Genomic DNA, 288,358 nt, shown 5'->3' with positions numbered 1-288,358 from the left:
CAATGCTGAATGTATGGGGTAAGGTCCAGAAAAATTAAATGTTTCAATTTGTGCTAGGCATTTTTATCTTATGGTTTTAAATTTGCAAACTCGTTGGAAAATCATATATCTTTTAATAGTGTTGAACCATTTGTGGACAATTTGCACATAGTCCTGAAATTTGTTTTGGAAAATAAATATTATATCATGAAATTGTGCACGTAATTAAAAACATTTTGAATTTTGTCTTGGCCGTATTTGAAACTATGTGTTCCGAGGTACTCTGCCAGACGACAGAGCATTTTATTAACATGCTCTTTCATGGATAGAGTTCAGAGTGAATTAAGCTTGCAAAATTTACTGCTTGTTACCTGATATTTTAACCAGATTGGTACAAACATTTCAAGCTGCCTGGGAGGTATCGAAGAACAAAACAGGCGTAATCTAACGTTGGGCCAACGTTGTCTATTAACGTTGGACCAACGTTGTTTTGACCGGCCGCACAAAATTATGCTGTTTTTAGGTTTTGAAATTTGAAAAATGAATGAATCGAGGTTACCCTTGTTCATTTCAGTGTGAAAATGCTTTTCTGAAAATGTATGCTCCAAGTGCATCATGATCCATGCCACCTGCCCAGTTGTAGCAGTTTTGAACAGTTTATTGACTTGGACGGGTGGAGTGAGCACTGCTGAGACTTTTTTCAGACATCAAATTATTTTGGGGGGGAAGGCAACCTTTTTTATGTCAACAATATGTCCCTTACCTCCTAATTATATTATATCTGTGTCATTGTTTTATTCAGTTACCAAGGCAAAAGCAGTAACCATTGATAAGGTTGAAGTTTATCCCTGTGATAAGTTCGTCTGATTCTTCATTTGAAGACTGAAAGGGCTTCTCAACCACTGAGCCCATGTTCTGATTTGTCAGTTTATAAATAAATAAAGGTCACCTAAATCAGAATTCTATTGTCATTTTGTTGCTGTCATCATATTTGTGAATGGATCAAGGCTACGGATCATAGGACATCCGATGCAGGGACTATTTTGCCTGTCTCAGTGTTGCTCTCAATGCTGAATGTATGGGGTAAGGTCCAGAAAAATTAAATGTTTCAATTTGTGCTAGGCATTTTTATCTTATGGTTTTAAATTTGCAAACTCGTTGGAAAATCATATATCTTTTAATAGTGTTGAACCATTTGTGGACAATTTGCACATAGTCCTGAAATTTGTTTTGGAAAATAAATATTAGATCATGAAATTGTGCACGTAATTAAAAACATTTTGAATTTTGTCTTGGCCGTATTTGAAACTATGTGTTCCGAGGTACTCTGCCAGACGACAGAGCATTTTATTAACATGCTCTTTCATGGATAGAGTTCAGAGTGAATTAAGCTTGCAAAATTTACTGCTTGTTACCTGATATTTTAACCAGATTGGTACAAACATTTCAAGCTGCCTGGGAGGTATCGAAGAACAAAACAGGCGTAATCTAACGTTGGGCCAACGTTGTCTATTAACGTTGGACCAACGTTGTTTTGACCGGCCGCACAAAATTATGCTGTTTTTAGGTTTTGAAATTTGAAAAATGAATGAATCGAGGTTACCCTTGTTCATTTCAGTGTGAAAATGCTTTTCTGAAAATGTATGCTCCAAGTGCATCATGATCCATGCCACCTGCCCAGTTGTAGCAGTTTTGAACAGTTTATTGACTTGGACGGGTGGAGTGAGCACTGCTGAGACTTTTTTCAGACATCAAATTATTTTGGGGGGGAAGGCAACCTTTTTTATGTCAACAATATGTCCCTTACCTCCTAATTATATTATATCTGTGTCATTGTTTTATTCAGTTACCAAGGCAAAAGCAGTAACCATTGATAAGGTTGAAGTTTATCCCTGTGATAAGTTCGTCTGATTCTTCATTTGAAGACTGAAAGGGCTTCTCAACCACTGAGCCCATGTTCTGATTTGTCAGTTTATAAATAAATAAAGGTCACCTAAATCAGAATTCTATTGTCATTTTGTTGCTGTCATCATATTTGTGAATGGATCAAGGCTACGGATCATAGGACATCCGATGCAGGGACTATTTTGCCTGTCTCAGTGTTGCTCTCAATGCTGAATGTATGGGGTAAGGTCCAGAAAAATTAAATGTTTCAATTTGTGCTAGGCATTTTTATCTTATGGTTTTAAATTTGCAAACTCGTTGGAAAATCATATATCTTTTAATAGTGTTGAACCATTTGTGGACAATTTGCACATAGTCCTGAAATTTGTTTTGGAAAATAAATATTAGATCATGAAATTGTGCACGTAATTAAAAACATTTTAAATTTTGTCTTGGCCGTATTTGAAACTATGTATTCCGAGGTACTCTGCCAGACGACAGTGCATTTTATTGACATGCTCTTTCATGGATAGAGTTGAGAGTGAATTCAGCTTGCAAAATTTACTGCTTGTTACCTGATATTTTAACCAGATTGGTACAAACATTTCAAGCTGCCTGGGAGGTATTGAGGAACAAAACAGGCGTAATCTAACGTTGGGCCAACGTTGTCTATTAACGTTGGACCAACGTTGTTTTGACCGGCCGCACAAAATTATGCTGTTTTTAGGTTTTGAAATTTGAAAAATGAATGAATCGGGGTTACCCTTGTTCATTTCAGTGTTAAATGCTTTTCTGAAAATGTATGCTCCAAGTGCATCATGATCCATGCCACCTGCCCAGTTTTAGCAGTTTTGAACAGTTTATTGACTTGGACGGGTGGAGTGAGCACTGCTGAGACTTTTTTCAGACATCAAATTATTTTTGGGGGGAAGGCAACCTTTTTTATGTCAACAATATGTCCCTTACCTCCTAATTATATTATATCTGTGTCATTGTTTTATTCAGTTACCAAGGCAAAAGCAGTAACCATGGATAAGGTTGAAGATTATCCCTGTGATAAGTTCGTCTGATTCTTCATTTGAAGACTGAAAGGGCTTCTCAACCACTGAGCCCATGTTCTGATTTGTCAGTTTATAAATAAATAAAGGTCACCTAAATCAGAATTCTATTGTCATTTTGTTGCTGTCATCATATTTGTGAATGGATCAAGGCTACGGATCATAGGACATCCGATGCATGGACTATTTTGCCTGTCTCAGTGTTGCTCTCAATGCTGAATGTATTGGGTAAGGTCCAGAAAAATTAAATGTTTCAATTTGTGCTAGGCATTTTTATCTTATGGTTTTAAATTTGCAAACTCGTTGGAAAATCATATATCTTTTAATAGTGTTGAACCATTTGTGGACAATTTGCACATAGTCCTGAAATTTGTTTTGGAAAATAAATATTGTATCATGAAATTGTGCACGTAATTAAAAACATTTTGAATTTTGTCTTGGCCGTATTTGAAACTATGTATGCCGAGGTACTCTGCCAGACGACAGCGCATTTTATTAACATGCTCTTTCATGGATAGAGTTCGGAGTGAATTAAGCTTGCAAAATTTACTGCTTGTTACCTGATATTTTAACCAGATTGGTACAAACATTTCAAACTGCCTGGGAGGTATCGAAGAACAAAACAGGCGTAATCTAACGTTGGGCCAATGTTGTCTATTAACGTTGGACCAACGTTGTTTTGACCGGCCGCACAAAATTATGCTGTTTTTAGGTTTTGAAATTTGAAAAATGAATGAATCGAGGTTACCCTTGTTCATCTCAGTGTTAAATGCTTTTCTGAAAATGTATGCTCCAAGTGCATCATGATCCATGCCACCTGCCCAGTTTTAGCAGTTTTGAACAGTTTATTGACTTGGACGGGTGGAGTGAGCTCTGCTGAGACTTTTTTCAGACATCAAATTATTTTTGGGGGGAAGGCAACCTTTTTTATGTCAACAATATGTCCCTTACCTCCTAATGATATTATATCTGTGTCATTGTTTTATTCAGTTACCAAGGCAAAAGCAGTAACCATGGATAAGGTTGAAGATTATCCCTGTGATAAGTTCGTCTGATTCTTCATTTGAAGACTGAAAGGGCTTCTCAACCACTGAGCCCATGTTCTGATTTGTTAGTTTATAAATAAATAAAGGTCACCTAAATCAGAATTCTATTGTCATTTTGTTGCTGTCATCATATTTGTGAATGGATCAAGGCTACGGATCATAGGACATCCGATGCATGGACTATTTGGCCTGTCTCAGTGTTGCTCTCAATGCTGAATGTATTGGGTAAGGTCCAGAAAAATTAAATGTTTCAATTTGTGCTAGGCATTTTTATCTTATGGTTTTAAATTTGCAAACTCGTTGGAAAATCATATATCTTTTAATAGTGTTGAACCATTTGTGGACAATTTGCACATAGTCCTGAAATTTGTTTTGGAAAATAAATATTAGATCATGAAATTGTGCACGTAATTAAAAACATTTTGAATTTTGTCTTGGCCGTATTTGAAACTATGTATGCCGAGGTACTCTGCCAGACGACAGCGCATTTTATTAACATGCTCTTTCATGGATAGAGTTCGGAGTGAATTAAGCTTGCAAAATTTACTGCTTGTTACCTGATATTTTAACCAGATTGGTACAAACATTTCAAGCTGCCTGGGAGGTTTCGAAGAACAAAACAGGCGTAATCTAACGTTGGGCCAATGTTGTCTATTAACGTTGGACCAACGTTGTTTTGACCGGCCGCACAAAATTATGCTGTTTTTAGGTTTTGAAATTTGAAAAATGAATGAATCGAGGTTACCCTTGTTCATTTCAGTGTTAAATGCTTTTCTGAAAATGTATGCTCCAAGTGCATCATGATCCATGCCACCTGCCCAGTTTTAGCAGTTTTGAACAGTTTATTGACTTGGACGGGTGGAGTGAGCACTGCTGAGACTTTTTTCAGACATCAAATTATTTTTTGAGGGAAGGCAACCTTTTTTATGTCAACAATATGTCCCTTACCTCCTAATTATATTATATCTGTGTCATTGTTTTATTCAGTTACCAAGGCAAAAGCAGTAACCATTGATAAGGTTGAAGATTATCCCTGTGATAAGTTCGTCTGATTCTTCATTTGAAGACTGAAAGGGCTTCTCAACCACTGAGCCCATGTTCTGATTTGTCAGTTTATAAATAGATAAAGGTCACCTAAATCAGAATTCTATTGTCATTTTGTTGTTGTCATCATATTTGTGAATGGATCAAGGCTACGGATCATAGGACATCCGATGCATGGACTATTTGCCTGTCTCAGTGTTGCTCTCAATGCTGAATGTATGGGGTAAGGTCCAGAAAAATTAAATGTTTCAATTTGTGCTAGGCATTTTTATCTTATGGTTTTAAATTTGCAAACTCGTTGGAAAATCATATATCTTTTAATAGTGTTGAACCATTTGTGGACAATTTGCACATAGTCCTGAAATTTGTTTTGGAAAATAAATATTATATCATGAAATTGTGCACTTAATTAAAAACATTTTGAATTTTGTCTTGGCCGTATTTGAAACTATGTATGCCGAGGTACTCTGCCAGACGACAGCGCATTTTATTAACATGCTCTTTCATGGATAGAGTTCAGAGTGAATTAAGCTTGCAAAATTTACTGCTTGTTACCTGATATTTTAACCAGATTGGTACAAACATTTCAAACTGCCTGGGAGGTATCGAAGAACAAAACAGGCGTAATCTAACGTTGGGCCAACGTTGTCTATTAACGTTGGACCAACGTTGTTTTGACCGGCCGCACAAAATTATGCTGTTTTTAGGTTTTGAAATTTGAAAAATGAATGAATCGGGGTTACCCTTGTTCATTTCAGTGTTAAATTTTTTTCTGAAAATGTATGCTCCAAGTGCATCATGATCCATGCCACCTGCCCAGTTTTAGCAGTTTTGAACAGTTTATTGACTTGGACAGGTGGAGGGAGCACTGCTGAGACTTTTTTCAGACATCAAATTATTTTTGGGGGGGAAGGCAACCTTTTTTATGTCAACAATATGTCCCTTACCTCCTAATTATATTATATCTGTGTCATTGTTTTATTCAGTTACCAAGGCAAAAGCAGTAACCATTGATAAGGTTGAAGATTATCCCTGTGATAAGTTCGTCTGATTCTTCATTTGAGGACTGAAAAGGCTTCTCAACCACTGAGCCCATGTTCTGATTTGTCAGTTTACAACTAAATAAAGGTCACCTAAACCAGAATTTTATTGTCATTGTGTTGCTGTCATCATATTTGTGAATGGATCAAGGCAACGGATCATAGGACATCCGATGCATGGACTATTTTGCCTGTCTCAGTGTTGCTCTCAATGCTGAATGTATGGGGTAAGGTCAAGACAAATTAAATGTTTCAATTTGTGCTAGGCATTTTTATCTTATGGTTTTAAATTTGGAAACTCGCTTGAAAATCATATATCTTTTAATAGTGTTGAAATATTTGTGGACAATTTGCACATAGTCCTGAAAATTATTTGGGAAAATAAATATTATATCATGAAATTGTGCACATAATTAAAAACATTTTGAAATTTGTCTTGGCCGTATTTGAAACTATATATGCCGAGGTACTCTGCCAGACGACAGCGCATTTTATTGACATGCTCTTTCATGGATAGAGTTCAGAGTGAATTCAGCATGCAGAATTTACTACTTGTTACTTGATATTTTAACCAGATTGGTACAAACATTTCAAGCTGCCTGGGAGGTATCGAGGTATAAACCAGGCGTAATCTAACGTTGGGCCAACGTTTTCTATTAACGTTGGCCCAACGTTGTTTTGACCGGCGGCACAAAATTATGCTGTTTTTAGGTTTTGAAATTTGAAAAATGAATGAATCGAGGTTACCCTTGTTCATCTCAGTGTTAAAAGCTTTTCTGAAAATGTATGATCCAAGTGCATCATGGTCCATGCCACCTGCCCAGTTTTAGCAGTTTTGAACAGTTTATTGACTTGGACGGGTGGAAGGAGCACTGCTGAGACTTTTTTCAGACATCAAATTATCTTTTTTTTTTTGGGGGGGGGGGGGGGGAGGCAACTTATTTAATGTCAACAATATGTTCCTTACCTCCTAATTATTTTATATCTGTGTCATTGTTTTATTCAGTTAACATGGCAAAAGCAGTAACCATGGATAAGGTTGAAGATCATCCCTGTGATAAGTTCGTCTGATTCTTCATTTGAAGACTGAAAAGGCTCCTCAACCACTGAGCCCATGTTCTGATTTTTCAGTTTACAACTAAATAAAGGTCACCTAAATCAGAATTCTATTGTCATTTTGTTGTTGTCATCATATTTTTGAATGGACCAAGGCAACGGTCTTAGGACATCCGATGCATGGACTATTTTGCCTGTCTCAGTGTTGCTCTCAATGCTGAATGTATGGGGTAAGGTCTAGAAAAATTAAATGTTTCAAATGATGTGCCATGTACCATATGTGCCATATATCCAGTGACCTGTGTCATGTAATGCGATGTGATTGATTTTGTATGTGTGATGTGCCATGTATCCAATGATCTGTGTCATATTACGTTTTGTTTTCTATATCCAATGTGATTTATTGTATAAGTGTGATGTGCCATATGCCATATATGTTATGTATCCAGTGATCTGTGTCATATTACGTTTTGTTTTCTGTGTCCAATCTGATTTATTGTAGAAGTGTAATGTGCAATGTGCCATATGTGTCATGTATCCTGTGATCTGCGTCATGTTATGTTTTGCTTTCTATATCCAATGTGATTTATTGTAAAAGTGTGATGTGCCATATGCCACATATGTCATGTATCCTCTGATCTGTGTCATGTTATGTTTTGTTTTTTAGGTCCAATGTGATTTATTTTATCAGTGTAATGTGCCATGTGCCATATGTGTCATGTGTCATGTATCCTGTGATCTGTCTCATGTTATGTTTTCTATATCCAATGTGATTTATTGTAGAAGTGTTATGTGCAATGTGCCATATGTGTCCTGTATCCTGTGATCTGTGTCATGTTATGTTTTGTTTGTGATATGCGATGTGAATAATTGTATATGTGTGATGTGTGATTTGCCATGGGCCATATGTGTCATGAAATGTTTTTTTCGAGATATGTGATTAATTGTACATTTATGTTGTGTCATGTGCTATATGTGCTATGCATCCTGTGATCTGTGTCATGTAATTTGTTTTCGTGATATGTGATTAATTGTGTTTTTGTGATGTGCCATGTGCCACATGTGTCATGTATCCTGTGATCTGTGTCATGTAATGTTTTGTTTGTGATATGCAATGTGAATAATTGTATATGTGTGATGTGTGATTTGCCATGGGCCATATGTGTCATGAAATGTTTTTTTCGTGATATGTGATTAATTGTACATTTATGTTGTGTCATGTGCTATATGTGCTATGCATCCTGTGATCTGTGTCATGTAATTTGTTTTCGTGATATGTGATTAATTGTGTATTTGTGATGTGCCATGTGCCACATGTGTCATGTACACTTTGATCTGTGTCATGTAATGTTTTGGTTTTTTTTCTTGCGATAGGTGATTTGATTAAGTGATAATGTGTGATGTGCACTCAAATAATATATACAAACATCTTTAATAATAAAAATTGAGATGTTTCTTAGTTAATTATACCGCCAATCTTATAGGGCGGGTTCATTAAGCTATACCAAGGATATCTGTCTGTCCGTCTTTCCAAAGACGTTTTTTGTGTGAATGCAGTGGAAAGGTTGATTTTGATATGCATATTTTATGAAACAATATGATTTATTACATATTTTGAACTTAGCATGTGTTTCTAACTTCAAGATTGTGCGACCTTTAACTTGAGAACTACTACATGGATTCTTTCCAAATTTAAGAAACACTTTCTACACTAATAGAAGAGGTATAGTGCAAATGTTGATTTTGATATAGGTATTTTATGAAACAATATGATTTTTTTGCATGGTTGAAACATAAAATGATTTTGTTAATTCAACATGTGCGACCTATAACTTTCCAAATTTGAGGAACACTTTTATACAAATGGGAGTGGTGTAAAGCAAAGGTTGATTTTGATATGTTTATTTTGTGAAACAATATGTTTTTTTTATATGTTCTGAACTGAGAAGGTTGTTGTTGATGTTATTCAACATTGTGTGACCTTCTATTTAACTACTACATCGATTCTTTCCAAATTTAAGGAACATTTTTATATACAAATAGAAGTGGTGTAGTGGAAAGGTTGATTTTGATATATGTATTTGAAGAAACACTATGATTTTTTACATGTTTTGAATTTACAATTATTTTCTTCAACATTTGTGTGACCAATGACTTGAAAACAAATACATGGATTATTTTCAAATTTGGTGTAGTTTCTATGGCAATAGGGGAAGTGCAGTGCAAAGTTTGATTGTGATATGTGTATTTTCTGAGAAAATTATACTGTTTTTTTATGTTTTGAACTTTGAAAGAATGAATGAGTCGAGGATATCCTTGTTCATTTCAGTGTAAAGAGCTTTTCTGAAATGTATGATCGAAGAGCATCATGGTACTACTGTCCATGCCACCTTCCAAGTTTTAGCAGTTTTGAACAGTTTATTGACTTGGACGGCTGCAGGGAGCACTGCTGACACTTTTTTTCAGACATCAAATTATTATTTTGGGGAAGGCAACCTTTTTTATGTCAATAATATGTCCCTTACCTCCTAATTATATTATATCTGTGTCATTGTTTTATTCAGTTACCAAGGCAAAAGCAGTTACAATGGATAAGTTTGAAGATCATCCCTGTGATAAGTTCGTCTGATTCTTCATTTGAGGACTGAAAAGGCTTCTCAACCACTGAGCCCATGTTCTGATTTGTCAGTTTACAACTAAATAAAGGTCACCTAAACCAGAATTTTATTGTCATTGTGTTGCTGTCATCATATTTGTGAATGGATCAAGGCAACGGATCATAGGACATCCGATGCATGGACTATTTTGCCTGTCTCAGTGTTGCTCTCAATGCTGAATGTATGGGGTAAGGTCAAGACAAATTAAATGTTTCAATTTGTGCTAGGCATTTTTATCTTATGGTTTTAAATTTGGAAACTCGTTGGAAAATCATATATCTTTTAATAGTGTTGAAATATTTGTGGACAATTTGCACATAGTCCTGAAAATTATTTGGGAAAATGAATATTATATCATGAAATTGTGCACATAATTAAAAACATTTTGAATTTGTCTTGGCCGTATTTGAAACTATATATGCCGAGGTACTCTGCCAGACGAGAGCGCATTTTATTGACATGCTCTTTCATGGATAGAGTTGAGAGTGAATTCAGCATGCAGAATTTACTACTTGTTACTTGATATTTTAACCAGATTGGTACAAACATTTCAAGCTGCCTGGGAGGTATCGAGGTATAAACCAGGCGTAATCTAACGTTGGGCCAACGTTTTCTATTAACGTTGGCCCAACGTTGTTTTGACCGGCCGCACAAAATTATGCTGTTTTTAGGTTTTGAAATTTGAAAAATGAATGAATCGAGGTTACCCTTGTTCATCTCAGTGTTAAAAGCTTTTCTGAAAATGTATGATCCAAGTGCATCATGGTCCATGCCACCTGCCCAGTTTTAGCAGTTTTGAACAGTTTATTGACTTGGACGGGTGGAAGGAGCACTGCTGAGACTTTTTTCAGACATCATCAAATTATCCTTTTTTTTGGGGGGGGGGGGGGGGGGGGTGGGAGGCAACTTATTTAATGTCACCAATATGTCCCTTACCTCCTAATTATTTTATATCTGTGTCATTGTTTTATTCAGTTAACATGGCAAAAGCAGTAACCATGGATAAGGTTGAAGATCATCCCTGTGATAAGTTCGTCTGATTCTTCATTTGAAGACTGAAAAGGCTCCTCAACCACTGAGCCCATGTTCTGATTTTTCAGTTTACAACTAAATAAAGGTCACCTAAATCAGAATTCTATTGTCATTTTGTTGTTGTCATCATATTTTTGAATGGACCAAGGCAACGGTCTTAGGACATCCGATGCATGGACTATTTTGCCTGTTTCAGTGTTGCTCTCAATGCTGAATGTATGGGGTAAGGTCATGAAAAATTAAATGTTTCAATTTGTGCTGTGCTTATTGTCTTATGGTTTTAGATTTGCAAACTCGTGGGAAAATATATATCTTTTAATAGTGTTGAACCATTTGTGAACAATTTGCACATAGTCCTGAAAATTGTTTTGGCAAATAAATATTATATCATGAAATTGTGCACGTAATTAAAAACATTTTGAATTTTGTCGTGGCCGTATTTGAAACTATGTATGCCGAGGTACTCTGCCAGACGACAGCGCATTTCATTGACATGCTCTTTCATTTATAGAGTTGAGAGTGAATTCAGCTTGCAAAATTTACTGCTTGTTACCTGATATTTTAACCAGATTGGTACAAACATTTCAAGCTGCCTGGGAGGTATCGAGGAATAAAACAGGCGTAATCTAACGTTGGGCCAACGTTTTCTATTAACGTTGGGCCAACGTTGTTTTTTAACGTTGAACCAACGTTGTTTTGACCGGCGGCACAACGTCTGACTTCTTTCTGGGATGTGTCATGTACCCTGTGATCTGTGTCGTGTAATATTTTTGTGATATATTATGTGCTTATTTGCATATTTGTGATGTGGGATGTGCCATGTACCATATGTGTCATATATCCAGTGACCTGTGTCATGTAATGCGATGTGATTGATTTTGTATGTGTGATATGCCATGTATCCAATGATCTGTGTCATATTACGTTTTGTTTTCTATATCCAATGTGATTTATTGTATAAGTGTGATGTGCCATATGTCATATGTGTCATGTATCCTGTGATCTGTGTCATGTTATGTTTTGTTTTCTATATCCAATGTGATTTATTGTAAAAGTGTGATGTGCCATATGCCACATATGTCATGTATCCTCTGATCTGTGCCATGTTATGTTTTGTTTTTTAGGTCCAATGTGATTTATTTTATCAGTGTAATGTGCCATGTGCCATATGTGTCATGTGTCATGTGTCATGTATCCTGTGATCTGTCTCATGTTATGTTTTGTTTTCTATATCCAATGTGATTTATTGTAGAAGTGTAATGTGCAATGTGCCATATGTGTCATGTATCCTGTGATCTGTGTCATGTTATGTTTTGTTTTCTATATCCAATGTGATTTATTGTAAAAGTGTGATGTGCCATATGCCACATATGTCATGTATCCTCTGATCTGTGCCATGTTATGTTTTGTTTTTTAGGTCCAATGTGATTTATTTTATCAGTGTAATGTGCCATGTGCCATATGTGTCATGTGTCATGTGTCATGTATCCTGTGATCTGTCTCATGTTATGTTTTGTTTTCTATATCCAATGTGATTTATTGTAGAAGTGTTATGTGCAAAGTGCCATATGTGTCCTGTATCCTGTGATCTGTGTCACGTAATTTGTTTTCGTGATATGTGATTAATTGTGTTTTTGTGATGTGCCATGTGCCATATGTGTCATGTACACTTTGATCTGTGTCATGTAATGTTTTGTTTTCTATATCCAATGTGATTTATTGTAAAAGTGTGATGTGCAATATGCCACATATGTCATGTATCCTCTGATCTGTGCCATGTTATGTTTTGTTTTTTAGGTCCAATGTGATTTATTTTATCAGTGTAATGTGCCATGTGCCATATGTGTCATGTGTCATGTGTCATGTGTCATGTATCCTGTGATCTGTCTCATGTTATGTTTTGTTTTCTATATCCAATGTGATTTATTGTAGAAGTGTTATGTACAAAGTGCCATATGTGTCATGTATCCTGTGATCTGTGTCATGTTATGTTTTGTTTGTGATATGCGATGTGAATAATTGTATATGTGTGATGTGTGATTTGCCATGGGCCATATGTGTCATGAAATGTTTTTTTCGTGATATGTGATTAATTGTACATTTATGTTGTGTCATGTGCTATATGTGCTATGCATCCTGTGATCTGTGTCATGTAATGTGATATGTGATTAATTGTGTATTTGTGATGTGCCATGTGCCACATGTGTCATGTACACTTTGATCTGTGTCCTGTAATGTTTTTGGTTTTTTTCTTGCGATAGGTGATTTGATTAAGTGATAATGTGTGATGTGCACTCAAATAATATATACAAACATCTTTAATAATAAAAATTGAGATGTTTCTTAGTTAATTATACCGCCAATCTTATAGGGCGGGTTCATTAAGCTATACCAAGGATATCTGTCTGTCCGTCTTTCCAAAGACGTTTTTTGTGTGAATGCAGTGGAAAGGTTGATTTTGATATGCATATTTTATGAAACAATATGATTTATTATATATTTTGAACATGGAATGTGTTTCTAACTTCAAGATTGTGCGACCTTTAACTTGAGAACTACTACATGGATTCTTTCCAAATTTAAGAAACACTTTCTACACTAATAGAAGAGGTACAGTGCAAATGTTGATTTTGATATAGGTATTTTATGAAACAATATGATTTTTTTGCATGGTTTGAACATAGAATGATTTTGTTAATTCAACATGTGCGACCTATAACTTTCCAAATTTGAGGAACACTTTTATACAAATGAGAGTGGTGTAAAGCAAAGGTTGATTTTGATATGTTTATTTTGTGAAACAATATGTTTTTTTTATATGTTCTGAACTGAGAAGGTTGTTGTTGATTTTATTCAACATTGTGTGACCTTCTATTTAACTACTACATCGATTCTTTCCAAATTTAAGGAACATTTTTATATACAAATAGAAGTGGTGTAGTGGAAAGGTTGATTTTGATATATGTATTTGAAGAAACACTATGATTTTTTACATGTTTTGAATTTACAATTATTTTCTTCAACATTTGTGTGACCAATGACTTGAAAACAAATACATGGATTATTTTCAAATTTGGTGTAGTTTCTATGGCAATAGGGGAAGTGCAGTGCAAAGTTTGATTGTGATATACGTATTTTCTGAGAAAATTATACTGTTTTTTATGGTTTGAACTTTGAAAGAATGAATGAGTCGAGGATATCCTTGTTCATTTCAGTGTAAAGAGCTTTTCTGAAATGTATGATCGAAGAGCATCATGGTACTACTATCCATGCCACCTTCCAAGTTTTAGCAGTTTTGAACAGTTTATTGACTTGGACGGCTGCAGGGAGCACTGCTGACACTTTTTTTCAGACATCAAATTATTATTTTGGGGAAGGCAACCTTTTTTATGTCAATAATATGTCCCTTACCTCCTAATTATATTATATCTGTGTCATTGTTTTATTCAGTTACCAAGGCAAAAGCAGTTACAATGGATAAGTTTGAAGATCATCCCTGTGATAAGTTCGTCTGATTCTTCATTTGAGGACTGAAAAGGCTTCTCAACCACTGAGCCCATGTTCTGATTTGTCAGTTTACAACTAAATAAAGGTCACCTAAACCAGAATTTTATTGTCATTGTGTTGCTGTCATCATATTTGTGAATGGATCAAGGCAACGGATCATAGGACATCCGATGCATGGACTATTTTGCCTGTCTCAGTGTTGCTCTCAATGCTGAATGTATGGGGTAAGGTCAAGACAAATTAAATGTTTCAACTTGTGCTAGGCATTTTTATCTTATGGTTTTAAATTTGGAAACTCGTTGGAAAATCATATATCTTTTAATAGTGTTGAAATATTTGTGGACAATTTGCACATAGTCCTGAAAATTATTTGGGAAAATAAATATTATATCATGAAATTGTGCACATAATTAAAAACATTTTGAAATTTGTCTTGGCCGTATTTGAAACTATATATGCCGAGGTACTCTGCCAGACGACAGCGCATTTTATTGACATGCTCTTTCATGGATAGAGTGGAGATTGAATTCAGCATGCAGAATTTACTACTTGTTACTTGATATTTTAACCAGATTGGTACAAACATTTCAAGCTGCCTGGGAGGTATCGAAGAACAAAACAGGCGTAATCTAACGTTGGGCCAACGTTGTCTATTAACGTTGGCCCAACGTTGTTTTGACCGGCGGCACAAAATTATGCTGTTTTTAGGTTTTGAAATTTGAAAAATGAATGAATCGAGGTTACCCTTGTTCATCTCAGTGTTAAAAGCTTTTCTGAAAATGTATGCTCCAAGTGCATCATGGTCCATGCCACCTGCCCTGTTTTAGCAGTTTTGAACAGTTTATTGACTTGGACGGGTGGAAGGAGCACTGCTGAGACTTTTTTCAGACATCAAATTATCTTTTTTTTTTTTGGGGGGGGGGGGGGGGAGGCAACTTATTTAATGTCAACAATATGTCCCTTACCTCCTAATTATTTTATATCTGTGTCATTGTTTTATTCAGTTAACATGGCAAAAGCAGTAACCATGGATAAGGTTGAAGATCATCCCTGTGATAAGTTCGTCTGATTCTTCATTTGAAGACTGAAAAGGCTCCTCAACCACTGAGCCCATGTTCTGATTTTTCAGTTTACAACTAAATAAAGGTCACCTAAATCAGAATTCTATTGTCATTTTGTTGTTGTCATCATATTTTTGAATGGACCAAGGCAACGGTCTTAGGACATCCGATGCATGGACTATTTTGCCTGTTTCAGTGTTGCTCAAAGCTGAATGTATGGGGTAAGGTCATGAAAAATTAAATGTTTCAATTTGTGCTGTGCTTATTGTCTTATGGTTTTAGATTTGCAAACTCGTGGGAAAATATATATCTTTTAATAGTGTTGAACCATTTGTGAACAATTTGCACATAGTCCTGAAAATTGTTTTGGCAAATAAATATTATATCATGAAATTGTGCACGTAATTAAAAACATTTTGAATTTTGTCGTGGCCGTATTTGAAACTATGTATGCCGAGGTACTCTGCCAGACGACAGCGCATTTCATTGACATGCTCTTTCATTTATAGAGTTGAGAGTGAATTCAGCTTGCAAAATTTACTGCTTGTTACCTGATATTTTAACCAGATTGGTACAAACATTTCAAGCTGCCTGGGAGGTATCGAGGAATAAAACAGGCGTAATCTAACGTTGGGCCAACGTTTTCTATTAACGTTGGGCCAACGTTGTTTTTTAACGTTGAACCAACGTTGTTTTGACCGGCGGCACAACGTCTGACTTCTTTCTGGGATGTGTCATGTACCCTGTGATCTGTGTCGTGTAATATTTTTGTGATATATTATGTGCTTATTTGCATATTTGTGATGTGGGATGTGCCATGTACCATATGTGTCATATATCCAGTGACCTGTGTCATGTAATGCGATGTGATTGATTTTGTATGTGTGATATGCCATGTATCCAATGATCTGTGTCATATTACGTTTTGTTTTCTATATCCAATGTGATTTATTGTATAAGTGTGATGTGCCATATGCCATATATGTCATGTATCCTGTGATCTGTGTCATGTTATGTTTTGTTTTCTGTGTCCAATGTGATTTATTGTAGAAGTGTAATGTGCAATGTGCCATATGTGTCATGTATCCTGTGATCTGTGTCATGTTATGTTTTGTTTTCTATATCCAATGTGATTTATTGTAAAAGTGTGATGTGCCATATGCCACATATGTCATGTATCCTCTGATCTGTGCCATGTTATGTTTTGTTTTTTAGGTCCAATGTGATTTATTTTATCAGTGTAATGTGCCATGTGCCATATGTGTCATGTGTCATGTGTCATGTATCCTGTGATCTGTCTCATGTTATGTTTTGTTTTCTATATCCAATGTGATTTATTGTAGAAGTGTTATGTGCAAAGTGCCATATGTGTCCTGTATCCTGTGATCTGTGTCACGTAATTTGTTTTCGTGATATGTGATTAATTGTGTTTTTGTGATGTGCCATGTGCCATATGTGTCATGTACACTTTGATCTGTGTCATGTAATGTTTTGCTTTCTATATCCAATGTGATTTATTGTAAAAGTGTGATGTGCAATATGCCACATATGTCATGTATCCTCTGATCTGTGTCATGTTATGTTTTGTTTTTTAGGTCCAATGTGATTTATTTTATCAGTGTAATGTGCCATGTGCCATATGTGTCATGTGTCATGTGTCATGTGTCATGTATCCTGTGATCTGTCTCATGTTATGTTTTGTTTTCTATATCCAATGTGATTTATTGTAGAAGTGTTATGTACAAAGTGCCATATGTGTCATGTATCCTGTGATCTGTGTCATGTTATGTTTTGTTTGTGATATGCGATGTGAATAATTGTATATGTGTGATGTGTGATTTGCCATGGGCCATATGTGTCATGAAATGTTTTTTTCGTGATATGTGATTAATTGTACATTTATGTTGTGTCATGTGCTATATGTGCTATGCATCCTGTGATCTGTGTCATGTAATGTGATATGTGATTAATTGTGTATTTGTGATGTGCCATGTGCCACATGTGTCATGTACACTTTGATCTGTGTCATGTAATGTTTTTGGTTTTTTTCTTGCGATAGGTGATTTGATTAAGTGATAATGTGTGATGTGCACTCAAGTAATATATACAAACATCTTTAATAATAAAAATTGAGATGTTTCTTAGTTAATTATACCGCCAATCTTATAGGGCGGGTTGATTAAGCTATACCAAGGATATCCGTCTGTCCGTCTTTCGAAAGACGTTTTTTGTGTGAATGCAGTGGAAAGGTTGATTTTGATATGCATATTTTATGAAACAATATGATTTATTATATATTTTGAACATGGAATGTGTTTCTAACTTCAAGATTGTGCGACCTTTAACTTGAGAACTACTACATGGATTCTTTCCAAATTTAAGAAACACTTTCTACACTAATAGAAGAGGTACAGTGCAAATGTTGATTTTGATATAGGTATTTTATGAAACAATATGATTTTTTTGCATTGTTTGAACATAGAATGATTTTGTTAATTCAACATGTGCGACCTATAACTTTCCAAATTTGAGGAACACTTTTATACAAATGAGAGTGGTGTAAAGCAAAGGTTGATTTTGATATGTTTATTTTGTGAAACAATATGTTTTTTTTATATGTTCTGAACTGAGAAGGTTGTTGTTGATTTTATTCAACATTGTGTGACCTTCTATTTAACTACTACATCGATTCTTTCCAAATTTAAGGAACATTTTTTTATACAAATAGAAGTGGTGTAGTGGAAAGGTTGATTTTGATATATGTATTTGAAGAAACACTATGATTTTTTACATGTTTTGAATTTACAATTATTTTCTTCAACATTTGTGTGACCAATGACTTGAAAACAAATACATGGATTATTTTCAAATTTGGTGTAGTTTCTATGGCAATAGGGGAAGTGCAGTGCAAAGTTTGATTGTGATATGTGTATTTTCTGAGAAAATTATACTGTTTTTTATGGTTTGAACTTTGAAAGAATGAATGAGTCGAGGATATCCTTGTTCATTTCAGTGTAAAGAGCTTTTCTGAAATGTATGATCGAAGAGCATCATGGTACTACTATCCATGCCACCTTCCAAGTTTTAGCAGTTTTGAACAGTTTATTGACTTGGACGGGTGGAGGGGGCACTGCTGAGACTTTTTTTCAGACATCAAATTATTATTTTGGGGAAGGCAACCTTTTTTTGTCAATAATATGTCCCTTACCTCCTAATAATATTATATCTGTGTCATTGTTTTATTCAGTTACCAAGGCAAAAGCAGTTACAATGGATAAGTTTGAAGATCATCCCTGTGATAAGTTCGTCTGATTCTTCATTTGAGGACTGAAAAGGCTTCTCAACCACTGAGCCCATGTTCTGATTTGTCAGTTTACAACTAAATAAAGGTCACCTAAACCAGAATTTTATTGTCATTGTGTTGCTGTCATCATATTTGTGAATGGATCAAGGCAACGGATCATAGGACATCCGATGAATGGACTATTTTGCCTGTCTCAGTGTTGCTCTCAATGCTGAATGTATGGGGTAAGGTCAAGACAAATTAAATGTTTCAATTTGTGCTAGGCATTTTTATCTTATGGTTTTAAATTTGGAAACTCGTTGGAAAATCATATATGTTTTAATAGTGTTGAAATATTTGTGGACAATTTGCACATAGTCCTGAAAATTGTTTGGGAAAATAAATATTATATCATGAAATTGTGCACGTAATTAAAAACATTTTGAAATTTGTCTTGGCCGTATTTGAAACTATGTATGCCGAGGTACTCTGCCAGACGACAGCGCATTTTATTGACATGCTCTTTCATGGATAGAGTTGAGAGTGAATTCAGCTTGCAGAATTTACTACTTGTTACCTGATATTTTAACCAGATTGGTACAAACATTTCAAGCTGCCTGGGAGGTATCGAGGTATGGACCAACGTTGTTTTGACCGGCGGCACAAAATTATGCTGTTTTTAGGTTTTGAAATTTGAAAAATGAATGAGTCGAGGTTACCCTTGTTCATCTCAGTGTTAAAAGCTTTTCTGAAAATGTATCATGGTCCATGCTTCCTGCCCAGTTTTAGCAGTTTTGAACAGTTTATTGACTTGGACGGCTGGAGGGAGCACTGCTGACACTTTTTTTCAGACATCAAATTATTTGGGTGTGGGGAATGCAACTTTTTTTAATGTCAACAATATGTCCCTTACCTCCTAATTATATTATATCTGTGTCATTGTTTTATTCAGTTACCAAGGCAAAAGCGGTGACCATGGATAAGGTTGAAGATCATCCCTGTGATAAGTTCGTCTGATTCTTCATTTGAGGACTGAAAAGGCTTCTCAACCACTGAGCCGTTCTGATTTTTCAGTTTACAACTAAATAAAGGTCACCTAAATCAGAATTCTATTGTCATTTTGTTGTTGTCATCATATTTGTGAATGGATCAAGGCAACGGATCATAGGACATCCGATGCATGGACTATTTTGCCTGTCTCAGTGTTGCTCTCAATGCTGAATGTATGGGGTAAGGTCAAGAAAAATTAAATGTTTCAATTTGTGCTGTGCTTATTGTCTTATTGTTTTTAATTTGCAAACTCGTTGAAAAATCATATATCTTTTAATAGTGTTGAAACATTTGTGAACAATTTGCACATCATGAAAATGTGCACGTAATTAAAACATTTTGAATTTTGTCTTGGCCGTATTTGAAACTATGTATGCCGAGGTACCTTGTTAGAAGATTTCATTGACATGCTCTTTCATGGATAGAGTTAAGAGTGAATTCAGCTTGCAGATTTTGATTTTGTACATGTTTTGAAATAAGAATGTGTTTATTAATTCAAAATTTGAACCTTTTACTTGAGAGCTGCTACATGTACATGGATTCTTTCCAAATGTGAGAAACGCTTTCTATAGTAATAGAAGAGGTGCGGTCCAAATGTTGATTTTGATATGTGTATTTTATGAAACAATATGGGTTTTTAACATGTTTTGAACTTTGAATGTTTGTTGTGTTTTTATTTCAACATTGTGCGACCTGTAGCTTGAAAACTACTGCATGGATTCTTTCCATATCTGAGGAACACAGTCTATACAAATAGGAGAGGAGTAGAGCAAAGGTTGACTTTCATGTGTATTTTATGAAGCAATATGGTTTTTAACATGTTTTGAACTTTAAATGTTTATTTTTAATTCAAAATTGTGCTACCTTTAACCGGAGAACTGCTACATGGATTCTTTCCAAATTCGAGGAACACTTTCTATGCATATAAGAGAGGTGCAGTGCAAAGGTTGATTTTCATGTTTGTTTTATGCAACAAGATGATTTTTTACATGTTTTGAACTGTGAATGTTTTTGTTTTATTTCAACATTGTGCGACCTGTAACCTGAGAACTACTTCATGGATTCTTTCCATATCTGAGGAACACAGTCTATACAAATAAGAGAGGTGCAGAGCAAAGGTGTATTTTATGAAACAATATGAGATATGAATATTAATTAGAGAGATGTACTCTTGGCACCTTTCCGCCCAATTGTGTCTTTGTTACAGAGAAGTGCCACTAAATAAATTCTTAGCAATCAATGCCTAGAAATGTCCACTTGGAACTCTTTTGCCTCCAGGGTGTCTTCGTGACAAAAGTGTCACTTGATATGTTCTTGACAATCAGTGCCTCGACATGTCTTCTTGTAACTCTTCTGCCTCCAGAGTGTCTATGGGACAGTGAAGTGTCACTTGTTATTTTCTTTGCAATCAGTGCCTCGGGATGTCTTCTTGGAACTTCCGTGCCTCCAGGGTGTCTTCATGACAGCGAAATGGCATAACCATTTTTTGAGCAATCGATGCCTCGAAATATCCTCTTAGATCTCTTCTAGAGTGTGTTCGTGACAGAGAAGTGTCACTTGATATTTTCTTGTCAATCAATGCCTCGAGATGTCTTCTTGGAACAATTTTGCCTCAAAAGTGTCTTCGTGGCAGGGAAGTGTCACTGAATATCATTTTAGCATTCAATGCATCGAAATGTCCTATTGGAAGCTTTCTGCCTCCAGGGTGTCTTCGTGACAGTGAAGTTTCACTAAATATCTTATTGGCATTCATTGTCTCAAGATGCATTATGTCACCGTTTCTCTCAGGATATCTTCTCAGCAATCAATGCTTCGATATGACCTCTCAGAAATTTTCTGTCTCGTGGTGTCTTCGTGCAGGAGAATTACGACTTAATACATTCTTGGCAACCAATTCCGCGAAATGTGCACTTTGATCTTTTCTTCCTCCAGAAAATCTCTGTGACAGTGAAGTGTCACTTAATACATTCTTCGCAACCAATGCCTCGAAATGTCCTCTTTGAACTTCCCTTTTTCCAGGTTGTCTTCGTGACGGCAAAGTGTCACTTGATATATTCTTGGCAATCAATGCCTTGAAATGTCCTCTTGAAACCTTTCTGCCTCCAGGGTCGTGAGACTGAAGTGTCACTGAATATCTTCTTAGCAATCAATGCCTTGAAATGTCCTCTTGAAACATTTCTGCTTCCAGGGTTTCATCGTGACATTGAAGTGTCACTGAATATCTTCTTAGCAGTCAATGCCTCTAAATGTTCTCTAAGAAATGTTCTGCCTTCAGGATGTCTGCATGACAATCCTAATGGAACTCGACCCGTGAGGATCCGGGGTAGAATAGGTCTTCAGCAACCCATGCTTGCCGTAAAAGGCGACTCTGCTTGTCGTTAGAGGCGACTAACAGGTTCGGGTGGTCTGGCTCGCTGACTTGGTTAATGCATGTCATTGTATCTCAATTGCGTGTATCGATGCGCATGATGTCAACCCTGGATTGTCTGGTCCAGACTCGATTATTTACAGACCGCCGTCATATAGCTGGAATATTGCTGATTTCGGCGTTAAACAACAAACAAACCACCCAACTAAAGGAACTCTTCTGCCACTATGGTGTCTTTGTGACAGTGAAGTGCCATTGAATATATTCATAGCAATCAATGCCTCGAAATGTCCTCGTTGAACTCCTTTGCCTCCAGGGAGTCTTCGTGACAGAGAAGTGCCACTCAATATATACTTGGCAGTCATTGCCTCGAGATGTCCTCATAGAATTCTTCTGCCTATGGGGTGTCTTCATGACTGTGATGTGTCACTGAATATCTTCTTGGCATTCATTGCCTCAAAATGCTTCATGTAACTGTTTTCCCTCCAGGGAGTCTTCGTGCCAGAGAAGTGCCACTTAATAATTCTTGGCAATCATTGCCTTGAACAGTGAACTTTGATCTCTTCTGTCTCCATAGTGCCTTTGTGACAGTCAATTTCCACTGAATATCTTATTAGCAGCATCACTGCATCCATAAGTTTGCTTGACCCCCCACTTTGCCTCCAGTGTGTGACCGTCGTTATCCAGTGGTCAGACATGCTTCAGGCGGATACAAAGAGGCTGACACTGCCTCTGACAACCAAACAATCCCAGATTTTGAACCTAACTCTAAAGAATTTGGAAGTGTCATTCTATAAAGTGATGCGCCTACGTGCAGGTTGTTAGTGCGGGTTAGTGCAGGTTAGTGCAGTGTTAAGTCTCTGAACCTAACGTGCCTCAGAAGCATGCCCGACCCTTAGATTGAGGTCTCCAGAGGTCTTATTTGGGTACCAGTGACCATGGGAGGTGGGAAACCTGGTCCTGACCAGTCTCCCGGTGATGCCTTTTGCCTCAAGGATGTCTTATTGGCAGACATATTCCTATAGAGGTCTTCTTGGACATTTTCAGCCCCCAGAAGTCTTGTTGGCATTCTAATGCTTCCAGTGTTTCTTCATGACAGTCAATTGCCACTGAACAGCTTCTTGGCAAACATTGCCTCCAGACGCCTGCTTGCAATTCGTCTGTGTCTCTTCTGTGATTTGTTACAGACTATCTTCTTGGCCATCAATGTTTCCAGAAGAATTCAAGGCACCTTTCAGCCTACATGGTGTCGTCGTGACAGTGAAGTGCCACTGAATATCTTATTGGTAATCATTGGTTCAAGAGTTCTAGGATGTCCTCCAGACAGTGAATTGTCACCGAATACCTTTCTAGGAAATAATTGCTTCATGAGCTGCAGGTCGTCGTCGTGAAAGTGAATTTTCAGTGAAAACCTTCTTGGCAAGCATAACTCATAGATTACTTATTGGCCCTGCCCTGCCTCCGGGATGTCTTCGTGAAAGTGAATTACCGCTGAATATATTCTTAGCAATCAATGCCTCGAAATGTCCTCTGACAAAACTTCTTCCTCCAGGATGTCTTTGTGACCGTCCTGGTGGAATTCTTCTGACCCCCAAGGGTGTCTTTGTGACAGTCTTTGTTGTTTAACGCCGAACTCAGCATTATTCCAGCTGTATGACGGTGGTCTGTAAATAATCGAGTCTGGACCAGACAATCCAGGGTTGATATCATGAGCATCGATACACGCAATTGAGATACAATGACATGCATTAACCAAGTCAGCGAGCCAGACCACCCGAACCCGTTAGTCGCCTTTTGCGGCAAGCAGAGTCACCTTTTACGGCAAGCATGGGTTGCTGAAGACCTATTCTACCCCGGAATCTTCACGGGTCTTTTGTGACAGTGAAGTATCATTGAATATAATCTTAGCAAGCATTGCCTTGAAATGTCCTATCTCTTTTACGGTGTCTTCGTGACAGAGAAGTGTCACTTGGTATATTCTTAGCAATCAATGCTTCGAAATATCTTCTCAGAAACTTACTGCCTGTAGGTTGTCTTCGTGACAGTGAAGTATCATTGAATATATTCTTAGCAATCATTGCCTCGAATATCCTCTTAGAACTCTCATGCTTCCAGGTTGTATTCGTGTCAGAAAAGTGTCACTTAATGCATTCATAGCAATCAATGCCTCGAGATGTGCAGTTTCATCTCTTCTGCATCTCGTGTGTCTTCGTGACATTGAAGTGTCAATGAATATCTTTACAGCAATCAATGGCTCGAAATGTCCTATCAGAAAGTTTCGGCTTCAGGATGTCATCGTGACAGTTAAGTGTTATTGAATAGCTTCTTAACAATCAATGCCTCGAAATGTCCTCTTAGAAATCTTTTACCTCCAGGATGCCTTCGTGACCGTCCTAATGGAATTCTTCTGCCCCAAGTGTGTCTTTGCGGCAGTGAAGTGTCATTAAGTATATTTGTAGCAATCAATGCCTCGAAATGTCCCTCACATCTCTTCTGGGGTGTATTCGAGCCAGTGAGGTGCCACGTGTTACTGAATATCATCTCAACAGTCAATGCCTCTGAGAGCTCGTCTGCCTTCGTGACAGTCCTATTGGAACTCCTCAACCCCCAGGGTGTCTTCGGGACAGAGAAGTGCCACTAAATACATTCTTTGCAATCATTGCTTCCAATTGTCCTCTTAGACCTCTTCTGGGCATTCTTCCTCCAAGCGAGTTGTCACTGAATATCTTCACAGCAGTCAATGTAAATGTCCTCTTAGATTTCTTCAGTCTCAAGGTTGTCTTCGTGCCAGTGAAGTGCCACTAAATATATTCTTGGCAATCAATGCCTCGAATTGTCCTCTTTGTACCCATGTCAGGAATCGACCCCTGGTCTTCGGCGTGACGAGCGAACGCTTTAACCACTATGCTATCCGACAGCCCCTCTCAGAACGAATGAAACAAGGTAAACGTGATGTTTGTGATGTACCATTAAATACTTTTTCCCCAAAATGCAACGTGATTTTGTACCCATGAATAAATAACAATCGATCTAAATAATTATATTTCTTTTTACATGTATATTGCAAACAATAGTAAATGTGCAGAACACTTAAAAAATCATGTATCAATTTCATGATATGACTCTCTGATTATGATTGTGATCCTTGAGTGAGGGCATTCCAATTGCCGTCTGATGGGACAGTGAAATATTGTCACTGAAGAAGAGGCCAGGGAAATTGATTAAACCTTAGTTGATTGTAATGTTTTGATAGGAAAATGATTGTAAATTAAGAAATATAAAACTAATATTAAAGTATATTTTTTTAAACTAATGCAAACTTACTCTGGGTATACAATCAACATAAATTATGGTTAAAAAATCACTACATTTCAACTGGATTTCGTGTGATGGGATAGTGAAAAGGAATGTTTTTTTTATCCAATGTTTGTGCTATCTTTTACATCTATTCTTATAAAAAAAAGTTGCAGTCCAAATGTTGATTTTGATATGTGTATTTGATGAAACAATTTTTTTTTTAATTCAACATTGTGTGGCCTTTAACTTGAGATAATAATTGGAATTATTTTCTTCAACATTTGCGTGTCATATCACTTCAAAACAAATACATGAATTATTTTCTAATTTGGAGTAACTTCTATACCAATAGAAGCGCACATGTGTGATGTGTCATGTACCATATGTGTCATGTACACTTTGATCTGTGTCCTGTAATGTTTTTTTTTTGCGATATGTGATTTGATTTAGTGTTAATGTATGATGTGCCCTCCAATAATATATACAAACATCTTTAATAATAGAAAATGAGATGTTTCTTAGTTAATTCTACCCCCGATATTAAAGGGCAGGTTGATTAAGCCATACCAAGGATATCCGTCTGTCTGTCTTTCTAAAGACATTTTTTTGTGTGAATGCAGTGGAAAGGTTGATTTTGATATGCATATTTTATGAAACAATATGATTTATTACATGTTTTGAACTTAGCATGTGTTTCTAACTTCAAGATTGTGCGACCTTTAACTTGAGAACTACCACATGGATTCTTTCCAAATTTAAGAAACACTTTCTACACTACTAGAAGAGGTACAGTGCAAATGTTGATTTTGATATGTGTATTTTATGAAACAATATGATTTTTGTGCATTGTTTGAACATAGAATGATTTTGTTAATTCAACATGTGCGACCTATAACTTTCCAAATTTGAGGAACACTTTTATACAAATGGGAGTGGTGTAGTGGAAAGGTTGATTTTGATGTTTATTTTGTGAAACAATATGTATTTTTATATGTTCTGAACTGAGAAGGTTGTTGTTGATTTTATTCAACATTGCACGTCCTTCTATTCAACTACTACATCGATTCTTTCCAAATTTAAGGAACATTTTCTTTTATACAAATAGAAGTGGTGTAATGGAAAGGTTGATTTTGATATGTGTATTTTATGAAACAATATGATTTTTTACATGTTTTGAACTTACAATTATTTTCTTCAACATTTGTGTGACCTATAACTCGAAAACAAACACATGGATTATATTCCAATTTGGTGTAGTTTCGATGGCTATAGGAGAAGTGCAGTGCAAAGTTTGATTGTGATAAGTGTATTTTCTGAGAAAATTATACTGTTTTTTATGTTTTGAACTTTGAAAGAAAGAATGAGTCGAGGATATCCTTGTTCATTTCAGTGTTAAGAGCTTTTCTGAAAATGTATGATCCAAGAGCATTGTGGTACTACTACCCATGCCACCTTCCAAGTTTTAGCAGTTTTGAACAGTTTATTGACTTGGACGGGTGGAGAGAACACAGCTGAGACTTTTTTCAGACATCAAATTATTTTTTGGGGGAAGGCAACCTTTTTTATGTCAACAATATGTCCCTTTCCTCCTAATTATATTATGTCTGTGTCATTGCTTTATTCAGTTACCAAGGCAAAAGCAGTAACCATTGATAAGGTTGAAGATCATCCCTGTGATAAGTTCGTCTGATTCTTCATTTGAGGACTGAAAGGGCTCCTCAACCACTGAGCACATGTTCTGATTTTTCAGTTTACAAATAAATAAAGGTCACCTAAACCAGAATTCTATAATCATTTTGTTGCTGTCATCATATTTGTGAATGGATCAAGGCAACGGATCATAGGACATCCGATGAATGGACTATTTTGCCTGTCTCAGTGTTGCTCTCAATGCTGATTGTATGGGGTAAGGTCAAGAAAAATTAAATGTTTCAATTTGTGCTAGGCATTTTTATCTTATGGTTTTAAATTTGCAAACTCTATGGAAAATCATATATCTTTTAATAATGCTGAACCATTTGTGAACAATTTGCACATAGTCTTGAAAATTGTTTGGGAAAATAAATATTATATCATGAAATTGTGCACGTAATTAAAAACATTTTGAATTTTGTCTTGGCCGTATTTGAAACTATGTATGCCGAGGTACTCTGCCAGACGACAGCGCATTTTATTGACATGCTCTTTCATGGATAGAGTTCAGAGTGAATTCAGCTTGCAAAATTTACTGCTTGTTACTTGATATTTTAACCAGATTGGTACAAACATTTCAAGCTGCCTGGGAGGTATCGAGGAATAAAACAGGCGTAATCTAACGTTGGGCCAACGTTGTCTATTAACGTTGAACCAACGTTGTTTTGACCGACGGCACAACGTCTGACTTCTTTCTGGGATGTATCATGTACCCTGTGATCTGTGTCGTGTAATATTTTGTAGATATATGATGTGCTTAATTGCATATTTGTGATGTGTGTTGTGTCATGTACCATATGTGTCATATATCCAGTGACCTGTGTCATGTAATGCGATGTGATTGATTTTGTATGTGTGATGTGCCATGTATCCAGTGATCTGTGTCATATTACGTTTGTTTTCTATATCCAATGTGATTTATTGTATAAGTGTGATGTGCCATATGCCATATGTGTCATGTATCCTGTGATCTGTCTCATGTTATGTTTTGTTTTCTATATCCAATGTGATTTATTGTAGAAGTGTAATGTGCAATGTGGCATATGTGTCATGTATCTTGTGATCTGTGTCATGTTATGTTTTAATTTCTATGTCCAATGTGATTTATTGTATCAGTGTAATGTGCCATGTGCCATATGTGTCATGTGTCATGTATCCAGTGATCTGTGTCATATTACGTTTTGTTTTCTATATCCAATGTGATTTATTGTAGAAGTGTGATGTGCCATATGCCATATATGCCATGTATCCTGTGATCTGTGTCATGTTATGTTTTGTTTTCTATGTCCAAAGTGATCTATTGTATCAGTGTAATGTGCCATGTGCCATATGTGTCATGTGTCATGTATCCTGTGATCTGTCTCATGTTAATTTTTTGTTTTCTATATCCAATGTGATTTATTGTAGAAGTGTGATGTGCCATATGCCATATGCCATATATACCATGTATCCTGTGATCTGTGTCATGTTATGTTTTGTTTGTGATATGCGATGTGAATAATTGTATATGTGTGTTGTGTGATTTGCAATGGGCCATATGTGTCATGAAATGTTTTTTTCGTGATATGTGATTGATTGTACATTTATGATGTGCCATGTGCTATATGTGTTATGCATCCTGTGATCTGTGTCATGTAATTTGTTTTCTGATATGTGATTAATTGTGTATATGTGATGTGCCATGAGCCATATGTGTCATGTACACTTTGATCTTTGTCATGTAATGTTTTTGGTTTTTTTTCTTGCGATAGGTGATTTGATTAAGTGATAATGTGTGATGTGCCCTCCAATAATATATATATAACATCTTTAATAATAAAAATTAAGATGTTTCTTAGTTAATTATACCACCAATCTTATAGTGCGGGTTGATTAAGCCATACCAAGGATATCCGTCTGTCTGTCTTTCTAAAGACATTTTTTTGTGTGAATGCAGTGGAAAGGTTGATTTTGATATGCATATTTTATGAAACAATATGATTTATTACATGTTTTGAACTTAGCATGTGTTTCTAACTTCAAAATTGTGCGACCTTTAACTTGAGAACTACCACATGGATTCTTTCCAAATTTAAGAAACACTTTCTACACTACTAGAAGAGGTACAGTGCAAATGTTGATTTTGATATGTGTATTTTATGAAACAATATGATTTTTGTGCATTGTTTGAACATAGAATGATTTTGTTAATTCAACATGTGCGACCTATAACTTTCCAAATTTGAGGAACACTTTTATACAAATGGGAGTGGTGTAGTGGAAAGGTTGATTTTGATATGTTTATTTTGTGAAACAATATGTATTTTTATATGTTCTGAACTGAGAAGGTTGTTGTTGATTTTATTCAACATTGCACGTCCTTCTATTTAACTACTACATCGATTCTTTCCAAATTTAAGGAACATTTTCTTTTATACAAATAGAAGTGGTGTAATGAAAAGGTTGATTTTGATATGTGTATTTTATGAAACAATATGATTTTTTACATGTTTTGAACTTACAATTATTTTCTTCAACATTTGTGTGACCTATAACTCGAAAACAAACACATGGATTATATTCCAATTTGGTGTAGTTTCGATGGCTATAGGAGAAGTGCAGTGCAAAGTTTGATTGTGATAAGTGTATTTTCTGAGAAAATTATACTGTTTTTTATGTTTTGAACTTTGAAAGAAAGAATGAGTCGAGGATATCCTTGTTCATTTCAGTGTTAAGAGCTTTTCTGAAAATGTATGATCCAAGAGCATTGTGGTACTACTACCCATGCCACCTTACCAGTTTTAGCAGTTTTGAACAGTTTATTGACTTGGACGGCTGGAGGGAGCACTGCTGACACTTTTTTCAGACATCAAATTATCATTTTGGGGCAGGCAACCTTTTTTATGTCAACAATATGTCCCTTTCCTCCTAATTATATTATGTCTGTGTCATTGCTTTATTCAGTTACCAAGGCAAAAGCAGTAACCATTGATAAGGTTGAAGATCATCCCTGTGATAAGTTCGTCTGATTCTTCATTTGAGGACTGAAAGGGCTCCTCAACCACTCAGCCCTAGTTCTGATTTTTCAGTTTACAAATAAATAAAGGTCACCTAAACCAGAATTCTATTGTCATTTTGTTGCTGTCATCATATTTGTGAATGAATCAAGGCAACGGATCATAGGACATCCGATGAATGGACTATTTTGCCTGTCTCAGTGATGCTCTCAATGCTGAATGTATGGGGTAAGGTCAAGAAAAATTAAATATTTCAATTTGTGCTAGGCATTTTTATCTTATGGTTTTAAATTTGCAAACTCGTGGGAAAATCATATATCTTTAATAGTGTTGAACCATTTGTGGACAATTTGCACATAGTCTTGAAAATTAATTGGGAAAATAAATATTATATCATGAAATTGTGCACGTAATTGAAAACATTTTGAATTTTGTCTTGGCCGTATTTGAAACTATGTATGCCGAGGTACTCTGCCAGACGACAGCAAATTTTATTGACATGCTCTTTCATGGATACAGTTGAGAGTGAATTCAGCTTGCAAAATTTACTGCTTGTTACCTGATATTTTAACCAGATTGGTACAAACATTTCAAGCTGCCTGGGAGGTATCGAGGAATAAAACAGGCGTAATCTAACGTTGGGCCAACGTTTTCTAATAACGTTGGACCAACGTTGTTTTGACAGGCGGCACAAAATTATGCTGTTTTTATGTTTTGAAATTTGAAAAATGAATGAGTCGAGGTTACCCCTGTTCATTTCAGTGTTAAAAGCGTTTCTGAAAATGTATGATCCAAGAGCATCATGGTCCATGCCTCCTTCCCAGTTTTAGCAGTTTTGAACAGTTTATTGACTTGGACAGGTGGAGGGAGCACTGCTGAGACGTTTTTCAGACATCAAATTATTTTTAGGGGGAAGGCAACTTTTTTTATGTCAACAATATGTCCCTTACCTCCTAATTATATTATATCTGTGTCATTGTTTTATTCAGTTACCAAGGTAAAAGCAGTAACCATGGATAAGGTTGAAGATCATCCCTGTGATAAGTTCGTCTGATTCTTCATTTGGGGACTGAAAGGGCTCCTCAACCACTCAGCCCTAGTTCTGATTTGTCATTTTACAAATAAATGAAGGTCACCTAAACCAGAATTTTATTGTCATTTTGTTGCTGTCATCATATTTGTGAATGGATCAAGGCAACGGATCATAGGACATCCGATGCATGGACTATTTTGCCTGTCTCAGTGTTGCTCTCAATGCTGAATGTATAGGGTCAGGCCAAGAAAAATTAACTGTTTCAATTTGTGCCAAGCTTTTTGCTCTTTCATGGATAGTTTTCAGGGGGAATTCAGCTTGCAGAGTTTACTGCTTGTTAACTGATATTTTAACCAGATTGGTACAAACATTTCAAGCTGCATGGGAGGTATCGAGGAATAAATCAGGCGTAATCTAACGTTGGGCCAATGTTGTCTATTAACGTTGGACCAACGTTGTCTATTAACGTTGAACCAACGTTGTTTTGACCGGCGGCGCAACGTCTTACTTCTTTCTGGGATGTATCATGTACCCTGTGATCTGTGTCGTGTAATATTTTTGTGATATATGATGTGCTTAATTGCATATTTGTGATGTGTGATGTGCCATGTACCATATGTGACCTGTGTCATGTAATGCGATGTGATTGATTTTGTATGTGTGATGTGCCATGTATCCAGTGATCTGTGTCATATTACGTTTTGTTTTCTATATCCAATGCGATTTATTGTATAAGTGTGATGTGCCATATGCCATACATGTCATGTATCCTGTGATCTGTGTCATGTTATGTTTTGTTTTCTATGTCCAATGTGATTTATTGTAGAAATGTAATGTGCCATGTGCCATGTGCCATATGTGTCATGTATCCTGTGATCTGTTTCATTTTATGTTTTGTTTTCTATATCCAATGTGATTTATTGTAGAAGTGTAATGTGCCATGTGCCATATGTGTCATGTATCCTGTGATCTGTTTCATTTTATGTTTTGTTTTCTATATCCAATGTGATTTATTGTAGAAGTGTAATGTGCCATGTGCCATATGTGTCATGTATCCTGTGATCTGTGTCATGTCATGTTTTGTTTGTGATATGCGATGTGAATAATTGTATATGTGTGATGTGTGATTTGCCATGGGCCATATGTGTCATGAAATGTATTTTTTTGTGATATGTGATTGATGGTACATTGATGATGCCCCATTTGCTATATGTGTTATGCATCCTGTGATCTGTGTAATGTAATTTGTTTTCTGATATGTGATTAATTTGTGATGTGTCATGTACCATATGTGTCATGTACCCTGTTATCTGTGTCATGTAAAGATTTTTTTGGTGATATGTGATGTGATATTTATATATATACGTGATGTGCCATGTGACATATGTGGCATGTATCCTGTGATCTGTGTCAAGTAATGTTTTTTTTTCGTTTTATGTTTTTTGTGATTTGTGAATAAATGTATATTTGTGTTGTGCCATGTGCCATGTGCCATATGTCCCTTGTATACTGTGGTCTGTGTCATGTAATGCTTTTTGCAACATATGATGTGATTAAGTGTTAATGTGTGATAATATGTACAAACATCTTCAATAATAAAATAGATGTTCCTTATTTAATTATAACCCCAATCTAAAAGGGCACATTTATAAAGTCATACCAAGGATATCCGTCTGTCTTTCCTTCCAAAGACATTTTTTTCTGAAAGTGTAGTGCAAAGTTTGATTATTGATATGTATTTGTTCTGATAAATATTATGCTTTACGTCTTTTTAACTTCGAATATTTCTTTTTATTTCATCTCGTTCATGGTTAGAGTTCAAAGTGAATTCAGCTTGCAGGATGAAGTGCTTGTTACCTGATGTTTTAACTTGATTGGTACAAACATTTCAGGCTGTCTGCGATATTGAAAAATGAAACAGGCGTAATCTAACATTTGGCCAACGTTGGTGCTAAGTGTGATGCTGATATCCATATTTTCGGAAAAAATATGGTCCTTTACAGGTTTTTAACTTCGCATATTTCTCCTTATTTCAACTCTTTGGTGAATAGAGTTCAAAGTAAATTCACCTTGCCGAAAATATGCCTTGTTACCTGATGTTTGAACTAGATGGGTACAAACATTTCAGGCTGCCTGGGCGAAATTGAGAAATTAAACAGGCGTAATCTAACGTGGGGCAGACGGCCATCAACATTGGACCAACGTTATTTTGATCGGCGGTCCTACATTGGGCCAACGTTGGTGCTAAGTGTGATGTTGATATCCATATTTTCGGAAAAAAATATGGTTCTTTACAGGTTTTTAACTTCGAATATTTCTTTATATTTCAACTCTTTGTTGAATAGCGTTCAAAGTGAATTCAGCTTGCAGAATGAAATGCTTGTTACATCATGTGGCAACCAGATTGGAACAAACATTTCAGGCTGACTGGTCGGTATCGAGAAATAAAATAGGCGTAATCTAACGTTGGGCCAACGTTATTTTCATCGGCGGTCCTACGTTGGGCCAATGTTTGATTATTGATATGTATATTTTCGGAAGAAATATGGTTCTTTACATGTTTTTAACTCCGAATATTTCTTTTTTGTTTCAACTCTTTCATGGATAGAGTTCAAAGTGAATTCAGTTTGCAGAATGAAGTGCTTGTTACCTGATGTCTTAACATGATTGGCACAAACATTCCATGCTGCCTGGACGATATTGAGAAATAAACAGGCGTAATCTTACGTTGGGTCAACGTTGGCTATCAACGTTGGGCCAACGTTATTTTGATCGGCGGTCCCTCGTTGGGCCAACGTTCGTTAAAAGTTTGATTATTGATATGTTTCTTTTCGGAAATTATTTGGTTCTTTACATGTTTTTAACTGCGAATATTTCTATTTCTTTCAACTCGGTCATGGCTAGAGTTTAAAGTGAATTCAGTTTGCAGAATGAAGTGCTTGTCACCTGAAGTCTTAACTTGATTGGTACAAACATTCCAGGCTGCCTGGGAAGTATTGAGAAATAAACAGGCGTAATCTAACGTTGTGAATTCAGCTTGCAGAATGAAGTGCTTGTTACATCATGTCTTAACTTGATTGGTACAAACATTTCAGACTGCCTTGTCGGTATTGAGAAACAAAACTGGCGTACTCTAACGTTGGGCCAACGTTATTTTGATCGGCGGTCCTACGTTGGCAAATGTTGGTTAAAAGTTTGATTATTGATATGCAGATTTTCGGAATAAATATGGTTCTTTACATGTTTTTAACTTTGACTATTTCTTTTTATTTCAACTCTTTCACGGATAGAGTTTAAAGTGAATTCAGCTTGCAGAATAAAGTTCCTGTTACCTGATGTCTTAACTTGATTGGTACAATCATTCCAGGCTGCCTGAGCGGTAATGAGGAATAAATCAGGCGTAATCTAACGTTTGGCCAACGTTGGCTATCAACATTGGGCCAACGTTATTCAGATCGGCGGTCCTTCGTTGAGCCAACGATGGTTAAAAGTTTGATTATTGATATGTATATTTTCGGAAGAAATATGGTTCTTTACATGTTTTTAACGCGAATATTTCTTTTTGTCTCAACTCTTTCACGGCTAGAGTTCAAAGTGAATTCAGTTTACAGAATGAAGTGCTTGTTACCTGATGTCTTAACTTGATTGGCACAAACATTCCATGCTGCCTGGACGATATTGAGAAATAAACAGGCGTAATCTAACGTTGGGTCAACGTTGGCTATCAACGTTGGGTCAACGTTGGCTATCAACGTTGGGCCAACGTTATTTTGATCGGCGGTCCCTCGTTGGGCCAACGTTCGTTAAAAGTTTGATTATTGATATGTTTCTTTTCGGAAACTATTTGGTTCTTTACATGTTTTTAACTGCGAATATTTCTATTTCTTTCAACTCGGTCATGTCTAGAGTTCAAAGTGAACTCAGCTTGCAGAATGAAGTGCTTGTTACCTGAAGTCTTAACATGATTGGTACAAACATTCCAGGTTGCCTGGTCGAAATTGAGAAATAAACAGGCGTAATCTAACGTTGGGTCAACGTTGGCTAGCAACGTTGGGCCAACGTTATTTTGATCGGCGGTCCTTCGTTGAGCCAACGATGGTTAAAAGTTTGATTATTGATATGTATAATTTCGGAAGAAATATGGTTCTTTACATGTTTTTAACTGCGAATATTTCTATTTCTTTCAACTCGGTCATGGATAGAGTTCAAAGTGAACTCAGCTTGCAGAATGAAGTGCTTGTTACCTGAAGTCTTAACATGATTGGTACAGACATTCCAGGTTGCCTGGTCGAAATTGAGAAATAAACAGGCGTAATCTAACGTTGGGCCAACGTTGGCTAGCAACGTTGGGCCAACGTTATTTTGATCGGCGGTCCCTCGTTGGGCCAACGTTCGTTAAAAGTTTGATTATTGATATGTTTCTTTTCGGAAATTATTTGGTTCTTTACATGTTTTTAACTGCGAATATTTCTATTTCTTTCAACTCGGTCATGGCTAGAGTTTAAAGTGAATTCAGTTTGCAGAATGAAGTGCTTGTCACCTGAAGTCTTAACTTGATTGGTACAAACATTCCAGGCTGCCTGGGAAGTATTGAGAAATAAACAGGCGTAATCTAACGTTGTGAATTCAGCTTGCAGAATGAAGTGCTTGTTACATCATGTCTTAACTTGATTGGTACAAACATTTCAGGCTGCCTTGTTGGTATTGAGAAACAAAACTGGCGTACTCTAACGTTGGGCCAACGTTATTTTGATCGGCGGTCCTACGTTGGCAAATGTTGGTTAAAAGTTTGATTATTGATATGCAGATTTTCGGAATAAATATGGTTCTTTATATGTCTTTAACTTTGACTATTTCTTTTTATTTCAACTCTTTCACGGATAGAGTTTAAAGTGAATTCAGCTTGCAGAATAAAGTTCCTGTTACCTGATGTCTTAACTTGATTGGTACAATCATTCCAGGCTGCCTGAGCGGTAATGAGGAATAAATCAGGCGTAATCTAACGTTTGGCCAACGTTGGCTATCAACATTGGGCCAACGTTATTCAGATCGGCGGTCCTTCGTTGAGCCAACGATGGTTAAAAGTTTGATTATTGATATGTATATTTTCGGAAGAAATATGGTTCTTTACATGTTTTTAACGCGAATATTTCTTTTTGTCTCAACTCTTTCACGGCTAGAGTTCAAAGTGAATTCAGTTTACAGAATGAAGTGCTTGTTACCTGATGTCTTAACTTGATTGGCACAAACATTCCATGCTGCCTGGACGATATTGAGAAATAAACAGGCGTAATCTAACGTTGGGTCAACGTTGGCTATCAACGTTGGGTCAACGTTGGCTATCAACGTTGGGCCAACGTTATTTTGATCGGCGGTCCCTCGTTGGGCCAACGTTCGTTAAAAGTTTGATTATTGATATGTTTCTTTTCGGAAACTATTTGGTTCTTTACATGTTTTTAACTGCGAATATTTCTATTTCTTTCAACTCGGTCATGGCTAGAGTTCAAAGTGAACTCAGCTTGCAGAATGAAGTGCTTGTTACCTGAAGTCTTAACATGATTGGTACAAACATTCCAGGTTGCCTGGTCGAAATTGAGAAATAAACAGGCGTAATCTAACGTTGGGTCAACGTTGGCTAGCAACGTTGGGCCAACGTTATTTTGATCGGCGGTCCCTCGTTGGGCCACGTTCGTTAAAAGTTTGATTATTGATATGTTTCTTTTCGGAAATTATTTGGTTCTTTACATGTTTTTAACTGCGAATATTTCTATTTCTTTCAACTCGGTCATGGCTAGAGTTCAAAGTGAATTCAGTTTGCAGAATAAAGTTCCTGTTACCTGATGTCTTAACTTGATTGGTACAATCATTCCAGGCTGCCTGAGCGGTAATGAGGAATAAATCAGGCGTAATCTAACGTTTGGCCAACGTTGGCTATCAACATTGGGCCAACGTTATTCAGATCGGCGGTCCTTCGTTGAGCCAACGATGGTTAAAAGTTTGATTATTGATATGTATATTTTCGGAAAAATATGGTTTTTTACATGTTTTTAATTTCGAATATTTCTTTTTATTTCAACTCTTTCATGGATAGAGTTCAGAGTGTATTCAGCTTGCAGAATGTGGCGCTTGTCACCTGATATTTTAACCCGAATGGTACAAACATTTCTGGCTACCAGGGAGGTATTGAGGAATAAAACATGCGTAATCTAACTTAGGGCCCAGTCATGCAATGGCGTTGGTGATATACGATTTTGGAAATTGTATATGTGTGATGTGACCATATGTGTCACGTATACAGTGATTTGTGTCTTGGAATGTTGTTTATGTTATATGATGGGAGTTACTGTATATGAGTGATTTGCCATATGTGTCATGTATCCTGTGATATATGCCATGTAATGTTTTTTTGTAACATGTAATGTGAGTCAATGTATATTTGTTATATGTGTCATGCATTCTGTGATATGTTTGTGATACGTCATGTGAGTCATTGTATATGTGTTATATGTGTCATGCATCCTGTGATATGTTCGTGATACGTCATGTGAGTCATTGTACATGTGTGATGTGGCATGTGTCATATGTGTCCTGTGTCCTGTCATCTGTGTCATGCAATGTTGTTTGTGATAGGTCTGGGGAGTCACTGTATATGTATGATGTGGCATGTGCCACATCTGTCATGTATCCTGTGATATGTGTCACGTATGTTTTTGTGTTATGTGATTAATTGTATATTTGTGATGTGTCATGTGCCATATGTGTCCGGTGTCTTGTGATCTGTGATGGTGTAATATGTGATGTGATCAATTGTATATTTGTGGTGTGCCATACATGTCATGCATGCGTGCCATATGCGTCATATGTGCTTTATTTCTTTTCATATATTTCATTTGTCATTTTTTATGTGAGATGAGATATTTGTAATGCGATGTTATATGCAATGTGTCCTGTGTCTTGCGACAAAATTATATCAGGAGATGTGTTTTATGTGACGTTTGTCATGAGTTCGTTTATATGTTTCCTGTGTGATATGTGATGCGTGATGTGTGATGTGTGACGTGTAATTTGATATTTGATATGAAATATTTTTCATACCCCATCTTATCATGGATTATGTGATATTATGTCATGTATCACGTCATGTGTGATAGATGACGGGTAATTGGCGATATAGATGTGCCATGTGTTAAGTGATATATGATGTGTGATGTGATATTTGTCATGAGAAGTTTGATGTGTCAAGTTGAATGTTGTATGTGCCATGTGTGATGTGATATATCATATATGTCATATGTCACAAGACATTTGATATGTGTCCTGCGCCATGTGATATGCGTTATGAGTGATATTTGACATGTTTTATGTGGTATGTGTCATGGGACATGTGATGTGTAATAAAATGGGTTATGGGTCATGTGATATGTGTAGTGCGTCATGTGTCATGTGATATGGGATAATGTGTCATGCGCCATGTGTAATGTGTCATCTAAAATCTAATATGTGTGAAGTGATATGTGATGTGCATTGCGAGATGTGTCTTATGATATGTGTCATTTGATATGTGATATGTGTCATTTAATATGTACGATGTGATATATGATATGTGTTGTGTTGAGTGATGTGTCATTTGATGGTATGTGGCAAGTGGTATATGATGTGTGATGTGTTATTTTGTCATATATCATGCGATATTTGATATTTGGAATTCATCAAGTGCAATGTGATATGTGTCATGTGTCATGCTATCTGTGTAATGTGATAAACGACAGGTAATAGGTGATATGTATGTGTCATGTGTTATGATGTTTGTGGCATGTGACGTTTAATGCGTCAAGTTCAATGTGGTATGTCATGCGTGATGTGATATGTCATGTGTCGTGCATCATGTGAAGTCACACATGTGATATGTGTTATGAGATATGTTTCGTGCATCATATGATATGTCATACATGTGATATGTGTTATGAGATATGTGTCGTGCATCATGTGATATGTCATACATGTGATATGTGGTATGAGATATATGTCGTGCATCATATGATATGTCATACATGTGATATGTGTTATGAGGTATGTGTCGTGCATCATGTCATATACCATACATGTTATATGTGTTATGAGATATGTGTTATGAGGTATGTGTCGTGCACCATGTGATATGTCATACATGTGATATGTGTTATGAGGTATGTGTCGTGCATAATATGATATGTCATACATGTGATATGTGTTATGAGATATGTGTTATGAGATATGTGTCGTGCATCATGTGATATGTCATACATGTGATATGTGGTATGAGATATGTGTCATGCATCATGTGATATGTGGTATGAGATATGTGTCGTGCATCATATGATATGTCATACATGTGATATGTGTTATGAGATATGTGCCGTGTGTCATGTGATGTCATAAATGTGATATGTGTTATGAGATATGTGTTATGAGGTATGTGTCGTGCACCATGTGATATGTGTTATGAGATATGCGTTATGAGATATGTGTCGTGCATCATGTGATATGTCATACATGCGATATGTGGTATGAGATATGTGTCATGCATCATGTGATATGTGGTATGAGATATGTGTCGTGCATCATATGATATGTCATACATGTGATATGTGTTATGAGATATGTGCCGTGTGTCATGTGATATGTCATAAATGTGATATGTGTTATGAGGTATGTGTCGTGCATCATGTGATATGTGTCGTGCGTAGTGTGTCAGTTGATATGTTTTATGTGATGTGTGACATGTGTCATGTGTCATGTGTCATGTGTCATGAGATATGTAGACCCAAGCAAAATTAGAGGTATTTCGTTGTTATGTGTTAGGGGGAAGGTTTTGACGAATATTGTTGAACCAAGAATTACGAAATGGGTAGAATTATTTGATAAAGTGGGTGAATCACAGGCCGGTTTTAGAAAGGGATATGCAACTCTGGATAATATGTTTGTTCTCCAGTCACTATGTCCAAAGTACCTCAGTAAACCAAATTACAGATTTTATGCAGTATTCATTGATTTCAAAAATGTATTTGATCAAGTTGATGGAGAAAGGTTATTATATAGGTTATTATTAAATGGATTTCATGGTAAATTATTTAATGTTCTACAAAGTATGTATAGCCTTATAAATGCAAGTGTTAAAGTCGGTAGTAAGTATTCTGAAACATGTTGTACTACATCTGGCGTTCGACAAGGGTGCATGATAAGTCCCATATATGTTTTATAAGCCAGTTGATTGATGATATAAAGGAAGATTCAGACAGGGGAATATTTGTAAATCAGGATATTGAAGACATTTTACTGTGTTTATTTGCAGATGATGTGGTGTTGGTCGCGGGCTCAGTTATTAATCTTCAAAAGCAGCTAAATAGTTTAGAAAAGTTCATTAGGAAATGGGGGTTAGAAGTTAATTTAGGTAAGTCAAATGTTGTTGTGTTTAGGAAAGGAGGCACTCTCAGGGTTTGTGAAAAATGATTCTATAAAGGAATTCAGTTATCAGCTGTTACATATTATAAATATTTAGGAATTGTTTTCTCTTCTAGGTTTAGTTTGGTCAAAGGCATGTGAAACATTGGCGATCCAGGCTAGAAAAACTGCTTTTTCTGTCATTCGAGTATTTTGTAAGTTTCCAAATATTTCCTTTTCTGTTGCGTGTAGAATTTTCGATAATAAAATATTACCGATTTTGACATCTGGTTCCGAGATTTGGGGATTCAAATATAACGATAAAATAGTAAAGGTTAAACAAATCTAAATATTCTTCCAGCAATGCGGTTCTCAGAGACTGTGGAAGAAATTATATATATGGTGAGTGTTTCACAAAAGTAATTAAATATTGGTGCAAACTTTTAACCTCAGATTGTGGTAGATATCCCAGGGCTTGTTATGCGATGTTGAAATCACATGATGAGTGAGGAAGAGTAAACTGGGTCAGTCACGTTCAGGAACTTTTATTCAATACAGGTTTTTCATATGTATGGATTATGCATTCGTATGGGGACGTGGATGCAACGGTGTAACGATACTGGAATTCAAAATTGGCATAGTAAAGTGGAAAACTACTTTATTTTAGAAAGTTATTCTTGTTTTAAGACACTGTTAACTCCCAAAACCTATATTCTACATTTAAATCACAAGGATTTGATAAGGATTTGGTGTAAATTTAGATCTTCTTCCCACCACTTGAATATTAAAAAATTACGATCCTCAAATGTATTAGAAAGTTTATGTGAAAAATGTGATTTGGCGGTTAAAGAAAATGACCATCATTTTTTATTGGCATGTCCGGCATAAAGAAATAGCCGTCAACAATTTATTCCATCATATTTTCATAAATTTCCTTCAGAGGATAAGTTTAAATTGTTAATGGTAATAGGTGATGTACATGGACAAAAAAGAACTGATCTGTTCCTTCAGAGAGATTTAATTTGTTTATAGTTTGAAACTGAACAAACAAATCAGTGTATGACATTTCGTTCCACGCACGCATGCATGTTGTAAAGGGTGAAATTCCACATTTGTTCTCTAAAATATGAATGGATCGATTGTACTGTAGGCCATGAGGCCCATTATACAAAAAAATAATATACGAAAACGAGATATGTGTGATGTGTGATGTGTGATGCGGCATGTGGCAAGAGAGTAGAGTAAAGTAACATGTTTTTTTAAAGTATCATCTTAACATCTAATAAAAAAGTGTACAAGATGTAATGCATTTAACCATTTAGCCGTTCCACACGGAACTACGAAATAGTATTTTATATAAAATATAATCAAAGTAAAATTACGCTTAAGTTAAAAAACGTAAACAATGTTACCGAGTAGTCTTACTTAGTATTCACATGATAGGGTAACCCTGAAACATCGCTACAAACATTAAAGTTGCTATCCATAATCGTTTTATGTCCCTGTGTTCCCACAACTTCTAAATGGCTAACAAAGAGTACGTCACAATTGCATGTAAATGAGCATTAGACCGGTGTATACAAAGTATACTGGCTTGACAGTCAACTCATCTCAGTCCAATGTTATGCAGCTTACAGACACCCAGTTATGTTCGGGGAAGTGATTTAAGGATTGGAGAAAACACTTTCCCTGGTTTAGGTAGACAGAGCATGCCCTGGGGATGCGCGGGTTTTCCCGACCCCCAGGGCATGCTCTGTCTACCAAAACCGAGGGAAAGTGTTTTTCCATACTTATAAACCGTCTGAATTGATTAAATGTTATAACGAGCATCTATAAATGAGGCGCTTCATTATAGCGCTTCCTTGAAGACGTGATATCATAACTTGCACGTGAAATTCGCTGACTTGCCAGACGGTCAAGAGCACATGGATGTGTCAACAACAAAACACAACTAAAATACTTACTTTTACATGAAAGTGAAATCTTCGGTCTCTAAATGTTTGTGTTGCAATATTCCACTTCTTTTAAACTTTTCAAAACGAAAATTCGCAAATTTAAAAGGTGTCTTTTGCTTTGCAAAATTTACGACTTTAAACAATCCAACTGTTACACAGAGATAGTTGTGATATAACGGCTAGCAGTTACTTCACGTGCAAATTATGCAGCATTGATAAGCACTTGTTTAAAAGCACGTGTTTTGAAACCTCGCTGTCCTTTCACCAGAGACTCTGAAGTGGAAAGATGAGCGACGACGACTTTCATTTTGTTACCCAGTCTTCATTCACTGAACACATGACTTTCAATTTTAATTGAATTAAGATTTTGAATTGCTACTTGTAGTCATTTTTTCAGTTACTTGGTTAAACCTGGGATTTGAGGTTTCACATTCAAAGTAAAACCTCCAGAACGAAAATAAAACCTCATAATAGGTTTTACTTTGAAAGTAAAACCTCACAATAGGTTTTACTGCCTAAAGAAAGAACTCTCTTACTTAATAGAGATCCCAATGAATAGGTTTATAAATGTGTCGACCATATCCGACACTACTCGCGAAAACACCAGAGATTGTGTCATAGAGTTCAAAGACTAATAATTCATTACTTCCTGTTCACGAGTACACGACAAGATCTTTTTGTCTCCAGCATTAAGACTTTAAATTACGTATAAATTACTCTGGCATACATACTTTTTACGTACATACTTTGTTAATAAAGATTTTCAATAGGCACTCATGACCATCTGTTTTGCTATGTTATTTTGTCAACGTTGTACGCTAATAGGAAAACACATGGAAGTGACAGCTGTAAATACGAAACCAGTGACATTTCATTTCAAAATTATGTCTAATGCAATCTAATTAGGTTTACACGTTTGAAGTAATTAATCGAACTTGAGAATGTGAAGCTTTTTAAGCACAGGATTAAAGATGAATATCGGCAAAGATACATCTATGTGAGATTCTAGTTAGTAACAATGACTGTTGACAAACTGCAGCAATTGCTTGTAAATGAATTCATAGGGTTTCTGTCGCGAAATCGTCATAAGGTAGCTTCTTTTATCAGTAAACATTCAATATTTGTAGAGACATCGTATTCAGAAACTGCCGACATGCTACATTGCGGCGCATGCGCATGTTGTAAAGTTCATCTGGTGTTGCGGTAATGTCCGAACTCCCCAGCCTTATTCTGGTTAAGTGACACACCAAGCTATCACTAACAGGTGAGGTGACCCTCCAAACACAGGCACCCCCACCCCTAACCTCATTGTTTTTACCAATCACCACATCTGACTGATCATAAATAACCAACGGTAGGTGTTGACAAGTGCGAAGGTTTTATCACATGGTTGTTTTTCAACATTTATTTATGTGAAATCACAGTGTCTATTATATCTTATTTAATAAAAGGATAAATTACGTTTGGTGATATTTGTATTTACACCTTTGTGTTTCTTCAAAGCCAAGAAATGATTTTTGAGTGAAGGGACACGCGCTGGTTCATGGGACAAATTTTTTCATGACGCTAAACATTGAATTATATTAGACATCGGTTGGGTTATATGTCTTGGCTGCAAAAATATTACCAAGTGGTTCAAAACATGAGTTTTCGACAGCATATTGCTGCGTTTCATACCTTAGGATGTCTCCATGGAAACAACACGATCAACTGAGTAAAACCGGCCACAAGGCTGAGGGTTTCTAAACAACATATTTTTAAAGAAGGATAAATGGACGTGGTATAGATTAGGGTAGAAAAAATCTTTACCTCGTTGTTTGTCGTTGTTTGAACTGTCTCCATGTGGGTCGGGTGGGGTCGGGCTTGCAATTGCTGAGTGCTTGGTTTTTTCCCCAGTAGGTCGGAGGGGTTGTGTTTGGAAAAAAAAAGTCATATAGGCAATACACCAGACGCACACTTCTCAGTGACCGACTTTCTGGAATGCCCTCTGTGTACACACGCTTTGGTGGACGTCCATTTTGGGGAATCACGTCGAGTAATCTTGAATACTCTTTCTCTCTTCGTTCCGTTTTCTTTATCATCAGTGTATGTTTCAAACAGATCATTTTCAAAATAAATTCCATCACGTTGTCCAAGCAGTCTGTGTATTGCTTTGAAAATGTCAATGCGTGTATCCTCCACACTTTGCGTATCGTAGGCCATCTTCCTTGCTGTGAGAACTGGTCAGTGCTTCAATGACCCTGCTCGGGCTGCCCATTGTTTGTTGATTGCCTGGACGCTGGGTCGGTCAGCAGTGACAATACTTGTCTAAATTCGCCTCCACATTTGTTTGCATTTTGGACACTTGATTTTAAGCAAAATGGTCAATAACGTTCATGATACACTTACATAAACCCATTCCTGGTTGTTTCAGGGGCACATTACCTTATTCTTGCACAACATCATCTCATAATTATACAGGTGTAACACGATTTTGACGGAGCATTCTTTTCAGCGACATGATATTCTGGCGCATGCGCATCCTGCTATGATCTATACTGACACCCGATGTGAATACGTACCAATATACATGTTGCACTCAATGTGTTAAATGTGATTCATTTAGGCAAATTCTAAAATGTCTAAATATTTTAGTCATTTTACAATTTGAGTGACAAATCTGTTCATTGTCCATTGACACGCTGACTGATTTCACGCATTGTCTGAAACATTAATGTTCTGTGTTGACAATCAGGCTGTGTACATAATCCACTTTATAAAAGCAACGATGTTTTCTGACATCCTGGGTTTACATGAACCACTGTATAGAGCTCAGTTGTTTGCTGGTATCCTGGATATACACGTGCCTCTTTATACAGCTACGATGTATACTACATCACTGATGTACATGTGTCACTATATATAGCTACGTTGTATACTGATATCCTGTGTGTACAAGTGTCATTATATATAGCTACGTTGTATACTGACACCCTGGGTGTACATGTACCACTATATATAGCTACGTTGTATGCTGACACCCTGTGTGTACAAGTGTCACTATATATAGCTACGTTGTATACTGACATCCCGTGTGTACAAGTGTCCCTATATATAGCTACGTTGTATACTGACACCCTGTGTGTACATGTGTCACTAGATACAGCTACATTGTATACTGACACTTTGGGCGTACATGTACCACTATATATAGGGACGTTGTATAATGACACCCTGTGTGTTACATGAAACACTATGTATAGCTACGTTGTATACTGACACCCTGTGTGTGCAAGTGTCACTATATATAGCTACGTTGTATACTGACACCCTGTGTGTACATGTACCACTATATATAGCTACGTTGTATACTGACACCCTGTGTGTACATGTATCACAATATATAGCTACGTTGTATACTGACGCCCTATGTGTACATGTGTCACTAGATATAGCTACGTTCTATAATAACACCCTGTGTGTACATGTACCACTTTATATTGCTACGTTGTATACTGACACCCTGTGTGTACAGGTGTCACTATATATAGCTACGTTGTATACTGACATCCTGTGTGTACATGTGTCACTATATATAGCTACGTTGTATACTGACATCCTGGGTGTACATGTACCACTATATATAGCTACGTTGTATACTGACACCCTGGGTGTACATGTGTCACTAGATATAGCTACGTTGTATACTGACACCCTTGGTGTACATGTGTCACTAGATATAGCTACGTTGTATACTGACGCCCTTGGTGTACATGTGTCACTATATATAGCTACGTTGTATATTGACATCCTGGGTGTACATGTACCACTATATATAGCTACGTTGTATACTGACACCCTGGGTGTACATGTACCACTATATATAGCTACGTTGTATACTGACATCCTGTGTGTACATTTGTCACTATATATAGCTACGTTGTATACCGACACCCTGTGTGTACATGTACCACTATATATAGCTACGTTGCATACTGACATCCTGGGTGCATATGTACCACTATATATAGCTACGTTGCATACTGACATCCTGTGTGTACATGTGTCACTATATATAGCTACGTTGTATACTGACATCCTGTGTGTACATGTACCACTATATATAGCTACGTTGCATACTGACATCCTGTGTGCACATGTGTCACTATATATAGCTACGTTGTATACTGACACCCTGTGTGTACATGTACCACTATATATAGCTACGTTGTATACTGACATCCTGTGTGTACATGTACCACTATATATATCTACGTTGTATACTGACATCCTGTGTGTACATGTGTCACTATATATAGCTACGTTGTATACTGACACCCTGTGTGTACATGTACCACTATATATAGCTACGTTGCATACTGACATCCTGTGTGTACATGTGTCACTATATATAGCTACGTTGTATACTGACATCCTGTGTGTACATGTACCACTATATATAGCTACGTTGCATACTGACATCCTGTGTGTACATGTGTCACTATATATAGCTACGTTGTATACTGACACCCTGTGTGTACATGTACCACTATATATAGCTACGTTGCATACTGACATCCTGTGTGTACATCTGCCACTATATATAGCTACGTTGCATACTGACATCCTGTGTGTACATGTACCACTATATATAGCTACGTTGTATACTGACATCCTGGGTGCATATGTACCACTATATATAGCTACGTTGTATACTGACACCCTGTGTGTACATGTTCCACTATATATAGCTACGTTGTATACTGACATCCTGTGTGTACATGTACCACTATATATAGCTACGTTGTATACTGACATCCTGGGTGCATATGTACCACCATATATAGCTACGTTGTATACTGACATCCTGTGTGTACATGTACCACTATATATAGCTACGTTGCATACTGACATCCTGTGTGTACATGTGTCACTATATATAGCTACGTTGTATACTGACACCCTGTGTGTACATGTGTCACTATATATAGCTACGTTGTATACTGACATCCTGTGTGTACATGTGTCACTATATATAGCTACGTTGTATACTGACATCCTGGGTGTACATGTACCACTATATATAGCTACGTTGTATACTGACATCCTGGGTGCATATGTACCGCTATATATAGCTACGTTGTATACTGACATCCTGGGTGCATATGTACCACTATATATAGCTACGTTGCATACTGACATCCTGTGTGTACATGTTCCACTATATATAGCTACGTTGTATACTGACATCCTGTGTGTACATGTGTCACTATATATAGCTACGTTGTATACTGACATCATGTGTGTACATGTACCACTATATATAGCTACGTTGTATACTGACATCCTGTGTGTACATGTGTCACTAGATATAGCTACGTTGTATACTGACACCCTGGGTGTACATGTTCCACTATATATAGCTACGTTGTATACTGACATCCTGTGTGTACATGTGTCACTATATATAGCTACGTTGCATACTGACACCCTGGGTGTACATGTGTCACTATATATAGCTACGTTGTATACTGACACCCTGGGTGTACATGTGTCACTATATATAGCTACGTTGTATACTGACACCCTGTGTGTACATGTACCACTATATATAGCTACGTTGTATACTGACATCCTGTGTGTACATGTGTCACTATATATAGCTACGTTGTATACTGACATCCTGGGTGTACATGTTCCACTATATATAGCTACGTTGTATACTGACATCCTGTGTGTACATGTGTCACTAGATATAGATACGTTGTATACTGACACCCTGTGTGTACATGTACCACTATATATAGCTACGTTGCATACTGACATCCTGTGTGTACATGTGTCACTATATATAGCTACGTTGTATACTGACATCCTGGGTGTACATGTACCACTATATATAGCTACGTTGTATACTGACATCCTGGGTGCATATGTACCACTATATATAGCTACGTTGTATACTGACACCCTGGGTATACATGTACAACTATATATAGCTACGTTGTATACTGACATCCTGTGTGTACATGTACCACTATATATAGCTACGTTGTATACTGACATCCTGGGTGTACATGTACCACTATATATAGCTACTTTGTATACTGACACCCTGTGTGTACATGTACCACTATATATAGCTACTTTGTATACTGACATCCTGTGTGTACATGTGTCACTATATATAGCTACGTTGTATACTGACATCCTGGGTGTACATGTACCACTATATATAGCTACGTTGCATACTGACATCCTGGGTGTTACATGTTCCACTATATATAGCTACGTTGTATACTGACATCCTGGGTGCATATGTACCACTGTGTGTACATTTGTAACTATATATAGCTACGTTGTATACTGACATCCTGGGTGCATATGTACCACTATATATATCTATGTTGTATACTGACACCCTGTGTGTACATGTGTCACTATATATATCTATGTTGTATACTGACACCCTGTGTGTACATGTGTCACTATATATAGCTACGTTGTATACTGACACCCTGTGTGTACATGTACCACTATATATAGCTACGTTGTATACTGACATCCTGTGTGTACATGTACCACTATATATAGCTACGTTGTATACTGACACCCTGTGTGTACATGTGTCACTATATATATCTATGTTGTATACTGACATCCTGTGTGTACATGTGTCACTATATATAGCTACGTTGTATACTGACATCATGTGTGTACATGTACCACTATATATAGCTACGTTGTATACTGACATCCTGTGTGTACATGTACCACTATATATAGCTACGTTGTATACTGACATCCTGGGTGTACATGTATCACTATATATAGCTATGTTGTATACTGACACCCTGTGTGTACATGTATCACTATATATAGCTACGTTGTGTACTGACATCCTGGGTGTACATGTACCACTATATATAGCTACGTTGTATACTGACATCCTGGGTGTACATGTATCACTATATATAGCTATGTTGTATACTGACACCCTGTGTGTACATGTACCATTATATATATCTATGTTGTATACTGACATCCTGGGTGTAGATGTACCACTATATATAGCTATGTTGTATACTGACACCCTGTGTGTACATGTACTACTATATATAGCTACGTTTCTATACTGACACCCTGTGTGTACATGTGTCACTAGATATAGCTATGTTGTATACTGACATCCTGGGTGTACATGTGCAGCTATGTATAGCTACGTTGTATACTGACATCCTGGGTGTACATGTGCAGCTATGTATAGCTACGTTGTATACTGACATCCTGGTTGTACATGTGCAGCTATGTATAGCTACGTTGTATACTGACATCCTGGGTGTACATGTGCAGCTATGAATAGCTACGTTGTATACTGACATCCTGGGTGTACATGTGTCACTATATATAGCCATGTTGTATACTGACACCCTGGGCTTACATGTAAATCTATATATAGCTACGTTGTATACTGACATCCTGGGTGCATATGTACCACTGTGTGTACATTTGTCACTATATATAGCTACGTTGTATACTGACACCCTGTGTGAACATCTGCCACTATATATAGCTACGTTGCATACTGACACCCTGTGTGTACATGTGCCACTATATATAGCTACGTTGTATACTGACACCCTGTGTGTACATTTGTCACTATATATAGCTACATTGGATACTGACATCCTGTGTAGACATGAACCAAATGGGCTTTTCACAACATAGATTTCGGTAAGTGTTTACAAACCCAATATCCACATGCTGTAGTGTATAGAACTTCCATTATCTTGTCATGTGAATGTTTGTTTATATGCATAAGTGTTTAAGTGTCTCCGTTGTATGTTAATGTGTATTCTATCTTGTGGCAGTGTCCTTGTCTGTGTGCGTCCCAGGGCATACTATTGAAATATGCCTGAGTGGCCAACATTATCAACATTATGATGACAGTACATCTGTAATCTGATACCACATCTCCAAATAAACTGCAGCTGGAAAATTCCCTTTAGTGAAGGTTGACATGAACAAATCTCCCGCATCCTCTCTGATAAGCCAGCGCAGATGACACTTTCTTTACTTCCGGTTGGGTATACACTTACATTATACAATCTCACATTCAATCAGTTCCACCTATAATATCAGCAAGCGTGCCAAATAAAACAGATAAGTTTAGAACTAGGTGAATGGTAGTGAATGGAGTACAGTGTACTTTCTTTGAGACCTAGAGTTGTGGCATTAAAGACGCTCTAAGTAAAATTGTCATATACATAACATGGATAGAAAGTATGGGTGTGTTCTGGTATTATAATGCATTTTTTCTGATCAAATAATCTTAGGAACCAACTGAGCAAAAAATCATTTCACTTGAAGCTACTAAATATGATTCATATGATCAGTAGTTTCACCTTTGGGAAGTTCTTTTTAAGTGTATTCACGTCATTCACAAATGCAATGTAATGTTACCAATGATCAAATTTTCATTGGAAACAAAATAAGTAAAATGGTTTCAAAGTTATCATAAAACCTAAATGAAATACAACACATTGCCTTACGAGGGTAAACACGATTATATTAGTAAAGTCAAGAAAATTACAGTCACATCATAATTCTTCTGCATAAATCAAACCAGTAAAATCGATCTTATGCATGTCATTATTCATTTGAAAATAAATATATACTATTCTGTCCAGACTCATCACAGGTACAGCCATTGAAACATTGCTTGAAAAAATATATTATGCAGTTGTTACTTTTGATTCTGCCAAAAGAAGTTTTGGTTTGGTTTGGTTTGGTTTGTTGTTTAACGCCGCACTCAGCAATATTCCAGCTATATGACGGCGGTCTGCAAATAATCGAGTCTGGACCAGACAATCCAGTGATTAATATCATGAGCATCGATCCACGCAATTTGGATCGATAACATGCATCAACCAAGTCAGCGAGCCTGACCACCCGATCCCGTTAATCGCCTCTTACGACAAGCATAGTCACCTTTTACGGCAAGCATGGGTTGCTAAAGACCTATTCTAACCCGGATCTTCACGGGAGGAGACAAGCATGGGTTGCTGAAGACCTATTCTAACCCGGATCTTCACGGGTCTGCAATAAGTACTTATACCCAAACGTTTATTGTTTACCATTCTTCACATGAAGCGTTTTGTATACAGATTTTGAATAAAGAAGGGATTTGTATGTAGTGAGTTGTCATTCACACACCTTGTAGGATGACTTGCCTACTGTATAAGAACACTCAGAAGAGGTTGGCAAATAGTCTAAGCCACATATTGAATATTGGCCCATCGAGTGTCATCCCCTCGACAAGATGTGTAATACCACCAAGTAGTGTCACAACTCTCACTTCTTTGTCTGTACAGTCTTGTATTTTAAGATATCGGTTAAGGATATCGCAGTAAATCAAACCGTTTCTCATAGAGGTTATTTCTTTCCTGCATCAGACTGTCTCGGTTTACTGACTGGTGAAGTACTTTTGTGTCACTTTTGCGTCCAAGATTATTGCACTTATATAGCGACGTGCATGCACGTGTGTGTGTGTGGCTGCTTATACTAGTCCGGACTGATGCCGATTTATAGTGCTAGCACACTGAGACAGTACAACATCGTTTTGTACTTTTGTGTCACTTTTGTGGCTAATTCAGTCAGCGCCACCATGGGCTACACATACAATATATGCGGTTAAATCTACAGGTGACCAAGCCCTATAGTGAAAACAGAGGGTTTTTTTTCCATTTTACCATGGCCAAATTAGGTTTTTGTCTCAAAATTAAATAGTTTTTCGAACACTGCTACATCTATACATCACGGTTGAACGGGTGATTGTGTGGGCACGCCTGGATCGAGTTCCGTGTGCTCTTGAAGTTAGATCGCTTTCATCTGGCGCCTGAGTAACACGCCAAACATTATGTTGTACCTGACAACAAGCAGAGCTCATTTCACCAAACTGAACGGATACTATTTTCGGTTTTGACTGACTTCGGGTGGAACTGAAAAACAAGGTTTAATGTTTGAAAATATCCTTAAACTACAATACCGCCCGCGGGTATCGTGTCACATCTTATCTTACATGGACCTTTGTCATATGTTTCTTGGAAAAAGAGAATCTACCGTACTCGTTTGAACGTGTATATTTTCAGCTGACACGCCGTTATAGAACCGAAACACTGCTGGAAGCGGCGATAAAATCTGTCAGATTCTATAACATTCAATTGTTCTTCATAGGTGACAGTATAAATAATTGACAACGCCCAGTTGGCTGACTGGGGTTGAATACGCTGACGAGCAATAGAGTGAACCCTTGTTAATCCGAACGACGTCGCTGTGATGCGCCAAGCACGGGGTACGTTATATTAGTCTTTTTCAAAAACATATTTGTTACTCAAGACGCTTTTCAAAAAGCGACTGAATATTTAGAGATTTGTTGTTTTCATTAATTAAAAATACATACAAATACTATGAATGTCACAATAACGTAAACCAATCAAAGGATACTACTCAGATGACGTCATTCCGGGGTAGAATAGGTTCTCAGCAACCCATGCTTGTCTCCCCCCGTGAAGATCCGGGGTAGAATAGGTCTTCAGCAACTCATGCTTGTCTCCCCCCGTGAAGATCCGGGGTAGAATAGGTCTTCGGCAACCCATGCTTGTCTCCCCCCGTGAAGATCCGGGGTAGAATAGGTCTTCAGCAACCCATGCTTGTCTCCCCCCGTCAAGATCCGGGGTAGAATAGGTCTTCAGCAACCCATGCTTGTCTCCCCCCGTCAAGATCCGGGGTAGAATAGGTCTTCAGCAACCCATGCTTGTCTCGCAACTATGCTTGTCTAAAGAAGCGCCTAACGGGATCGGGTGGCCAGGCGCGCTGACTTGGTTGATACCATGTCATCGATCCTAATGGCATGGATCGATGCTAATGATATCAATCACTGGATCGTCTGGTCCAGACTCGATTATTTACAGACCGCCGTCATATAGCTGGAATATTGCTGTGTGCAACAAACACACACATACTCGTATGATGGTACTGCGTTGACCGATGCTCAATCATGATGTCAATCACTGGATTGTCTGGTCCAGACATGATTGTGTAGAGTTCGCATTCATATAACTGGAATATTTCTGATTGCGGCATTAAACAACAAACACTTGGTAGTTCACAAAATGTCTGTTGAAATATTTCAAACCAATTATTATGTGGCCCTGGCGTATAACTTACGAGGGTTCTTGTCAGTAGGTTCCCTATTTGGATATATAAGACCCGTGAAGATCCGGGGTAGAATAGGTCTTCAGCAACCCATGCTTGCCGTAAAAGGCGACTATGTTTGTCGTAAGAGGCGACTAATAACGGGATCGGGTGGTCAGGCTCGCTCCCAATCGGGTGGTCAGGCACGCTCCCAATTGCGTGGATCGATGCTCACGATATCAATCACTTGATTGTTTGGTCCAGACTCGATTATTTGTAGGCCGCCGTCATATAGCTGGAATATCGCTGAGTGCGGCGTTAAACAACAAACCAACCAACCAACCTATTTGGATATATATAAAATGGTGTCTAAATTTTTGCGACATGCAATACACTGAAAATCTCTCAAGAATGTCATGAACTAAAAACGCTGAAAGTAAAAGTCATCCAGCCGCAGCATTCTGCATTCCGGTTTCACTCATTTCTCGATCCCGATTCAGTTCTTGTCGCCATTCATCCGTCGCTATGGGTACTGTCAAGCATATCAACCGCCATGTGACGCGCAATAACGGGGTTTCTGCTATAGCATGGCTACGGTATATCTTGAGGGCTGTTTCGGGGTATGTTCGAGGGATATACCCCAAGTGTGAAGAGTCAAGGGTTAAATCAGTTTGAGACTAACGGAGTCCTCACGGATTTAGCCTGTTGAAGGTTGCTATCTACGTTTGTACGCAAGTTCGGCCGTTACAGTGAACACGTGAACAAAGGATTGAAGGTAAGATTAATATCCTTCTTGTTGTAAAGTCTTGTGAACCATATTTTTTTCAGAGTATTTATTATTTGTTTGTTTGTTATAATTACAACTGAATCTGTCTAATATTTGGGCCATGCGCTAAGGGCTTACGTGTCTGTGTCTGTGTGAGATTTTGGTATCGTACACAATTCCACACTAATTTCTCAATTTCAGCTATTGCGTGTTGGCTACTATGTATTAATTTCGATTTATGTATTAACTAAAATTCACATAATATTTTTTTCTGGCTATTGTAGAATATGATTATTTTTTTACATTATGTTATATTATGAATATAATAAACCAAAAGGCGGATCCAGACTCAAGGACTGATGCAGGGGTGCACTCTCATCCCCAATTTGTTAACCACACGAAGGATTCTAAACCTTGAAGTATTAAATGAGACTGGGTATGAAAGTGATTACAACACTATATATTCTCAATTGTGTATGTTTTCACAATAATGCCAAGAATGCGATACACAAATTGGTAGCAGATTCGCATTCATCAAGCACCAACTGACTTGTGATCACATATGGACCCTTCTTGACCAACACGCCAAGCAGATTGATTCATGCTTATGTCATTCTGTCTAAACAAGTCCTGTTGTCCTGAGATCTGTGTTGTCTCCAATAGGATAGATGCACAAGATGTTATTTCCAGGAACCTGTCTGAAACAATGTATGCCTTTGAGCATCAGAAGTTACACTAGCCCAGCCTGCAGTATGATCAATACTTATCATACCAAAATTAAGTCGCTTCTCTTACAAAACTAGCTTGCTGTAGAGGAAGGATTTTACAAGGAACAAGATTTGTTTTTAGCAAGCCCTCGCCCAATTATTGATTTCAGATGATGATGAGAATGATTCAGACTAAACACCTCGTGTTTAGCTAATCTGACTTTTTCTTTAAAAATATCCAGAAGCGTGTTGATCTTCTGTTATATGTTTATGGGGCTTTTTCTGCTCTAAAAAAAATGTTTGAAAACAAGATCTGACCTTAAAAGTTTTGTAAATGAAGCCAATGAGGAAATATACAAAATACATAATTTAATGAATGAGTTTCTGTAAACAATATTAACTTTTGTAGTGAAAAATATAAATATATTAACAACGTAGAGAATATCTACACCCAATATTAGTTTTCGATCCCCGGCCGCGTCATACCAAACGACGTTAAAAGATGGTACTTGTAGTTACCCTGTCTGGCGCTCGGCATTAAGGGGCTAAAACATGGACTGATCGGCTCGGAGTCAGGATACTGTGTCTGAGTGGGGTATTCATGTTAAACTGCGGCATGGTATCTCAGTGAGCTAACACTATAAATTGGCATCAGTCCGGACTAGTACAAGCAGCCACACACACACGTGCATGCACGTCGCAATAAAAGTGCAATAATCTTGGATGCGACGTTAAACCCAATTTCACCTTTTATATATAAAAAAATCTACATTACATGTATAAATCGATGGCTTCTTTGTAAAATGATGCTATTACAGTACCGAACACAACGGGCGAAATGTAAGATGATAATTATTAATTAAGCATTTAAAACACATGTCACCAGAGCGACGATGAATTGTTTCGTCACAAGACTATATTTATTCTGACCCCAGTCGCCCTTTTGACATGTCAGTATAGCTACGGCGATATAATCTTGATCTGTCAACACTTGAAATAAAGTCACTCTATGATAAATAGACTTGCTTTCCTTACCCAACAATACCATGTCGTAAACCGACCTGACTTTCAATACTAATTTATTCCACCCCGACTCGCGGTTTCGCTTGGAGATTTACCACAGGCCGTCAATCAATGGAACACGATAACATCACAAGCATTGACATGCGCACCTGGCTGAAACACGTGTGCACGCGATGTGTTGTAGATTTCATAGAGCGTGTCAGTTCCAGGACGGGATTTACGTGCAAATAGTACATTGGTTGGTTGGTTTGTTGTTTAACGCCGCACTCAGCAATGTTCCAGCTTTCTGACGGCGGTCTGTAAATAATCGAGTCTGGACCAGACAATCTAGTGATTAATATCATGAGCATCGATCCACGCAATTGGGATACGATGACATGCATCAACCAAGTCAGCGAGTCTGACCACCCGGTCGCCCCTTACGACAAGCATACTCGCCTTTTGCAGCAAGCATGGTTTGCTGAAGACCCATTCTACCCCGGATCTTCAGGGGTCTATTACATGTACTGTATCAAGAATCCAGAGATTATCCATGATGTCCGTGTTGTACTCTCAAGAAATGCGTCTACACAAGCAACTAGGTCGGCCAGGAATGCATTTTTCGTATAAATATTTTTTTTAATTTATTTATTATTTTATTTTTTTTATTTTTTTTTATTAATTTTTTTTTTTTATAATTTATTTATTTATTCATTTATTTTCTACAGCTTTCAATATCAACTACTTTGTGACTATTACAGGCACAGCAAGAGATAGTATTCTACAAAATAATTATTTGCATTCTTAGTCTATACGAAAAAACGTTTTATTACTCATAAAGTTCAGTGTATTTCATCAAATGCCAAAGAGTGAGTGAGTGAATGACTTGGGTTTAACGCCGCTTTTAACACTATTCCAGTTACATCAAGGCTTGTCAGCTTAATGTGGGAGGAAAGCCCGAAGTTATGCAGGTCTCAGACGTTAACCACTTCGGTCAAACCAACGAGCACGGGTATGGTGCTGACAAACCTAGAAACATAATTGGGGCGAACCGGGATTCGAACCCACAAGCATAGGTTTCTTGCGTATCCAAGGGATGCAACTCTGCACAGCGAATAGCGGCCTCTTAAATACCAATGGATTACTTTTATAGACACGTTGAAACGAGTACATCGTTAGATTCGCCTTTTCTAAGAAACATTACAGAGGTCCATGTAATATAAGCTGTAACTGACATTTTTGCAGTTTAAGGATATTTTCAAACTAAATGTTTATCAATTCTAACCGGTCAATCAAAACCGTCAATAGTGTCCGTTCAGCTTGATCACATGTGCTCTGCTTGTTGTCAGGTACAACATAATGTTTGGCGTGTTACTCAGGCGCCAGATGAAAGCGACCTGAGTATAACGAGCACACGGAACTCGATCCACGCTTGCCCACACAATCATCCATTGAACCCTCCGAAGTTAACACGCGGCAAGAGCACACCCTTCGCCTTTCATTCACACAAATACGTCCAGTTTAGTTTTATTTCGAGTCCCATAACTTCCACAGTGTCGCGTATATACAATGACGTCTTTCCGTGTAATCAATAGTGGGCTTTAGTAAAGTACCGTCAAGTGCCAATGCGGTGCTTGCAAACGGCGAGTCCCCCTGCAGTGGAGATGGGTGGTTTGCTAAGTTACTCACGTCAATTGTCGGATTCCGATGTCGGGTAGAGACAGATGTTTACCTGGCGATATCAGATAGGTTTCTTTACTTTGTGAATCACTGTAAATACTAATTGATCTGGTATCGATTAGCGGGAGTTATTGAGCCTCGCCTGCTGGTGATTTGTAATAGCGTATTGTTGGCTAGCCAAGTAACGGGTAAATATTGTGCCGTGTCTTACTAAGTCATTTATAAGTTCTGAAAGTTGCGAGTGTTTCACTCCTTTTTGAATACTGACTTGAAAATAGGATTGTCTTAAAAATGTCGTAACAATTTGTTAATGGTGATTATTATGATCAACTTTATAAACACGCCAATCTGGTTATCAATTCAACCTTTCTATCCATCTGTATACAGTAAACTACGGTTATAACGAACTCGAAGGGACTATTATTTTGAGTTCGTTATAACCGTAGTTCGTTATAAGGATATATACAGCATAATTACAGCAAATAGTCGGGACTAAAAAGTAAGTTCGTGATATCCGTCAGTTCGTTATAAGCGTGTTCGTTATAACCGTAGTTTACTGTATATCACGCCGCCTCTCTACATGTACGTAACGACCCGTGAAGATCCGGGGTAGAATAGGTCTTCAGCAACCCATGCTTGCCGTAAAAGGTGACTATGCTTGTCGAAAGAGGCGACTAACGGAACCGGGTGGTCAGGCTCGCTGACTTGGTTGGTGCATGTCATCGATCCCAATTGCGTGGATCGATGCTCATATTGTCACTCACTGGATTGTCTGGTCCAGACTCGATTATTTACAGACCGTCGTCATATAGCTGGAATATTGCTGAGTGCGGCGTTAAACAACAAACAAACAAACAAAAACATGTACGTTCTATATCTTGTTACTTGTCGAATCCCAAATTGAAACAATATGTCAACCCAGAAATTTGTACGTAAAAGAATTTGGTGTGAAACCAACAACCAACCAGATGGTATACAATCAACCAATGCATTACAAACTTAACCAGGTTTACAAATCAATAGAAGTTACGGAAAAGCAATCACAATAGCAATATACAACAGAGTGGTAGTACAATATTCAATGGCAGTATCATGTACAAAATATGATGGTGACAGCAAAACATTCAGCGATAATAATATTCATATTTATTCTTAATCCGTCCACCCATCCGTTAATTCTCTCCGTATGTTCATCTTCATCAACCACCCATCATTCCAGTGATCAATTCGATAGGGGCAGTCGGGTAGCCCAGTGGTTCAAGCGTTCGCTCGTCACGCCGAAGACCCGGGTTCGATTCCCGACATGGGTACAATGTGTGAAGCCCATTTCTGGTGTCCCGTGTGATATTACTGGAATATTGCTAAAAGCGGCGTAAAACCATACTCACTCACTCAATTCGATAGCCTAGTGGTTAAAGCTTTTGCTCGTCACGCCGAAGACCCGGGTTCGATTCCCGACATGGGTACAATGTGTGAAGCCCATTTCGCCGTGATATTGCTGGAGTATTGCTAAAAGCGGCGTAAAACCATACTCACTCACTCAATTCGATAGCCTAGTGGTTAAAGCGTTCGCTCGTCACGCTGAAGACCCGGGTTCGATTCCCGACATGGGTATAATGTGTGCAGCCCATTTCGCTGTGATATTGCTGGAATATTTCTAAAAGCGGCGTAAAACCACACTCACTGCCCGTCTAACAACAAGTTCCATCATGTACCATCATGTACCATCATCTAAATATTGTCAAGGTCGACTAAAACGATCGGGCGGTCGTGATCTGTGTCCCCGCGTGTCATCGTATCCTGGCGGCATGGTGACAAACTGCTCATGCTTTCAGTCACTGGTTTGCCTTGTTCCGACTTGACTATTTACAGGCCGGTGTGCTATTGCCGAAACTGTCTGCGTTGTAAAACACGCTGTCTACGTATAATGCACCGTTCTCTGAACGATATGGCCGCCTTCGTAGTCTTGTTAACAGAGCGCCGGCCCGTACAGAGAAGGCCGGGGTTCGATCCCTGGCCGCGTAATACCAAAAGACGTTATCATGGTACTTGTTATTACCCTGCCTGTTCCTCGGCATTCGGGGGATAAAATAAGGACTGGTCGGCTCGAAGGCAGTAGGCTGAGTGGGGTATTTATGTTAAATCAGCGCATGGTACCTCAGGGACGGATCATCTTGAATAAAAACATGAAAAGATGTGGTGAGGTGAGGTGAGGTGAGGTGAGGTGAGGTGAGGTGAAATTGGGTTTAACGTCGCGTCCAAGATTATTGCACTTATATAGCGACGTGCATGCACGTGTGTGTGGCTGCTTGTACTAGTCCGGACTGATGCCGATTTATAGCGCTAGCTCCCTGAGATACTATGCCGCAGTTTAACATGAATACCGCACTCAGACACAGTATACTGACTCCGAGCCGACCAGTCCCTGTTTTAGCCCCTTAATGCCGAGTGCCAGACAGGGTAACAACATGTACCATCTTTTAACGTCTTTTAGTATGACGCGGCCGGGGATCGAACCCCGGACCTTCCCCTCTCCGGGCGGACGCTCTACCACTAGACCACGGAGGCGGTTGAAAAAATGTGGAACAGATCTGGCCACTCATGCAATTCATGCAATCGACACGCCAGTCGCCATGTTGTGTATTAATCGGATGTCGATGTCGTAATTGTTTTCTGCTCAAATTTACATTTGGTTGAAAATTCATTCTTACCCCAGTCTTCGTTGAACCAATTTATTATTAAACAAACTGAACTGGCCACAGATTACCGTTCACAAACTGTTACAGGAATGATTGATGGCTAGAGAGTCATAATTAGTTTTAACAACGGTTCTTTCATTTTTTCATTACATGAAAAAATAAATCTGTACACTTTCTTTTGACCCTCAGTTTAGATCTCCAGTAGAATGTTGAAGGCGACTAATGCTATAGAGTTGTCAGGCTGCTTACTTGCTTGGTTGATTGTGGGCGTTGCTTATACTATCAATCACTGGTTTGTTTGTCCAGGATCCATCACCTACGGGTCACCGTCATATGGCTGAAATAAATTCTAAGTACGAGGTTAAACAACAACAACAACAAAAAGTCGACTCTACTTACTTCCCTCCATCGGTTTCGTGACCCGTGCAGATTCCGGGGTAGAAATGTCTTCAGCAACCCATGCTTGTCTCCCCCCGTGAAGATTCCGGGGTAGAAACGTCTTCAGCAACCCATGCTCGTCTCCCCCCGTGGAGATTCCGGGGTAGAAATGTCTTCAGCAACCCATGCTTGTCTCCCCCCGTGAAGATTCCGGGGTAGAATAGGTCTTCAGCAACCCATGCTTGTCTCCCCCCTAGAAGATTCCGGGGTAGAATAGGTCTTCAGCAACCCATGCTTGTCTCCCCCCTTGAAGATTCCGGGGTAGAATAGGTCTTCATCAACCCATGCTTGTCTCCCCCTTGAAGATTCCAGGGTAGAATAGGTCTTCAGCAACCCATGCTTGTCTCCCCCCGTGAAGATTCCGGGGTAGAATAGGTCTTCAGCAACCCATGCTTGCCGTAAAAGGTGACTATGCTTGTCGTAAAAGGCGACTAACGGGATCGGGTGGTCAGGCTCGCTGACTTGGTTGATGCATGTCATCGATCCCAATTGCGTGGATCGATGCTCGTGATATTAATCACTGGATTGTCTGGTCTAGACTCGATTATTTACAGATTGCCGTCATACAGCTGGAATATTGCTGAGTGCGGCGTTAAACAAAAAAAACAACCAACCAACCAACCATCTGTTTCCTATCAACCGTCGCTGACACAAAGCTAAACAACGTAGAATATCGCAGCTGGCACCTGCGGGCCTATCTGACGTAATTCGTGTTGACTTGGAATATCAAAGAACATTTTGTTGAAAAAAATATAATTCCTGTTGATATTTATTAACACTGAAATTGCTCAAGGGTTTTTGTCGATGTTATCAACGGGATTATGAATCGATTTCCTTCAATTTGTGGAGTATTTCCTAGTGCAAGTATATTAAATCAATCGAATTTCGATTCCAGTCAGTTCAGAAAAGTTAGCTGCTCGGGCATGTCAAGCATTCCAACGTGATTTGTTCAGGCGGTGAGACACACGACTTCTGATTTACTAATCAGAACGAGAACGTGCTTAAGTGCGGGCCTCGGTGATCCTGAAAACACATCTTACGGACGTGCTGTGTTGGGAATACAGTAGAACACGGATATAACGAACACGGATATAACGAACACAGATATGACGAACACGGATATAACGAACACGGATATAGCGAACACGGATATAACGAACACGGATATAACGAACACGGATATAGCGAACAAACGGATGTAACGAACACGGATAGAACGAACACGGATAGAACGAACACGGATATAACGAACACGGATATAGCGAACACGGATATAACGAACACGGATATAACGAACACGGATATAGCGAACACGGATGTAATGAACACGGATATAACGAACACGGATAAAGCGAACACGGATATAACGAACACGGATATAGCGAACACGGATGTAATGAACACGGATATAACGAACACGGATATAGCGAACAAACGGACTTAACGAACTGATTTTTCCAGTTCCATGTAGTTCTTTACATCCATATTTTTCTGTATAATTATCGTACACGACTTTCCAACACACCAGTCATTGTTACGATTTCCACCGAGAGCGGTATCACTTGCCGGGTGTCGCCTGGGACATCTCATGGCATAATGCGTCGGGTCGAGATTTTGATTTCATGTCGAATTAACGATTTTTAAAAATATTTATTTAATGGTTACGAGAATGGGTGAGTGAGTGAGTGAATGTTGTTTTGCGACGCCCTAACATGATACTTTTAGCAAGCAATGATACAGGTTTGGCAAGCGCGGGATCTTGTTGCTTTTACGTATGACACACATGCAAGGAGTCGATATACTTATAGGGATTGTGTATATTTTAAATTATACAGCCCAGCCATATAAACTTGTTTTTTGTTTGTTTGTTTACCTCTTCAGCATGGGTTCCTGAAGACCAATTCTATTTATGTGTTTGTTTGTAGTTTAACGCCGCACTCAGCAATATTCCAGCTATATTACGGCGGTCTGTAAATAACCGAGTCTGGACCAGACAATCCAGTGATTGACATCATGAGCATCGTTCCACGTAATTGGGATACGATGACATGCATCAACCAAGTCAGCGAGCCTGACCACCCGATCCCGAGACCAATTCTAACCCGGATCTTCACTGGTCACTGAGTAATACAATTGCGACATTGGTTCTGAATCCAGTATTTTTCGTTGGCACAGTATCAATGTGATGGTGGCCACGGGACAACCGTTCAGTTACTATGGTTATCGTACCCTCGCTGGGGGGATCCCGATGGCGGTCAGGCCTTGTGGCTTAGCTCATGCGTGTCATAGTACCCCGACTACTCGATGCCCATTATTTCAGAGATCGGCTTGTTTCACCAAGACTCGTTTGATTACATGGTGATGTGATATAGCTGTAATTTTGTTGACTGCACTCACAGGCACGCACACACACATACGCACGCACGCACGCACGCACGCACGCACGCACACATGCACATGCACATGCACATTCACATTCACATTCACATGCACATTCACATTCACATTCACATGCACACGCACACGGACACTCGATGACAAACAAATTAATAAAACAAGTAACACGCCCAAAGTTAACAATGTCCCAAATGGCATTATGGCGTGTCTCGAGACACTGAATGTCTCCAACAACCAATGTACTATTGATTAACTTTTAAATCCATACGCTTCGCACACAGTGATAGTCAGTCGTTACTTAGCGGCATTTCCTGCAATTACTGTACTTCTAGATATCATGCCACGTGTACGTGCTTCACCTCACTGCGCATGACATGTTGATTTACACGCGCGCGTAGGCGCGCCAGGCCTAAGGGAGATAATTGCCCAGAGGTTGCGGTGGGATATGTCGTGATTAGTAAGATCACAAGGGTCTTTGTTTGAACTAAACACTTGCAAATCGATGAGGGTATTGTTTATGACGGCAATTGCCCGTGGTCACGGGAGATGCTAACGTGTCAGTCTGACTTTTTGATTTAACCACACGACCTCACCCAACATTGCCCAAAGACCTACCCCACATGTTATAGCTGATGATGATGCCAACGCTTTAACCCCTGGGCTTCCCTTCCACCACAGTGGTGATTAAGTTGATGATGATGATGATGATGATGATGATGATGATGATGATGATTATACATGCCGGTTTATATTATTCAAGTAGGTCTGACCTCGACGCTAAAGCCAAATGACATGTCAAAAGTAAGTCCGCAAATAGTAGAGTTTCGCATTAATATTACTCTACAGCCACCTCCCTCATTGACAGGTATTGGCAACATGCCAAATAAGAAATAAATAACTCTTTGTGCATTCCACAATATTCATCACAATACAATTACATAATATTTCTTTTTAGGCAATATATCAAATATTTTCAATTACCACATGTTTCTCGGTAGAACCACGCGCTCGTTGTAGACGGAGGGATTTCGATGGCCGTAAAAAGCTATGGAAGTGATCCCCTGTGAGCTGATAGCGCCAACGCTTCAATGTATCCTGGTAGTATTGCCACGATCGGCAGCGGGACAGTGTGTTACAGTTATTTATGGCCTTTCTCACACGCTTAATTGAAGTGTGTGAATTTATAAACTGAATTAGTGGTTGAGTTCCATACACTTTGCTCACTTCGACGACGATAGTAAGTCTTGTATGTATTAAAGGGATCAGAACGAGGCGGGCGGGACGTTCACTTGACCAAAGACGTATAATATATCCATATACGTCTTTCATTTGACATATAATTCGTTATTTATTATTCAAGGCGTTATTAGTTTACGCTGAATTTCTCAATGAGAAACTGTGGCTGTGATGGTTTTTAAACTGGTTATGTATGCGTGATTAAATGACAACATAGCTTGAGAGTTCGACAGACAAATTTAAGAGTACCTGTCAATGCGTCAGACGGTGGCCTAGTTTCCAGACGCCGCAATTCCGGAGTGAGTGAGTATGGTTTTACGTCGCCTTTAGCAATATTCCAGCAACATCACGACAGGGGACACCAGAAATGGGCTTCACACATTGTACCCATGTGAGTAATCGAACCCGGGTCTTATGCGTGACGAGCGAACGCTTTAACCACTAGGCTAGCCTACCGCCCGATGCAATTCTCTGTGCAGAGTCGCGTGTTTAGGAAACCCAATGATCGTGGGGTCGAATATCGCCGTGGGTAACAGATCTAGGTTTGTCAGCACTAGATCTACAGGCCCCTAAACCAATTCTGAACTTACGGTTTTGCACGGTTTCATTGCAGGTATGAACATATATGGTGTTGAAAATCCTACGCACATATGGGATTCGAACCCATGATCATAGGGTGTAACTAGTGGAGACCTTATTCATTGGTCCTCTGAGTTTGAAGCCAGTGAGTCAGTGCGTATAGTTTTACGCCGCTTTTAGCAATATTCCAGCAATATGACGGCGGGGGACACCAGAAATGGGCTTCACACATTGTACCCATGTCGGGAATCGAACCCGGGCTTTCGGCGTGACGAGCGAACGCTTTAGCCACTAGGCTACCCGACCGCCCCTGTTTATGGCCAGACCTCTGGAATGAGACAAATAAGTTCACAAGTGTTAGTGTTTGTCGGTTCCAGGTTGTGGTAAAAATGAAACACTGAGAACTGGTAATACCATCATCACCCACAGATCCTGGTCAATGAGGACTACTACTACAGACCCGTGAAGATACGGGGTAGAATAGGTCTTCAGCAGCCCATGCTTGCCGTAAAAGGCGAATACGCCTGTCGTCAGAGGCGACTAACGGGATCGGGCGGTCAGGTTCTCTGACTTGGTTGGTGCATGTCATCGATCCCAACTGCGTGGATCGATGCTCAAGATATTAATCAATGGATTGTCTAGACCAGACTCGATTTTTTACAGACCGACGTCATAATGCTGACCACCCGATCCCGTTAGTCGCCTTTACGCTAAGAATGGGTTGCTGAAGACCAATACTAACCTTGATCATCACCTGTGCCTATCCTAAGTAAACAAAATTCCCTCACTCACTGAATCTTCCACAAACTTACGCCCAGGTCAGATCAGGTCCCCTTCTTCCCATCTTCCCGAGGCAAGAGAGTCTCCCATGGTGGGGGTGGGGGGTGGGGTGGGATGGGTGGGGCGTGGCTGAATGATATCAAATTACCGCACCACCTCCCCCAGCGTAATCAAACAGACGGTCCCTTGTCTGCATTGGACCGAATGCACCAAGCGGCCTTCATGTCTCAGGTGTGATTAATAAATACTTCTTCCTTGCAATATATCACACGCTGGCTTTACCCACTTAAACGCATGATAAATCTTATCATTAATTTCCGCGATGACATGTCTTGTTTCTTAAAAAATAACACCTTGTCCATTTTAGCCGTTAATCATAAATCATAAATAAATTGCAATATCGAGACGGTTGTCATATCTTTAAACGAGACCGTTGTCGGGAGAGTCCATTTGATAAAGCAGTTGATATTCCTAGATAACGCAAGCTTTAAGGCATGTAAACAGTCCCAATAATCTGCTCGGCATTTAAAGACCCATGCACCTTATTGAATTTGTTTTAGTGCAACTAATATTCAATGTCTTACGATCTTGACATAACATTCGATACATGTTGAGCAAACTACGAGATTATCAGCTGATAAGGACATCTGGTGTTGAAGCTGTTCCGGTTTTTTTGGCGGGGTGTAAATCCATTCAAATGACTTGTTAATCTAATAAAACAGTGGTTGTGGCAGTTGACTCAACATTCGGTATTGGTAAGATGACAGTCTTGATAACATGAGAGGGTTCCCGACAGCTTGGGATTTTGTAGTTTTGATAACCCAGGAAAAAAGGCTGTATGTGTGACAACTTGCAGTAAATGATTGGATTGCAGGCTTTTGGCACACGACGTACAGATGTTAGGTGAGCGTGCAATGCGCAATTGTTGCATGTTTTATCCGTGGGTCCTACTTGGAACATTTCATTTTAGAAAGGGGATGGGGTACGGAATGAACGTGCATGGTGTTGCATAAGTGAGTGAGTTTGGTTTTACGCCGATTTCAGCAAAATTCCAGCAATATCAGGGCGGGGGACACCAGAAATGGGCTTCACACATTGTACCCATATCGGGATTCGAACCAGGGTCTTAGACGTGACGAGCGAACGCTTTAACCACAAGGCTACCTGACCGCCCCTAGTCTGTCTTACAGACCCTGATACAAATATATCAACTACAGCCCATGCAAGTCTATAATGTTTGGCAAGTCTAGATTACTGCAGTATCAGGAAAATGAAGAGAATCGCTGGGCTCCCTTTTTATTATATTTTTATTAAGATAACTGAGCAACTGTTTCTTTCTGTACGATATGTTCATTTCAGAGACTATATGTTAGTCTAGACCGCCCCGCATGGCGTCGGGAAAAACGTGAATTTGATACGGAGTACATGTACCTAGTTTGTGAACATTCGATCCGAATTAATCTCCCGCCACCTGCCAATCAAACAACGTGCTGTACCAATCACACTGTTACAGAAGTGGTCATTTTGTTCGACAAGTTAAAACTTAAAAGGGCATTTCATTTTTTTCAAGGATCTTTTTTTTTCTTTGAGAGGAAAATGCCCTATTTAATCGGAATTCGTTTTTCTGGCCAGATTCGATGAATTATTAGCCGTCGCGAGTATACAGACGGAAATCTAGCTGAAATAGTGCTGATTGCGGCGTTAAACAACATTCACACTTGATGATTAGCTGGATAAAGGTAACACGTTTTGTCAACGAGATATACGCGTTTTAAGGCGTTGTTTCAACAAACGCCGGTACCACAGACAATCAAACGTAGTTATGTCGCCAGAGGAAACAATCCCAGGAGCGTATGGTCAAACATTGTTGGGAACATATCATTGTTGCTAGTCAGCCCCCATCGGCGTCCCCACATCTTTACTCGCTCTCCGTCGCCTGGTTACGTGACAACTTAACCTTTCAGCTGCTATAACCATGTCATCGATTATAGCAAGTTATCGATCGATTATGGCCAATCAAAAAACCCATAAATCACTAAGTGTGGCCATTACGTCTCAAGAGCCAAACATTCCCTTTCGAAGGAGATGCCACTTGGTAAGGTTTGATTTTTTAAAATGATAAAACTTTCATAAAAATCACTGGTAAGGTGATATGCTTTCGCTTTAGATTCGCTGAGAAAATGTTGTCCCAACAGATTAGCGGGTGTCGGAAACATTTGGCATTGGTCGATTTGTAGTTGGGTTTCATCAATGAAATTAGCCTGACCTGCCTTAAGCGCGTTCAATTCAACAAACTATTAATTTCCGCGTGTCATTCTGGGTAGTTGCTATCTGACAGCGTGCTGCGTTGTGCTGTGACTTTAAACGCCGGCTCACGGGGCGAGTGTCCTGTATGACATTGCAACGAGGAAGCGTAGGACTCGAACGGATGGATCCCGTCAGGTATAGTGGACTCGTTCCCAAAGAGGAAACCTTGTGACATGGAAATATTATATTAATTAATGATGACCAGGTTTATCAAGGAACACTCGGTGATCAGAAAATAGTCCCGATTACACACACTTTGTGTTGACATGTGAAGGCTTTTAATCGCCTGAAAAGAGGACAGTTTCTGATTTGTCAAGTTTCTTTATCGGAAGTTGCTAGCGTTTGAGCGACAGCCGGTGATTGTGTGTTTGGTGGTTTAAGTTTAGCATGGCCTCACATTGTGAACATTTACCTGAAACTTTTGACGACGACATGCAATACGCTATAGCCTAGGCAGTTCTGCCAGAAGTCATAGAGGCTGTTATTTTAAAACCCAAGGAAGCCGAGATAGATTGCCACGGGATGGCGCTAGAAAGGTAAGATGTGTTTGAAACTTTATTTCTACTTAGGTCACAATATCTACACTGGCGGATCCACCCGTGAAGATCCGGGTTAGAATAGGTCTTCAGCAACCCACTCTTGCCGTAATAGGCGACTATGCCTGTCGTCAGAGGCGACCAACGGGATCGGGTGGTCAGTCTTGCTGACTTGGTTGATGCCTGTCATCGTAGTCTAATTGCATGGATCGAAGCTCATGATGTCAATCACTGGATTGTCTGGTTCAGAATCGATTATTTACAGGTCGCTGTCATATAGCTGGAATATTGCTTTGTGCGGCGTTTAGCAACAAACATACACTGTCGGATCCAAGATCCTGGCTCCGTCTCTGTATTTGAAATGTTAAGAATCTCTCCATAATCTCTATTAATTTGAAGGCTCCAGGCTCCGTAAACTGGACATTAACGGGATGAATTCCTTCTGTTCCCATTTTAATATTTATGGATCTCGTCAGGTTTAGTGTAAAACGTTGTTTATTTATTTCTTCAGTCATCAACAATTATTATTTTCATTGACCAACTAATTCAACAACAACATTCGTTTACTTTTTATCCCATCAATATAAACAATACAGCGTCAGGGAGAGAGGTGTGTCAACAACGCTTACAACAGTACGTTGTAAATGTATTTCACTCATATAACGGCGTGTCAGCTTGATTTGGGACGAATATCCGAAGTGATTAGAAACCTTATTGTGGATTCGAATCCCGGTTCTCCTCGATTGTGTTTCTAGGTTTGTCAACACCATACCCGTGCTCGTGGGTTTCACCGAAGTGGTAAACGTCTGAGACCTGCATCACTGCGGGATTTCCTCCCAAATTAAGCTGACATGCCGTGATGTAACTGGAATACTGTTAAAAACGGCGTCAAACACAACTCACTCACTCAAGATCATGCACGGAATCCATCCACGGTGCTACCAAACACTGGATTTACATGAATGAGGCCAATGAAGATCCGGGGTAGAATAGGTCTTCAGCAACCCGTGCTTGCCGTAAAAGGTGACTATGCTTGTCGTAAGAGGCGACTAACGGGATTGGGTGGTCAGGCTCGCTGACTTGGTTGATGCATGTCATAGATCCAAATTGCGTGGATCGATGCTCATGACATTAATCACTAAATTGTCTGGTCCAGTCTCGATTATTTACAGACCGCCGTCATATAGCTGGAATATTGCTGAGTGCGGTTTTAAACAAAAAACAAACAAACATTCAATGATCGTAGATACGAGTTAATGCCAACAATATAATTGGAAATATTCATTTCTGAGGATTTTCTTATACACAGTATTAGCATTTGGACAGGTTTGGGGGGCGGTCGGGTAGCCTAGTGGTTAAAGCGTTCGCTCGTCACGCCGAAGACCCGGGTTCGATTCCCGACATGGGTACAATGTGTGAAGCCCATTTCTGGTGTGCCCCGCCGTGATATTGCTGGAATATTGCTAAGAGCGGCGTAAAACCATATTCACTCACTCACTCACTTAGACAGGTTTGGCCACACACAGATACTCACTGGATTATATACATAGCTGATCTGATGAACAGCTTGAAATAAGCGGGTAGTTAAGTGGCTTTCTACAGCCGGCTGATAAAGATAATCTCTCAAGCAATATTATTCCATGCAAAAAATGTTGTTGGTCGAGTCTTATGTGTATTGATTAATATGACACAGTCTGATTTATTGTGTTTGTCTACGCTGAGCGTTAATGTACTTAGATATGCACACTGCAGTGTATTCAGACCCACGAATCATTTGGACAATCGTTTACCTGCGTATAAGCAACGCTCTCGAATAGTAATCTTGTCACGATATGCTGTGGTTGTTGTTTTTTGTTTGTTCCCAAGATCGTGCACGTTTTGGTAGCATAGTGAGTGGGTGAGTTTTTAACAGTATTACAGTTTTATCACGGCGTGTCAGTTTAAAGTGGGAGGAAAGCCCGAAGTGATGCAGGTCACAGACGTTTACCACTTCGGTGAAACCCACGAGCATGGGTATGGTGCTGACAAACCTAGAAACATAGTCGGGGCGAACCGGGATTCGAACCCACAATCCTAGGTTTCTGGCGTGCCAGTGGGACACAGGCTTGCACAGCCAAACGCGACGCCTTAGACTACTGGGCCATCCGTGCCCCCTGACTATTCGAGAGACATATTGAAGGTGACTCTGGGCTTCAAACCCACGGCCATAGGCTTCTGGCATGCCTGAAAGACGGACAGCTAGTTCAGGAACCTTAAACTTCTGGGAAACTCCAGACACAGCCCTACAATCCCAACTGGTTTGGAGAACTAGTTTCTACGGATATTAATTCTGCGCGAGTATAATTTCTGTAGACAGGCTTAAATCCGGCGATTCCCTGACATGGGTACAATCTGTGATGCCCATTTCTGCTGCCCCCCGCCATGATATTGCTGGAATATTGCTAAAAGCGGCGTAAAACCATACTCACTCACTCACTCACTCGAGAAGGGAATGACAAAGACCTACCGTTATCATTTACTATCACACAGATGGCTCACGGGGTAGCATATGCTTTTTGTTTTGTTTTGTTTGTTGTAAATGCCACACACAGCAATATTCCAGCTATATGACGGCGGTCTGTAAATAAACGAGTCTGGACCACACAATCCAGTGATTGACATCGATCCATGAGCATCGATCCATGCAAATGGGATCGATGCCATGCATCAACCAAGTCAGCGAGCCTGACCACCCGATCACGTTCGTCGCCTCTTACGACAAGCATAGTCGCCTTTTACGGCACAAATGGGTTGTTGAAGACCTATTCTACCCCGGATCTTCACGGGTCTGGGTACCACATGCATGTTTAAAGGTGACATCCATGTGGTTAAATGGGCTCAGATGAATCTGAGGATCCGGAGACGCAATTCTCCGTGCAGAGCTGCGTCCTTCAACCGTTCTAACCTGGGTTCGACTCTCCGATGTACTCTGATAGTAAACCTAGGTTATCACCATACCGTGCTCGATTTTAGTGTTATAACTGCAGTACTGTTCAAAGCGGCATAAAATACAACTCACGCCCTATAACTGAAGTATTCAAAGTATGTTGTAGTGGATTCTACCATGAATTTGGAATTTACTCGGTTCTGATTGGTCAAACAGAGGCTATTAAATCACAATAAATCCCCTCTGATTGAAACATTTGAAACCTCACGCTGCGCGTTCGGTTCCAAATTCAATTTAGCGGGGTTAAATCTACAGATAACCTAGCTCTACATTGAAAACACAGTATGTTTACCTCCTAAATAGCCTAGTGGTACAAGCCTTTTTTGTCACGCTGAAAACCCAGGCTCGATGTCTTACATCGGTGCAATGATATACGACTTGTCGGTGTAAACGCTCACTGACTCAGTCGCTCAAATAATCCTACACATGTACGGAAACAAACAAATGTCAAGCGGTAATAAGTCAACACTCAAATCATGACTTGACTTTTATGCAGACCCTTAAACGTTTGACGATGTTAACCGTGGATCATACAAAGGCTATTGTCATCGAACAAATCCACTTCGTGTATGTTTGCAATTTTGCTCGTCGAAACTTGAAACTGGATTTGACTAAAAAACTACAAACCTTATTCAAAACGTTTCTGGACTGAAAACAGTCGCCGAAACACTGCAAACTCAAGGTCGAACACACAGACGTATCAAATAAATCCCCATCGAACCTACTTGTTTGTTTCGTTTGAAGCCACCATCGAATATGGTTTATACTTTCTATTGCCTAGCAGTTAATGTCAAGGCCGTTGGAATGATTTCAAACTTGAGGCAGAATGTAATTATACCCCCGCGCATTACATCCCTCCCTATCCTAGCACACACACACACACGCACGCACGCACACGCACGCACACACACACGCACGCACACACACATACACACACGCAAGGTCGGGAAAGACAGTTGTGTGACTCAACCAAAAATATAAATACAGTAAACAACGGTTATAACGAACTCAAAGGACCACTTATAGTTCGTTATAACCAGAGTTCGTTAAATGCATGTATACAGCATATACACAGCAAATGGACAGGACCCCCAAACAGTTCGTTACACGCGTGTTCGTTATAAACGTAGTTTACTGTACAAGCTCCACCCCCACCCCCAAAACTTCAAACTTATCACCCCGCCCACTTAATACCGTCCACCTCTCCCTACTTCACACCTCCACCCCCTACCACCACCACCACCTCAAACAATCGTCACTCCCGTCGCATATAACCCCACCCTCCCACCCCCTCACCCACCCCCACTGCCTTTGTGGGCCATTATTCTGACACAGCACTTCGTGGAGACCTGAAAGAAAGTCCTAACCGTATGAAAACTCGTCAATGTAAGTCCGTCTGTGCACGATTTGTTGAGGGACATTCCGCCAGCAGTCAGCCAGATCGTGACGACGACAATACACCTGTATGTTTCACGTCTGTAGATAGCTGTGGGAACAGGCGAAGGTGATTTTGCTCGTGTTTGTGAGGTGTCGTTCTGTCTCTTGCCTGACTGCTAGCTGGCAGAGATTCAGTCTTGGTTCGTGCGTCCATCCCACTTGACTCCGTGATTCTGTGTTGGTAGGGGAAGGATTACACTTTCGTCACGTGCAGGTAAGAATGTGTTTTTGTTCAAGAAAACAGATTTCTGATATTCGAATAACAGCATTAACAACGGACAGTGGTTCAAATGTCATGCTGGGAGGTACATGTTCTGTTATGTTTGTGAGTGAGTATGCTTTTACCCCGCTTTTAGCAATATTCCACCAACATCACAACGGGGGACACAAAAAATAAGCTTCACACATTGTGCCCATGTGGTATATCGAACCCGGGTTTTTGGGGTGACGAGCGAACGCTTTAACCACTAGACTACCCCACCGCCCCTTCATGGAATGAGAAATATAACTAATTAATGATATGGCGCATGATACAAATTGCACGTCAACGGTCCGATATTTATGAAACCCTTATGTAAACCATCCGACATTATGCAGGTGATATTAGCGACCTCGTGTATTATCCTGTACACTAGGACCGCCTCCGCGGTCAAGTGGATAGAGCATCTGCTGGGAGAGCGGAAGGATGGTGTTCGATCCCCGTTACGTCATACTAAACGACGTTAAACTTGTTATTACCCTGCCTGGCGCTCTGCAATACGGGGCTTAAACAAGAACTGGTCGGCTAGGAGTCAGTATTCTGTGTCTCGGTGGGATATTCTTGTCAAACTGGGGCATGGTATCTCAGTGGGCTGGAACTAAAAACCTGGCATTAGTCATATTAACGCTCGCACGCACGCATGCAGTAATCCTGGAAACGTTAAAGCCCATTTCACCTTTCTAGTTTGCCTGGTCTAGTTTCAATTATTTACAGGTAACCGTCGAATATTGTTGACTTATGTGTAAACATACATCCACGCAAACCTTCGCTCACATTGAAATGTCTCGTGGTTTGAACGCTGCAAACCGCAGCACATCGTGAACATCGGATTATGAACAATCCGCTGCAGGTTGCGATCAAACCAAAGCCTAGTATACCGTTATCCCCAACCAAAGCATACCTTGAAGCATAACTTTCGGCTTTGAGCGGCAAACTATTATATCGCTAATCCCTAATCATGGAACTATTATGTTTGCGAACGGGGTGTAAATCCAGGGTCATTACAGAAAAAAAGAAAAATCGCATGCGAATGAAATAGAAATAGACAATCCTATCACCTGATTTTTTTTGCTGAGATCAGTGTGATTGATGGCAATCGACATGCTACATTTCAACAATCTTCAGGCATGGGGTTGTACATTGCTGACATTATGTAATTAGGGGCGGTCGGGTAGCCTAGTGGTTAAAGCGTTCGCTCATCACGCCAAAGACCCGGGTTCGATTCCCGACATGGGTACAATGTGCGAAGCCCATTTCTGGTGTCTCCCGCCGTGATATTGCTGGAATATTGCTAAAAGCGGCGTAAAACCATATTCACTCACTCTCTCATAATGTGATTAGACATGTATGGTAAAACCCCGCTAATTAGGACGGTAGCGATGTCCGGATAAACAAAGTCCCGTAGCAAGGATTTCATTTTTGAGACAGAATTACTTGCTTTTAAAAAAGCACAAGGAAAAAGCCTAAGTATCTAACGATAGTAACACAAAATCACCACTAAAACAAATATATTACTTTATAAAACTTTAATGGACAATTAAAAATGCTAGATTCCGGAGAACATAGTTTTTTGGGGGAAATGATCCCTGGACATATCTTGTGGGATATAATAATCCCGTATGAAAGAGCCATATTCCAGCTGTATGACGGCGGTCTGTACATAATCGAGTCTGGAACAGACAATCTAGTGATTGATATCATGAGCATCGATCCGCGCAACTGGGAGACGATGACTTGCATCAAACCAGTCAGCAAGCCTGACTACCCGATCTCGTTAGTCGCCTCTTACGACAAGCATAGTCACCTTTTACGACAAGCATGGGTTGCCGAAGACCTATTCTATCCCAAATCTTCACGGGGGAGACAAGCATGGGTTGCTGAAGACCTATTCTTCCCCGAATCTTCACGGGGGAGACAAGCATGGGTTGCTGAAGACCTATTCTACCCCGGATCTTCACGGGGGGGAGACAAGCATGGGTTGTTGAAGACCTATTCTACCCCGGATCTTCACGGAGGGAGACAAGCATGGGTTGTTGAAGACCTATTCTTCCCCGAATCTTCACGGGGGAGACAAGCATGGGTTGCTGAAATCCTATTCTACCCCGGATCTTCACGGGGGGAGACAAGCATGGGTTGCTGAAGACCTATTCTACCCCGGATCTTCACGGGGGGAGACAAGCATGGGTTGCTGAAGACCTATTCTTCCCCGAATCTTCACGGGTGAGACAAGCATGGGTTGCTGAAGACCTATTCTACCCCGGATCTTCACGGGGGGAGACAAGCATGGGTTGTTGAAGACCTATTCTAACCCGGATCTTCACGGGGGGAGACAAGCATGGGTTGCTGAAAATAAATAAATTATTTAAAATGCAATAATTATAACCTGTAAAAAAAGTATCTTAAAAACTCCCGCACCCAATATAAACCAAATATATTCCTCCTAACTTGACATTTTTAAGAAAACATTTGAAATTGTATAAAAAAAATTAATTTACCAACCGTGGCTATTAAGATAATTGTGTACTAAGAATCTGTTCTGCACTCGACATCCCCCCGGGTTCCAAAACGAGTTCGTAGCGTAGCGATAGACGATTATAAATTCCACGTGATGCGGCTACGGAACCAAAGACAAGCTCAAATCCTTAGAGATGATGAATAGGACGCACACCTGCCTGAATAACACTAAGTCATCCGCAGCGTCAATAGTGATACTTGCTGATTCAGCTGCCATTATTGTGATGGAACAAAGTGTTCACCAGACAATCCCGGATCTGTGGCTCTGCACAAAGAAAGCTTTCATGAATAATTCTACCGTTATTGTCGTTCAATTCGAGACTTGTTCAGCATCTGTTGTTTGTTTCTCGCTGTTCGGTGACAATGTCATGGTGATACTGGAATCCATGGCGTCACGCCCTGTGTAGGTGCAGCGTTAAGTGTGACTGATATGCTACATGTCTTTAATGTTGCCACTGGAAGGTGTATTTTAGATGCTGATGTTGAATTTGTTGTGGTGTCGAGTTACTCTATGAATACCCATAAGGGCCGTGCCATTTTTGTTTATTTTGGAAATTCAAGATACTTACTTGAAAATTCTAGATACTTTGTTTGCTTGTTTGTTTGTTGTTTAACGCCGCACTCAGAAATATTTCAGCTATATGACGGAGGTTTTGTAAATAATCGAGTCAACAATCAAGGTATTAACATCGAGCCTGACCACCCGATCCCGTTAGTCGCCTCTTACGACAAGCATAGTCGCCTTTTACAGCAAGCATAGGTTGCTGAAGACCTATTCTACCCCCCGGATCTTCACGGGGGGGAGACAAGCATGGGTTGCTGAAAACCTATTCTATCCCGGATCTTCACGGGGTTCTTGGGTAGACTAATGTTAAAGCTTTAGTCTTTTAAACCTCCACATGGATACGATATCCTCACCGTGTGTTACTTACATGTTGCTGAAAGCGGCGTAAAACAACAACATGCATGCATTCCAACCAACTGTGCAGTCTGTCGAGATAACATACATTTCACAAGATCAAATAACGATCTTTCATTGGACAAGCGTCTTCATCTGCATTTTGAAATAGTTCAAAATTCAAACGATGAGATTAATATTGGTACATCCTTCCCCCCTGCTTGCCGATGATCAACGGCATCAGGGACCGTTCACTGGATTGTGTGTTTTTTGTTGTTGTTGTTTTTTCTCCTTTTTGGGGGGACGGGAGGGGGTAAGAAAAAAACAATTCCATAATGATATTATCCTGAAATAAAATAAGTGGCTGGGTATGCTGGGTGCGAAAATATGAAATTTCCAGCTTCAAAGAATATTAGATAATCGTTTCCTTAGGCGCTTAGCGCAGGTGCACGACAACTTCACAGCCATGCTTCCCGTAAAACGCGAAAAGGCGACTATGCTTGTTGTAAGAGGCGACTAACGGGATCGGGTGGTCAGGCTCGCTGCCTTGGTTGATGTCAAGCATGTCAGTAATCCTTATTGCGTTGATCGATGCTCATGATATTAATCACTGGATTGTATGGTCCAGACTCGATTATTTACAGACCGCCAATAGCTGGATTACTGCTGAGTGCGGCGTTAAACAACTAACCAACCAAACAAACAAACAACTTCAAAGAGTGTACTTATGTGACGCATCAAATTTCATCCTCCTCGCCGTGAGACGTCGTGTAACAGGTGATTCTCATCAGTCATGTGTGCGGACGATCATTTATCCTACGCCCTGACCGCGTCATACTAAAAGACGTTTAACTATGGTACTTGTTGTTACCCTGCCTGGCATTTGTCATCAAGGGGATAAAACATAGACTGGTCGGCTCGGAGTGGGGTAAACATGTTAAACTGTGGCATGGTTTGTTTGTTTGTTGTTTTACGCCGCACTTAGCAATATTCCAGCTATATGACGGCGGTCTGTAAATAATCGAGTCTGGACCATAAGTCCGGTGCAGTACAAACATTCACACATAAATACCCGTCGCTATATAAGTGCAATAATCTTGAACGCGACGTTAAACCCCATTTCACCTCACCTCGTCTCGTTCAAAGCTCAGATCAAGCGAACGGGTGTTGACGCACTACTCTTGACGATCATAAAATCAGATGGGATTGGGCGTGGGTAAACACAAGCATGTAGGAAACGCCAAGGGGGTCAACGGGTCAGTTTGACCACTAGAGACAGCTACCCGTTACACGGCACACACCCTGGTGGGATCTTGTGGGTACATATAGGTTTCTTGATGAGACTGATGCGTATACCTCATTTGGGACACCTCTGGGACACCTCTGAGACACCTCTGGGACATCTGATTTCGTTCAAACTTTGGCAAGAGGTTTTTCTGAAAGTTCGTGACAATACCATTGAGTTTTTTACCTGGGACAAGGTAAGGTTTTGTTGGATATATGAAAACATTTGTTGCCATTTTACTGGGATACATGTAGCTGTTCGGTATATTCGCACACAAATTTCAGGGGAGGTTGAGATCGACATTTAGTTTCATGTTCAGGAGCTTAATAATATTCACAAACGGGTGTAAACCTTTGATAATTCATTTTCAATTTAATTTTTTGGACTTTTTGAAATTTAAAATTGATTTCATATTTCGAGCACGGGCCCAACGGCTGCACTTCTCAGTGTGCGTTATTTGAACCAGCGCGAGCTGTATGTGTCACAGATCACGTTCTGCACGTGCAGTTCGTGCAATTCATGAGGAAATCATGCAATTATATTCTAGCATAAGTTTTTAGTGATTTTAGCAAGTAAGGTTTGAGATGATCTATTAATCGTGTCACGACATCCTGATAAGTGTGGAACACTCGGCGCAGAATTAGGTCAAGTCCATATTTATCGTCTTTCTTTTGGGATTTCGGGGCCGAGTATCCAAAATGGCCGATTAATTAAGATCAGGTGGTGGCGAGACCTGGCTGAGTGTGTACAGTTGCATCTCACTGGATTGTCTGGTCCTGACTCGATTATTTACAGACCGCCGTCAAAATGGCTGGAATGTTGCTGGATGCGGCGATAATTGTAAACAATAAACAAAAAACAAATTTAAGCTCTGGTTTTGTTGGTCCAGATTCGATTATTTACAAAGCGCCTCGACCCAGCCGGAATATTGGCGACTGCAACCTAAACAAACACTCACTCATTCATTACCTTTTGTTTGTTTGTTTGTTTGTTTTGTTTGTTGTCTAAAGCCACACTCAGCAATATTCCAGCTATATGACGACGGTCTGTAAACAATCGAGTCTGGACCAGACAATCCACTGACTGATGTCATGAGCTTCGATCCACGCGATTGGGATACGATGACATGCATCAACCAAGTCAGCGAGCCTGACCACCCGATCCCGATCGCCTCTTACGACAAGCATAGTCGCCTTTCACGGCAAGCCTGGGTTGCTGAAGACCTATTCTACCGCATCCATGACCTAATCGATTGGATATGTATTGCTTAGACAAGGATGATGTGCATGTAATATTAAACTAGGTTACAAAAGCACAGCATATAAATATTTCTTGTGGTCATATAAACAATTTTGTCACAAATTACAAAACACTGTTTGGAGCAGAACGAGGGTGGTCGGGTAGCCTAGTGGTTAAAGCTTTCGCTCGTCACGCCGAAGACCCGGGTTCGATTCCCGACATGGGTACAATGTGTGAAGCCCATTTCTGGTGTGCCCCGCCGTGATATTGCTGGAATATTGCTAAAAGCGGCGTAAAACCTTACTCACTCACTCACTTGGAGCAGAACGACTCACGATGTCTACCAACATATTTGTAACTGACCGATCATGTTCTGGAAATACATTTCATTCTGCTAACAAGACTAACCCTGATAAATACTTACGCAAGGTATTTACGACCCCGACGTATTATTTACGACGTCATCGTGAAGTACTCCGCCCTCTCCATCGAGGTCGTTACACCACTTGCGCTCTTCTCTCAGAGGCTCAGCTCTTGGAACTGTCAGCGTTTATATATAACGCGCACTTGACAGATATAACCAGTTTAAACTACAACGCCTTGTCTCACTGCTGGTTATGAAAACATATTCTTTTGAGATACAGAAATAGTCTGCTAAGATTTATGACTTTGAGAAATATTGAGCGGAAATACCATCCCGAATGGACCAGCCCTGTATTATAAACTGTAGAATGAGTTGAGTTTTTGAGTGAGGTTGTTCCCGGGTGGGGCAAAACATATTTGCGCAATGGTAGTTATTCGTATAGAGAATGGAACGGCGGGGTAGCCTAGTGGTTAAAGCGTTCGCTCGTCACGCCGAGGACCCGGGTTCGATTCCCCACATTGGTACAATGTGTGAAATCCATTTCTGGTGTCCCCCGCCGTGATATTGCTGGAATATTGCTTCTCGCTCGCTGACATGCCGGAACAAATATTGTTCATTCGCGTATGTCATTAAAGTGCAGTTTGTACAGTCAATGTGTAGATCTGGGGTAGAAAAGGTCTTCAGTAACCCATGTTTGCCGTAAATGGCGACTATGCTTGTCGTAAGAGGCGACTAACGGGATCGGGTAGTCAGACTCGCTGACTTGGTTGATGCATGTCATCGATCCCAATTGCGTGGATTGATGTTAATGATGTCAATCACTGGATTGTCTGGCCCAGACTCGATTATTTACATACCGCCGTCATATGGCTGGAATATTGCTGAGTGAGGCGTTAAACAACATGAACTGAAACACTACGCACGCACACACACACACGCACGCACGCACGCACGCACGCGCGCGCGCGCGCTTTAAACTCCATTTCACATCTTTGTCCGAATCCCAAAAGACAACCATCACATTCAATAAATACGTCCATACTATAACGGGATGGTATAACGAGGTTTTAACATGATTTCCTTCAGTCATTTATACGCAAATCCAATCACTGCTATAATTATCCAAGGCATGTAGACAACCACACCAAAACAGTTTCTCGTTTCACAATGGGGCCAATGAGACTGGGATCAGTCTGTTCGTGGGTGTCCCGCCCAGCAGTCCGTGACCGGAAGTCATTACTTTGAAACGAGGCATCGCGTTTAAATGGTGTCTCTTTCATTTGTAAATGTCTCAATTGTATATTGATTATCACGGCGTGGTAATGCGCCTCGATTCAATACAAGTTGAAAGCCAATATTATAATGGCTGAATTATGATCATATTACAAAGGTTCGGTTATTAGCGTAGTTCGTTAGGCATGTATCACTGTACACAAAAGGCAGACATTATACTAGTTTTCTGTGGAAATTCGTAACAGCCATTTAAGTGCATTTCATGTATTCAAAATAATTTCAAATAAGTGAAGACGTTATCGATTGGTATTGCAAATACAGATTTATACACTTAAAAATACAGATACAGTAAACTACGGTTATAACGAACTCAAAGGGACGACTAAATTCAGTTCGTTTTAACCGTAGTTCGTTAACGTTATAAGCATATTTACAACATACAGCAAATGGACGGGACCAAAAACAGTTCGTTATATCCGTCAGTTCGTTATGAGCTGCTCGTTATAAACATAGTTTACTGTATGTGCACACAAGCTGTTCACTGTTGGACTACGAGAGATAATATATGCACATCACAACATAAATTATTTACAATTCATGCATCGGCAGTAAAAACGCTCGACGTCGGGCTAACACGTGATAAAATGTTTGGGAAGTGTTTGTATTCTGTGTGACATTAAAAAGAAGAACTTTTGTACACCAGATAAAACACGGTGTTCATCATTAAGATATATTGCTGAACAATCCAAGTAATACAAGTAATACATGGAACAGTTCAGTAAAGCATGAAGCTCATCTTCAACGTAATTATTGCTGCACATCGGGGAAGTTCTTCCTTCATTGGGTAGATTCTCGTGGCGCCCTGTTTCTAACTCCCGTTCTTTGATCCCGTTCCACTTAGCGGCCTTGGCGCTGGGAATATCATAGGTCTGTGTTAAAATATGGGAGTTACGATCACCTTAGTGTTAAGATAGCATTGAGGGACGTGGTCTCTAATAATGCAGGGTCATGCTCTGGGAAGCGTAATGTCCTGGGCCACATACAGATTTGGGACCCGCGAAGATCCCGGGATAGAATAGGTCTTCAGCAACCCGTGCTTGCCGTAAAAGGTGAGTATGCTTGTCGTAAGAGGCGACTAACGGGATCGGGTGGTCAGGCTCGCTGCCTTGGTTAATGCACGTCATCAATCCCAAATGCATGGATTGATGTTCATGATGTCAATCACTGGATTGTCTTGACCAGACTCGATAATTTACAGACCGCCGTCATATAGCTGGAATATTGCTTAGTGCGGCGTTAAACAACAAACAAACCAAGTCACAGAGACTGACCATCTCATCCACCCATTACGACAAGCACAGAGTACAGGGATCTATTATACTCCACTTTTGATGGGGATATTTTTATCTTTCATTGATACCCAGGACAAAATCCCCATTATTTGTCAAGTTTATTTACACAGAATGGCATATCAGAATATCCCTACAAAAGTTGAGTTGTAGATTTGGCCGGGTCCATGGGAGGTATATTCTCAAATTGTGTGAGTGAGTGAGTGAGTGAGTGAGTGAGTATGGTTTTTGCGCCGCTTTTAGCAATATTCCAGCAATATCACGGCGGGGGACATCGGAATTGGACTCCACACATTGTACCCATGTCGGGATTCGAACCCGGGTCTTCGGCGTGACGAGCGAACGCTTTAACCACTTCGCTATCCAACCGCCCCTATTCTTTAATTGATGACAGCGAATAAATGAAAGTGTGCATAAAATGTTAAGAGAATACAGATATTGTGTAAAACAGCAGCTGTAGCCAACGTCTCAAAACAGCAATCGATCCTAAACAGTTGCACAGTGACCCCAATAGGTCCTAGCTGAAAGTTGTCATACCCAGGCGGTCGCTCGTCCAAATAGTAATCTCACTCATTTCTCATTATTCAGCAGCCATGGTGGCCAACGGATACCCTTTTTATCAGATATTACGACAAGCCGGAAAACGGTAAATGTACGACCGATGATCGTGGGTCTGAGAGCCCAGTGGTTAAAACGTTAGCTCTTCTCTCCTAAGGCCCGGGTTCGATTATTAAATGGGTACAATGTGTAAAGTCGCAGGACGTGCCTTTTCCGTTATCCGCGCCTTGATATGACGGAAATATTACTTAATGCAGCGAACCAGAAACCGCCGCACAAGACACCAGATTTCAGACACACAAGCCATACACGACATACCGTATTTTATTCTATTCAAAGCAACCATAGAAATCTACACCAGATCTATAATTCGTTATGATCGATCCGTCATTATCGATCCCTGCTAATACCCGCCCCAGAGCTCGCCTGAAGTCACTATTACCTCTTCAAGGCTGGAGCGAGGTCGATATAACGTGTTGAACACCAAGGATTGTCTGAACTCTTTCCTGTCGCATTGATTTCTTTCACGAGCCCATTGATACTTTAATCCTAACACACGACGTTAATCCACTCACATATAGTATTTCAACTCTCGAAGCGTGATCTCGTCTACAACGAGATTTTGATGCTATGAATGTATTTAATCCGAAAACGCCTGCACCTTACAAAGACAGGTACAGTAAACTACGGTTATAACGAACTCAACGAGACCACTAATTTTAGTTCGTAATAACCGTAGTTCGTTATAAGCATATAAACAGCATATATACAACAAATGAGAGGGACTAAAACATAAGTTCATTATATCGGTCAGTTCGTTATAAGCGGGTTCGTTATAAACGTAGTTTACTGTACCAGCAAGCTTTTTTATGATAAAAATGGGACCGTACTTTCGTTGGAAATTATACATTTCCCTTTAATTGCCAAAATGCGTTTCCAGAAATTAATTGAGCCAATTCCAACGGTAATACAGTCAAACAAATTTGTGTCGAAGTTGAAGGAAACTACGTAAATACTTCGAGTTATCCGAGGTTCGACACAACCGAAAATGGAGAAGGAAGAAGGAATACGCAGGGATTAAGATTTTACTTCGAGACAACCATAAGTTCGACACAACGGTGTTTGATTGAATGTCTTCGTAATACCCTACCTATGAAGAACTAACTGCATAAGTGAAAGTTGTTTGACGCCGCTGAATGATTACAAGTTCCATCGCAGCGACCTGGCGTCCCGAGCGACAGTCCACGCGCATCAATCACGTCTCCTGATCCAGTCGGGTCCAGAGAGAAGCGTGGATCACACGTACCCATCCGCTGCCACTGTTCGTTGAGAGCACCTTTCGAAAAACATGTCCCTAAAATGGCCATCCAATCAAGTAACACCCAGAGAGAGAGTATTTCTGCGAGATGTTACTGATAAGATGAAGAAGCTATTGTGGGTCTTAACGCCAAATGATCCGAGGGATCGGTTGACAACGACTTTATCTCACCGACATTTATTCCTACAGACCCGGAATCTGTGTCCGAAGTTTCACAGAGTAACGCGCTTTGATTCAGCCATTTTGTCAGCTAGCAGACGATGCAAACGAACCTTGTTACTTCCCTTTACCCAATGCATACGCATAAACATCAGCTCAACGATACTTATGCGATAAGAAACTTACCTTAGGCACATTTTCAGCAAAATGAACAAATTGAATTATTGAATTCAACATTATTGACCCAGCCAACACCTGCCTCGTAACGCAGTTAATGCTATTAATAACACGGATACGTACTTAACCCTTGATTTGAAAAGGCGCGTCTATTTATAATTCTACCTGTTAAATTGAGTCCTTGTGATGACTTATCTTTTATTAGCGGTATGCATCGCTATCAGTGCCAGCTGACCTCCATGACCTTACGTCACGTGCACGGTCAGCACCTTACGACCTCCACATTTCTTCCAGTTTGAATAATGAACTGGGTGCTGTAGGTGGTAAATAAAGCCGTGCTATATACATTTCAAATGGCACAGTATAAATGATTATTTCATTACTGGTGATCCATAATAAGCTGAACCAACACACGAAACGCGTTTGAGACAAGTAGGGGGTGCACAGAATTTGGGCAAACTTGTTTGGTTTGTTACAGGTGGTTACAGGTGCACGCATGTTGTGCAGGTGCAGGTCATGACGATGAAATTGACTACGTTCCCGGGGACATACGTGTTGCTATGGTGTTTTTTTGTTTTTTTGTTTGTTGTTTAACGCCGCACTCAGCAATATTCAAGCTATATGACGGCGGTCTGTAAATAATCGAGTGTGGACCAGACAATCCAGTGATTAATATCATGAGCATCGTTCCACGCAATTGAGATCGATGACATGTATCAACCAAGTCAGCGAGTCTGACCACCCGATCCCGTTAGTCGCCTTTTACGACAAGCATAGTCACCTTTTACGGCAAGCATTGGTTGCTGAAGACCTATTCCACCCCGGCATCTTCATGGGTGTGTTGCTATTAAGACTAATAGGAGATCCGTGTGACAATTTGCTATCACCGTTGTCACATCAGCATGTACTATGTCCATAATGTGCTTTGAACTAGCCACTAAAACGTGTGAGTGAGTATGGTATTACGCCGCTTTTAGCAAAAATCCAGCAATATCACGGCGGGGGACACCAGAAATGGGCTTCACACATTGTACCCATGTAGGTGTCAAACCCGGGTCTTCGGCTTGGCGAGCGAACGCTTTAACCACTAGTCTACCCGACCGCCCATCTCGGGACTAAAACATGTTGTTGGCCAAGACAGGACACACACTTACCCATCTTACTAATTACCGCGGACCACCCGCTACCCCTTTATTCACAATGGTACCAGCCAGTTGGGGGACCTCATACATAGCCATACGCTTGTCGTAAAAGGCGACTAACGGGATCGGGTGGTCAGGCTTGCTGACTTGGTTGATGCATGTCATCGATCCCGATTGCGTGGATTGATGCTCATGATGTCAATCACTGGATTGTCTGGTCCAATCCCGATTACTAACTGACCGCCGTCATATGGCTTGAATATTGCTGAGTGCGGCGTTAAACAACAAACAAACAAACAAAAGATTTTTGCGAGGTTCCTCATACCCTCGAGGCCGGTCGACAGCTGACAATCTGACCTTACCATGACCTCAAGATGTTTATTGATTTGAAAGAGGGGTGCAACTGTGATCGGAGACGTCAACAAATGCCTATGTGAATGGATATCATTGTACGATTATTTCACACGTGTGTTTACAGCCTTTGGTCAGTTCGTACTCTGGTCAGTGGACATAGCCAAGGTTGTGGTGTCGATGTCCAGCTCGGACAATGGTTGGCGTCCAGCCTGTGAGGTATGGACTTCAGTCAATGATACTCTGGTATTGGTATTAGGTAGGCCTGTGTGGATATTTGTTTCCATTGTCCTTCAATGGCCAGAGCGAGTATAGGGAAGCGTGTTAGTGCCACAGTCTAAAATATTTAATCATCAAAGTAGTGAGTGAGTGTGTTTGGTTTAACGCCGCTTTTAACACTATTCCAGTTATATCACGGCGTATAAGCTTAATGTGGGAAGAAAGCCCGAAGTGATGCAGGTCTCAGACGTTTACCACTTCGGTGAAATCCACGAGCACGGGTATGGTGCTGACAAACCTAGAGACATAATCGGGGCGAACCGGGATTCGAACCCACAATCATAGGTTTCTGGCGACGCAACTCTGCACAGCGAATCGCGGCGCCTTAGACGACTGGGCCACCCGTGCCCCCTCATCTACGTAGAAGATATTTTCATCTCCGTATGTGATATGATAATCGTACGTACCAGTACTCAGACAATGATATTGTCTTGTGAAGTTGTGGCGGTCGAGTAGCCTACTGGTTAAAGCGTTCGCTCATCACGCCGAAGACCCGGGTTCAAATCCCGACATGGGTACAATGTATGAAGCCCATTTCTGGTGTCCCCCGCCGTGATATTGCTGGAATATTGCTAAAAGCGGCGTAATACCAAACTCACTCACTCACTCACTCACTCTTGTGAAGTTGAGACCCTAGTTGGATAGTTTAAACCTACTATATATATTATTATACAAAGTAGCGTTAAATCTTAAAACCACTATATATAGTATTATACAAAGTGGCGTTAAAACTTAAACCTCTCAATCAGTCAATCCGATACGCCATGGTATGACCGATACCCTCTTCACGCGGGATCACGCCTGCCGTACTTAGTTCCCCTCCCCTCAACGTGGAGAATACGCGTTAGAATAAGTCCCAACAATCTGTGCTTGTCGTAAGAGGCGACTTAACGAATTACTTACAGTCTGCGCCCCATGGGGATTCGGGGGGGGGGGGTGGGGGGGGGGGGGGGGGGGGGGGGAGTAGGCCCCCAGCAAACTATGCTCGTCGTAAATGGCGACTTACCGCACCAACTGTCTGCCTCGTTGAAATGGTTTAGTGCGTGTCATCATATCCAAATTGATTGTTGTTCGCAATATCGATCACAGGATTGTGTGGTTCTGGACGTTTATAGTCAGTTAAACAACAAAAAAAGAAATGTTAATTACACATTGTCGTTAATCCCTTTGAGTAACGGCTGAATCACTATACTTGTTCTGTCTTCATCAATCAAGCGACAGCTAACTTGCCACGTCAACGCGCACAACAATAACTGTCATTACCTACCAACAAGGGAGGAAGTCGGTCAATTTACGACTTGACCAAATAATGAAGACATGTATTTGTATATATTGACTTGTTGCTACCAAAACGACGTTTCCCTTTTAAAGTGTCATGTATCCAATGACCACGTATTGAGCATAACAAATACCGCTATACAACATTAATGTTATTTACCTACCGACGTCGAAACATGTAGGTTACTGGCCGACAAGGTAAACGAGGCATGTGACAATGTTTCGTTGACCAGGCGCTTTGGCTTTCAGTTAATAGTCGTGCTGTGTAACTTTCGTTCTTTTCAACGGACGGTTTGTGTTAGAAACAGATTGTTTGTTCTTGGGTGGCCAGAAGCCTTGACCAGTGCCCATGACCATATTAGTCGGGCTGTAATACCCAGAGATCACTGCAGCGTGTAACTGCCACAAGTTTGTTTGCGCCGTTCGTGTTTGTTGATTGAGTGGCTGTTGGTCTTGGTGGCGACTTGGCTAACGTGTGTGACAGGTCAACATACTCCTTGTAGACGGTGCCAAGTTTGACGGCTTGGGTGGAGGAACAAACACGCCTTGTTGACTTAGTTTTCTGCGCTAGTATTACCAGTTTAACAAGTAAGGTACGGGTGCGCACCCACCCACCCTTATTATTTATACATTTGGACATGTTCTTGGTGATCTGGTATACGAAAATTTACGAACTCATTTGGTGATAATGATTTTAGAAAAATACACAACCTGGCGCCTTGTTAGAGAGGATATTTTCTCATTAAATCATACATAGACATTTGTTTGTATTTACCACAGGGGGCACGGGTGGCCCAGTAGTCTAAGACGCTGCGATTCGCTGTGGTTATAGGTTTCTTTTCTGTTTTATTCAAAAATTAAAAGAAGGTTACACATCGATAAAAGTAAACGTATGTATGACAACATATAAGTAAATACTCAATTGTCAACAACAGTTTATGGGGACCGCCTCCGTGGTCTAATGGTAGAGTGTCCACCCGGAGAACAGAAGTTCTGGGGTTCGATCCCTGGCCGCGTCATACCAAAAGACGTAAAAAGATGGTACTTGTTGTTACCCTATCTGGCGCTCGGCATTAAGAGGCTAAAACAAGGACTGGTCGGCTCGGAGTCAGTATACTGTGTCTGAGTGGGGTATTCATGTTAAACCGCGGCATGGTATCTCAGTGAGCTAGCCCTATAAATCGGCATCAGTCCGGACTAGTACAAGCAGCCACACACACGCTATATAAGTGCAATAATCTTGGACGCGACGTTAAACCCCATTTCACCTCACCTCAACAGTTTATGGAGCTCCGACAGTGCTTGATGGGAGGGGCGGTAGTCAGTGTAGGGTGAACCAATAAATATATTCCAGCGGAAAATAGTAGCTGTGCTTCATTGTGAAGTTATGGGGGTACAGGTGGCCCAGTCGTCCAAGGCGCCGCGATTCGCTGTGCAGAGTTGCGTGCCTTGGGCACGCCAGGAACCTGTGATTGTGGGTTGGAATCCCGGTTCGCCCCGATTATGTTTCTAGGTTTGTCAGCACCATACCCGTGCTTGTGGGTTTCACCGAAGTGAGGCTTACCTCCCACATTAAGCTGACACGCCGTGATATAACTGAAATACAGTTAAAAGCGGCGTTAAACCCAACTCACTCACTCATGTGAAGTTTAAAAAAAATTAATAATGCATCTTCCGATATATATTCATGAAGACATCCCCTCGACTCTAAGGTCGCAATTCACAGTTTGATGGTTGATGTATGTCATTGATCCCAACTGCTTGGACCGACGCTCAAGTTATCAATCACTGGATTGTCTGGTCAAGACCCGATTATTTACACAGACCGCCGTCATATAGCTGGAGTGCGGCGTTAAACAACAAGCAGGCAAGACATGCGTCATTCAAAGTTCTCCTGGACACCTGTTACACGTTGCACGTGCTTCACGCAACTTAAAACAAACGTTAAACAAACCTTAATAGACAACTTCTATCAAAGCTGGAATGTCAAGGCTTTTTCTTCATCTAAAGGCAAATATTATACAATGCTAAAAGACAAACCACAGTTTGATGAGTATCTATTATCTCTCCCATTGAAACAAGCAATCTGGATTCTTAAACTGAGAACATCAAATCATAGACTACCAATTGAGAAAGGCAGATGGTTTAACGCACAGAGTACTGAGAGAACTTGCACTTTATGTAACGACCAAATAGGAGATGAATTTCACTTTCTATTAGTATGTCCAAGACTACATGACCTTCGAAAACAATACCTTCCGGCATACTATACTAAATATCCCTCCACTCTAAAATACAATCAATTAATGCAATGTTCATAGAAACCCATTCTAGTAAAACTGGCGCAATTCTGTAAAAAAGGTTTAACATTATTATGATGTTATAAATATCATAGGATCGTCGATCTATGGCTGGAAAATTGCCCTTGCGACGTTAAACTTTGTGAATTTCACTCTACAATATAATATATGTGTATATTTCATGTGTTCATGTGTGTAGTTATGCAGATCATACATGTATTATAGAAATGCATTATGCGTGATTGGGTGCATGTATGTATTCATGTGTGTACATATTATTAGATATTATTGTTGGTGTGGTTGTGGATATATTCAACCTCATGTATGCTCTGTAATCACTCTGTGTGATTTTCTTTCAAGCAATAAACTTCTGTTCTTTTCTGTTCTGACATATCAAATTGACGAGGGGGCTTGATTTAACAGCACAAATTGGCTTGTGGTCATAACCTAGGATTGTAACGAATAAATTGTCGTTTACTCACCAATAAAGTCCTAATTATGGCAATTTGAAGGGCTTTTTTAGGGTATTTTGAAATTATAACACCAACACATGCAGTCATACGAAGAAACTGATATTATTCCTCAAACATGAAAGTGTCCCAAATTACAGTTTGCTATTTTTATGTATTTAAAACAATATTTAGCAACCGTTAACATCGGAACTTTGACATATCCGCAAATACGGACACACAGTAGTCATGGAACCAAAGTACTGATGTTAGGATTCTACGCGACCATAATATACGACCCGTGAAGATCCGGGGTAGAATAGGTCTTCAGCAACCCATGCTTGTCGTAAAATTAAAGGCGACTAAAGGGATCGGGCAGTCAGGCCCTCTGACTTGGTTGATGCATGTCATCGAACCCATTTGCGTGGATCGATGCTCATGATATTAATCACTGGATTGTCGGGACCAGCCTCGATTATTTACAGACTGTTGTCATACAGCTGGGATATTGCTGATGGCGGCGTAAAACAAGCGAATGGTCGTCATTGAACCACCTATGTGGCATTTATATCACACAATTGTTGTGAGTGAGTTGGGTTCAACCCCGCTCGTAACAGTATGATATATCACGACCCATGTGTCCCCGCAAGTAAAGCATGGTGCGGACAGACAGATGATAATCAGGTCATATAGCTGGAATATTTCTGAGTGCGGCGTTAAACAACAAACCAACCAACCAACCATAATATACATCGTCTTAAACGATATATCAAGGTAACTCGAGTTGAGATTTTGTTATTGGTCTACTACAGTTGTCAACGTAGTATATTCAATATTCAGCAAGACTATCAGATATCACTTATCAATATACGATTGTCTGCATTGTGCGTACCTCGCTTCACCGCCCTCCCCTTGGCGTTTGTTCGCGGCGATTTGCCGTTAAACGTAAACAAGTTCTTTCAGGTTATCGTAAGAAAATAAACTCTGGTATATAGACATCAATTAATCACTGTCATTACCCGCAGTATTGAAATTAAGTGACGTCTGTTATTTCACACCTGGGAATGTCCTCGTTATAAAAACAGTTGTTCCCGTTATAACGTTCTTCATGTTTTGATGTTTACTCTGTGGTCGTAATGATAGTAACGGTAAAGACGCGATACATTAACTATAAGATGCCATCCCTGACGGCGTCACTACCTAGTAGCTCGTCTGACGTTTGTTTTTGACCCCCACTAGACGACGACAATTACCACGCGTGTCCCTTTCTTGCTGTACTTAATGGGTGGGTGGGGTGGGGTGGGGTGGGGAAGACGGGTAACTTGTTGTGCGTGAGTTGCTTCCCTTTGGGCACGCCAGAAACCAATAATGGAAGTTTAGGTGAGGTGAGGCGAGGTGAGGTGAGGTAATGTGATGTGATGTGAGGTGAGGTGAAATGGGGTTTAACGTCGCGTCCAAGATTATTGCACTTATATAGCGACGTGCGTGCACGTGTATGTGTGTGTGTGGCTGCTTGTACTTGTCCGGACTGATGCCGCTTTATAGTGCTAGCTCACTAAGATACCATGCCGCAGTTTAACATGAATACCCCACTCAGACACAGTATACTGACTCCGAGCCGACCGGTCCTTGTTTTAGCCCCTTAATGCCGAGCGTTAGACAGGGTAACAACAAGTACCATCTTTTAACGTCTCTTGGTATGACGCGGCCGGGGATCGAACCCCGGACCTTCCGCTCTCCGGGCGGACGCTCTACCACTAGACCACGGAGGCGGTCACCAATAATGGAATATGAATCCCGAAAAAGAGGGTAACAATAGTATAGAAGTAACAAAAACAAAACAGCATGTCGACTATTTTATTAATAAATAATACTAAAATGATATGCTGTTGGTTTTTTGTTGTTGCTTATTGTATATTTCGAAAGGTATTGCAGGAAAATGTCTCGCCCCTATCCCCCTCCCACCATCCCGACCCCACATCTTATAAATAAAAATAAGCAAACACCCAAACAACCAACAACAACAAACTATGACCAATTTATATTATATTATATTATATTATATTATATTATATTATATTATATTATATTATATTATATTATATTATATTATATTATATTATATTATATTATATTATATTATATCATTAGTCAGATTGACTAAACGTTTTCAAGAAATTGAAAAGGACTTTGAAAACATCACGAGAGACACTTTATGCCAGGATTTTGTGGCGAAAAAAATAAGATATGCATTGACTTCCGTCTATGTGAGGAAATAGAGCATTAAAATATTTGAAATTCGTTATCATTAAAAAAATAGTTGTGTAATGACGGAAATATATTTGCGTTTTGTGAATTGCCCAATTGAAAATTTCAGTCATTTGTACAAATTGACTAATTGTACACACTAGCTGTAACATATACAATGACACGTTATTTCTATAAAAAAAAATTAGCTAACATGGACAGCGTAATTTAAAAAAAGACAAGAAGGTTCGTAGTGATTATCGCAAGAGTTTGTGATTCTATCAAAGCTGAGCCACAGCTTATACATACCGACAGTGACACATGTACGATCATGTATAGATTTATGTCGGGATAACGGTACAGTCATGCAGACAATACGGCGGGTGGATAGACCCGGCTCTGTCCGGTACTGGCGGGTGACGGGGTACGCTCTACCCGTGATAACATCTGCTGATTGATTGCGTTGGAATGTGTCTGGTATTATTCCCCGCCTGTAAATGTTAGAGAGTGTTTTCGGCCATGTACAGTGTGGTCGATGCTGCTGTTCGGCTCTGTCGTCGTATTCGTGTTATACTTATCATATATTGGGGTTTCTCTACATTTCAGGGGGTACGGGTGGCCCAGTCGCCTAATGCGCCGCGACTCGCTGTGCAGAGTTGCGTCCCTTGGGCACGCCAGAAACCTATAATCGTGGGTTCGAATCCCGGTTCGCCCCGATTATGTTTCTAAGTTTGTCAGCACCATACCCGTGCTCGTGGGTTTCACCGAAGTGGTAAAGGTCTGAGACCTGCATCACTTCGGGCTTCCTCCCACGATAAGCTGACACGCCGCGATATAACTGGAATCCCAACTCACTCACTCACTCTATACTTTCTAGTTGTTCAGTCTAACTGGATATTTGTTCTCATCGTGTATGGTGATATCATCGTCGTCATTATTATTAGTGGGGCGGTCGGGTAGCCTAGTGGTTAATACTTTCGCCCGACACCATGAGCATCGATCTACGCATTTGGGATACGATAACATGCACCTCTAAAGTCAGCGAGCCATTTCGTTGCCTCTTCCGGTAGCCTAGTGGTTAGCACGCCGAAGACCCGGGTTCGATTCACGACATGGGAACAATATGTGAAACCCATTTCTGGTGTCCCCCGTCGTGATATTGCTGGAATATTGCTAAAAGCGGCGTAAAACCATACTCACTTCATCATCATTATTAGTAGTATTGTCATCATCATGAATGTTGTTATTGTTGTTCGTATCATTAGCAGAGGTGGTTGTAGTGGTTGAAGTAGTAGTAGTAGTAGTAGTATGCTTGCCGTGAAAGGCTACTATGATTGTCGTAAGAGGCGACTAGTGAGTGTGTATGGTTTTACGCCGCTTTTAGCAATATTCCAGCAATATCGCGGCGGGGGACACAAGAAATTGGCTTCACACATTGTACCCACGTCGGGAATCGAACCCGGGTCTTCGGCGTGATAACCACTAGGCTATACGAAGAGACGACTAAAGGGATCGGGTGGTCAGGCTCGCTGACTTTGTAGATGCATGTAATCGTATCCTAATTGCGTGGATCGATGTTCACGATATTAATCACTGGATTGTCTGGTCCAGACTCTATTATTTACAGACCTCCGTCATATAGCTGGAATATTGCTGAGTGCGGTGTTAAACAACAAACAAACAAAAGAAGTAGTAGAATCGTGGTCTGCTGTGATTTTGTTTTAAACGACCTATTATTTTGATGATGATGATGATGATGTCGTGATAGTGGAAAATGTAATTAGGACATGAGATAAATTCAGGATCAACATTTGAGCCAGTAAGTGATTGTAATTTTCGGTACTTCCTTATCATGGCAGTGCGTACTGACCAATTCGACAGGTTTATTTACTGGGAAAATATTGATACTGTTTGAAGTATATAGCAAACTAATTTGTCATCATTGAGGACCGTCGTAAAAGAAAGACAACAAGAGTTTGCTACTAACGTGGCTATATCCCCCGCCCCTGTTGCAGAATTTATGACATAATTAATTCTGAACAAACCCTAACTTTTTTTAACCGAGGTGGAACTTGTCATGGAAATTGTGAAAAAAGAAGAGTTTGGAACCTAAGTCCATCCTGCTGCCATGGAAACGTAAAAACATAAAAAATTCTACAATTTCTAAATAGCAAAAGGCACCAGTTCACCGTGTACCTGACAAACCTGCAAAGCTTGATGAAAAAATATTGAACGGTTTCTGAGTTATGCTCCGGAAACGAAACGTGACGGACGGACGTACGGACGGGCGGAGCTCGTTTCTATATCCCCCGCAAACGTTGTTGGGCGGGGGATGATAACACCAAAAGGTGGGAGGGTCGTCTTCTTTTTCTGTATGACGAAAAAACCAATTAATTAGAACACGATTATAAGTGGCAAGTCCTTCATTTGGGATTGAAAAGCACATGTGATTCGCTATAATTATGTTGCTAGTTTCAACATGTATTGTCTATATGCTATGCCAATGTCAACTTCGTAATTTCATTCAGCGAATTTATATTCACAAAACGCATTATCCCAACCTCAACTGCTTTCCTGGAAGCGCGTCTAGTATTTCAACATATCAAGGTGGGGTATGTTTATCAATCGATAATGCGATCTTTATCAATAACCTTAAATCTAATTAATGTATGCATGAAATGGCACTTCAGACTATACTCCGAATAATGCACCCAACCCTTCTTGAACCTACCCCATTGTCTATGACCAACTACCCTCAAATGACGTCTGCTCAATGATGCGAGTCCATCTTGTCGTCTGCTCGTGTCACGTGTTGTCATGGCGGCCCGGCGGACAACTTGCACGCAGATTTTGTGATTACTCGGAGCGGATTGCGAGGACTAAATCTTGTGAGAAATAGCCGATAAGTTGGAGAAATCAGAGATCGTGTCAACTACTAACTATGGCGTCGCGATGGAATAGCAGAAAGAAACGACACAGGTCAGTTCTAGTTTTCGTGGTCAACAGCCACAGCAGACACACGCGCTTTCTTGATTTTGAATATCGTACCAAATGAGATTTGAACAGATGGTCTGTCATTTCAGCCATGTTGGGACATGACCCACCTGTTTTGGATCTTTGAATCCAGATCGGGTAAGATTTCCACCCGCCTCACGCCCCAGACCCCCATCCCCACCCTAAAATTTATCATATACGTAAAAGCATTGAGCGACAATGCATACATTATGTTTGTTTTGTTTTTGTTTGTTTCTTTTGTTTGTTGTTGTTGTTTGTTTGGGGTTTTGTTTGTTTTTGTGTTGTTGTTGTTGTTGTTGTTTTGGGTGGGAGGGGGGAGAGAATAGGGGCGGAAGTCTTTCCCTAGATCGGAATAGGGATTGTATCATCAATTTACTTTCGGACATTTCTAGTGTTTGATTTAATTATCATAAAGAGTTTAAATACGTTCAGCCCAAGGAATACTTGATTAGTTTTTCGTTTCGACATTTTTTGGCTGTATATAATTAGTGTCAGTCATGAAGACTTCAGTTTACGTTTTGCTTTGATGGTTCGCGTATCAGAGCATACGTGATATTAGTTTGTGCAAATCAACCATCGATTTAGATAGTTTTAACATATTGACCACGAGTATAGTTTGTGGTGTTGTATTTAGTTTCGAGTTTGTTAAATGCATACCACTACGCTAGTTTAACTTTTTATCTGTTTCGTAGAAGTTGAGAATTTAGAAATATTCCTTTAACATTTTCAGTAATATTTGTTCGGTGGTTGATTTCCAGAGTTAAAACAAGTCAATGAGTTCAGGGAGTTACAAATGAGTATTTTGATGTATGTATGTAAGTGAGTGAGTGAGTTGTGTTTAACGCCGCTTTTAACAGTATTCCAGTTATATCGCGGCGTGTCAGCTTAATGTGGGAGTAAAGCCCGAAGTGATGCAGGTCTTCATCACTTCGGGATTTACACTTCGGTGAAACCTAAGAGCACGAGTATGGTGCTGACAAACCTAGAAACATATATCACTGACTGCGAAATGCATCAACACTCAATGTCTCACGTCATTCACCTGTTTCAGCTCTGCTTAGGGATCTAATTTCAATCAGGTGTATTTCAAATATATAAAAAAACCAATGCATAAACCAAAAGGTTATATACTTCGATTTTTACACCTGTCAAATCCAGACCTGTTCAGACCCAATATGCCCGTTCAAGCAGACACTTCCATACAATCTACAGGATTGAGCGTCGCCTAGCTCGTCTACTGCGTTATGAGGTTAACAAACTGGTGGGAAATCATACAACGTTACACAATAAATGCAGTATCCTTGTGAGAAATCGGACACCACCAAAACATTCACTGACGTGCCATTACGGAGAAAAATACTGGTATAAAATAACAATGCACGAAGTTCCCATTTGAGAAAAAGGACACGGCGTTATATTTGTTTATCTATGACAGAGGGGCATTATGAAAATACTGATGTAAAATCATATGAAAGATTTACACAATCAAATGATCCACATATTATTTATAAACATGTTATTTCATCAACATGGCATTTTCAAACTAAGTATTTGATACCAAAAAAAACCTTTAAATGATTTACACAGATGATCAGGTATCGTATGAAATAGAACAGGAAGGAGTGTAATTAATTTCATTTACAGGACATAAGGAAAACAAACATTTAAAATAACAGTTAAAAGCTTTACAAAAAATGAAGTGTCTTAGAGCAAAACGAACGTGAGAATATTTCATTAACATGACATAATGCGAACAAAAATATGTAAAATAATATATTTATGCAATAGATAATAGGTATTTTTGTATGGAAGCGTATTAGTGCCACAGTCTTAAACAAGCATCATCTACGTAGATGAAAGTATTATCTACGAAGATGAAAGTATTATCTACGTAGATGAAAGTCTTATTAACGAAGATGAAAGTATTATCTACGTAGATGAAAGTATTATCAACGAAGATGAAAGTATTATCTACGAAGATAGTAGTATTATCTACGAAGATGAAAGTATTATCTACGTAGATGAAAGTATTATCAACGAAGATGAAAGTATTATCTACGTAGATGAAAGTATTATCTACGAAGATGAAAGTATTATCTACGAAGATGAAAGTATTATCTACGAAGGTGAGAAAAAAATGTTAGACTATGGCACTAATACGCTTCCATAGGTTTTGTATTGTGAGAAGCAGTAACCGGGAAAATATCATTTCCATTAACGTAACATTGAGTACACGAACTTGCATTGTGTAAATTAACATAAGACAATAAATCAAGAATCTTTTTGTGCGAATTAAGGCGCGTCGAACTGTTTTCATTGAGAGGCTCTGGCAAGTACAAGCGCCAGAAACCCAAATAGTGTTTGCCTTGCTCTAACTACCTCGATACAATATTGTAGAAACAGTAGCATAATACTCAATCAATCACCGAGCTGGACGGTATAAAAGAAACGTAGATTTGCCGTCAGAGTGATGAAGAGGTTCACCTTGAGCCGGACAATGGATATTGTCGGGGAAAAGAAGATTACCCGTCGACAGCAAACTCACTGACTGGGCTGCTTAGGTATTTCCGGACACGTTTTATTACGCACAGGTGTGTTGTGAAGTTGTGGGGTTATAACTGGTGATTGGGCGACAGAGGCTTACTGTATAATGGAGAAGATCCCTGTTGATTTTCCCTTTCAGAAAATATTGGCCAATTTAGGATTATATAGGATTGCCAGGTTCTCGACAGGTGCTATTTTGGGGTAAGTGGTTGTAATAGGGTTCTTGGGCGTCGGTTGGGGATTCGTTTTACCCTCGTTATTTCATTGCTTGATCGTGACTTGATTTTGCTTTAGTTTTTGACCACATTTATAATTATCTTGGAGCCCATTGGGATTCGGGTTGGAAAAGACCCCAGTAGCACATGCTGGTCGTATGAGGCAAATATATGGATAGGATGCTCGGTGACATTGTTGATGGCGGCTCGTCGTACCCGACGTCGTCGGCCCTTACTCTTAATATCAATCACTGATGGGCATGGCTCTGGTTGGAATATTTACAGGCTATTGTAAAACAGGTCTTACCATGCTTACCTCTAAAGTCGACTATGCTTGTCGTAAGCATCTTCCTGAGGCAAGAGAGTTAACTGACTTTAAAAGTCCAGTTTCCACCAAGGGTGGAAACTGAACTTTTATAGTCGTCGTAAGAGGCGACTAGCGGAATCGGATGGTCAGGCTCGCTTACTTGGTTGATGCATGTGATTGTATTCCAGTTGCGTAGATCGATGCTCATGATGTCAATCATTGGATTATCTGATCCAGACTCGATTATTTTCAGACCGCCGTCATATAACTGGAATATTGCTGAGTGTGGCGTTAAACAATAAACAATATAGATACATGTATTAAATACTTCTGCGTCAGATTCACAACATGGGGTTTGTAGAACATTGTTACACGCCGTCTACGAATGGTTGATTTCAAATACTTTGAGGGACTTAAAGAAATCTAACGGAATACATACATACAGGATTATTGTCTGGTCGAGACTCGATTATTCACAGACCGCCGTCATATAGCTGAACTATTGCAAGTTTTAATCTTAAACTTGACGTTAAATCCCAATATCCATGGCCCAGTGGACAATTCTAGTCCTGATGAACACGTTGTAATAAGTGCGTGTCTGGAGCATTGTCACTTAATGAGAGACTGCCCTTTTTGTAATCATCTAGAATCTGAAGTTCATTTTCTTTTCTATTGTAGCTTTTATGATGATCTTAGGTTTGAACTTGTTAATCTTTTAGATTTTAAATCATCTGATAAGACTGTTACTATGTAAACTGATAAGACTGTTACTATGTAAACTGATAAGACTGTTACTGTGTTAACTGACGTCATGTCAAGCTCTGACACCTTGTTAGTCAAACTTTTAGTATCAACTGTTAATGAAATGTTTAACAGTAGACAGCGTTTTACAAAATATATGTCTTAGTCGATTGATATCTGTATATTTTAATACATTTTAATCTATTTTATTTTTCTATGATCTTACTAGTGTATATCTGTTTTAAAATAGTGTCTCATAAGCCTAGCTAGGCTGGATGGTATGATAAATCTAATATGATGTATTGTTATTGTTTCATGCCATGTGACACTTTAATAAACTAATAAACTATGTCTATTGTCTCTGTGTAGTTAGCGGAAATCGTAACTGCTCATGCACACGACAAAGTGGTGTTTGAGTAGAAAGTGGTGTTTAAGTAGAAAGTGGTGTTTGAGTAGAAAGTGATGTTTGAGTAGAAAGTGGTGTTTGAGTAGAAAGTGGTGTTTAAGTAGAAAGTGGTGTTTGAGGATCTTGAACTGCCTTGCGAGAACTACTAATCGACAGTGTTCCCAGTTTCCCCCTTAAACTCAAAGGGCGATTATTTTTTTTTAAAAAGCAAAACGAGTGAATGAGATAAAAGAGTTTTACGCCGCTTTTAGCACTGTACTCATGTCGGGAATCGAACCCGGTTCTTCGGCGTGACGAGCGAACACTTTAACCACTAGGCTACCCCGCCGCCCCGAAAACCGAAGTAGAAAAAAGCAACATTGTACACTCACATTAACATGCCAACTCAAAACATGAATTTATTATCATTATTGTAGATTTTGTTGCTATCAACAATCTGCACGTACCAAATCGGCTCTATTCGTGTTCCTATCTGACAATACCATGAACAATTCACGGTACTTTATAAGCCGCGCATATCTGCCTTGATAGCATCGACCACCCCACACCAGGTATCGTCTTACACACACATACTAAAGCCACTTCATACGTACATTATCATTACTTTAATGTGAAACCAAACAATGTAACCATGTTTTAAGGACGTCAGATCTCGTGTCGAGTTTCTACCGTGGTGTGTGTGCGTCCGTGATCTGGGAATCGTTCGCATAATGCTTTGTGTTGGTACGTCAGTGTCAAGGTTTGCGCGGCGTTACGCCGAATCGTGTTGCCATTTCTTGAACTTATACGTGTCTGTGTATATATTAATTTGTCCTGACCTCACAGGTTTAAAATGTGGGGGGTTTCTGTGGAGTTAACTTGATATTCATAAAAGCACGTTTCTTTGCACCTGAAGGTCATGGATTATTAATATTCAATATCTAACTGATGAATGTCTCCCTATTACGTGACGTGATGGGGCACGGGTGGCCAAGTCGTCTAAGGCGCGTGATTCGCTGTACAGAGTTGCGTCCGTTGGGCACGCCAGAAACCTATAATTGTGGGTTCGAATCCCGGTTCGCCCCGATCATGTTTCTAGGTTTGTCAGTACCATACCCGTGCTCGTGGGTTTCACCGAAGTGGTAAACGTCTGAGACCTGCATCACTTCGGTCTTTCCTCCCACATTAAGCTGACACGCCGTGATGTAACTGGAATACTGTTAAAAGCGGCGTTAAACCCAACTCACACACTCACACACGTGACGTGATTAATTAATAAAGTCTCAAACAATGTCTATTAGGTCGACACCGGCCGGTGTAGGCTGTAGAAACTTGGTAGTTTTACTGCGTGATTATTCCTCTGTGTAAGAGTTGCGGGGTGTCATAGTAGATGAAGTGTTCGTCCGTCCCGACGAGGACCCGGGTTTGACTCCCTCCATCAATTCAGTGCTTGAAGTCAGTATCCACCCCCCCCCCCCCCCACCCCCCCCCCCCCATAGTGTGAGCGCATTGATTTTAAGCGGCGTTGAACATATCTACTCGCTTATAGTGTTGTCAGGATCCGCTGTCCAGTGTTCGCCCTGATTATCATCTGTCTGTCCGCACCATGCTTTACTTGCGGGGACACATGCGTCGTGATATATCATACTGTTACGAGAGGGGTTGAACCCAACTCACTCACAACAATTGTGTGATAAATGCCAGAAAGGTGGTTCAATGACGACCATTCGCTTGTTTTACGCCGCCATCAGCAATATCCCAGCTGTATGACAACAGTCTGTAAATAATCGAGGCTGGACCAGACAATCCAGTGATTGATATCATGAGCATCGATCCACCCAATGGTGATCGATGACATGCTTCAACCAAGTCAGCGCACCTGACCACCCGATCCCGTTAGTCGCCTCTTACGACGTCGCCATGGTATTAGTGCAATAATCTTGAATCGACTTTAAACCCTGTGTCACCGCGCCCTGCTTCCATACCCTGATGCTCGAAGTTTGAAACGTCAGACCAACTTTATGATGACTACGTGTATGCGAATATAACGATGAATGGCAAATTTTGGGCAAAATGGCCGAACGCCTTTTTTTAGTTGTAAAAGCCATTTCCTAGCAGTGCCTTAAAATAACAGTTGTAAGTTTACAATCCCAAATTCAATACAATTGATCAAATAGGTGAGATGAAGTGAGATGAGTGAGCGAGTGAGTATGGTTTTACGCCGCTTTTAGCAATATTCCAGCAATATCGCGGCGGGGGACACCAGAAATGGGCTTCACACATTGTACCCATGTCGGGAATCGAACCCGGGTCTCTGGCGTGACGAGCGAACGCTTTAACCACTAGGCTACCCGACCGCCCCCTTAAAATAACAGAAATAATAGTGACGGTCGGATCACGAAATACAAGAAATGTGTTTTAACCGGGCTTATCAGAGTAAGAGATCTAAAGCTGAAAGCACAATACAAAACGTTTCTCCGTGAGGATTTGTATCTACGTGACTGGTGACGGTGAAGCGTGACAAAACATATCAGCGTCCAGTTGGTCTCGTGTCGTTCTTTGGCAATTCAGAATACTCGGTCAGAGCTTGGTATGTCGACCCCAAGGCCCTTAGCGAGAATAATAAACAAGACATTCTTGAAACCAGTGCAACCTCGACGCACAGATATAAGCTTCGTTGAACACAATCCCTGGTTATGATTTACGTTCAGATGTACAGAACTATCGCCATGAACAGATACAGTAAATTGTGTGTCACAGTAGGATTTTGATTGCTCTGCTTGAAGGGGGTTGCAATAGTTCAGGTATCGTAATAGTGGTTAGACACGTTTAGGGCCTCGTGTGTATGATATTCACGCCCTTATTTAGTATTTATATATCGGTAGCTTCACTTGCAACCTTAGAAATCCTTTTCATCCATGCGACTATTCGTAAAAAAGATCAAATCTTAAATTTAAAATAATGTTGACAAAGGACACTGTCAGTATTGTCTAAAATAAGGTAAAAGATGTTTGTTTGTTTGTTGTTTAACGCCGCACTCAACAATATTCCACTTATATGATGGCGGTCTGTAAATAATCGAGTCGGGACCAGACGATCCAGTGATTGACCCCATGACCATCGATCCACGCTATTGGGACCGATGACAGCATCAACCAAGTCAGCGAGCCTGACCGCCCGATCCCGTTAGTCGCCTCTTACGACAAGCATAGTCGCATTTTACGGCAAGCATGGGTTGCTGAAGACCTATTCTACCCCGGACCTTCACGGGTCGATTCCCCAAATGGCGCTGCTTATGATCTTTAGTCAGTATAAGCAAGTGCCACACTTCTTTGGTTTTACCAAAGTGGAACCCTGTTGAGATTCTGGGTAGGAATTAGTTCCCAGAAACGTACATGTTTGTCATAAGAGGCGACTCAATGGATCGGGGGCTCAGACTGCGCCATTGCATGTCGTCGTATCCCGCCCCCGAGGATCGTAAATGTGTGGGTTAGAATTGCCCTCCCGCAACCCATGCTTGTCTTTGGAGGCGACTAACGGGATTTGGAGGTCAGACTCGCTGATTGGGTTGATGCGTATAATCGTATCCCAATTGCGTAGATCGATGCTCATTATATCAGTCACTGGTTTGTCTAGTCAAGACTCGATTCTTTAGACGCCGCAATCATATACCTGGACTATTGCCGGCTTGTACCGTACACAAGGACCAGACTCCATCATGAATTGTAAAACGTCTATGATCTACTGTGACTGTATTTCTATGCTGACCAGCCATGATATAACTGCATGGAATTTCGGGCACCCCCGCGGTTTTCCTGATTTGAATAGGTCTCCAGCAGCATATACTTGTCGTACGAGGCAACTACTTGAACTGACCTGTGAATATCCAGGGTAGAATAGGTCTCCAGCAACTCATGATTGCCGTAAAAGGCGACTATGCTTGTCGTAAGAGGCGGCTAGCGGGATCGGGTGGTCAGGCTCGCTGACTTGGTTTAAGCTTGTCATCGTATACTAATTGCGTAGATCGATGCTCATGATGTCAATCACTGGATTGTTTGGTCCGGACACGATTATTTACAGACTGCCTTCATGCAGCTGGAATATTGCGAGTGCGGCGTTAAACAACAAACAAACTACATGGATAATTGGCTGGTGTCTGACACAGTGACAGCGAGGGGCATTGCTCACAAAGTCAATCCCTGGTTTGTCTGACCCGGGGCCCCGTTCCTCAAAGCGATCGTAGCGCTATGGTGATTGTACCTCCATTACTTTAACATAGACTTACGACTGTCGCAGCGCTAAGGTGATTGTACCTCCGTTACTTTAACACAGACTTACGACAGTCGCAGCACTAAGGTGATTGTACCTCCGTTACTTTAACACAAACTTACGACAGTCGCAGCGCTAAGGTGATTGTACCTCCCTTACTTTAACACAAACTTACGACAGTCGCAGCGCTAAGGTGATTGTACCTCCGTTACTTTAACACAGACTTACGACAGTCGTAGCACTAAGGTGATTGTACCTCCGTTACTTTAACACAGACTTACGACAGTCGCAGCGCTAAGGTGATTGTACCTCCGTTACTTTAACACAGACTTACGACTGTCGCAGCACTAAGGTGATTGTACCTCCGTTACTTTAACACAAACTTACGACAGTCGCAGCGCTAAGGTGATTGTACCTCCGTTACTTTAACACAAACTTACGACAGTCGCAGCGCTAAGGTGATTGTACCTCCGTTACTTTAACACAGACTTACGATTGTCGCAGCGCTAAGGTGATTGTACCTCCGTTACTTTAACACAGACTTACGACAGTCGTAGCACTAAGGTGATTGTACCTCCGTTACTTTAACACAGAGTTACGACAGTCGCATCTTAACGATGTCATTGTGGAACGCGGGCCGATTCCCGACATGGGTACAATGTGTGAAGCCCATTTCTGGTGTCCCCCGCCTTGATATTGCTGGAATGTCAACCATACTCACTCACTCATTGTGGAACGGGTCCCGTGTGTTGATTAAATATTGCAGCGTTACCACACGAGACCAACAAAGGGTCACAAAACTCCCAGCTCACTTTGAGAAACATAATTTCTTGTCCCCGGGCCTTCTTATTCACGACAATTAATCTTATTAATGACCCGTATGTGTTTTAATCACACCCTGATTAAGCTATGACATTGGACGTCTACACCTCACGTTGAATGTTGGCCAGACCGTCGCTCGGTAGTAACAAACGGTGTGTTCAACATTAAAAAGATTGTCAGTGACTAATCCAATATAATACGTCACATATGGACGTAAGACTTTGTACAAAACATCATGATCGCCAGGATTAACATGTTCGTGTTCTGCTAGGTATGGCATTTGTAATATCAGCGCTGATCGTATTACACAGTGTGATTAAGGTATGCTGTGGGTGTGAGGCGGCAATCACCCTAGCCACCCTGTGTATTGTATTGTATTGTGTTATATTGTATTGATGAGAATCAACAGGTTTAGGATTATATGTTCAGTCATGACCGTTGTTTGCGATAGAAATGTCACGTTGATTATTGTCGTGAAGCATTGACTTGCCAACCATGATTGTCGAGTGAGTGAGTGAGTTGGGTTTAACGCCGCTTTTAAAATTATTCCAGTTATATCACGGCGTGTTAGCTTAATGTTGGAGGAAAGCCCGAAGTGATGCTGGTCTCAGACGTTTACCACTTCGCTGAAACCCACGAGCACGGGTATGGTGCTGACAAACCTAGAAACATAATCGGGTCGAACCGGGATTCGAACCCACAATCATAGGTTTCTGGCGTGCCCAAGGGACGCAACTCTGCACAGCGAATCGCGGCGCCTTAGACGACTGTTAAAAATATAACTCCTTTACTTGACATTTCTGTGTGTAATGACAAATACACTGATGGCTCATCCTTTCAGAGCGAACAGAGGTGATTTTTTTAAGCGAATATCAAATAGTCGGTTCCTAAAACAACAACATCCAGAATAAGAGAATCGACAGGACTGTAACAGAATTTTTTTTCATTCCTTACAGACATGCTTCCCATGTCGCGAACACCTGGTGTCATCACTGATTTTCGGTGATCCATTCATATATTTTTCACTGCTGTTTTGCGTCCCATGGAATCTGTTTCGGTGGATAATCGAGACTGGTTGTCGGGTGGTCAGGCTCGCTGACTTGGTTGATACATGTCATAGTCTCCCAATTGCGTAGATCGATGCTCATGTCAATCACTAGATTGTCTGGTTCAGACTCGATTATTCAGACCGCCGTCATATAGGAGGAATATTGTTGAGTGCGGCGTTAAACAGCATACACACAAACATTTAAGAGGATGCCAACCTCCTCCTCCCCTGAATCTCGATTACTAATTCCACTAAACTACGGTTTTAACGAACTCAATTCGGCTACTATTTTTCGTTCGTTATAACCGTAGTTCGATAAAACCATATATACAGGATATATACAGCAAAAGGGGTGGGACTTCTATGCAGTTCGTTATATCCGCCAGTTCGATATAAGCGTGTTCGTTATAAACGTAGTCAACTGTGACACAAATATCAAAAGCATTGAGAAAAGGGGGCCATTTGAAGTTAAGTTAATGAACACAAATATGGTAATAAAATATAAAGGAAATTTTATGTACACCAATAATCTTTTTTATGTATTGAATCTGGGTACCAAATATTATTTAATTTATGTTCCGCGTACCAAGGGGGCGGTCGGGTAGCCTAGTGGTAAAAGCGTTCGCTCGTCACGTCGAAGACCCGGGTTCGATTCCCGACATGGGTACAATGTGTGAAGCTCATTTCTGGTGTCCCCCACCGTGATATTGCTGGAATATTGCTAAAAGCGGCGTAAAACCATACTCACTCACTCACTCCGCGTACCAAACTGCTGAGTCCCGAATACCCCCCATGTAGACACCAGAATCCCGCGTACCAAAAAGGCAGCCTCGTTGAGTGCATTTTGGAAGGTCATTGATCGGGTACCTCGACGAAGCAGAAAGAGTGGATTGTCAACACGTAACTCAGTAACTCCCACAACCTTATAACATAAAGGGTCAACAGAAACTGTTGGGAGCTGATTAAGTCTACTTTGACCTGTATTGTTGTGCAATTAGGCCGCTTGATATCCACTCCCGTAATTACTATGGCCAATCCATCTGTACGAGATCATGAGACAGAAATATTATATTTGAATATGGTTGCATAACCTAGCCTGTATTATGACGCAATATCAGCTGTGATCATACGCTGGATAACAAAGCGTCGCGCATGCGCATATAGTTGCGATTAGTCAGTGATTGGTCAGTGTTCGCACAAAGTGTTTATCACATATGTGTGAGTGGTTTATTGTCGACGAGTGTAGTTTTATGGTCCTGGCGATGTTTGAAAAGATACGAACGTACAGGGTCACAGGTGCAACTCTACATTAATGGTAAGTTGTGTAAATATCTGATAGGACATTTCCATCGACGATATCATATTTGGATGTTTACAATTTCCCGAGAGTAACTTCAGATACAGGGGTCTCTTATTTGAAAGTTTCCATCATGATTGACCCTTGGGATAGAACAGGACCCCGCTCCACACGTCGTCTCAGCGCTACGACTGTTGCAAGTCTATGTTAGAGTATGATAGTAACGATCACGTTAAAGCTACGACTGTTGTAAGCCAATGTTAAAGTATGATAGTTACGACCACGTTAAATCTACGACTGTTGCAAGTCTATGTTCAAGTATGATAGTTACGATCACATTAAATCTACGACTGTTGCAAGTCTATGTTCAAGTATGATAGTTACGATCACATTAAATCTACGACTGTTGCAAGTCTATGTTAAAGTATGATAGTTACGATCACGTTAAATCTACGACTGTTGTAAGCCTATGTTAGAGTATGATAGTTACGATCACATTAAAACTACAACTATTGTAAGCCAATGTTAAAGTATAGAAGTTACGATCTCCTTAAAGCTACGACTATTGTAAGCCTATGTTAAAGTATGGAAGCTACGATCTCCTTAAATCTACGACTATTGTAAGCCTATGTTAAAGTATGGGAGCTACGATCTCCTTAAAGCTACGACTATTGTTAGCCTATGTTAAAGTATGGGAGTTTCGACCACCTTGAAGCTACGACTATTTTAAGCCTATGTTAAAGTATGGGAGTTTCGACCACCTGAAAGCTACGACTATTTTAAGCCTATGTTAAAGTATGGGAGTTTCGACCACCTTAAAGCTACGACTATTTTAAGCCTATGTTAAAGTATGGGAGTTTCGACCACCTTGAAGCTACGACTATTTTAAGCCTATGTTAAAGTATGGGAGTTACGACCACCTTAAAGCTACGACTATTTTAAGCCTATATTAAAGTATGGGTGTTACGACCACCTCAAAGCTACGACTATTTAAAGCCTATGTTAAAGTATGGGAGTTACGATCACATTAAAGCTTAGATAACTTTGTGGAACGGGTCCCAGGCCCTAAGCATCTATAATGACGTAAGAGTCGAATAACGAGGATCAGGTTGTCAGGCTTGGTGTCTTGGGGGCTCATGCTTTTAATCACTGCTACTGCTGACCCATTGCCGGGGGCAGCCTAACACCCAACTCACTCACTACCTACAAAAGGCCAGCATGGATATACTGACTGCTGAAGTAGGGGCTGTTTGTATCTATGTTTTACGGTAGGTGAGTCTGGTTGGTTATCGATGTCGATTGCATGCTCATATGCCACAGTGAGAAGTCTCAAAAACGTCATGTATTTACCTTGTTTGTTCTGATCAAGACACGATTATTTACAGACCGCCGTCATAAAGCTGGAATATATAGCGGCGTAAAACAACAGAAAAACAAACATTTCTGGTGTTTCCTGTCGTGATATTGTTGGAATATTGCTAAAAGCGGCATAAACCATACTCGACCCGTGAAGATCCGGGGTAGAATAGGTCTTCAGCAACCCATGCTTGCCGTAAAAGGCGACTATGCTTGTCGTAAAAGGCGACTAACGGGATCGGGTGGTCAGGCTCGCTGACTTGGTTGATGCATGTCATCGATCCCAATTGCGTGGATCGATGCTCATGGTGTCAATCACTGGATTGTCTGGTCCAGACTCGATTATTTACAGACCGCCGTCATATAGCTGGAATATTGCTGAGTGCGGCTTTAAACAACAAACAAACAAACAATAAACCATACTCACTCATCACCTTCCCGAAGCTTAAGTTCCTTTGTTTCGCTAGAAATGTAAGCAATACGTCTTTTTGTGTCTTTTTTTCACTGGGATCATAGGTTCGTTATGCCTCATAACGTTGTAGGTGTTCAATGCAGGTATACAATCGCAGACATCCAAGAGTGTCTCTAACGACATCAATCAAACTTGACAGGGCAGCCAGGTTGCTCGAACCCAGAGCCCCTTTAATGATGGAAGACAGCCTTGAATGACGTAGGCTGTAGGGTTCCGTGATAAACAGACCGACCACGTTGTACAAAAATTTAATCAACAAGACACATGATACTGAAAAATCTGTCACGTTGTTATTCGTGTTGGTATTGGCACATGGTACACAGTGTTTGATCTCGCCGTGCCGTTTGTCAGTTATGATAAACAATGACATTACGACATCAGCGCTAATATATGTTGAAAGATACACGTCATCTTAACATTTTCACATTCCTATTTAGGGAGTAAACCGACGCATGGAACGGTATTTCAGTCTTATCACGTCGTGTCAGTGAGTTATTAATAATTTGACGTCAAATCGGCAATATTGGAGACATGTGGTGCCCGCCTCGGCTGTCAGCTTCATGTGGGGGGGGGGGGGGGGGGGGGGGGCATGGGTGGCCCAGTCGTCTAAGGCGCCGCGATTCGCTGTGCGGAGTTGCGTCCCTTGGGCACGCCAGAAACCTATGAGTTCCGATTCGCCCCGATTATGTTTCTAGGTTTGTCAGCACCATACCCGTGCTCGTGGGTTTCACCGAAGTGGTAAACATCTGAGACCTGTGTCACTTCGGGCTTTCCTCCCATATTAAGCTGACACGCAGCGATATAACTGGAATACTGTTAAAAGCGGCGTTAAACCCAACTCACTCACTCACTCACTCACTACTGTGGGAGGACAACTCTAAGTGACGCAGGGCTCCCACGTTTGCCACTGTAGAAGCACGGACGTTCGGCTGTGGTGCGTGTCAGACCAAAAGTCATAACCAGGGATTTTTGGCACGAATTAAGACGCATCGCTGCACAACGAACTTTTATGACTACCCACGAGCCCAAATGTCAGAGTTACGCAGAGTAACAATATAGTTACATCGTTGTAGAGTTATTTTCAAAAATACTAACTGTTAATAGGAGTGCAAGTCGGTTGTAAAGTTTACTGTTACTGCATATTTTTGTTGTAATATTGGTACGATTGTCATCAGTCACCGATCCTCACCGCAGGAGTGAGTGAGTGACTTGGGTTTAACGCCAAAAGTTATATCACGGCGTGTCAGCTTAATGTTGGAGCTAGCACTATAAATCGGCATCAGTCCGGCCTAGTACAAGCAGCCACACACACACACACACACACACACACACACACACACACACACACGTGCATGCACGTCGCTTTATAAGTGCAATAATCTTGGACGCGACGTTAAACCCAATTTCACCTCACCTCACCTCTCGCGACTGGTTCAAATCGCGACCGGCAAGTCTCGCTTTATCTGCTGCCACAGCCTCTATGTGTTTTCCATAAATAAACAAACCATGATTGCATATATCTCCATACACACTGAACGCTCCCTCAAACAAACCCTTCCAGCAACGAATCACGACTCCGTTGACATTAGTTGAATGACATTATGAAATACGGCCTCTTCAAAATTGAATCCGCCATTGGCTTGTCAGCGCCTTACGCACACAGTTGAAGCCAAGAATTCGTGCTCGAAATTCAAGTGTGTACTGAATACTAATTTTTAAAACGTTCATTGGTAAATATGAGTGTCGTGTTGAACAGGGCATTGCACTTAATGGTCAATGAGACCATTGTTCGGTTGAGGGGCATTCTGAGACTAGTGTTTACAATTTGGCGTTATTACTGAAATAAATCATTACCCTTATTCTAATGCTACATACGTTCTTGGTGAGTTGAGTCACCTGTGATTAAATCTATTTTAACAATAAATAATATTCGTAGGACGTAAGCGTCTAATTGTTCACACAATTTTGTGCCAACGGTTTTAACAGATACACAAACACACGGGCTTAATTGTGTTAGTCGTCCCTGAGTGATGCACGTGCACGTCAATCTTTCGTTATGAGTGAGTGAGTTGGGTTTAACGCCGCTTGAAACAGCATTCCAGTTATATCTACCCGATTCAATATGAATTTGGGCCAATAGACTTTCACGCAATAAACATTTGAGATGTGGAGATTTCAGAAATGAATTTACTTTAATGTACTATCTAATGTCAAATAAATGCAAACTGTTTCTCATAAAAATAGACCACCCTGATAGCCCGAAAGAATAACGAAGATGTTTCTGTTGAAAGTGTATATTTGTAAAGTTATGTGAATATTATGGGACGTGTTTTGCATTATCCCGTTAAACGTAATATCTCATATAAATCAAATATGGATGGGTCGTTGTTTGCATAGGAATAGCTAAAGTGTATTTCTTGGCAAGTTATGTATGAAAAGAATTTTTATTCGTTTGTAATACAACCTGTAAAATATGTCAATGAGTTTAATTTCATGATAGAGTAAACATTTACAATTCAAAAGCCTTGGGTCAGTTCATCATTTTTGAAGAAGTACATCAAAATCATCTACTACAAGAGCGACGTTGATGGGTACTGTATGCGAATATACAGTTATTCGCTGGACGTTTCTCGTACCTTGTATTGAACATTGCTTTAATCCTGCATGTATGCCTTCCGTTAGATTTCGTTAGGTCCCTCAAAGTATTTGAAATCAACCATCTATAGACAGCGAGTAACAATGTGCTTCAAATCCCTCGTTGTGAATCCGATGCAGTATATAATACATGTTTCTATATTTTTTGATTGTTTGTTGTTTAACGTCGCACTCGGCAATAGTCCATCTGTAGTCTGGACCAGACAATCAAGTGATTGATATCATGAACATCGATTTACGCAATTGGGAATCGATGACATGCACGACCAAGTCAGCGAGCCTGACCGCCCGATCCCGTTAGTCGCCTTCTACGACAAGCATAGTCGCCTCTTACGACAAGCATAGTCGCCGTGTACGGCAAGCATGGGTTGCATGGGTTCTTCCCCGGATCTTTATGTTGTTGGTTGGTTGGTTTGTTGTTTAACGCCGCACTCAGCAATATTCCAGCTATATGGGTCGTATCTATATAGTACTTGGGCCTGTGGCCTTTATACTAAAATAAACTTAATAATCTTTGCTTCCAAACAACAGTCCTAAGGTCATTGAGTCGCTGCTGTGACGGAAGAATGACACATTTACGATCCTCGGCGTCGGGATACGACGACACGCAATCGCGCAGTCTGAGCCGCCGATCCATTTAGTCGCCTCTGATGACGAACATGTACGTTTCTGGGAACTAATTCCTACCCAGAATCTCAACAGGGTTCCACTTTGGTAAAACCAAAGGGGTGTGGCACTTACTTATACTGACTAAAGATCATAAGCAGCGCCATTTTGGGAATCGACCCATGAAGATCCGGGGTAGAATAGATCTTCAGAAACCCATGCTTGCCGTAAAAGGCAACTATGCTTGTTGTAAAAGGCGACTATGCTTGTTGTAAAAGGCGAATATGCTTGCCGTAAAAGGCGACTATGCTTGTTGTAAAAGGCGACTATGCTTGTTGTAAAAGGCGACTATGCTTGCCGTAAAAGGCGACTATGCTTGTTGTAAAAGGCGACTATGCTTGTTGTAAAAGGCGACTAACGAGATCAGGTGGTCAGGCTCGCTGACTTGGTTGATGCATGTTATCGATCCCAATAGCGTGGATCGATGCTCATGATGTCAAACACTGGATTGTCTGGTCCAGACTCGATTATCTACAGACCGCCGTCATACAGCTGGAATATTGCTGAGAGCGGCGTTACACAACAAACAAACAAACTGACGTACGAGTACATAAGTCAAGCGTTAATCATACACCGTTAAGAGTTTCTAGAACTTATACATGCGTCAAATGTTATATTCCGACTCACAAGCGTTGAAGGGAGATCCCAACTCACACCTACGCTAGAATAGACCATTGTCGAGTAGAGCAAGGAGTGTTCCTGGTGTGATTCGATTACGGCGACTTCTCAGACTTTTAACAAAGGCGTTAAGACCTTGTGTTTGCCGCCGTAAAAGAGAGTCGTAACACTGTACGGAGCCCAAGAGGGTCTTCAATGGCCGATACAAAGGAGTGAGTGAAGCGTATCTTCAAACACGATTGAAAATCTCAACTTGACTTGTTTACGTGAAATTGATTGGCTTCGAATTTGAAATAGTTGTTGCATTGGTCAGAGGAGAGTTCAAGCTGTATATAAATCGCATTTTGGTATCTGTTGTACATTGTCCACGCAAGACTCGGGATCACTGGTAGGTCGTGTAGGGTAGCAGGGGGCACCTGTGTATGTTGATAATGTCCCATATATACAGGAGCTGGCCATGGTAATGTAGTTTTGTTCATTTTTCAGCATGTGTTCATATTGGCATATAAGATGAGCTTGTGTGATATTTTGAGAAAACGGTTGGTCATTAATTGTATGCGGGAAAAGTGTTAAATATTAAGAGATCAACCATTTCTTCTAGAGGGAGGGGGTATGCTATTCTGTTTTATAAAATGCTGTTCTCAAACCAAGAGTCCCAAATAGCGAGGGCCGTGTGTGAAGTTGTGACACATTTGGTTAGAACCAAGAACACTTGGTTAGGGCAACATTAACGGATTGATACTTGTATACCTCATACCAAAGAGGTGAGGTGAGGTCAAATGGGGTTTAACGTCGAGTCCAAGATTATTGCACTTATATAGCGACGTGCACATACGCGTGTGTGTGTGTGTGTGTGGCTGCTTGTACTAGTCCGGGCTGATGCCGATTTATAGTGCTAGCTCACTGAGATACCATGCCGCAGTTTAACATGGGTACCCCACTCAGACACAGTATACTGACTCCGAGCCGACCAGTCCTTGTTTTAGCCCCTTAATGCCGAGCGCCAGACAGGGTAACAACAAGTACCATCATTTAACGTCTTTTGGTATGACCCCGGACTTTCCGCTCTCCGGAGTCCCATGGGGAGACTTAATATTACTTCATACATAGTGCCTTGTTTAGGTTTTGGATTTTGGATCTATTCAGAAATAGCCCGTCGCTAGACTATGTTGGGTGGCAACGTCACTCACAAAATTCCCCCCAAAATGCCTATACTTTAGCTTAGGGTACTCATCGTTATTATATTGTTCTAATCAGTGACGTCTATTTCAGGTCAAGGTCACCTACTTGTGACGTCATCATGAGGAAGGAGAACACGTGGAATGTTTCCGTGGCCACGGAACACCCGGATATGACGGAAGAAGCAAAGTGAGTTTACAGCTTCTTTCTTGCTTGTCAAATGCTTGTCAAATGTTTGTCCGTAAAAGTATTCATCTTTACAATGACAATCTCTATGTTGATTAAACTGTATTTTGCTTCAACACAAAAGAATAACATGTAGCATCCATCTACGTATTTCTGAAAACTAAACTGTCACACAACTAAACTTTTCCGAGCAAGGGTTAGTGACCAGGGTCAGAGTTAGGGGTCAGAATTATTTAAGTGGTCAGGGTCAGAGTAAGTGTTAGAGACCAGGCTCAGAAGTAGGGGTCAGGGTCAGATTTAGGGTAAGAGGTGAAGGTCAGGGTCAGGGTTAGATGCGACGAGAATCGAATTTCCTTTGACTGTAAATTGACCGTGGAACCTCTTTAAGAAAGGTAACGAATCTTATTGTAACGACCCAAGATGAACGTATAGTTTTTAACATTGCATTTGTTTTGTTCACAGCCTAAAAACAACCTACGGGCCAGGAAAAAAAGGAGGCAACTTTGCACTTCCGCTTGGCGCAAAGATTTCGATACCTGATGGAGTGTTCAGTAAAAAAGACAGTATCACATGCCAGGTGGCGCCACCTTCCGGTAGATGGCGCCATGTACCAGTGCTGCCGCCTAGTGAGCATATGGCAAGCGAGATATTCATCTTGTCATCTTCTGTACATCCCCTGAAGAAGGCAGTGATTGTTCAACTGCCATATTACTACGTTGACCTTGAGCATAACGAGCTCAATGTCAAGGGCAGATGGAAGGACGAGGCGGAATGGGTAGACGTTGGTTTCCTCAAGAAGGTAAATACACCTGATGGTATAGGAACAGCGCTCACATTGGCAATTTAAAATGAACCCATCAAGCGATACGCAAAGGCTGGAATGTCTGTAGTAGCAATGACTTAAAGGCCACACTCTGGAACCTTCTTTTGAACTTGATAGCTACCTAATTTGTAGACAAACCGGCCCCAGTGACGCTAAAACAAACTTGATGGTATATGCCTCGATTTTGGGATTAAGCAGCGCTTGCAATGAACGTTCGATTGCTACCTCTAAACAGCACTTTACGTATTTTTCTTATCTTACAACTTACAAAATATTCATTTGGTTATTTGTTAGATGAAAGAAATGCTACGGACGTACCAGGAGTGTTCGCTTGATCGTTTATAAAAAAAACAATATTACAATATTAGAGGCGGTCGGGTAGCCTCGTGGTTAAAGCGTTCTCTCGTCACGCCGAAGACCCGGGTTCAATTCCCGACATGGGTACAATGTGTGAAGCCCATTTCAGGTGTCCTCCGCCATGATATTGCTTGAATATTGCTAAAAGCGGCGTAAAAACATACTTATTCACTCATTTTACAACATTATACGAAGAAGAAAATCTGATCTTTGAATTGTCTTTCAATGTTCCAACAATTGGTAATCATGGTGGTTCAGTTATACGAGAATTTTGACAAAAATAATTTGTTACTTGGAAAGAAATGCTACGGAGGTATCAGAAGTGTTGGTTTGGTCGTTTATCAAACGAATAAAAGAACATTCAAGAATAAGGGGTATGTCTTTGGTTCTTGTTACTGGTATTGGCAGTTCTGATCTTTGAATTTTTTTCAAATGTTCCCATAATTGGTAATTATAGTGGTCCATATTCTAGTATTTTAAATAATCTAATTTGTTTAAATTAAAGAATACCTACAGACGTACCAGAAGTGTTTGTTTGATCGTTGATGAAACAATATGTTACAATATCATACGACAAAGAAAACATTCAAGAATAAGGGATATGTCTTTGGTTCTTATTGCTTTTAATATTGGCAGTTCTGATCTCAATTCTCAACAATTGGTTATCATAGTGGTCTGTGATACTAGGATTTTGAATAAAATAATTTGTTCCAGTAAATGCTGTAAAAAGATAATTTGGTATGAAGAAAATCCCGAATACTACAAGTGAGCCCCTAAGTGCAATGTATTATGTGTTAATAATGAGTGAGTGAGTTGGGCTTAACGACGCTTTTAACAGTATTCCAGTTATATCACGGCGTGTCAGCTTAATGTTAAGGAAAGCCCGAAGTGATGCTGGTCCCGGACGTTTACCACTTCGGTGAAACCCACAAGCACGGGTATGGTGCTGACAAACCTAGAAACATAATCGGGGCGAACCGGGATTCGAACCCACAATCATAGGTTTCTGGCGTGCCAAAGGGACGCAACTCTGCACAGCGAATTGCGGCGCCTTAGACGACTTGGCCACCCGTGCCCCTATATGTTAATTACATGTACTGTATATAAACGACATTGTGTTCCTTTCAAGGAGGATAGCAGCATGCCGTCTGTCGAGCTTGAGATCGCCCGTCTGGGGGTGTTCGTCGTCACCTTCACCCCCAAGAGAGAGATGTTCCCGGTGTCCCCCCAGGGCTGCCTGTACAACGCCAGACTCAACAGACACATCAGCGTCAGGTTCCCAAAGAAGTCTATTGACACCAGCATGCATTGTTCCATACAGGTAGGACATACTGGCATCTGCCCTATGCGAATTCGGGGAAGAATGGTTCCCTGTATAGGAGACTTGTTGTGTCAGCGCCACGACTGCCGTGAGCCTAGTATGTTAACGTATGAGAGTTACGATCAAGTAAGCTCTGAGATCGCTTTGTGCAAGTGGGCCCTAGTTGTCGACCCACAAAGCGACCTTAGCGCTACGACTGCCGTGAGCCTAGTATGTTAGCGTTTGGTTGTTACGATCAACTAAGTTCTGAGATCGCTTAGTGCAAGTGGGCCCTGGTGGTCGACCCAAAAAGCGATCTTAGCGCTACGACTGCCGTAAGCCTAGTATCATGAGAGTTACGATCAACTAAGCTCTGAGATCGCTTTGTGCAAGTGCCTGGTGGTCGACCCAAAGAGCGACCTTAGCGCCACGACTGCCGTGAACCTAGTATGCTAACGTATGGGAGTTACGATCAACTAAGCTCTGAGATCGCTTTGTGCAAGTGGGCCCCAGTTGTCGACCCACAAAGCAATCTTAGCGATACGACTGCCGTACGCCTAGTATCTTAACGTATGAGAGTTACGATCAACTGAGCTCTGAGATCGCTTTGTGGAACAGACGACTGGTATGTGTTTGTTATTGTAGAGGGAGGGTTGTTTCCCCGTGGGGATTCAGGGATATAAAAGGTTCCCAGCAACCCACGCTTGTCCACTGTGTATAAGATCGGGTTGTCTCGGTGAGAGTGGTGTATCTAAGTTCGTGTTGTGGTAAGGGGCACGGGCTGTTGTATGCATCAAGGGCGGGTAACTCCACTTTGACATACGAGGGTACAGTTCAAGACGTGGGAAGGGCGGGTTTGGATGAGAAGACACAGTTGATCTGCTCTAAATGTCCCAAATGAAAAATTGGAGTTTGTATCCAACTGTTCAAGATTCCAATCTGCAATATTATTGAATGGGTTTCCTCATTATAAAGATCATCTGGACTTGAAATTCAACCCCGAAATACGTCGTTATACGAACCCTGTGAGAGTGTTACATGTATGTCATGACAATACTTTCTCAATAAGAGGCCTTGTTCTGTAGAAAATGACGTACATCTTTCTCAATGAAACTCCGAGTGGCCCGTGAAGATCCGGGGTAAAAGGCAACTATGCTTGTTGTAAGAGGCGACTAACGGAATCGGGTGGTCAGGCTCGCTGACTTGGTTGATGCATGTCACCTATCCCAATTAATTGGATCGATGCTCATGATGTCAATCACTGGATTGTCTGGTCCAGATTCGATTATTTACAGACCGCCGTTATATGGCCGGATATTGCTGAGTTCGGCGTTAAACAACAAACAAACCAAACCTAAACTGCCTCTGGGTGACAGGGTATGGAAAAACGCCCGTATGTCAGTTATTTCACGAAATCATAGAGTGAGTGAGTGAGTGAGTTGGGTTGGGTTTAACGCCGCTTTTAACAGTATTCCAGTTATATCACGGCGTGTCAGCTTAATTTGGAGGAAAGCCCGAAGTGATGCAGGTCTCTGACGTTTACCACTTCGGTGAAACCCACGAGCACGGGTATGGTGCTGACAAACCTAGAAACATAATCGTGGCGAACCGGGATTCGAACTCAAAATCATAGGTTTCTGGCGTGCCCAAGGGACGCAACTCTGCACAGCGAATCGCGGCGCCTTAGACGACTTGGCCACCCGTGCCCCCCGAAATCATAGACGATAACCACTTCCTATACGATAACCACTTCGTGGTCCGACATTTTGCTGAAATATGTGAACCAGGATCAGAACCCAGATCACAGGTTTCTGGCACTCGTCATGGTCGTTACTTTGCCCAGAGAATTCCGGCACCGACGACGACGATGACCGGACCCCCGTTGCCCCATAATTAATATCCGGACCACCTTAATTTGTCGGCCATAACAAACGCAGATTTTCATTTGCCTAGTTATTTCATGTTCCTTTTTCCATCATTCAGATAACGCCGATACCATCTGACAAATTAGCATTTTCGAAAAAGAACTTTCCCGTGGACTGTGGTGAGCTGTTGACAGCCACTGAGTTCGTGGACATCACGACCACACTCCCGTGCAACTTCCGGCGGCCAGTCACAGTCAAACTTCCGCTTCCGGCCGGTGTTGAGGTCGAGAATGACAACGGTACCGACATCGCCGTGGTAGTAAAGACGGACAATGGCTGGAGCGTTGTGGACAGCAACTATAAGTTCTCCCGAACAACCGTCTCCTGTGATGTCAAAACGCTGTCAAGGTGAGTCTGGGAATGTATGGAGGCTGTACTGAGTGAGTGAGTTAGTTGGGTTTTACACTGCGTTGTGCAATATTACAACCATGTCATGACGGGAAACAAAGAATGAGCTTTACTCATTGAGCTTACTGTGTCCACACGTCCCTTGTGTTATACACAATCTTTTCCTTCTATCAACCGTTAGAAAAATCTGCCAATAATATAGGATTTTCAGATTTTCTCCGATTAACTTCAAATACAAAACATTATTTCGACCCCACCCTGAAACATATATCTCAAATACGTATGCCGTTTTCACCGAAAAATAATTAAATTTTCGTTGTGTTCATGGAAATTCCTGCATTCTGATTAGCTGAATTGGTCACGTGTTATTGCATTCATTTCTCAATGAATGTAAAAAATTAAGCCACGCCCCCCGCCGCGCACTACTTTTACTACTGCGGAATGTCGGGGAAGCACAATATTACAGTCGAGGGAATTCCCTTTCTGCTCACGTGTATCGTCATGCAAAGAACATTTAGCGACTTTCATGCATTATTCATTGTCCAAACTACCCTTTGAAACCGAAGGCCGAGAATGAATGAAACAGCAAACGTGCAGGCTCGCTCGCCAGTTTTTTTTCCCGCTCGCCTCGGTTCAACTTTCAACTTTCGCGTTTCATTTCTAACTAGCATTTCTCCAACTGTTTTACCGTAATCAGAGAAGTAATGTTAGAATCACGCAGTAAATGACCATGTTATTTGAAACAGCCGCCTTCTCTCGGACATATTTCTTCCGGTTCGTTACAGTCTGACTGTTGCAAGTCTTTTCGCCTCTTGCCTTAATTGACAGGTCAAATGAACATTGTTTTAATCCCACTCTCCGTTGATTGGCTACTGACTGTGTAGGCGTGTCAAGTTATGTACATAAATTAAACGATCACCTGATTCATGTCACGCCACTGTATATATTCCTACACCTGGAATGTTCATCAATGCCGTCATTTTTGTCTGTTTTGATATATGCAACTGTTTTGGGTTAAACTATTGTAGATAAAACATGTTTTACGTTGTCGAATTTAATTATAAGCATTGACTGTGTATTTTTTTCGGTTCATTGAGGTATGAATCGAAAAACCGATGTGCAAACTTTTGTAAGAATCCGCTACGCGAATTCATACAGTTTGCACATCGGTTTTTCGATTCATACCTCAATGAACCGAAAAAAATACACAGTCAATCCTTAATTAACTTTGGATAAGGATTCCTGATCGAAAACAAAAATTGGCGCAGGAAAAGACGATGTCGGCCCCCTCAATTACTACCGATCTTCAATACGGCTTACACATGATATTTGTTAAAGAATATAATATTATATAAGAATTCCCAAAGAGGGCGTGATGTGGTGTACCAGACGAATTTATTTGACGCCATGAAAATACAACAGATTATATACATTTTATTTAATGAAATAACATTGGTAATAGATAAATTATGAACTCCTACATACTGATTTTATAATAAATTCTGTGTTTAAAATATGTCAGGAGGGAAATACCAAGAGGAAACGTTCAACAACCATGTCAATTCGTTGATGATAATTGTCGAATATATATTCAGCCGTAGAAACAAACAGTATCAGTCCACTAGTCCTTATGATGACATATAACATATTGCAAAACCTTTAACAATGGCAAATTTCTACCTGTCCTTAGGATACCTTTACTATTGGGCAGTTTGGCAAGGACTACAGGACTAGTGCCAATTTCTAACCCTGCAGATGCGTAACGCAACATTTTCATCTATTTCCTTTTCAGATTCTGTGTGTGCCAGTCTAAACCAGACCGGAAGCAGAAAATGAAGGACGCCATCCCAATTTTGGATGGACGCAGTAATAAAGAAAAAGGGGAAGTAACCGTGTTCTTATCTCTCAAAGATAAGTCATGGATGGGTGTCATAGAATGTTTCCCAGAATTCAAAACGGAAGTCAGAGCCAGCGCCCGGTCGTCGGTCGGATTCCGGCATATAGCGAAACAGGAACTCCCCAAAGAAACAGAACAGCGGTTCACCTCCAGAAGGCGACCCCCGCCGCCTCAGCAGCCCCAGGCAAAGGAGCCAGAAGGATTTGAGATCTACGATGGCTGTAAGTGGGAGGTTGAAGTGACAGGGGACGTGCGAGTGAGCGGAGAGAGTGACTATTTTGATAATAATCAACTGCAATTCTTTAGGAACCTACCCGAGAGTTATAGAAGGTTTGTAATAGAACCACGAACTAACGAGGAGCGGGCTTTGCAAGGTGTTATAAACTTGGTCCCTGTTGGTATAGAGGAGCAGAAGGCTCGGGAACGTTTGTCCTTCACATTCAAGTTTGAACTGGATGAGGAAAAGGTCAAAGCCTATTTCAAACCAGATGAACCGGAACCGGAACCTGAGCCAGAGAAACCGACTGTTACCTTTGACCTTCCGTTGGAACCAATCAAGGAAGAGCGACCCCCACCTCCAGTGAAAGTGCGGACCTTCTCAGCCAGTGCTCTCGAGAGGTTGACGCGACCAATACGACCCAACAAGATCCGTGAGTTATCTTTCTTTGTTCGTGAGCAGGATATGAAATGTAACTTACTCCCAGGACTAATGATGAATGAGTGTTAGGATAACAGAGAGATATTAGGGTGACCAGAAATATTGATTGTAACTGTGTGTTCTGTAGGTGACAAAAGTATTTTGGCATACCTTAAGATGAACCCGCCTCGATTCCGGATCAGAATAGATCTTTCGTAGGCCACTCTTGTCGTTCGAGCAGACTTATGCTGTTTGTTTGTTGTTTGTGTGTTTGTTTTTTTGTCTAACGCAGCAGTTGTGTTGGTTTGCTAGTGGGTTTCACCAAAGTGGTAATCGCCCAGGGCTGTACCGCTTTAGGCTGTCATCACACATCAAGCTGACACACCGTGATATAACTGAAATACTGTTCGTTTGTTTGTTCCTTTTGTTGTTTAAAGCCGCACTCAGCAATATTCCAGCTATATGACGGCGATCTGTAAATAATCGAGTCCTTACAAGACGATCCAGTGATTGACATCATGAACATCGATCTACGCAACTGGGACAGTATGACATGCAATCAACCAAGTCATCGAGCCTGACCACCCAATCCCGTTAATCGCCTCTTACGACAAGCATAGTCGCCTTTTACGGCAGGCATGGGTTGCTGAAGACCTATTCACCCTGGATCTTCACGGGTTGAATCATATTTTAACTAACAAGGGCACCCGATCGCCGACTTGTGGCTTGGGGGCGGTCGGGTAGCCTAGTGGTTAAAGCGTTCGCTCGTCACGCCGATTCTCGACATGGGTACAATGTGTGAAGCCCGTTTCTGGTGTCCACCGCCGTGATATTGCTGGGATATTGCTAAAAGCGGCGTAAAACCATACTCACTCACTCACTAATGTGGTTTGGGTGGTCCCACTGCCGATGGTGCTGATATGTATTCATGCCGTCATCCACCGGTTCACACGTTTATTTAAAAGCCTTCGTGATGTAGCAGAAATATTGATCATATCGCACCCTCCAATCGATACCTCACATTGATTTCAATTGAAACAATAAGAAAAGTATTTATTTTATGCAAGGCTGTACATTTCCTATGTTTACAGCCGAAAAGGAGTCACGTGTCCTGACCGGAAGAAGCTTGATGAACATCGCACGTGTTGTACCCGAAGGACTTACTCTGGCCGTTCACCTTGACCTTCCAGACAGCACCATCACTGGTCTTGGATTCGACGCCATCAGTAACGGCCTTGGCATGGCCGACGTCACATACAAAATTTTACTGTACTGGAAGCGACGCCTGAAAGACAAACGCAACGGCGCTGTGGCGGAGTTGACCGAAGCTCTTCGGGACATGGGGAGACCCGAAGTCGCGGACACAGTTCAAGAGATGCACGATAAGAACAAGGAAATAGGACCTGACTGCTTCCACCTCATCATGTAGTGACGTCATTAAGGGGAAATAATCAATCGAGTAGTCTCCATACAGGGTCTTTAGGAGTTAGGACACCGGTTCAGCAGATAAGGGAGCGTTGAGCGGAATTTGGTATTATGGATCGTCAACGCAAATTCCAGACTGGATTAAAACTTCGAAATGACGTCATCAGAAAAGGGAGAGAATAAGTTATTCATCGGGTCGTATCCACCGAAGACAGATTGCATCATGATAGTCCCATGAAATTAGTAATTCGGTGAATACGGTTATTGCCAGACGCAACTACATAACTTGAGTTTGTATATTTTACAAAGTACCTCTGGGATTACTTAGTTTAAGGGACAGTTTAGCCTAATTAATTGGCAGATTAGCATTGAAGCTGTGCTTAGTACAAGAATGCTTTTCATGTGGCATGTTATGTCTGGCTTTTTAATCAGCAGACGGGGACATTTCAAGGCATTTCTGAACTGTACACAGTACACTTCCATTCTTACATTACGTCCAGAACAAAATGATAGTTTGTCATCTGCTAAGAATCATAAGCACTGGTCCGATTGTGTGGATCTACGAGTGTTTGTGTGAATTTAGGAGCAGTCAGATTCACATCGGCATATGTCTCGTATTGTCTGTAATTTCTTTCAATGCTCATCCAAATCTGAGTGTAGTTTACAAATATGTCTTGTCAATACAAAATTGTATTGTTGTGAAACAACACCAAAGAATACATACCACGTGGTTGATTGAATACGGCTCCCAGTCCTCATTGCGCCAGATTTGTCATATCATAGTGATGCATCGTACACATTGTTTAACAGATGTCATTATTAGTTATCCAATATTATGTCAACTGTTAACCATTTTCCCGGTGGTACTTGTGGCCCAGTCGTCTCAGGCGCCTCAATTCGCTGTGCAGAGTTACGTCCCTTGGGTATGTCAGAAACTTATAATTGTGGGTTCGAATCCCTGTTTGCCCTGATTATGGTCTCTCAGCACCATACCCGTGCTAGTGGGTTTCACCGAAGTGGTAAACGTCTGAGACCTGCATCACTTCAGGCTTTCCTCCCACATTAAGCTGACACGCCGTGATATAACTGGAATAATGTTAAAAGCGGCGTTAAACCCAACTCACTCACTCACTATAATGTATATATATGCATCAGACTTTGTGATAAACTGTCATGTGTCATTTTTATTGATGTGCTTGTGATATATGTATCAATCTGTGATAAAACTGTGAAAAGATAATTCCTCAGCAAAGCAATAACTTCAATTTCGAAGCTTATACTGGCTCTCGTCAGTCATAGCATCTTGCAGTAAGTAAATTGTTGGGCTGCAAGCTGGTTAAACGTTCGCTGCTCGCGCTGGCGTCCCATATGATTCTGGGTTCGAATCCCAGATTCGTAATGCATATTGCATATGATCCACCATACTCGTGGGTTTCACCTGACTGGAGAACGCCTTCGACCTGGGTTACTTACTGCGTTCGTCCATCATTCATCTTCCCGAGGCAAGAAAGTTTACTAACTCTACAAGTCCAGTTTCCACCCTTGCCGAACTAGGCTGGTATTATGGAGTTACATTTTGGCTGGACTAACGAGTCTATGCATAGTCCAATCAAAATCGCGCATCGAAATCCGGTTTGTAAACTGTCGTGCAGATTTCGGTCGATTGCAGGATTTGCAAAGCATGTGAATCGCCAACTCCTTGTCAACAGATATTTTCCAAATCTTTTCATGTTTGTAATCAAGGTGCTCACGTGATTAGATGCACCTCGCGAGCTACGACCCCTTTTATCACAATATAGATCTTGATTAGCGATTAGATCGTCTTGACTGTGCGCCGCCATTTTGTTTAAGTGATACGACAGGTGGAATCTGATTGGTCAATCGGAGAGGTTTAGAAGGGCCATAACTCGTAACAACCACTGGTGGCGCTACGATCTAGGCCAGGAATTCCAGCCTTGTTCGGCAAGGGTGGAGACTGGACTCTTAAAGTTAGTTTACTCTCTTGCCTCGGGAAGATCATTAAGCCGACCGTTACTAACTTCTGACACGATGTGCTGGCATGTTGTCGTTCGGTGATTTAATAATCTGACGTATTTGCTATGCGTGTGCGTGTCAAACTTCATTTTTGTTAAGAGGGCTGAATATCAAGCCGTAGGTTTCATATGTCCGTCGTCTGTTGTCCCGATAGTTTATAAGATGGCGGTGGACTAAGGGAGACAATTTTGTTCCTTCATCTCAACGGGTTAAATTCATATTTTTCATGATAAAGTATTGTATTTTCTTGTACTCTTTTCAAGATTACATCATGACTGTGAATAAAATATATTTTTGCAAACCAATGCGACTTTGAATGTGTTAAAATAGGAATCGTTTAGTATTTCAAATTCCTGCATGGATATTTTGCCAAGCCGTGTTGAATTCATAAATCTGAAAGGCTTAAAGGCCCACCTTATGTTGAATATTGGTCACAGATGCAACAATTCACTTGCTGTCCGCTGGATCCGCTGATTATTAACTGAAGACTTGCATCACCCTGGTTATGATTCTTTGTTTGCAAGCACTCTATTGGTGGGGCACGGCTGGACCAGTCGTCTGAAGCGCCACAAGTCGCTGTGCAGAGTTGCGTCCCTTTGGTACGCCAGAAACTTACGATTGTGAGAACGAATCCCGGTTTGCACCGATTGTTTCTATGTTTACCAGCACCACACTCGTGTAAACGTCTAACATCTGCACGACTTCGGGCTTTCCTCCCACATTAGGTGACACGCCGTGATACAACTTGAATGTTGTTAAAAGCGGCGTTAATCCTCTCTCACTCACCTTACGGGTGTGGTACTCATTTTCCCGATGAGTACAGTATTCAAACAGTATTTACATCCTGTGAATTGTCATTCATTTTTGTCATCACTGATCACACCTTCAAGTCCAGACAAACTCCACCCACCCAACACAGTGTCTTTGTTCTTTGCGACTGCGTCAAAGGCCGACACGATCCAGCGCGCATGTATTGTTTTAGCTGAAGTACTCTACTAGGCGCTAATAAGCGGTGCTATTTGGTGTGTGATTGGATTAAATGTAAGGTTGGATTAAATGTAAGGTTGGATTAAGGTGAGGATTTTCCTGTAAACCTGACAGAGGACATTTTGTTTAGATAGAAATCCACTGAAGCTTGAGAGGAGGGGGTGTCGAATTCATGTTGAGTCGCATTTTTGGCTAGGGTCCAGTGGTCGCATTCTTTTGGAGACGCATTAATTTCACGTTTTACAGTATATAAAAAAAAATGAAACAAACAACATTTAGTCATTAATTTGTTTATTCCGCCATATGTTTACATAATATAGAGAAAACCTATTCAAAGATTATGATCAACATGTACATATATTCATCATACATAATATTCATACAAATATATATGAATAAAATACACGAATATAACAAACTAATATAGCTGATACAAATATAGGTGACAATCATGTCAAAGGATTAATCGTTGCAATAAATATTTGACAGACTTATGGGACTAGTTGAACACATTTCCTGCAAATAATGAGACATCACTCACAGGGCAATCAAGTACAGTGAAACCTGATTAGACAGGACCCTGTTAAACTGGACACCCACCTTCCGAACACTTACATGTATTTACATAATGCCTAAATATTTCAGTCATTTTCTAAATTGTCTTAGCGATTCTGGCAATTTCATTTCTTTTTTTAAATTTCAGACATTTTACAAACTGACTGAATTTTGTATTCTGTTCACTCAAAGCACTAAGCCCAGGTGCATTGTATTTGGTGATTTCAGTGGGATTGCACACGTCCAGATTAAAGGGGTTTAATTATACGTTCCTATGGCAACAAGGACATATTAGGGTCTACCATAATCTGACCAGTTTTCCAGGTTTACTTACCATGAATATATGCATTAAGAATCACCATGAAGAAATGTCATTTTGAACCATTTCACCATAGCTTAGGCTATACTATTTTAACATATTGTCTCTATGTTATTTTTGTATTTTGGAAAAGGCAGGAGGATCATATTTCTGAAGAAAACAAGCTTTTTGTAGTCTAAATTGAGATCTCGAATAAATTGAAGCAAAAGTATGAACGACAAAAAGATGTTCCAAATAATCTTGTAAAGATTTGTTATTTAACTTTTTCTTATATCAGAAAATGCTTATTCTTACAGAAGAAACAAACTGGCTGGCCTGACACGGGGAATACCTCGTGTTAACTTGCCGAAGCGGACAACTGTGAAGGCACACTACAGTGACTACACTCAAAGGTTCCACAATCGAGTACCCAGTTAACGTTGTCTTGATAGCACCACCAACAGACAGAAGACAGGACAGACACATCAGAGAGGACAGACACATTAATGAGGACAGACGCATCAGAGAGGACAGACACATCAGAGGGGACAGACGCATCAGAGAGGACAGACGCATCAGAGAGGACAGACACATCAGAGGGGACAGACGCATCAGAGAGGACAGACGCATCAGAGAGGACAGACACATCAGAGGGGACAGACACATCAGAGAGGACAGACATATTAATGAGGACAGACACAGCACATCGTGAGTTGGAGGGCTATAAGGCCATTGGCCCAGTCATCACAAGTACAAAGCATGGCTGCCCACATGGTGTACACATGACATCGGCTAAGATCCTACAGATTCAATGTCAGACAAAAGCTTGGTCTCCTCCAGACCCAGGTACTTCCCACTGGGGCCACCATCTTCCCGAGGCAAGAGAGGTGACTTACTTTAAAAGTCCAGTTTCCACCCTTGCCGAACTAGGCTGGAATTCCTGGGCCCGATCGTAGAGCAACCAGTGGTTATTACCAGTTATGTTCCTTCTAAGGCTCTAAGTTCCTTCTATGGACCAATCAGGTTCCACCTGTCATATCACTTGCATTTGTTTGAAACAAAATGGCGGTCAGTCAAGACGATCTAATCGCTAATCAAAATCTATATTGTGATAAGACGGGTCTTCCATTGCGAAGTGCATCAAATCAAGCGAGCACCTTGATTAAAAACATGAAAAGATTTGGAAAATATCTGTTAACAAAGAGTTGGCGGTGCACATGCTTGGCAAATCCTGCAATCGACCGAAATCTGCACAACAGTTTATGAACCGGATTTCAATTTAGTTGATTGGATTAGGCATAGACTCTTAGTCCAGCCAAAATGTAACTCCATAATACCAGCCTAGTTCAGCATAGGTGGAAACTGCACTTTTATAGTCAGTTACCTATCTTGCCTCGGGCAGATGTGGGGCCACCTGAACCCGGGCCATTGCACTGCTTCTAGAGATACACATCAAGCACCGGGAACCTAGTCAACCCCAGAACCCTGAGGCTCACAACTGAACAAATCATGAATCTGAGAACGATGCTCAAGTCCCCTAGACTTCAGAGAAGTTCTGTATGAGCAGCAGTCCATCTACATATTATCAGAATTCATTTGCAGCAATACAACTCATCAACACAAGATCCAACTAAGCCATAAATATTTTCCCCGATGAGAAAGTTAACATTTGTATGGTCACACCGTAATATATGGAAGCCAATTTAGGACCATATCACTTTTTTCTTTCTTGAAAATTCAAGATTCCGATTTGAAATGTCAAGATGGCATGTTACAAATGCAATAAACATATTGCCATGGCTTCCCAATCTCATTAAAGTCAGATCTTGGATTAAGCTAACAAAGATCTGAGGACATCCCATTACGGGTCACGTCAGACCGACCTTTCGCGAACTTTGACCGATCAATTGAATGACCAACAAGAAGTCAACAAAGGCCAATCAGAAAGCAGCTTAATTGATCTTCATGGCACGAGTTTCAAACTGGTGACTACACCTCGAAACATATTTTGACATACACTCTTAAAAAATTAAAAACTGAACTAAAGAACATTCTGGAATGGCAACAGATGGTCTAGATTGTATGAATATAGACATAAAGCCATAACTGTTGTTCGGAATACCCTGTGTGTGTTTTTTTCAAGGTTACACGATTAAAAATAACATTCCAACCGTAACTTTCATGATCTGATAAGTGATGCTCTCATTGGTCAGATGAAAGGTCGTTCTGACATGACCTGCAATGGGATGTCCTCAGATCTTTGTTTAGCGGTAGCAAGAACTAAGATCTGATATTAATGAGATTGATGGCTTCCGTACAAAAACTATTTTTCAGACAAAGTGCCTTGCTCATGCTGCAAACCTAAAGATAAGCATGTATTGTGAGTTGAAAAAGAAAAATGATCTTGTCAACAAGAACTTCACTTCAATTAAAAATGCCATTTAAACATTAAACAAACACTTTTGTTCACGTTGGAAGCACATAGTGGATATTTGGTATCATGCACACGTATCAGTCATAACCAAAACGAGACAATAAGAAATATATATTAGTTAAAATACAAATTAATAGACATACTGGTAAAACATGAAAACCTCAAAAATAAGTACAGGAGATATCGATCACACAATTATAATTAAAACCATTTTCCTCTTTAGAAATGAGGCCACAAGAGTATGGTTACCGAGGTTACTTGTTCCTCAAAGACAGGTTTTCAAGAGTGATTGAACAAAAAATTGTCTGTTCAAAAAATGACAAAGTACTTATGAGTTTCTTCAGTAGATTAACAACTGTTATGCCATTATCATCAGTAAACTTTCAATCTCACATTAACAGTATTGTAGTTTGGATTTGGCATAACGCCAACTTGACCAGTAGTTCAGACCTGTGAAGATCCTTGTTAGAAGAAGTCTTCAGAACCTATGCTTGTCGTAAAATGCGACAAAAGGGATTGGGTGGTCAAGCTGACTGACTTGGTTGATGCATGTCATTGTATTCCAATTCCAGGATCGATGCTCAATCACTAGATTGTCTGGTCCAGACTCGATTATCACCGACCGCCGTCATACAACTGGAATATTGGTGTTTGGCGTTAAACAACAAACAAACAGTATTTCAGTTATATCACGGCGTGTCAGCTTAACGTGGGACGAAAGCCCAAGGTGATGCAGGTCTCAGACATTTACAACTTTAGTGAAACCCATGTGCCTCGGTATGGTGCTGACAAACCTAGAAACATAATCAGGGCAAACTGGCATTCGGAAAACCATGAGGTTCCTGGCATGCCAAAGGGAAGCAACTCTGTACAGCCAACATGTCAGTTGACCAGGGCTCGAGGATGGGACACTGAAACCTTACAGTAAATGGGACGATTGTGACTAGAAGGGTTGTAATGAAAAATCCTGTCATGATTCACAAAATTATTTGGCTGCATGACACACGATACGCCTACCCATGCATCGATTCATGTCAAAGACTATCAATCTCAGAAATATATACAGAACAGTGCAATAACCCAGTCTGATAGGGGTGGGACGGGTAACTCGGGTACTCGGGTCGGGTGGGTCTTGATTAGGACCCGGGTACCCACATGACTACCTGGACCCGTGGTTAGTCACGTGACATACTGTTTAATGACATACCAATAAAACTCAATGGTTACACTACAAGTATTGCTAATGTTCACATTTCTTTCTCACTATGCAGACATTCGTTCTGACTTTTAGATGTTCAAGTAAGGATAAAGCATCTATCAACTGCAGATTATACATGATCAGATTGTTTATTACATGTATCTAAATAGTTTTTGCCAGGGCTGCAGTAAAACAATTCCCATTCGGACATTTTGTACCCAACTCTTGAGACCTATAGCGGGTACCCGGGTAGGGTCGGGTAATAGGGTGGCGCCGTGGCGGGTACCCGGGTAGTAAATTTGGACTCGTCCCAGCCCTACAGTCTGATATTGATCAGGAGAGCATTACTTTACCAGCCTGAACAAAACAAAATGTCTGGCTTATGATAAGAAAAAGTGGAATCAACCAGTGATTCTTGTTGAAGACAAACGGTGACCAACAATAGCCTTATACAACAAGGCAAGTGTGACAGTCACGTTAGGCAAAAATATATAAGTCTTGGTTCTCAGGCACACTGCATCATCATAAAGTCTGCTGCATGTTTCGTTTTTATTTCCACTTTGAAAAAAAATAATATTAAGATATTCCGCATCTTGAACACAGCAGTGAAATGCTATAATACTTACTAAAAACTTGATTTTGTTGAAATTATTGAAAACAAAATTTGGTTATGTAAGCTTGAACAACCAAAATAATTTTTTTTTAAAAAACACCACCCGCCCGCACTATATTTTTAAAAGCCATTGCCTGAACACCAATTCTATTATTTTTTTAAGCCTTACACAAAAACGGCAGTGTATCGAGATATGTATCAATACATGAGGTAGGTGTATTGCAGCCCACCCAGAAATGATACACATGGTACAGGTGATACTCATGATACATACCGGGGGTACTTGATGCCATACATCAAAGGTCACCTTCTGCTGTTCCAACAAGTCTGTGTTCCATTCTCCACTGTGACTGTGTGAGGAGTTTAATGCCATATTACAGACATAGAATACCAGAACAGGATTAAATGAATATTGTTTTATGCCGAATCAGCAACTTTCCAGCTATTTGCAATGACCAGAACAGGACCAGACACACTGCACCCGTGTTGGGAACTGAACCTAGGTCATATTACAGACATCCTGAATACCAGAACAGGATTAAATAAATATTCTTTTATGCCGAATCAGCAATTTTCAAGCTATTTGCGGCGACCAGAACAGGACCAGACACACTGCACCCATGCTGGAATTGAACCTAGATCTTCAGCGTGATGAGCAGGTGCTTCAACCACAAGGCCACCACTGCCCCCAGATGACAACAGACAGAAATCAGACAGAAATCAGACAAAGTAAACTTGAGTCATTAAAACTAAACAAAGATCTGAGAACTCAGGTATATTCAAGCATAAAATAGAACATTAACGCTAACTTACACATCAAAATACACGTTGCATGCTTCTAAGGTATGAACACACAATGCCATTTAGAAAGTGGTCAAATGTAACAAATGTAATATTTGGGATAACACTTTCTCAGTAAAGTACACATTATAGAACATTTTTGGGTTGAGTCGCATCCAGGATTCGAGCCCCAACTTAAGGCTTCCTTGGTGGCTGCGAGGGTTAGATGGCTGACTTTGTCTGCTGGTAATGATTAGGTGCCTCACTCTGGCAGTGTGGGTTCGGATCCCAGATGGGACTCAACTCATCTGTACTTTGCTGAGAAAGTGTTATCCGAAATATAACATTTGTTAAATGCGTCTCAGGGGTCGACCGTTTGATGTATTGGGAGAAGGGGGGAAGGGATATTTTAATGCTGAATGCGAAACTTCCTCAGTGTTTAGCCCCCTTTGAATATAGTTCACCAGAGCTACAGATAAGCAGAATACTTGCGTAAAATACCCCCCAAAAATATTCAAAACCCAATTACTTTCAATTAACTTGCATACAGAAACGCATGCATTATATGAAAAACTCAAATGTATAAAAACAGCATGCGTAAATAACCAATGAAGCTTTTTCAGCATGCGTACAAATGACCTAATTTCCGAATCACAATTACGAGCTAATATACTTTCCAAGTCAAGACTATGTATTTAGAACATTATTTCATTTTTTTTATAATCTTAAAATGTTCACTAATTTTGGGGAAAAAACAATAGAGTGATGAATATGAGTGAAAAAATATTAGTTACCAAATGAAAAATGTAATAACCCAATCAAAATGGAAACCCTAGAGTAAAAACCCAATTGCTCCAAAAGTTATCTGGAGCTCTGAGTTCACTGGTCATAGCATATTGATGAACCACCCAAAATAGTTTGGTTCCTTCTTTAGAAGAAAACAAATGAAGCACTGACTGGAAGGATTAAGCACCCACTATAAGACCAAAAATGTACATGACGTTCTATATTTTCTTGTGCATATTACAGACAAGTTATAGAATATAGAGAAGGGCTATATGTGCCTTGTAACAATCATCGAGAACAGTCCAGTTTCATCGTTGTTTGAACTAAGTCACAACCGCTCAATCTCAAACAGCAATATTTACTCGTTTTGTGTGGTTTTAATAAGTGTCATGGACTAACATTTAGTCCAAGAATAAAGTTATCTTATTCAAAAATATATATCTACCAAAAAAAAGAACCCAAATGGAGCCCAGAACAATGCTTCTTAGAGCTGAGGCAATCTAGACTTGCCAAATCATTCTAGACTTGAGTTGGATTCACTTTTCAGTTTATTCTGTAAAGTCTGAGATACAGGCAATAAGCGGCCCTTCTTCTCAACTTGTAGGCGCTCAGGGCAAATATGGTGACTCTGATGATCCACATCACGAAACTTAATATTCAGTTATAAATAAACTCATATTTAGGAGCACAGTTACTTTTTAAGGTGTCATGTTTGTCATCAAGTTATGACAGACAGCAACAATCATAAAATCTAGAGGCAACACTCGGTCACAGCAAGGAAGACAATCATTATAGGTCAAGGTCATGGCATGACCTAGTTCCTGAATAAGGTCATTATTATTTTGATACTGTCCCATGTGTATGGGAGTGGATGTTTTGTGCAAACAGCACAACAAAACAACACTCAAACAACAATAACAACATCCAGGCTAGCTGGAACAAAGTACAGTAGGACACGGATAAAACCATCATGGATAGGGCGAACATAAGGATACAGCGGACAGTTACAAAATATATCTCCTATATATTTTCATATAAAATGGAAGTATATAACAAACTCTACAGCGAGCTAAGGTATATAGTGAACTGATATCTGATCCGAAAATTCCAAATACCACTAATTAATGATGTGAAAAGCGAACAGAGAAATCTCAACCAGCGTCAAATGTCACTGACAATTGGCTGTACGCAATCAGCGGAAAAAAACACAAGCAGCCGTGACGATTCAAATTGGACAAATATTGTCTGTAAAATTAACATATAAATTTCACGAGATTACGTCAAAGTGTCAGGTCACTCGTATTGTGTTTTGTTTTATCCAAGATGGCCGACCTTCCTGAGAAAATAAATATAACAACCTCATTTCTCGAGTCCCTTGTAGTTGATTATATCCATGTTCTATTGTACTTACAAAATATATCAAACATTTTGCAATAATAAAATGGTTTTCCTTTCCTTAAATATATAAGGCATATATAAATGTAAGCATGTTCAAAACTTATGCGAAAATCAGTGTTATTCATTTTGTTGGAATAAGCATTGTCTAAAGTTTTAGTGCAACAGATCAGATGAAAGGTTTTCGATGTAAAAGTAAAATTACCTCACCAAACATATCAGTCCCCAGGAAAATGTGAAATGTCTTTGGAAGCAGTAAAAAAATGTCGGTTTGTTCAGACCCAAAATATACCATCATATAATTAATATGTTGCAAACTACAACATTAGACAGACATTTTTTTACTTCTAAGAAAATTATTTTAATGAACAAAATTGTCTGAATATCTTTCATGAGTAAGCAGAATTTCTCAAACATTTCTCAACATATCTTGTTCATAGTCATAATGTCATAGTGGTAGTCACAGCGCTCATAACGAATATGAAATACTATCTCTGTCAAAAATATCTTTGTTAGGGATTTGTTATTTCGGGGTCACTAGAACATCTCAGTCACCATTAAGACAACAGTTAAAGTGGTGTCTATCAAAAACAAGTCTTATTCATATTCATACAAACTTTGGAACGCATGTTTTTAATATTAAAACAACAAGTTGATTTGATAAGAAAAAAAACCTGTACACATATTTCTTATAGATACAAGATTTTTTAAAAGTAATAGCTGTTTTAGAAGGAAATACTAGGAACAGTAAGCTACAGGTTTTAGAGGTTTTACAAGATTTAGAGCAAATTTGATGGTATTGTAATACACATTCATTTCAAATATTCAGCTGATCAGCCAACAAAAATTAATAAATCTGCCACACATTTTACTGGGGACTGGTGAAAAAAAAAAGATCCCTCATAGCTTAAACAAAATACTTAAATATGTACGACCCAACGTGTGTGAAAACTTGATATCATTCCATAGTTGTTAGTGGTTGTCATCTGTTAATGAGATTCCCTGTGTCAGAGTTCTCTCCCCTTGGTTGACCTCGACATTTGCGGAGCTGGTACTGTATGACCATGACGATCAGGGGCATGACACAGAGGACACACACTCCGGCCATGACATAGGCCACCACGAGCAGGGTGCCGCTTTGCTTGTCTGCTTTCTTATAGGCACATTGGCTCATCAGGTGCTTTTCTGAAACATACAAAAGGTGAAGGTCAACCCAAAATTGCAAGCCCAGGGCCCCGTTCCACAAAGCGATGTTAGCGCTAAGGTGATTGTAACTCCCGTTCTTTAACACTGACTTACGACAGTCGTAGCGCTAAGATTGCTTTGTGGAACGGGACCCAGAAGATTTGTGGTTTGATCCCGGCTGCATCATACCTAAAGAATTCTAAAAAATGGTACTTGTTGTTACCCTGACTGATGCAAAGTGCAACATTCTAACCACTTGTATTCACCAAACAGGACCATAGACACGCCCATTATTTGTCATGTCACATCAAAATTCACATCTGAATATCCTCTGTTGACATTCCACAGTAATATATTTACTCTATAAACAAGACCGCTTCCATGGTGTAGTGGACAGAGTGTCTGACCGGAGAGTGGAAGGTCGTGATTAGATCCATGGCCGCAACATACCAAAACACATTACAAGATAGCACTTGTTGTTTCCCTGCCTGGCATGCGGCATTAAGGGGCTAAAAAAAAAGGATTGGTCAGTATACTGTGTCTGAGTGGGGTATTCTTGTTAAACCGCGGCGGCATCTCAATGGGCTAGCACTATAAAACCGGCATTAGTCTGGACTTGTACAAGAAGACACACACAAGTGCAGGCACGGCGCTATAAGTACAATAATCTTGAAGGTGTCACAACATTAAGGGCGGTCGGGTAGCCTAGTGGTTAAAGCGTTTGCTCGTCACGCCGAAGACCCGAGTTCGATTCCCGAAATGGAAACAATGCGTGAACCCCCGCCGTGATATTGCTGGAATATTGCTAAAAGCGGCGTAAAAGCATACTTACTCACTCACTCACAACATTAACTAAGTTCTACCACTACTCATTTAGATTCAAAGTCAGCTCAGAGTGGCAGGACCGGTTATGGACAGTTTGTCTGACCTTCATACCGGACGTATTATATCACAGTAAGCCATGATGGCGACAGTACCTGTGTTTGTGAAAGGGCCGGAGATTTTTGAGTCCGGACCTGTGGAGCTGGGATCTCTGGGAGGACATGTGGTCTCTGCAAAGCCAATCCGTTTCTGTTCCCGGTCAAATACCACATAGAAGCCCTCCATCAACACAGCTCCCAACACAGTACCTGGATCAGACAGACAGGATTCCGAGTTGACACAAAGAGTACAGACTGGCAGGGATGGGCGGATACAGAGGGGGTGCGGGGGTGCGCACCCCCCTTTTTATTTCGAAAAAAATCTTTATTTCTGTATAAATTACCACCAAAGACAATAAATAGATCTTAATTGTGCACCTCCCCTTTTAAAAAAAAGCTGTATCCGTCCATGTGGCAGGGGTTAAACTTAGAAACACAGGGTTCTGTAGCTCACCTGACTTGTGAACGAATACTGTAAATCTTGAAATTAATGCGTCTCCAAAAGAATGCGACCACTGGACCCTAGCCAAAAATGCGACTCAATATGAATGCGACACCCCCTCCTCTCAAGCATCAGTGGATTTCTATCTAAAGAAAATGTCCTCAGTCAGGTTTAGAATCATCACCTTAATCCAACCTTACATTTAACCAATCACACACCAAATAGCACCGCTTATTAGCGCTGAGTAAAGTACTTCCCCAAAACAATACGCGCTGGCTCGTGTCGGCCTTTGACGCAGTTGCAAAGAACAAAGGGTGGCGTCTGTCTGGACTTGTAGGTGTGATCAGTGATGACATAAGTGAGTAGAACTCTTGTCTTGACCCCAGCAGTGACAATTCACAGGACGTAATTAGTGTTTGAATGACATTGTTTATATACTTTATATACAAGTGCTGCTCAATAAACAGTGGTGTGGAAAACATCAGCGTATGTCTAAGTTGGTATTTTTGCTATCCAAATGTCTTATTGTTGATATAAATGTGATGTTTAAAAATGCGAGCAAAGACCACTCGCATTTTTCGCATTTAATTCACGCTCACATTAATTTCAAGATTTACAGTATTGTAAATCTTGAAATTAACATGAGCGTGAAATAAATGTGGAGCTGGGATCTCTGGGAGGACACAGACCGTACAGACTAGCAGGGGTTAAACTTAGAAACACAAGGTTCTGTAGCTCACCTGACTTGTGAACGAATACTGTAAATCTTGAAATTTACGTGAGTGATAATTAAATGTGAAAAATGTGAAAGCATTTATTATCTTCGCATGTATGTCTCCAAATGTCTATCAACAATAAGACGGCCTCACTGCACACTTTGGAAGGCGGAAATACCAACTTGAATATATACACAAACACGGTTTATTGAGCAGCAGTTGTAACAAGTATTTAACAATGTCAGTCAAAGAATAGGAATTACACAATGGGCATATTAGCAGTGCTATTTGTGTTTGATTGGATTTAGGTAAGGATATGTATCATTCCACTGGGGATGGGGTCGGGGAGTCGCATTGATATTGAGTCACATTGAGTAGGGGTCAGCAGTCGTATTAACTTGGAGACTCATTAATTTCCATATTTACAGTACTTTACGTGGTGCCACAACGTTTTTTGGTTGTGACATAAGGCCACATGTCAAATGTTATGTTTCACAGATTTAGTCCGACTTTTCCACACGAGGTTGGTGGAAATGAAAATAAAGATAAATAGCTATGTCAATTATGGATGGTGATGTAGAAATGGAAGGAAAATATTACTAGCATGAGACATAAAATAATTAATAGACTTACCGGCAGTAAACACTAGTAAGCAACTCACCAGCTGTAGACTGACCGGCAGTAAACACTAGTAAGCAACTCACCAGCTGTAGACTGACCGGCAGTAAACACTAGTAAGCAACTCACCAGCTGTAGACTGACCGGCAGTAAACACTAGTAAGCAACTCACCAGCTGTAGACTGACCGGCAGTAAACACTAGTAAGCAACTCACCAGCTGTAGACTGACCGGCAGTAAACACTAGTTAGCAACTCACCTGCTGTAGACTGACCGGCAGTAAACACTAGTAAGCAACTCACCTGCTGTAGACTGACCGGCAGTAAACACTAGCAAGCAACTCACCTGCTGTAGACTGACCGGCAGTAAACACTAGCAAGCAACTCACCAGCTGTAGACTGACCAGCAGTAAACACTAGCAAGCAACTCACCAGCTGTAGACTGACCGGCAGTAAACACTAGCAAGCAACTCACCAGCTGTAGACTGACCGGCAGTAAACACTAGTAAGCAACTCACCAGCTGTAGACTGACCGGCAGTAAACACTAGTAAGCAACTCACCAGCTGTAGACTGACCGGCAGTAAACACTAGTAAGCAACTCACCAGCTGTAGACTGACCGGCAGTAAACACTAGTAAGCAACTCACCAGCTGTAGACTGACCGGCAGTAAGCACTAGTAAGCAACCCACCAGCTGTAGACTGACCGGCAGTAAACACTAGTAAGCAACTCACCAGCTGTAGACTGACCGGCAGTAAACACTAGTAAGCCACTCACCAGCTGTAGACTGACCGGCAGTAAACACTAGTAAGCAACTCACCGGCTGTAGACTGACCCGCACTAAGCAGCAGTAAGCAACTCACCTGCTGTAGACAGACCAGCAGTAAGAAGCAGTAGGCAACTCACCAGCTGTAGACAGACCAGCAGTAAGCAGCAGTAAGCAACTCACCAGCTGTAGACTGACAGGCAGTAAGCAGCAGTAAGCAACTCACCAGCTGTAGACAGACCAGCAGTAAGCAGCTCACCTGCTGTAGACTGACCGGCAGTAAACACTAGTAAGCAACTCACCTGCTGTAGATTGACCCGCACTAAGCAGCAGTAAGCAACTCACAGGCTGTAGACTGACCGGCAGTAAGCAGCAGTAAGCAACTCACCTGCTGTAGATTGACCCGCACTAAGCAGCAGTAAGCAACTCACCAGCTGTAGACTGACAGGCAGTAAGCAACTCACCAGCTGTAGACTGACCAGCAGCAAGAAGCAGTAAGCAGCTCACCTGCTGTAGACTGACAGGCAGTAAGCAGCAGTAAGCAACTCACCAGCTGTAGACAGACCAGCAGTAAGCAACTCACCAGCTGTAGACTGACCGGCAGTAAGCAGCAGTAAGCAACTCACCTGCTGTAGACTGACCGGCAGTAAGCAGCAGTAAGCAGCTCACCTGCTGTAGACTGACCGGCAGTAAGCAGCAGTAAGCAGCTCACCAGCTGTAGACTGACCGGCAGTAAGCAGCAGTAGGCAACTCACCAGCTGTAGGCTGACCGGCAGTAAGCAGCAGTAGGCAACTCACCGGCTGTAGACTGACCGGCAGTAAGCAGCAGTAAGCAACTCACCAGCTGTAGACTGACTGGCAGTATGCAGCAGTAGGCAACTCACCGGCAGTTAGCAGCAGTAAGCAACTCACCAGCTGTAGATTGACCGGCAGTAAGCAGCAGTAGGCAACTCACCAGCTGTAGACGAGGCGATGCCGAACTTGAAACAGAAGCCTCTTAATGTTGAATCACTGGGGTCTTGCACTGGACGTAGGTATTGCTGAAGTAGAAGGGAAGAAGTTGTATTTCAATAATTGAAAACTCCATGGACAACAGACACTACACAGCCAGAAAGTTTTACAACCAGTCAAATAATGCACTAAGAAACGCTTCTTCTATCAACAGGTTTGGTCATGTTGAAACAGACAAAACTAAACAAAGAAAGTGCAATAGGTCAATGTACTTTTCTCTCTGTAGTTTGGCATCTCTCTGATTTGCTTAAGGGTGGTTAGGTAGGGCTACCACATTATTAGGTGGCTGAATTAATGCTGATTGTGTCATTCAAAATATTTGTCAGCTTTCCTTGTTCAGTATGGTCAGATGGAAGAATGTGTTGTTGGTCATCATGACGATGACGATGATGATGATGATGATGGTGATGATGTTGATGATGGTGATGGTGATGGTGATGGTGACTTAGCTGAGGTAGTAGAGTCAGATGGAAGAATGTGTTGTTGGTCATGATGATGATGATGATGATGATGATGGTGATGATGATGATGATGTTGATGATGGTGATTGTGACTTAGATGAGGTAGTAGAGTCAGATGGAAGAACGTGTTGTTGGTCATGATGATGATGATGATGATGATGATGGTGATGGTGACTTACCTGAGGTAGTAGAGTCAGATGGAAGAACGTGTTGTTGGTCATGATGAGGGCTACAGACACTGTAGGGAAGCCGTTGTAGGGGACGGACAGGTCCTGCCAACACACCACCGCCGTCCCGCCCCAGAAGAACGAAGACGGATACCAGTCTGGAACCTGAAACACAGGGAGTGTGAGTTAGTGAGTGGGTTGTTGAGTGGTTGAATATATTGGGTGAGGTTGGGGTGGGTGGGGTTGGGGTCCAAGGCAGGCAACATGTGGGATGTTCCACTTGATCTTGTAGCTGTCATCTGTATATACCCAGACACATGTGGTCTAAATGGGAGGACTTCAATGTCACATGGAAGAATGGAAATACACAGTTATCTGGAATCTAAATACCGTATTCGACGTAATAAACGCTCGGGGCACTCTCAAAATTTTTATCACTTGTATTGTGACGTCCAACGCATATGTGTGTGTGTGGCGGCTTGTACTAGTCTGGACTAATGCCAATTTTATACTGCTAGCACACTGAGATACCATGCCCCAGTTTAACATGTATACCCCACTCAGACACAGTATACTGACTCCGAGCCTAACAGTCCTGTTTTAGCCCCTTAATGCCAGGCAAGATAACAACAAGTACCATCTTTTGACTTCTTTTGGTAAAATGCGGCCAGAGAATCGAACCCCAGACCTTCCGCTCTCCAGGCAGACGCTTTGTCCACTCCACCACGTCAGCGGTCAGAAAGTCCAAAAAGGAAACTATGATGAATACAATCATCCTAACCATCATATCCCTGACATGTCCCGACGCAAAGTTTAAAAAACAACTTCAAAGCTAAATTCCATATACCTGACATGAATGCCCTGCACCAGGGCCTGTCCCTTCCCTACTTATATTGTGTCTGACCTGCACCAGGGCCTTTCCCTTCCCTACTTATATTGTGTCTGACCTGCACCAGGGCCTGTCCCTTCCCTACTTATATTGTGTCTGACCTGCACCAGGGCCTGTCCTCTCCCTACTTATATTGTGTCTGACCTGCACCAGGACCTGTCCCTTCCATGCTGACATTGTGTCAGACCTGAATTCCTTGTTACTTACATTGAGTTTGGCCTGGATGCCCTTCACTAGGGCCTGGAAGACTTTGTCAGGGAGACGCAGGTTTGTGGTTCCACTGTCCACAATGGTTTTGTCATAGTTGTACTGAAAATAGACAATCACGCTGTTAAACATCATCTTCCTGAGGCCAGGGAGTTAACTGACTATAAAAGTCCAGTTTCCACCCTGGCCAAACAAGGCTGGAATTATAGAGTTATATTGTGTCTGGACTAACAGGTCAATGTACTGTCCAATCAAAATTGTGTAACGAAATCTACAACTGTCATGCAGATTTCAGTTGATTGCAGAATTTGTAAAGCATATGTACCACCAGCTCAGCATCAACAGATATTTTCCAAATTCTTTCATGTTTCTTATCAAGATGCTCACGTGATTTGATGCTCTTCAGACCCTTCTTATTACAATATAGATCATGCTTATGGATCTGACCATCTTGACCGGGTGCTTCCATTTCGTTTGAAGCAAATGCAAGTGATATGAGAGGTGGAATCTGATTGGTCAATAAGAGGGACATAGAGATAACTCGAAATATCCATCGGTGGCACTACGATCTTGCCCAGAAATTTCAGCCAAGGATGGAAATTGGACTACAGTCAGTCAGTTAATTCCCTTGCCTCAGGAAGATGGCAAAACATAACCTAAAACGGCAAGTAAAGTCAAAAAACAATTGTGATGTTTTTGGTGAATAATAAATTTCCTAGATACACATCTTCTGAAAGAGAAAAATTCATAATATTTGTAGAATGTATTTAAATGTCCAAATGAAAGACAAACCTATTTCGGGGCATAGCCTAAGGCTAACAGCCAGAGTTTACAACTGTTTTCATTGACAGTTACGTTTGCCACGTTTATCTTTCTTGTGATTTTTAACTGTTATACATGTACTGTTTCTGCTATTTCAACTGCTAAACAAACATATTTATTGCTCATCTCATTTCACTTCCAAAAAGGTAGTGGAAACATCCAGAACAGTGTTCCCGGAGAACAGAAAAACAGCTCACCCGAACACCCCCCTGAGCTGCGCACGTTCTCCGGGAACATTATTCAGCAAGTTTCCACTACCACTTCGGAAATGAGATGAGATAATCAAGAAGTATGAGTGAGTGAGTTAAGAATTAACGTCACATTGGCAATATTTCAGCCATATAATGACTCAAGAAGTCTGAGTCAGGGTAAGGTAAAATCTATTATTTCCAGCTTTAATTACAATGAAAACCCTGAGGATCTGAAAGTCCTAGAGTGCCAGTCAACTGACTTTGAAAACATGGTTAATGGTTTGGTCTGCCAAGCAACTGTCCTGAAATTATGTTTACCTCTTTACAATCCAGCTTTAGGCTTTGGTTGTTGACCAGGATATCGGTGATGACGACCTCGTAGTACCACTCCCGTTGTATGGGGGTGTAGAAGATGTTGCCATTATAGAGAGAGTCTGACATCCCACCCAACAGCTGGAAGAGATGCAACAGAATATGGATATCATTAGCAATACAAGAGAACTGACGACTGATTGAACTATTGACACATCACAATTGATAGCCTGATGGATATTATGATATGTGTTGTTGTTTGTTGTTGTCTAGCGTTGTACTCAGTAATATTCCAGCTGTATTGCAGTGTCTGTAAAACTGAGTCCTGAACAGACAATCCAGTGATTGACATCATGAGCATCTATGGACCTCCATCACTTGTAAAAACATACAACTGCAGGTCTGGCATTCCTTGCTGATGAAGGAGGGCAGATAGATGGACAAGACTTATCATGGTGCCTTCCATTGAGTTGCTGCTGAGGTTGAGGGTGATGGAGTTGGCGAGCGCCTTAGCTCACAAAGATAGATGGACAAGACTTACCATGGTGCCATCCATTGAGTTGCTGCTGAGGTTGAGTGTGACGGAGTTGGCAAGTGCCTTAGCTCCACACAGATAGATGGACAAGACTTACCATGGTGCCATCCATTGAGTTGGTGCTGAGGTTGAGTGAGATGGAGTTGGCAAGCACCTTAGCTCCACAAAGCTGGATGGAGAAGAGGTTTTGGACATGGCCCTCCTTCACCAGACTGTCGAGGAATGGCTCCACATCCCCGTCAGGCTGCAACATTTCAGTAGTCATGGTAACAAATCAGTTATTAGAGAATAATCTGTGAGCTAACAGGACTGACTGACTGTACGTCCAGAGTAATTTTTTAACTTTATTCAACATTATTTTAAAAGGGACAGAAGATTTTCAATTCCAAGTACTTAGTTCATATTACCATCCATGTATCGCCCTTCATAACTTGACATCACTTATACCAATACATACACCACATTTTTCAAGAGCCTTCTAAACAAATGTTCATCATATCCTTTGTCCATATTGTGATCGAGATTCAAGCACATGAGTGAGTGAGTGAGTATGGTTTTACGCCGCTTTTAGCAATATTACAACAATATCACGGCAGGGGGACACCAGAAATGGGCTTCACCCATTGTACCCACGTCCTGAATCGAACCCGGATCTTTAGCGTGACAAGCGAACGCTTTGACCACTAGGCTACCCGAACCGCCCCCTCAAGCACATGAGCAAAGAGTGAGTGAGTATTGGATTTATCCCGCTTTTAGCAATATTCCAGCAATATCATGGTAGGGACACCAGAAATGGGCTTCACACATTGTACCCATGTCGGGAATCGAACCCAGGTCTTTAACCACTAGGCTACTTGACCGCCAACATGAGCAAAGAATACATACTGCTTACAATATGAATTGGTTTAAGAGCTTGAGAAATGTTTCATTGTAATGGAAGGCTACATGCTTTATGCCTGAGATTTGCACACACTGTACCCATGTAGGGAATCGAACCCTGGTCTTCAGCTTGATAACCACTAGGCTACCCGAAGAGGCAACTAAAGGGATCGGATGGTCAGGCTCGCTGACTTTGTAGATGCATCTTATCGTATCCTGAGATTTGCGTATGTTGCCTGTTCTTCATTATTTTCGTTTTTGCTTGTTTTTAACCCCACTCAGCAGTATTGCAGCTATATGACGGTGGTCTGTGAATAATAATCGAGTTAATCCAGTGATTGATATTATGAGTTTGTGTTTGTTGTTTAACGCCGCACTCAGCAATATTCCAGCTATATGACGTGCAAAATCCACAAGGAAAGAGAAGATACCACTGAACTCAAAGTTTGTTTGTTTGTTTGACATCATGAGCATCGATCCACGCAATTGGGATACGATGACATGTATCAACCAAGTCAGCATGCCTGACAACCTGATCCCGTTAGTCGCCTCTTACGACAAGCATGGGTTGCTGAAGACCTATTTTACCCCGGATCTTCACGGGTCTGAGGAACGATCTTAACCTTCTGGGTACAATGACAGTCTCCTCTTACTCCAAGCATAAGTTGATGAGGACCTATATTCTTACCCGAAATCCACATGAAGTTGTTTTTCAAGGATAACAGGGCCAATAAAACACAAAAATACTCAAAGACAATGTTTTTGTCCACGGGCACCTGATTAAAAATCCTAGAAAAACACCTGCTTCATAAAGTCCTACCCGTGCTATTTCCTGATATGCAAAACCGATGATGCCCTGCCAGTCTGAAGTGTTGATGAAGAAGTTGGAAGACCTGGTGATGAAGGCAATGTTGGACCTGACGGTGATGTTGGGCAACGAGGGGAGGTTGACCAGGTCGGTGGCCAGCTTCCCTGTCCAGTCCCCCTGGGTATAGGGCACATACACAGACGTCCCGCTATCCTCGTACGTGGACGACCTGACCACAAAATGTCCATTGGTCAGATACCTTCGCACTGTCCTTATCTCATTCAATGAAATTCAAGACTGTTTTGTTCAGTTTACAAAAGTTTAATCCAAACAGAGCTCCAGATAAGCTGCGTATCTGCGTAAAATACTCATCAGAAATGCAGAAATATGCAGTAATATAAAATCCAAGTGTATCAAATACGCAATGAACATTACAGATTTGCTACAAAAATAAAACTTGTGTGTATCATCAAAATATTGTGAAATAACCCTGTGTATTCGATTAGCAAATCAGCAACTTATTTTGAAATTATAAACAGACATTCCGTCAACCTTGCCAAACTCCACGATGACAGTTACATCATGATCATTTGCCATCACACTTTCTTGTGGAAGTATGGTGGTATTTTTGAGAGTTTTTAAATATCTAACTTAAATACCCACATGTGTAAAAACTAGTGAGTAACAGAAATTTGAATACACAGATAGAATTACTGATACCCAATGACTTTAAAATGCACGGGATCTTCACAGGTCTTATTCCACACTGCACATACACACTTAACATCACATTTCATAACAGGATACACACACAAATGGCTGAGAAATTGGCAAAATGGACATTTTTTTCAAAATGGCTGCCATGGCAGACATCTAAAATGAGACAGGAAGTCCTGTCATGGAAACAAGGCATAATTTACAGAGTACTCACTCATTGATGTAAAAATACTTGCTGATCTGATCGTCCTGTGATGCTGCGATGGCAAAGTTGCTGCTTCCGGTGTCAACAAGGACGTTTAGCTGCAAGGATGGAAGTAACTATGGTAACATGGTAACTATGGTAACAGAACCTCAATGTTTATTGGGGGAACACATGATCAGATATATGCACTTGTCATTTTCTAAAAACTTTACAGGCCTAAAAGTTTCAACTAGTTTGGTCGCCATGGCAATGGAAAGTTCCACTTTGCTACTTGGAAAAATCATGCTGTTAAACATATTACTAACTGCATAATATTAGACAGAAATACTATGAGGGTAATGCTTAGAGTTCCCGCTCGCTTTTGAAACTGCCAGTCGTCCCCCCGAATTTATGTCAGTCACAACTTTCAACAAATAAAAAACGTATGAAATTTACCTGATTTTATTTCTGTCAACATCATGTTCAGTGCAATGATGTCATCTCTCAAGTAACTCAGTTAGATTTACACATCATTCAGACATTCAGACAAAGCACAGTTACAATTGTCTCCTTTTTTTTTATATTTCAAGACTAAGTCTCTACAAATATATACTCATCCTTGAAGCAAAGCGAAATGGTGTTTCCTTGAACTAAAATTAGACAAGGGGAAACCCTGATGGTAACAGACAAGCTGACTTTCGAAAAATATACTTGTATGAATATCGCCAATGTTTTTGTTCAACAACAAAGATATATAAGGTACTTTATTTGCCGGTCCAAGCCTATTTAACCGGTAAAAAAATTGTAATTACTGGTAAACGGGAACACTGAACGTTATTTCTCAGGACATTTTCATTTGCAGAAGCAGAGGTCTTCCATTAACTGCCACAATGAGCGATATGATGTCATCATAGTGACGTGCGGTGTCGAATGAGTGAGTGAGTTGGGTTTAACACCGCTTTTAACAGTATTCCAGCTATATCGCGGCGTGTCAGCTTAGTGTGGGAGGAAAGCCCGAAGTGATGCAGGTCTCAGACGTTTACCACTTTGGTGAAACCCACGAGCATGGGTATGGTGCTGACAAACCTAGAAACATAATCGGGTCTAACCAGGATTCGAACCCACAATCATAGGTTTCTGGTGTGCCCAAGGGATGCAACTCTGCACAGCAAATCGCGGCGCCTTAGACGACTGGGCCACCCATGCCCCCTGGTGTCGAATGAAACCTTTGCAAGGCTTGCTTAGTTTTCTTTAGGGTGCCCATCCCATGGTAGCTTACAAAATCGCCATGCTACATGCTTTGAGTGCCTGTCCTAAGTTATGTTGCTGTTCGGTTCCAAATTCAAATGTAGCAAGGTTAACCTAGCTCTACACTGAAAACACACAATGTTTATCTCAAAATTCAAAGACATGTTACTTTTTACTCAGTGGCCAACGGTTCCTCACAATTTCTAGATGGAAGAATTTTGTTTCAAAGAAAACATGCAAGCTTTGAGGCCTGAAAGAACCTTGCTTCAAATGGACGCTGTTCTCTCTGAACTGGTTACTGGAACCCATTAATTGGTACAGGCCTGGGTGGCGACATGACGAGTGTCAGACTGAGAGGTGAGGTGAGGTGAGGTGAGGTGAGGTGAGGTGAGGTGAGGTTTAACGTCGCGTTAAAGATTATTGCACTAATATAGCGACATGCAAGCATGTATGCGTGTGTGTGTGGCTGCTTGTACTAGTCCAGACTGATGCCAATTTTATAGTGCTAGCCACTGAGATACTATGTCGCATTTTAACATCATTACCCCACTCAGACACAGTATACTGACTCCGAGCCGACCAGCCCTTGTTTTAGTCCCTTAATGCCAAACGCCAGACAGGGTAACCAGCACGACCAGGGAACAGTTTAACCACTAGGCTACACACCGAAAAAATAATAAGAGACTGATCCAGCACTGCTCAAAGGCTGATTTTCTGCAGCAAAAATGCATCTTGTGTTAACTGACTATAAAGTTTCCACACTTGCCGAACTTGGCTGGTATTATGGAGTTATATTTTGGCTGGACTAACGAGTCTATGCATAGTCCAATCAAAATCGTGCATCAAAATCGTAATCCGGTTCATAAACTGTCGTGCAGATTTTGGTCAATTGCAGGATTTGCAAAGCATGTGCACCGCCAACTCGTCAGAAGATATTTTCCATTTCTTTTCATGTTTATAATCAAGGTGCTCACATGATTTGATGCATTTCGCTATGTAAGACCCGTTTTATCACAATATAGATCTTGATCATTGATCAGATCGTTCTGACTGGGCACCACCATTTTGTGTGAAGCAAACGCAAGTGATACGAGAGGTGGAATCTGATTGGTCCATAGGAGAGGCTTAGAAGGGACATAACTGGTAATAGTCACTGGTGGCGCTACAATCGAGGCCAGGAATACCAGCCTAGTACGGCAAGGGTGGAAACTGGACTTTTAAAGTCGGTTAACTCTCTTGCCGGGGAAGATGTGTTAATGTAGCTATAGCCAATGGCATGGCCATGGAGAGATGACTTGTAGTTCCCAGATATCAGGACCAAAATAAAGGAAGAGCCATGACTGTATCAAACATATTGAATGCTATGTTGAAATACCTCAAAACTGAAGAATTTGTTTTTTTGTAAATCCCAATTTTGTATCAATCTCATTAAAATCAGATCTTAGTTCTCGCTACAGCTAAACAAAGATCTGAGGAAATCTCATTACGGATCAAGTCAGACCGACCTTTCGCGAACTTTGACCAACCAATTAAATGACCAGTCAAAAGGCAGCTCTCTCGTGCTTTACGGCACTAATTTCAAATTGGCGACCATGCTTCGAAACATATTTTGGCAAATTCTCCATTACAAATTTGAAACCTGAAAAAAGAACATTCTGGAATGGCTAATAGATGGTCTGGATTGTATGGATTCAGTCATTAAACCCGTAACTATCGTTCGGAGTTAAAGTTTTCGAGGTTGCATGATTAGAAAACACATTCTGAATATCACTTTCATAATCTGGTAAGCGATGCTCTGGTTGGTTGGTTGAAAGGTCGTTCTGACATGACTCCTAATGGGATGTCCTCAGATCTTTGTTCAGCGGTAGCAGGAACTGAGGTCTGATTTTAATTAGATTGAATTTTTTTATAAAAAAAGACTTTTCCCAATGTGCCCATCAGGAGCACCGAGTTTTGAATCCTAGATTCTAGATATGTCCCTATAGACATGACACAACTCTTACCTTCTGAGGAGGCGTGCCGATGTTCATCTCAATATAGTACCCCTCGCCAGACTGACCGTGAAGGTTCTGAGACAAACTGGCCGCACGTCTATTGCGCTGACCGGCAGCAAACTCCATGTCTTGGTGCCCATGATGCAGCTTGAGTTGGATGACCTTCCCTTGACATGGGGTCAAGGTCACACTCATCAGTACATTGATGATAATGGCAAGTGACAACACCTTCCTCCAGAGATCTAAAGACCTCATAGTATGCTTCATAATGTCAGGGAAAGAACCACACACCACTGCCAAGCATGTGTGTCTATATCATTTTACGTCTTCAAAAGTCCTGCAAAAGAAAATTAAATTAAACTATGTGAATGTCGATACTAGGGATGGAGCACTTGATCAAATTATCAACTACTGTATTCTACGTAATAAGCGCTCAGGGTGCTCTCAAAATTATAATTAGGGAGCTCTTGTTAGAATATTATTTTGGTGAAAGAGTTGCAAGATCGTAAATTTTGTTGTTTATGCTGACAGCCATAATAATACAAAAGAAAAGTTGTATAATACATGACAAATATATTTTTCCAGAATTTAATTGCCCGTAATTAAGGGTGCATTTGACACACAAGTGCGCATTATACACGAATAAATAAATCTTGTGTACATTGATCAATCGGAAGGGTGCTAATTGGGATTGTTCACTAGCCAATATATTAGCAAATATCGCTGTGGGCGCTTATCACGTCAAATATGGTAATTGTCAATCTGAACATCGTAAATGATTATTGAACATGTTGAATGGTGACATACCTAATCAGTCAGACAATTCCAAAAATAATGTTTGCTGTCTTGCAACTTAAACTTCTAAATGCCGACCTACAATTTTCAAAAACAAAAACAGCAACCGCTGGCCTATTAAGCAATGTACGTGTTTTCATCAATAATATGTCAACTAGCATCTGAATATTTTATTGTTTTTCACATTATGCTACTGGCTGTTACCATATATATGATTACATGACTATAAATCAAATTGAGAGCTCCAGTGACTGATATTATTCATGGCAACACACAAACCTATGTAGAACATATCAGCCTGGTGAGCAATACTGCAGCTTTAATGGAGTGCCGTAAAAGGCGACTTTGCTTGTCGTAAATGCGACTAACGGGATCAGGTGGTCAGGCTCGCTGACTTAGCATGTCATCGATCACAATTGCGTGGATCAATGCTCATAATATCAATCACTGGATTGTCCGGTCTGTACTTGATTATTTAAAGACCGCCATCATATAGCTGGAATATTGCTGAGTGCGGCGTAAAACAACAACCAACTGTAACTACTTGAGCTTGACAAACTAGAGGCTGAAATCATGAGCACCAGTCTGGAAAGACAAATCAGCCAATGACAGAGCCTGACCATCTACCGTATTTTGCTGTGTATAAGGCGAGTTTTCCGTACCTAGAATTAGGGGCCTTTCAAGGGGGGTCGTCTTATACACAGGGTTGAAGAGTTTTGATGTTTTTCCCCCCAACACAAAGACATTACTGTGAGCATGTAACACTGGAAATACCATGTCAAGAAATCTGTACTGAAGCACGCAAATTAATAATGTAATTACACTGTCTGGATATAAAAAGCTGCACAATATATATGGACTGATGTTTGTAATCTATTTTATTAATTTTATTCAAAACTTCATTCAATATTGAAGAAAGACAGGTTCTATGGATAAACAACTTCTTTATTACAATTAGTGCGACGTTTCGGTGTAGATCCTAACACCTTTATCAAGCAAGTGATTTCTTCATCACACCAACTTCTAAATGCCACTGAAAGAAGTTCATTCAATATTCATTCATTGATATTGTTTTAATTCATTTCGGCGAAATCATAAGTGAAGTGATCGGAAGATTGCACAACTCACCATTATTTACAGCAATCACGGTCATATTACCGCTATTGACACCTTGAAACAAACTTTAGTGGATAGAGAACGGATATATTTATCATAAATGCAAAACACTGACTCCATGAAAGTCATATTTATTGTAGTTTGACTACTACATTTCAACATTAAGTTTTCGCTAACCCCCATGATACATGTCTCATACTCCGAGCATGAACATCAGTCTGCAACTCCATCCACTAGTTCCTGAATCTTGACTCTAGATTTATTAACTTCCCCAATACTCATGTGTTAGTACTGATGTATTTTATTACAACGTATAATTTCTTGGAAGGCGACCGCACAATTCTAATTGTCTCCAGACTGGCTACTTTGGTGTTTGGAAGAGACTGTTACTGTCATTCAAAGCAATCATTTGTTCATGTAGATATGATTACAAGGAGTTATGAAGGATTCTAAACAAAGTGATCTTGGCCGGCAAATTTGGAAAACTTTAAACACAGCTAGAACACAATATTCAGTGTATACACAACGACAACACATCTATTGCATTTCAGTTGGCAAAATATTTTTAGCAATAAGTGTAGTTCTTTTATCTGTATACAATGTCATCCATGGATCAAATATTTACATTGAAACAACACATCTTTCGAGAAAACCGTTATCTCAAATTCTCAATTGTATCAGTTTTTAACTTCAGGCCTACAGAGACAATTTAATTATCGTAGCATGTCAAAAAGAGACACTGAACACATACTTTTCGGTATATAAAACCGTGATCTGTGGGCACTAAATAAGTCGATTGGAGTAAATTATGCTTCGATCGATGTATTTTATGGCGATCTCAGACACACCACAACGGTCATGTTGTGTACGCGAAAAATGAGGGTCTAAAACGAATAAACGATCATCTATACGTTTACTATGGCGACAAACTGGAGATAAACAGCAGGACACTATCATAATTTCGCATTTTAACTGATACTTACACTCGTATCCTTTCAAATTATGACAGATTCCAGATAAATGTAAAATAAATCCACACTTCCTTGTTTCCCTTCACACGTAGTTAACCGTTTGAGAGTTGCTTCCCTTTGTCGAAGCATTCTGATTTCCTCGACATTTTCCGGAAATGCCAATGTGGCTGATTGACCAGGCTATTTATAACTTTATAGGTGAAGTGGGTTGTAAGTGGTAGTTTCCTCGCGGAAAAAGATTCAACGACTGAATTAATGAGTGAGTGAGTTCAAATTGATTGTACAATTTCTCCAGCTATACTATACAATGAAAACCAAGTAACAATTGACGTAAATTAATCACGATGAAATGTATGTTTTTTGAAGCGGCGTATAATCACATCGTCGGCAAGATGGCAGACCCTTGCGCTAAGTCAAAGCCAGTTCGTATGGTGATTAAATTATATTTACATGCAGTCTATGGATTATAATAAGCGTAATTTATTTATCAAAATTTTAAACCGAATACAAAAGATTCTAAAAACACTCCGACTGCACAATTAAGATCTGGCCAACATAGCGGTGGCGTGTAAACATCTTCCCGAGGCACGGGCGTTAATTAACTATAAAAGCGGAAGTTGGACTTTTACGGTCAGTTAACTCCCTTGCCTCGGGAAGATGCCTGTAAATAATTAATTCGGGTAGCGATGACGCGCCGAGCCAGTTGTTACCTGCGTGGGGACCAGTCCTAACTCCAAATCCCCACAGATTTTATGAATATGAGACAGGCATTTATGAAGCCCACGAGCGCGGGTATGGTGCTGACAAACCTAGAAACATAATCGCGGCGAACCGGGATTCGAACCCACAATCATAGGTTTCTTGCGTGGCCACCGGACGCAACTCTGCAAAGCGAATCGCGGCATCTTAGACGCCTGGGCCACCCGTGCCCCGACACTTGCTTCATGGAACACAAACAAGTACACAGTGAGGAATCAAGTAGTGAAAGATTTAGTTCCATCTGAATAGGAAACACAGAGCTTGTGATGCGACATCCGCACAAAAACTGTTTGTAAAGCATAGAACTAGCCGAGCGAATGAAGTTACAAATACTCAGTCGACAAGGTAATTTAAACACCATATGAATCATATCATTGTTATTAACCTACACCACACCTATTTTCTGTATTTGGGCAAATGGAAGTGGAAACACTAAGTCTTTTAATCATGTAGTACATGTCCACAGAAATGAGGGACCTACCTCCTGTTGGTGCTCAAGGGAGATAACTGAAACTTAATAACCTGTCACAGAATTACATTTTCACTTTCCGTCATTTCGCTTACATAATACTACTAAGTTTATAAATATGGGGTAAAAAGACAACAGATATATTCTCCACATGACAATGTAATTTACATATAAATTACATTTCTAATGCAAATTAGCTCAATCGTCTGTAAAACTCTTCTTATGGCCAGTCGTCCCTGGAAGATTTGGTTTGGTATGTTTGTTTGTTGTTTAACGCTGCACTCAGCAATATTCCAGCTATATGACGGAGGTCTGTAAATAATCCAGTCTGGACCAGACAATCCAGTGATTAATATCATGAGCATCGATCCACGCAATTGGGATCGATGACATGCATCAACCAAGTCAGCGAGCCTGACCACCCGATCCAGTTAGTCGCATTTACGACAAGTATAGTCGCCTTTTACGGCAAGCATGGGTTGCTGAAGACCTACATCTATATATATATATATATATATTTATCATACAATGGGTAGGTTTCTCGGCAGGATAAAGCCAACGGATAAAAACGATATCCGTTGGGGTCATATGCGGATAGAGATGCAAATACCAAAGGTCAAGTAGGGACTACTTTCACTGTTTATGAACAAACATGGCGTCGCACTTGTCATTCGGCGATCGAGTCAGAATTTACCATCGGAAATCTGGATAAACTACAGGGAGAATTGCTATCATTATCAAAAGAACAGTCTAATATACTGAAAATCTGTTTTTAACTGTGACGTAGCTAAGGCATTTTATAAGTTTGGCAACTTTGGAGATATAAATTTCGAAACAATTTGGCGAGGGCACGAGGCCTAGCCAAGTGGGATCAGTAGCCATATCTGTGCTTGTAGACCTCTGCGGCTTAAAACCTCCTCCACAAATTAAGATAGTTGGACTTGGCGGAAATATGTTTGAATTGTTACCTGGTTTCGTTTTGTCGCTGTGTGTACATCTGACTACACTTCTTATCGTTATGACAGGACAGACCGACGGTCAACAACGTCTGACCGTGGCGTCTCATAGACTAGGGTTAGAGTAGCTTCCCTTTGACAAAGGGCAGTTACTCTAGCGGACAGACCGATGGATTGCCGCGAAAGGCAAATAAAAACAATAGTTGCTTTGCGTATATGTTGCTTCGCCACTGTATAAGAAACAGATTTCAGTTGGAACTATATTGGCTACTGTCACTGTCCGACTGACACATCACTTACCCTGTGACGTAATAAATATTAATGCGCGCATTCCAGGAAAACTCGCAATGTTTCGGTAATGTTTGTGAAAGAGGGAAAGTGATTTTGAAGCACAGAATTAAAGAATGACATTATATGATAAAGAGGTTATCACGCTTGTGTGTTTGGGGATGGTAAATATCCTGTATTAGGAATAAACTCTATGTATTTAGCTCGCCAAGGCTCGCTAAATACAATGTTTATTCCTAATGCAGGATATTTACCATCCCCAAACACACTCGCGTGATAACCTCTATTTATTCTACCCCGGATCTTCACGGGTCGACTCATCAATGAAAAGATCATTAATTTAACAACAATACACCTTTAAACAGTGTTTAATAGCATCGCGCGTAACAGAACTACTCCAGACGGTCACATGACATATATTGAGCAACGTGATCAAAACAAAATGGCTACTGTCAAATCTATACCCTCGCGGTTGCGTTAAACATTTATGTTTTTCAGAGATACCAATTACAATTCTATGCGGAATTCATCACAGATATAAGTTTATAAGACTTGCTAAATTATATGTATTCAAGAATAAGGTGAGTAAACTGTATCTAGCAGACGACTGCCAACGGAAACTGGACAAGACAATCCAGTGATCAATATCATGAACATCGATCCACGCAATCGGGGTAGATGACATGCATCAACCAAGTCAGCGAGCCTGACCACCCGATCCCGTTAGCCGCCTTTTACGACAAGCATAGTCGCCTTTTACGGCAAGCATAGTCACATTTTACGGCAAGCATGGGTTGCTGAAGACCTATTCTACCCCGGATCTTCACGGGGATAAAACATTCTGAAACAAGAAGTAGTAGGTAACTTACCCAAACGTGTGCTATCCCTAAGGGAAATTTACGTTGTCTTACTTTTGAATTCTGGTGAATTAGGCCTTACTAATCCGGAATTAATCCTAAACACCCTATGGTGGCACAACACTACGAGTCTTGGCTTGAGGAGTGAGTGAGTGAGTATGGTTTTACGCCGCTTTTAGCAATATTCCAGCAATATCACGGCGGGGGACACCAGAAATGGGCTTCACACATTGTACCCATGTCGGGAAACGAACCCGGGTCTTCGGCGTAACGAGCGAACGCTTTAACCACTAGGCTACCCGACCGCCCCGCTTGAGGAGTGTCACTCCGTAGAGAAACATGAACTGGGGAATGTTTCTCTGAACGTCCATTAGATCCGAGTTCCCAGAGGTTAACGAACGGCAGACAAAGACTAGAACAGACGTCAACAATCGTAATGTTCGCTCTGTCACCCTGAATGCCTAGGCAATGGATGCCGGGCAATGCCCAGTGCTTGGTTACAAGCGGTATGCTGAACTTGGATTAAATAGGTTTAGTTCAAATGATACTCCATCTTATTTGGCCACCAATTCCAGAATTTCTCCGGTAGGGCATCCTTGGTTAATTGAGTTGAGTTGAAATTGGATTTAACGTCGCGTCCAAGATTATTGCACTTATATAGCGACGTGCATGTACGTTTATGTGTTTGTGTGGCTGCTTGTACTAGTCTGGACTGATGCCAATTTACAGTGCTAGCTCACTGAGATACCATGCCGCAGTTTAACATGAATACCCCACTCATACACAGTATACTGACTCCGAGCCGACCAGTCCTTGTTTTAGCCCTTTAATGCCGAACGCCAGACAGGGTAACAACAAGTACCATCTTTAACGTCTTTTGGTATGACGCGGCCGGGGATCGAACCCTGGACCTTCCGCTCTCCGGGCGGACGCTCTACCACTAGACCACGGAGGCGGTCTTATCCTAGGTTAAAAGCCAACCAGTTGGTCATAACCTCTATAATGAAACGCACGGCTACCAAAGCAAATCTTGATAAATGTTTTCCCACAATCAAACAAGGCAGCGTTCCGTTTACTTGGATCTTACGAGAAGCATGTATACATACAATATCACGTAGCATATACACATTATAATGTCATGAAGCATGAATAAAATGAACATTATGTTTACAGGTGTTTCTGGACAACCAGGAAGTGACGACTCTTCAGGAAAGACTACCCGGGGCTGTACCAAGGTATTTATAAGTCAAACATGACATTCAACTGAAACTCGTGGAGCTAAAGTAAGCCCAAACAGCTTGGAGACAAAGTTTGATTGCTGCACAAGTCACTGTCATGGATATTCAAAGTTTAACACGGACAGTTGTAAACAAAACAATAGCATTGGCGGGGTACAGAAAATGTGACGCATTTATTTCTCGTTTATTGCCACACAAGGCAATAGTTTAGCTATTTTAGGGTGGTTTGTGAGTGAGTGAGGGAATTGGGTTTAACGCCAATGTTAACAGTATTCCAGTTATATCGCGGCATGTCAGCTTAATGTGGGAGGAAAGCCCGAAGTGATGCAGGTCTCAGACGTTTACCACTTCGGTGAAACCCACGAGCACGGGTATGGTGCTGACAAACCTAGAAACATAATTGGGGCGAACCGGGATTCGAACCCACAATCATAGATTTCTGGCGTGCCCAAGGGACGCAATTCTGCCCAATGAATCGCGGCGCCTTAGACGACTGGGCCACCCGTGCCCCCGGGGTGGTTTGTAAATAATCTAACGATATCGATACTTTGAGACGCATGTCGCATGTGCAAGAGATATTTATTATAAAGAGTGTTGTTTTACCAAGATGTTTTACCAACTACATGGCGATCCATCACGGCAGAAACGTGTTGATGAACAGTGACACAACCACACAAAAATGTGAGAAGTTAAACTATCACTATCAAAAAACGCCAGTCCAACAACGGTATGTCAATACACTGGATCAAAAAAGAGTATGGCCACCTCGTGCATCAATGCACGCCACAATAAGTCGCCGCAAAGATGACGTGAAACGTCGAATGACGTTACCAGGAATCCTTAATTTTCCGATTCGTCCAGAGCTTGTTCCATGTCCGGACGGTTAACTGGCTCTACTGGTCGCTTTCTGTTTGTCACGATAATCCCATAAATATCTCATGGTGTTCATGTCATGATCAGGAGAACACGCCAGCCACGGCAACGCAGCAATATCCATGGCGTTCAGGAATTCTTGCAGGAAGGGAATACCGCGTGTTTGTTGTTGCAGGAATGGCAGCATAAAGTGACGCAACACTGCATTTCGTTATCTAGGTGTATTCAGGTTGCCGTGAAAGCTGACACAGAATCCTCCCCAGACCATGACATCAAGGCTCATGCGCATGTCGGAAGTAGGGCTTCTGGGTAATTCTTGTGTTTTGATTGGTGGTGGACAATTTGAATCGTGTAAGAGTAGGTGTAGTGAGTGAGTGAGTTGGGTTTAACGCCGCTTTTAACAGTAATACAGTTATATCACAGCGTGTCAGTTTAATGTGGGAGGAAAGCCCGGAGTGATGCAGGTCTCGGACGTTTACCTCTTCGTTGAAACCCACGAGCACGGGTATGGTGCTGACAAACCTAGAAACATAATCGGGGCGAACCGGGATTCGAACCCACAATCATAGGTTTCTGGCGTGCCGAAAGTACGCAATTCTGCACAGCGAATCACGGCGCCTTAGACGACTGGGCCACCCGTGCGCCCAAGAGTAAGTGTAAGCGAAGTTAAAGAAGAATAAAGAAGCGAAGTGTCTGCTGTGGTTGCGGGTTGTTTACATAAGATTGTCATTAACACCCACGTCCTAAATACGCAATTCGGCGCTACTCGTTCACCTTGACGTCTGTCGACACGCTGCCATCAATGCTGTTACCTGTATGTGTCCATTACCACCTGCCTCCCGTTTTCCCATTGTCCGTTGCCTATTACCATTCAGTGATGATTTAAGGCCTGGCTTCCATTGGTCCATTTATATTCACCAATCAGCGCCAACTAACTGTTGGCTTCTCTTGATAGGTTTCCAGCTTTGTTATCTTATTACTTCTGTTGTTCTTACAGGTACATACACACACACACACACACACACACACACACACACACACACACACATACACACACACACACACACACACACACACACACATACATACATACATACATTCATATGTTCCCTTCCTCATAGCATTTATTAAGCTGCCGAAGGAGTAGGCATAAACTCCGAAACGTTGTGTTCCTCGTAATAAAGAAGTTGACATCCATAACTCTCGGCCATATATATAAAGGATGTTTTTTAATTGTCGAATTTGTTTACCAAATACGAACATTTTGGCGTCCAACGTACCACACTGATGACTCCCGAATACATTCTAAATAGACCCCCGAATCCCGTGTACCAATAGAGTGTTGGCACAATTTCTGCACTGGCTACTGATCGTAGTGTTTGTTGACCTCTTTATGGTAATACGGCACAACCGAACGTTCTGGCAATGTGATCATGCGTCGCCCCCAGCTGCGTCATACCAATAGCCATCTCTCTCTGTTCTATCACCAATCGTGGCATTTAATTGGTGTGCTTTCGGTTCCTGCGTTCCTCACGCTTGGGCTCAGCAGGTCATAACAGCAGTTTAGCACGTTCTGAGTCACGCTTAGTCACATTACAAACTGATACCAAGTATATCTGATTAATATCCCTTAGATTCTGACAAAACGTTAATGCATCCACCTTCACACAGGGCGGCTTAAACAACCCATTTTCCTCAGTCTGCTCAAATATGCTGATTCAGCGAAAACACTATTTGCCCATTGTTAATGGTATCGTGAGGACGTACAATACGAAATACCAAGATTAAGAGTAAATATCTATCAGCGGTCTCAAGGGCCTTGATATGGATGTGGGGGCACGGGTGGCACAGTCGTCTAAGGCGCCGCGATGCGCTGTGCAGACTTGCGTCCCTTGGACACGCCAGAAACCTATGATTGTGGGTTCGAATCCCGGTTCGCACCGATTATGTTTCTAGCTTTGTCAGCACCATACCCGTGCTCGTTGGTTTCACCGAAGTGGTAAACGTCTGAGACCTGCATCACTTCGGGCTTTCCTCCCACATTAAGCTGACACGCCGCGATATAAGTGGAATACTGTTAAAAGCGGCGATAAAACCATCTCAAATGATATGGATGTGTTGGTCGTGTTTGTTGGAGGTTGCTCGACATACTTTGTGCTCCTTATTTCCATTTGTGCGTGATATAACTGATAAGCAGAGAACGACATACTGTAGGATGTTCCATTAACTGGTATTGCTTAACTCCTTACCAGTGTTCATATTTAGCTGTCACACGTTCTTCATATGCCATTTGAGTATGGTTGGTTGCTTGTTTAACGCCGCGCTCAGCAATATTCCAGCTATATGACGGCGGTCTGTAAATAATCGAGTCTGGACCAGACAATCCAGTGATTGACATCATGAGCATCGATCCACGCAATTGGGATCAATGACATGCATCAACCAAATCAGCGAGCCTGACCACCCGATCCCGTTAGTCGCCTCTTACGACAAGCATAGTCACAGTTTACTGCAAGCATGAGTTACAATGTCATTTACGCCGGTCTGTAAATTATCGCGTCCGGACCAGACAATCCAGTGATTGACATCATCAGCATCTATCGACGCCATTTGGATCGATTATCTGCATCAACCAACAAGTGAGCGAGCCTGACCACCCGATCCCGTTAGTCGCGATCCCGACAAGCATAGTCGCCTTTTACGGCAAGCATGGGTTGCTGAAGACCTATTCTAATCCGAATTTTAACGGGTCAAAACTAAGTGATGCAGGGTGAATGTGATACATTATTCCAATGAAAGCTTACATTGCAGTTTCCTTAATGTGGTTGCAGTTCACATTTATAAATAAATACTTTAAGTTTATTGTGTCAACGTTGCCAAACTTGTTCACGTCACACGAGGTAGGGTGGAATGTGGTATTTTATCATCTCTCAAAGGAGGTGATCAATGTTTTTGTAGCAAATTTATTTCCAGAACATTTGCCTTTGACCATACATTAACTAACTGAATTGTTAAATATACACCGCTCAGCAATGACGGAACTTCCCTACCTTCCTGTAATTAATCAACCTTGCTGATTGAAAAAAATCCCTGAAAACGTGGCGTTACCTAAAGCTAACAGCGACATGTGAGAAAGCATGTGGAAATATTTGTTTGTCTGTTTGTTTTCTAACGCCGCACTGAGCAATATTCGATCTATGTGACGGCGGTCTGTAAATAATGGAGTCCGGACCAGACAATCCAGTGACTGATAGCATGAGGTTCGAAGCACGCAACCAGGATGCGATGACATGCGTCAACCAAGTCAGCGAGCCTGACCACCCGATCCTGTTTAGTCGCCTTTTACGACAAGCATAGTCGCCTTATACGGCAAACATGGGTTGCTGAAGATCTATTCATATCCGAATGTTCACGGGTAAAAACTCACGTGAGACAGCCTAAATGTGATGATAACGTTATCGAAACTAAAAATCATTGAATGGTGTCAGAGAACGTGCACCATAAGGATAGAAACTGGGACTCGAACCCATGACCAGTATAGTGAGTTGCGTCCACTAGCCTATCTGGACAACTACGAACAATAGTGATGCGATGAGAGATAAACTTGAGTGATACATGCTAGATATGTACTCTGTTTATATCATTCTGTCTTGTAGCAAACAGATCTGACACCGTCATAGTATGCATTCAAAACGAAATAAGCGACTGTTTTGAAGAAATGGAGATCAAAACGGCAGTTTGTAATAGCAGAACATTCTACAAGCTAATAAAACATGTTGCTGGCAGTGTTTTCTGTTTTGGTAAGTATTTTAATATTGAAGGGGAACATCCACTCTTGGGTTTATGATCTGCAGACAAAAATTAAAAAGGGAAAGACTAAAATTCAAACCATCCTTTACATTCTGCAAAGCCCATTTTAGGAATTCCAAAGATCAAAAAGGCTCAGCATATGCCAGGCGGTCATTTACGGCGGTCTGTAAATTATCGCGTCCGGACCAGACAATCCAGTGATTGACATCATCAGCATCTATCAACGCCATTGGGATCGATAATATGCATCAACCAAGTCAGCGAGCCTGACAACCCGATCCCGTTAGTCGATGTGACGTTAATTGTGAACTTACGCACTCAAATTGATGCCGGAACAGCTCAGATTGCCATCATCCTTGCTTTTTATCATTAATAGAATTTATGTTGGTCTGATGGGATATGGAATTTTTCATTTTTTACTTTAGGAGGCAATGGCAAAATGGAAATATTGTGTACGGTCATGAATGGTGATAGCTGTGCGAAAACAATAACAGTCTTGACTGAAACATGCGGTGAAAAGGAAGTGTACTGGCTGAAGGCACTACCAACCCTACGTTCCTACTGTTTAGGTAAGTTTGATGTAGTTGGAGTAGTTAGAATAGGCTGCTGGGGACCTGCAGTGATTGGTCGTGGCTGGTAAGGCTCAGCTGTGACTGCATGTCACTGTACACACGGCAGGGGACGTTGTTCATAGTCAATCAGGTGAAATTGGGTTTAACGTCGCGTCCAAGATTATCGCACTTATGTAGCGACATGATGCTAATGAAAACATACTTTGCAGTTTCCTAAATGTGATTGCTGTTCACACAAATAAAAAAAATAGTGTAGGCTTCAGGTGTCCACGTTGCCAAACCTGTTCACCTCACATGACGTAGGGATGGATGGTTGGTTGGTTGGTTGGTTGGTTGCAATATTCCAGCTATATGACGGCGGTCTGTAAATAATCGAGTCTGGACCAGACAATCCTGTGATTAATATCATGAGTAACGACCCACACAATTGGGATGCGATGACATGCATCAACCAAGTCAGCGAGCCTTGCCACCCGAGCCCGTCAGTCGCCTCTTAGGACAAGCATAGTCGCCTCTTGCGACAAGCATGGGTTGCTGAAGACCTATTCTACCCAGGCTTCTCAATTATGCATGTGGAATTAACAGTGACATATTGTCTAACTTTACCACGAATAGATAATCAGTTTATGAATGGAAATATTTGGGAGTTATTCTGTATGTTATTCTTTCTTAGATCAGACATATGTCTGATCAAAATAGTCCAATATACATGAGCAAATAATATCATATCACTTGTAAACGTGCTCGAGATGGTCAAGTCTGAACTGTATACCTGCACCAGGATATGTATTTCATAATCCGACACGCCAAAGAGCAAGATGCACGTGCCAAATGCGCTGGGAATATGTTTCACGTGCATCATGAAGGGGCGACTCACACACTGTTCTCACAGTTCAGCATGGAGTTAATGAGTGAGTGAGTTGGGTTTAACGCCGCTTTTAACATTATTCCAGTTACATCGTGGCGTGTCAGCTTAATGTGGGAGGAAAGCCCGAAGTGATGCAGGCCTCTGACGTTTACCACTTCGGTGAAACCCACGGACACGGGTATGGTGCTGACAAACCTAAAAACATAATCGGGGCGAACCGGGATTCGAATCCACAATCATAGATTTCTGGCGTGCCAAGGAACGCAACTCTGCACAGTGAATCGCGGCGCCTTAGACGACTGGGCCACCCGTGCCCCCAGCATGGAGTTAATGAATATCTTTATAAAATACGGTTACCAAAACAATGGCGTTAAAACATTTTAGGTACTAAGGTTTACATTTTAGGTACTAACGTTTAATTGTCGAATGTAAGTAAATAGGTTACATCATCGGATCCTGGTGTCCGATCCCCGAATTCTATAACTATTCACCCTATGCATACACCACGACGGGCGATCAAAATTGTAGTTTCTGGAAAAAGGTTACACTTTTCGCAAAGATTTAAAGTCCCCCAACCTCCTTTACGAGAATATCACTTGGTGTACATGCGTGTAAATGATTGAAATTATTTTGCTTCAGAATGCAAACCGAGGATTGATCTGCTCATCATCGAAGATGTGTCTACATCAGTTAGAAGTGACAATGACAAAGCAGGACACTCCCTCACCAAACTCGTCACGGCAATGGAAGTAAGTCCTACCGAGGCCAACGTCGCTTTCATGGTTTTCTCTGGTGGGGCCAAGACTGTTTTCCACTTGAACGAATATGTTGACAATAAACCGACACTGTTGGCATCAATGTGGACAGAACCACAAACAGGAGGAAGCACATTTCTGGCCGATGCTATCAAGTTGGCAACGTCTGACGTTTTCACTGTGGCGAAAGGAGACCGACCAGAAGCCATGAACGTTGTCTCAGTTCTCTCTGATGGACAAAGTAGTGCTACGGAGGACAGAAGCAGCAGCATGGTCGGTTTGAAAGCAACGGCTGACGTTTTTGTCGTCACAGTTACCAGCAACGTTGACAACACGATCGTCAACACTGTTGTTTCCTCACCAGCTGAGCGTTCCTTGTGCACGCCAGAAACCTATGATTGTGGGTTCGAATCCCGGTTCGCCCCGATTATGTTTCTAGGTTTGTCGGCACCATACCCGTGCTCGTGGGTTTCACCAAAGTGCTAAACGTCTCAAACCTGCATCACTTCGGGCTTTCTTCCCACATTAAGCTGACACGCCGCGATATAACTGGAATACTGTTAAAAGCGGCGTTAAACCCAACTCACTCACTCACTCACCAACTGAAAAGCATGTGTTTCACATTGAAACCGCCGACACACTGGTGGTGAAACATGCGATCCTACCTGCTGTCTTCTCGTCCTTTATGTAATGTATACTAACAGGATAGGTTGTAATTAGTGTTCAGAAACAAATACATGCCAGCAAGAAGCATTCTAGTTATGTTTTATTTCAGATTCAGGTGTTCCGGTGATACAACTGATGATTAAAACACCTTAAACTGTATTTTTACTTTTCGCATTTCATTTTTCATTCATCTGTATTTTCATACATCGTGAACTTCCATACATATGTTGGGATATGTGTACCATCAACATCTGCTGAAAAGGCTGCGTTTCCCATTTCTCCGTTTCTGTCAATGATCAGGATTGATCAGCAATGATCAGAGGAAGTAACAGACAGAGTTGTCAAGTTAGTCACTGTCATAAGAATAATGTGATTAGCTAATTGATTTAAGTTTTTGCATTTCAATATGAATATGTAAGTTTACATAGATCTGTTTCAGCAGACCATTAATACAGGATATTAACACAACCTATGGTAAAATCATATAAATTTTTCCTGGGGTATAGGGGCGGTTGATTAGTGATTAAAGCGTTCGCTCGTCGCGTCAAAGACCCGGGTTCGAGTCCCCACATAGCTACACTGTGTGAAGCCCATTTCTGTTATCCACGCCGTGATATTGTTGGAATATTGCTAAAAGGGGCGTTAGACCATACTCACTCACTCACTCACTCACTCACTCACTCACTCACTCTCACTCACCCACCCACCCACAGCTGCTGTCATCTCTGTATGTTACTGATGGACAGATTAGTTCCTGTACAGCTGCTGCCTTCTCTGTATGTTACTGATGGACAGAGTAGTTCCTGCACAGCTGCTGTCATCTCTGTATGTTACTGATGGACAGAGTAGTTCCAGCACAGCTGCTGTCATCTCTGTATGTTACTGATGGACAGAGTAGTTCCTGCACAGCTGCTGTCATCTCTGTATGATACTGATGGACAGAGTAGTTCCAGCACAGCTGCTGTCTTCTCTGTATGTTACTGATGGACAGAGTAGTTCCTGTACAGCTGCTGCCTTCTCTGTATGTTACTGATGGACAGAGTAGTTCCTGTACAGCTGCTGTCATCTCTGTATGTTACTGATGGACAGAGTAGTTCCAGCACAGCTGCTGTCTTCTCTGTATGTTACTGATGGACAGAGTAGTTCCTGTACAGCTGCTGTCTTCTCTGTATGTTACTGATGGACAGAGTAGTTCCTGTACAGCTGCTGCCTTCTCTGTATGTTACTGATGGACAGAGTAGTTCCTGCACAGCTGCTGTCATCTCTGTATGTTACTGATGGACAGAGTAGTTCCAGCACAGCTGCTGTCTTCTCTGTATGTTACTGATGGACAGAGTAGTTCCTGTACAGCTGCTGTCTTCTCTGTATGTAGCTGATGGACAGAGTAGTTCCTGTACAGCTGCTGTCTTCTCTTGTAATAGCCGATGGACAGAATAGTTCCTGCACAGCTACTGTCATCTCTGTATGTTACTGATGGACAGAGTAGTTCCTGTACAGCTGCTGTCTTCTCTGTATGTTACTGATGGACAGAGTAGTTCCTACACAGCTGCTGTCTTCTCTGTATGTTACTGATGGACAGAGTAGTTCCTACACAGCTGCTGTCATCTCTGTATGTTACTGATGGACAGAGTAGTTCCTACACAGCTGCTGTCTTCTCTGTATGTTACTGATGGACAGAGTAGTTCCTGTACAGCTGCTGTCATCTCTGTATGTTACTGATGGACAGATTAGTTCCTGTACAGCTGCTGTCTTCTCTGTATGTTACTGATGGACAGAGTAGTTCCTGTACAGCTGCTGTAATCTCTGTATGTAGCTGATGGACAGAGTAGTTCCTGTACAGCTGCTATCTTCTCTTGTTGTAGCTGATGGACAGAGTAGTTCCTGTACAGCTGCTGTCATCTCTGTATTTAGCTGATAGACAGAGTAGTTCCTGTACAGCTGCTGTCATCTCTGTATGTTACTGATGGACAGAGAAGTTCCTGTACAGCTGCTGCCATCTCTGTATGTAACTGATGGACAGAGTAGTTCCTGTACAGCTGCTGTCATCTCTGTATTATACTGATGGACAGAGTAGTTCCTACACAGCTGCTGTCATCTCTGTATGTAGCTGATAAACAGAGTAGTTCCTGCACAGCTGCTGTCATCTCTGTATGTTACTGATGGACAGAGTAGTTCCTACACAGCTGCTGTCTTCTCTGTATGTTACTGATGGACAGAGTAGTTCCTGTACAGCTGCTGCCTTCTCTGTATGTTACTGATGGACAGAGTAGTTCCTGTACAGCTGCTGTCATCTCTGTATGTTACTGATGGACAGAGTAGTTCCTGCACAGCTGCTGTCTTCTCTGTATGTTACTGATGGACAGAGTAGTTCCTGTACAGCTGCTGTCTTCTCTGTATGTAGCTGATGGACAGAGTAGTTCCTGTACAGCTGCTGTCATCTCTGTATGTAGCTGATGGACAGAGTAGTTCCTGTACAGCTGTACAGCTGCTGTCTTCTCTTGTTGTAGCCGATGGACAGAATAGTTCCTGTACAGCTACTGTCATCTCTGTATGTTACTGATGGACAGAGTAGTTCCTACACAGCTGCTGTCTTCTCTGTATGTTACTGATGGACAGAGTAGTTCCTGCACAGCTGCTGTCTTCCCTGTATGTTACTGATGGACAGAGTAGTTCCTGTACAGCTGCTGTCATCTCTGAGTGTAGGTGATGGACAGAGTAGTCCCTGTACAGCTGCTGTCTTCTCTGTATGTAGCTGATAAACAGAGTAGTTCCTGTACAGTTGCTGTCATCTCTGTATGTTACTGATGGACAGAGTAGTTCCTACACAGCTGCTGTCATCTCTGTATGTTACTGATGGACAGAGTAGTTCCTGTACAGCTGCTGTCATCTCTGTATGCTACTGACGGACAGAGTAGTTCCTACACAGGTGCTGTCTTCTCTGTATGTTACTGATGGACAGAGTAGTTCCTGTACAGCTGCTGTCTTCCCTGTATGTTACTGATGGACAGAGTAGTTCCTGTACAGCTGCTGTCATCTCTGAGTGTAGGTGATGGACAGAGTAGTCCCTGTACAGCTGCTGTCTTCTCTGTATGTAGCTGATAAACAGAGTAGTTCCTGTACAGTTGCTGTCATCTCTGTATGTTACTGATGGACAGAGTAGTTCCTACACAGCTGCTGTCATCTCTGTATGTTACTGATGGACAGAGTAGTTCCTGTACAGCTGCTGTCATCTCTGTATGCTACTGACGGACAGAGTAGTTCCTACACAGCTGCTGTCTTCTCTGTATGTTACTGATGGACAGAGTAGTTCCTGTACAGCTGCTGTCTTCTCTGTATGTTACTGATGGACAGAGTAGTTCCTGTACAGCTGCTGTCTTCTCTGTATGTTACTGATGGACAGAGTAGTTCCTGTACAGCTGCTGTCATCTCTGTATGTAGCTGATGGACAGAGTAGTTCCTGTACAGCTGCTGTCATCTCTGTATGTAGCTGATAGACAGAGTAGTTCCTGTACAGCTGCTGTCATCTCTGTATGTTACTGATGGACAGAGTAGTTCCTACAAAGCTGCTGTCATCTCTGTATGTTACTGATGGACAGAGTAGTTCCTGCACAGCTGCTGTCTTCTCTTTATGTTACTGATGGGCAGAGTAGTTCCTGTACAGCTGCTGTCTTCTCTGTATGTAGCTGATGGACAGAGTAGTTCCTGTACAACTGCTGTCATCTCTGTATGTGGCTGATGGACAGAGTAGTTCCTGTACAGCTGCTGTCTTCTCTTGTTGTCGCTGATGGACAGAGTAGTTCCTGTACAACTGTTGTCATCTCTGTATGTAGCTGATGGACAGAGTAGTTCCTGCACAGCTGCTGTCATCTCTGTATGTTACTGATGGACAAAGTAGTTCCTGTACAGCTGCTGTCATCTCTGTATGTTACTGATGGACAGAGTAGTTCCTGCACAGCTGCTGGCATCTCTGTATGTTACTGATGGACAGAGTAGTTCCTGTACAGCTGCTGTCATCTCTGAGTGTAGCTGATGGACAGAGTAGTCCCTGTACAGCTGCTGTCTTCTCTGTATGTAGCTGATAAACAGAGTAGTTCCTGTACAGTTGCTGTCATCTCTGTATGTTACTGATGGACAGAGTAGTTCCTACACAGCTGCTGTCATCTCTGTATGTTACTGATGGACAGAGTAGTTCCTGTACAGCTGCTGTCATCTCTGTATGTTACTGATGGACAGAGTAGTTCCTGTACAGCTGCTAACATCTCTGTATGTAGCTGATGGACAGAGTAGTTCCTGTACAGCTGCTGTCATCTCTGTATGTAGCTGATAGACAGAGTAGTTCCTGTACAGCTGCTGTCATCTCTGTATGTTACTGATGGACAGAGTAGTTCCTACAAAGCTGCTGTCATCTCTGTATGTTACTGATGGACAGAGTAGTTCCTGCACAGCTGCTGTCTTCTCTTTATGTTACTGATGGGCAGAGTAGTTCCTGTACAGCTGCTGTCTTCTCTGTATGTAGCTGGTGGACAGAGTAGTTCCTGTACAGCTGCTGTCATCTCTGTATGTGGCTGATGGACAGAGTAGTTCCTGTACAGCTGCTGTCTTCTCTTGTTGTCGCTGATGGACAGAGTAGTTCCTGTACAGCTGCTGTCATCTCTGTATGTTACTGATGGACAGAGTAGTTCCTGCACAGCTGCTGGCATCTCTGTATGTTACTGATGGACAGAGTAGTTCCTACACAGCTGTTGTCTTCTCTGTATGTTACTGATGGACAGAGTAGTTCCTACACAGCTGCTGTCTTCTCTTTATGTTACTGATGGACAGAGTAGTTCCTGTACAGCTGTTGTCTTCTCTGTATGTAACTGATGGACAGAGTAATTCCTGTACAGCTGTTGTCATCTCTGTATGTTACTGATGGACAGAGTAGTTCCTGTACAGCTGCTGTCATCTCTCTTTGTTACTGATGAAGAGAGTAGTTCCTGTACAGCTGCTGTCTTCTCTTTTTGTAGCTGATGGATAGAGTAGTTCCTGTACAGCTGCTGCCATCTCTGTATGTTACTGATGGACAGAGTAGTTCCTGCACAGCTGCTGCCATCTCTCTTTGTTACTGATGAAGAGAGTAGTTCCTGTACAGCTGCTGTCTTCTCTTTTTGTAGCTGATGGATAGAGTAGTTCCTGTACAGCTGTTGTCATCTCTGTATGTTACTGATGGACAGAGTAGTTCCTGCACAGCTGCTGCCATCTCTGTATCTTACTGATGGACAGAGTAGTTCCTGTATAGCTGCTGTCTTCTCTGTATGTAACTGATGGACAGAGTAATTCCTGTACAGCTGTTGTCATCTCTGTATGTAACTGATGGACAGAGTAGTCCCTGTACAGCTGATGTCATCTCTCTTTGTTACTGATGAAGAGAGTAGTTCCTGTACAGCTGCTGTCTTCTCTTTTTGTAGCTGATGGATAGAGTAGTTCCTGTACAGCTGCTGCCATCTCTGTATGTTACTGATGGACAGAGTAGTTCCTACACAGCTGCTGTCTTCTCTGTATGTAACTGATGGACAGAGTAGTTCCTGTACAGCTGCTATCATATCTGTATGTTACTGATGGACAGAGTAGTTCCTGTACAGCTGCTGTCATCTCTGTATGTTATTGATGAACAGAGTAGTTCCTGTACAGCTGCTGTCTTTTCTGTATGTTGCTGATGGACAGAGTAGTTTCTGCACAGCTGTTGTCTTCTCTGTATGTTACTGATGGACAGAGTAGTTCCTGTACAGCTGCTGTCTTCTCTGTATGTTGCTGATGGACAGAGTAGTTCCTGTACAGCTGCTGTCATCTCTGTATGTTACTGATGGACAGAGTAGTTCCTGTACAGCTGCTGTCTTCTCTGTATGTTACTGATGGACAGAGTAGTTCCTGTACAGCTGCTGTCTTCTCTGTATGTTGCTGATGGACAGAGTAGTTCCTGTACAGCTGCTGTCATCTCTGTATGTTGCTGATGGACAGAGTAGTTCCTGTACAGCTGCTGTCATCTCTGTATGTTACTGATGAACAGAGTAGTTCCTGTACAGCTGCTGTCATCTCTGTATGTTGCTGATGGACAGAGTAGTTTCTGCACAGCTGTTGTCTTCTCTGTATGTTACTGATGGACAGAGTAGTTCCTGTACAGCTGCTGTCATCTCTGTATCTCACTGATGGACAGAGTAGTTCCTGTACAGCTGCTGTCATATCTGTATGTTACTGATGGACATAGTAGTTCCTGCACAGCTGCTGTCATCTCTGTATGTTACTGATGGACACAGTAGTTCCTGTACAGCTGCTATCATCTCTGTATGTTACTGATGGACAGAGTAGTTCCTGTACAGCTGCTGTCATCTCTGTATGTTACTGATGGACAGAGTAGTTCCTGTACAGCTGCTGTCTTCTCTGTATGTACCTGATGGACAGAGTAGTTCCTACACAGCTGCTGTCATCTCTGTATGTTATTGATTGACAGAGTAGTTCCTGTACAGCTGCTGTCTTCTCTGTATGTAACTGATGGAGTGCTTCATGTACAACTGCAGTACATGGGTTCACAAGTGCAGTGACAACTTTCACAAAATGTGTCTAGAAATAGTACACTGTTGGCAGTAGTTGATGGCAGATGAGAGAGTTAATGCGAGGCTTGCATGTTGCTATTGCAATGACTCAAGCTTTGGCTCTTGACTTAGCTTTCACGATAGCCTTCAAACAACTTCACTGCCCGTGGCACTATAGAGCAGAAGGTAAAGGGAAAATTGGCAATTCACATTGCAGATGTGACAAATGCCAGGACAGCTTCAGATTAATTGGATAACCATTATGTGGCCCAATACTACTTAAAAGTCTTGAGACCATGAGATCTATCACATTTTTCAAAAACATTCTCAAGTTCATTTTGTAAACTTCGATAATCTTATTTTACTCTAAGTTACTTTGTGGCCTCCTGAGGGTTACACGAAAATGCTGGAACACGTGCAGAGTTAGCTTCTTCATCATATCATGTACTTAAATCGTCCTTTGGTCGCTGTACAATGTACGCCAGAAGGTGGCTATTCTGCCATTGACGTAAAATTAATACGCCATTTCAGTCGCTGTACAATGTACGCCAGAAGGTAGCTATCCTGCCTTTGACGTATAATTAATACGCCATTTTAGTCGCTGTACAATGTACGCCAAAAGGTGGGTATCCTGTCATTTACGTATAATTAATACGCCATTTTAGTCCCTGTACAATGTACGCCAAAAGGTGGGTATCCTGCCATTTACGTATAATTCATACGCCATTTTGACTGCTGTACAGTGTACGCCTAAAGGTGGTTATCCTGACCTATCTGTATCCAGATAATACGAATCATAGATCCGAATTCGAAGCAATACGGCTATTTGACACTCTGATTTTGACGTCTGTCGACACCTACATGTACATTTGATCGCTCATTCACAACGAAAAAAGATGTGACGTACCAGAGGACCGTTGATCTTCATGGCCTTGCATTGAGACACGTACATGGAGAACGCCCATTGACAAAATACCTTAATTAACGCAATTCATGTGGTTTTTAATGATTGCATATTTCTGTCGGACATTATTTCAGTAATGTCATGGTATGTCAGCTTGGTGCGGGAGGAACACCCGAAGTGATGCAGGTCTTTGACCTTTACCCTTTCGTGAGTGAAAATCACGAGCACCGGTATGGTGCTGTAAACCTAGAAATTAATCAGGGGCCTACCAAAATTCGAACTCACGATCTCAGGTTCCTGGCACGCCCAAGCGAGGCAACTCTGCAGCACGAATTGCGGCGCTTTTGACGACTGGATCACACCAATATTAGGTTTTTGTCATGTAGAATAGATAATTAATTAGCATATCAGTAAACCATTTCAAAATGATTTACCCGGTGGCGATTACTAATCGTAAACGACGATTTAATTGATCGGTCTTCAGAATTGGTGGAATATTGCTGAATGCGACGTTGAACAACAAAATGGAACAACCAACATTTCACTTTCTTCTGAATCTTTTAGGGAAACCTGAAAATATATTCTATGGATGGTTTGTGCCTGTACATGGATGTACTCCGTGTCATTTTATAATAATGCACCAAAGACAGGACAGAAAAGAGTATTCTTAAGAAGTCCATTTATACATTTTCATATAGTGCCCGACACTGTCATGGTTGTATGACCGATCTCGTTGTTCTGCAGAACGGGAAATCTGGTCCAGGGTCTGCAGACACGTTTTTGACGACACAGGTTGACTTGAAAAAGTTTCAACTGATGTATAACGTTTTTACATATTGTATGGAGTACACAGGGTAGTTATATACAAACAGGTGTATGGTGTTTATAAAATGAACCGCTTGCCCTGTTTCGCGAAATCACATTAGGAGTCAAGTGCGAAATCATTTTCTTGAGGTTAGGCCATTGAGACAAGACTTCCATTAAAGCTCGAGAGGAAGTAATTAGTGGACGCTCATTTTAGTGCCGCTCAGCTTGCGTCTGTTTACGGAGCAACATTTTACGATGTTCTCGATCTGTTCCAGACACACAGCGGGGTTATGATAGATTAGGATTCAAAACTTCATATTTTTTTTAATATAATTGCCAGTGTTCATATAGTTAGGGTGTGTTGCAAGAGTAATTATGTCTTTCATTTTCTCTTCTCATTTGTTTATAGATATACGTCATTTGAGTCAACCATCTAGAATTAGACCAATAACGCTTTAAATGCTGCATATACAAGTTTGTTGCTTTTCCTTCAGTTCGTGGTGGTAATGTACGTACGCAGCACACGCTGCGAAATATAGCTTATCGCAGTCTATCCTTAGTCTAATTGTAACCATGTGGGAAAATTAAATGGCGGTGGTTATCGCTGGCAAACTGGACAGGTTTTCTATAGTTAAGGAATTCGAAAGCTTAGGCTGATCAAGAGTGCCCCCCCCCCCCCCCCCCCTCCCTCCCTCCCCTCCCCCTCCCTCCTCCTCTCAACCAAGAAATACCATCTTTTAACGTCTTTTGGTATTACGCGGCCCCGCTCTCCGGGCGGACGCTCTACCACTCTTCAGAAATATGTGGATATATAGAATAGATTGAGTGAGTTTGGTGGTGCCAACGAGGACGGGTGTGGTGCTGACAAACCTAGAAACATAATCGGTGCGGACCGCGATTCGAATCCACAGTCTACATTTTCTGGCGTGGACATTGGACGAAACTCTGTGAAGCGAACTGCGGCGCTTTAGACAACTGGGCCACCCGTGCCCCCTTAAGTAATCATAAAAAAAATATCTGATGATACTTATCTCGATTGCTTTAAAAACTAATGTGACGTTGTGTATTGTCCTTGGAGTTTTGCTATCCACCCTGGCCTCTTATTCAAAGAGGCGGTTTCAGCTTTGCTTGAGATGGGGCTTTATCATATACTAGTAATGGGTAGGTTTCTCGGCAGGATAAAGCCAACGTATAAAAACGATATCCGTTGGGGTCATATGCGGATAGTGAAGCAAATATCAAAGGTCAAGTAGAGACTACTTTCAGTGTTTATAAACAAACATGGCGTCGCCCTCGTTATTCGGCGATTGAGTCAGAATTAACCATCGGGAATCTGGATAAACTACAGGGATAATTGCTATCAATATCAAACAACAGTCTAATATACTGAAAATCTGTGTTTAACTGTGACGTAGCTAAGGCATTTTATAAGTTTGGGCAACTTTAGAGATACAAATTTCGAAACAATTTTGCGAGGGCACGAGGCCTAGCCAAGCGGGATCAGTAGCCATATATCTGTGCTTGTAGACCTCTGCGGCTTGAAACCTTCTCCACAAATTAAAAAAGTTGGATTTGGCCGAAATATGTTTGAATTGCTACCTTGTTTCCTTTTGTCGCTGTGTGTACATCTGACTACACTTCTTAACGTTATGACAGGACAGACCGACTGTCAACAACGTCTGACCGTGGCCGTGTGACGTCTCATAGACTAGGGTTAGAGTAGCTGCCCTTTGACAAAGGGCAGTTACTCTAGCGGACAGACCGATGGATTGCCGCGAAAGGCAATTAAGAACAGTTGTTGTTTTGCGTATATGTTGCTTCGTCACTGTATAAGAAACAGATTTCAGTTGGAGCTATATTGGCTACTGTCACTGTCCGACTGACACATCACTTACCCTGTGACGTAATAAATATTAATGCGCGCATTCCAGGAAAACTCGCAATGTTTCGGTAATGTAAGTGAGAGAGGGAAAGCGATTTTGAAGTATAGTATTAAATAATGATTTAATGATATTAAATTATATGATAAAGAGGTTATCACGCTTGTGTGTTTGGGGATGGTAAATATCCTGTATTAGGAATAAACACTATGTATTTAGCTCGCCAAGGCTCGCTAAATACAATGTTTATTCCTAATGCAGGATATTTACCATCCCCCAAAACACTCGCGTGATAACCTCTATTTACGTGTACAAGTCTTTCTATATCCTGCCATTGTTCAATGGGGCCAAAGGCGCAAAATTCCCCATACAGAGTTGCGTCCCTTAGGCGTTCCAGGCATCTATGACGATGATTTCGAAACCTGGTTTCGCCCTGGTAACGATTTCGGGTTTGTCTGCGCCATACCTATCCTCGTGGGTTTAAAAAACGGAAAACATCAAAGACCTACGCCGCGTCAGGCTTTCCTCCTCATCCGCAGGGGTACGATGACCCAAGTCACCAAGTCGCCTACCACTGGGTTCCTGGTTTCCTGGTTTCCTGGGTTCCTGGGGACCTGTTGTAAACCGGAATCCCTACGGGGCTGTGATGATGAAAAATACTCTGAACACCCTACCTCCGTGGCTCGCCAACGACCACCACAGCCTCGCACTATATGCTTTGAACGTCTAATCACCACTTCTCCGTTCTACGACTCTCAGACAGATGTTATTTCGCTGCGGCTGCTGCAGCTATTTTTACCATCACACAGAACTAGGTTGGTGAACGATGGCGGACCTCGCGCCTCGCAACACGTGCACCTGACATCGCGTTCACGTTCCCCCAGTCGCTTCCTTGTGTACACTGGCGTTGCAGTGGCTGGGTCATGGCTGATGGTGTGTGGATCTGAATGTGATGGGATTACCTAACGCGGGGATTGTATAAGAACTGGACTGTATTCAATTCCGACAGCAAGGACGAGTTTGGGACCCCGAAGGTAGATGTATCACTGACTTATCCCATTACATTTCGACAAGATAATTGACTAACCATTGCTTAATTAATCGTGTGTGGTAATTGAGTGTTAATTCGTCAATGTCAGTCTTAGACACGTACTGACAAACTATTGTTAAATATACTTTCTTGTTTTTTCGAACAGCTGCTTTATTTATTTTTTAGTTCGCGTTATAACGAGGCGCTTCCACTTCGACGAAGCTGTGGAGACGGGGGTCGTCTCATTAACTCTGGAGAACAAATATCGCCTAGTAAACCGTAATTAATTGTCGAACCGCAGATGATGATTGAATCCTTAAATGTCAGTGCATATTCAACGTTCTTTAATCATGCACAACCTTACTAATTATTACTTAAACATTTTACTACTATGTATTACTTACTAATCATTGCTTACTAATTATTGCTTACTAATTATTACTTACAAATTTTACTTACTAATAATTACTAAGTAATTATTGCTTACTAAGTATTGCTTACTAATTATTGCTAACTAAGTATTACTTACTAATTATTACTAACTAATTATTGCTTACTAATTATTAATCACTTAATATTGCTTACTGATTATTGCTTACTAATTATGAGTTACTAATTATTACTTACTAATTATTGCTTACTAATTAATGCTTTCTAAGTATTACTAACTAATTATTGCTTACTAATTATTAATTACTTATCATTGCTTACTGATTATTGCTTACTAATTATTGCTTTCAAAGTATGAGTTACTAATTATTACTTACTAATTATTGCTAACTAATCATTGCTTACTAAGTACTACTTACTAATTATTGCTTTCTAAGTATTACTAACTAATTATTGCTAACTAATTATTGCTTACTAAGTATTACTTACTAATTATTGCTTTCTAAGTATTACTAACTAATTATTGCTTACTAAGAATAACTTATCAATTATTGCTTACTAATTATTGCCTACTAAGTATTACTTACTAATTATTGCTTACGAATTATTGCTTACTAAGAATTACTTACTAATTATTGCTTACTAATTATTTTCGTGTTTATAGGAAGTGATGTCGAAATATAAGACGATTTGCGTCCCTTGGGCACGCCAGAATCCTATGATTATGGGTTCGAATCCTGGTTCGCCCCAATTATGTTTCTAGGTTTGTCAGCACCATACCCGTGCTCGTGGGTTTCACCGAAGTGGTAAACGTCTGAGACCTGCATCACTTCGGGTTTTCCTCCCACCTTAAGCTGACACGCCGTGATATAACTTGAATACTGTTAAAAGCGGCGTTAAACCCAACTCACTCACTCACATGGTTGATAATGCGTGCTATAAATCTACATCAATTTTCAATCTTTCTGTCAATCAATAAAGGCAATAACCTACCTTTGAATACGGAGCTTTTTAAGGAAAGACACGTTTGAGTTTTGACTGTGTATACTTCCAGTGGTAATATATGTTATTAGATTTGATAAAGAATAATATATTAAGAAACCAGGTGATCAATCTGACATGAAAATAATATTGTGTCAATAACAGCTAGTCATTCTGCCACAGTGTTTACTGACTTTGGTTCGTCACTGTATGGCACATATTGTCGAAGTGATGTAAACGTTTTCGTCGCTCACTAACTTTTGTAATAAAATATAACACATGTATTTATCGGCTCGGTATTCAAGCATTCATAAGGCAGTAGAGCTCTGAAACCTGTCAATTATGTTTTAAAAAATATATGAATCGTGGGATTTTTCGATTTAAGATTGACTAATACAGGCAGAGAATTATGAATATGTGTCGAGTTTGTTTGTTTGTTTGACGCCGCACTCAGCTGGTCGTAGGAGGCGACTAACGGGATCGGGTGGTCAGGCTCGCTGACGTGGTTGATGCATGTCATCGTATCCCAATTACGTAGATCGATGCTTATGATGTCAATCACTGGATTGTATGGTCCAGTCTCTATTATTGTCAGACCGCCGTCGTTTAGTTGGATTATTGCTGAGTGCGGCGTTAAACAACAAACAATATGTAGGATTAGACTGTTGATGTATAAAAGCATCTGATACTTTTAACACATACGCTAAGGTGACCTACAGAGCCCATTAAAGCTTAAGGCGACCAAAAGGCCTAATCAATCAGAATACCGACATTCAACATCGATTACATTGTACATGCTTTTGTTTTGTTTCAAATGTTTCTTTGACGTCAAATATATTTATCAAAGCTACCGGGCAAAACAAAGTCGGCACCACTAATGAAACAAACAAGAAATGGCCATTCGATGGTGATGTATTTGATACGGGTTTAGCTGCGGACCTTAAGTTTTCAGTATTTATGCGACTCCTTTCAACACAGTACCGTTGTAATAACATTTTGGTCAAATCGAAGTTTCAAGTGTAAAAATTGTCTGGCGCCAAAAATGAGTGGTTTTCTGATTTAAAGCATGTTTAACAGTATGCCTGTTATATCAAAGCTTGTCAGTTTAGTGAAAAAGCTCCAAATGATTTCATTGAAACCCGAGGACATTGTGCTCACTCATCAAGGATTCGAACCGCCCACCTGCAAATTGCATGGTTAAAGTACGCAACACACAGATACTGTTAATGTTGATGACTTAACTAATATGCCACCGGTGCCCAATTTTCATGCATAAACTGATATTTGTCATCTTGCATCAAACAGGTGCTGACAATGGCAGTGAGAAAAAGTAACGGATGGAGGCTGATGGCTGGTGTGTTAATCCTGGTCTGCGTTGGGCTTATCGTCATCATTGTCGCCTTTGTGGTCAAAGTCGACCTTTTACACGAGAGAGGAGAACATATAAAGTGTGGTTCGCGAAGGACTAACAACATAGATCCCTCAGAAGCTGCCCTACCTGGTCTGCATGACGACTTGACCTTCAAGGAATTAAAAGCCATTCAGGAATACATATACACTATCAATGACTTGAATATTGTTAAACCATCACAGGCAACAGTTAACAGCAGTTACATCTATACATCAGACCTGCATCCACCTAAAAAGTCTGACGTTCTAGCTTATATGGCTGGGACGGGACCAAAGCCAGAACGACATGCCTTGCTAATGATCTTTCGAGGTGATGCAGTTCCTCCCGTTGTGGAGGAATATATTGTAGGTCCTTTACCTGAGCCTACTCGACATTCTCTGTATGTGAACTCTGCTCGCAAAAATCCAGTTCCTTTCGCCTTCAGGCCTGTCGGATTTGTTGAGTTCAGGTCCCTGTTCGTCTCGTTGTATCCGGAGATTGACAGAAAGATTGGGTTCATCCTAACAGAGAGTTATGGAGCTACATTCACCAACTGTGGAAGCGAGTGTCTGAGTTTTTATCCCGACCCAGTGTCTAGTGGTCTTGTGAAACAAACGGTCAGAAAGTTATGGTTGATAACACTTCATGAGCTCCCGTACAGAAGCTTACACTGTCTGGACCTGCTGATTCTAGCTAATCTGAATTCGTCAGATCCAACTGAATATTTCGTAGAAAGGTTGGTGTATTCGGGAAAGGACTACTCTAGCTTAGATGACCTTGCAAAGCAATACAACATTTCATCCACTCCTAAGACCCAAGTACCGTTTCCCAAATTGGACAAAGACATGTTTTCTACCTTGAACAGAAGGGGCACGCCAGTACCCACAGAACCCCTGCGTGCTCCAAGAATGTTTGAGCCCGACGGTAAAAGATACAAAGTCAAACATCGTAGTGTTGAGTACATGCAGTGGCAGTTTGACTTCCGAATGTCCTCCATGCAAGGTCCCCAGCTGCACAACATCAGATTTAACAACGAAACCATCGCCTACGAAATTGGACTGCAAGAAATTGGTGTTTTCTACTCCTCAAAGAACAAGGCAACTACCAGCGCTAACCTTCTCGACAGCATGGCCCTGATAGGGTCAACTTCACATGATCTCGTTCCAGCTGTGGACTGTCCGGAAACAAGCACATTCTTCAACGCAACATATATAGGCGAAAGCATGACTGACGATCCTATAATTTTAAAGAATGCATTTTGCTTGTTCGAGCATAACAAACACACGCCTTTGAGGAGGCACATGGCGTATTCTTTATATGGTGTGTATTCGGGCATGCCGGATAGTGTTCTTACTCTCAGGAGCATCTTGACAGTGGGCAACTACGACTATGTGTTGGACTTCATATTCCATCAGAGTGGAGCGCTGGAGGTTAGTGTACTATCGACAGGTTATATTTTGTCAACCTTCCATACGCCTAGTGAAAAGCCTTATGGTTTTAAACTCCAGGACCATATTACAGGTCCTCTTCATCATCATGTTGTTCTGTTTAAAGCAGACATTGACATCCATGGTACAGATAACAGATACGAGACTCTCGATATTTCCACGGAGGAGGTCCCCAATCATCTTAGCAGCGATCCAAGTGACACTTATTTCCAGATCCGGTTTGACCGGAAGTTAAAGCGGACGGAGCTTGAGGCTGCGTACAAGTGCAACTTCGACCACCCTAAGTACCATATCATACATAGCAACGAATATCAAACAAGACACAACGAGCTTAAAGCGTACAGGTAAGATGCGGGATGTTTTCAATAGGTGTCCCAAAAAGTTTCGCAAGATCTTAGGGAGCTACCATTAGATGTACTGGCGGTTGGGCCTAGGATTATTGTGTGACATTTTTTTAAGTCAAGTCTTTAAAACATATGATACTTTTCGAACGGAAGAATCAAATAATTAGGTCCACACACACAACATCTGCCATGTCTGGTTATCTATTTTTTACGTTTGTTAAAATTGAAAAAACACTTTTCTCCGCTTTCTCGGGAGCATTTTATATTATTTTAAACAAACAAAACAACAGTCTAAAGTGCTTATGCTTAATGGCGATCTCAATGTATCAAGTCTCAAGTCAGGATAGCTGACGATGTTTACAATTTGTCCATTTTTCAAACTATTTTCAGATCACCAGGTTGCCTGTGCACATTCCATAACCTTGAAATCACACTAATTGATTTATTGAGATAATTACCAATCCGCCTGAGTGGGTTTGTCATGTGTGTGCTACTGTCAAGTATTGGTAAACAATTTTAAAATTAAAATCAAGCGTGCAAACAATTTCAACTTATAAAATACATAGTGTCGCGGGGATAGGTCCATCTTCGAGGCCCATAACATATTATACTACTAAACATATAACTAATATTATAATAGAGTAGGTGTGTATGTGCTTGAAATGTTTGCTTTTATTTGATTAAACAGGTCATGGAGTTGAGTACCCTACATGTTTGGCCATTTTAAAAGTTCTTTTTTTTTCGACCCAACGTCATTCCATTAACCAAATATTAAAAATAAATGAAACATGTAAATTCAGACTGCAGTTAGACGGAATGTCCAAGCAGCTGTTGCCGGTGAACACAGGGAACGAGCCGGCGGTCTCCTGGGCTCGCCACCAGATGGCAGTGACCAAGTTTAAGGAAGAGGAGCGCTACGCAAGTTCCTGCTATGCCGTGTTTGATAGCTTTGACAACACTGTCAACTTCACAACATTTCTCGCTGATGATGAAGATGTTGTAGACGAGGTGAGTTGACATTTACTGTTTTCATGTTTGGGCTATAGGAGAATACACATGTACGAGGTTTGAGTTGGAATAAGAAACCCGATGAGTGGGGTGTACGGGTGGTGGTGGGATTCTGGGTGTGGATGGGGGTGTAGGGGTGGTGGTGGGGTTCTGGGTGGGGATGGGGGTGTAGGGGTGGTGGTGGTGGTGGTGGTTGTGGGGTGATGGTGGTCGTGGGGTTCTGGGTGCGGCTGGGGGTGTAGGGGTGGTGGTGGGGTTCTGGGTGGGGATGGGGGTGTAGGGGTGGTGGTGGTCGTGGGGTTCTGGGTGGGGCTGGGGGTGGTGTTGGGGGTTGGGGTGGTGGTGATGGGGTTCTAGGTGGGGATGGGTGTATCTGTTTAATATTTTCAAAAGCGCGTTACGACAGACTTAAGTAGCGGTCATAAAATATATCTCGCAAGGATAATTACGCCAAACATGTCACCTTCTGTTAAACCACATGTCGTTAACCGGTTCTGAGGTCTAATGGTCAGAGTTTCAATCATTGTCTTCGATTTTGGAAGAATGGACGTTTGGAATAGTAATTCCAATCTTCACCTGTTCCTCGTCTTACTAGGAACAAGTAAATAAACCCAAGTACCCCGAAAACAATGGTCAATATCCGTGATCGGTTTTTATATTGAATACAGTTCCCATCTCACTATTTCTCTCTTCCTCCAATCTCTCTTTCACTCTATATCCCTTTCTCTCCATCATTAACATTTTATGTCTCTTCTACAGTTTTATATTTGTATAAATTAAATTTTAAAATTGTGAGATTTTCAAATACTAGAGAGAGAGCAATATAAGTTGGAATACTTGTCTCAAAATCTTCATTGCTTGTGAAAAAATATGTTAAAAGACAATCTTACAAATTGCACTCGAACCAGACAATGCTAATGTTTATGAGTGAGTGAGTGAGTGAGTATGGTTTTACGCCGCTTTTAGCAATATTCCAGCAATATCACGACGGGGGACACCAGAAATGGGCTTCACACATTGTACCCATGTCGGCAATCGAACCCGGGTCTTGAAGAGCGAAAGCTTTAACCACTAGGCTACCCGACCGCCCCTAATGTTTATGACACAATGACATTATGTAATACCGTGATATGAAGTAATACCACGGGGTTGTGAAATACCATGACATTATGTAATACCGTGATATGAAGTAATACCACGGGGTTGTGTAATACCATGACATTATGTAACACTGTGAAATGAAGTAATACCACGGGGTTGTGTAATACCATGACATTATGTAACACCGTGATGTGAAGTAATACCACGGAGTTGTGTAATACCATGACATTATGTAACACCGTGATATGAAGTAATACTACGGGGTTGTGTAATACCATGACATTATGTAACACTGTGATATGAAGTAATACCACGGAGTTGTGTAATACCATGACATTATGTAATACCATGATATGAAGTAATACCACGGGGTTGTGTAATACCATGGCCCTATGTAATACCGTGATATGAAGTCATACCTCGGGGTTGTGTAATACCATGACATTATGTAATACCGTGATATGAAGTAATACCACGGGGTTGTGTAATACCATGACATTATGTAACACCGTGATATGAAGTAATACCACGGGGTTGTGTAATACCATGACATTAAGTAATACCATGACGTTACATGAACATAAATTGATTAATGTGTCATTATGTAGCACCGCGACACATGGTTGTACTAATGTAGGTGAGGTGAGGTGAGGTGAGGTGAGGTGAAATGGGTTGAGGTGAGGTGAGGTGAGGTGAGGTAAAGTGAGGTGAGGTGAGGTAAGGTGAGGTAAGGTGAGGTAAGGTGAAATGGGGTTTTACGTCGCGTTTATGATCATTATTGCACTTTATAGCAACGTACACGCACATGTGTGTGTGTGTGTTTTGGCTGCTTGCATAAATGCCGGTTGTTTGTTCTGACCCCCTAAAGTACCATGCCAGTGTTTCTGACCCGACAAGTCCTTGTTTTATCCAGATAAGGACGAACGGCAGCCAGGGTAACAAAAAAACAACTTTTTACATCTTTTGGTATGCCGCGACCCGGGATCGAAACACTGACCTTCCGCCCTCAGGGCAGACACTCTATCCACTAGACCAAGGAGGCGTTCTTAATTGACGTATGTTACTGATTCTAGGTTCAAAGTCGACATGATATTGATGCTGACTGCGACGCAAAACAATATTCGATCACTCGTCCGTTGCTACAGGAATAATGTGATTCACCATATAAGACCCGTGAAGATTCCGGGGTAGAATAGGTCTTCAGCAACCCATGCTTGCTGTAACAGGCGATTATGCTTGTCGTAAAAGGCGACTAACGGGATCGGGTGGTCAGGCTCTCTGACTTGGTTGATGCATGTCATCGATCCCAATTGTGTGGATCGATGCTCATGATGTCAATCACTGGATTGTTTGGTCCAGACTCGATTATTTACAGACCGCCGTCATATAGCTAGAATATTGCTGAGTGCGGCGTAAAACAACAAACCAACCAACCAAATCACCATATAACGTTCAATGCTTTCTTCTGCAGGATCTGGTGTTCTGGATTCCAATGGGAGCACACCATATCCCCCACACGGAGGATCTGCCCGTGGTTGCCACTTCCGGTACCCAGATGTCCTTCGCGTTGTATCCATACAACTACTTTCCAGAGTGTCCTTCCTCCCAGTCACGTGACTCAATAAGAGTCGAGCTCAAAGACAAAAACAGCCCCGAAGGTGGTTTCACAGTTGAGAGATACGGCAATGCACCAAACATCACGTGTCTTGCGCATGCGCCAAATATTGAACAACACGTGCCACACTGAAACAAGACCTCGATGTACAGCTGTGTTCAATACTTTGGATATAGGGCTCTATCTAAAGCCCAGTATTTCGACGCGAGGAGTTGCCTCGCTTTGCCCTGCCAGGATACACTGGTTGTAGGCACGAATCATAGATGGTGTAATCAGTGACGCAAATATTCACTTGGTGGACAATATGTAACATTTCATGGCCATCTTGAGTACTTCTTAGAGACAGAACAATTGTTGGATATTACCCATAAGGGTAGACTGATCGTGTGCAATAACTTTCCGATATTTGAACATGTGCATTTTAGCGATTCTCAAAGCTGATTGATCATATGACGTCACAGTGCCTCATGGTTAAGAAAAAAACCAAGGTCTTTTATTGTTCATGACGTCACAATTGAGTCTGAACAATAGGATGGCTTCAGTGATGTTTATCTTCATACGGTGTTATTTTTTCATTTTCTCTTAAAAAAGTAAATGAGGAATATCTAGAATAACCTACTTGAAACTCGAAAGTACAGATTATCAGTTCCCCGTGAATGAAATGCTGTGAATAAAAGCAGCAAAACCCTTTCCATATCCACGAGAAACCACTGCCCAAAGCAGAGTCGATTGTACGATTCCGACTATATCACGAGCATGTGTTTATGAATCACTATCAAACAGTGATGATCCTAGGTGTAGGCGAAAAGGTGAGCGTATCCTGCCCCACCCGTGGCGCCGTTACAAACACACGCAAAGGCACGTCCATTGCTCACCCGAAAAAAGACATGGGAACATATGGTTAAAACAGGGAATTGCAGGGGACATCATTTTGTTCACTGTGGCGTCAAATTTGGAAATGTCTTCCACATGTCTACCATAAAACGTTTTAAAAGCTTTATTGAGGCCTTAAATGTTGTAAACTTGATCATAAAACTTCAAAGCACGAGTCGTATACTAGTCCCTCGCCTATTAACACAATTCATTCACTTGGGATGAAGGTCTCAAATCACCTTGCCAGCCGAGCCATCTCATCTGCATTGATACCCCGAAACGCATCTCTGATGAATCCTCGTAGACAGCTGGCTTCTCATAGGGTCAAGACGAGCGTGCCTCTTTGATTTTCCACGCTGCATTGAAAATGGATACTATGTGTTACGTACCACTCAAAGTTCCTGAATCTGACCGACCGATCCATGTAGTCCCCTCTTACGACAGGAATAGGGGGCACGGGTGTCCCAGTCGTCTAAGGCGCCGCGATTCGCTGTGCAGAGTTGCGTCCCTTGGGCACGCCAGGAACCGATGATTGTGGGTTCGAATCCCGGTTCGCCCCAATTATGTTTCTAGGTTTGTCAGCACCATACCCGTGCTCGTTGGTTTCACCGAAGTGGTAAACGTCTGAGACCTGTATCACTTCGGGCTTTCCTCCCACCTTAAGCTGACACGCCGCGATATAACTGGAATACTGTTAAAAGCGGCGTTAAACCCAACTCACTCACTCACTACGACAAGAATAGGTTGCTGGTGACTGATAACAACTCGGAATCCACACATCGGTAGCTTTGTCACCAATGTATCAATTCTAATACCGGATAAAAGCCACGGGTTTGCGAGTCATCGTATCCTGGCGGCGTGGATGGTTGCTCATGGTGTCAATCACTGAATTCCTCAGCTCCAGATTGGACTATTCCTCAGCTCCAGATTAGAGCGGAAATAATGCTGACCAGACACAGAAACCAAAGCAGGGGACGCTGGCCAGTTTCACGCAGGTGTGTGTAGGACATTCGTACTACAGTTTGCAGTTGGAGCCCTCGTCGGTAGTTTACGAGGATGTGAAGTGAAGTCGGGTTGAAGCTCGCGTTCAAGATTATTTCACTCATATATCAACTGCCGTATTCGACGTAAAACGCGCCCCGCTTAAATAAGCGCCCACGGCGATATTTGCTAATATATTGGCTAGTGAACAATCCAAATTAGCACCCCTTCCAATTGATCAATGTACACAAGACTTATTTATTCGTGTATAAAATGCACTCGTGTGCTATATGCACCCTTAATTACGGGCAATTAAATTCTGGAAAAATATAGCTATCGTGTATAATATGCACAGACATTTCTTTTGTATAATTTCAGGCTGTAAGCATGAACCACGAAATTTACGATCTTTCAACTCTTTCACCAAAATTATATTCTAATAAGAACCCCCTATTCCTAATCTTGAGAGCGCCCTGGGCGCTTATTACGTCGAATACGGCATTTCACGTATCGATGAATGCAGCAGCTACGCTGGTTGGTTCTTAGCATCGAAGATGACGGATTGTGTTAACACCTGGAAAGAATTTAGGTATCACACATTGTTCCTTAGTTTTCATATATACCGAAATTCTCATCCCTAGTCTTTGACTCATGGGTCACATTGCCGTAAACCTCCACTGAACCCAGGATCCATTCCCGTGATTCTCGCGATCTCAAATTACCCGCCCTTGATTTTCATTGGTCAATTTGATTTGCTACGCTACTCTAATGGACCAATCAGAATGTGAGATACAAACCAGTCTCATCATTGGGTTGGCAATATTAACAACATGGCGGCGATTCAAATTGATTACGATACAGTTTGTGTGAAATTCAAGAATGAAAAACTCACTTACACGCAAAAGAATGTTAGCAAAAAAAAATTTGTTGGAAAGGATGGGTTCATCTCCATTAAAACTTGCGGTTGCTTTGGTTTCTTGGCAATTCGAGTTACCTCCCTTACCCATTTCCTTTTCCACATATCGACGTTTGATTGGTCGGTAAAATATCAATGAAATTCAAGGGCGGGTAATTTGAAAGCGCGAAAATGGATCCCTGGGTAAGTGTTTGTTTACCGAAATGGGAGACCTGGTGATACAGAGGATGCGAATTGTAATGTGTCTGAGGGACTGCCAGCATGTGATGAATGTCTAAGATGCTACCAATACCACGTCCTGATGAAAAGGTGGATGGTTTTTTTCCAGGTGTATCGTTATCATTGACCACAAACAAATGATATGATATTCTTTGTGCGAGTTTGTTTTTATTTCAATCAAACAAGGCAGTGGACGTAAATCACAGAGTATCACAGTCACATCTGGTGGTAAATAGTTTTATACAATGAAACCCTGTCAAAGCGGACCAATCCCACTGAAATCATCCAAGGTAACTAAGGCTGAACAAAGAAAACATTTCTCGGCCATTAGCGAGTCACTTCATCATTCGTGCGCATCAGTTATTTCTTTTGGCATTAAAATAATTCAAATTTCCGCATCAGTATATTCTGTTTTGCATTAAAAAAAATGCTTGACAACCGACTTGTAAGAAACGAGGTCAGTGTGTACCCAGTGCTGGGTAACGGGATCGGGTGGTCAGGCTCGCTGAGTTAGATGATGCATGCCATCGTATCCCAATTGCGTGGATCGATGTTCATGATGCAATCACTGGATTGTCTGGTTCCGACTCGATTTTTCTACAGACCGCCGTCATATAGCTGGAATATTGCTGAGTGCGCAGTTAAAAACAACAAACAAACAAAAACTCATTGTAATTCTTGGTGTATACTAGAGGTGATCCTCCCACATAGTTTCTGTTTTCAATAAAAAATAAGAGAATTCTTTTATGAGAACATTGGCCCGAGAATAATTTTGTTTCCTTCCTAGTCGTAGTAACGTTGTCATGATCATTACTCTGTACACAGACATTCTCAAAGTGAATGTCAGTCTGGTGAGGTGTCCGTACTTACGAGGTCCTGATTACGGGGTTTCATTGTACATGTAATATAGACATATATATCATACGGTCTTCTCGGGTATAAAAAGTATTAAACAGTATAAAAATAACGTGAAAATGTAACATATCGGGCAAATCAAAGCAAAACCACACTGTTAGGTGTCCGTACTTGCGAGGTCCTGATTACGGGGTTTCATTGTACATGTAATATAGACACATATATCATACGGTCTTCTCGGGTATAAAATGTATTAAACAGTATAAAAATAACGTAAAAATGTAACATATCGGGCAAATCAAAGCAAAACCACACTGTTAGGTGTCTTAGAAAAATAATTCGTAGATACATACATACTTTATCTTGATGTCGTAGAATACAAGCACTTAAACACACTGCAAGTCCAGCATTAATTTCCTGGCCAATCTACATCATACATTTAGCTGGCAACGGTAAAGGGACGGGTATGTGAGTCAGATCCTTCATCTTGTTGATGACAGATATCAGTAGTAAGTCTTTTAAGTAATATGGCCTTAAGTTTTACCTGACAATAAAAATAATCACCTGAGAGCTCGTAATTGAAAAACATGTCTTACAAACAGAGCGACAGATTAAGGAGATGCACATTTCTAGTATGCAGCAAAATACCATTGGACGAGTGTTGGTAAAGCTGTGTTGAGGTAAATACCTTATTCCAATACCAGGGTACTCTATCATATAGACAAAATATGATACTCATCTACATCTACGTGAAGATTCCGGGGTAGAATAGGTCTTCAGCAACCCATTGGTGCCGTAAAAGGCGACTAACGGGATCGGGTGATCAGACTCACTGACTTGGTTGATACATGTCATCGTGTCCCAATTGCGTGGATCTATGCTCATGCTATCAATCACTGGATTGTCTGGTCCAGACTCGATTATTTACAGAGCGCCGTCATATAGCTTGAATACTTCTGAGTGCGGCGTAAAACAACAAACCAACAAACTTCTACGCTGAATTACAATAAGTACATTGAGTATCAGAGTTAGCTACAATTTTACATTTTAGTAGGTAGTAGATAGTAGATGTTGGATCCATGCATCGGTTTGTAACAACATCGTGGATGTTATATAGCGTTGGCCATTACAGTTGTTTGCATGTTTAAGGAAAAGGCTTTGAGGACATAGGTACTATAAACTGGTATATGTCAAAGTAACATATAGTTCAGGTACATCACGACTGTCTGCAAATCAGCTGGATCACCAAGAACCAGTGATTGATATTATCACCGTCCTGCATCATAAGGCTACGATGACGAATCAAGTCACTAAACCTGACACGCGATCTTCTAATCGCGGCTTACGACAAGAAGGGCCCACAATGTTTTAGCGACAGGTGTGCCGCTCATATATGCCAGACATGGGGGAGTAACAACCGATAAAATCTACATACATAATATATATATATTTGGATCATGTAGGGTTAATTGTTCGATCCATGTACAAGTGCAATTGTTAGGGTTAACATACATTTCTATATTGTGAGATGACACACTTTGTGCTGTTGAAGGGAAATACATTGCACTGCAAATAACATATGTACATCAAAACCTCTTCAAAAGTCATCTCCCCTCCTTAGAGAAGACGTAAAGGTTTATTCAGCTGGCCTGTGCATGGACATCTTGAAGCCGGGTATCGTTATGTACATGTCGAGCTCAATAAGGAATCGATTGGAAGTTAGAAGAACGCTGTGCAGTTACGCTGTTTGAAGACCCATTGAGAGAGCGATGTCGGTCTGACCATGTTTGGATATCTTACAGAGTTGATCTCGCTGGATGGCATTTGGATCTTGAAACGTGTCGTAGATCACGTACACATACATTATTGGGGGCGGTCGGGTCGGGTAGCCTAGTGGTTAAAGCGTTCGCTCGTAACACCAGAGACCCGGGTTCGATTCCCGACATGGGTTCAATGTGTGAAGCCCATTTCTGGTGTCCCCCGCCGTGATATTGCTAGAATATTGCTAAAAGCGGCGTAAAACCATACTCACTCACTCACACATACATTATGTCCGTTTCGATGTCCTTAAGGAAATCCTTTTCGCCGAGTTGGGGGTGTGGGTTTAGTCGGCAGCAAGGGGCATTGTGCTACTGGAACGTGATATCGGACTGTCGATGTACATGTCGAACTTGTTGGTGGGGCTCATGGTACTTGTGGAGAGGGTGTCGGCTGGGGCGGTGGGGTAGGTGATTTCTCTCTTGAGGCCCAGATGGCTGGGGTCCCGGAAGAGGAAGTCCTCAGCCTGCCAGGGTGTGTTCACGTGACCCAGGTACTTCATGTGCTGCGTGGCTGGAAATATAAGAACAGACAAAGTGAGTGTGTGGATACATTTTTGTCGGCAATATAACGGTGGGAATCTAACCTAGATCTTTGCTTTGGCAATTTTAGCAATATTCCAGAAACATAACGGTGGGGGACACCAGAAATGGGCTTCACACACTGTACCCATGTGGGTAATCGAACCTTGGTCTTCGGCGAGACAAGCGAACCCTTTAACCAAAGGCTACCCCACCGCCCGGCTTTGGCAAGAGAACCCTTAGCAGTGAGGTGAGGTGAAATTGGGTTTAACGTCGCGTCCAAGATTATTGCACTACTATAGCGACGTGCATGTACGTGTGTGTGTTTGTGTGGCTGCTTGTAGTAGTCCGGACTGATGCCGATTTATAGTGCTAGCTCACTGAGATACCATGCCGCAGTTAAACATGGATACCCAACTCAGACACAGTATACTGACTCCGAGCCGACCAGTCCTTGTTTTAGCCTTGTTTTTAGCCCCTTAATGCCGAGCGACAGACAGGGTAACAACAAGTACCATCTTTTAACGTCTTTTGGTATGACGCGGCCGGGGATCGAACCCCGGGCCTTCCGCTCTCCGGGCGGACGCTCTACCACTAGACCACGGAGGCGGTTCCTTAGCAGTGAGGGTAATGAGTGAGTGAGTGAGGTAAGACTATGCATTCAGCTTGTTCCAGCCATATTATGCCAAGAAGGGGCAATAATGAATGGGCTTCGCCTGTTCTACTCAAGTTGGGAATCGAACGAGGGTCTTCGAGCTAGCGAGCGAATGTTGAACATTTAGGCTAACCCCAAACACCTGTTGTCACACGTTTTCTAAATGCCGCACTGATATCACACGCGGCCAATGCAGAATGGAGTCTGGACCACAAAATAGCAACGACTCATATTCATTCGTCACCATTCGCCCCTTTCCTACAAGAAGACTCGTCCCCCTATCGACAAACCAATCAGAATGCGCGTAAGACTTCAAGTACTTCGGTCAAAGAATCCCTCAGGAATAATTTTTGATTTTACGTATGTCTTGCATCTAAAAATATACCCAAAATACAGTGAAACGAGTTCAATCATACTATAAGTCCCGATGAGGTGTATATATATAATATATATATAATAAAATAATAAAGTCCACGTTAGTCCAACATCTTCTTTATATCAGTTTCATTATTTTATTTATATATTATTAGTTTTATTATTTTATTATATATTACATGTACACCGAGTGAACATTTACCTCATTTTATATACCGGTATAGGGGAAATAAACGTTAATCATTTCGCAACGAGTAGACAATTCTTTTAGCTATGCCCGTTTGCGCTTTGACGGAACCCAGTCGTATAAATGGCCATGAGAGGGGCACGAGTCGCTATTCGGCTTGTCTCTTAATAACACGAGTTGGTCCCAAATGGACCACCTGATCAATTTATTCGCAACACACGACCAGCAATAGAGCGGTGGGAAGCTGTTCTGTCTGCAATCCGCACAATCTGCCATACTGGTGTTAACAATGTGAATCTTCCTTCTAACACAATGAAAACATGATAGGAATGTCTAACTTGACGAGTGAGTGAGTGAGTTTGGTTTTACGCCGCTTTTAGCCATATTCCAGCAATATCACGGCGGGAGACACCAGAAATGGGCTTCACACATTGTACCCATGTCGGGATTCGAACCCAGGTCTTCGGCGTGACGAGCGAACGCTTTAACCACGAGGCTACCCGACCGCCCTCCAACTTGACGAAGCTTCACGCAACTTACTGAATGACGTCTTTGTTTTTGGTAAAACCTTGACCTTCCAGACCACGAAGATCACGACGAGGATGACTACAGTGATGCTGAGGATGATGATGGCGGCCAGAGCAGCCGGATGTAGACCGTTGGACGTCTTCTACAATATCAGGAATTCTTTGAATTAGTGCCATGCATTCATGTATTCAAAAGTGGATAGAGGGCAAGGCTAATGGATGAGACGTACATTTAACGACACATCAGCAAATCGTTTCAGTGAGTGAGTGAGTATGGTTTTACGCCGCTTTTAGCAATATTCCAGCAATATCACGGCGGGGGACACCACTAATGGGCTTCACACATTGTGCCCATGTCCGGAATCGAACCCGGGTCTTCGGCGTGACGAGCGAACGCTTTAACCACTAGGCTACCCGACCGCCCCCGCAAATCGTTTCAACTGAACGTGGACAGCAATGTAGGTAATGCTATACCAGTGAGTCAGTAAGAGGCGGATGCGTGGGTCCACATCTTACCATTATTCCAGCAATCTCACGGCGGATTCTAATACTCAAATCTGGGTCAGTAACCATCAAATCCACATAAGTCACTTCTTAAGGGATCATTGATATGATGGGGTGGTCTAGTATTCATTTGACGTTTCTAAAGCAAATGTAGTCTGATGTTTTTCACTTGGACAATGGTCACTGAACTTGTGTGGTGTCATGGAAAAAAATATGTAGTACAATTGATTGTCAGGCTCCTTTCACAGAAATGAAGTATAAGTTTACACACTGACGCACGCACGCATGCATGCACGCACGCACGCACGGACGCACACAACCTCGATAATATTAATTACATGGCAGGTCCCAAAGAGAAGACACACGGACTCCTAAACCCGATAAAATTAATTAAATGGTTGGTTTCAAAGAGACGACGCATTCACACACTCCACACACCTAACCTTGATAGTAATTACATGGTAGGTCCCAAAGAGACGACACACGCACTCCTAAACCCGATAATATTAATCAAATGTTTGGTTCCAAGGAGACGACGCATACACACACTCCAACCACCTAGCCTTGATATTAATCACATGGCAGGTCCCAAAGAGAAGACACACGCACTCCTAAACCCGATAAAATTAATTAAATGGTTTGTTCCAAGGAGACGACGCATACACACACTCCACACACCTAGCCTGGATATTAATTACATGGAAGGCCCAAAGAGAAGACACACGTACTCCAAAACCCGATAAAATTAATGAAATTGTTTGTTCCAAGGAGACGACGCATACACACACTCCAACCACCTAGCCTGGATAGTAATTACATGGCAGGTCCCAAAGAGAAGACACACGGACTCCTAAACCCGATAAAATTAATTAAATGGTTGGTTTCAAAGAGACGACGCATTCACACACTCCACACACCTAACCTTGATAGTAATTACATGGTAGGTCCCAAAGAGACGACACACGCACTCCTAAACCCGATAATATTAATCAAATGTTTGGTTCCAAGGAGACGACGCATACACACACTCCAACCACCTAGCCTTGATATTAATCACATGGCAGGTCCCAAAGAGAAGACACACGCACTCCTAAACCCGATAAAATTAATTAAATGGTTTGTTCCAAGGAGACGACGCATACACACACTCCACACACCTAGCCTGGATATTAATTACATGGAAGGCCCAAAGAGAAGACACACGTACTCCAAAACCCGATAAAATTAATGAAATTGTTTGTTCCAAGGAGACGACGCATACACACACTCCAACCACCTAGCCTGGATAGTAATTACATGGTAGGTCCCAAAGAGACGACACACGCACTCCTAAACCCGATAAAATTAATTAAATGGTTTGTTCCAAGGAGACGACGCATACACACACACCACACACCTAGCCTGGATATTAATTACATGGAAGGCCCAAAGAGAAGACACACGTACTCCAAAACCCGATAAAATTAATGAAATTGTTGGTTCCAAGGAGACGACGCATACACACACTCCAACCACCTAGCCTGGATAGTAATTACATGGTAGGTCCCAAAGAGAAGACACACGCACTCCTAAACCCGATAAAATTAATTAAATTGTGGGTTCCAAGGAGACGATGTAGACACACTCTCCACACACCTAACCTTGATATTAATTACATGGAAGGTCCCAAAGAGAAGACACACGCACTCCTAAACCCGATAAAATTAATTAAATTGTGGGTTCCAAGGAGACGATGTAGACACACTCTCCACACACCTAACCTTGATATTAATTACATGGAAGGTCCCAAAGAGAAGACACACGTACTCCAAAACCCGATAAAATTAATGAAATTGTTGGTTCCAAGGAGACGACTCATACACACTCTCCACACACCTAGCCTGGATATTAATTACATGGAAGGCCCAAAGAGGAGAGAAAACAGTGAGACACATGCAACTTGTCCTCCCCCTGCTTCCACATTAAGGTTCGTGGGGCACGGGTGGCCCAGTCGTCTGAGGCGCCCCGATTCGCTGTGCAGAGTTGCGTCCCTTGGGCACGCCAGAAACCTATGATTGTGGGTTCGAATCCCGGTTTGCCCCGATTTTGTTTCTAGGTTTGTCAGCACCCTGCCCGTGCTCGTGGGTTTCACCGAAGTGGTAAACGTCTGAGACCTGCATCACTTCGGGCTTTCTTCCCACAATAAGCTGACACGCCGCGATATAACTGGAATACTGTTAAAAGCGGCGATAAACCCACCTCACTCACTCACATTAAGGTTCGGGCATACTACCCAACTCGCCACAGTACGTATATGATCGTTGTGTTCATGTATTCACCTTGGCGCCGCAGTTTCCGTAGTATGACAGGCCGTCCACCATCATGTAGGGTGACATGGCGATACTCTGACCTCCGAAGGTGTATTCGGTGGACCTCAACTCGACCTCGACACACAGGTCAGAGATCATGCCCGTCACGTTGCTGCTCCTACCCTCAAAGGTCAAGGTCACTATGACGCTACCTGCAAGGTTAATATACATGTATGGTAAACAGTATATAGTACGTAAAAAGGTCGGCGGTTGAAATAAACAAGAAACAAACTTTTTGGTGTATTTTGTGGTAAATGAAACAGAAAGTATTTATGATGGCAAGTCAGTTTTCGTCATAACCCCGCCATACGGGTCGTTAAAAACAAATGTTTGAGATCAAATTAAGAAACAGATTTACTCTAGATAATAAGGCGGCATTTGATATCTAAATCTTTCAAACGGTGCGATTTTTATTGTTTTGTTTGTTTACTGTTTAACGCCGCAATCACCAATATTCTATCTATATGACGGTGGTCTGTAAATAATCGTGTCTGGACAAGACAATCCACTGATTGATATCATTAACATGGATCAACGCAACTGGAATACGATGACATGCATCAATCAAGTTAGCGAGCCTGACCACCCGATCCCTTTAGTCGCCTCTTAGGGCAAGGACTGGTTGCTTAAGACCCGGAACATCGCGGGAGTGGTTTTTATTGAGAGTGAGAAAATGTTCTGACGTACCTGGGGATGCGCTGACGCCCGTCACTCTGACCCCGTTGTTCTTGTTCTTGATAGCCCAAGCGTTGGCAAACACCGCAGCATCCTTAGGCGACTGAGCTGCGTCATACGTGACGTCAAACTTGAACTGACAAGCGCTGGACTTCTCGACGACGAGATTCTGAAGAGAAGCCGTCGTCACGTCGACGTACGTCTCCACGGTGAAGTTGTACTCGGACGGTGTTGACCACACGTTGAAGGACAGGTAGTAGCGTCCGATCTCAGGGATGGAGAGGTCAGTGAAGTCCACTCTACCAGTCAAGGGGTTGAAGACGCCGTCCAGGGTGCCGTTTAGGATGGAGCCGCTGGCCAGAGAGACCGTGACATTCCAGGTGTGGCCCTGAAACAGACATTGTAGTATTGAGCCAATTTGCCTTTGAGTGAGTGAGCGAGTGAGTTGGGTTGAACGCCGCTTTTAACACTATTTCAGTTATATCAATGCGTGACAGCTTGATGCGGGAGGAAAGCCCGAAGTGATGCAGGTCTCTGACGTTTACCACTTCGGTGAAGCCCACGAGCACGGGTATGGTGCTGACAAACCTAGAAACATAATCAGGGCGAACCGGGATTCGAACCCACAATCATAGGTTTCTGGCGTGCCCAAGGGACGCAACTCTGAACAGCTAATTGCAGCGCCTTAGACAACTGGGCCACCCGTGCCCCATACTTCGGTATTAACATTATTCAGGAATATCACATCAAGAGTCACAACTAACTTGATTCAGGAATTAATTGCAATGATTCTAGGGTGGAACCAATCAATTTGTATTTTGCAAATTATTATTTCCCTGCCGAGTATGAAGTGGTCGGTCTCTAGAAAGAACCGTGATTCCTCACCCTCCATGCAATGTCAGACACGGCAGAACCTGTGTCCTTGTCTCGTAGTTCCAGCGTGAGCGAGATGAGTTCGCCCTCTAGCGGATCCGTGGTCGTGGACACCATTTCTGCCGTCATGCGTCGCGCCAGAACTGTTAATGAAGAAACGGTTGTCGTAAAGTTGCCCGCTTCAACAGGGGAGACAACTGTGAAGGTGATAGAGTAATCCGACCCAGGATGAGAAATGGCGAGATCTGTGAAATTAGCCCAGCCGTTACTGAAGGACACAGTTGTCGTCCCTTGTAATACAGCGGAGGAATGGCTGCCAGCTCCCAAGGTCAAGTTCGCCGTGACCTGCCAGGGCTGAGCGTTTGATCCAACAATACTCAGAGGCTCGGCCTGAAAAGAAACAAAATTACATGTTAAAGAAGACATCCAAACTACAACAACATTTCTATATTATTGGGGGCGGTCGGGTAGCCCAGTGGTTAAAGCGTTCGCTCGTCACGCCGGAGACCCGGGTTCGATTCCCGACATGGGTACAATGTGTGAAGCCCATTTCTGGTGTCCCCCGCCGTGATATCGCTGGAATAGTGCTAAAAGCGGCGTAAAACCATACTCACTCACTCACTCACTCACTCACTCACTTTATTATTGGCCTCTTGTTGCGATACGTTTAAGTGGCTAATTCCAATCTAAAACGGGAAGCCCAATTTGTATTCTTGTTCTTTTAATTGTCCTACAGTAAATTGCGGTTATAACGAACTGACCGATATAACGAACTTATTTTTTAGTCCCGGCCATTCGATGTATATATGCTGTATATATGCTTATAACGAACTATGGTTATAACGAACTGAAAATAGTGGTCCCTTTGAGTTCGTTATAACCGTAGTTTACTGTATTTTATTTGTCCTCTTCCCTGGTCTAATGAATAGAGCGTCTGTCCGGTGAGCGGGAGGTCCAGGATTCGATCCCTGGCAGCGTCATACCAAAATACGTTAAAAGATTGTACTTGTTACCCTTCCTGGATGGCTCGGAGTCAGTATACTGTGTCTGAGAGGAATAATTCTGTTAAACTGTGGCATGGTATCTCAGTGGGCTAGCACTATAAAACCGGTGTTTGTCCGTATTAGTACAAGCAGTCATGCACGCACGCACGCACATGCGCGCTTTACACGTCGCGTGCATTTAGCGAAGTTAAACTCTAGTTCCCGTCACCTTATCTTTTTTAAACATCTACACATGACATTGACCTCAGTGGAAAGAAGAGCAGCATATGTCCAAATATGTCTGTTTCATTTGATTCGCGGTTAGTTTTCTGCACGCAATTTTTAATCAAAATGATGTTTACAAAAGCATTGTTGCATTGTTTCCATAACTTTCATAGATCGATGCTCATTATGTTTATCACTGGTTTGTCTGGCCCAGGCTCGATTATTTACAGGTATAGCTGGAATATTGCTGAATGCTGCGTTAAACAATAAACAAACAAACGAACATTTTGCGCGGTTTATAGTAGGCTAGTACAAAGACCAAGAACATTAATTCAGGAGACAAGTTCACGATAGGAACTTATTATTGACGGTTCGAATCCCAGACTGGTGCTGTTTATGTTTCTAGGTTTGGCAGCACTATACCCGTGCTCGTGTGTTTCACAGAAGCGGTAAACGTCTGAGACCTGCATCATTTCGGGCTTTCCTCCTACATTAAGCTGACACGCCGCGATATAACTGAAATACTGTTAAAAGCGGCGTTAAACCCAACTCACTCACTCACTCACTCACTCACTCACTCACTCACTCCAACAACAAACTGACCAGGCATGCTGAAATACTATTCAATACTGAAATACGTTAAAACGTTAAACGTTAAATACGTAAGTGGCGTTAATAATACGTACCGAGTCATCATATACTCTAAGCCTGATGGGCGCATCAAACACATTCAGCTCTCTACCAGGGACAGGGGTCTCGTGGACAGCCATGCTCCCAGCCTTGTTGAGAACATACGGTTCATCATCAACACTGACGTCCTGCCACTCAGTACTGTCGACAGGAGGGGTGGCTGTGATTAGACCCACAGACAGAGGCACCGTGCCGTTCGGAAGCACGTTCATCGTACCCAGAGCCACGCCATTGGATATTGACGTCTCGAGTTGCTGGATATCGGAGTAGGCCAAGGGCGATGAATCGCCAGGTTCGTCACCTATTTCCACGTTGATTTTCGTGCCCGTCGCTGACCTCTTCCTCCTTCCAACAGACTGCTCGTTGATGACGTCTACAATACGGATCTTTCTGGGGTCGACGTTAAGGAAGGCGGCGAGGTTGCTGACAAGGTTCTCCCCGAAGAACTCATCGACCGTCATGGCGGGGAGGGTGTAGGAGACGATTACAACTGAGGCTGTTCTGATCTCAACAAACGCTGCTCCCGTGACGATGAAGAACACCATCTTCTCCTCTCTGCTGATGTAGTTGGTGCCAATGACGTCGGTTGCCGGATCGGGCATAAACTGGGTTGGCGTCATATCGGTTCTTAAGGAGAAGCGCCCATTTTTCGTCTCGCCGTTCTTGGGCATGACATACGTGTTGCCGCCGACGTAGACGTCAAGACGGTTAGGTCTGCCGTACCAGACGCCGATTCTAACGCTCTGGTCGGAGTTCGAGTTCAGAAGATGGTACCGGGTTGTCTGAGGCGTGGTGCTCGTGAAGTAGATGTCGAAGGTTTTATCTGTGAATAAATGTTAATATTATTATCGCTGAAATGGGTTGTCAAAATGATTGATACTAAATTATACAAACAGCTGTTTATTAAAATTCTTGTTTCTCTCATTGAAAACAACCTCTCAGCAGGGAATGGGAGAAATAACAAAGCTCCAAATAATCTGCCCATTTGCGTAAAATATGCAAAATACATCACCATTACCCATTCAGCTTTGAGTTCTAGCAGAAAAGAATAACGACACTTCGCGTAATTACCCAACGTACCATCGAACTTACGTGCATGTATTTCTTTCCAGGTATTTATATACTGATAGAATACAGGCCTCACACACACATGAACTTTACTACAGACAACAATGCATAAAACCGAGCTACGCCTTCCTATTGTTAATTCAATCTCATTAAAATCAGATCTTAGTTCTCGCTACCGTTAAACAAAGATCTGAGGACATCCCATTACGGGTCACGTCAGACCGACCTTACGCGAACTTTGACCGACCAATGGAATGACCAATCAGAAGGCAGCTTTCTCGAGCTTTAAGGCACTAATTTCAAATTGGCGACTACGCTTCGAAACATATTTTGAAAAATTTTCGATAACAAATTTGAAACCTGAACAAAAGAACATTCTGGAATGGCTAATAGATGGTCTAGATCGTATGGATTCAGTCGTCAAACACGTAGCTATCGTTCGGAGTCAAGGTTTTCGAGGTTGCATGATTAGAAATCACGTTCCGACTGTCACTTTCCTAATCTGGTAAGCGATGCTCTGATTGGTCGGATGAAAGGTCGTTCTGACGTGACCCCTAATGGAATGTCCTCAGATCTTTGTTTAGCGGTAGCGAGAACTGAGGTCTGATTTTAATGAGATTGATTGTTAATTATACACAGAATCCCACAGGAGTATTTTATTTTATTTTACACGTCTTACATCTAAATAAATACCCACGAATCAGTTAAATGTGTTTAATCATACTATATAATGCCGTAGCTCTCGAAGTGTTTTCAATAGCAGCTGGAATATATATGATATATTGGGGGAAATATACATGAATAAGCCCTTTTGCGCACGAGTCGCCACGAAGCTTGTCCCGGAATAACACGAGTTAGTCACGAATGAATCTTAGCTAACAAGCTTCCATTCGTCACCACTCGCCCCTTTCCGTCACCTGCAAGAAGACTCGTCCCCCTATAGATGAATGTTATGTGCGAAAATACGACAAACCAATCAGAATGCGCGTATAATTTCACGTTCTTCGTCCAAGAATCCCTCAGAAATAATTTTTGATTTTACATATGTCTTGCATCTAAAAATATACCAAAGACACAGTTAAATGTGTTCAATCATACTGAATAATTCCGCACGTCCCGATGTGCTTTAAATTGCATCTGAAATATATATAACATATGGGGAAAATGTGTGAACCATTACGCAACGAGTTGACAATTGTTTTAGGTATACCCGTTTGCGCTAAGACGGAACCCGGTCGCAAAAATGGCCACGAGAGGGGCACGAGTCGCTATTCGGCTTGTCCCGGAATAACACGAGTTGGTCACGAATGACAAGCTTCTAAAACAAATCTTACTGGTTGCCACGATGGCCTGGAAGGTGGACAGCCTCTTTCTGCACGTGTAGCCGCTGCACCAGCCGTGGTCCTGGGGGCCGTTGATGAGGTCAAGGTAGCCCTCGCTCAGAATGGCCACCGGTGACAGTCTTCGGGTCTCGGTGTCAGGGTCCATGCTTTCAATCACAAGCATCTCATAGTCCAGGTCGTGACACTCGTAGGCCCGCCAGTCGTCATGGTACACGCAGCTTGGGTTCCTGTAGATACCTGGAACGATGTGGGAGAGTTCAGAATTAAACACAGGAAACAGAGGTCGTACCATGTCATTGCGGTCCGAGATGTTGGTTTTTTTTGCTGATTTTTTGTGTTCAAGCATTGATCAGTGGACAGCGTGATCGCCACGCTTATGTGACCGACCAGGAGAAAAGGGACCTAATTGGTGCTTGGGGTGAGTGAGTATGGTTTTACGCCGCTTTTAGCAATATTCCAGCAATTTCACGGCGGGGGACACCAGAAATGGGCTTCACACATTGTACCCATGTCGGGAATCGAACCGGGGTCTTCGGCGTGACGAGCGAACGCTTTAACCACTAGGCTACCCGACCGCCTCTATTGGTGCTCGGAAATAGTTGTATTCCTTCCGTGAAAATCGTACACTGTACAAAAAATTCTAGATTTCTCTCCTTAGTTCGCAATGCAACAAGAACATTATTTCAAAATACGTCAGCATGTGTGTCTACTTTCAATTAATCAGACAATATATCTATACACTGCAATCATCACATAAACAGCTATTATTCTGAAAATGGGACTTTGCAGGAAATGAGCATAATGTTTGATGCTACGTACCTACGTAATATATATGAGTTTAAGGTTATGAATTGTTTTTTGGGATCTAGGATATTGTAGTTTTAAAATATAAAAAGACGTCAAAATGTGATTTTTCATCCACAATGTTCGTTTCTCCTGGTGGGTTACATATGCTTATTTCTATTACGACCACCCGACCTATACCCAATTCTATAATTACGAATGAGGATCGGTTTATTCATTTATTACGAAAAACAGGTATATAAGAAACAATCACATTACCAAGGAACACACAATGCCATTTAGAAAGTGGGCAAATGTAACAAATGTTCTATTTGGGATAACATTTTCGAAGTACGGTAAACTACGGTTATAACGAACTTAAAGGGACCACTAATTTTAATTCGTTTTAACCGTAGTTCATTATAAGCAAATGTACGGAATATATACAGCAAACAGACAGGACCAAAAACATGGTTCGTTATATCCGTCAGTTCGTTATAAGCGTGTTCGTTATAACCGTAGTTCACTGTATACAAATTCTAGTATCCCATCCAGGATTCGAACCCGCACTCTAAGATTGAGCCACTTAATCGCCAACACACAGTGCGTTAGATGGCAGACTTTGTGTGATGGCGATTAGGTGCCTTACTGTGAGAGTGTGAGTTCAAATACCGGATGGGACTCAATCAAGTAATTTGTTATCCCAAATATAATAATTGTTACACACACCCCATTCCTTGTACATAATATACTCTTCAAAAAAAGAAACGCAAAGCCAGATTCGTGCGAGGAAGGAAAATAAAAAAAATGCACTTTAATAACGTTCATAGTGCTGCTGCACGTGCAGTACGTTCAGCTCCATGGCCCTTTTGTTAATGCACTGGGTGCGTTTTTCCGAATCGTGCATGTTCCCCACTCATGGCTTGCGTGTCCTTGTTGTGATCATTTTGATCCGGGAAATTTATCTTTGACACTTTAACATATTAAACCCTCATTTTGCACATCTTATTCCGCTATTTTTTTTTAAGTGGCCAAAGATATCCGCATTGCGTTTCTTTTTTTTAAGAGCATATGACCATCCGATCCGCCGATGGAGATTAAGATGTTACCATACACAATGAAAATGTCCTTTTCTACCATCAGTTGTGACCTCACGTAATCCAAGGGGGCAGGGATGGCTCGGTCGTCTTAGGTGCCACAATTAACTGTGTAGAGTTGCGTCCCTTGGGCACGCCAGAACCCTATGTTTATGATCGAATCCTGTTTCGCCCCAAGGTTTAAGTATTTGCTCATATGCCGAAGGCCGGGTTCAATTCTCCTCATGGGTACAATGTGTGAAGCCCATTTCTAGTGCCCCCCCCCCCCACCCCCCCCCCCCCCCCCCCACCCCCCACCATGTTTTGCAGGAATATTGCTAAAAGCGGCGTAAAATGATACTCATTCACTCATTTTACAACATTATACGAAGAAGAAAATCTGATCTTTGAATTGTTTATGGGTTGTGTATGATATTACCTTTAAAAGGAGCCAGATATTACCTTTAAAAGGAGCCAAAGAGTCCAGTGGTATCCTGGTACCATCCAAGGCTGTCTGCATGACCTTTGGTACCCGGTAGTCCCCCAACCCTCTTCTGGGGTCGCCATTCCACGAATGCTCGGACAAAGGTATCGCTGCCCCCGGCGTGCCGAGGATGGAGCCATCCAGGTCCTTGATGAAGGCCTTCTTAAGGCCATCACAGTCCATGTCAACACAATCAGCAGAGTTGATTTTACTGTAAAGGAACAGATCTATGAATGAAGAGTGCTGAATGAGGAGTGGTCTTCGGTATACGGAGGAAGTTTCATGTGTCACGTGTCACAAAATGAAAGAAACATGATATTTCACGAGATACCGCTGAATATCCTATTTATTATATACTTTGTGTGTAGTTGTCTACCGGAAAACTTAATTATTTTATTAACCTTGAAATGGAAATTTTCCCTACCTCACGACATGTACGGTTCGCCATCCCTTGTATTTGCGACGTAAAAAGTACTTTTGTGTTTGCAAAATCTTATGCAAAATATTTACAAAAGTATAAAAAAACACTTATGGCCACGGAAATTCTTTATCATACATTAAGATATGATTATATACAAAATCAACATGAACAAAATATTCTTGAAAGCTACGAGACCGCTGTTGGAAGCGAAAGAATATACGCTGGTCAAGTAACAAAAAATGGCGCTTTGCAAAACGATTGAAGAGTTGTGTGAGAAATTTACTGTTTAAAACGATTTGTTTTTGAGCGAATAACCAACGACAAGAAACGATATTAACTCAGTAAATGATATTAACTCCACAAATTATTTTGTCTTGTCAATTAGGAACTAACGCATTAAGAACGTCAACAGTTTTGTACGGGCCATACACTTACGATAAAGGGAGAGGGGAGGTAACTCTTCTCTGACACTAGTTCGTCAAAGCGTTACGGTCACTGCAGTGAAATATCAAGTGTTATGAGGGGGTTTCGCTGTGTGGAGTTGCGTCCCTTGGGCACACCAGAAACCTATGATTGTTGGTTCGAATCCCGGTTCGCCAAGATTATGTTTCTATGTTTTTCAGCACCATAGCCGTGCTCGTGGGTTTCACCGAAGTGGTAAACGTCTCAAACCTGCATCACTTCGGTTTTTCCTCGCACTTTAAGCTGACTTTTTACAGGAATACTGTTAAAAGCAGCGTTATACCAAACTCACTCACTCATTCACATCTTCCGAAAGAAAGATGACCATGAATATTGTCACTCGCTGTTGCCACATTGTTTTCAACTCGACAAATTCAATACTAATCACGTGAGAGGTCAAGAGTGACCATGCAACGAATCAATATTCGAAGTCAGTGTTTATCACGTGATATGAAGAAACCTTTCAGGTTAGATTTCAATTGTTAGTTTAACATTGGAAGTTACTGTTTAGTCACATGGTATGAGTGAGGGAGGGAGTTTGGTTTTACGCCGCTTTTAGCAATATTCCAGCAATATCACAGCGGGGGACACAAGAAATGGGCTTCACTCTGTACCCATGACGGGAATCGAACCCGGATCTTCGGCGTGACGAGCGAACGCTTTAACAATAGGCAACCCGACCGCCCCCACGTGGTATGAATTAACCAATGAGATTCAGTCTTTGGAATGACAAGCGGACGATTAAACCACTAAGTCTAGGCTTTCCAACCACCTCTGCTTATCGTAAGAAGCGGCTGAATTGTATTGGCTGGTCAAGCTCCGTGACATCTCTGATTGCAATGTCATCCTACCCAGACAGAGTGGGATGTTACTCATAACATCAAACACTGGTTTTCCTGGCCCAGATGTGGTTATTTACAGGCCGTCGAGCTGGAATATGGTTGAGTACGGCGCAAAACAATAAACAACTCCGACTTACCCGACCCTAGGGATGTGGATGAACAGCTTGTTGCCAGGATCCACGTTGTGGAAGGCGAGCGACTGGGACTCGATGGGGTGGATGCAGTCGTCGTTGTTGGGGTTGGTGGTGATGGCGTAGTCGTGGCTGGACGTGCATGACGTGCCAAAATTGGCGAAGGTCACATCTGTAGTGTACACAGTATATGTGAAGCAGACAGAGAACGCAAACATATTCATCGCATGATGATTTCTTTCGAAATGTTTCATCTGTACCCAGTAATTAGAAACGTGAACATAGCGAGGTGTCAGACTAACAAGTTCAGTGGAAATAGATCAACATTTCCCCCAATAATGACCATCAGTTTTCCTTCATCAAAAGATGGCGGCTGACAAACTTTTCATAAGGAAAACCATGCATTTTCCCACATTCGGTTCCAAAAAAACAGTACCTGTCATTATCGTCCAAACAAACTTGATGACGTTTAATCGAAGAGGAATAACACAACTTTTACAGAGTTAATGATATTCCAATGCCATGCGTTTGTCAGTAGGGAAAGGTACAGACATTTGGAATGTTTCCGTGAGGCATCAATTACCTCGTATTTCATACGATGCCGATTCATTCTGTTTGAAACATTTCGGTTTTCGGGTCAAAGAAAAGAGTGAGTGTGTTTGGCTTAACGCTACTTTGAACAGCATTCCAGTTTTATCACGGCGGGTCAGCCTAATGTTGGCGGAAAGCCCTAAATGATGCAGGACTCAGACGTCTACCCACGAGTATTGTTAAAAGTGGCGTGGAACCCAACTCACTCATTGTTCACATTAAAATATTTCGGTAATATTTCTAATTTTTTCTGAATGTCCAACTATAATTCTAAATCTACATACAAAACATAATTGTACAAATCAGAAAGCTGTCTAACAACTGACGAGCATATATGATCGTACAAATGTATCAATTATCACTTCTAACATTATTTAATCAATCACGTGGTTTGACTGACAGTAGCGTGAGGTTAATTGGGATTTTTAAAGAAAAACAGAATATCACTCACTGGTGAGATGCATGATGCCACTGATCGCTTGATAAGCCATAACTCCAATGAAAGGTTTGTCAGGTGCATTGTTCGAGCCAGCGCTGAAATTTGGCCACGAGATGCCAACCTTGCCATGGGTGCCATTACCCCAGCTCCGGCTGACACTGCTCAGTTGGATGTTGACGTCAGACTGATCCACGACGTCGCTGGTGCAGTCGAATGCTGACGTCTTGCCAACAAAAAAGGAATCTCTCACGGTGACGTATTTATCAGAAGTCTGATGAGCTACTGAACCCGGTCCGACGACAAAGGGGAAGACGCCGACTCCATTCTCCACAGACACGAGGCTCTCGCCGAGGAAGCTGGCTGGGTTATTGTAATAAAACCCGAAGTCCACGTTCTTCCATGCAATGACGTTGGAATATCGGATGCAGGTCCCGCTGACCCCAGTCTCCTTTGGGAAGATTCCCACGCCCATGAGGTTCGAGTGAGCCTCGTTTCCACTCCACAGAGCGTTTCCTGTACACCCATCGCCTGGTGTGTGGTAGCCCATTCTCTCACTTCCGGCAACTACGTTGTCTCTGAGAACGAGGTTAGTTGCGGCGATAGCCTCGATGCCGCCCTCGTATTCCTCGTTAAGGGGTTCCACCCTGTCCTGGTAGCCCCCGGGCCAGATGGACAGTGTCACAAGATTTCTGATCAGGGTACTGTTGTCAGAGTTTGAGACAATTCCTGAAAATAAATATCAATGGAAATTAAAAAAACATTATTACTTAAAATATTTTTTTACAAAACGCTGCTCATGGAAGTGTCATTAATTTTTGATAAATATGTGTGAGTTGAATAAACTGATATTAATAGTCACACTGGCGATATTTCAGCCGTATAGCGGCTACATCAATTGATACATACACTGTCAAAACGAGTTTACACCCATGTTCGATGGTGGGTAAAATGATACAAACAAGAAATGGTAATTCGATGGTGATGTATTTAATTCGGGGATTATAGTTGTGTTTTGAACCTTAAGCTTGTAGTGTTTCAGCAACTATTTTCAGCCCAGTAACGTTTTGACAACTATTGCAAGCAGTTTACAGTAAAACTATTTTCAGTCTACATCAAGGTAAATATCACAATATAGACCAAAGCAAAATTCATCTGGATAAATATATGAACAATACTAAGCACGATACTAGCAATTATTTCATCATTATTGCCTTCAACAGCGGATCCTGGCATGACTAAGGGATGCAACTCTGCTAACAACTTATATTAAAAGCTTGTCACTATTGTTACAATAGATATATATATATATATATACCTGGTCCCACAGTGTGGTGTACAACGTTGTCTTCTATCACAAGGTCGCTGATGCCAAAGGCGCCGATAGCTCGGGAAAAGCCGTTGTGGAAGGCACTGCGACGGACGTAGGAGGAACGTTCTCCAACGTTGCTGACGTCCACGAAGGCGACGGAGAAGCGAGGATCGTAGGACATTGTGTACCCTTCTTGGCCCGTGTGGAAAAATTCAACGTTCTGAATCTTTCCAAATCCTTGACAAAGGAAGATGAGGAAGCGTTAAGTTTATTAAATCACAGAGAAGGATGGGGTGCAATATAGACGTTAACGCTGTTTTTACCCTTGGATGCGGAGATGATTTTCTGGCGGATATTTCGTGTGAGATGTGAGAGATGTCTTGACAAGGATTGTTACAGGGAATCCAGAACTTTTTATTTTTATTTTTAACTGTAAAACCGAATTTAAATAGAAATAAACTTTAAATAATTTTGGCAATTTCAGGGCGAAAAACTAAATCTCAATTTTCATATTTGAAGGCATTGTCTTACAAGTGTTGTTGAGCGATTGTGTTAACGTAGGATCTACTAGATATTTTGATTACTATTCAATCCAAATTATCACAGGTGATCGTGAGTCGGTATTCATTTTGATAATTACACAACGGCACCATGACGTTTACATAATTGGAAATTACGTAATAGAAACTAATTTTACGAACTCGTATTCATTTTTGACATAATAAAAAACCGCTTGTCGTAAAACGAGAAACATTAAACTTTTTGTAAGTTTGAAAGCTGAAATCTTTCACAGTTTCACATGAGGTCTTGGAGTCGTGATTCAATCAGTTCTACTGGCAAGAAAATTGATATGTCGTAAAAGCGAGACAACACACGACAGTTCGAGTTGCGCAGTGACAAGCTGAACTGTTCCTCGCACGATCGTGACTATCCGTTGTCATGGTAATGACTACTTACCGCTGTACGACATGGTGGAGTCTGCTGTCCTGGCAACCAGCAACCGGGCTCCGAACGACTGACTAAACAGATCAGCATAATCCTCGCCGATGATCTTGATGTTGCGGGTCAGCAAGCCGACCTTGGCGGCGAGATTGTAACTGCGACCGTTAGGTACTGTTTCACTGACGGCTGTAAGTGAAGTAGGTATAGGAAATTAGCAGTGTCTGACAATATCTTAGTAAAAAGGTCGACGCACGAACCAGCGGTGAGGTGAAATGGGGTTTAACGTCGCGTCCAAGATTATTGCACTTATATAGCGACGTGCATGTACGTGTGTTTTTGTGTGTCTGCTTGTACCAGTCCGGACTGATGCCGATTTATAGGGCTAGCTCACTGAGATACCATGCCGTAGTTTAACATGAATACCCCACTCAGACACAGTATACTGACTCCGAGCCGACCAGTCCTTGTTTTATCCCCTTAATGCCAGACCATCTTTTAACGTCTTTTGGTATGACGCGGCTGGGGATCGAACCCCGGACCAATCAACGTTGTAAGTTGTAAAGGTTATACCTATATGTAAGTGAGCCAAGCTTCCATTCAGTGTGAGGGTGAGATTATTTGCTGACACAGCTGTTATCTTGAAAGTCTCAGTGTCCCAAGCACTGTAGGAAGTCGTCGTGATGACAATCTCCGAATCCACTGCCCATGACACTGGTTCGGAAAGCGTGATAGAGTTATCTCCCGCTGCGGCCGTGACTCCAAGTCTTGTCCACGTTACTCCGGGGTCAAGGCCGTGCATATCTAGTCCGCCATACACAGCTATCGAAATGAAAAAATATGAATTAATTGTCAGAAAGGTGCGTATTATAATATAAAGCTATAAACAGATGCATTAGTCAGAACCAGAAAAATAATACTTTTCAGCTTTGAGGCATAACGGATTTGAAATAATGCTGCAAGATAACACGTAATCTCTATTTACGCTGGCGTTATTCTTAAAGCGGCGTAAAACCCAACACTCACTTGTGGATACGACGCTGACAACGTTCATAACAAGGCACTCACCTATGACCTTTGACCCCAGCGTGGGCCCATCATTGACAGGGAAGACAGGAGTGGAGTGTGACCCAGACAGAATTATGTTGGCAACCCCCGGGAAGGGGTCATGTGCCCACCCGACAACCAACCGGCCGTAGATGATGATGTACTTGGCCCGGAGGTTGAATGTCTTCGTGGCATTATTCTCAAACTCCAGACCTCCGTGAATTATCAGAGTGTCAATCAAAGGAAACTCTTCGTCAGCCAGGATCCAGTAATCTGATTGGAAGAGAGCACTCACACATTAGCCAAACAAGCTACAGGCGAGTGGTATCCCATTTTATTTAGTATACAACTACGGTTTGGCATACAAAGCGCATCTTTCACTTAAGGCGCTTAACTGGGGCACGGGTGGCCCAGTCGTCTAAGGCGCCGCGATTTGCTATGCAGAGTTGCGTCCCTTGGGCACGCCAGAAACCTATGATTGTGGGCTCGAATCCCGGTTCGCCCCGATTATGTTTCTAGGTTTGTCAGCATCATACCTGTGCTCGTGGGTTTCACCGAAGTGGTAAACGTCAGAGACCTGCATCACTTCGGGCTTTCCTCCCACATTAGGCTGACACGCCGCGATATAACTGGAATACTGTTAAAAGCGGCGTTAAACCCAACTCACTCATTCACTCACTCACTAAGGCGCTTAACTGTATCAGCGTGATACAGGTACGATGTGTTGACACTGTTAGTTTAACAATATAGTCTATAAAACATGATACATCTTTCCTGCACAGGTTACTGTTAATATTTTGTTAAACTTTTCAATTCGAAAGGAGGTGACGAACAATTTAATTCCTTCATGCAAAAAGAATATTTTCATGACATCGAACCAGAGGCTGCGCAGGTGCTCTAGCGTCTAATAATTCCATGTCCCTTCCAATTTTATTAAAATCAGATCTTAGTTCTCGCTACTGAAAACAGAGATCTGAGGACATCCCATTAGGGGTCACGTCAGAACGACCTTTCATCCGACCAATCAGAGCGTCGCTTACCAAGTCAGGAAAGTAACAGTCGGAATGTGATTTCTAATCATGCAACCTCGAATACTGTAACACAGGGTATTCCGAACGATAGCTAGGGGCTTAACGACTGAATCCATACAATCTAGACCATCTATTAGCCATTCCAGAATGTTCTTTTGTTCAGGTTTCAAATTTTTAATCGAGAATTTGTCAAAATATGTTTCAAAGCGTAGTCGCCAATTTGAAATTAGTGCCGTAAAGCACGAGGAAGCTACCTTCTACGACTTCTCGTCAGCGTCTGTCATATTTCGCGCAAAGTCTGTCTGACGTGACTCGTAATGGGGTATTCTCAGGTCTATGTTTAGCGGTAGCGAGAACTAAGATCTGATTTTAATGAGATTGCTGTCCCGTCTGGTCGGCACTAGTCCTAACACTAATTGAGAGATTACAAATATCACTGAGTGTACAGATCTTTTCAGCAAATATTGCTTGTTGTGAGAGGCTGACGGGGTCGGGGGGTCAGGTTGATTGATGCTCATGCCAATCACTTCATTGTCTGGTCCAGATTCGATAATTTACCGACCGCCTACATATAGTAAGAATATTGCTGAGTGCGGTTTTACATTACAAACCAACACACAAACACACCTCTGTCTATGGTGACGTTGTCGTTGTCGATGGGTTTGCCACCTGGCCGGAACTCCCAGGAGGAATTGAGGGACCAGGGGGTGATATGAGGGGGACGCGCCAGCACGGTCTCTGGCGCTGGGGGAGGCTGGCAGTTTCTATAGTAACAGCGGAATGCCTGCAATTTGAAGGTCCTGTCGGTGGAATATGCGATGGCACGCTTCTTCCTTGATCCAGTGTTACCGGAAACTGAAATAAACAATATTACATCGGTTAACTGTTGTTGAGATCTGAGAGTGAATATTGCTTTACATCGCAGTCAGCAATACTGTTGCTTTATCACGGCAAACTGTATTGCTTTTGGGGAATGGTAATACAACGTTGAATTATATTTGAAAGACATTACCATTGCAAAATTTAGAATAGCTTCGTCCCAGGTCCGTTACATTCCCCACAATCTAAATACAGTACGTTACGAGAAAGATGCATACCACACAAATTTGTTATTCATCCAACTCTGTTTAAATGTAATTCGTTAATGTCTTCATCTGATGTACAGACAATTCAAAACCTTGCGATGTTCGTGTATCACGCCAATAATCTAAGAATATAACCAAGTCAGCGAGCCTGACCACCCGATCCCGTTAGTCGCCTCTTACGATAAACATAGTCGCCTTTTACGGCAAGCATGGGTTGCTGAAGACCTATTCTACCCCGGATCTTCACGGGTCGCTTGCACCATTAACTATGGCTATTCAGCTTCCTTACCCAGATACTGAATCTTGCCATTGCCTTCATCATATGTCCAGCTGCCGGTTACATCACTACCGGTGTTGAATCCTCCCACGGTCTCGTTGATCGTTGCCCCGCCCACCTTGAATCGGTCGGGTTTTTCAGCCTGCTGGGCCATGGTGATGTATTGTCCGGACTGAAGAGGAAGGGTTGAACTTGTTATACTACTTTACGATCAATCGAGTCATTTCACGAATATTTAGTTTGTTGTTTAAAGTCGCTTTCAGCATCATTCCAGCTAAATGAAAAATTCGAACGAAATCTGTAAATAATCGAGTCTGGGCCGGACAATCAAATGATTGACATAAAGAGTATCGATCTACACAATTGGGATACGATTCAATCAGCCAACTCATCAAGCCTGACCACCCGGTCCACTGGACCACCTCTTACGACAAGTATAGGTTACTGGGGACCGACAATCTTATACGGAATCCAGACAGGTTTTTCAAATTAATTGGACCCAAATTTGGAACAACGACATCGCCACCCATGGCTTCTTGAGTATTGTTTAACGTCGCACTCAGAAATATCCGAGCTACGGCTACAGACTGCAAATAAGCGAGTTTGGAGCAGACAAAATACTGCTTGATAATATGAGCAACGTCCTGATCCGTAATACGATGACATTCATTTTATCCTTTACATATTACATTATATGACAAAGGCCCTTGCTATACTTACAGCGAAATCATAGAACTGTCCGTTGAAGCTGATGTTAGTCAAATGTTCAGCATTGACAAATGTCATGGAATAATCCTCGCCTTCAGGAAGAACAACCATCCAGCCAGGTTTGTGCGAGATCCTCTTCTCTCGGTACTTCCCTATGCTCGTCCCATGAGCATTGGTCAAGGAGATATTCTTCGCCTTCAGCGAGGTGGGGTTGATGTCATTGAAGGCAAACCTATGGAAGCGCACCGTCTCGTCACAGACACTGCCAGCAATACCCACACTGAAAGCAGCTGTTTCGGTACATTTGGTCGGCGGAAGGAAGCCGGTCGTGGGAATTATGGAGCCACCTGCTGTACCTGTTAATGTCCCATCCTGGTCTTCCATCACGCCCTCGTGTTCCCATTCATATGATGCTTTGTTTGGCGAGCTTGTAAACTGAAGTCCGGAAGATTTATAAAGGAATCCACCGCATTGATCCGAGCATGTTCCGGTGACCCTTGTCCACGAAAAGGCGGAGCAGACGCTTTTGTCAAAGTTTTCAAAACTGACATTTCTTATTAATAACCCACTATTGTAAGGAAGAACAATTCCGCCTCTTGTACAGACGTGTTCTGATGCGAGGTCGGGATGATGACCAACAATTAGCCCGCCTTTGACCATCGGGCCGTTGGCCTCATCGAACTGAGGAACATAACCTAGAAGCTTGCCTTCATAACCAGCCAGCTTGTTGTTGACGAGAATAAAGTCGATGAACTGGAGCGAACCACTTTGAACCGCTTCCGCGCCCTTTTCACAGTTCCATGCAGTGAAGGATTCAAACTTTGCTGCCAAATCCGCCGCCGATGAGGAACAGCTGCCATCAACCTTGGGGAAATAGAACTCAAAGATCCAGAGACCGAACCAACCAAAAGAATGAGCTGTGTTGTTTCTGAATTCCCCGAGAGGAACATTCTGGCAGCAGACGCTGGATGTGAAGGAAGGGCCTTCAGGGTGCTTGTGCATTCGGTACCAGAATCCAAAATGGCTCCCGCCGGCTGCTGCATTATGGGACACAGTATTATTTGGGTTGGTGAGCCAGAAGGTTGCAGGTGTGACGTCATCGTTAAGAAGACTCGTACTCGCTCGTACAAACACACCCAGGTTGTACCGGAAGTAGTTGCCCGTCTCGATTCCATCTTCAAGGAAGAAGGCGCCCCCTTTGACGTCGTATAAGACGTTGTGTTCCACGAATGTGTTGTGGGTGCCGTGCACGTTCACGGCCCTGTTGAAGGTGTGGTGGATGGAGCATCCACGGACATATGACGAAGACATATCGCCGTTGAGATGGAAGTGTATCGGGTATCGACCGAGTCTGAACGCCTGGCCGGCATGGGTCACCTCGATGTGACTGATTCGCGCTTTAGCGAGATCCTCGTCTTTACGCGGGGCGTGGATCATGATGCTGGAGCCGAATTCATCGCTTCCCATCTCGGCTCCAAATCGTCCAAGGAAACATGTTTGTGTAGCGAACTCCCCTGAAATATGAAAAAAACATAGTAAGAACATTTAAATGAGGCGAGATGGTGTTTAACGTCGTCTCTAAGGTTTCAAATAATAGTGCAATGGAAGTGTATTAGAAGTACATGTTTCAAAGAATTGACCACATATACTCGGGAATTACTACGTGTAGTAATATTAAAATGGAAGGAAGGTGAAATTGGGTTTAACGTAACCCAAGTAACCTATACGTCCAAGATTATTGCACTTATACAGCGACGTGAATGCACGTGTGTGTGTGCCTCTTTGTATTATTCCGTGGGGGTGGCGATTGTATAGTGCTTGTGAATTGAGAAACCATGCAGCATTTAAACATGAATTCCCCACTCAGACACAGCACACTGACAAGCTGAACAGTCCTGGTTTTATCTACCTCCTTAATGTCGAACGCTGGGAAGGGTAATAACAAGTACCATACTTTATCGTCTTTTGTTACGAACGAAAAGAAGCAAATCACCCGGACTGACCACCTGACCAATGAGTCCGACCAGCAGAGATTGCAGGGGGTTAAAGTGTACCCTGAATTAACACGGGGCACGTCACTGATAGTGGCCATTGGATAAAAAAAAGCCTAAAAGAGTAATAACAAATGAGTGAGTGAGTATGGTTTTACGCCGCTTTTAGCAATATTCGAGCAATATTCGAGCATTATCACGGCGGGGACACCAGAAATGGGCTTCACACATTGTACCCATGTCGGGAATCGAACCCGGGTCTTCTGTGTGACGAGCGAACGATTTAACCACTAGGCTACCCGACCGCTGCTAATTACAAATGAAGTCACCTGTATCAAATCCTGCCGGACACGCCTCTATCTTCTCATCCCACTGTATATCACGTGACCCTCTGACAACCACGTTGTGTGTCAACAATCCAACTTCCGCCCGGAAGTCGACATCAACACCGCTGAACGTTCTGGTGATTCCAATATGAGTGTAGGTCAAGGCTGAATCTAAGGTCAAGGTGACGTTGTCCGCGGCAATGGTGACGATGGATCGTATTTCGGATTCCTTCTGACTGTGATGGCCTCCAGTGGTTGCTATGACGATCTGGTCGCCGACCTCCCAGTTTACAGGATGTTGCAGGACGATGGTGGTGTCTCCAGCTGTTGCTGTTGCCGCGAGACGTGTCCACGTTACGGGAGTTACTTTGCCTGGAAGAGGTAGCGTCATTTAGTGAGTGAGCAGTGAGTGAGTTAAGATTTAACGTCACATTGGCAGTATTTCAGCCATATCGTGACGAGAACTTCATTCATAAGACATATATTGAGACGAAATAAAAACCTGTCAACGATGGACAGTACAATAACTAGTATATCACAGATTTTATTTAAAACTAGTTGAGAATATTAAAAGTTAGTAAGTAGTAGAGAACAACACAATATAAAAATGGGCTAGAGATCGTCAGTCACTGAATGGTGATCACCACACCAGGGACCATGGGGACTTACAGTACCATTGCTTCCTGCATGGACCCTGGCAGGATTTATATCACCCTACAGTCACTGGAGATAATTGTCGTAGCGTTATTTAACAGTGTTAAGACAATGAAACTCTCTCTCTCTACATATGCTACGCTACCGAGAGTCAACTCTCATTATAATCGATAGTCACGATATGGCAGAAATATTGCCGATGTGACGTGAAGCATAAACTCATTCACTCACTCTCTCACTCACTGATTATAATCGATTCTGTGGGTATGGTATAACGCCCAAGTGAATGAGTGAGTTTGGTTTGACACCGCTTTTAGGAATATTCCAGCAATATCGCGGCGGGGGACACCAGAATTGGGCTTCACACACTGTACCCATGTCGGGAATCGAACCCGGGTCTTCTGCGTGACGAGCGAACTCTTTAGCCACAAGGCTACCCCATCTCCCCTTTAATTTAATAAGCCCTTTAAAATACGCATTGTCCAGATAATTTAACACACTTTACAGAAAAGTTTAGCTTCATATAACAAGTAGAAAGTCAACACATCATCCGACACACCGGCTTAAACTGATGTTCAATAAAGTTTGAAAGCTTTGTGAAAACATATTCTTCAAACAATAAGTAATCAAAATAAGAATCATGTCGGTCATTGAAATTCTGTCGGAGAAAAGAAAGTACCGTGAAGGTCGAGAATTCCCTCCCTGACGGCCAGTGTCTTGGCGCCATATATTGGTAGTTCCGGTGACCGGAAGTTGCCATGCATCGTGATGACTGCTTTGTGCTGAAACGGTTCCGCTTCCGTGCCGACCTTTAAACACAGAGAAGAAACAGTTAATCAAGTTTCAATTATCAATATATGTGTATCCACATTAGAAAAATCGTAACTGCAGAAGAATGTCCTTCATCTTTGTACTATAGTGGAACCTCGTTATGTCGAACTTGGATGTGTCGAATTCCCGGTTGTCTCGAACTCATTGGGGTCCTACATATCCAATATAAGCATACATTTCCCTGTTGTCTCGAACCTTGGATAACCATAACTTTCTACCAGGTCCCCACGAGTTCGACACAACGAGGTTCGACAGTATACGATGACACCTGGTTAACTTCATTGACCCGATCTTTTGTTTAAGTTACTGATGGATACCATGTAATGTCATCGGCATTTACAGCAGATCATCACTTGCAAGTTAGACCATAACATTCCCGTGGACTAATGATCAAATAAAACTTGAAAATAAAAAAAATCCGTTTCAAGAATGTTTTGGATCACTTGTCATCGAGTGATGCTAAAAGTCTGGAAGCCAAAAGGAATAAGTGACCGCAGTACACCACAATGGAATTTCCTTTCAACACACATCTTGCCGAACTTGGCTGGAATTCCTGGGCTCGATCGTAGCGCCACCAGTGGCTAATACGAGTCCTTTCTATGCCTCTCCTATTGACCAATCAGATTCAAACTCTCCTATCACTTGCATTTGCTTCAAACAAAACGGTGGCGCCCAGTCAAGATGATCTGATCGATAATCAAGATCTATATTGTGATAAAACGAGTCTTACATCGCGAAGTGCATCAAATCAAGTGAGCACCTTGATTAAAAACATGAAAAGATTTGGAAAATATCTGTTGACAACGAGTTAGCGGTGCACATGCTTTGCAAATCCTGCAGTCGACCGAAATCTGCATGCCACTTTACAAACTGGATTTCGATTTCGGTGCGCGATTTAGATTGGACTATGCATAGACTCGTTAGTCCAGCCAAATGTAACTCCATAATACTCCTAGTTCGGCAAGGGTGGAAACTGGACATTTATAGTCAGTTAACTCTCTTGCCTCGGGAAGATGGGTACAATGAATATTGACAAGTTTGAAAACCGGGCTGAAAAGACACAGTGCCTGGAACTTCTTCTACCTCAGAAACATTGTAAACCAAACCTTCCTTCAACGACCCAGTTAAACGGGAAAATTGACATTGCCCGGGAAAACTCAAATTAGATTTTGTTCACCATAATTTGGCAATGTATCAGTACATTTTGAACGTTTGTCTTTCATTGTTTGTCAGGTTCATTTAGCCACGAACGTCATGGCCTCGGGGTCGTCTCTCCATCCTTCGAGCTGAAGGGGCGTGGTCAAAATAGGTCACGTGAAGCAGGGGAATCTAGTTTACTTTTAAACATTCATATCTACTAAAACATAAAAATCTTCCCAGTTATTCCCAGTCAGTTTAAAAAATAGTAATGAGATACAATTTCTTTTTAAACTTGCTCTATTTAATAGTTATATAAGTTATATAAGATATAGGCCCATGTTTGCTGGTGGCTAGAAATGAAACAAATACAAAATGGCAATTCGATGTTTGTTTGTTTGTTTGTTGTTTAACGCTGCATTCAGCAATTTTCCAGCGTATGATGGCGGTCTGTAAATAATCGAGTCTGGACCAGACAATCCAGTGATTAACATCTTGAGCATCGATACACGCAATTCGGATTCGATGACATGCATCAACCAAGTCAGCGAGCCTGACCACCCGATCCTGTTAGTCGCCTTCTTCGGCAAGCATGAATTGCCCAAGAACTCTTCTCTTCCTGGATTTTCACGGGTGTGAAGACGATGTAATTGATACGGGTATCATGGTGTATTTGTACCTTAAGTTTGCAGAGTTTCGTAGACTGTTCCCAGTCTAGAAACACTTTGATGACGTTTGTAATGTTTTTTTCAAATCATATTTCAAAGTGTATACTTTCTTTTGCTGGCAGTTTTGTTTACATAATCTCACCTGCAATTTTCCTCCATCTGTGATGAGGATGTTCTCTGCATTTAGGTTTATGTCTTTTTCGTCAAATATCAGTTCACCACCTGAAATGTTTTATTGTCGTGAAGTAAATTTCCAACTCATTAATAGGTCATATGGATAATTGAAAAAAAGTAGGAATACCTATGGTGGAAGATGCGTCTCCTGCAAAAAACGACTAAATGCTAACAAACACCATGACAGACAAAATGTTGTTTGGAGTAGACATATCCTAACAGGTGTTCTGTGCAGCAGTTATACATATCAGTCCAATGGAACTCCAATTCCAAGTAAGAAATGTACTTGAAAGTGACGAAAGAGGTTTAAACTATCAAATATTCCCATGTGAGGTTAAATGAAAAAGTATAAACGTTTAACGTCGTGTTCAAGATCATTGCACTTGTATGGCAAATTATATGCAGGGTTCATAGTTACTTATTCTGAATAGTTCTTGTTATAGGCAGAGTATAGTGATATAAGGTTTTCTGTAATAACGTGGCCAGCGATCTAACCAAACCCACCCACCCCCCCCCCCCCCCCCCCCCAACCCCTCCCCCCTAACTTCATCTATAACATCGAGGCAGTTCATTTCCAAGTAAGACATACCCTAGTCCCCATGAGTGAGTGAGTATGGTTTTACGCCGCTTTTAGCAATATTCCAGGAATATCACGGCAAAATACAAGCAATATCACGACGGGGGACACCAGAAAAATGGGCTTCACAAAATTGTACCAATGTCGGGAATCGAACCCGGCTCTTCGGTGTGACGAGCGAACACTTTAACCACTAGGCTACCCGACCGCCCTAGTCCCCATGAAACCGATTCTAAAGAATGTCTAAATCCTCAAAGAATTTTGGAATGCAATCATTTGTGGTTTAAACTGGAGGTGAGACCCGGGTTCGATCCCCGCCATGGGTACAAAGTGTGAAGCCCATTCTGCTGTCCCCCGACGTGACACACTGGAATATTGCTAAAAGCGGTGTAAAACCATACTCACTCACTCACTTGAGGTGAGCTACCAACAATTTTGAATGTGAGAGTAATGTCAAGTCATGTTGTCCGTGTATGTCTCCACGGTAGCACGGTTCATGCGCTGACACATGAAGGGTCATCATCGGACAGAACCAGATGGTCGAGCACACGCCTTGCGGATCGGGGCACAGTTAAGAGACACAGTCGTGTCATGAAATCGTCACAAACATCTATCAGCCTTCTACGGATGTTCCAGTCTTACCTTGGATGATTAGCATCTTCAGGATGGGCGTGTCAGTGTCCAGAAGAAGGATTTGACCTTTAGGGACGACGACAAGGTCACCTTTGGTCGGAGGGTCAAGTCCACCCCACGTGTATTTGGAGGACCACACATCGATGTACTCAAAGTCTGCGTTTGTCTGAAGCATTGAAGGGTAGACGGTTAACCATGGGCGGTGTGTCATAAACGATTAGCCATGAACGGTGTGTCATGAACAGTTAGCCATGAACGGTGTTATGGTTGGTTGGTTTGTTGTTCAACGCCGCACTCAGCAATATTCCAGCTATATGGTGGCGGTCTGTAAATAATCGAGTCTGGACCAGACAATCCAGTGACCTTTATTATTGGCATTCTCAAGGACAAACATTAACAGGTCATCGGGGATTCCAACGCCTTGCCAGTGCACTCTATCTTTCGTGCCACCTTGCTAAATAATAATGTGTTCTTGTCTCGAACATTGAATGATGAGCTCTTTGTTTATATTATCTTTTTACTAAGAAAAAAATACATGTTAAATGCCACATGAGCTCTTTGTATAGTTCATCTAACACAGAAAAAAATCATGTTTCTATGAAGAATGATTAACTGTACCTGTTTCGCCATTCCGTTTCCGTTGATTTCCACAATAACTTTGGTCTTCTGGGAGGATGTTGCACCGGAGATGCAAGTGATTTCCGTCGTTGTTACCGTGGAGACAGAGCAGTCAGCGCCACCTATCGTCACCGTAACTGCGCCTGTGCTGCTTCTGTAACCGCCAATGAAACTATTCAACATGTTTCCTACCTACTTCAACAGTCTTGGATCTAACGTTTAATAGAGATGTTACATGTACATGTGTGGGATAAATCACATGGATAAATCACATGGATAAATCATACGGATAAATCACAGGGATAAATCACAGGGATAAATCACAGGGATAAATCACATGGCTAATCCAAACTCAAGTCGGCTAGGGTTAGTTAAGGGAATATATCTAAAAAAAATTATCCGTAAAAGTCACGCAACGCATGTACAGCCAGAAACCAGTCTGTGTGAAACCTTTTAATGGCATGATGGAGCTAGTAATTCGTTATACTGACGGAAGGGAGTTGTGAGTGAGTTAGTATGGTTTGATGCCGCTTTAACAATATTCCAGCAATATCACGGCGGGGGACACCAGAAATGGGCTTCACTTATTGTACCCATGTCGGGAATCGAACCCGGGTCTTTGGCATGACGAGCCAACGCTTGAACCACTAGGCTACCCGACCGCCTAAATCACGGTTCATATGTGTACTTATAAATATAAAATGCACATAAATCACAACCACTAGCCCAGTACACTGTGAGATTACAGTAAAGTGAGGGTCTCTGTGAGTAATGAGCCTCGACTTCTTACCATATTTGCTTATCCAATTCCTATAGATACTGTTATATGGCATTGTAATTTATTCTTGAACAATGTTGTAATTGTATTACATTGATTCTGCTAAGATTCAGTAGAAGTTCACAACTCTATGTTTTAACAATAATTAGTTGTCAAGAATGTATTACTATCTTATGTAAGCAGTGGTGAGAGAGGTACTATATTTGGATCCTTTTGGAGTCCAATGGTATCTGGAATCTTCTAGAACACCAATCGACTAATCCAGGAAAGTATTGAACTTCCTTGAAAAGATGTATACACGTGGACAAGAGGGTGTTTCTCTCATCTCACATTACATCAAGACCAGCGGTAGTGTGAAGATCACGTTTCACCCTGGATCCAACGCACATTCTTCCTAGTAGTTCTCCTTATAAAATACCTACATAAACCCTTGCACCTCACTACCTCCACGAATATCAATTGTCGGTCCTTGTCGTAAGAGGCGACTATCCTTGTCGTTATGAGGCGACTAACGGGATCGGGTGGTCAGGCTCGCTGACTTGGTCGATGCATGTCATCGTATACCAATTACGTGGATCGATGTAATGAAGTCAATTACTGGATTGTCTTGCCCAGACGCGATTATTTACAGATTACTGGAATATTGCTGAGTGCGACGTCAAACAACAAACAAACAAACAAAAATATCCTTGAGACCAGGGTACACACCCGAAACCCGTTCCGGTAATCGTGATGTTGGTTCCGCCGCCCGTGCCCCCTCGTGTAGGGGAAACGCCGGTAACATCTGACGTTAGGCTGGCGTCGTACGTGTACACGGAGGATAATGTGTCGATGATGCCGTTGACGGTGACGACTACGTCGCAGCTCTCGGTACCGACCACGTTCACTGCAATAAAGTAATTTGTAACTAACAATACAGATTTTCATCATGATGGTCACTTTAGACATTGAAAGAAGTTAAGTGTGAGAATTAAAACACATTGCAATTATATAAGAAAGCTATAAAAAAAAAATGACGGATGTAGCATAACGGGAGACAACTTTGAAACTGTAAAACTTACGTTTCGATGGCGTGAGACACACAAACTGGACGGCCGTCTGGGAGGCGTTGGGCGCTGGCAGACAGTCCACCCCACATACAGTGACGTTCGTCCCGCCCACAATGAAGCCCGTCCCAGCCACCGTCAGCGTCTGACCCCCAGCGATTCCACCTGGGAAAGAGGGACATAATTTCAATACAATTTGCCGCGATATCAATTTGGTTTAGTTTGTTTGTTGTTTAAAGCCGTACTCAGAAATATTCCAGCTATATGACGGCCAGACAATCCCGTGATTGATATCGCAATTGGGATGTGATCATGATGACATGCTTCAACCAAGTCAGCGAGCCTGACCACCTGATCCCGTTAGTCGACTCTTACGACAAGCGTAGTCACCTTTTTCGGCAAGCATGGGTTTCTGAAGACCTATTCTACCCCGGATCGTCACGGTTGTTCTGTCAGCCAGTGTAATATATGACATATGTGAATGTAATACCAGAGGCCACAAACATGTATTTATTGAGAACCTGTACGGTGCAGGTGATCCGTTCAGACGAAGATGATAACTAGTACAGTCTACTTCAATCACACCCAAATCGACAGCTTTCAATGCTATAGTAGTATCACAAGAATTAACAAGAATATATTCTACATTTTGTTTGAGCTAATAACTATCAGATCAATAATATAACCAAACCACGATCAATAATCATACAAACTCTCCATATTGTACGATTCAAAGCATTACGTTATTGCCTGGGCAGTTTCTCGATTCGCGAGCTTGAATCCCTTGATGGAATCCCTGATTTATCCTGATTTATCCTGGTTTATCCCGATCCCCGTTCACGTAGATGTTCAGAACATGCATTTACCTCAGGCTCATTAAGTTGACTAACTATTATTTACCCGAAAGCTGTTCAAAGATGCTGAAGCCTCATGTAAGTCTCATTCTGCAATAATTATTATCTATTCTACAAATTACATGATATGAAATTCACATGCTACACCCATTTTACAAAGTGTGAGTGAGTAACTGGGTATGCTTTTAGGTCGCTTTTAGCAATAGTCCGGCAATTCAACAGCGGGGAACATCAGAATTGGGCGTCAAACATTGTCCCCTCGTGGAGAATTGAACCCGGGTTTCAGCTTGACGAGCGAACGCTTAAGTCACTTTGCTATCCCGAAACAACAAAATAAACCCGAGGTATGCTGAATGGGAACATGCAAGTTTCATGTTTGGGGATCAATTTTAATGTCAACCAATGTCAACGTACCTGATGAAGGGGACACCCCGGTAGCATCCATCTCATATGTTACTTCCACTGTCTGCGCAGAAGCCCCACTTCCTGACACGACCACTTTGATTGGATAGGCCCCCGTTTGCTGGTCGCCTAGCGTGCACGTAATGGAGGTCGGAGACGAGGCTGTAACAGTGCACGTGACCCCGCCAACCGTCACGGCGTTGTCGGAGTTGGTGGAGCTGTATCCTGTCCCTGCTATCGTGACTGTGTTGCCTCCGATTCCGTTTGTTGGCGACACGGATGACACCGTCGGCGTTGCCGCTGAAGAGTACGTGAACGTCTCGGACGGATAAGTGGTCCCCGCTGAGGTAACTACCACGTCGACAGATCCCGCAGCGTGGGATGGAGCGATGCAGCTGATGTTGGTTTGGTGGACGGAAACGATGGTGCAGCTGTTGCCATCAACAGTCACTGCAATCGAATTTGTGACGAACCCATTCCCCGTAATCGTTAAAATCACTTCGCCATTGACGCTACCAGATGATGGTGAAAATGATGAAATAGTCGCCAGACTCTGAACCGTGGATGAGGTAACAGCCTTCCCTTTTCCCTTTAACCGGACGTCAATTGTGTGTGTGCCAACGGGGACGTCGCCAACGTCACACATGATGGACGTGTCCGACACAGATCCGCTGACCACGCAGGGCACTCCCCCAACGGTTACCGTGACGTCGGAAGCAGATGTCCCAAACATGGTCCCAGTGATTGTTAATGGCGTTGATGAGGTGTTCACAGTTGCTGGAGACACGGCACTGACAGTAGGGGACAGATCTGTGGAGTAATTGTAGTTACAGCTGGTGTTGCAAGACACAGGCAACGCGTTGCCGCCGACTTGGACCGTCACTGACACCGGCACCTCTCCAGCGGGACCCGCAGGCGTGGCGCATACAATGTCCGTATAGTTGAGACTCTCTACGACACACTCATATCCCTGCAGACTTACGAAAACGTCGGACTTCGTTCCCTGGAACCCTGACCCCGAGAGTGTGACAAGAGTTCCGCCCCCTGTCGACCCTGAAGAAGGTGACATGGACTCGATGACAGGTAGAAGGACGAATCTCCTAGACAGATCGCCGGGGAGAGCTATTGCCGCATTCCCTCTGTTCCCAATCCTCACGGAGAGCTCCCCGGGAGACCCAATGCTTGGTGCATTCGTGGTGTCAATCTTAAAGGAAACGGACGTGTTGGTGCTGGATTGAACGACGCCCACGGCATCCCCGATCTTGACCTCATTCTGGCAGCTGGTAAAGCTGAACCCTGATCCCTGCACTATGAGCTCGTCTACTGATGACCCCTGTCTCAGGTTCAGGTCGGTGACGACAGGAGAACTGCAGCGCCAGAATTTGAAATTGAACTTTGACACGTCGACGTCAGCCGGCTCCGATTCCGTGCATCCGTCCATTGCGTCTACAACTCCGGGACAAGGGCCATCGGAAGCGGGGTCTGAACCTCCTGTAAGACACAAAGAGTGAGTGAGTTAAGTTTAACCTTTGACATACAGTAAACTACGGTTATAACGAACCCAAAGGGACCACTAATTCTTGTTCGTTATAACCGTAATTCGCTATAAGCATATATACAGCATAACTACAGCAAATTTTAGGGACAAAAAAGTAAGTTCGTTATATCCGTCAGTTCGTTATAAGCGTGTTCGTTTTAACCGTAGTTTACTGTATCTCACTTATATCACAGAGTTTCTTTTTAATTTGAGAGGAAAGCCTGAAGTGATGCAGGTTGAGGTCATAGTGATATCAAACCAAGAAATATAATCAGGGTGAACTCGGATTCGAACCAAAATAAAACAAATAAGTGTCAATAGAACGAATAATTGAATCGTGTTCTATCCCATTGTGACCAATAATATTACAACGACATCGCGGCAAATAAGTCGATTGTCTACCCATCACACAGTTTCGCAATGGTAGCGGACATGGAGTCGATTCACGTTGTCAAACGTAACCAAAGACGGATTGGCCTCTTTAAAACATCTGTTTTGTTGATGGACTACATCGGTGTATGAAATAAGTACCACAGCAGCGTTCTGCATAAACTGCGTCAAAAGTTCCCACACACCTGGTTGATACACAGCCTCGTGGCCGGCCACTGTCAATCGGAGGACCTTGGCGTGTGACGGCGCTTGTACTACTGAGACCTTGCCCTTGAAGGAGATTGTGTCAAACTCGTCCGCGTAGCCGCTCCAGTAATGGAAGTTCCCTGCCGCACCGAACTTGTACTGGTACTGACCTGTGGGAGAAATATATCCTCATATCACATATATCACCATTGTTATTCAGTATTTTGTATAATTTCATACGGGTTATATTTTTTTCTCTTAAACTATGTGCTGGTTTTGTATATTCAGGGAAATGTAATTATTCCAGATACTGAAGTTTATACCGTGTATGTGTCTCACAGGAAGAAAATTGGAAAGAAACTTTATTTTCATAATTTCTGAGTATTCTGGTGTTTTTGACGAAATTCGTGAACTTCTAATGCTTGCTTCATTTCGGACTTTCATCCAACATGAGGGGTAGCCTAGTGGTTAAAGCGTTCGCTCGTCACGCCGAAGACCAGGGTTCGAATCCCGATGTGGGTAGAATGTGTGAAGCCCATTTCTTGTGTACCTCGCCATGATATTCCTGGAATTGCTAAAAGCCGTGTAAAATAATATTCACTCACTCCAACAAAAAAGCTGAGACAACGTCGTACAACTGAAGTACTGTTCACAGCGGCCTTAAACTTGTCTCACTAAGTATTGATAACACTCACACCACAGACTAGTGTATCAATATCAATATCAATAAGTTCTCAATCTGAAATATTTAATAGTATGTAGTTACGGCTATCTGTAGTCAACTTGTACCCACCATTTGGAACCTTGACACTGCCGGAAGTGACGCCATTGGATTTCTCCACCGTTGTACTAGCGTTCATCAGCTCCGCTATGCGGTACCCGATACCGGATACCCACTTGGGCGTGGTCCACGACCACTTGACGGAGTCCCCGACGTTCACCTCAACGCTGCTTGGGTTCCAGGCGTATCCGTAGCCGAAGTCTAAAGGCATAAACAGCACACAGTGATCCAGTGTACACAGCGAAGCCCCCCCCCCCCCCCCCCCATCCAAATACCGTTAGTACGGGTACCGTTAATCCGGTTACCGTTATACTGCTTTATATAAATAATAAAATGATAATAAATGCATTTATGATGCGACAGGTTCAATTCACCAAGTGGATGCTCATAGCGCTACACTATTAATACAACGGTCAATGGATCAGTGAGCACTCGATTTTCATTCTCAGCTCCCTGGGGAGTATACAGCCCAAGCTGCCTATGAGGCGATAGAAGGTAAACAACCACATTACCATCTCATCCTACCGGGTACCCACTCACTGCTGGGTGAACAGAGGCACATTTCGAACAAAGTCACTTGCCTAAGGAGACACCACATGTGGTACATGTGCTTCAGTGTGGGGCAGGACCGAAGCCCTAGAAACTCTCAGAAGTCAAGCTGCTGAACGTGGTCACCCATCCACCTACTCTCCGAGACCTACGTTGCTTAACTTCACTTGGGGCGGTCGGGTAGCCTCGTGGTTAAAGCGTTCGCTCGTCACGCCGAAGACCCGGGTTCGATTCCCGACATAGGTACAATGTGTGAAGCCCATTTCTGGTGTCCCCCGCCGTGATATTGCTTGAATATTGCTAAAAGCGGCGTTAAACCAAACTCACTCACTCACTCATTAACTTCACCTTCAAAAAAAATATTACTCAACCCAAACACCACAATCCACACACACACACCACATCCCTTAAATATCAGATGGTTCGCCCCTAAGCTTTATATATTAAGGAGCAAACGGTCTAGGTCCACACGTTGTTACTAGTGCCGTATAGGAAACTGAACAATTTCTCTCTGTCTTCAGAATAACCAATACTTGCTAGGTTGGATTTAATAATAAAGTTTGAATTGAATAGGACAGCCAAATATCGCAAGTTAAGCCATTCTCTAAGACGTGCTACGTACGTGTATGCGTGCCCGTGTTTTTGACCTCATGGACAACCCCTGTATCCTGGATGGTACAGACGATCTGAGTGCTGTTGATGACGTCGGAGACGCAGGCGTGAGGTCCGAAACTGACCAGCGTGTTGCTGTCCAGGAACCCCTCGCCAGTGATGGTCACTCGGGTACCGCCGTACACAGAGCCCCGAGAGGGGGAGATGTTGGTCACTTTTAGGATGTAGTCGATGTTAGCTATGCTGTTGATTCTGAAATATGCATAGTATTGAAGCGTAAGTATGGATGACTACCGGGGCCATAATACTATTCCATGATTGCAATAGTAATGCAATGACTATTTGATTTGATACCAAACCCTAACACGACCGCTATTGCCTGTTCTCATTTTATTTGTAGTGGATTACAGTAAACCACGGTTATAACGAACTCAAAGGGACCACTAATTTTAGTTCGTTATAACCGTAGTTCGTTATAAGCACATATACAGCACATATACAGCACATATACAGCACATATACAGCAAATGGACGGGATCAAAACACAGTTCGTTATATCCGTCAGTTCGTTATAAGTGTGTTCGTTATAAACGTAGTATACTGTACTACTAATCGGGATCGGGGCCGAGCGCGCGCGCGTGTGTGTGTGTGTGTGTGTGTGTGGATGGGGTTGGGGGTGGGGGGTGGGGGGGTGGGGGGGTGAGATGGATGGGGTGGGTTATAGTGGTGCTGGTGATGTGTGTGTTTGGCTGGGTGGTGTATGTGTGTTGGGGATGGGGGTGGGTGGTCGTGTGGGAGTGGGGGGTGTATGTGGAGGAGTGTGGGGGTGGGGGTGGGGGTGGGGATGGGGGGTGGGGGGATTAAGTGGTTAATCTTTCGCTCCTCACGCCAAAAGCCCTGGTCGATTCGCAAAAGGAGAACAATGTCTTGCCCAAAGGTAGGTACACCCAACATTACTGTTCATGTGAATGAAGAATTTTAACTCTGTCCCTAACGAACCGGCTTATATGTAATGACAAAAGGGCCATTGATCTGACCATGACGATGACGTACCTCAGGTCAGCTACTCCTTGACCACCTATTTGTAGCTGGACTTGGTAGGACCCTGGGGCGTTGGAGGGCAGGGTGGCCACAATCTCGGTGTCCGAGTAGCTGGTAATGTTCACGACCTTGCCCCCAATTGTCAAGGGCTCAGCTGGGTCGGCGGATGCCCCGAAACCTGTGCCTGTGATGGTGATGGGAGCGCCACCTGCAAATTGGTTATTGATAAATTGATTCACAATTTGATTGAATGTTATGTCCTACATTGATAGGCGTGATACGTCATGTACAATATTGTTTGTTTGTTTTGTTTGTTTGTTGTTTAATGCCGCAGTCAACAATATTCCAGCTATATGACAGCGGTCTGTAAATAATCGAGTCTGGACCAGATAATCCAGTGATTGACATCATGAGCATCCATCTACGCTATTGGGATACGATGACATGCAGCAACCAAGTCAGCGAGCCTGACCACCCGATTCCGTTAGTCGCCTCTTACGACAAGCATAGTCGCCTCTCACGACAAGCATGGGTTGCTGAAGACCTATTCAACCCCGGATCTTCACGGGGGGAGACAAGCATGGGTTGCTGAAGACCTATTCAACCCCGGATCTTCACAGGGGGAGACAAGCATGGGTTGCTGAAGACCTATTCAACCCCGGATCTTCACAGGGGGAGACAAGCACGGGTTGCTGAAGACCTATTCTACCCTGTGTCTCGATGGGTATCATGTACAAAAGGTAAACTGTTTACATTATTTTACATTAAAGGCAGTTCAGGAGTTAAGGTGGGGAAGGAGTGAGTGAGTGAGTGAGTATCGTTTTACGCCGCTTTTAGCAATATTCCAGCAATATCACGGCGGGGGACACCAGAAATGGGCGGTGGGGAAGGAAAGGGCGAACCTAAAAATACAATTTTTCGCTCTTATAAACACATTACCTTCAACTGATGATGATGTGACGGAGAGAGACGAGATGATGGCCGACGCCGACGCGTCATACGTGAACTGTGATGGTGACGTCAGATTAGCGCTGTTCTGACTGACGGTGATTGCCACAGCGGCTCCTGATGTAGAGGACTGAACGTTCGGGATAACACAGAGATGAGGATTAGCAACAGCAACAGCAGCAATCGCAGGTAGACATGAAACATAATTCAGTTCTTCAACCATTCATTACTACAAAGGTGCCTCGCACGTCACCAGTAATCAGCTCAGCGGAGGAATGTGTGAGTGAGTATGGTTTTACGCCGCTTTTAGCAACATTCCAGCAACATCACGGCGGGGGTCACAAGAAATGGGCTTCACACATTGTACCAATTTCGGGAATCGAACCCGGGTCTTTGGAGATAATAAGATCACGGAGCGACGAGCTAACCCTTTAGCAACAAGGTTTAACCACCGCCCAGTAGAAGACATGGAACATATTTTGAATAGACATATTGACATATTGAATTGACATATATCTGTCAATAATCAGGCATACTTGAGGTTGTAGTGATGAATTACTAGTTTTAAAGAAAATGATGTCGCATGGAAAACGCTGACAAGAGTGAGTATGGTTTTACGCCGCTTTTAGCAACATTCCAGCAATATCACGGCGGGGGACACCAGAAACGGGCTTCACACATTGTCCCCATATTGAGAATCGAACCCGGGTTTTCAGCGTGACGAGAAAACGTTTTAACCACTAGGCTAACAGTATGAAGAAACTCGATATGAAATAATTAGGAATTTACGAATCAAGGTGAATATTAATTTTGAGCTGCTGACATGTTTGTATTGGTATATTTGTCACTATCATCTGTGTGGGTATTGTAATGGGTGCGTGTTTGATAACTTACCGATTTTGGGGTGAGGCATACTATCTGCCCGGGAGTCACGCTGGTCGAGGGACAGAGGACGCCGTCGACGTAGGTCAAGCCGTCATTGGTAAAGCCATATCCTGTTATCGTCAATGCCGTGCCACCTGGGAACAAAGACAATAGCCGTGTGTGTAGATACTTACACAGAAAATAGAAGCAACTCAGGAACAGGTCTTGTCTCAAACGTAGATAATGCCACTTGTTGGTTGTATTCTTTTATATATTTTATGGTTTAGTTTGTTGCGTTTTTTTATTAACGCGGCATTCATCGATAGTTCAGTTAAAGGAAGGGGGGCTTTATGTAATCGTGCATCGGCCAGACAATCAAGTGATTGGCACCATGAGCATAGTTCTACGCAAATGGTTTACGGTGACATGCATCAACCAAGTGTTTGACGTCGCACTTATCAATATTCCAGCTATATGAGCAGACAATCCAGTGATTCGGATAGGATCACATGTATCAACGAAGTCAGCGAGTCTGACCACCCGATCCCGTTTAGTCGCCTCTTACAACAAGCAGAGTCTCCTTTTTCTGCAAGCATGGGTTGCTGAAGACAAACTCCAACCCGGATATTCACGGGTCAGTTTATCAAACGCTGTTTTGCCCAGTCCAGTTTCAATTAGGGGAGACAGGCAGGGTAACAACATCTTTCACGCGGCCGAAGATTGAACACCTCACCTTCCACTCAGCAGGCAGACGCTTTATCAAGAGTGCTTAAGTTGGGTTTAACGCCGCTTTTAACAGTATTCCAGTTATATCACGGCGTGTCAGCTTAATGTGGGAAGAAAGCCCGAAGTGATGCAGGTCTCGGACGTTTACCACTTTGGTGAAACCAACGAGCACAGGTATGGTGCTGACAAACCTAGAAACATAATCGGGGCGAACCGGGATTCGAACCCACAATCATAGGTTTCTGGCGTGCCTAAGGGATGCAACTCTGCACAGCGAGCTTTATCAAGGAGAGACCTCTGATATATTTAAAGTGCAATCATTTGTCTCTGTTAGTATATCTAACCATATGGTACTCCTGACACAAGGATGAGATAATGACTAAAAAAATGATAGTCACGTTATCTTACCTGCGATGCTGCCGTTGCTAGGTGATATGGCGGTGATGTCTGATACGTATGAAAACTGAACAGACCCGCTTGCCTCCCCTTTGCCCTCTACAATAACCTTGACATTGTGACTACCAGTTGGCCCATTGCCAACGTTGCACGTTATTGATGACGTGGTTGCAGCAGTGACGGTGCACGTAACCCCGGCAATGATGACCCGGGTGTTGTTTATGTTGGTGTCGAAACCGGATCCTGCGATGGTTGCAGCTGTGCTTTGAGCTTCGGTTCCTGGTAAAAAGAAATTGAGAAAAGAACGTCACTCCAATTCTAATAAAGCTCACATAACAGACATTTATTGTATACCGCTCTATCTTGCCTGTCAGTACACTATACGGTCTGATAAGACAAAATGTCGTCTGAATATACCGTACATAATGACGTAAATGCGCATTAAATAAAATAATATATTATGGAATAATGTGGCGCATTTTTATCTGGAAATCTTGGAGTTTCTTTGTTTGTTGTTTATCGCCGCACCAGCACTATTCCAGATATATGGCGGGGGTCTGTTAGTAATCGGGGCGGTCGGGTAGTCTAGTGGTTTAAGCGTTCGCTCGTCACGCCGAAGACCCGAGTTCGATTCCGGACATGGGTACATTGTGTGACGCCCATTTGTGGTGTCCCCGCCATGATATTGCTGGAATATTGCTAAAAGCGGCGTAAAACTCACTCACTCACTCACTGTTAATAATCGAGTCTGGATCAGACAATCCAGTGACTGACATCATGAGCATCCATCTTATTGGGATACGATGATATACATTAACCAGGTCAGCGAACCTGACCACCCAATATTGCTGGTCGCATCTTCCGTCAAGTATGTGTTGGTGAAAACCATTTCTAACCCGGATCTTTACCGGTCACATCTTGGAGTTTGATTATCTTCGAATATATTGTCATGTAGGATTCACCGACAGTCTCCATTAATTCATCGAATATAATTTCTACAGTCTTAGTGTTACCGTTTTCTGATTACTTTTTCATAATTCAAAGGGGGCACGGTGGCCCAGTCGTCTAAGGCGCCGCAATTCGCTGTGCAGAGTTCCGTCCCTTGGGCACGCCAGAAACCTATGATTGTGGGTTCGAATCCCGGTTCGCCCCGATTATGTTTCTAGGTTTGTCAGCACCATACCCGTGCTCGGGCTTCGGGCTTCGGGCTTCGGGCTTCCCTCCCACATTAAGCTCACACGTCGCGATATAACTGTAATAATGTTAAAAGCGGCGTTAAACCCAACCCAACTCACTCACTCACTCATAATTCAAAGAAAGGGCTACTCTCATTATTTTCATGACACATTTTTGGCCTTGGGCTGATACCTATTCACTTCTAGATTTCCAGTATCTATTGTCTGTATCACCTGATGTGGGCGTGATGGATGTGATGGTGGGCGTGGTACCAGATGTCCACTCATAGCTGCAGTCAGTCTCACAGTGGCTGGGGATGTCGTTGATAAACAGCTGCACCTAAACACAATACATGTTCAATATGTAAAGGGCTCTTCATGTTGACACCTGCATTCCAAAAGGGCACACAAATACGTATTGAGGGTACCCTGATACAGTATATTTCCATCCCTGGACTCATCTTCCCTAGGCAAGGGAGTTAACTGACCATGTAAGTCCAGTTTCCTCCCTTGCCGAACTGGGCTGCAATTCCGGAGTTACATTTTGGCTGGACTAACGAGTCTATGCATAGTCTAATCACAATCGCATCATGAACTAGACATTCGGTTTGCAAACAACATGTTCTTCATCGTGCAGATTTAGGTCTACAGTTGGGTTTACAAAGCATGTTTATCGTCAGATATTTGTCGTGTCGACAGATATATTGCAAATCTTTTCATGTTTTTAATCAAGGTGCTCAAGTGATTTGATGCGCTTCACGAGGTAAGATCCATTTCATTACACTAAAGATCTTGATCATCTGTTAGACCGTCTTTATTGGGTGCCGCCATTGCAAGTGATATGAGAGGTGGAATCTGATTGGTCAGTAGGAGGGACATAGAAGGGACATAACTCGTAAAATAGCCACTAATTGCTCTACGATCGACCCTTGAAATCGCAGCAAGTTCGGCAAGGGTGGAAACTGGACTTGTACAGTCAGTGAACGACCTTACCTCGAAAAGATGCCCTGGACTAAGGCAACAAACAAACACTTATATTACGTTTTTATGCAAATTGTGTCAATTGTTTCGGTAGATGGCCAAGACTGGTTGTTTTCTGGCTTAGACGTTCCATATATATTTTGGAACACCAGTTCACGTTTATGAAATTACTAGACTAAGTATATGTCTCACTCTTCTACGTGTAGTGCCGTCTATAAATGCTTTCAGCAATGTTAATTTTGTTAACATGTCTCGTTCATGATATGCTTTCTCTTCTTATACAGGCGGCACCGTCTCACCTGAGCCTTGCTGTGTCCTGTCCTCAGCATGTCGCCGACGATGGGGTCGTACCACAAACTGCCGTCGGTGACAGTAACTACAGACGCCGTCACGCTACTTCCAGTCATCAAGCTTGTGTCCAGCTGAAAGTACATCATACAGTATAATGAGATATCAATTTGGTTTTGTTACAAAATGGACATACACAGTAGATGTTCCTGAATTTCGGATCGTATCTCTGCTGAGTAGTTCCGATCAAATCGATTAAAGATCTCACCAAAGGTAAAATAATAATACATTTTCAGCTAAATAACGTAACGTGAGTGAGTGAGTCGCGACGTGTCAGCTTAATGTGGGAGGAAAGCCCGAAGTGATGCAGGTCTCTGACGTTAACCACTTCAGTGAAACCCACGAGCACGGGTATGGTGCTGACAACCTAGAAACCAAATCGGGGCGAACCGGTATTCGAACCCACAATCATAGGGTTCTGGTGTGCCCAAGGGACGCAACTCTGCACAGCAAATCGCGGCGCCTTAGCCGACTGGGCCACCCGTGCCCCCTGTTTTTTATGTCATCAATGTGAAAAATATTATGAAATTTCAAACCACGCTGATTTTCTTACCGTCATTTCGTCCAAGTCACCGCCTTGGTTTAACCAGGTCACAATGTACTCAAAGTTAGAGCAACTTCCTTCCCTCTCAACTTTCATATTACCCAGGGTGCTCAGCGCCTGAAGCTGGTCCGTCACTTCCTCCGCAGTCGCCGTTGGTGGCATTCCTGGAACAGCGAATCGTGAAGATATCAAAAATGTTATAAAGATAAAAAAAAAGAATAAAACGAGAATACAAAATGAAAACAAGTTCAGGAATAAGATGACACAGTCGGAATAAAATAGGAATATGATCATTTACAAAGCAATATTAATTAAGTAACAGGGACTTAAGGGCTTAGAAGTGACAAGGTTAATTATGTAGAGTTCACTGAGAGCAATATGCTTTAAAAAGGCACAGATGTGCCAGTTGAGTGTGGAGGCCCACGGTAACGTCTTGGACCCTTAGACAGCCTCCTATCTGTATCATCTATTTTGAAAACGACAATGTAATGACAGAAGTAGTAGTAGTCAAAGCAGTAGTTGCAACGGTAGAAGTGGTAGTAATGGTAGTGGTAGTGGTGTTGGTAGGAGAAGCAGCATCAGTAGTAGTAGCAGTAGAAGTAGTTTTCGCAGTAGTAGGTGTAGTAGTAGTGGTAAGAATAGTAGCAGTGGTAGCAGTAACAGTAGCAGCAGTAGTAGCAGTAATAGTAGACTAAGTACTTTTTGCAATAGCAGTAGTAGCAGTGGTAGTAGAGTGAGTGAGTATGGTTTTACGCCGCTTTTAGCAATATTCCAGCGATATCACGGCGGGGGACACCAGAAATGGGCTTCACACATTGTACCCATGTTGAGAATCGAACCCGGGACTTCGGCGTGACGAGCGAACGCTTTAACCACCAGGCTACCCGACCGCCCCCAGTGGTAGTAGAAGGAGTAGTAGTAGTATCAGTAGAAATAGAAGTAGTAGCAGTAGTTGTAGTAGTTGTTGTAGCAGTTGAATTAGTTGTCGCAGTAGTAGTAGTAGTAGTAGTAGCAGTAGCAGTAGTTGTAGTAGTTGTTGTAGCAGTTGAATTAGTTTTCGCAGTAGTATAGTAGTAGAAGTAGTAGTAGGTGTGGTAGCTGGAGGTTGTGACAGTGGTTAGAGTGTGTGAATATATCTGTACGAGCGAACACACTAACTCGTGGCATTCCCCACGACCAATATAGCAATTATAATTTTCCAGACGAACCCTGGACATAGTACTCTGTGTACACCGACAGCACGATACATACCTTCGGTTGTCTGCCCTTTGTACGACACAGAGAAACTTCCACCGATAGGTGGCGATGCTGCGTTGACTCTAGTAATTTCAACCCCGAGTTTCGAGCCGCCGTTGGAGACGGAGAAGACTGCGCTGCTGCTGCTGTTAGAGACGTCCCCGCTAGTCAGCTGAAGAAGAAGTTGATGTCTCGAAATTAAACACATCTAACATCCATCTCACATGCTAGCGGTGGTTACGGCATCTCGTCATCCCTTCATCGTTTATGAGTAGCTGTCAGTACTAGGGGCTACTAGATTGATTGATTGATTGATTGATTGATTGATTGAGTATGGTTTTACGCCGTTTTTAGCAATATTCCAGCAATATCACGGCGGGGGACACCAGAAATGGGCTTCACACATTATACGCATGTCGGGAATCGAACCCGGGTCTTCGGCGTGACGAGCGGACGCTTTAACCACTAGGCTACCCCACCGCCCCAGGGGCTACTAGATGTTTACACAAAGAATATATAACGATGTGTGCATCTTCTGCGGTAAAAGTATTGGTCGATTGGATAATAAAATTGTTAATAAGCAGCGAGAGAATAGAAACAACCAATTTGATGCTTTCATCAAAAAGTCCGAGTATGTGTTATAACTTGTCATTTGTGGAAAGTAATTGAAAGAGAAATAAACAAACTCTGTTGACGTCATGTCAATAAATATAGTTGTCATTACAATCTTTATATCAATACAAAAAGGTTTTTCAGCACTTTTTCAAAAATAAACGTCTTGTCGGAAATTGCTACAATAACCATGACACATATCCCTACCCGTGAAGATATGGGTTAGAAGAGGTCTTCAGCAACACATGATTGTCTCCCCTACCCCCCGTGAAGATCAGTGTCAGAATAGGTCTTCAGCAACCCATGCTTGCCATAAAATGCGACTATGCTTGTCCTAAGGGGCACTAACGGGATCTGGTTCGCTGACTTGGTTGATGCATGTCATCGTATCCCTATTGCGTAAATCGATGCTCATGATGTCCATCACTGGATCGTCGAGTCCAGGTTCGATTATTTACAAACCGCCTCCACATAGCTGGACTATTGCTGGGTGCGGCGTTCAACAACAAACAAACAAACAAACAAATGACACGCATCCCGTTTATCTCACCTTGCCATACGCGACCCCCAGCAGAGGGAACTCATTCCCACACGCGTGGGGGTCAAGCTTGACCGTGTACTGGCCAGACTCGGAGCTGGTCACTTCAACGTCCCGGATGAACACTCCGTTAGGACGTGCCTGGGGCAATCGCCTTAGGTTGACGCCATCTGAAAACGACAAGTAGCACTACAGTTTAATACGTACAAGTATCAACTGATATAATATACAGGCTTTGGCCGCATTTGTTCTCCTTAATGAATTAACACATTTCGGCGAATTTAATTCGTTGAGATGGAAATCTTTGCCTATTGCCAGAAAGTAACGAAAGAAAGAAAATATCGAAAAGACTTCGGCATATTTTATACACTGGTTAAAATACGATTTTCACAAACTCAAGATAGTTAAAAAAATCTTCATAAATTTATAAATTTAAATATATATAATAACTACTTGGAAATTTCTGGAGATTGTTATCTGGAAATGTTGTACACTGTCATAAACGTGTCGCAATTAATTTCGAAACTATTTTTGTTGTCAAATTATGTCTACAGTTTTTCTAAACCAGGTTGAGTACACACAAACAGGTATTCCACAATTAGGGTCATAATGCCAGTCAGCTGATTTAGTTTCTATATTGCTGTCCTCGCAACCTTGTTTACACAAAAAGACCCACCGGTTTCCGTCGTTGTCGGTTTTCTGACGATGGTGACGACGTCCACGTAGAGGTCAAGGGATGAGGATTGTCGTGTGATGGTGAGGCGGTCCACCCTGTGATCGGAGCCGGAGGACCGGTGAGCTCTAGCGACGTCGTAGATATTCTCGCAGTGGTAGCTCCATCTGAGCGAGCGAGTGAGTTAGAAACTATTCATCGTCGTATTGGCAACAAATCGGATACCAGAATAGAATATACTTCTTACAAACATGCACAGCAAATTAGCTAGTAAATAACGCAGATTTAACATATTTAAACATCGGAAAGATAAAGGTTAAAAAATGAAAAACAGAGAAAATGAAAAAAAACACTGTCGTTTCTGAGCGCCATGGTATCAAAACACACAAGGGCGTTCAGCCATGGGTATACATTGCTTTCTGTGTGGTTTTCGTTCGGTTAGATCGAAATGTCCGAATAAAGCATTCAGTACTGGACAACAATATACCACTTCTACCATGTCCCCATGTTAAATTCAATCAATATTCAACTGTGTTGTCGAGAATAAATATCACCACAATGCAACATGATCTGTATTCACGGTATATCCTGAAGGGGGGGTGGGGGAGAGACCCTTAAATACACGAATGTCAAAGAGAATGGCCAAGTACTGGATTTATATTGCAACAGAAAGTAACCACACACACACACAAAAGTAACGAAAGTAACGAAAAAGATATCAAACGTATGACACAACTTTAATGATAACTGATCGTGATGAAAACTGGACTGTTCACCCTTGGCTAAGCTGTATAGAGCAGTGACTTAATGATTGCGGTTTGACCGAAGAACTTCTCGTACCTTAATTGTTTTAAAACGAATGGATTGCCATAACTGTTGACAGAATGCGAAAGAAACATGTTTGATCCAAAATGAAGAAGCTATATTTTATCTAGTTCGAAATGTTATCGATATCAATGTCTTACGGTAAATATGTGCTGTGCCCAAGAGCGATTTCTCACCCTAATTTAGGTACACAACTCCAAATAAATAATCGGCCTGTAAAAAGGGCGTTGGCATGGATCCCTTGAGAACATAAAACGTTAGTGTTATGTGAATCCCCAGATATTGCCGATGAATTCCATTCATTTTTCGTTTGGAGTCATTCAAAGATGAAAGAAATTTGTACCTATCTAATAGGTACGTATATTGGCAAAATGTGTTCTTTTTCCTACGCCTATTTAGTATATTTAATTTGAAAGATCTATAATCTTTATTTAAGTTTATATCAATCATTTGCTCGAAATTAGATCAACGAAATTTAAGCCGTCTTGTTGTCAATATTAAATGTGACATATGCAATACACTGCTCTTAAGCCAACAGCGGGGGTTTATGGAGGGATATAAAGTACTGGAAGTTCTTATTAAGGGTTTGTGATGGTACTCCATTCAATGTGTATCTCCATGTGCCACACCCGTGAAGATTCCGGGGTAGAATAGGTCTTCAGCAACCCATGCTTGCCGTAAAAGGCGACTATGCTTGTCGTAGGAGGCGACTAACGGGATCGGGTGGCCAGGCTCGATGACTTCGTGATGCATACCATCGATCCCAATTACGTAGATCGATGTTCATGATATCAATCACTGGACTGTCTGGTCCAGATTCGATTATTTACAGACCTCCGTCATAAAGCTGGAATATTGCTAAGTGCGGCGTGAAACAACAAGCAAACACACAAAATCCAAGTACCAGCTGATATATCCAAGTCTAACGGTACTCTTGGTAAACAACATGGTGTTGACGTTTGCATAGTGGTGTCATAGTGTTTCAAGGGTGTATATTCCATGCTGTATTTCAGGATCTCGCATTATTTTGATAACGCATCGATTTTATGATTTACATAGTACGATTTCTTGCTGGTCTTTTCGTTTCCGATACATTAATAGGGCGCATGTTCGTGGAAAGTGATGTTAAACCCATCCTCGTGTAAGACGACATCACGCCAAAGGTCACTCACTGACTGGCGTCATCTGGTGCTGCGATGGCGAAGCTTGCTGTGGTGGAGTGTTTCTCCCTCTCAGAGTCCTCGTACGTGAACCGCACCCCCACCGACTTCACAACTCCTCGGTAGGCGAAGCACAACTACAAATATATCATAATGGCTTAACAAGGCAACCAACAAAATATTTTTGTTAAGTTATTACGTTTTCTTGTTTGAGTTCAATTTTAGCTGAATTAGCTTGACGAAAAAAGGATATTTTTCGTGTGAGTTTTCTTAATCTTTAGCTTCCTTTGTCCCTGTTCTACAAAACGATCGTAGCGCTAAGATGATCGGAAATCCCATACTTTAACATAGGTACTCCTAGCGCTGCGATCGCTTTGTGGAACGGGGCAATGCAGTTATATATCGCGGTGTGTAAGCTTAATTGGCGTAACAGATATAACGCCGACGCGGCTTGTCCTCATTTGGAATGTATGGACTCACTCACTCAACAAACAATTCACCCAAATACTCCACTCAATCACTCACTCTGTCACTCACTCAACCATCCACTCACTCTCTCACTCACTCACTCAACCATCCAGTCACTCCCTCACTTCCCACACACCCACTCACATACACCCCCATTCCAACACATACACACAACCCTCACACCTCACTCACTCAAAACTGACTGACTCACCCATACACCAACTCACCCAACAACCGACTAACTACTAACCCACTCAACCACTCTCTCACTCTCCAAACCACCCACTCATATACTCACCCCCCCCTCACCCCCCCCCCCCCCCCCCACACACACACACACACTTCAATCACTTATTCATCCACACACCAACTCTCCCACACGCCCCTCCCCTACACACACACACGTACATGCACGTCGCTATATAAGTGCAATAATCTTGGACGCGACGTTAAACCCCATTTCACCTCACCTCATCTCACCTCACCTCCCACATACCCACTAACCACTTACTCACTAAATCACTCCCCCGCACAAACACACACACACACACACACACACACACGCACGCACGCACGCACGCACGCACACGCACACACACACACACACCTTGTTCACTCATTAACTCACCGTGTTGTACTGTGAGAGCGAGATGCCGAGGACGTCGCTCCCGCCCTTGTCGTACAGGTATCTGGGGTTTCTGGAGGAAAAGCGACCACAGAAGGGCTCCTTGTCGGATCTCCGTTCACCAAACTTCGACGACACTCCGCTCTCGTAGTCCTGGAAGAACTTGTTGTCCGAGGGCTGACCAATGTCACTCGGACATCCAGAGCTGAATAAACTCAGCAACGCTGACCGCACCTTCAACATATTTACTCACATTAGTTACTTTTTTAAATCGGTCTTTTTAATTTGATTTTTTTAAAAATTAATTTTATAAAAAAAAAGAGAGAAATATTTTCGGCATTGGGGATCGGGAAGGGCAGATTTTGTTCAAAAATTACTTTTAAAAAATATTTTGACCCACAAATCATTTGTTGCGACCCTTTATCACCGACGCAAGACAAATATAAGCAGCTGCAAATGTGCATAAGATTGTGCATATATCGATTATCAAAATCACACATAGAACTTTCTTTGTCAAGATCGTAGAAACATTTTGCGACGTAACACCGCTTTGTGAGTAGGTTCTCTGACACGTTCATGAAGTGCGAATATAGTAATTGTCCAGGAAGCCCCAGGCATTCCGCGTGATTGTCTCAGCTTTTCCCCATTGTAACACCAAGCTTTCACAGAAGAACTGTATGAACAGGCCTTTTAATGTGCATCTAATGTTGATTTGTGATTGGTTAAAAGTCACAATTTGCATCTAATGTTGATTTGTGATTGGTTAAAAGTCACAATTTGCTTCTAATGTTGATTTGTGATTGGTTAAAAGTCACAATTTGCATCTAATGTTGATTTGTGATTGGTTAAAAGTCACAATTTGCATCTAATGTTGATTTGTGATTGGTTAAAAGTCACAATTTGCATCTAATGTTGATTTGTGATTGGTTAAAAGTCACAATTTGCATCTAATGTTGATTTGTGATTGGTTAAAAGTCACAATTTGCATCTAATGTTGATTTGTGATTGGTTAAAAGTCACAATTTGCATCTAATGTTGATTTGTGATTGGTTAAAAGTCACAATGTCCACATGAAAAATCCATCACATGAATCGAACGTGCGATCTCACATATCTAAACGGGTCTCATGAAGTGCATCAAATCACGCGAGCACCTTGACTAAAAACATCAGATTTAGAAACTGTCTGTTCACGCCATGTTTGCGGTACACATGCTTTGAAAATCCTATTTCTGCACGGAAGTTGAAGAACCGGGTGTGAATTTTGTTGCGCAATTTTGATTGGTCTTTGCGGAGTCCAGTTTGGCAAAATTCCAACCTAGCGGGCTGAATGTGGACTTTTATAATTAGTTAACTCCCTTGCTTCTTGTTTACCAGGGCGGTCGGGTAGCCTAGTGGATTAAGCGTTCGCACGTCACGCCGAAGGCCCGGGTTCGAATCCCGACATGGGTACAATGAGTGAAGCCCATTTCTGGTGTCCCCCGCCGTGATATTGCTGGAATTTTGCTAAACGCGGCGTAAAAACCATACTCACTCATTCACTTGTTTACTAAGGTTCACCGACACCGCTTCTTACCTCGCTGGCTGTCGCAGTCGCTGTCAAGGCGGGTGACGGAATACCGTCCATGTCGAAGCTGAAGGAGCTGAGGGTTGGAGCTCCCTTGGTAGCCTCTGTCACCGTGATGGTCAGATCGGTGATGTTTGGGGTGGTCAGTTGGTAGGTGATGTCGGGGATGTCGCCTGTGGAGGAAGGGGATATATATCTGGGAAACTTGATTCTATAATTCAGTTTGTTTAAATATCACATGATATATTATGTTTGGAAGCCCGTCAGCTACCTCTCGATGTCGACCTTTTACAGACATATATTCTCTAACATCCCATCATCCGTATGTACACCATATTCAGTGCCACACCCACCTCTGTCGGTGTTGAAGGTGATGCTGTAACTGTTGCCAGCGCCCTGTGGCGTTGCTGTTACTGTGACCGTGTCAGGGGCGATAACTGGTAGTTTGTTCAGAGCTGTCTGCATCTGGGCAGCTGTCGTCGACACCAGCAGGGGCTCTGTTAAAAAAGAAATAACAATGATAATCAAAACAGGATTGCAACTTAAAAACCCCCCGACTTTGTGGATAACGTTATCATTTATGAATGATATACACCATATAAAATGTGATTTTAAAGAAAAAAAAGTCTAATTTACTAAGCTGAACGTCATGGTATGACTAGGCTGACATTCAGTCCAAGATACATTCATACGGGGCTTTAACTAGGCTGTCAAGATTATTGCTCTTATATAGCGACGTGTAGGTACGCGGGCGAGTTGGTGTGTGCGTGTGTGTGTGCGTGTGTGTGTGCGTGTGTGTTGCTGCATGTACTACCCCAAGCTTTTGCGGTGTAAAACCATACTCACTCACTCGTCATTAACTGACTGAGGGGCGGTCCGAAGTCCCGGGTTCGAATCCCGAAATGGGTACAATATGTGAAGTCCATTTCTGGTGATATTGCTGGAATATTGCTAAAAGCGGCGTAAAACCTCTCACTCACTCACTCACTCACTCACTCATTAACAAACTGGCATGGTGGGTGAGGTGAAATGGGGTTGAACGTCGCGTCCAGGAGTATTGCACTTATATAGCGACATGCATGCACGTGTGTGTGTGTGTGTGTGTGTGTGTGTGTGTGGCTACTTGTGCTAATCCGGACTGACTAAGATCCCATACCGCAGTTTAAGATGAATACCCCACTCAGACACAGCATACTGACTCCGAGCCGACCAGTCTGTTTTAGCCCCTTAATGCCGGGCGCCAGACAGGGTAACAACAAGTACCATATTTTAACGACTTTTGGTATGACGCGCCCGGGAATCGAACCCCGAACCTTCCGCTATCCGGGCGGACGCTCTACCACTAGACCACGGAGGCGGTATTGGCAGGGTGGGACTCAAAGGACACATTATCATATGATGATCACAATCAGTTATCACAGCTATCACAACCTAGTGGCACTCATCAACACATACCATTCACTCACAGGGACGGCAGATTCACAAGTCAGTATCAACCGAATAATGAATCACATAGTATGAGCTGGAAAAGTCCAACTGTGACGTGAACCCCACCTGTGTAGACCCCCATCACCCCGAGTCTGAACGGGGCATTGGCGTTTCCGGAAGCAAGCACTGTCTGAACCTCTTTGGTGGCTGACTTGGCGGAGGGGGTGCTCAGTACCACGGTCTGAAACAATGACATGTCGAGATACAGCACACTCAGGGGTAGAGGAGGACGCAGGGCTGTCCACACCCCCTTTGGAATACTTAACACATGGTCGAAAAAATAAACAATAATGAGAGAGAAGTTGTTTATTTAAGTCTCACCTTCTGTGCAGACATATCATGCGGGGCAAATTGTTTTTGGAATTTAAACAGGTTAAGAATACAGTAAATAGCCAAATATACGAAAACCACTCGGAGGTTATGAGGGACTGGTAAAATTAATGGAAACAGTTTAGTATTAATATCATTTAAATGCATACAATGCAGTACAATACAATACTATTCAATGCAATGCAATGCAATACAATTCAACTGCATGTGAGTGAGTGAGTATGGTTGTTCTCCGTTTCTAGCAATATTCCAGCAATATCACGGCGGGGGACACCAGAAATTGGCTTCACACATTATACGCATGTCGGGAATCGAACCCGGGTCTTCGGCGTGACGAGCGAACGCTTTAACCACGAGGCTACCCGACCGCCCCTTCAACTGCATGTGACCCCACATGATCATACTTACACGTGCTCTATCACACACAGACGTAAACACATGCTCACACACACGCACATATGCACACACAACCAGACAGACAGAGGTAACCATATACACTACTGTAACATATACACATTCTAACAGGGACAATTATGTATGTACATGTAAAAAGGTCAAGACGACGTTTGACGTGATAGATACACCAGGTGCTTGTTTTCAACAAACCTAACACGGCTACCCAAGTCCTCCCGATGTCTTGCTATCATCTGAAATGTTTTATATAAAGTGCACCCCGCCACTTTAATCCCAAACTGTACCCCTGATTGATAGAGTAAACACGAACATAACATTTCAAACGGATATAGTTGAACATTGCCAGTGCAAATAATAGTTCTTTGTCCATGTCGTCAACTGGATTTTCCATAATTGATGATCGAACTTGTTATAATTCGGCTCAGCGTGTGCGAGATGGTGCACCACTTTTTACTGTAGATAACTGTAGATCACTTTAACAAACTATTTGGCCAATGAAATTTTAGCAACAGTATATCTCCAACTGAAACTATGTCACGTGGTATTGGCTGATATATTATAAATACAATCGGTTGATAACTTTGGATATCACGTGTATCCCCTTTTACGCATGACATCATTGAAATTACAACCAACTCAACATCGTGATTGAACGCATCTCGCAAAACAAGGACTTATGGGTAGAAAGTCAGTGACGCTTCAGATTGCCCAATGTAATATGTTTTTGGTTTATCTCCACGCGACTCTACTCGTTCGTTCAAGAGGAATTTCTTTGAGGGAGAACAGCTACTCCGCCCCCGGCCCACGGCCCCCAGCTCACCAGCTCTTCCTTGACAACGGTGGATGAAAACACCAGCTTCTGTTTCTCTTGCCACGCTTTGCCGGTCATGGTGTTGGTGATGTCGGTGGAGTATGCGCGCGCAGCGACCTTGACAAACGACCGAGAAGAGCCCTCCCGGTGCAAAACCTCCATGTAGTAGCTGAAAATAAAATGATGCAGTGTAGGCTGATTTTAACATGTTCATGAAGAAATGTGAGACCTATGATTGACCCTGCACCCCCCCACCCCCCCCCCACCCCACCCCCACCCCCCACCCCCCCCTCCGAAGAAAATGGTCGGTCCAAACTCATGGTAACTACCTTTGTCCTTCAGTGAGGTTGACCTTCGATGACTTTTGACTCGCTGACTCGAAGTAGGTACTGTCAACGCTAGCCTCGCACATCTTCACCTGTAATGAAATATAATTGCCTAAGAATAGTTATTCAAACTTTGTGATGTGTGAGGTCTTTAGAGTGAGAAATTATGTGAGCGCAAATGTGCTACCATTACGGATATGGAGTCAATAAATTTTATGTAACGATGTCAATTAGAAGTGGGCCCGTGAACATCCGGGGTAGAATAGGTCTTCAGCAAGCAATGCTTGCCGTAAAAGGTGACTATGCTTGTCTTAAAAGGTGACTAACGGGATCGGGTGGTCAGGCGCGCCGACTTGGTTGATGCATGGCATCGTATCCAAATTGCGTGGATTGATGCTCATAATGTCAATCACTGGATTGTCTGGTCCAGACTCGATTATTTCCAGACTGCCGTCATATAGCTGGAATATTGCTTAGTGCGGCGTTAAACAACAAACAAACATTTAGAAGTGACATACGTTTTCTCTGAAAAGAACTGATTCAAAACAGTTCGTCCCATCTGTTACTTGTTCTTTCGTTCGTTCATTTATTAAATCAGTAACGACATTCGTAAAAGGCGACTATACTTGTCGTAAAAGGAGACTAACGGGATCGGGTGGTCAGGTTCGCTGACTTGGTTGATGCATGTCATTGATCCCAATTGCGCGGGTCGATGCTCATGATGTCAATCACTGGATTGTCTGGTCCGGACTCGATTATTTTACAGACCGTCGTCATATAGCTGGAATATTGCTGAGTGCGGCGTTAAACAACAAACAAACAAACAAACAACCTTCGGCGTGACGAGCGATGAGCTTTTAACCTCTAAGTGTTGAGAGTGTCACCTTGTTGGCGGGGTCGTCGTCGGTGCTGAGGTACAGCTCCACCTGGTCGTCGCCCATGACGTAGAACCTGTACTCCGACGTCCGGGGCGCCACGAAGAAGCCGGTCATCCGTGTTACGTAGTTGTTCATGTTGGACTCCGTGTAGTCGCTGACGTCCACCCGGTCACGGACGTAGTCGCTGGCACTGTCACTGAGGCTGCCGATACTGGCCAGGTCAGTGTAAGTCTCGTTCCATATCTCGAACGCGAGACCCCTGTTGCCTGGAAACATATAGGTTATTACCAAAGGGTGTTGGTGCTTTAGACGGTTAATTCACTGAAATGTCCTCACTGCGTGGATATATCTACAGATCTTTGAAAAGGACACCCAGTTGTCAAAGGCGCCGCAATTATCTGTGCAGAGTTGCGTCCCCTTAACGTGCCGGTAACCTTGGATCATGGGTTCGTATCCCACTCGTGACCAACTCGTGTTATTCCGGGACAAGCCGAATAGCGACTCCATTCGTGACCAACTCGTGTTATTCCGGGACAATTGTCAACTCTTTGCGTAATGGTTCACACATTTTCCCCATATATTATATATATTTCAGATGAAATTTAAAGCACATCGGAATTATACAGTATGATTGAACACATTTAACTATGTCTTTGGTATATTTTTAGATGCAAGACATATGTAAAATCAAAAATTATTTCTGAGGGATTCTTGGACGAAGAACGTGAAATCATACGCGCATTCTGATTGGTTTGTCGTATTTTCGCACATAACATTCATCGATAGGGGGACGAGTCTTCTTGCAGGTGACGGAAAAGGGCGAGTTGTGACGAATGGTTCGTATCCCTTGGTCGATCTGACTGTGGTTCTAGGTATGAGTGAGTGAGTGAGTATGGTTGTACGCCGCTCTTAGCAATATTCCAGCAATATCACGGCGGGGGACACAAGAAATGGGCTTCACACATTGTACCCATGTCGGGAATCGAACCCGGGTCTTTGGCATGACGAGCTAACGCTTTAACCACTAGGCTACCCGACCGCCCCTCTAGGTATGACAGTACATACACGTCCCCGTGGTTGCGTCACGAAATTGTTAAACGCCTGCAACCCACCCCCCTTCAAGTCATCTTACTGAATATGTTTCAAGGACGGCTGTAACAATCCCCTATACACAGTTATAAGCACATGCATACCTCGGTGTAGGGGTTTAGAGACTCCAGGGTCTGCAGCTGTTACGCAGACAATGTGTGTGTCTGTTACTGGCTCGACGATGTTGCAATCTGTGTCTGTAGAACAAAACACGTAATACTATTAACATGTTATTTAACAACATACCCGTTGAAACGGGCCCAGGTCTACCAGTAGACGTTATTTACAAGTCGATTGTTGTCGCCTCACAAAATCATGTGGTTGAAAGAAATTATGTCACTAAAATATAACGGATATATTATTTTTAATATCAATTATCAGTTTAGAATCTGTGAATGTTGTTCTCCCGTAGAACAGACATATTCCGGGTTTCTCAAAGAAACCAAGCTTGTGAACTATCTAGCATTGATAATCAAACCTGTGGTTGATAGAATGAGCAACGACCCATCTCGTCGGGGTACGATGTGCGTTTGTTTGTTATTTAACGCCGCACTCAGCAATATTCCAGCTATATGACGGCGGTCTATAAATAATGGAGTCTGGACCAGACAATGCAGTGATTTATCATGAACATCGATCAACGCAATTTGGATACGATGACATACATCAACCAAGTCAGTGAGCCTGACCACCCGATCCTGTTAGTCGCCTCTTACGATAAATAAATCAGTTAGTCTACAAAATGTGACTCCATCTCATGTTGGGCTCTATGACAGATATATGCCTGTCTATCTGTTTGCCTGTCTGTCTGGCTGCTGGTTGTCTGTCTGTCTGACTGTCTGACCTATTCCGTCCTAGAATTCACACTGTGGTCCGAAAGTCGAATCGACATGCACAAATATTCATGAATTAATGGCATCATGTTGATCATGTCTCGTTCATGATAATCATTGTGATGAGTTATGACAGTTCAACGCACCTCCAATCTTGACCTTGGCCTTTGTGGTGGTTTCATCAAAATGTTTTCCGGTCAAGGTCAACCTTGTCCCTCCTCGCTGACTTCCGGTAGAAGGAGAAATACCGGAGATGGCTAGAAATAATACCAGGACGTTATATTCTTATCTATTTAAAACGTACAACAATATTGGAAAGGCAAAATTAATATAAAATACCAACACTGTTTCTATATTTTTTATTCTGCCACTTGGATGCCGCAGTTTCACGTGGATACCTCATTCAGACACAGTATACTGACTCCGAGCTAACAGTCCTCGTTTTAGCCCTTTAACACATAGGACTAGGCAGGGTAACAACAGGTGCCATATTTTAACCCCTTTCGGTATGACGTAGACGGTGAGTGAGTGAGTGAGTTGGGTTTAAAGCCCGAAGTGATGCTGGCCTTAGACGTTTACCACTTCGGTGAAACCCAAAAGCACGGCGCTTTAGACGACTGGGCCACCCGTGCCCCCCCGAAGCCGCTGATCGAACCACCGACCTTCCGCTCTACCGGCACACGCTCTATTCACTAGAACATGGCGGTAATACGGATAATAGATATATACTTATCATACTTACGTGCATACGTCTGGAACATGTAGATCTTCCCTGTACTGCTGACATGGAGAATATCTGTACTGGGCTGTGACCTTCAGGAAACAACACAAGGTCATTATTATCTGAACAAGAGACATATTCCCCTATTGAGCATCCCAATGTTTTCGGATCACACAGCCTTAATTTGTGTGTACGTTGGTTTGGTTGGTTGGTTGTTTAACACCGGACTCAACAATATTTCAGCTACATGACGGCGGTCTGTAAAGAATCGAGTCTGGACCAGACAATCCAGTGATTGACATCATGAGCATCGATCCACGCAATTGGGATCGATGACATGCATCAACCAAGTCATCCAGCCTGACCACCCGATCCCGTTAGTCGCCTCTTACGACAAGCATGGGTTGGTGAAGACCCCGGATCTTCACGGGTCTTTGAATGTTCGTGTAACGGCTGTCCGACGTAAGAGACCGACCATATGATATTCGCGTGGGTGGGATTACACTAAAAGATAATTTGATTATCTTTGTGACTCAGAATACATTGCTGAAGCGGCAAGCATGTGTCAGTGTGTTTTTGTTTACGCAGCCATACATCATCAATGAGTGAGTGAGTGAGTGAGTTGGGTTTAACGCCGTTTTTAACAGTATTCCAGTTATATCACGGCGTGTCAGCTTAATTTGAGAGGAAAGCCCGAAGTGATGCAGGTCTCAGACGTTTACTACTTTGGTGAAACCCACGAGCACAGGTATGGTGCTAACAAACCTAGAAACATAATCGGGGCGAACCTGGATTCGAACCCACAATCATAGGTTTCTGGCGTGCCCAAGGGACGCAACTCTGCACATCATCTTAGCGCTAAGATAGCTTTCTGCAAGATTGCCCAGGGCACGGTTTTAAATATTAGAAATACCACAGACACATGTGAGCTATGAAGGGTAGAATATAAAGAATGGCCTACATTTAAGTACAATGTATATGCATTGCATGCACTCTTACAATACGAAAATGTCGCCCATCGTTTCTGAAAATGTATATTTTATATACACATGATATCTATATATTTATATCGCGATGACGTGGGAAGTTTATCTTTGCCATCATTTTATCACCTTCCATATCCGCCTTCAATGATGAAACTCGCATTCATGGAACCTGTAATGACAAATAACATAATCATATAACAGAACTAATAAAAAACCAAATACGTCGTCGGTGTTAATCTACAACTATATATTCATAAGTCATTCAATTTAATATGCTTTGTAGAAATATTTTCTTTCAGAGGACAAAGGTCCCTTATTAAAAGTTAATGATGGATTACTCCAAGTCAATACATATATCGATCGATTTTATGATTATTAATGCACATTTCGGTCAGATCATGTTAAAAAAGTCTGCCATTAACACGCAAAGGGAAAGTCCAAAAGGGTACCCACTGTACAGCTTAAAGACGAGAGACAGTCGATCAGCTTAATTGTACATTTTGGCCGTTTGGGCCATTTTGATCAATTCTTCGATCAGACCATCTTAAAAAAAACTGATATTAGCACACGAAGAGAAAGCCCTGTCGGGTGCCCACTCTACAACTGAATGACGAGAGACAGTCGATAAGCCTAATTGTACAGTTGAACCGTTGGGCCATTTGGGCCATTTGGGCCATTTGGGCCATTTGGGGCATTTTGACCAATCGTTCGATCAGACCATCTTCAAAAAAACTGATATTAGGACACGAAGAGAAAGCCTTGTCGGGTACCCACTCTACAGCTGAATGACGAGAGACAGTCGATCAGCTCAGCTGTACGTAAAGTCACAGCACATACATGTATATATCCGTACGTCAAGAGACGTCCGTCATGCAAGGTATACTTACTAACGAAGGTAGACTGGTGCTTGCAGAGCAGATCTCCGAAGACGCTACTTCCGCTGTCGTCAAGACTTATGCCGAACCTGGGGAAATATAGTTCACTTATGACCTTTGTGATAACACGTGTGTGAGTGAGTATGTTTGTGTACGCCTCTTCTATCAATAGTCCAGCATTATCACTTAGGTGGAGGTGCGGTCGGGTAGCCAAGTGGTTAAAGCGTTCGCTCGTCACGCCGAAGACCCGGGTTCGATTCCCGACATGGGTACAATGTGTGAAGCCCATGTCTGGTGTCCCCCGCCGTGATATTGCTGGAATATTGCTAAAAGCGGCGTAAAACCATACTCACTCAATCATTCACTTAGGAGGACACAAATTTGCTTCATACATTTCAACTATGTGGTGTATCGTACCCGGCCCGTCGTGATGAAGAGTGAAGGGTTTAGCTTCTGGGCTGCCTCATCAGCCCTTATCGTGATGATAGTGATGTTTGTATCATATATAATACATGTATGCATCAAACTATTACCAAATACACAACCGTGCAAAAGAATGTATGCACTTGAAAATTGGATTTAACTCCAACATTACAAAAAATATACCAAAACGTTACTATGCTGACCTCTGTTTGAGATATTTATTGATATGATGCATGTAACATTATCTATGATACCCATAACAAATACATATCCATCAAATAACCAGCTAGATTTCAATTTTGGCAACTCACGACATGTTTTATGTAAAACTAGGGAGCAGGTTGCACAGTCTAAGAAACTGCCATCCGATATGCAGAGTTGCGTCCCTTAGTCATACAAGGATCCCATGCTGGATGGTTCGATTCCAGGATTCGCCGTGATTATGGTGCCCAGTCAGCGGGATACCCATCCCTGTCGACTTCAGGTCAGATTTTCACCACTTTGACATTTTGTCTCCCGTGAATCGACCCCGGGCTGAATGCGTGACGAGCGAACGTTTGAACCACTCGGCTACCCCACCGGCGCTTGTGATCATGGTGAACCCAATTTACTCTGCAATGTACACCCCGTCTGAGTGTGTATGTATGTATACTTACATGGTATCAGTATCCAGGTCCTTCACCTCACAGTTCTCACTTCCCAAGTACACTCTGAAACATACACCATAACACACATGTCAGAGGTTGTTCATGGCAACGTATTTACGACAACTAACGAAAACTAAAAACTTCCAAATATATCAAGAATGAGTGAGTGAGTTGTGTTTTAACGCCGCTTTTAACATTATTCGAGTTATTTCACGGCGCGTCAGCTTAATGTATGAGGAAAGCCCGAAATGATGGAGGTCTCAGACGTTTCCCACTTTGGTGAAACCCATGAGCACGGGTATGGTGCTGACAAACCTAGAAACATAATCGGGGCGAACCGGGATTCAAACCCACAATCATAGGTTCCTGGCGTGCCCAAGGGATGCAACTCTGCACAGAGAATCGCGGCGCCTTAGACGACTGCGCCACCCGTGCCCCCATATATATCAAGATAAAACGTTTTAATACAGTTCAAAACGAAAATATTCCATGCCAGGGAATACTCGTTTGATTTGGGAGTGTGGGTCATTGATGAATCTGTGTTAATGTTGCTGACAGAAAATGTATACTGATGACTAATAATGTTCTAAAATCATACTACGTATTAAAAAAATACTATTAATGAGTGAGTGAGTATGGTTTACGCCGCTTTCAGCCATCCTACGACAGGGGATACCAGAAATGGGCTTTACACATTGTACCAATATGGAGAATCGCCTTCGGCGTGACGAGCAAAATAAACATTCTATGGTTATGCTAAGAGTAACAGAGTAGCTCAGGATTTCTATGTCGTTTCAGCAAGTTTTCCAGGACACAATAAATTTGTTTTACAGTTCAAGTCAATAAATATTATCTCTAATTGAAATATTTTTGAATGAATAACTAGAATAGGATTGTTGGTTGTAAAAGATTGTGCCAGTTAATAAACACCTTGGTGTAACACCATATAATAAACTGTGCTGTTGTGATTGCATTATTCCATGATCTTATTTCACAGGCCCGTGAAGATCCGGGGTAGAATGGGTCTTCAGCAACCCATGCTAGCCGTAAAAGGTGACTATGCTTGTCGTAAGAGGCCACTAACGGGATCGAGTGGTCAGACTCGCTGACTTGGTTGATGCATGTCCTCGATCCCAATTGCGTGGATCGATGCTCATGATAATAAGTGGATTGTCAGGTTCAGACTTGATTATTTACAGACCGCCGTCATATTGCTGGAATATTCCTGAGTGCGGCGTCAAACAACCAACCAACCAACCAACGCATCCTCATCTTTAACGTACCTCAGTAGCTTCTCAGTCTTGCCGTTGCTGCTGGCAGCCATGTTGCTGCCGTACCGGTCAGTGATGAGCTTGCCCCGGAGCTTCACCATGTCGCCTGTTGATACAAAATGATGCCCATATTGAAGATACTTCGAAAACAAGGCCTGCTTAACGTTTCATTTGATTTTATAATGTTACATATGAATAGCAATATCGAGACAGTGGATATTCTTTAACGTCAAAATCATCAACATGGTCAGAGCATAGGATGTTTCCAAAACGTCAACGTCAGAGAACAAACCGTCTCGAATATAAGCCGAACAGGTTCCAAGTCGGAATAGAGACACGCATTATATTAATGGATCTCCGAAAATCAGTGATGACACCAGGTGTTCCCGAAATAGGTAAGCACCAGCCACTCACACAATGTTCACTACAAAAGGAGTTTCTGTGTGTTGCCTGAGCTTTCCTCCCACATGTAGCTGACAAATAACTGTGATATTGTTCAAAGAGGAGAATGGTGAAGATCTGGGTGAGAATAGGTCTTCAGCAGCCCGTGGTTTCCGTAAAAGGTGTCTATGCTTGCCGTAAGAGGAGAGAAACGGGATCGGGTGGTCAGACTCACTGACTTGGTTGATGCATGTCATCGTAACCCAATTGTTTGAATCGATGCCCATGATGTCAACCACTGGACTCTCCAATGATACGAGTCTACACCTTCATGACTGCGTGTTATATGTATTCTGATCTGTCAGTGACCCCTAGCACTCTCACCTGGTAGGCCAGTGATTGGCAGGACAGACTGCAGGGTCGGGGTGTACGAACTTGATGTCTGAAATATAATAAGGTTATTGAGAGAAGACTGCTGAAAACAGAGGAACAAGGTCATATTCGTTAGTTTGGTTCACCCCGCTGTGGGGAGTATGTCAGTACCCCCGAGAGAGGAAGGTCGGTGGTTAGGTCCCTCGTCACACCAAAAGACGTTAAAAGATGTACTGATGTTACAATGCATGGCGAGCGACATTTAGGAGATAAAACAACGTCGGCTCGGAATGTGTATCTGAGTAGGGTATCCTTGTTGAACTGTGGCATGGTATCTAATTGGATCGGGTCATCAGGCACGGTGACGTGATGGTTGCGCGTCATCGTACCTGACGGCGTGATGCGTTGCTCACAACATCAATCACTGGTTTGTCTGACTATTTCAGTCCGCTGTGATATAGCTGGAAAATAGACTGTGACGTAGAACAAAAACAAAACTGACCTTGAACAAACACTTGGACTCGGATCCTGCGCAGTGGTCAGCAGCGGGGATGTCCACTCCGTCCACGGACACGCGTACCTTGTACTCCCCAACCGGCATCTTCCTGCAAACAAGGAATGTGTCAACAACGCTGTGGCGAAAGTTATCTAACAGGCAAATCATAGTGTGTTCCGTGAAGTAATTGGACAATAATATTTTTGTTTTAGGATGGCATGGTGGTGAAACGAAGAGATAGGGAGAGGGTGGTGAAACCAGCTGACTCGAATATTGAGGTAAAAACCAACACGCCTAGTACATGGAAGTGAAACCAACAAGACTCGAACATGGAGGTAAAACCAACAAGACTCGAACAAGGTGGTCAAACCAGCAAGACTCGAACAGGGTGGTCAAACCAACAAGACTCGAACATGGTGGTCAAACCAACAAGATTCGAACATGGGGGTGAAACCAACAAGACTCGAACATGGTGGTGAAACCAACAAGACTCGAACATGGTGGTCAAACCAACAAGACTCGAACATGGGGGTGAAACCAACAAGACTCGAACATGGTGGTCAAACCAACAAGACTCGAACATGGTGGTCAAACCAACAAGACTCGAACATGGTGGTCAAACCAACAAGACTCGAACATGGTGGTCAAACCAACAAGACTTGAACATGGTGGTCAAACCAACAAGACTCGAACATGGTGGTCAAACCAACAAGACTCGAACATGGTGGTCAAACCAACAAGACTTGAACATGGTGGTCAAACCAACAAGACTTGAACATGGTGGTCAAACCAACACGCCTTGTACATGGTGGTCAAACCAACAAGACTTGAACATGGTGGTCAAACCAACACGCCTTGTACATGGTGGTCAAACCAACAAGACTCGATCATGGTGGTGAAACAGACAGGCTAGGACATGATTATTCACGATTTTCTAGGGATTATTCATTTTACTTGAACACCGTGATAATGGAATAAAGCTCTAAACTTAAAATCAACATTGAAGAAAGTCAAATTATTACATGTACTTTTAAATAAACTAGTTCAAGTCTGCATATACCATTAATGTCGAGGGGGAACGGGTGGCCCAGTCGTCTAAGGCGCCGCGATTCCCTTGGGCGCGCCAGAAACCTAAGATTATGGTTTCGAATCCTGGTTTGCCCCAATTATGTTTTTAGGTTTGTCAGCACCATACCCGTGCTCGTGGGTTTCACCCAAGTGGTAAACGTCTGAGACCTGCATCACTTCGGGCTTTCCTCCCACATTAAGCTGACATAACGTGATAAAACTGGATATAACTCACTCACTCACAACTATTAATGTTAACATCTAACAAAATAAATACTCAAACGAGGCCGAGAATAAAGAAGTTTGTCTAACAGGGAGTATGACATCAATATTATACACTGTGCACTATATATTTTACGTATGCTATATATGTTACGTATATAGTGTACCTAACTTATATGGTGTACGTTACATATATATTGCATGACCCATATATAATGTGCGCATCATATATAGTGTACGTACGCGTAATATATATAGTGGACGCAACATATATATCATACGTAGCATATATATTGTACATATTTTAGATAGCGTGCGTGTCATATATAGTGTAAGTAACATATATTGTGTACGTAACATATATACTGTACGTGTCAAATATAGTGCACGTAACATATATTGTGTACGTAACATATATAGTGCACCTATCATATATAGTGTACTTTTTACATATAGAGTACGTAACATTTATTGTGTCCGTGTCATACATAGTTTGAGCAACATATAAAGTTTACGTAACATATACAGTGCACGTTTAATATTTTTTTAGTGTTCCGAACGACTCGAAACTTCGGAGTGTCTCCTCACTCTCGTCTTTCTTTCCCTGTTCATATCACGTCTGTTTTGTGACTGTATTTTTCTCATTTTACGCCACACTCAGCAATATTCCAGCTATGTGACATCGGCCTGTAACTAATTGAGTCCGGACAAGTCAAACCAGTGATTTATAAAACGAGAAACGTCTGACGTTGTTAACGTTCGATTAGGACAACAAGCAATCAACCAGTCACCGAGACTGACCACCCGATCAAACTGATTGCCACATGCACAGGCTACCGGGGTTATATCCGAACCCGAACCCAGGAGGGATCCTGAATTGATAGCACCCCTACAGATTATGTGAGTATTAATGAAGCCGAGTTGAAACATGTCCGATGATCTTCACCCTTCCTGAATAGGGTGACACGGTACATGGAACAAGAGCAGTACACACGTCAACAACAACATCATCAAATTAACATTACAAGCTTCGATGATGGCCGCCCATTGACAACCCATAGACCGTCAAGGTCAGACGTACAGTGCACTCCCTCGCGACGTAAAGGAATCAGTAAATCTTCAGGTGACAGTGATTGTATTGTTTCAGAATTGGCGTTAAGGGGTAGTATAGGCTTGACCAGATCGACTAGCTTGACCAGACACTGGAGATTAATTAAGTGAGACCAACCTGGAGATAATAAACGTCAAAACAACGTCATAAAACATGCACGAACCTACTCTAACGAATGGCGCAGTAGTTTCGTATATACGCCACCTGGTATTATTGCTTTGCGAGGATCGTGTTCATGTATAAATAGGTAAATACGGACATCAATTTTGTTGTATCGCTGGTATAAGAGTACAATGTGACCTTGCGTGTTAGTCAATGGGACATCAATTCTGCCGGACAACAATATATGATGAAGCATCGATTTATACCATGCCAACAAACCGGGTACAAACGTTCCATAATACATATAGGGGGGCAAATGAAACTACACCTCTCACTTGATTTTTACATATGTTTGACAATTCCGTTGATAAATTAGCGATATTATATGAAAAATGTGAAATTTCTGTAAAACAGGAAATTAATGCGAGCAGAATATTGATACGAAAAATGCGAGTGACGGAAGGTCGTATTAATTTTATGCGCATTAATTTTGTACCATCAAAATAAGGAAACTTGATTTTTACATATGTTTGACAATTCCGTTGAAAAGTTAGCGATATTATTTGAAAAATGTGAAATTACTAGTATATGAAAATAATACGTCTACAAGGTTATATTTAAAAAATATATAATATGATTTAAAACTTTAAAAATTTAAAAGAAAATTTTCATAAATCGAACTGCTGGTGGGTGTCTTAGAAACCTATGTTTTTGGGGCACAAATTTACATTAAAAACATGGTAGGGGTCATGTGGTTGAAAATTCATCTCTTACCCTAACTTTTCATTGAACCATATTATTTTAACATAAAAATACCTACCTACAGATTAACTTTTACTAACTGTTCCAAGGATGAGTGATGGTTAAATGCACATTATCAGAATTTAAAAACAGTTCTTTCAATTTTCAATAACATAAAAAACAAACTCGTTGTAATTTCTTTTACCCCTCAGTTTTGTAAGCGATGTTAGATAACTTAAGCCCACACGGCATTGGGACAGTGGTTGGGTGAATAGTTGCTGAGAACGGCCTACTTTGTAGATCTGTCTGGATCTGTCGTAGAGGATGTATTTATGTTGTGTGTTAAGTACCTAATGTCTCTCAGCAGCTCCGAGCTAGACAATCACTGGCGGTAGAAGGGAGAATCTATCAACCCTACAACAAGTCACAGGTGACAAGATCAATTATTATCTCTTCAACAAGCGACCGTTGATTTGTCGACGTTAGCACAATAGCCGAAGCAAGCAAGAACGGAACATGAATTTACAATGAATAAGTATCATCATTAGAAAAGTCATACGGCAAGGTTGTCTTTTGACAGGAGGATAGTTTATGAAACCTAGTACATAAAGACGTGATAGGTCCCCCTTTTGAAAGTGATGTGAGCTATGATTGAGTGAGTGAAGAAGATTCTACGCCTCTTGTAGCAATGTTCCAGCAATAGCATGCTGAGTGACAACAGACATTGCACATTTTGAACCCAGGTTGTTGGCATATAGCACATCGTCTTTATGATATCATATTGTTTGTAGCACATCGCCATGATGTCATATTGTGTGTAGCACATCGTCATGATGTCAAATTGTGTGTAGCACATCGTAATGATGTCATATTGTGTGTAGCACATCGTCATGATGTCATATTGTGTGTAGCATATCGTCATGATATCATATTGTGTGTAGCACATCGTCATGATGTCATATTGTTTGTAGCATATCGTCATGATATCATATTGTGTGTAGCACATCGTCATGATGTCATATTGTGTGTAGCACATCGTCATGATGTCATATTGTGTGTAGCATATCGTCACGATATCATATTGTGTGTAGCACATCGTCATGATGTCAAATTGTGTGTAGCACATCGTCATGATGTCATATTGTGTGTAGCACATCGTCATGATGTCATATTGTGTGTAGCATATCGTCATGATATCACATTGCGTGTAGTACATCGTCATGATATCACATTGTGTGTAGTACATCGTCATGATATCATATTGTGTGTAGCATATCGTCATGATATCATATGCGTGTAGTACATCGTCATGATATCACATTGTGTGTACCACATCGTCATGATATCATAATGTGTGTAGCACATCGTAATGATATCATATTGTGTGTAGCATCTCATGATATCATAATGTGTGTGGCACATCGTCATGATATCATATGCGTGTAGCACATCGTCATGATATCATATTGTGTGTAGTAAATCGTCTTCATGATATTTCATTGTGTAGCACATCACTTTTATGATAAATATCATGTGCAACACATCACCACTTACTTTGTATAGCACATGATCTGTGTCTCGTGTGATCCGTCGGGGTGGAATGCACATTCGTATGCGGTGGTGTCGGACACCATCTGGACCTTGTTGCCTACATGGCCGAAACCGACGCCGAAGCTGAACAGGTTTCTGGCGAAATCTGAAATTAAAGATAGATACGATGTTTATTAGAAACCTCCATCACCTAGAAAATAACTGACAGGATCGATTCTACCAGTTAATCGACTTTGGTATTGTTCTTTGAAACCCAGGTGTCCTTGTTGTGATTGCACTAGAACTGCCACCTCTATCAAATCTTGATACATTCAATGGCACACATGAAAGAGATACATGTATGATCGTTATATTGTCGTTGTACCATTGACGTTTAAAAAGTCATGTTGTTCTTAGCGACAGAGGGATTGAGTAGTTGTACTTTAATAACGCCACGATGGAATAATGTTTCGGCGACATATCCGCTTCATGTGGTCACTAAGCTGACACGCCGTCATATAATTGGACTGATGTTAAAAGCGGCGTTAAACCCAACTCACTCACTCACTCACTCACTCACTCATGTGGGCTCAAGGCCCGAAGGGATTGTGTCTTAGACGTGTTAAATTAACACTTTGGTTAAACCCAATGCATGGTTCTGACAAATCACGATCCTGTTCTTAAGGATACAAAAATACAATGAGTGTGATCTACAGTTTCCGACCTGTTGTCAGACTTCTCTTCGTACCTAACTGCATTCATATTTAGTTTTACGCCAGTTCACAGTTTAATAAAGCCATCATTTAATATATTTCAAAACGTTTCTCCAATGCTGACGTAGGTATAGAATGTCTTCTCAGTTTCATTAACTTGTATGTCATCACGACACGCACACTTACAAATCATGAAAATATACTCTTCAAGTCAATAGCCATGTTTTAAAGTATGTAGGCATTTCTCGAGATGTTCAGTTCAAGAATTTAACAAATAACGTATTTAGCTATAGCTAAGACTCCCACATAAGCTGGCTCGCTGAGGTGTGACTAATAACTGACTCCCTCGCTCCAGCATGATGGCGTTGATGGTAACCCTGGCATTCACACATGTACAAGGTCATGGCTGGCTTATTCGGAGCTGTTTACAACCTGTATTAGCCTTATTAATTAAATACCCCATTCAGAGGGTAGATTGGCTATTCATAATACATTACCCGGAGGGTAATTACCTCATTGTTGTATGTCGTACTCTGATGGTAATGAGCTCGGGGTATGGCTCCCAGCATGGCGGCTTCTCCGGTAAAACTTGGCCATGAAGATTAATATGTGTACGTTAAGGTGCTATAGGTATACGCACTTGCATTCTTATGATTCGTCATGTTACGCGTTGATGCGTAACTTTGAAATGACGCTTAATTCTTTGTGGGAGGGATTGGTAAAACTATTGCCAACAACATAGTCTGTTTCAATGGTAGGTTGACAAACGCGAGTGAACATGTATACCAGTAATTATGTGAACTTATCACGTGTACACAACGTATTGCTTGCTGGTGTACATGACGTATTGCTAGGTTGTATACGTGACGTTATGCTTGATAATATACGTGACGTAATACTGGGATGGAGACGTGACGCATTGGTGTGGTTTATACATGTACTGCTTAGTAGTAAACATTCAGTAATTCTAGGTTGTATACATGACGAACTGCTGGGTTGTATACATGACGTATTGTAGTATTGTATACATGACGTTTTATAGTGTTGTATACATGACGAACTGCTTGGTTGTATACATGACATATTTTAGTGTTGTATACAGGACGTATTATAGTGTTGTATACATGACAAACTGCTGGGTTGTATACATGACGCATTGTAGTGTTGTATACATGACGTATTGTAGTATTGTATACATGATGAACTGCTGGGTTGTTTACATTACGCACTGTAGTGTTGTATACATGGCGTATTGTAGTGTTGTATACATGACGCATTGTAGTGTTGTATACATGGCGTATTGTAGTGTTGTATACATGACGCATTGTAGTGTTGTATACATGACGTATTATAGTGTTGTATGCATGACGAACTGCTGGGTTGTATACATAATGAACTGATGGGTTGTATACATTACGTATTATAGTATTGTATACCAGGTGTATTTTTGGTATATGCGATTTTGTATCATTGATACAGGATGCTATAAACGAGCTATAAATAAGTTCATTATAATGTTTATTTGACGTATTTCTGGCTTTAAAATCCGAGTGAGGTTAACACTCTCTCCCCCCCCCCCCCCCCCCCACTCTCTCTCTCTCTCTCTCTCTCTCTCTCTCTCTGTGATTATCATTCTGTCTTTGTCTATCTATCTGTCCGTTTGCCTGTCCCTCTCCCTGTCTCTCCTCTCTCTTCCTCTCTGTCTCTCTCTCTCACTCACTCACTCTCTCTCTCTTCCTCTCGCTGCTTCTGTCTCTGCCTCTCTGTCTGTGTCGAGCACCACCCACCCACACACCTACCCACCCAAACGCTGACACCCCCCGCCCCCAGTACTCACTTCGTCCGGTGATGGTGATGCGGGTCTCGCCGTTCGTGCTGCCATGACTAGGCTCAATGTAGAGCACTGAGGATTCTGGAAACAAAGCTCTTCGTTTCAGTCCATATAGTGCTATGTACAGTTCCACAAGGAGAACGCACAGGTCTTAATTTCACATTAGATATAAAGTTTATCATGTAGATTTGCCGACGCAGTTACGTACAAGTATTCAGGATATAGCTATGACATTTAAGCAAGTGCTAGAGGACACACAGAAGACCGACGTCCACCATAGCGTCTCATGAGAGTCTCCAAAGCCGACGTAAAACAATACTAACTTACAATTGATAAAACAAATTAGCCTCGCCTTACATGATATGTTGGTTTTATCTACAAAAATGTCAGAGAACTATCTCACATTGGGAAATATAACATTACATTAAAGACTTCCTATGAATACACAATGCCATTTAAAGTTAAAACTACTGTTTGTTTGTTGATTAACGCTGCACCCAGCAATATTCCAGCTATATGACGGCGATCTGTAAATAATCGAGTCTGGACCAGACAATCCAGTGATTGACATCATGAGCATCGATCCACGCAATTAGGATACGATGACATGCAACAACCAGATCAGCGAGTCTGACCACCCAATCCCGTTAGTCGCTTCTGACAAGCATAGTCGCCTTTTACGGCAAGCATGGGTTGCTGAAGACCTATTCTATCGAAGTACGAACAAATGCATCATGTTCAAATTTCAAGTCATTTGGTGAAGAAAAAATGGTATAAACTATACCTGCAGCACTCGCTAACTGACACCCTAAGGCTGCGATAAGGGCTAGTATAAGTGGTTCCTTCCAACGTATTTTCATCGTTACTCTTTGAAGAGGTCCACCGCCTCACACTCATATATATAGCCACACGTCACGTGACCTTCCGATCTCGTTTTGACGTCACTGCTGGAATCATTGATTTTCTGTCCAAATGCCGATGGCGGGTGACGGATTGTCCGCCGAGCCTGTTCTGATCCGATTTAGAGATATGGCGTATAATCGGTTAATCCAAGCAGCTAAGAATGTCATTAATCTATGTATAGTTTAGTAAACAAAACTGGATTATACATTTTCGAGTACACACAAACTGAAGCAACAGAGCCGGTGAACTTGATGTGTTATATATTCATGGACCGTGCACATGAACCGTCGAAATGCTGGTGCAGGTAGATACCACTTTAACTTGGACAAATATGTTCTAGTAATTAGTCAGATGAAGGAGACTTAAGTAATGGATAGTTGTTTGTTTGTTTGTTTGTTTAGTTCTTTGCTGTTTAACGCCGCACTCAGCAATATTCCAGCTATATGACGGCGGTCTGTAAATAATCGAGTCTTGACCAGACAATCCAGTGATTGACATCATGAGCATCGATCCACGCAATTGGGATACGATGACATGCATCAACCAAGGCAGCGAGCCTGACCACCCGATCCCGTTAGTCGCCTCTTACGGCAAGCATGGTTCGCTGAGGACCTATTCTACCCCGGATCTTCACGGGGGGAGACTAGCATGGGTTGCTGAAGACCTATTCTACCCCGGATCTTCACGGGGGGAGACTAGCATGGGTTGATGAAGACCTTTTCTACCCCGGAAATTCACAGGGGGAGACTAGCATGGGTTGCTGAAGACCTATTCAAACCCGGAAATTCACATGGGGAGACTAGCATGGGTTGCTGAAGACCTATTCTACCCCGGATCTCACGGGGGAGACTAGCATGGTTTTTTTACTGAAGACCTATTCTACCCCGGATCTTCACGGGGGAGACTAGCATGGGTTTTTTGCTGAAGACCTATTCTACCCCGGATCTTCACGGGGCGAGACTAGCATGGGTTGCTGAAGACCTATTCAAACCCGGAAATTCACATGGGGAGACTAGCATGGGTTGCTGAAGACCTATTCTACCCCGGATCTCACGGGGGAGACTAGCATGGGTTTTTTGCTGAAGACCTATTCTACCCCGGATCTTCACGGGGGAGACTAGCATGGGTTTTTTGCTGAAGACCTATTCTTCCCCGGATCTTCACGGGGGGAGACTAGCATGGGTCGCTGAAGACCTATTCTACCCCGGATCTTCACGGGGCGAGACTAGCATGGGTTGCTGAAGACCTATTCTATCCCGGATCTTCACAGGGGGAGACTAGCATGGATTGCTGAAGATCTTTTCTACCCCGGATATTCACAGGGGGAGACTAGCATGGGATTGCTGAAGACCTTTTCTACCCCGGAATTTCAGGGGCTACGTAATGAATTGAACTTCTTTGTTCTCTCAAAGCAATGTTTCGGTACACTTGAACCAATGCCAGAACCCACATGGAACGAAAACGAATGTTAAACCCATAAGTCTTTTAACTCTGATACCTAATCCTCTCATAACTAACATATATTGTTTTAAGTAATTTACTCGAAAGTTTCTTTGAACTAGGCAACGTACTTCTATCAATGAATAACATTCACGCCGGATAGACGTATCTTGATAAGTTAAGGGAATGTGCTGGTGATGTATGTATGTCACATAGAGTCAATAATTGTTGTAACTTGAAACTTTTCGAACACAATGACCTGTCAGAGAAAGTTATTGCATTTCGACCTCGAACCAGGTAGATTGTTTCATAAGTCAATGTTTTCTATATAAAGCCTATTGCGCATGAGTGAATACACGACGTATATACATGTTTTTGCTTGATTTATTAATACACAATTTTTGACCTCCATATGTTCATGGTAACAAAAATAATCATTGTTTGTGCCATTGTATAAATTGTATGTCAACAAACTTATATTACAAACAATATTATTAATGATTGACATTATTATTCGCCCATGCATAAAATGCATTCAAATGCCATTTAGTAGGACCGCATTACATATCTTATTGCATACCCAATAAACAATTATGTAATATTACACACGAAGCTACAGTGATCCTGGTCTTGTTCGAAGGCTGCTGCATGAACTTATCCTCATAATCGGCAAGTCGAAAAAAGCCGACAGTGAGGACGCCAATCTGTAATAGGGTCACTTGTTTTCAGTATTTACATAAACAAGGAATTATGATTTAAACTCATTAAAACGATGATCCCTAATAAACTAAATTAGTACTGACATAATCCTGGATTATTGGATTATCACATAATCTCGGCTGAATTGTACCGCAAATTACTGATAATGCCGTTCTTGTAGCGGACGCTGCTATCCTAGGTAAGGTGGTATTGTCACCTGCAGGGCGGGAGTGGTCAGCACAATGATATGTCCCTATTGTCACAAAACCGCTTCATTAACACACACGTACGTCACACATTCTAAGCTGCATTACCCTGATTGTCTGTTTTATGTAAAAAGCTGTCCGCACGGGAGGTTGTTGACCACTGTTTCTGATAATGTGGCCACGCAGAGTGAGAGAGTTGGGTTTAACGCCGGTTTGAACCGTATTCCAGTCATATCACGGTATGTCAGTTTAATGTGGGAGAAAGCCCAAAGTTATGCAGGTCTTAGATTTTTATCACTGTGGTGAAATCCACGAGAACGGGTATGGTGCTGACAAAACTGGAAACACAATAGCGGCGATAATAACCCGGATTCGAAGCCAGGATCATAGGATTCTGGTGTGCTCAAGGGACGCAACTCCCTATATATGGTGTGTATACACAGACACACACACACAGACACACACATGGTCAGTCAATACAGAGTTGTGTTTGTTCGTTGGTTGTTTAACGCCCCGGTCAACATTGTGTTATACACTGTATAATCGTGATGAGAGTGTCTGTAGAATTAAACACATATTAAATTATTTCATTTCAAACTGATACCACTCTCCCGCAGTAATCACATAATCTATTAAGTAGCTGACTGAAACTTTCACTTTTACAACGTACCTTGATTTCAATTTCTATTTTCCACTAACACGGTCAATTGGTTCAGAATATGATAACCCTTTCCCAATAAAGAAATTGATAACCTCAATAAATACCCAAACCAAATTTCAAATGTAATTTGTCCCCCTTTGGGTATACGATTGTTTGGTTGGTTGGTGTGTTGTTTTACGCCGCAATCATCAATATTCCAGCTATATGACGGCGGTCTGTAAATAATCGAGTCTGGACCAGACAATCCAGTGATTGATAGCATGAGCATAGACCCACACGGTTTGGAAACGATGACATGCAACAACCAAGTCAGCGAGCCTGACCACCCGATCCCGTTAGTGTCCTCTTACGACAAGCATAGTCGCCTCTTACGACAAGCATGGGTTGCTGAAGACCTAGTCTGAAGCGGATCGTCACAGGTTAAGTAGCTAATTAATTTTTCAACGCAACCCTGTTAGTTAGGACACAGTTAGAGTTGGGCCGTGTTATATATTAGTAAAAGGACATCGATACGATTCTAGATTCGTTAATCCGGTCTTTTATAAACTCAGAGGTTGTTTTCAAAACAGGTTCGCTTTCATTGTCTGCAGTAACGGGGTTTTACTGTACATTGTATTTGATAACCGATCCGTATCGTACTGGGCGTTATATCACATCTTAACATTATTTTAATATAGGTGGTAAATTGTGTCAGCACCCAAACAGGTTACACACGCTTCAATCAAGGTCACGGATGGGAGAAAAGGTGGGGTCTCTGACAGAATCAACAATTCAACCAGGAACGAGGGGTGTTCACGCCCCACAACCCGCAGTCAGGCTACCAGCTCTAGGGGCAGCCAGCAGGACCGCACTTCCTAGGGGTGTGGCCGGGGCCCATACCAAGAGTGAGGATTTAAAAAGTGATGACTCTCCTACAATAAAGCTCTTATATTGGAATATATCTGGATTCAAATCTAAATTAGAAGACAGTGACTTTGTTTTATATTTACATTCATTTGACATTGTAGGCCTCACAAAGATTCAGAAGTTTGACTTCCAGAACAAGTTGGCTGATTACATATAATATTTATATCATAATAGCCCAGGTGATAAGTCAGCAGAAGCAGGGAGACTCTAGATCTCTGACGGTATCATAGTTATGGTTAGAAAACAGCTGAAAAAATATATTAAACGGAGTTGGTAAGAAAGTGGTATTTACATTGTATTAGATAAATTACGGTTTGGTACTGAAACAAATGTCCTGTTCTGTTGTGCGTATGCACACCCAGAAGACTCAACCTATTATGATAAACGTGCTACTTCTAGAAATGGTGTACTGATGTTCCAAGACGAGCTCCTGTATATTTTAAATCAGATCGATGACATTTTATTTATTTTATTTTTTTATATTGTTGTTGTTGTTGTTGTTGTTTTTGGGGGGATGTGTGGATATTTTATTTGCAGAACAGGGTCCGACCCCGACTTTGTGGAAGACGATATTTTGGATTATTTTGAAGGTCGTGATAACTCGTCTTGGATTTTCTTGATAGACTATTTTGATGGCTACTCTGCTGATATTATTTTGAATAAGTTTGGTAAATGTTTGTTGAACCTTTGCTTTGTCTTAAATATTCATATTATGAATGGTCGATTTGACAGTGACGCTGGTGTTGGGGACTATACATTCATTAGTAGTACAGGGTCAGCGTAAATGACTACAATATCTCCACCGTACATATGTTTGAACTCTGTAAAACATTCGACATGGACACACGTTACGAGTCGCAACATTTTCTTATAACAATGTCTTTACGTACGTGTACGCTTCACTCAGACATCAATGGTTATGGTGATATCAATTATGCAAGTACATTTAGATTTAAATGGAAAATTGATAAAGAAGAAATATTTCTTTGCAACTTATCTTCAGACAAGTTTGTATCACTTTTTGAAAAAGCAGTTGATGTCGTAGTCACAAATATTGATGAAAGTATCGAGTTTATTAGTGAGGTACTCTCCTATGCTGGTGACGAAATGAAGAAAGTAGCTCACATGGATAAGAAAACACAACAATAGTTTGCTTGGGAATGTCAGTTACTAACAAAAGAGAGATCTACATGCCTCAACAAATTCAGAAGAGATAAAGATTTACAGTCGTTAAGGGAATTTACAAAAATTAGAAATCTTTACAAAACCACGTGCAGGGAAAAGAAGCTTATATCTCTTGAAAAAAAACATTTGGAAGATAACATTGATTAAGTTGTCGAAAGAATGTTGGACAATCGTCGGAAATCTAAATCCTCATTATGAGTTTAAAATTAAAAAACATGGAATTCCCAATTGAGGAGATGATGTAAAGTCGTTATTAAATGAATGCGGCTATGGGTATGTTTGGCATAATCAATGTGTACCTAACAATCCAGATTCGTTTTTAGTATATATACGCCAAAGACTTAACGATATTTACTTACAAAAATGGTCATCGCATGTTTTAAGTTCAGAAAGATGCAATTCTTACCAGCTTCTTAAGTCAACTATTTCCCCAGAATACTATTTGTTTGATATCAAATTAAAAAGGTTTTGAATAAGTTTGGCACAATTAGATGCAGCTCTCATAGACTTAGAATCGAAGTAGGCCGACATAGAAACAGAGCCAGAGAATTGAGAATGTGTGAGCAATTTGGTTTAAATGTGATTAAAGATGAGTTTCATTTTCTGTTAGTTTGTCCAAAATACGACCACCTAAGAAGTAAATATATTGATCTTTTATGTACACCCCACTCAACAAAAATGTAAATCGATCATGTCAACAGCTGATAAAGATACTATAAAAAAACTACCAATGTTCATTTATCATGCTATGTTAACTAGAATACGACCTGATAAACATATCGTCACCACTCCCGAAAACAGAATTGTACAATGGGCCTGAGGCCTTTCAGTATGGAATAAAACTTATCCTTATCCTATTTGGAACAAAGCCGCACAGTCCGAATGTACCTGAAATATAGGTAAGATATGTTGTCAACATTGAGATCTGGTTTGCAGATCTCCCAGTAATGTACAATAGGCCACCCCCTGTGGCCTGTCCGAAGGGGTTGTAGAAGGGACACACATGTCAATAGTGTCGCCACAATAAGGTTGTACATAATGTTCATTAAACTATACAATGCCCGGCACTGCATTAATGCTATCAGCTCTCAATGATGATGTTTACTTGGGTGCTTGCGGTTCCTAAATCCGAGATGTTTCTATACGGTTTATCTTCGGCTACACACAAACCATGGGTTACACCGGGCGTTACGTGAGCCAGATACTCCACGGCAAGTCGGTGCCTGTGTATATGAGGAAGATGTGGGGTTTAAGCTCTCCACATGAGCATAGTACAACAGTATTTACCCTGGGGATTGAGTGGAGAGGTGGTGTTAATTGATGTATTGTTCGCTAACAATTACCACTGAACTGAACTGAATTGGAGGTTAATGGTCAAGGAGGTAAACGCCGATGTATAAAGTGCGTATGTACGTACCTGTAGGCCTTAATACATCCGTTGTAAATTTGCTTTCATTGTTGAGAAATTGGCCGGAACCTCTAAAGACAGATATGTAACTATATCTATGGTCAAAACGTTTTGTAACGAAGGTCCAAGTGTGTTATGTGGGACGGTGGTGTACAAAGTGGAAAAATCAAATGTTTTGACAGAATGGAACCTGATTCTTTTCTAAGATTGTAAAAAGTTAAGCAAATCATTTAAGTTTTTGAGAATCCAGATGGTATTATATGTACTCTTGTCTCAAATACTGTCTGTGAATATAAAGACAGTGTTTCCTTGAAATTATTAAGGATAATGACTTATTGTTGAGACAAGGATTTGGCGGTACATTTGCTGGACCCAGCAATATATCTCTCTTTGTACGATTTTTTCCGAAACCAGTCCAAATTCGTAAAGTCTTCCTGACAGGACATCAAACATATTGAGAGGTTTTCCTAAAAAGACGAAATTAAGAACTTCGTGTTTCAAATTCGTTTCGTGTCCAATGTTTTAAAATCGAAGACAAGAATGCTTGCTGTAAAAGGCGACAAAGCTTGTCGTAAGAGGCGACTAACGGGATCGGTGGTCAGGCTCGCTGACTTGGTTGATACATGACATCGTGTCCGAAATCCTGGATTGTCTGGATAGCTGGAATATTGGTGAGTGCGGCATTAAACAAGAAACAAACAAACAAACAAACAAACAAACAAACAAACAAACAAACACAATGACGCAAAACTCTTTATCGTAACTTGGAATGGTTTTGGCATACGCTTATGTTGTTTCCACCAGCCACATGCGTATCAGGCGTAACATAAAACAAAACTGTCAACATTTGGGGACATCACATTTTTCCCAGCGTGACCGTGGATCCATCGTGTAGCACCACATAAATCCGGCGTCGCTGGGGTCACGGCAGTAGTTGACAGCCTCGTCCAGAGTCTCCGAGGCAAAGCCGCTAGGGCTCCTCAAGATGGGCCCCTTGAAGCGGTGTTCATGCGGCACCTGGGCCTTCCATCTCTGACACGTCTTGCCGGTCACGCTCGTAGCTACGGTGCCAAGGTACACCCCTCTACTGTGCCATTTTGTTTCAGTGTTGGACACTGCAAAACAAAATAACAACGACAATATGATTACGACAATTTGAATTTGTGATGATATTATGTTTGGATGGTGCCAGATTTAAGGAGCACTGCGGGGAATAGCAGTAATATTAATGGACCTTACACATTTGGCCCCTATTCGAATTCTTAGTCTTCGAGCAAGCGTTATCACTTTTAGGCTTTCCCACTGCACTAAATATGTTAGCGAGCTCAATGCAGAAGGTCGTACATATTAACCAGGAAACGTACACATCAAACAAATGTGGCGCTCTGAGCCCGCTTTTGGGCGTGGTTTTGGCGCTTTATGAATATGCACATTATAAATGTCGTTGTTGCTAATATTATGGTACTGATAAAAAATAGACAGTCAGCTAAGATCATGCATGACTAACGTAAGGTTAGATTCACTAACGACGAATTGCAGCGTCATTCGTGTCCGTGTAAGTGAAGGAGTTTGTCATTCGTGTCTGTGTAAGTGAAGGAGTTTGTCATTCGTGTCTGTGTAAGTGAAGGAGTTTGTCATTTGTGTCTGTGTAAGTGAAGGAGTTTGTCATTCGTGTCCGTGTAAGTGAAGGAGTTTGTCATTCATGTTTGTGTAAGTGAAGGAGTTTGTCATTCGTGTCTGTGTAAGTGAAGGAGTTTGTCATTCGTGTCTGTGTAAGTGAAGGAGTTTGTCATTCATGTTTGTGCAAGTGAAGGAGTTTGTCATTCGTGTCTGTGTAAGTGAAGGAGTTTGTCATTCGTGTCTGTGTAAGTGAAGGAGTTTGTCATTCATGTTTGTGTAAGTGAAGGAGTTTGTCATTCATGTTTGTGTAATTGAAGGAGTTTGTCATTCGTGTCTGTGTAAATGAAGGAGTTTGTCATTTTTGTCTGTGTAAGAGAAGGAGTTTGTCATTCTTGTCTCTGTAAGTGAAGGAGTTTGTCATTTGTGTCTGTGTAAGAGGAGGAGTTTGTCATTCATGTCTGTGTAAGTGAAGGAGTTTGTCATTCATGTCTGTGTAAGTGAAGGAGTTTGTCATTCGTGTCTGTGTAAGTGAAGGAGTTTGTCATTCGTGTCTGTGTAAGTGAAGGAGTTTGCCATTCGTGTCTGTGTAAGTGAAGGAGTTTGTCATTCGTGTCTGTGTAAGTGAAGGAGTTTGCCATTCGTGTCTGTGTAAGTGAAGGAATTTGTCATTCATGTCCGTGTAAGTGAAGGAGTTTGTCATTCATGTCTGTGTAAGTGAAGGAGTTTGTCATTCGTGTCTGTGTAAGTGAAGGAGTTTTTCATTCGTGTCTGTGTAAGTGAACGAGTTTGTGATTCATGTCTGTGTTAGTGAAGGAGTTTGTCATTCATGTCTGTGTAAGTGAAGGAGTTTGTGATTCATGTCTGTGTTAGTGAAGGAGTTTGTCATTCATGTCTGTGTAAGTGAAGGAGTTTTTCATTCGTGTCTGTGTAAATGAAGGAGTTTGTCATTCGTGTCTGTGTTAGTGAAGGAGTTTGTCATTCATGTTTGTGTAAGTGAAGGAGTTTGTCATTCGTGTCTGTGTAATTGAAGGAGTTTGTCATTCGTGTCTGCGTAAGTGAAGGAGTTTGTCATTCGTGTCTGTGTAAGTGAAGGAGTTTGTCATTCGTGTCTGTGTAAGTGAAGGAGATTGTCAATCGTGTCTGTGTAAGTGAAGGAGTGTGTCATTCGTGTCTGTGTAAGTGAAGGAGTATGTCATTCATGTCTGTGTATGTGAAGGAGTTTGTCATTCGTGTCTGTGTAAGTGATGGAGTTTGTCATTCATGTCCATGTAAGTGAAGGAGTTTGTCATTCGTGTCTGTGTAAGTGAAGGAGTTTGTCATTCGTGTCTGTGTTAGTGAAGGAGTTTGTCATTTGTGTTTGTGTAAGTGAAGGAGTTTGTCATTCGTGTCCGTGTAAGTGAAGGAGATTGTCATTCATGTCTGTGTAAGTGAAGGAGTTTGTCATTCATGTCTGTGTAAGTGAAGGAGTTGGTCATTCGTGTCTGTGTAAGTGAAGGAGTTTGTCATTCGTGTCTGTGTAAGTGAAGGAGTTTGTCATTCATGTCTGTGTAAGTGAAGGAGTTTGTCATTCGTGTCTGTGTAAGTGAAGGAGTTTGTCATTCATGTTTGTGTAAGTGAACGAGTTTGTCATTCGTGTCTCATGTAAGTGAAGGAGTTTGTCATTCATGTTTGTGTAAGTGAAGGAGTTTGTCATTCGTGTCCATGTAAGTGAAGGAGTTTGTGATTATGTTTTTCGCCGCTTCTTTTAATACCACAGCCATGAAGTGGTTCAAAGGATTCCGATATGAATACCAATGCGGGGAATCGAATTTGGGCTGACTTGCCACCCAACACCGCTGAAAGAATTCTTGTGCCTATCATTCCAATATTCTTCATTTCAAATACGGGGATGATCTAGCTAATGCCATTCCAGTTCTTTATCCGTATGAAGCTACAGAGACAGGCTTTCAATCTATAATTTGACTACTGCTCCAGTGGTTAACGAGTTGGGTCACTTTGACGCTCCATCATCTTATATTCTTGGGTCAAGTTCAGGTTTTCCCTGATAACGATCGTTGATTTAACCCTGCCCGCGCTCAAGGGTTTAACAAATCTGGTTACATTCTAAGAACGGTATCAGGTGTGGCTTTCTATCGTATATATGAGTTTCACCACTGGTAGCTACGAGGGGCGTTCAATAAGTTTTGCAACTTCAATATAAAACCAAGTCGCAGAAGATCTTTTGCATTTTTATTTTTCAATATAATCTTCATTCACCTCAATACACTTATTCCATTTGTCCTTCAAGCTTTGAAAAAACACTTTTAGAGAAATCCGCAGATTGGCCCTCTAACCACGCTTCTGTGGCATACTTTATGTCCTTGTCATCCTGGAAGCGTCTTCCACGAAGGGCAGATTTCATTTGCCGGAACAGGAAATAGTCACTGGGGGCTAGTCTGGGCTGTAGGGTGGGTGATTTAACTGTACAGCGCAAACTTAGCTTCGGCAGTCTGTATAGGACTTACCGTTACAACATTTCAAGTCCAACCGTGTCCAAAGGCCTGACTTCGTACACAGTGAAACATCAGTCTCTCGACCTGGACCTGTGCGCGTGGTTCCTTCTCTGCATGTGTACCTGGCCACGCCGTTGAGTTGTGTTGATGTATGCACAACCAATGCTCCGTCTTTGGCAGGAGGTTGGCCACATTCAGTCGTCAACGTCGCTGATAAAAAAAATCATAAAAAAAAATCTTCTTACACTGCTGTGTACTTCCCCTTTTGGGATTAGAAGGGCGTTCGTAACGCATGTCTATGCCTTGAATAGTTGGTTGGTTGTTTTACGCCGCATTCAGCAATATCCCAGCTATATGACGGCGGTCTGTAAATAATCGAGTCTTGACCAGACAATCAAGTGATTGATATCATGAGCATCGATCAATGCAAATGGGATACGATGACATGCATCAACCAAGTCAGCGAGCCTGACCACCCGATCCCGTTAGTCGCCTTTTACGACAAGCTTAGTCGCCTTTTACAGCAAACATGGGTTGCTGAAGAGCTATAGAGGATATTGTATGTCCTCATGTCATACTGTTTATGACACGAGTGTCTAAATTCCGGTATTTCCCGAGCGAGTCCGACGGAAATCCCGCAATGTAGGTACGAGTGTCGTAAACATAGTATGACATGAAGACGAATATAATGTTCTGTCTATTACTGAAGAAGATGTCTACATACAGATACGAATTTTAGCGGTTCTCTGGTCATATAGCTAGAATATTGATGACTGCGGCGTTGAACACTTGGTTGATGCATGTCATCGTAAACCATTTGCGTAGATCAATGCTCATGGTGTCAATCACTGGATTGTCCGGCCGATGTACGATTACTTAACCCCCTGGATGCCAGAGGGACATATATGTCCTTTTTCGATCTTAGGAAAATGTGCGTCAGAAAAAAACTCATCATCCAGAGGGTTAAGGACAACAAGTCGCAACAGCAGCGGAACCACAATTTGTCGAATGACGTCAACATTCTTCAGCCATGACGTTGTTTCTAGTGTGACGTCATTCCGACCTCTCGTCAAAATAAGATTCGAATGACGTCAGCAGTGCCGTCCGGATGACGGAAACAATACCCTGTTTTCTCGTGACTTGATTTGACCCAAGGGCACTTCTGGGTTCATAAAATGATATGTGCCTTAGGGTCATATCATTCAGTAATATTCCTGCTATATGACGGCGGTCTGTAAATAATCGAGTCTGGATCAGACAATGCAGTGAGTGAGTGAGGTTTTACGCCGCTTTTAGCAATATTCCAGCAATATCACGGCGGGGGACTCCACAAATGGGTTTCACACATTGTACCCATGTCGGGAATCGAACCAGGGTCAATCTAGTGATTGACATCTAGGATATTGGGATACAATGGCATGCATGAACCAAGTCAGCGAGCCTGACCTCCCAATTATAATTTTCATTCATGTTTTATGTTCCCTGGCCCGCAAAACATTTCAATTTATTTCGACCACCAACCCCTTGCCTTTCTGAGTACACCTGGCAGCTTTATATTTTAAAAGAAGAGCCAAATATTTTTGCGGAGATATGATTTTTATGTTCAAGAGTGAGTGAATGTTGGACAAAATAATGTAGAAGTCACACCCTGATGGCGCGGGGCGGTCCGGTAACCTAGTGATTAAAGCGTTCGTTCGTCACGCCGAAGACCCGGGTTCGATTCCCGACATGGGTACAATGTGTGAAGCCCATTCCCGCCGTCAAGTTGCTGGAATATTGCTAAAAGCGGCGTAAAACCACACTCACTCTCACCCACACTGATGGCGCAATGTTGATACAAGAGGTGGGGAAACATCCATGCTTGTACAACATTGATTCGCCACACTTTAAGTGCAGGACGTATCATGTCGCATGGTTTTTATGAGAGTTAAAACTCGAATCCAAGGGATAAGACCGAGGGGCGTCAGCATCGAGGTTTTTATCCCGCGTATGAGGGTTTTAAATCTCAAAAAGTTACGTTGGTGAGTTTTTTCCAACTTATAAAACGAAAACAGAAACTTAAAACAACATTTATCAACACTTTTATGTTTCATACATACTTTACATGAACATTAGGAAACGGGCGTAAAACATCTGTTGCTGGCGTACGGGTACTTTTTGAAGCATTGTGATTCATCAGCGCGGCTGCAGCCTGGTGGTACACTCACTGGGCTACAGATATGAAGGTTATCAGCAACCCAAGCTTGTCGAAAAAGGCGACTAACGGGATCGGGTTGTCAGGCTCGCTGACTTGGTTGATGCATGTCATCGTATCCCAATTGCGTGGATCGATGCTCATGATGTCGGTCACTGGATTGTCTGGTCCAGACGCAATTATTTACAGAGCGCCATCATACAGCTGGAATATTCCTGCTTGCGGCGTTAAACCAAACAACAAACAAACAAAACAAACAATCAACTGCTAATATACTGAAAAAAGATTATATCTTACCAAGCTTTCTTTCCAGTACAGCCACGCGAATGTCAATATCGTTCAATCGATCTGTCCCTGTTAACACATTACGAAAATTAGAGACAAAACCTAAATTTTATAATATGTCTCGACGCTCATTTTCACCTTAAATGCATACGTCTTTGCGTTAATACTGGCTGCACGATGACTTCTTTTAGGCATCTTATGTTACGTTAATCAGATAATTGTCATCAAATAGCTATTACCGAGTTCGAGTTCAGCAAAGAGGGTTTGGGTGATCCTGGCACAGTCAGGCTGGTTAGGCTCATCATCAGCTCAGGGCCCTTGCCCCCTCTACACGCAGCCCAGACAGCGAATGGGACTTCTCCCAGGAAGCGCTGCCCAGTAAAACCCACCCAGAACTTTTCGGAGAATGTGAAGACTCCCCAACACTGCAGCCTTCTGCATTACCCAGATTATCAGAAGGGCTGTATTCCTGGTAGCAAACCCGGGTACTCTCCCAATGTCAGTCAACAGATTCGGAGGGACCAAATCTAACGCACCGAAAACAATGGGAAGTCGGACAACTTGGTACTTGGTATGCAAGTGTGACATTTCGAAAGCGCGATCCGAATATTTGCCATGTTTTTCCTCAATCTTGTCAATCACTTTGGTGTCACAATTCAATAATATAAATGCTTTCATTGGATTTATCAAAAAGGACAAGATCAGGCCTCTTCCTCAGAATTTTGTATTTATCATGTTCCATGACGCCCTCTACATAGTCCGGGTCGTATCATTGATGGACCTCTGTGTGAAAACCACAAGCATGGTGAGGACGGTAGTAAAATGATCGAGCCACCCCATCATGTCGCTTAAGATACTGTGTTTGTGCCAAATAATCCAAGGAAAATGTTTTGGACAGTCTCATTAAATTCATGACATAACCCACATTTCATATTGACATTATTGTTGTTGTTGTTGTTGTTGTTGTTGTTATCTCACTAACCTGCAGCCATATTGCTTTCGTCAGTATCAAAATCATCCACGTAGATCTGGCTTGCTATGACACAAGTTGCGGAAACCCCCACCAGCAACAACCCGAGAGGAACACAGCCCACGTCCATGTTGTTTAACCCTGTTGTTAAGTTAGTCGGTCGTTGGTCTTATAACGGTGAAAGCATGTAACATAATCCCGAACGCACTCGGCAACTTGCAATAAACGTTAATGGGTTAATTTGTTTCACCACACTATAGCAACCTTTCCCTGATCTTAGTTGATTACTACCGTATACCTTTCCTGATATACGTTAAACCTTGACATAATAAGAAATAAAAATATTTAGAATTCTCTAGTTTATTGCTCACAACTACAATCGACAATCGAGTACAAAACATGAACTAATAAGGTTGGGTCACCTGCTCGGTTGGTAGAAAAGTGTCGTTACAAACACAACAATGCTTTTGAATTCTCCTGCTTTGCATTAAACATTCATCGGATGATATTTACTGATCAATATGAAAAACACATAGAAATATATTTGCACAACAATAATCTTAAAGTGTTTTTTTCTGTGGTTAATATGAAAAGAATAGTGATAAAGACGGATGCTATGTGTACGTTTTCATTTACATTTAAGTGTACAAGAGAGAGAGAGAGAGACAGACAGACAGAGAGAGACAGAGAGAGAGAGCTCAATACGAACAGCTAGAAAATAGTTTCTTGCTGTGTCTTTCAATATGTAATGTTAGTGTAATTTGACTAACTTGAGCATTTCAACATACGACGTCGACATCATTGTCATGACTGCGAATCCCTGCCACTCCCCCTCCCTCTCCTCTCCATCCCCCTTCTCCGCATCAGCCAGTGCACATTGCAGATGAAAAACACCTGCGTTATGAATATTATTCATATAGACTGAATTAAAGGAATTGTGATGAAGGATTTTATTGCCACTTCTGAGACATAGTGATTTTCATATTGAAAATCTTGTCACCTCAAACGATCTCTTGTATTACGCAAAGTCAGTGAAAACCATGAAGGGACATTATGATGCATGGACAACGAGTCGATTTCCGAGCTTTGGCGATTGCTAGGTCCATACTTTAACAGAGAATGACGACAATCGGCATGGTAATCCTGAAGGGCTTTACAGTATGTGCTTAATAATTATTAAATGCCTCTTCTTTTTACCACTGGTAATACATGTAAGCATTGTAGTTTGTTCTATATGTGAGACTGAGCCATTTTGTCTGCTGAATCATGCACAAGTAGCTTAACATACACATTCAAGTTCGACTTGTCTTCAAGTTCAAGACAAATTGAAATCGATCGCGGGGGACTAAAATCAAATTTGCTGGGAGTGCCAACCAGCCGAAGTTTTCACACGAAACCGAATTCGAATTTTGTTAAAAAGAACACGACTGAAACCTCACACGTGGAAATTTCTTTAACCAATCAAGTCACTAGAAATAAGTTATGTCAAGTTTTCGGCATATCAAGATTAAAGAGTGCAGTGCAAACATACCATTTGAAATGAATTTGGGCCTCATTTGACCAATCGTGGACCAGTGCCCATTTTGTGTATTTTTACCATGGCGAACAATATCTCATGATATAATACAAATGTCAAGTGATGATATGACTGCTGCTTAAGGTCAATTCTGTTGTGTTGGATACCCTGTATATGTTTTCTGTATGTATGCTAGTGTATCCAGGCACGAGTTAAATACAAACTTGAGGAAGCCAAGTGTTGATACATGTTCGTATATTTTATTCATCACGATTCTGCTGCATCATGACGATACAGACATAAAAGCCTGGTTTCCTTTGTCTCAATATTTTCCTGATGGTCAGATGTCACAGCAAAAAAAGTGTAGGTTTCCGTTCTCCGGAAACCTTCCGGATACCCTCCCATTTTGGACCCGGCCCGGATACCTTCCAGAAACCTTCAAAAAAAATGTCAATATTTTGGGGGTGCATTTTGTTCAATTAAGTGTGAAGAATATAAAAATGTGTCTGAAAATTACCAAGAAAATTGAAGGGTGCTGAAGGTATCATGAAGGTTTCCGGGCGGTTTCCGGGCCGGATCCAAAGAGGGAAGGTATCCGGAAGGTTTCCGGAAGGTTTCCGGAAAACGGAAACCTACACTTTTTTTGCTGTGTGTTGTCCTGCGTCTCAAACAATGACCTGTCCAAGGGCTACCATCATGATGAATGTCACGGCTGGAATAGTGACCCTCCCTTCACCGGAGTGAAAGGGGAAAACCTGATCCTTGTCGACGCCCACACTGCCTTCGATACGGTACTGCAGGTGTAAACCCTGGAGAAGAAAAGAATACACCAAAATCAAAACAGTATGTTAGTACACCCGAATACACCAGCCCAATAAACAGGTGATGTGAGGTGAAATTGGATTAAACGTCGCGTCCAAGATTGTTGCACTTTTATAGCGACGTGCACGTGTGTGTGTGGCTGCTTGTACTAGTCCGGACTTATGCCGATTTATAGTGCTAGCCGACTGAGATACCATGCCGCAGTTTAACATGAATACCCCACTCAGACACAGTATACTGACTCCGAGCCGACCAGTCCTTGTTTTAGCCCTTAATGCCGAGCGCCAGACAGGGTAACAACAAGTACCATCTTTTTACGTCTTTTGGTATGACGCGGTCGGGGAACGAACCCTGGACCTTCCGCTCTCCGGACGGACGCTCTACCACAAGACCACGGAGGCGTCCCAAATAAACAGAGTAAATGCTGTGAAGAATACGTAAAGTTATAGGACGCCCCCATCATCCACACCATGTTCATCGGAACACCACAGACATGGTGAGACACGGTGCCAGTTTGGCTACTATACCAAAGAGCAGATTAAGACCATACGATTACGTAATTGTAAACATTATTTGTGTGAGGATCATGTTTCACTCGAAGGGAAAATATTAACACCTCTGCAACGCAAAGCAAAATATTACCAAAGGTGAAAGCTGTCATGACGTGGATTTATTTTCACTTGCAGATCTTTACATTAATTTCTGGATTGGAACCAGTGAAAATAGTTCTGATATACGAGTAACTCGAAGAAGCTAATTAACCACCGTCGCTGATATTGCATGTTTGTGCAAGAAGTAACGACTATTAGGGAATAACTGCTTTAAAGGACAGACATACAATCCCTTACCACTGACAGTCTACGCCACTAATGGTTTTCCTGAGATATCACCATTCCACGCCTAAATGAAAATGACTGATGGCGTGTCATATGTACCTCTAACCACGCACGTCAATTCAACTTCCACATTTATGGCGCCGTTAACAACGAAACACCACCCTCCGAGACTGTATCGAAATGGCCGCCCACCCGTCATAACCTCTCACCAAGACATATGTATTCGTTTTACGCAGCTTCGACAAAGGTCCAGGCGTTCAAAGCCCGTACCATACCTGGCAAAAGAGACGTATTTTAGAGGACAGTCCGACGACGTCTACGCATCTACAACATCCGTGCGAGATGCCCAGTCAGACATCAACGTCGATACACGCAGTGGACAGCACGTCAGTGCAGCACGTTTCTTTCTCAATGTTAATGTGTTAACGGGGCGGTCGGGTAGCCAAGTGGTTAAGGCGTTCGCTCGTCACGCCGAAGACCCGGATTCGATTCCCGACATGGGTACAATGTGTGAAGCCCATTTCTGGTGTCCTCCGCCGTGATATTGCTGGAATATTGCTAAAAGCGTTAACCATCCCCTGATCTGACACAAACCGAACATGTGTGGGATGAAATGGAATGACGTTTGCGACTTCTTCCAGTTCCGCCAACAACGTCACCGGCTTATCATACCTCAGATTTTGAATGTCATTCCCCTGACAATTCTTCAACGTTTAGTTGCTTCAATGAAACGAAGGTTAAAGACCTGTCTCAATGCACAAGGTCGACACACTCACTGCTGATTGTGATGACTTGCCTCTGAAACCACTCGTTTGGCATGACCAACACACAGGTCAGGAAGGGCTTTCATATGGATTGTTTTTCGTTACGGTAAATTCTGTCACTGTTCTTACCAAGTGTTAAAAGTGACAACATCATGTTGCGGCAACTCTGAGTATACATCACAAAGGATGTTCACAAGCAACAAGAACTCTTGACAGAGCAACTCTACAAACAATAGTGTTAGAATGGGCATAAACATTATTTGCCCCAATTTTTTTAATAACTCGGTATTTCATATGTCAACATTCTGTATACAACAATGTCAAATTTTGATCCTGAGTTATGTTATATATACGTTCAGAAAAGTATGGGAACGCCCACAGTTAAAACAGACTTCTTCAGGCAGCTGTGTTCAAAACTTATATGTGTGGATGCCAACTGGCCTATAATTTACACAATAACAATGCATTTTTATCGAATCTGTTTTGAAACAGATTGCTGGGCATTCCCATACTTTCATCATACCAGATTCGGGTGTAGACAGTACGCACATAATTCTCAAGGTTACAGAACTCACAGTGACGCCGTTCTGATCCCCGCACCGATTGGCGGTCACGAACCACCCAGAGCTGCTGTCGATATCTATGTTGAAACGACCAACACAGAAGACGTAGTCTCCTTTGAACCGGTCGTAGCGGTTGTAACAGCCCGAGCTGGGTCTACTGGTGTCCAGGCTGAGAATCTGCCTTGAATAGGAGGGGTACTGAAGGAGGGCGATCTTCTGTTGACATGACTGGAAGAAGGAAGGTTGACGGTTTAACAGAAAAAACATCGTTAACTGGACATTTCGGATGACCTGGCAAGAAAGTGTTGTGTGTCAACAAATGTGTGGTCCTCCTATTATAGGAAATAATGTGTGTGTTTGAAAATATATTTCGTCTCAAAAGAATATCATGAATGGCTTAGTTTGTAAGCTTTGCGTTGATCTTTATATACATTTTTCAGAGGTGGGAACATTTTTGTATTGTTAAAGATGACATGTGATCTTATGGGTAAAAGAACAATATTTGACTTCTACTTTCTCGGAATAAATTTGTATTCCCTGACATGCAGACTGAATAAAATGGTCGGTTGCCACCGGTAACAGTATCGTACACGTGGTAGCAGGGTAAACGTAGCGCATGTGTCCTCTCTGCCAATACAAAGTATCCCCTAGCATATGCGGTTCCCTCTTTTCAAACATTCATGTCTGAATGCTTTCCACACTTCTTTGTGTACAGTACTCAATGTCGAAAACTAGTTCCTGAAGATGTATCCCGTCTTCCAGACCGATTCCGACTGTCTCAACTATGCTATGTACGTATTCGTTTTGGTAGTATGCGAGTCCAATGTATTATATAGCAATACAATTGATATTAAGGATTTGCATATCCGTAGATCTGATCACGGGAGACTCACTTTGAGAGGATCGTTGGCCTGATCAAACTGTTCTCCACCATAGAACAGCAGAAACATTGGAGCGTATTGCTGTAAAACAAGGACATATACTGTAAATCGTGAAATTAATGCTTCTCCAAAAGAATGCGACCCCTGGACCCTAGCCAAAAGTGCGACTTAATATGAATGCGACACCCCCTCCTCTCAAGCATCAGTGGATTTCTATCTAAAGATGTCCTCAGTCAGGTTTAGAATCGTCACCTCAATCCAACCAAGAAGTCAGTGGATCGTTTCTTTATTCAATACCACTTACATTATGCTGATGCTTTGATATTGTCATTTAAACTTCCAAAAGTTTGGAAATACTAAACGATAATGAGCTTTTTATTTAGAGGGTAACTTATTTTTGACAAAAACTGTGCATATCCAATGTAGACCTACAATCAAAAGGAACGTAACGATTATACATTTGTTTAATACTTATTTAAAAAGTAGTGATAATTATAATAATGATGCAGATGATGTGGTTTGTAGCTTTATGTATCATCAAACCATAAAAACAACAAATCACTTATCAATATCAGGGTGTCCAGATGTCCTTCTGGGGACACTATGTGAAAAGGGACTTTTTACCCTACATGATCTGCATAATTTAAGAAATGAGCAAAACAAATTAGAAATGGTTAAGAAAGTTTTCAGATATGTTCGCATGAATAAGAACTATAGTTCGTTCATTTCAACACACGCGTGTTACGACACAAATGTTTCGCGTGAATATGTTAAAAAGTTGTTCAAGAAATCTTTTTGGTGAATCTGACATTTTTAGGAGATGTAACTAGTGAAGTGGTGAAAATAGACGAACTTGTTCAAGAAGTAATAGGCAGTTTTTGCCCATTATAACCAACCCTATGTGAAATCTAAAAGTACCATTATTACTTATTATGCCGCAGCTATATTTATTGACGTGCCGGATTTGCATACAAAGAGACCTCAGCCTATTTTCACTTTCAAATTGTGATGAATCTTTAATGTGAACAACACATTTCGCCATTACTCATTTATTTATATAGATTAACATAATTAATGGATGAATTTGAAATTTTGCTCTCCAAATCTAAGAGGTTCAATGAGGGTGACTTTACTCTGATGTTAGCAATATGTGAGCAGAATACGAAGGGGAACTCCAGAAGAGTCACATATTGAACACATGATGGGAATTGAATCGTTTAACAGCTTATCGCCGAAGAAAGAAAGAAATGCATTAGATTTGCTTCAAATACATATCCCAATATGATAATGAGAACAGCGTCTCAGTTAGTTTTATCCTTGAACAAATACAGGTTTGCTTGAGATGTTCACCATCTGATGTCGGTTGAATGACTCAACCTTGGGTAGGCGAGGTTGTAGCTGAAATAGGCCTTGATGCCGGTTGAGTGACTTACGCCTTGGGCAGACGAGGTTGTAGCTGAAATAGGCCTTGATGCCGGTTGAGTGACTTACGCCTTGGGCAGACGAGGTTGTAGCTGAAATAGGCCTTGATGTCGGTTGTGTTACTTACCCTTGGGTAGACGAGGTGGTAACTGAAATAGGCCTTGATGTCGGTTGAGTTACTTACCCTTTGGTAGACGAGGTTGTAGCTTAAACAGGCCTTGATGTCGGTTGAATGACTTACCCTTGGATAGGAGATGTTGTAGGTGAATGAGGCATCGAGGCCGGCGGGGAAGAGGAAGCTGTCCATGAAGACCCAGCCCTGCAATAGACAATCACACACACGTTTATTTAAATAATGACCCAAATCCAAAATGGGGTGGGGGGGGGGGGGGGGGGGGGGGGTCGATGTAGAGGACGCTGTGAACAGTGTCTCAGTTGATCTTTCACTTGAGATTTGACTTTCGTCAACATTTCAGACTTTCAAAGCAAAACTAAAGACACATTTGTTCAAAGTGACATTTTGAATGTAGCGCTTTGAGCAGGAATTCTACATGGAGGTTAGCACATTTTAAGTGCACATTATTAGTATTATTGTTATTGTTATTATAATTATTGTTGTTATTATTATTATTACTAATATTATTGTTGTTGTTGTTGTTATTGTTATTATTATTATTATCATTATTATTATTATTATTGAATGACAGTATGGGAATGACAGTATGTAAATTCCCCAAGTTTATGATTGTAGTAAAATCCAGCGCACAAAGAATCATAATTAATCTGATTCTGATTGCATGTAGACTTGCGGCGGATAAGATGCCTGAACCACCTGTGTCCCCACGCCTGGAAAGGAACCGCGTGGGTTTTCTTTGTATTCAGACCAACTGCGTGTACTTAGGACAGACTTATGCTAAATAACCTGTCTTCAATATTGAAACAAATACCAATAATTTCAAAAGGGCAACACTCACCTTCAAAGAGACAATTGTTCCCTCTGCATATTTTCCTGATATAATTGAGACGCAGGTCAGTATACTACAAACAGTAAGCAACCACATGCCCGCCATCTTCTTTCTCAATATCTCGATGTCACGATCAGACGATGCCTCCAACCTCCCACCGCCCGGCCCCGACCCCCGACCCCCGAACTCCACCAACCCCTCCCCCGACCCCCCTCTCTCACATACACACACATATACACACCGCAAAACCCAATTACGGATCGCGTTGATGTCGCCCCTAGCCATTGCTGCGGTCCTGTTATCGGCTTGTTATGGCATATACGATTATCTCGGTCGGGTGACATTGAACATCGAATCATACATTTTTTCATACAATTTACCCAATTATTTACGGCCTCCAGTGTGCACAACTCACCAACCTCCGTTGCAAATAGGTCCCTTGTTTACAAATGTAGGCCGTCCCGTCAAGATCCGGTTTAGAATTGGTCTTCAGCTACCCATGCTTGTTGTAAGAGGCGACTAACGGTATTGGGTTGTCAGGCTCGCTGACTTGGTTGATGCATGTCATCGATCCAAATTGCGTGGATCGAAGCTCATGATGTCAATCACTGGATTGTCTGGTCCAGACTCGAGTATTTACAGACCGCCATCATATGGCTGTAATATTGCTGAGTGCGGCGTTAAACAACAAACAAAAAAATGAAAGAAAAAAATGCATGTCAAATAAGTAACCAGCAGGTCTTGTAACAGTTGTAACTTGGTTCTTATACAATGACAGGGGGCGGTAGGGTAGCCTAGTGGTTAAAGCATTCGGTCGTCACGCCGAAGACCCGGGTTCGATTCCCGACATGGGTACAATGTGTGAAGCCCATTTCTGGTGTCCCCCGCCTTGATATTGCTGGAATATTGCTAAAAGCGGCGTAAAACCATACCCACTTACAAAACAATGGATATGACAGGATCGCTTTAATTTATTTTGACAACTTTTCACATTAGAGCCTTATATATAATTTAACATCACCTTATTTGTGGAAATAACATGTTGTGCAATGCCGCAGACAGATCACAAAAAGGACGCCATCGGACAAGATGACCCGCTTTCATTGATGAGTTGTAGTTTCTAGTTTCTAGGTACCTTTCCTGTTTCTCGTCCCCGAATCATGGCCCACCGACCACACATGTTTTAAATATTATATCAGTTACATATTAGTTTTCTTAGGAGAAATAAGGCTCTGTATTTATGGCGCACACACGTCGGTAACCATCATTCAAGCAGCGTTGGGCACCATTGCGGCTGTTTACCCACATCCATACGGCGCAGTGAATCAGAGAGGGTATTTGATAAAATAAAAGCGACAAAACCCTTTACACATTCATAAGAAATATCTACCGAAAACAGAATCGATTGTAGATTTCCGAGTAAAGCATTAGCATACATGTGTTTATGAATCAACACCCAAGCAGCGCAGAGTGTCAGCGAGGGCTTACAAATTTTATCCCACAGAGTGGTTCTTTAGCCAACACTTACGTAGTCCATTTTATAAGAGCGGGTTTGTAACCCACACTCCTGCAGTGTAGTGTATAAGAGCGGGTTTGTAACCCACACACCAGAAGTGTAGTGTATAAGAGCGGGTTTGTACCCACCCTCCATCAGTGTAGTGTATAAGAGCGGGTTTGTAACTTTCTCTCCAGCAGTGTAGTGTATAAGAGCGGGTGTACATGTGTAACCCACACCCCAGCAGTGTAGTGCATAAGAGCGGGTTTGTAACTCTCACTCCAGCAGTGCAGTGTATAAGAGCGTGTTTGTAACTCTCACTCCAGAAGTGTAGTGTATAAGAGCGGGTTTGTAACTCTCACTCCAGCAGTGTAGTGCATAAGAGCGTGTTTGTAACCCACGCTCAAGAAGGGCAGTCTATTAGAGTCACTTAAGGTTTGCAATTTATCAGAGCAGATGTTTAAACCACACTCAAGCAATGCATCAGAGCGTGTTTGTTATCCGCACTCAATCAGTGCAGCGTTTATGAGCGGATTTCTAACCCACACTCAAGGAGCACATGAGAGCAGCAATTAATACCATTCGAATTGGTGATTGGCTGGCTGGATGCATGTGTTATTTGTAATCTGATTAAATCAGAAAGTACGTGCGTTTCAAGTGCAACATGAGTTGGAACATGAAGCTTTTGTACAATCCAACTCGAGGCTGGTCGACTGCGTGAGTCACAATGTATCTATGTCAGACACGGTTGGTGACAGTCTGAAGCCATATTACATTCTAGTTGTGACACTTTCCTTCTTACACCAAGGGTTGATCTGTACAATTAGCCTGCAATGTGTTCCCACAATTCGAACGTCTCGGAGGCTTTGTCAGAAATAAACATGACGAATGAATACAGGTTTGATTATAAACACAGATATACAAATACTCAATGACGCTCACTCCATTATAATCATGTTGGGCTCTGAGGACTTTTACAGATACATTTGTACATGTTAAGTCACTTTGCAGGAAAGGACAAGGGAGCTTTATACGTTTTTTTTATGAAATATGTTGTGGTAGATAGATCCGTGAGTGAGTGAGTGCGTGCGTGCGTGCGTGCGTGCGTGCGTGCGTGCGTGCGTGCGTGCGTGCGTGCGTGCGTGCGTGCGTGCGTGCGTGAGTGAGTGAGTGAGTGACTGAGAGAGTGAGTGAGTGAGTGCGTGCGTGCGTGCGTGCGTGCGTGAGTGAGTGAGTGAGTGAGAGAGTGAGTGAGTGCGTGCGTGAGTGAGTGAGTGAGTGAGTGGGTGAGTGAGTGGGTGAGTGAGTGAGTGGGAGTTAACGCCACAAACAAAGTCACAGCTCAATCTTTTCACGATAACCTTCGTAAAAGTTTTTTTGACAGGTACAATTTATTCAAATTCTGTTTTTGGAAACGATGTATCTATTGGTAAGCCTGAATATCGAACGTCAGTCCTGTCAATCATCGCTACACGTTTATTCTTCACGTGAATGAAGAGTCTTGTTAGGTTGATTGACATGTACACATCCAGATGATTAAAATGTAAATGATGTAAAACGTCCGTATCCTCAATCAGTAAAGAAATACAATTTCAGCTATCAATATCTTATATATACCCATATCCAGGGTATTTAAAAGACAGTCTATATCGGTTTATAACACCCAGGAAATACGAGGATGGGTTTAGCGGCACGACGGCATTTCAGGAGAACATGACTTATAATCCGATGAACCAGCTGTAACGGTATTACAGAAGCAATTCTAAAAAAGCCGCATCTACCATGTCGGCTTCAGAAGTCTCTCAGAATGAAATATGTGTTTTATGATATAACCTTTGCTCTTAATAAAATAGGGGCGGTCGGGTAGCCTAGTGGTTAAAGCGTTCGCTCGTCACGCCGAAGACCCGGGTTCGATTCCCGACATGGGTACAATGTGTGAAGCCCATTTCTGGTGTCCCCCGCCGTGATATTGCTGGAATATTGCTAAAAGCGGCGTAAAACCATATTCACTCACTCACTCTTAATAAAATACAGTTGGTGGCTGTTTGTCTAGGCAGATCGTTCATACACACGCGTGATGGTGCTTGTGTACGTGATCACAATATTAGCCGTGTACTTGTGTTACTCCATGAGTATTTTATAAATTTTCATCATCAGTAGGTAATTCTGGAATACGTATAAAGTAAAGTTTGCTGAGCTCATCTTCATATTTCGTAATTCTATGTCATATTTGAAAAGCAAATATTAGCCTTTATAGTTATGTCTTCTCTTGTTCTCCTTACTTTCATAGGGGACGGGGGTAAGTTAGTGGGTAAAGCGTTTGCTTGTCACGCCTTAGGTTTGTGTGTTTGGTTTGGTTTGTTGTTTAAAGCCGCACTCAGCAATATTCCAGCTATATGACGGCGGTCTGTAAATATTCGCGTCTGGACAGACAATCCAGTGATTGATATCATGAGCATGGATCCACGCAACTGGGATACGATGACATACATCAACCAATCAGCGAGCCTGACCACCCGATCCCCTTAGTCGCCTCTTACGACAAGCATAGTCGTCTTTTACAGCATGGGTTGCTGAAGAGCTATTCTACCCTGGATCTTCACGGGTCTTCACGCCTAAGGTCCCGGGTCGATTCCCGATATGGATACAATGTGTGGAGGCCATTTTATTATCTCATTTGGCTGCAATAGTTCCACAAGCGTCGTAAAACATAACTAAATGAGTCTTCCACTGAAATGAATCCTTATAATTGACTTGAGCTAAGAATATTTCAGTTAAGCATCTAGGGTTTGATGGTACCACAGCTGTCGAAAGTGACCCCTCGATCTCCATCGTAGAATGTTTCGATATCAGTAGCAGGGGTCCCATACAGAGACAGCAGTTATATTTGTGGAGGGGGGCACGGGTGGCCCAGTCGTCTAAGGCGCCGCGTTTCGTTGTGCAGAGTTGCGTCCCTTGGCACGCCAGAAATCTATGATTGTGGGTTCGAATCCCGGTTCGCCCCGATTATGTTCCTAGGTTTGTCAGCATTATATCCGTGCTCGTGGGTTTCACCGAA

At 41.7% G+C, this 288,358-nt stretch overlaps 6 protein-coding genes across 7 annotated transcripts; 2 read left to right on the top strand and 4 right to left on the bottom strand.

Moving 5' to 3' along the window:
* Positions 1–113,187: 113,187 nt before the first annotated feature.
* LOC139457370 (uncharacterized) lies at positions 113,188–123,253 on the top strand. The gene is made up of 7 exons (XM_071238776.1): positions 113,188–113,204; positions 114,265–114,360; positions 114,820–115,156; positions 116,667–116,858; positions 118,821–119,110; positions 120,903–121,657; positions 122,736–123,253. The coding sequence occupies exons 1-7, from the start codon at positions 113,188–113,190 to the stop codon at positions 123,071–123,073; spliced, it is 2,025 nt and encodes a 674-aa protein (XP_071094877.1). The 3' UTR covers positions 123,074–123,253.
* Positions 123,254–130,130: 6,877 nt separating this feature from the next.
* LOC139458419 (beta-secretase 1-like) lies at positions 130,131–152,201 on the bottom strand. 2 transcript variants are annotated; one of them, XM_071239844.1, is made up of 11 exons: positions 152,113–152,201; positions 149,228–149,555; positions 146,007–146,095; positions 145,088–145,304; positions 143,486–143,632; positions 142,860–142,994; positions 141,529–141,630; positions 140,445–140,597; positions 139,749–139,833; positions 136,312–136,464; positions 130,131–135,334 (listed from the first exon to the last, which is right to left on the bottom strand). In XM_071239844.1, the coding sequence occupies exons 2-11, from the start codon at positions 149,483–149,485 to the stop codon at positions 135,132–135,134; spliced, it is 1,542 nt and encodes a 513-aa protein (XP_071095945.1). In that variant the 5' UTR covers positions 149,486–149,555; positions 152,113–152,201; the 3' UTR covers positions 130,131–135,131. The 2 variants fall into 2 exon arrangements, with proteins under 2 accessions (XP_071095945.1, XP_071095946.1); XM_071239845.1 differs by lacking the exon at positions 152,113–152,201 and adding an exon at positions 150,966–151,046.
* A 22,827-nt stretch (positions 152,202–175,028) lies between these two features.
* LOC139457886 (putative amine oxidase [copper-containing]) lies at positions 175,029–184,125 on the top strand. Its single transcript, XM_071239234.1, has 4 exons — positions 175,029–175,405; positions 178,078–179,954; positions 180,755–180,962; positions 183,535–184,125. The coding sequence occupies exons 2-4, from the start codon at positions 178,087–178,089 to the stop codon at positions 183,808–183,810; spliced, it is 2,352 nt and encodes a 783-aa protein (XP_071095335.1). The 5' UTR covers positions 175,029–175,405; positions 178,078–178,086; the 3' UTR covers positions 183,811–184,125.
* Positions 184,126–189,626: 5,501 nt separating this feature from the next.
* Positions 189,627–261,927, bottom strand: LOC139457369 (fibrocystin-L-like). The gene is made up of 58 exons (XM_071238775.1): positions 261,852–261,927; positions 261,074–261,148; positions 258,548–258,689; positions 253,756–253,858; positions 253,266–253,323; positions 252,513–252,606; positions 251,239–251,292; positions 250,172–250,248; positions 249,411–249,453; positions 248,320–248,390; positions 247,724–247,834; positions 246,849–246,941; positions 245,662–245,921; positions 244,781–244,869; positions 244,461–244,620; positions 242,963–243,077; positions 241,762–241,905; positions 241,418–241,581; positions 239,847–240,077; positions 238,763–238,887; positions 236,769–236,932; positions 236,105–236,262; positions 234,958–235,114; positions 233,716–233,870; positions 233,114–233,236; positions 232,068–232,173; positions 230,671–230,937; positions 229,567–229,691; positions 228,664–228,802; positions 227,737–227,932; positions 226,694–226,935; positions 225,535–225,723; positions 224,741–224,911; positions 222,641–224,119; positions 221,388–221,537; positions 221,035–221,212; positions 219,549–219,702; positions 218,940–219,096; positions 217,689–217,768; positions 215,590–215,719; positions 214,260–214,628; positions 211,952–213,453; positions 211,244–211,403; positions 210,497–210,724; positions 208,860–209,111; positions 208,365–208,613; positions 207,810–207,980; positions 206,859–207,089; positions 205,556–206,269; positions 204,520–204,685; positions 202,636–202,868; positions 200,306–200,551; positions 197,900–198,726; positions 196,018–196,395; positions 195,145–195,520; positions 194,428–194,609; positions 191,619–191,748; positions 189,627–189,853 (listed from the first exon to the last, which is right to left on the bottom strand). The coding sequence occupies exons 1-58, from the start codon at positions 261,925–261,927 to the stop codon at positions 189,627–189,629; spliced, it is 13,446 nt and encodes a 4,481-aa protein (XP_071094876.1).
* Positions 261,928–269,315: 7,388 nt separating this feature from the next.
* On the bottom strand, positions 269,316–276,166 carry LOC139457885 (hepatocyte growth factor-like protein). The gene is made up of 4 exons (XM_071239233.1): positions 276,049–276,166; positions 275,079–275,135; positions 272,600–272,797; positions 269,316–269,590 (listed from the first exon to the last, which is right to left on the bottom strand). Exons 1-4 carry the CDS (start codon positions 276,164–276,166, stop codon positions 269,316–269,318), a joined length of 648 nt encoding a protein of 215 aa, XP_071095334.1.
* Positions 276,167–278,217: 2,051 nt separating this feature from the next.
* Positions 278,218–283,910, bottom strand: LOC139457884 (uncharacterized). The gene is made up of 5 exons (XM_071239232.1): positions 283,815–283,910; positions 283,082–283,159; positions 281,431–281,499; positions 280,550–280,765; positions 278,218–278,361 (listed from the first exon to the last, which is right to left on the bottom strand). Exons 1-5 carry the CDS (start codon positions 283,908–283,910, stop codon positions 278,218–278,220), a joined length of 603 nt encoding a protein of 200 aa, XP_071095333.1.
* Positions 283,911–288,358: the final 4,448 nt, after the last annotated feature.

Source organism: Haliotis cracherodii, unplaced genomic scaffold, assembly GCF_022045235.1.
Source record: "Haliotis cracherodii isolate W230 unplaced genomic scaffold, xgHalCrac1.p SCAF_12, whole genome shotgun sequence".
Lineage (NCBI taxonomy): Eukaryota > Metazoa > Mollusca > Gastropoda > Lepetellida > Haliotidae > Haliotis > Haliotis cracherodii.
The sequence above is the reverse complement of the archived record's forward strand: the minus strand, read 5'-3'. Positions and strand labels throughout refer to the sequence as shown.

Excerpts from the sequence above, each read along its gene's own strand:
- LOC139457885 (XM_071239233.1), bottom strand. The coding sequence starts at position 276,166 with ATGGACGTGGGCTGTGTTCCTCTCGGGTTGTTGCTGGTGGGGGTTTCC. Across the intron at positions 275,136-276,048 it reads CGAAAGCAATATGGCTGCAG|GGACAGATCGATTGAACGAT; the intron begins GTTAGTGAGATA and ends ATGTGTTAACAG. Across the intron at positions 269,591-272,599 it reads GGACTTGAAATGTTGTAACG|TGTCCAACACTGAAACAAAA; the intron begins GTAAGTCCTATA and ends TTTGTTTTGCAG.
- LOC139457369 (XM_071238775.1), bottom strand. The coding sequence starts at position 261,927 with ATGAAAATACGTTGGAAGGAACCACTTATACTAGCCCTTATCGCAGCC. Across the intron at positions 251,293-252,512 it reads AAGACTGAGAAGCTACTGAG|AGTGTACTTGGGAAGTGAGA; the intron begins GTACGTTAAAGA and ends TGTATGTTTCAG. Across the intron at positions 191,749-194,427 it reads ACGGAAACTGCGGCGCCAAG|AAGACGTCCAACGGTCTACA; the intron begins GTGAATACATGA and ends CTGATATTGTAG.
- LOC139457886 (XM_071239234.1), top strand. The coding sequence starts at position 178,087 with ATGGCAGTGAGAAAAAGTAACGGATGGAGGCTGATGGCTGGTGTGTTA. Across the intron at positions 179,955-180,754 it reads AACGAGCTTAAAGCGTACAG|ACTGCAGTTAGACGGAATGT; the intron begins GTAAGATGCGGG and ends ATGTAAATTCAG. Across the intron at positions 180,963-183,534 it reads ATGAAGATGTTGTAGACGAG|GATCTGGTGTTCTGGATTCC; the intron begins GTGAGTTGACAT and ends TTTCTTCTGCAG.
- LOC139457370 (XM_071238776.1), top strand. Across the intron at positions 114,361-114,819 it reads GATATGACGGAAGAAGCAAA|CCTAAAAACAACCTACGGGC; the intron begins GTGAGTTTACAG and ends TTTTGTTCACAG. Across the intron at positions 115,157-116,666 it reads ACGTTGGTTTCCTCAAGAAG|GAGGATAGCAGCATGCCGTC; the intron begins GTAAATACACCT and ends GTTCCTTTCAAG.
- LOC139458419 (XM_071239844.1), bottom strand. The coding sequence starts at position 149,485 with ATGAAGCATACTATGAGGTCTTTAGATCTCTGGAGGAAGGTGTTGTCA. Across the intron at positions 141,631-142,859 it reads TAAAGCTGGATTGTAAAGAG|TACAACTATGACAAAACCAT; the intron begins GTAAACATAATT and ends GTCTATTTTCAG. Across the intron at positions 140,598-141,528 it reads GCATCCAGGCCAAACTCAAT|GTTCCAGACTGGTATCCGTC; the intron begins GTAAGTAACAAG and ends CCTGTGTTTCAG.
- LOC139457884 (XM_071239232.1), bottom strand. The coding sequence starts at position 283,910 with ATGGCGGGCATGTGGTTGCTTACTGTTTGTAGTATACTGACCTGCGTC. Across the intron at positions 283,160-283,814 it reads GAACAATTGTCTCTTTGAAG|GGCTGGGTCTTCATGGACAG; the intron begins GTGAGTGTTGCC and ends TGTCTATTGCAG. Across the intron at positions 281,500-283,081 it reads ACAACATCTCCTATCCAAGG|CAATACGCTCCAATGTTTCT; the intron begins GTAAGTCATTCA and ends CTTGTTTTACAG.